The 276,192-nt window shown below is 44.6% G+C and overlaps 33 protein-coding genes, 2 long non-coding RNA genes, 1 other non-coding gene and 1 pseudogene across 50 annotated transcripts; 15 read left to right on the forward strand and 22 right to left on the reverse strand.

Annotated features, from left to right (window-relative positions):
• Positions 1-3,026: 3,026 nt before the first annotated feature.
• On the reverse strand, positions 3,027-3,681 carry LOC107278593 (nuclear transcription factor Y subunit C-2). Its single transcript, XM_015779811.3, has one exon. The coding sequence runs from the start codon at positions 3,479-3,481 to the stop codon at positions 3,104-3,106; it is 378 nt and encodes a 125-aa protein (XP_015635297.1). The 5' UTR covers positions 3,482-3,681; the 3' UTR covers positions 3,027-3,103.
• Positions 3,682-4,239: 558 nt separating this feature from the next.
• On the forward strand, positions 4,240-9,552 carry LOC4337445 (tRNA-specific adenosine deaminase TAD1). 6 transcript variants are annotated; one of them, XM_066309506.1, is made up of 9 exons: positions 4,240-4,720; positions 4,849-4,923; positions 5,534-5,632; positions 5,885-6,057; positions 6,139-6,215; positions 6,331-6,450; positions 6,534-6,621; positions 6,739-6,865; positions 9,189-9,552. In XM_066309506.1, exons 1-9 carry the CDS (start codon positions 4,288-4,290, stop codon positions 9,215-9,217), a joined length of 1,221 nt encoding a protein of 406 aa, XP_066165603.1. In that variant the 5' UTR covers positions 4,240-4,287; the 3' UTR covers positions 9,218-9,552. The 6 variants fall into 6 exon arrangements, with proteins under 6 accessions (XP_066165603.1, XP_015633961.1, XP_015633960.1 ...); XM_015778475.3 differs by having other exon boundaries at positions 6,759-6,865; XM_015778474.3 differs by lacking the exon at positions 9,189-9,552 and adding an exon at positions 6,963-7,237.
• Positions 9,553-12,987: 3,435 nt separating this feature from the next.
• LOC4337446 (probable LRR receptor-like serine/threonine-protein kinase At1g63430) lies at positions 12,988-18,514 on the forward strand. The gene is made up of 13 exons (XM_015779876.3): positions 12,988-13,347; positions 13,801-13,939; positions 14,412-14,483; positions 14,563-14,706; positions 14,805-14,954; positions 15,627-15,734; positions 15,799-15,869; positions 16,446-16,694; positions 16,767-16,972; positions 17,043-17,175; positions 17,285-17,442; positions 17,569-17,790; positions 18,018-18,514. The coding sequence occupies exons 1-13, from the start codon at positions 13,236-13,238 to the stop codon at positions 18,261-18,263; spliced, it is 2,010 nt and encodes a 669-aa protein (XP_015635362.1). The 5' UTR covers positions 12,988-13,235; the 3' UTR covers positions 18,264-18,514.
• Positions 18,515-19,862: 1,348 nt separating this feature from the next.
• LOC4337447 (oxalate--CoA ligase) lies at positions 19,863-21,762 on the reverse strand. Its single transcript, XM_015779877.3, has 2 exons — positions 21,470-21,762; positions 19,863-21,382 (listed from the first exon to the last, which is right to left on the reverse strand). Exons 1-2 carry the CDS (start codon positions 21,671-21,673, stop codon positions 20,030-20,032), a joined length of 1,557 nt encoding a protein of 518 aa, XP_015635363.1. The 5' UTR covers positions 21,674-21,762; the 3' UTR covers positions 19,863-20,029.
• Positions 21,763-27,098: 5,336 nt separating this feature from the next.
• On the forward strand, positions 27,099-31,270 carry LOC4337448 (FT-interacting protein 3). The gene is made up of 2 exons (XM_015779875.3): positions 27,099-27,515; positions 27,955-31,270. Exon 2 carries the CDS (start codon positions 27,989-27,991, stop codon positions 31,022-31,024), a length of 3,036 nt encoding a protein of 1,011 aa, XP_015635361.1. The 5' UTR covers positions 27,099-27,515; positions 27,955-27,988; the 3' UTR covers positions 31,025-31,270.
• A 517-nt stretch (positions 31,271-31,787) lies between these two features.
• LOC107276892 (probable phospholipid hydroperoxide glutathione peroxidase) lies at positions 31,788-33,695 on the forward strand (annotated as a pseudogene).
• On the reverse strand, positions 33,521-36,222 carry LOC4337449 (AT-hook motif nuclear-localized protein 9). Its single transcript, XM_015779878.3, has 5 exons — positions 35,413-36,222; positions 34,967-35,037; positions 34,670-34,834; positions 34,419-34,568; positions 33,521-34,031 (listed from the first exon to the last, which is right to left on the reverse strand). The coding sequence occupies exons 1-5, from the start codon at positions 36,026-36,028 to the stop codon at positions 33,774-33,776; spliced, it is 1,260 nt and encodes a 419-aa protein (XP_015635364.1). The 5' UTR covers positions 36,029-36,222; the 3' UTR covers positions 33,521-33,773.
• Positions 36,223-41,449: 5,227 nt separating this feature from the next.
• Positions 41,450-43,824, reverse strand: LOC9272593 (uncharacterized). Its single transcript, XR_001544986.3, has 2 exons — positions 43,011-43,824; positions 41,450-41,971 (listed from the first exon to the last, which is right to left on the reverse strand). It is a non-coding gene; the product is annotated as an uncharacterized lncRNA (long non-coding RNA).
• A 4,740-nt stretch (positions 43,825-48,564) lies between these two features.
• On the reverse strand, positions 48,565-50,893 carry LOC107280568 (uncharacterized). Its single transcript, XR_001545146.2, has 3 exons — positions 50,058-50,893; positions 48,905-49,091; positions 48,565-48,810 (listed from the first exon to the last, which is right to left on the reverse strand). It is a non-coding gene; the product is annotated as an uncharacterized lncRNA (long non-coding RNA).
• A 3,388-nt stretch (positions 50,894-54,281) lies between these two features.
• On the forward strand, positions 54,282-61,037 carry LOC4337452 (probable serine/threonine-protein kinase BSK3). Of its 2 annotated transcripts, XM_015781182.2 has the most exons (12): positions 54,282-54,448; positions 54,625-54,733; positions 55,197-55,417; positions 56,218-56,353; positions 56,803-56,936; positions 57,016-57,121; positions 57,599-57,684; positions 58,110-58,298; positions 58,625-58,789; positions 59,383-59,496; positions 59,753-60,044; positions 60,457-60,996. In XM_015781182.2, exons 2-11 carry the CDS (start codon positions 54,646-54,648, stop codon positions 59,996-59,998), a joined length of 1,485 nt encoding a protein of 494 aa, XP_015636668.2. In that variant the 5' UTR covers positions 54,282-54,448; positions 54,625-54,645; the 3' UTR covers positions 59,999-60,044; positions 60,457-60,996. The 2 variants fall into 2 exon arrangements, with proteins under 2 accessions (XP_015636668.2, NP_001406930.1); NM_001420001.1 differs by having other exon boundaries at positions 54,320-54,733; positions 60,457-61,037.
• Positions 61,038-61,734: 697 nt separating this feature from the next.
• Positions 61,735-63,039, forward strand: LOC4337453 (casparian strip membrane protein 1-like). Its single transcript, NM_001420003.1, has 3 exons — positions 61,735-62,177; positions 62,283-62,406; positions 62,496-63,039. Exons 1-3 carry the CDS (start codon positions 61,843-61,845, stop codon positions 62,709-62,711), a joined length of 675 nt encoding a protein of 224 aa, NP_001406932.1. The 5' UTR covers positions 61,735-61,842; the 3' UTR covers positions 62,712-63,039.
• A 6,920-nt stretch (positions 63,040-69,959) lies between these two features.
• Positions 69,960-82,727, forward strand: LOC4337454 (pentatricopeptide repeat-containing protein At5g04810, chloroplastic). Of its 3 annotated transcripts, XM_026024581.2 has the most exons (13): positions 69,960-70,801; positions 71,734-71,861; positions 72,308-72,448; positions 72,669-72,755; positions 72,840-72,993; positions 74,782-74,841; positions 75,232-75,660; positions 75,737-76,032; positions 76,491-76,620; positions 76,903-77,487; positions 77,670-77,903; positions 81,028-81,157; positions 82,155-82,727. In XM_026024581.2, the coding sequence occupies exons 1-10, from the start codon at positions 70,019-70,021 to the stop codon at positions 77,398-77,400; spliced, it is 2,706 nt and encodes a 901-aa protein (XP_025880366.1). In that variant the 5' UTR covers positions 69,960-70,018; the 3' UTR covers positions 77,401-77,487; positions 77,670-77,903; positions 81,028-81,157; positions 82,155-82,727. The 3 variants fall into 3 exon arrangements, with proteins under 3 accessions (XP_025880366.1, XP_015635905.1, XP_015635904.1); XM_015780419.3 differs by lacking the exon at positions 82,155-82,727 and having other exon boundaries at positions 76,780-77,487; positions 81,028-81,463; XM_015780418.3 differs by lacking the exon at positions 82,155-82,727 and having other exon boundaries at positions 81,028-81,463.
• Positions 82,728-83,289: 562 nt separating this feature from the next.
• Positions 83,290-83,981, forward strand: LOC4337455 (protein GL2-INTERACTING REPRESSOR 1). Its single transcript, XM_015780423.3, has one exon. The coding sequence runs from the start codon at positions 83,371-83,373 to the stop codon at positions 83,614-83,616; it is 246 nt and encodes an 81-aa protein (XP_015635909.1). The 5' UTR covers positions 83,290-83,370; the 3' UTR covers positions 83,617-83,981.
• A 3,005-nt stretch (positions 83,982-86,986) lies between these two features.
• On the forward strand, positions 86,987-89,057 carry LOC4337456 (ubiquitin-conjugating enzyme E2 variant 1C). Of its 2 annotated transcripts, none has more exons than XM_015780421.3 (4): positions 86,987-87,096; positions 87,188-87,333; positions 87,502-87,627; positions 88,604-89,057. In XM_015780421.3, the coding sequence occupies exons 1-4, from the start codon at positions 87,063-87,065 to the stop codon at positions 88,742-88,744; spliced, it is 447 nt and encodes a 148-aa protein (XP_015635907.1). In that variant the 5' UTR covers positions 86,987-87,062; the 3' UTR covers positions 88,745-89,057. The 2 variants fall into 2 exon arrangements, with proteins under 2 accessions (XP_015635907.1, XP_015635908.1); XM_015780422.3 differs by having other exon boundaries at positions 87,191-87,333.
• Positions 89,058-91,929: 2,872 nt separating this feature from the next.
• LOC4337457 (probable CCR4-associated factor 1 homolog 11) lies at positions 91,930-93,151 on the forward strand. The gene has a single exon (XM_015780420.3). It carries the CDS (start codon positions 92,041-92,043, stop codon positions 93,028-93,030), a length of 990 nt encoding a protein of 329 aa, XP_015635906.1. The 5' UTR covers positions 91,930-92,040; the 3' UTR covers positions 93,031-93,151.
• A 6,806-nt stretch (positions 93,152-99,957) lies between these two features.
• Positions 99,958-101,482, forward strand: LOC4337458 (transcription repressor OFP13). Its single transcript, XM_015779642.3, has one exon. It carries the CDS (start codon positions 100,431-100,433, stop codon positions 101,169-101,171), a length of 741 nt encoding a protein of 246 aa, XP_015635128.1. The 5' UTR covers positions 99,958-100,430; the 3' UTR covers positions 101,172-101,482.
• A 1,956-nt stretch (positions 101,483-103,438) lies between these two features.
• Positions 103,439-106,122, reverse strand: LOC4337459 (ribosome biogenesis regulatory protein homolog). The gene is made up of 8 exons (XM_015778431.3): positions 105,948-106,122; positions 105,719-105,869; positions 105,141-105,192; positions 104,893-105,021; positions 104,456-104,573; positions 104,114-104,300; positions 103,907-104,020; positions 103,439-103,794 (listed from the first exon to the last, which is right to left on the reverse strand). The coding sequence occupies exons 1-8, from the start codon at positions 106,061-106,063 to the stop codon at positions 103,669-103,671; spliced, it is 993 nt and encodes a 330-aa protein (XP_015633917.1). The 5' UTR covers positions 106,064-106,122; the 3' UTR covers positions 103,439-103,668.
• A 2,085-nt stretch (positions 106,123-108,207) lies between these two features.
• On the forward strand, positions 108,208-110,207 carry LOC4337460 (probable aspartyl protease At4g16563). The gene has a single exon (XM_015778834.3). The coding sequence runs from the start codon at positions 108,522-108,524 to the stop codon at positions 109,995-109,997; it is 1,476 nt and encodes a 491-aa protein (XP_015634320.2). The 5' UTR covers positions 108,208-108,521; the 3' UTR covers positions 109,998-110,207.
• A 2,191-nt stretch (positions 110,208-112,398) lies between these two features.
• LOC4337461 (NDR1/HIN1-like protein 2) lies at positions 112,399-113,391 on the reverse strand. Its single transcript, XM_015781693.3, has one exon. It carries the CDS (start codon positions 113,347-113,349, stop codon positions 112,732-112,734), a length of 618 nt encoding a protein of 205 aa, XP_015637179.1. The 5' UTR covers positions 113,350-113,391; the 3' UTR covers positions 112,399-112,731.
• Positions 113,392-122,539: 9,148 nt separating this feature from the next.
• On the reverse strand, positions 122,540-123,383 carry LOC4337462 (NDR1/HIN1-like protein 1). The gene has a single exon (XM_015781692.3). It carries the CDS (start codon positions 123,341-123,343, stop codon positions 122,681-122,683), a length of 663 nt encoding a protein of 220 aa, XP_015637178.1. The 5' UTR covers positions 123,344-123,383; the 3' UTR covers positions 122,540-122,680.
• Positions 123,384-124,634: 1,251 nt separating this feature from the next.
• Positions 124,635-132,164, reverse strand: LOC9268636 (exocyst complex component EXO70A1). Of its 3 annotated transcripts, none has more exons than XR_010740717.1 (14): positions 131,947-132,164; positions 131,770-131,865; positions 130,620-130,828; positions 130,287-130,520; positions 130,052-130,190; positions 129,758-129,970; positions 129,395-129,600; positions 129,088-129,288; positions 128,919-129,018; positions 128,709-128,830; positions 128,463-128,609; positions 128,206-128,355; positions 125,262-125,394; positions 124,635-125,146 (listed from the first exon to the last, which is right to left on the reverse strand). XR_010740717.1 is itself a non-coding variant. In XM_015781691.3 (13 exons), exons 1-12 carry the CDS (start codon positions 132,115-132,117, stop codon positions 128,208-128,210), a joined length of 1,986 nt encoding a protein of 661 aa, XP_015637177.1. In that variant the 5' UTR covers positions 132,118-132,164; the 3' UTR covers positions 124,635-125,394; positions 128,206-128,207. The 3 variants fall into 3 exon arrangements, 1 of the variants encoding a protein (XP_015637177.1); XR_010740716.1 differs by having other exon boundaries at positions 124,635-125,160; XM_015781691.3 differs by having other exon boundaries at positions 124,635-125,394.
• Positions 132,165-133,369: 1,205 nt separating this feature from the next.
• Positions 133,370-139,458, reverse strand: LOC4337464 (exocyst complex component EXO70A1). Its single transcript, XM_015781324.3, has 12 exons — positions 139,092-139,458; positions 138,857-138,952; positions 137,881-138,086; positions 137,563-137,799; positions 136,978-137,116; positions 136,697-136,909; positions 135,867-136,072; positions 135,301-135,501; positions 135,100-135,199; positions 134,868-134,977; positions 134,622-134,768; positions 133,370-133,826 (listed from the first exon to the last, which is right to left on the reverse strand). The coding sequence occupies exons 1-12, from the start codon at positions 139,230-139,232 to the stop codon at positions 133,718-133,720; spliced, it is 1,905 nt and encodes a 634-aa protein (XP_015636810.1). The 5' UTR covers positions 139,233-139,458; the 3' UTR covers positions 133,370-133,717.
• Positions 139,459-142,537: 3,079 nt separating this feature from the next.
• On the reverse strand, positions 142,538-143,976 carry LOC9267051 (uncharacterized). Its single transcript, XM_015778450.3, has one exon. The coding sequence runs from the start codon at positions 143,848-143,850 to the stop codon at positions 143,005-143,007; it is 846 nt and encodes a 281-aa protein (XP_015633936.1). The 5' UTR covers positions 143,851-143,976; the 3' UTR covers positions 142,538-143,004.
• A 2,216-nt stretch (positions 143,977-146,192) lies between these two features.
• Positions 146,193-149,107, forward strand: LOC4337466 (nudix hydrolase 26, chloroplastic). Its single transcript, XM_015777977.3, has 6 exons — positions 146,193-146,447; positions 146,549-146,599; positions 146,681-146,773; positions 146,949-147,046; positions 148,628-148,742; positions 148,819-149,107. Exons 1-6 carry the CDS (start codon positions 146,217-146,219, stop codon positions 148,909-148,911), a joined length of 681 nt encoding a protein of 226 aa, XP_015633463.1. The 5' UTR covers positions 146,193-146,216; the 3' UTR covers positions 148,912-149,107.
• A 2,207-nt stretch (positions 149,108-151,314) lies between these two features.
• LOC4337467 (receptor protein kinase TMK1) lies at positions 151,315-155,035 on the reverse strand. The gene is made up of 2 exons (XM_015781075.3): positions 152,587-155,035; positions 151,315-152,117 (listed from the first exon to the last, which is right to left on the reverse strand). Exons 1-2 carry the CDS (start codon positions 154,883-154,885, stop codon positions 151,600-151,602), a joined length of 2,817 nt encoding a protein of 938 aa, XP_015636561.1. The 5' UTR covers positions 154,886-155,035; the 3' UTR covers positions 151,315-151,599.
• A 10,866-nt stretch (positions 155,036-165,901) lies between these two features.
• LOC4337468 (E3 ubiquitin-protein ligase PUB23) lies at positions 165,902-167,491 on the reverse strand. Its single transcript, XM_015778711.3, has one exon. It carries the CDS (start codon positions 167,346-167,348, stop codon positions 166,107-166,109), a length of 1,242 nt encoding a protein of 413 aa, XP_015634197.1. The 5' UTR covers positions 167,349-167,491; the 3' UTR covers positions 165,902-166,106.
• An 11,138-nt stretch (positions 167,492-178,629) lies between these two features.
• LOC4337469 (PH, RCC1 and FYVE domains-containing protein 1) lies at positions 178,630-185,902 on the reverse strand. The gene is made up of 9 exons (XM_015781649.3): positions 185,529-185,902; positions 183,915-184,001; positions 183,525-183,614; positions 183,368-183,454; positions 183,154-183,279; positions 180,480-182,453; positions 180,256-180,402; positions 179,178-179,695; positions 178,630-179,059 (listed from the first exon to the last, which is right to left on the reverse strand). Exons 1-9 carry the CDS (start codon positions 185,553-185,555, stop codon positions 178,942-178,944), a joined length of 3,174 nt encoding a protein of 1,057 aa, XP_015637135.1. The 5' UTR covers positions 185,556-185,902; the 3' UTR covers positions 178,630-178,941.
• A 9,749-nt stretch (positions 185,903-195,651) lies between these two features.
• On the reverse strand, positions 195,652-197,588 carry LOC4337470 (uncharacterized). Its single transcript, XM_015778765.3, has 3 exons — positions 197,395-197,588; positions 197,223-197,311; positions 195,652-195,944 (listed from the first exon to the last, which is right to left on the reverse strand). Exons 1-3 carry the CDS (start codon positions 197,561-197,563, stop codon positions 195,813-195,815), a joined length of 390 nt encoding a protein of 129 aa, XP_015634251.2. The 5' UTR covers positions 197,564-197,588; the 3' UTR covers positions 195,652-195,812.
• Positions 197,589-198,007: 419 nt separating this feature from the next.
• Positions 198,008-198,093, reverse strand: TRNAY-GUA (transfer RNA tyrosine (anticodon GUA)). The gene is given in 2 exon segments: positions 198,008-198,043; positions 198,057-198,093. It is a non-coding gene; the product is annotated as a tRNA-Tyr (tRNA).
• Positions 198,090-200,705, reverse strand: LOC4337472 (putative pentatricopeptide repeat-containing protein At3g15130). The gene has a single exon (XM_066309673.1). The coding sequence runs from the start codon at positions 200,339-200,341 to the stop codon at positions 198,269-198,271; it is 2,073 nt and encodes a 690-aa protein (XP_066165770.1). The 5' UTR covers positions 200,342-200,705; the 3' UTR covers positions 198,090-198,268.
• Positions 200,706-200,724: 19 nt separating this feature from the next.
• LOC4337473 (serine/threonine-protein kinase ATG1t) lies at positions 200,725-202,582 on the reverse strand. 2 transcript variants are annotated; one of them, XR_001545020.3, is made up of 8 exons: positions 202,305-202,582; positions 202,111-202,228; positions 201,792-201,850; positions 201,625-201,689; positions 201,398-201,498; positions 201,240-201,320; positions 201,049-201,160; positions 200,725-200,968 (listed from the first exon to the last, which is right to left on the reverse strand). XR_001545020.3 is itself a non-coding variant. In XM_015778525.3 (8 exons), exons 1-8 carry the CDS (start codon positions 202,548-202,550, stop codon positions 200,916-200,918), a joined length of 828 nt encoding a protein of 275 aa, XP_015634011.1. In that variant the 5' UTR covers positions 202,551-202,582; the 3' UTR covers positions 200,725-200,915. The 2 variants fall into 2 exon arrangements, 1 of the variants encoding a protein (XP_015634011.1); XM_015778525.3 differs by having other exon boundaries at positions 201,405-201,498.
• Positions 202,583-203,070: 488 nt separating this feature from the next.
• On the reverse strand, positions 203,071-209,482 carry LOC9270595 (serine/threonine-protein kinase STY8). 2 transcript variants are annotated; one of them, XM_066309591.1, is made up of 15 exons: positions 209,178-209,482; positions 208,913-209,092; positions 208,352-208,453; positions 207,663-207,735; positions 207,455-207,565; positions 207,213-207,263; positions 206,863-206,999; positions 206,445-206,552; positions 206,278-206,351; positions 204,583-204,758; positions 204,419-204,505; positions 203,947-204,027; positions 203,787-203,837; positions 203,514-203,654; positions 203,071-203,394 (listed from the first exon to the last, which is right to left on the reverse strand). In XM_066309591.1, the coding sequence occupies exons 1-15, from the start codon at positions 209,414-209,416 to the stop codon at positions 203,335-203,337; spliced, it is 1,671 nt and encodes a 556-aa protein (XP_066165688.1). In that variant the 5' UTR covers positions 209,417-209,482; the 3' UTR covers positions 203,071-203,334. The 2 variants fall into 2 exon arrangements, with proteins under 2 accessions (XP_066165688.1, XP_015636463.1); XM_015780977.3 differs by having other exon boundaries at positions 204,419-204,514.
• A 7,337-nt stretch (positions 209,483-216,819) lies between these two features.
• Positions 216,820-218,363, reverse strand: LOC4337474 (SKP1-interacting partner 15). The gene has a single exon (XM_015779454.3). It carries the CDS (start codon positions 218,325-218,327, stop codon positions 217,074-217,076), a length of 1,254 nt encoding a protein of 417 aa, XP_015634940.2. The 5' UTR covers positions 218,328-218,363; the 3' UTR covers positions 216,820-217,073.
• A 4,668-nt stretch (positions 218,364-223,031) lies between these two features.
• On the forward strand, positions 223,032-224,084 carry LOC4337475 (vacuolar iron transporter homolog 5-like). Its single transcript, NM_001420004.1, has one exon. It carries the CDS (start codon positions 223,095-223,097, stop codon positions 223,719-223,721), a length of 627 nt encoding a protein of 208 aa, NP_001406933.1. The 5' UTR covers positions 223,032-223,094; the 3' UTR covers positions 223,722-224,084.
• Positions 224,085-232,282: 8,198 nt separating this feature from the next.
• Positions 232,283-235,693, reverse strand: LOC4337476 (soluble inorganic pyrophosphatase). The gene is made up of 9 exons (XM_015778021.3): positions 235,610-235,693; positions 235,005-235,135; positions 234,890-234,918; positions 233,767-233,832; positions 233,415-233,522; positions 233,121-233,186; positions 232,894-233,014; positions 232,712-232,793; positions 232,283-232,579 (listed from the first exon to the last, which is right to left on the reverse strand). The coding sequence occupies exons 2-9, from the start codon at positions 235,129-235,131 to the stop codon at positions 232,537-232,539; spliced, it is 642 nt and encodes a 213-aa protein (XP_015633507.1). The 5' UTR covers positions 235,132-235,135; positions 235,610-235,693; the 3' UTR covers positions 232,283-232,536.
• Positions 235,694-238,798: 3,105 nt separating this feature from the next.
• Positions 238,799-239,801, forward strand: LOC4337477 (uncharacterized). Its single transcript, XM_066309592.1, has 2 exons — positions 238,799-239,253; positions 239,351-239,801. Exons 1-2 carry the CDS (start codon positions 238,871-238,873, stop codon positions 239,577-239,579), a joined length of 612 nt encoding a protein of 203 aa, XP_066165689.1. The 5' UTR covers positions 238,799-238,870; the 3' UTR covers positions 239,580-239,801.
• A 407-nt stretch (positions 239,802-240,208) lies between these two features.
• Positions 240,209-244,122, reverse strand: LOC4337478 (uncharacterized). Of its 2 annotated transcripts, XM_015778462.3 has the most exons (8): positions 243,806-244,122; positions 243,469-243,557; positions 242,993-243,022; positions 242,140-242,235; positions 241,840-241,960; positions 240,974-241,283; positions 240,800-240,854; positions 240,209-240,627 (listed from the first exon to the last, which is right to left on the reverse strand). In XM_015778462.3, exons 2-8 carry the CDS (start codon positions 243,493-243,495, stop codon positions 240,553-240,555), a joined length of 714 nt encoding a protein of 237 aa, XP_015633948.1. In that variant the 5' UTR covers positions 243,496-243,557; positions 243,806-244,122; the 3' UTR covers positions 240,209-240,552. The 2 variants fall into 2 exon arrangements, with proteins under 2 accessions (XP_015633948.1, XP_015633947.1); XM_015778461.3 differs by lacking the exon at positions 243,469-243,557.
• Between the last annotated feature and the right edge of the window lie 32,070 nt (positions 244,123-276,192).

A 276,192-nucleotide genomic window follows, 5' to 3' on the forward strand; every position in this document is an offset into this window, starting at 1 on the left:
ATGGGGCAGGGGAACCCGATGGATATGCACCCGTTGCCATCTCTACTTGAGGGCAGTGCCTCGCCCCAGGTTGCAGCGACGACACTACTCGAGGTGCCTAGGAGCAAGTGCATATCCAATATTGGAGCGGTGGGGTGTCGAGCCCTGACTCCACTACTAGCGTGAAGACCACAAGAGTCCATGAAGCCCCTGCTAAATTTTTTTTTACTATAGATGGATGAGAGAGAGGATTGTAGTTTTATCTAGTTTGTTTAGACATCTCTGTTTTTTTTTTATCTGCCACTGCACGTCTGCACGGGAGCTAGCGCGGAAGACGTCGGGGACGGAGAGGGTGCCACGTACGGTGCGTGGCGGTCGGGCACGCGCGCTGCGGCGAGGGACGCCCGGAGGAGCGGCAGCGCGCGCGCCGCGCGCCGAAGCGGAAGCTAAGGGAGCGCGTGGCGTACGTCGCGTCGTACACGCTGAGCATGGCGAACGACGGCGCCGGGGCTACATTCAACGGCGAGGTTCATGCATGCCACGGGTGAGCTCGTGTGCGAGGAGCGCCGTGAGGTCGGCGGGGACAGCGTGCCGCGGGAAATAGCGCCGCGTAGGCCGCTGCGGCGGTAGCTGTAACGCGCAGCGCGCGAGAGACACGCGCCCAGTGCCGATGCACGGGGTGCACCAGGACTTGATCCGGCCCGCCCCTGGAACAGCGAACGCGCCGTGTTGGACGCCATCGTACGTCGCGTACGCCGCGCACCACGTCTTCGCTCGCGCCACCACCTCCGTCGTGATCCCGAGCCGCCTACAACGATCGAACACCAGTTAGACATGGCACGTACGTACTACAAAGCTTAGCTTGGACAGTCGGACGCACGTGCATGGCCGTGTAGATCACCTATGAGACGGCGACACCGGACACCGGACACGCCGCCTTCACAAACTTCTTCGTCTTCCTCAAGTTGCTGCTGCCTCTGCTCACCATCCTCACACGTACACGTACGCCTTGATCACTTCCACGACCTGCTCGTTGTCTCCACACTCAACGACCTACACATATCAGGCACTCTTCGAACGTGGGCTGCAGCGCGAAACAGCCACTGGGTCCTACATGCCCCCCCCCCCCCCCCCTCCTCTTTCTTTCCCATGTCACCGACATATGGACCCCACTAAGCAACCTAAGACAACTTTGGAAACTGCTTGGGGTGCAAAATGAACCGGTATTGGCAATTAATAGATTTCGTATACCCGGTCTGTGGTTGAGGGATATGAATCAAAATTACCCCCAAGTTATATACACGCAGAAAATTGTCTTTTTTATATTTCTCCAGTATACATAGAATTTTGAGTTAATTTTTGTTTTTGTTGTCTATGAGTATACATAGAATTTTCCAGTCCGCGCCATCGTCCCTTTCTCTATCCTCTTCTCTCTCTCTCTCTCTTTTTCGCTGAGGGATGGGTGGATGGTGTCAGCGTTGCAGATGACCATACATAGAGACAACCACGTGATAAGGAGGAACTCCTCGTAGGAGTCTTGTGCGCGTGGCAAGGTTGCGGAACTCACGGGTGAGATTAAGGCTATGTACAAAGGTAGAGTCAGGTATGAGCTCTACATTATCTAGAGACTAGCATCCTACAACAGTTGGAGACAATATGGTCTCTAATCACTAATGTATCAAAATATTTTTTCTTACTCTTCTTTCCTTTCTTTCGCCACCATGCAACAAAAATTACTCTAATAAATGTTAAGAGTCGACTCTGAGCCATTGTCATGCATAACAACCATATTTCTCTTTCTTCCATGTCATCAAATTTTACTTGCATAGCAATAAAGAAAGACCACTAATAAAAACCGTTGTACATGCCCTAATGGCCAGACGGTTTCCAACCTGTCCTCGAACCTGTTCACTTCATCACCACTTTCAACTCAGCCAAAATTTAATAGGGTAACAAACTAAGCATTATCTTACCAATATCATTCTACCAATTTTGGTAATTCTGGAATTTTTTTCTCTTATAAAAACGATATCAAATTTTAGAGATGCATCGAACTAAATACATCCAAACACTATTAAAATTTAGCAATGCCAAAATTTACTAAAATCGGCATTAAAATGAACAAGCCCTCGTTACCATGGCCCTCAATATAGATGCCCAGATGGGCCACCCAGTCCGACATGGCCCAGGCACAACTGGGCCTGAGCCAAGGTTAGTCGGGTCGACACGGCTCAACCTACGCGCCGGGCCAGGTTGGGCCTACCCACGGGCTGCACCCACGGCCCAGTCATGGCATAATAGGACTCGGCCCGCGGCCCGAAGGCACAACCGCCCATCGTGCTTCTTTATAAATTAAGTCTATTTTTCCATCCTCATCTCTTTGGGTTGTGCCTTATGGTTAGAATAAGTCTATTTTGTCCCCCTTCAGGCATGGCACAATAGGACTCGGCCCGCGGCCCAAAAGCACAACAGCCCATCGTGCTTCTTCATAGAATAAGTCTATTTTTCCGTTCTCATCTCTTTGGGCTGTGTTTCATATGGTTAGAATAAGTCTATTTTATCCCTCTTCTCTTTGGGCCATATCTTATATGAATGAATTAAGTCTAATTTAGATCCCTCGACTATTTTTCTTTGACCATGCCGTGTCGGACCGGCTCACCGTGCCAAGGCATCGCCCTAGGCACGGCCCAACTGTCGGGTCGGGCTGGCACGGGTCCGACACCAATCGTGCTGTGCTTGTGCTTCAAATAACCGTGCCGTGGACCGGGCCGTCGGGCCTCGGAGCTTATGGCCATCGTCTTCTTGTTCGATTCAAACTCTTCGTGCTCTGCCCGCACGGTTCCATACCCTACTCGTTGTGTTGTTCTTCTTCTACGTACGTCTTCGATGCAATGCATCGGTGATCGTCGAAGCTCGAAGGACCTTGTGTGATTCCGGACGGCGACCTCTATGGATTTGTTCCTGTTTCAAGGGCCATGGACAAGGTCGATGTACCGGCTGTCGGTGTTTGAAAATGACACAGTTGGACATGGCCCATGGACAAGTGGACTTTGACACAGATTTGTGTTGCAATATTCGGCAAACATAGCTAGCTTACTGTAAATGTGTAATAAATCATATCGATTTACTTATAGTCCGTATGATCGTCGCCGAGGTCTGCCGTGACGACGTCGACGAGGAAGTCGAAGAGATCGGTGTTCTGCACGGCGGCGGCGACGTCCTCCTTGTGCACAGTCCGGCGCTTGCCCTCGAGCGTGGCGGCCCAGGCGCGGCGCGTCAGCTCGGCGATGAACAGCTCGCACGCCTTGGAGAACACCACCGGCGCCTCCCCGGAGATCATCCTCGCCCCGCCGCCGCCGCCGCCGCCGCCGTCGACGACGCTGCTGTCCCCCGCCGACCGCTTCATGATCTTCTTGATGCGAGCCAGCGGCAGCGCGTGCGGCCCAGTCCGCGCCGACACGCCGCCGGCGAACATCGCCGAGTAGGGCCTCGCCTGCCTCATCTCGCCTCCTTAATTACTGGTTAACCAATGGTGCAATCCGCTGCCGGAGACGGTAACGATGGAATGGATATTTATACGCGGCCATGCATTTGACTTTGCGAGGAGCGTGCGTCGCCGGCGGAGGCCGGCAAATGGAGGAGGCCGGCCGTTTTGACAGTGATCGGTACTTTGCAGAGATTATGAAATTTAACAAAGTACGAGATGTTTAATTAGGAACATAGGATTGTGTACGTTGCTTTCACTTGCACTGTGCAGTCAAATTTTTGGCCCTTGTTGCTTGCATCCTTGTGTTGCATCATTGCTTGCTAGCTTCTCCTAGCCTCCTTGTGTTAGTGCACATGTCATTCGGATGGTGAGTTATTTTCTAATCAAAGATCTAGAGGCTAGCTATGTGGCGCGTTTACCAGTATTCGAACAAATATTTTTTAGATTATTTACCAATAGAACATTGGTATAGTCGTTGATACAAACAAGCTATTTTTGATTGAAATTATTGTTACTGTTACGCTATTAATAGTGGAGACAATGCTTGATCATTAGTCTTTATTCTATTGGAAAATATATATGTAAGAATCCTTTGTTTTTGTTGTGACTTTCGAGGATGACTTTTTTTAACGAAATTTTCATGGGGCAAATTTGGATCGCGACCAAATCTTAACAACATCTTGGTGGGCCGAATTAGGATCGTAATTTTAGTGGGCCGATATATTCCTTTCCCCTTCATCTCATTGTACCGCACAATGGGCGTAAGGCTACGTAACTGCAGCTGCAAAGCGTAAAATGCATTGACGCCTTCCCCGTCCTCGATGCTCCCCTCCTCCGCCGCCTCCTCGCCGCCGGCGCCGCCGCCGTCGCCATGGGACGACGTCTCCTGGGCGGAATCCACCTCCTCGACTGTTCTCCAACACTACAACTCTCTCCCAAAGAAGGGCAAGCCGCAGGGGCGGGAGTCCACCGTCCTCGCCGCCTTCCTCCTCTCCACTCCGCAGCAGGACCCCCGGAATCTCACTGTTCTCTCGCTGGCCACCGGAACCAAGTGTCTCGGCGCCGCTCGCCTCAACCACCACGGAGACCTCGTCCACGACGCGCATGCCGAGGTCGTCGCACGCCGCGCGCTCCTCCGCCTCATCTACACCGAGATCGGCCGGAGCGGCGCTTCCGATTGGTTGGTTGCTTCCGGTGAGAAGTGGAAGTTGAGGGATGGGTACCACCTTCATCTCTACATCACCCAGATTCCATGTATATTCGGTTTGCTGTTCGCCGGTTCGCATTTTTTTTTAGGCTTAGCCGATTGTTTGATCAATTGAAATGGCAAAGTTCTACACATTTAGAGTTCAATGGATTCCTTGGTTTGGTGAATTTTGCAGGTGGAGTCATGCCTGTTCCACCATCTCCCTCAGAGTTGCTCAGGGAACAGCTGGATAGTGTTAATGGATGCGATGGTATGCCTCTTTCTTGGCATTGAGCAGAACAGTAAATTCATGTTTATAGCTGCTAATTTTCTTTTACTATTAGCCTTACGTTTGACAAATTGTATTAATCAGTTGATGGCTTGTTAGAAATGCTTTATTTGTCCTGGTAACATTTAATTTCTACTTAAGTTTTTCAATGAGACGCCTACTCATGTATCTGGAGTAGCAGTTGATTCATGTCTTTAGCTGTGACATCGTACTGTAACTCAGTAGATATGTCGAAGTTTCTTATTTGGCTGATTTTCCAGTACTTGTTGTTTTTCCTTTCTGTTGGAAAAAATGGTATCATGAAAGTGTGGGAGTGGAACTAGCTCCCAGGTGCTAAACAAGTTGGCGTTGGTGACCAATGCACACCAATTTTCTAGACTTGGAACTGGAGAGTTTTAATGGGGATTACACTAAATCTAGACTCCATGGGTATATAATACAGTCTGGGAAACTGATGGATCTTTCATCTCGGTTTAATTGTTTTTTTCAAGATGTGCCTACTTTGCCCGCATGTTAAAAGTCTAATTCATTTCATTGTCTTAGTGTTATTTTTCTGTGTCCATTTTAATTGGTAGACTGCCTTGTGTGACAGATGTTGGGTTTGTTCAAAGGAAGCCTGGGCGTGGTGACACTACATTATCAATGAGTTGTTTTGACAAAATAACTCGCTGGAGTGTTGTTGGAATTCAAGGTTTGTTGTCCACGATCATTTTCAATTCAATGTTATAAGTTTGTTGATTGCATCCTATGTGGCAGCATTTTCATGCTATTCATCATTTGCTGTTCATGGCAATATATGCTGCAGATCTGCTGAAGTAATATATAGTGGACATGCTAGTATTTCTCCACAATTATATTGCTTCTTTATTTTTCTAGTTACGATATTCCCGTTTCACGGGTCAATGGATCAACTCTATAACCCCTTACCTCTGTTCTTTCACAGGTGCATTACTGTCTCACATTCTTGAGCCCTTGTACCTGTCCACCATTACTATTGGACAATCACCTACTGGTGCTTCTGATGGGTTTTCTGTTGAAAATAATATCAAGAAAGTTCTCGATGCTCGACTGTCCTCTCTATCCAGCAAACTGCTGTTGCCTTTTAAATTGAACAAGGTCGGAGTGGCAATGTTGTGTACTGATATACAAATCATCTGCTAACTTCTCATGACAGTGGATCCGTTTTCTTTCCTACAGCCACTATTTTATGAGGCACCTATCCCTCCAAAAGAGTTTCAACAGACTTCTGGAGATTTGCAACCTTTGACATGCGGGTAGTATATGGTTTGTTGTCTTTATAAACTTAGACCCTTTTTTTTTAGTTTACCTCATGTAGTATGTACATGTTTTTAGTAAGAGCACCTAGCTTTGCAATTTATATTTTACTAGGTACTCGATATGCTGGAACAAATCCGGTTTTCATGAAGTTGTCTTAGGAACAACTGGGAGAAAACAGGGTACATCTTCAAAGGCAGCATGCTCACCATCCACTGAGTCATTGCTCTGCAAGTAAGAGGGTGCATCCTTTCCCATTCCAAGCATCCTGATGCAAAACTGTTATGGTATATTTATATTCTGTTTTTTAACTGTAGGAGAAGGTTGCTAGAAGCCTTTGTGTTGATTGAACATCCATTAGTCAAAAAGTTCCATCGCGAGGAAATGTCCTACCGTCAAATCAAGGTATTTCATCTTATATTGGAAAATACAGTAGCTTAGTAGCGTATGATGAACTAACCCTTTTGTCAAACGATTCTAGTGTCTGATGAATATGAGAAGTCAATGACTGACTACTGGAAGGTGGCTGATGTTCTTTGCAGGATATGGCTCATGAATACCAGCAGACACTTGAGCTTCTCAGGAAGGCTCCATTTTTTAGCCGGTGGAGTGCTAAGCCTGCATCCCTCGATTCATTCACGGTTTCACGGTGAGATTAACCCCCAAATGGCTCTTTGAGTTCCCCCAGAATGATGTTTTCAGTGCTAGTTTTAGTGTTGAGGTGTGTTAACTCTGAATTTGTTCAGAAAATGTATGCTCTTCAGCCGATGCAGCTCTGAACTACTGTACAAGCTGTCACTGTAACAAACCTACAAAACTTTTGGCGTTATTAGGTTAAGATATGGATAACTCATGCTGTCTTGCTCAAATTTGTAAGGGGGTAAATTAAAGTCTCATTTAGACTTAGACAAGGTCTCATTTTGGTACGGAGACCCACTGAAAATCTGAAATGCTGGATGTTAGGTTGATACTACTAAATTACAGTTTGCCTATCAATGGATGTTAGGTTGATACTACTAAATTACAGTTTGCCTATCAACGGCCCAACCTTTCCTTTTACTGTATGTCATTTTTTTAAAACATTTCTAGCCATTATTCAGATGATGTTTCACATTTGTAGTTATGTTAAAACACTAGAATTCCACATGAATTTCGTCAGATATATAGTTCAGTTCCCGTCGGAAACCTACATAATTTCCCACTCTAGCCCAATCACCTTCCAGATCGTCGTTGCCGCCGGAGTCAGCGACTCATCGCTCGCCGTCGTGAATCTCGTGACGCTGCCATCGCAAAGGCCAACACGCATGATTGGAACGGATGATCTCCCCGTCTCCTTTTTCTGCGTGTTTTCTGAATGGATCCAATGATTAGAGTCGCTAAGCAGTCAGGCATTAGCTGCCTGCACGTAGTACACGGCAGGCAGTTGCACGGAGTACTATCTACTGGCCTGAATTCGTAGCTGCTGCAGTGCAGAGAGCAGAGTGGCCTGGGATATTAAGAGCTGACCAGCGCAGCTGAACTGCTCTGATCTGGAGCATCCAACGAACAAATCTCTTTTCATAAAAGCGAAGCTTGGACCAACCTAAACAGGAGAGAAAAAAAAAGAGAGAAGAAAACGCGTGTTAGGGTAGAGAATCATCACGGCGAAAAACAGAGGCTGGGATTGATCAACCGAGTGTATTAAAATTCACAAGATCAAGTGTAAATTTCTTTCTGTACTGAAAAAAAAAGATGATCTCTGCACTGAAGAAATGGAGAGCAAAATGCCGAAATGATTGGGGAAAATGTGCAGATGTAGACATACATATATGGCCTGGCAACTTTACATCTGTGCTAGTGTATGATCTAAGGAGCATTCAATGGGTAATGGCCCTCTCTCGCTTTTGTCTTTAGTCCAGTGAGTCCTCACCGTCCTGCACTCATCTAAGCCTGCACCAACAGCTAACAAAACCAGGACACAAGTGAGAGCAGTACAGCAGCAAGGTCTTTTACTTCTGGGTACAAAGTCCAAACATCTACTAGTAATGGCGTTGTCAGCCAGTAAGTTCATCAGTTCATCTGGCCTGAATTTCCTAGAACTCGCTCTAATGATCAAGTTACAAAGAGAAGAAGAAGATCTTGAGATTTCTTTTTTGTTTGTTTGTTTGTTATGTTGAAAACCTTCACTTGTAAGTAAAGAGAGTATTTGGCAATGGCAGTGGCATTGTGGGTGTAGTGGTATAGTGCGGTGAGACAGATTGTAGAGGAGTTTGTTGTTGCTGGATTCCTCAAAGACCCACTTGCTTAGGAGCTCCTCAAGTAATGTACTTGCTTAAGCTTCAATTCACACCACTATCTTCTGTATAGTCGAAACTAGGATAAGTTAAACTAACATATATTCAGTTCTTGCTTTTCTCTGAGGTGTGAGAGAAATGAAAAGGGTGGCCTTACTCGTGCCGGCCCAATTAAACTTTTAAGTGGATCGTCTACTTGACAAGTGTCAATTGGAAATTTTGCAAGTATATATGTTATATAGATTGACTTTAGCCTTTAGGCGTTTGCTGAATGGAGTGCAAACATGTTTCCGAATTTTCGCTTATGAATCACCAAATTTCATTTTGTCATGTAGAATATAGGTATGACTTAATGACTGACTAAAACTCTTGAAACCCGGAGCTATGTCTGAAGAAATGGTTGTAATTAACTAACATATTGACAATGACAAAGAACCAAACCTTCCTTTCCTTCTCTCCTTTGTTTATCATCTCACTCTTTCCTTTCTCATTAACTACAAACTGCTTTACAAAAGCATAGCGTCAATGCCAACCAAGCAATGAGGCATCTGCTTCCTAGATCAATGCTAAGTACACACTTGCTCTCTAAACAAATGTTCTAGTGCAATCTAATCATACCTACAATACACAAGAAATGCTAGCATCATGCATATTTTCATCGATCGGTCTCAGCCTCTGAATTCTTTTAACTGCCACCAGCACACCAGGATATGCAAAGGCAAAGGTGACTGCAGAGAAGAGAGGCTGGCGATGGTTGTTGACATGGGACCATTGATTTGTTGCAAAAGACCTAAGTTTTTCATGGATTCTGCCTAGCTCCACGAATGGATGGGAGGCAGAGACAGATGCAGAAATTAAAAGAATCCAGCATCAGAGACCGAAAGATACGGCTAAGAGACCAGACAGACCCTGGACCCCAAGTGAGCACATGCATGTTTAAATTATTGAAAGCAACCATTAAGAAACATATTTGCATGTAAGTGCTCTTAATGTAGGCAAAAACATATTGATGGCGCCTCTTGTTCATGAAGGAAAAGTGGTGATGACCGAACTTGCAAGTTTTATCTGCAATCCTTTTGTTGCTTCTGAAAAACTGAATTTCTCACCCTCTTGGTGCTATCTTTCTTGTTACTTTTGGATTAATGGGCCTTTTGTAGTGAATTTCTCACCAATCTTGATATATTTCTGAAAACTGAATTTCTCACCTTCCTTTTTCTTGTCAATTTTGGATTTAATGGGCTATTTTGTTTGAGATATAATCAGATGAAGGGTTGGTGGTCGAGTGCCGAGTGGCCTAATACTGCGTGCCTTGCGCCATCAGAAGAGCTGTGGACACAAACATGATATCTTAGTTGGTGTGGCCTCCTCAACCATCAAGCAATACAGACAAGGACCCCTCCAACTGCAAGAAAAACTGCCATTTTACAGCTCAAATCCAAAATCTAATCTCCTCATCTTGCTAATCAACCATTGCCTTTGCCAGAAGGAGAGGCCTACTTTTGGCTTCCTTGAATTATGGATTTCAATAAGCTGGTTGGAAGATGAGGAACACTTGGTGCTCACTGCAATGATATTGCTACGTTTGAATTCATGAGCTGCTTACACATTTGCAAAGAACCATTGGCCACCATCAATCTGAAAAACGAAGTACTATATTTTTAACAAAGTGTAATGCTCCCCAGAAACAGTAATCTAGTGTCAGGGAGGAGACAGCCATCTGGGAGGTTTTGCCTTTTGCTGCTGCTGTCTGGCCTGATCACATCAAGGCTGCTTGCTTCCAAATTACTCAATACCAATACAGTTTAGTTTATACACACGATGGCATGTCCTGCAGTCCTGGTCACTGTGATCTGAGGCCATCTCTGAATATCCAAGTACCAAGTGGCAAGCTCTCTGGTGACCTCAGTTTCAGTTTATACGGAAACATTTCTTTCGTGTACATAGTTTCTCATAACTCTTAATTATATACCAACCCAAATAGACACAAGAGATATTAGTACAATGCAGTATAATAAATTGACTAGAGAATCATACAGACCGAAAGAAAAAAAGAAAGAAAGAAAGAAGAATTTTGAAGTACAGTAGTAGGTCCTAGCAACAATTGGGGCAGGTCTTTCTTCCTTGACGCTGCAACAATACTCCTATAATCTACTTGTCCCTCCATATTTAAATGCACCAAAGAAAGAACTGTTCTATAGTTGATGACCTTGAATCAATGCCTCCGTTTTCTCATTTCGCTGCTAGCTCTCTTTCGGTGCAAGAAGTTGATTGCCTGCAGTCACCATTGCTGGTCCACACAATCGACTGTGTGCATACTATGCAGAGACCTGGAAGCGTTATAAGAACAATTGTATCATTTGGATGTAATTGACCGAGTTCAATGAAAACTTTACCCTTCACCTCCTGTGCCATTCTATACTACTATACACTGCCTGCCTAAACATAGTGGTTTTGACAGTGTCCTTTCTCTCATGCTGTCACGTTCGATTGCCATGCGATGCAGCCCCGTCTGTAGACACATCTTCATAAAATTGAGGTGTCTGTTTGCTCTCCTCGTACCATGCATGTCGTGTACGCTTCTTGGCCTTGCTGAATGCGATGTTTTTCTTCTCTCCTTGATCTGTTGCCTGTTGCTGGACTCCCAAGCCACCAAGTGGCAAAAAGGATTTGCAATCTCAGCTCCTATTTTTACACGATCTTGGCTGGCAGAAAGGATGATATGATAATATGATATGCTCACTCTGAATATTCAGTGCATCTTACTACTATCTCATTTCTGCAGTTACAGCTTTGCTACGTTATGGCCTCTGAAGAGGGTTGCGTGTGCAGTGTGCTACAACAAACTGAACTGTCTGAACTACGATGTTATAATCAAGAGTGTGACTGAGGCTGTGTTTAGTTCAGCGCAAAGTTTAGATTTTGGTTGAAATTGAAGATGATGTGACTGAAAAGTTGTGTGTATATGACAGGTTGATGTGATGGAAAAGAACTGAAGTTTGGATCTAAATTTTAGATCTAAACACAGCCTGAATCTTTTCTCTTCTTTGGAAGCTGTCTGAATCTTGAATTGCACGTGAACATTATTAGCTGTAAGGCTCCTTTCGTTTCACCCATTTCTGATACGTTGAGATTAACGTTAAGAGTGGGTCCCTTGATTTGCAAACCATATATGCAGAATTGGAATTGGATTCGATCGATCCTACCAAAAATTGTGGTGTCTCATGAGATTAACCATGGCTGCCATGCAAGCAGCAGGACCATGGTGTGATAGTAGGCAACAACCTGGACCCAAATTTGCAGGTGACTACCAAACAAAAAAAAAAGCCACTGTTACTTAATTTGTTTCCAATTCTCTTTCAGCGGCTGATCGATGCCATTGTCAACCAATAATTTCTGAACTGAGATTTTTCTTTTCTGCAACACGACCATGCATTCGAATTAGAAGAAGAGACATGAAGAACATGGAGTATATAAGTCCAAGTGCAAGAGGACAAGAGTCAAGACAAACTAATTACTGAAACTGCCGAGCTGTCTTCACTCCCTCCACCGCTATTACTGCAGCAGCTACGTCTCATCCTTATCCTTCCTCTGTTTACAAAAAATCTAAGGCTCGGTATTATTACAGCGGATTATATGTTCTATTATAGCGATAAATTATTTTTTGTAAAAAAAATTAAAATAAGTTATCTAAGTTTTTTTAAGAAAATGAATTTTCAAAGCGTAGAGTAAATACTATGTTTAGTAATTTAGTGAATAAACTAAAAAGAGCATGACTTAAACACACGTCCAAGATGTACCATGTAGCAGCAGCATTCTAGCAATATAAACCATCTTAAGTTCTTAACAGTATTTCAGCTAACGGTATTGTTTTTGTGTTACCCAATATTAAATCTGTTGTAGCCTAGTTATCACACCATATGCTGTAAAAATAACATGACCTTTTTTATTATATCTTGCTAAGTCACCGCACTGTAATTAAGAGAGAATCCAAGAACGCAGAGAAAATGGAGGGACCACATGAAAAAACAAAGGGAGGACACAGCGTTGAACGGTCAGAAACACCACACCCATTTCTGAAGAACCCCAAAATAAGCTTCTCCTAAAGAAGTTAAAAAATATATAGGCAAAGAGAGTTAAGAGACACTGCAAACAGCACAAGAGCAGATCAAAAAAATGCTGCTAATGACATTCTATAACCAGTGGCTAGTCTTAAAATAAAAGGAAGATGCTCCCTAACCCCTAAATTTTCTTTTGAGATGCTTAATCTCTAACACTAATGCTAATACTCAGTAAGTGGTGGGGGTAATTTGTTAATTAATTGAGTGGTACTTAATTGACAAATTAATAGTGCGCGTGATAACTAATCGGCCACCGCCTCCCCCCACCCTTGCCATTTTAATTGCTCGCACTAAATTAGCCCAACATTCTCCTCGCTTCCTCCTCTTTCTCTCTCTACGCCCTCGTCTCCCTCTCTCTCTCTCTCTCTCTCTCTCTCTCTGCATCTTCTTCTTCTTCTTCCAGTGCTCGGCTCTCTCTTTTACTCAACTGCTCACACTCCCCAAACAACCAACCCACCTCCATCTCCATCTCCATGTGGTGCTGAGGCCGGAGCAGCAGCGAGGAATCGGAGCGGTAGCCATGGCGCCGTGAATTCGCGCGAGGACGTGCGATCTCTGAGAGAGGGGGGAGTGTAGTGCTCGAGTGAGTGATTCGGAGGCGGTGCTGCAGCTGCGGCGGCGTTCGGAGATGAGGCATTGTTGGGGCGGTGCTTCCTCCGTCCTCCGGCTCCTCCTCGCGTTGCAGTGCGGGGTGGTGGTGGTGGTGTTGCAGTGCTCGGCGAATGCGTTGGGCAGTGACGGTGAGTGTTGTCGCTTGCGCGGTTGCGCCGTGTATGTGTGTTCTTCCACTGACTTGGTGTTTTTCTTTCCTGTTTTTTTTGGTCGGATTTTAGGGAGTTTTGTTTGAATTCGTGGTGTTTTTTCTAATTATGCACTGCCTGTGAATTCCATTTCTGGGAGACGTTTTACGGGTTTTTTTTTTACATTTTTTTACCGAGTTTGAAATGGCTGTTCAGATTTTTGGTTCTGATCTATCTTCTTCGAAATTTCCACCTGTTACTCGGTGGAGGCGATGCAAATTTCGAGATTTATCCGCGAAATTTCGTGCCTAAAACTCGAATTCCACCTCCATTTCTATGGTGCATTTCTGATCTGTGACCAACGGTTTTGCTGTGTCTCGTACACTCTCGTTCTGTTCCTCCATGAGAAATGTGGCGTTCTGCTCACACGCGCTTTGCTACGCCTTGTGCTAGTCTCGGCGCTCATCGCGTTCAAGCGCGCAATCATCGAGGACCCCCGGTCGGCGCTCGCGGACTGGAGCGATGCGGACGGGAACGCCTGCGACTGGCACGGGGTGATCTGCTCCTCGCCGCAGGGCTCCGTGATCTCCCTGTAAGAAACCCCCCCCCCCCCCTTGCACCTGCACTCAGCTAGATCTCACTAATGTTTCACCTACTGCTTTACTAGTTACTACTGTGGTACTTACTAGCCGGTAATATCAAATCCTGTTCAACATTACTGTGTACATAAAGTGGGGAGGGAAAAGAGTTTGTTATGGTGATTTATTAATGTTTACATTAGCAGGTACTACAATTTTGTAGGTGAAGACTTGTTTGATACTATAAGCACTGCCACTAGCTTATCGTTGGAGCTGTACAATGCTGTATATGTTTGACATAGACGCATATTGCATGTGCAAACAGCTGGAAATAATGGAGTATGATGTGCCATTTAGATATGTAGTCAGTAGATTTTGTTTGCAATGAAACGCCAACTAAAACCCGTACTTGCGTGATCAGTCAAAATCCTTCTGGGATGGAATTTCTTCTCATGTGTCATGACTCGATGATTCCGCACCTTGCAGGAAGCTGTCAAACTCGTCGCTGAAGGGATTTATCGCGCCTGAACTTGGACAGCTGAGCTTCTTGCAAGAGCTGTATGTTCTGTTTTATTGTTTTTTCAACTGGTTATGATGAATTAGCTTCAAGGTTTCTGAAGGTCTCCTTTTTGGGCAGGTATTTGGATCGCAACATGCTTTTTGGGACAATTCCGAAACAGCTAGGTTCACTGAGGAACCTTAGGGTCTTGGATTTGGGTGTTAATAGGCTTACTGGTCCTATACCTCCTGAGCTGGCTGGATTGAGCAGCGTAAGCGTAATGTAAGATGCCAATTGATTTGCTTATATATTCAGGGTTTTCCTGTCTCTGGTGCTTCTTTGCTATTGAAACTAAGGCTGCTTTCATTCATCTGCTGTAGAAACTTTCATTCCAATGGGTTGACTGGGAATATACCTTCAGAGCTGGGCAAGCTACAGAATCTTGTTCAGCTGAGGTTGGACAGAAATAGACTGAAAGGATCAATTCCTGGAAGCAATGGTTCTGGTTTTTCTCCTACGGCCAATAGTGGGTTGGTGACTTCTCCTTACTCCATTTTTATTTGATGATCAAGACTGTAGATGCATTTTCTATATATATTAAACCATAAAAATGTCACTTAATTCCCTTCAGGTTCCTGTGCTCTTGTATTCTATGTCTATATTTCTGGATATCCATGCCATAGTCAAACCATTTTATTCATGAACTGAACACCGCAGCTATGATATCATGGCGATTGTATTTGTGTGTCCCTCTTAAAAAACATTCGTTCTTACATACTAGTTAATTTGGCAGTAAATTTTGGTGACAGTAAAAAGGATAAGACTAGGTATCAAGTGGTGGTTACTTAAGGCCCCATCGTTTGGCTTTTTCCCTAATAAGCCAAAACGGAATAAAATTAAATTTGTAGGTAAAACTTTTATATGTGTGTTCTTGGTGACTTAAAAGCCAATGCTGAAAAAAAAAACTACGTTGAAAATAACTCAAAATCAATCTCAAAATTAAGTTTGAAAATTTAAAATTTGGCTTTTTCTTTGGCTTATTAGGCCATCCGATGGGAGCCTTAGTAACTTTGTGCATGCAGCTTCTTTATTATATTCTCTCTTGATGACATCTGGCAGTGAGCCTGCAAAAAACTTATATTTGACCATGTTTTATTATCTTTTTGTTAATTATCTGAATCGATTTTATTTTACTCCACCAGATCCACGGCTCACAATGGGCTATGCCCTTCTCCTCGATTAAATGTTGGAGATTTCTCATACAACTTTCTTGTTGGAAAAATCCCACCGTGCTTGAAGTATCTTCCAAGGTAGTACCATACAGTGTGTTTGCTACTGCTTTAAGGTCCATCCATTTACATGGCTTGTCTGCAGGTCAAGTTTCCAAGGGAACTGCTTACAGGATGAGTACTCTGTCCGGCAGCGGGCTTTCCAAATTTGTATAAGTATGTATTTTTCCTTCTAGCATTAACAGGATTACGCCCCCCTCCCCCCACCCACCAAAAAAAAAACATTAACAGGATTACTTCAGCATGCATTAAAGTGATATCCTTCTATTGGAATTTCACGATGTACCTGCAAGTGGTGTTGTGATTGATATCCTACAGGCCTACACTTGCAAAATTTATCCGTGTCATGATAAGCAGAAGTATCCCCTTTTATCTGCATTCAGTATAGCCCTCTACCTTTACAGTTTCACTGCTTTATTTAGCAATCAATAGAAGGCCAAGATAGCCCACTTGATCTTTGCATGGTCAACATGATAAGACAATTGATGTGCTTCATTTTTCCGTCTTTATTTTTTTAAAAAAAAAGTGACAAAACTTAAAGCAAAGAGGCCAATATTGAATTTAAGCTAAACTTTAAGCAATTCCTGATGTGGGGACCTGACGCAAAACACCACACTGAAATTTTGCACACCAATTAAATTGATTGCATTTCTTTACTATTTGAGTATTGTTGGGTAACTAGTCGATAACACCATGTACTGATATTGGCTGAATCCACTCATTTTGTCTTAGGTGGTTCTCCGGCTGGCCAGCGAGGTGGCGTAAAGGGATTCAAGCATCCCACCTCTGACCATAAACATGAAAGATCACCACAACCAACATGGCTTCTCATTTTAGAAATTTCAACTGGTATTCTTCTGCTTGTATTTGTGATCACTGGTGCAATTACTGCTTCCAGAAGTTGCAAGCTAAAGCCATCGATAAGAATATCCTCGTGGAACAGATCAAAAAGTTGGAGTGATGAGATAACAGTGCTGATCGGTTAGTGCTGTTATCGGTTAATTAATTGATATGATTTGAATAGTGCTGTTAATATCTTAATGCTCTCACCAGATTCTGATATGCTGAAAAGCCTGCCAAAGTTAAGTCGCCAAGAGCTTGAAGTAGCTTGTGAGGATTTTAGCAACATTATTGGTTCATCTCCTGAGACAGTAGTGTACAAAGGAACCATGAAGGATGGACCTGAGGTTTCTGTCATATCATTATGTGCCTTTGAAGGTCATTGGACTAGCCAACATGAACTATTTTACCAAAACAAGGTAAAGCTTAGCAAAATTCTGCTGTGAGAACAGTATGTTGTCCCACAATATTAATGGGTGTAAATTTTAGGTTATTGACCTGGCAAGGTTGAATCATGAGAACATAGCAAAATTTCTGGGCTATTGCAGAGAAAGTGACCCATTCTCCAGGATGCTAGTGTTTGAATACGCATCAAACGGGACCCTGTTTGAGCACCTACACTGTAAGCCAGCCTCTTTATTTTCTGACGATTATGTGATGCTTAGTTATTGCATATTGCATGTGTTATGTGCAGCAGGTTTGCTTATTTGATTTTTATGGGGTTCCTTCAGATGGAGAAGGAGCTCAGTTATCTTGGCTCAGACGAATGAAAATAGCCATTGGCATCGCGCAGGGTCTAAGATACCTGCATACCGAGTTGCAGCCTCCATTTGCTATCTCTGAGCTGAATTCCAACTCTGTATATGTTACTGAAGATTTTACTCCAAAGGTAAGGTGCACGTTATTTTTGGTTCTTCAGAGATAGCCTTTCCTTGTCTGTTCATCCCTATCCTTAGAGTGCAATACTCTCCAACCTGGTGAAACAAACACAATTGTTTTCCATTTTTGTTTTCAGCTGGTTGATTTTGAGTGCTGGAAAATGATGTTCACCAAACAAAAACATGAGAAGGCTCCTGGCCGCATCAATAACAAATCCTCTTTCCCTGGCCACTTGGATTCTTCAGAGGACAAACAAGCAGACATCCAAGGCAATACATTTGCTTTTGGAGTGATTTTGCTGGAGATCATCAGTGGACGGCTTCCTTATTGCAAGGACAAAGGCTATTTGATTGACTGGGTGAGGCATTCTACTCTTTCTCTATCTCATTGTGACAAAGAAGTAAATATTTTAGAAATTGACTCTGAAGTCTGCTCAAGAGGACCAGAGCCTAGTTCCACCATGAACTTAAAATGACTTAAACAAAACATATAGTTCAGAAAATACAGGAGCATGCAGTTTGGAATATTAGTTGCATTGAACATTTGCACTGCTTATTCTGAATATGCATTCTCTACATTGTTCAGGCCATCAAGTATCTGCAGCAGACAGAGGAGATCGGTAAGCTTGTCGATCCTGAGCTGACCAATGTCAGAACAGAGGATCTCATGGTGATCTGCAGCGTAGTGAGCCGCTGCATCGACCCTGATCCATCCAAGAGACCATCGATGCAGATCATCACAGGAGTTCTGGAGAACGGGATCGACTTGTCGGCAGCCGCCATCCTGAAGGAATCCTCTCTAGCATGGGCTGAGCTCGCCCTGGCGTTGTAGCATACCATTCTTACCGCTGTAAATTCGTCCGTCACATCACACACTAATATTTATCTGATCATGGCCATTGCATGCTCGGAATATAGAGGAGCTGAGACGCACGAGCAGGCAGGCACTAGTTCAGTTTGGTCGTGATACTGTATTGACTGTTTTTGACTCATAATGCTGTATGATTTACAGTTGATTGCCGGTATTGCACAGCAGGTGTTTCTTCAATGCCTCACCGGTCTAACGAAATTCCTTTGTTCGCCTCTGCTGGCATACATGTGTAAGTTTGTGGTGCAACCTATTAGGATGAAAACCGGCATGGAAATTCCCAATTGGCTCTGTACGGTTTTCGATCGTTTCTGATCATCACCGCGTATGAATATTGAAACTGTTTTCCTAGTTCTCTTATCATCGTATTGCGATTACCACTCGAAAAATTAAATTGGTAAATATGGAATTTCTCGACTGACACGTACAAATGATATCGCATCCGACAGTTTTCGTTCTAGGCTCCTACTCCGTAGTGTATGCTGCGTGCTGCACGGAGTTTGGAATTGTCTTGGATTGTTGGAATCGGCATCATTTTTCTATCCGAATATTATGTCAGGTTTCTGTGCTGCGTTTCCTCCAACTTGGCATGCTGCAATCCTGATAACATCCACAGAGATGGATTGAGAATTCCAGGCAACTACGCGAATCACAGGTTGGGGCAAGGCGCAGGGACGCGCACGCGTCCGGTTCCAGGGGTCGTGGAGGGGAAGCCAAGGGAGACCCCAGCTTCGCCGAGCGCCGGGCGATCGCGGATTTCTCGTGGTTTTGATCGCGTATTTTTCCCGTGGTTTTGGAGGCTGCACGGGTCGAGCTCTATCGAGATTTTCGGCCACCTCCTTCCCTGTGGCCTTGTGGGCTTGCGTGGGCTGTGGCTGGGATTCGCTACAGGGATACGTAGGAGCGCTCCTCCATCAGTTCTCGATTGTCGATTGCGCTGCGGAGACGCCGAGAGATGGGTGTTTTGTGGGCGCCGGCACCCACTGACCCACCAAACGTCACTTCCCTACTGTGGGACACCACGTTGGTGGGGCCCTACCTTCCTCCGTCGTTTCTCAAATCCGGAAAGCAAGGGTGATCGTTGGATCGTTGATCGATTGATCGATCAGTTTGTGACTTTGAGGAAACGTCGCCGTCGCCACTGGCCGGCACAGTGGGCGAGTGGCAGCGGCGCCGCGGCACGTCATCCCTGACGATTTTTTGTTGCAAAAAACCAGAAACGACTCCGCGATAAGGTCCATTGACGTGGAAATGCACGTCGTTGTCCCCAACAACTGAACCACCAAATCAGCGAGCGAGAGGTGCCTGACCTCTGCTGACGAACGCAGCAACCGGTGGTATGTATCCAGTATCCACCTGCGTTCTAGAATATGCCACGAACCCGCGCCTTCTTTTTCTCTTTTCTTTTCCTCTCGACTCGATCGACTGGTAAAAGTTGGACGACCACTGTGCTGTGCTGTGGGCACGCGCTCACGGGTGGAAAAACGACGACGATAATATGACCAACACGTACAATCAGTTTGGCCGGTGAGAAGTAATAACAACAATTCAACACGTACGAAAGGACGGGAAACCGAAATTTTACTACTCGTTAGCACGGGAAACCCAACCCTAAACGAAGCTACTGGTTGTAGCCGAAGTAACCAGAAAAAATCAAATCAAGACACGAACTTGATAGATACAGTAGGACGATGGCATGCGATGGGTTGGTCGGGAGGTAGAGACTTTTATTACGCCTTGGTGGGCAGCACCGGCACGACGAAGTGCTGCGCGACGATGCGGCGCTGGATCTTGCCGGTGGCCGTCTTGGGAAGCTCGTCGGCGATGTACACCTTCTTGGGCACCTTGAACGCGGCCAGGTTCCTCCGGCAGTAGGCCAGCACCTCCTCTTCCCCGAGCGACACGCCCTCCCGGGGGATCACCGCGCAGTTGATCTCCTCCCCGTACTTGGCGTCGGGCACCCCGAACGCCACGGCCTGCGCGATGGCCGGGTGCCCGAGCAGCACCGAGTCCACCTCGATCGGCGATATCTTCTCGCCGCCGCGGTTGATCAGCTCCTTGATCCGCCCCACCAGCCGCAGGTACCCCTCCTCGTCCACGACGCCGATGTCGCCGGTGTGGAACCACCCGAACCGGAACGCCGCCTCGTTCGCCTCCGGGTTCCCCTTGTACCCGCTCGTCACGTTGGCGCCGCGCACGCACACCTCGCCGCTCTTCCCGGCCTCCACCCGCCGCCCTTCCTCGTCCAGGATCGCCATCTCCTGACCCACCGCGCGCCCCACCGACCCGGCCTTCCTCGCCCCGTCCTCCGGCAGCGGGTTCGACGTCATCAGGTGCGACGCCTCCGTCATCGCGTACGCCTCCACCACCGGCGCCCCGAACGCCGCCTCCAGCTTCTCCATGATCGCCGGCGCCAGCGACGCGCTGCAGCTGCGGATGAACCGCAGCGCCGGGTACTCCGCCTCCGGCTTCGAGGTGTGCCGGTCGATGATGATCTGGTGGATCGTCGGCACCGCCGTGTACCACGTCGCGCCGGCGCCGCGCATGTCGGCCCAGAAGGTGGACGCCGAGAAGCGCCCCGCCGCCGGGAGCGTCACGGACGCGCCGGACGCCAGGGAGGCGAGGAGGCCGCAGAGGAGGCCGTGGACGTGGAAGAGCGGGAGCACGATCACCGTCGCGTCCGCCTCGGTGAGGCGGTACACGGCGCGGATGTTCTGGACGGACGCCGCCAGGTTGCGCTGCGTGAGCGGCACGCCCTTGGGCCGGCTCGTGGTGCCGGAGGTGTGCAGGAACAGCGCCACGTCGGACGGGTCGTTGGCGAAGTCCTTGGCCGCGGCGGCGGCGGAGGCGGGGAAGCCGGCGAGGTGGACTTGGCCGGCGGCGTCCTTGAGGCTGGCGGTGGTGTGGGCGAGGCCCAGCTTGGAGGCGGCCGCCTGCGCGGCGACGTTGCCCTCGGGGTTGGTGATGAGGAGACGCGCCCCGGAGTCGGAGAGGTAGAACTCGAACTCCTCCTGCGTGTACGCCGGGTTCAGCGGCGCCGCCACCGCGCGCGCTCGGATCACCGCCAAGAACATGATCACCAGCTGCAAAAACACACAAGAACCAGATCAGCATCAGCAGCTCGATGATCGTCACCGTGATATCAACAGCTTCTGTGACTGGTGCTTTACCTCGACGGTGTTGGGGAAGGCGAGCGCGACGACGTGGCCGGGGAGCACGCCCGCATCGGCGGCGAGGCGCGCGGCCGCGGCGTCGACGAGCGCGTCGAGCGCCGCGTGCGACAGGTCGACCTTGCCCGGGACGGCGAGGGCGCGGCGCGAGGGGAACGTGGCCACCGCCGCCTTGAGCAGCGTGGTCAGAGTCGGGGTCTCCATTGGGTCGCCCGCTGCAGGTGCTTCACGTACAAATCTCTCGTGCGTCGCGTTGGTTTGTGTGTGTGGGGAGAACGTGTCGTGTGTTTGGCGCCTCTCAAACCGTTTGGCCGTGTGGGGTTTATATAGGCGCGGAAAACCGAAAGGCCCTCCTCTGCTTCGCGTTTGGGCCTCTGCTTCGTCAGCCACGGATTATTGCTGTGCTCTGATAGTGAGGTTTACTGGAGCTCAGCTCACAACCAAAATCAAATTTGGATGTTTGGCCTTTGCTTTGCCTCCTTGCATTGCACCAGGTGTGTGCGTGTTGACGATGGGAGGCCTTTTTCTTTCTTTATTTCTTTTTTTTTCGAGGGTTCGTGTCGTAGCGACGAGTGTCTTCCTGCTGGACCCCACAACTGTTGCACGTGGACGCATAGATTAAACATTTTGATCCTAATACGACACAAAATCCTTTTGATTAAACATTTTTCTGTGATATGATATTCTCCCTGTCCACCACTGCGCCGAGTCTTTTTTGTTGTTTCTTCAACGAAACTACTGTCTTTTTTTAGGCCTCGCTGGGAGGCAGAGAATCACTTGCTACTGTTTGGCACCGAAGAGAACGCAAAAGGCTGGAAAATAATTAAGTTGGAGTGTTTCCTTTCTTACGTGTCCGGGATTCTTGTCTTGTGCGGTTTATGTTATCTCTCACGGTGTTCAAGGGGGAAAAGCCAGCATTTTTATATGCCCATCCAACTGGGCATTGCAAGCGTCACGAGTGCGCGCAGCTGATGCAGTTCTAAATTCCTTTTCTTTTGGATATAAAGCTAAGAAAACAGGACGAGTCGATCGTGCTCAGTATGCAGCAGCAGCCGGTGGTCAGCCAAACGTCGACCCGGCCGGTTATTTGTGGCTCAAAGTGCGTGTGGAAACGCTCAAACTGATTGATTAATCCGCGTCCGTTTCCACCGACGGTAACCCAGAGCGTAATACTAGAAGCAAAAGCTATCGACACCGTGACCGTGTATGACTAGAGAGATCTACTAGAATATACTCGATCGAGGATATTCCTCTCTCTCTCTCTCTCTCTCTCTCTCTCTCACTTGTCCGTTAGAACTATAATAATTATAAACTATAAATAAGGAGACAAATTAACAGAAATTGTAAGGTGCCAAATTGTAAGGTGCCAACAAGCTCGACGTCCATATCAACTCAGCTCAGTTAGTACTTATACTACTTCTTTAAATACAACTATCATTGAAACAATTGATTAGTAGCGGCTGTGATTTAAGCGCAGTTGTATAGTAGCGGGGGACGTAACGGTGATAAGACGTGTCGAGCCCGGGCAGCCGGCCAGCCAATGTTTCGATCGAAATGGAAAGACCAACCAGGCAAGCAAGCGGCGCCGCGTACGAGCGAGCGACTGTGCGATCGAGGCGAGGCGAGGCGAGGCGAGGGCGCGCTTGGACAGGCGGGAACCGGGGAAACACGCATCATAGAGCGGCTGATGCGAGTCGCTCTCTATGTTTGGTTTGGATTGAAATCAACTAGCGATTGCGCGGCTATCACCTAAACAAAATCATATATTTTTTATATAATTTTACTTAAATTTTATTAAATAGCTATCTTATTGTCTTAAGAGTTTGAAAGACCAAGTTTGAAAGACCAAACCTTATCATCTACGTGTTTCTAATTATATAGTTTTTTAAAAGTCACACCAGTTGCTACCCCTATGTCATCTCCTTCTTTATTTGCTTGCAAGATTTATCACTATTTCTATTCATTCTCCTTGGAACCTTTAAAGTTTGGATCTTGTACTTTTTAGAGTTTATTGTCACGTTGGATTCATTTTTATAATTTCTAGACGTTTCGTCAAACGTTGCTATTATACTCCTCTATGGCCCGTCCACTGTATCTTCTCTTTATTGTCATTGAGATTTTAAAAATCGAACATAATTACCGTTTGGATTCATTTTTACTTTCTAGAAGTCCCGCCAAACCGTCAGCGGCTTTGCCTTGTATTTCTCTACGGCTTGCCCGCTGCCTCCCTTCTTTATTATCATTGATATTTTAAAATCGAACATGATTATAATTTTTTTTTACTTTTTGGAAGTTCCGAACCTTTAAAAATTGAACCTTATAGTTTTTAGAGTTTACTGTGTTGTTGGGTTTCATTTTTTATAATTTCTAGAAGTCTCGTTAAACGATGCCACTATTCTCCTCTACGGCTCATCCGCCGCCTACTCTTTATTGTCATTGTGATTCTAAAAGTCGAACATAACTATCGTTGGAATCCATTTTTTATTTTCTATAAGTCCCGTTAACCGTCAGCGGCTTTGCAACTATACTCCTATACACCCCGCCCGCTGCTTCTCCTTTTTATTGTCATTGATATTTTAAAAATCGAATATGATTATCAATGGGGTTTATCTTTTTTGCTTTCTAGAAGTCCCGACAATCGCCTTGCTCGTTTGCTGGCCTGCCTGTCGTTCTTCCTTTTAATCATCATTAGTGTTCTATTTGGTGTTTTATTAACAGTTTTTATATGTCGTATCAACCGCCACCACTCTACTCTTTTATAGGCTTGTTACTTAAATTATCTCGTCATGTGTTTTAGATGGTTTTTTCTTTCGATAGTCTTTATTTTTATCACATTTTTCAGTTATTTATAAATTGTATTCCTAATTGAAATATTATTTTTCTTCTTTTTCTAATTTAAGAATTTATTTTTTTTTAAAAAATAAATAATATCGTATCGTGTTCTTTTAATATTTTTATTTTTTATTTTCAATTTTAGTTGTTTCAAAATTATATTCCTACTTGAACTCTCTTTTATTTTTTCTAATTTTGGATATTATTTTATTTTTTATTCTAAATTTTAATTAATCTTAACAGTGTTTATTTTTAATTCTGAATTTCAGCTAATTTTAAATTGTATTCCTACTTGAACTCTTCTTCTTTTTTTTTTCTTTTGCTAATTTTGGATTTTATATTCCGGCTTGGTTCCTGAGCTTCCAAGCTTCCAAAAATCAGACTGGAGTCTGGTTGGTTCCGGTTTGGTTTATTGATGCTGTTTCCGAGTCTTTTGTTTCCATAAAATATGTAGACTCATATTAAATCACAACCATTAATCTAGATCTATTTTAATCCAATGGCTAATATTTTTCTCTTTTTCTCTGATTAATGTGGGAATTTCTAGCCCCCACAGTGAACGTGGAGCCTCCTTTTAAAGCTGTTTTAATAATATAATAGATAGATTTATTAGTAATGCCCATATTAGATTTCACATTAATTTAGAACAATCTTAACCAGAATTCGAATGTTGGCTTATATTGGTAACAAGTGACACTACCAAAAAAAAATTGGCATCGTAGCAATCCAAATAAGCCCCAAGTTTGCGGAGCGGCGGGCCGTGGACGCTGTCGCGCAAGTAGCCGAGAGAGTAGGAGGTGTACATAGTGTGCATGTCGACACTTCCGCGCTCAGGCGGTCACGCGTGCGTGCGTGCGTTCAAGCTGCTGGTGGAGACTGGAGTAAATATTATTCAGCCAAATGACTCGGTGAATTGAACATCTGAACTCACGCCACTTGCGCGCGTAAGACGATGTCCGCGATTACGATCGAGCCGACGCCCGTGCGGTCGTGATTTGCCGGGGCCCGGCCTGCAATCTGGCTCGCTAGTCGCCCGGTCATATATGCAGGCTGCCCCTCCACCAGATGCACCTGCGACCTGCGTGCAGCCTCTCATTCCTTCGCGCGCTCTATGCAGCATATGCAATCTCGATTCGTAGCCACTCTAGGTTGGTTGGTAGGTTGTTGAATTGAACCCCTTTGATGGGATAGGTGACGACATCGCATCGCAAAAAACCGTGCGTGTGTGCACCGGATATATATCTTCGTGCTGGCCCCCGGCTGCAGCTATGATTCTCTTCTGTTAGGATATGGCGACGTGCGTGGCGTTGATTTGTACTGTTGCGGGGGCGTTGCTATTTGAGTTGAGTACCATACATGCATGAATGCTCGCTTGCTCGCAAAATAGTAGTATCCCGGCTGTGCACGTACGCGTCTCGATCGGTTGTTAACTTGCTGGTTCTCGCGCGTTACCGTGAGGCCACGGCGCTTCAATCAAACTGTATCAAATTAACCACCGGATGTGATAGAGGCTGTGTTTAGATTGGCCTAAAGTTTAAAATTTAGTTAAAATTGAAGACAATGTGACTGAAGTTGTGTGTGTATAAAAGATTTGAGGTGATGGAAAGTTAGAAGTTTGAAAAAAAAACTTTGGAACTAAACACGCCCAGAATAATGGAAGATCTTCTTGTCCCCGAGTGTTATTATCAGGGATGGTGTCTTGGGCAATAAGCAACGTGATTTTTGACCTAGCTAGTTAGAGAAGTTACAGCAGGTGCGTGGAAACTGCAAAGTAAAAGTGCCATATTTGCGGCCATGGCGAGCCCAGACATGATGGAGATAGTTAACCTCTCTCGCATGGTTGAAATTAATTGCACCAGTTATATCGTGGGCACCCTGAAATACCATCATATTTGAAGACAGGATACGTAACAGTACTAGTTTCTTTATACTAAGCTTAATGTGCTGTTGCTTTTGAGCCCTTATTTGTTTTCTGTCAGGCCAAGGCCGGGTCATCCTGCCTCTGAGAAGAGAGACCACAAGTGGTTGAATTTGGCCCCTAGGAGAGGGAAAAGGCAAAGATACTGATACATACATGACCCCCGGTCGGCGAGGCGACTCCTACTATTCAGTCCAGCCGCGCGGCGCGTGACGGCGGTCATCGGTCAAAGACACGAACCGGAACCAGTGTGGTGAGGCGGACGTACGTACGGGAACGGGACGACCAACCCCTGGCTGCTACGCGATCCGCAATAATAATTCTCGGACATGCCAACACCATAGGCCCACCGGCCCGCATGTACTTGTAGCGATTACCGGCCCGGAGAATCCAGCGCGACCATCGGCCCATCAATCTGCGGGCGCGTTGCGCCTCCGCAACCGCAACCGCACCGAGCGCGCGGCCTGCCTGGCTAGCGTTTCGGCCCATCGATCCGCGCGCACCGCACCGCAAAACCGGCAGCGCGGCGCGGCCGTCGCTGCTGGCGGCAGCAGCCGGCTGCTCCTCGCGAATCGTGATGGATGGACGCGTGAGTCGTGACGTTGCGAGTGGTGCGACTTTGACCTCGTTTGGTTTTGCGTTTCCGTCGGTGCCTCGGCCCGGCCCCGGCGCGCGTCGGCATGTGACGTCCCACGTGCGCCTCGCCTCCACCTCCACCGCCGCGCTCCTCTCCGCTCCTAGGATTGTTCTTTTTTTTAAAAAAATATACATTTTTGGCCCCTTCTACAGCTTCTTCCCTTTGAATTTTTTTTCGAAACCGAACTCTTCCATCAATTCCTTCATTGCTTCTTTTACTCGCTTTCTGAAACAAACAAGAGTGTAGGTGTATCAGTTGTGTGCCATTCTCGTCTCTTCTCCGCGACGCGTTCGCTTTCTCTCCCACCCAAAACCCCCAGAGAGGGAAGAGAAACGCCTCCCTCCCCTCTCCTCCCCCGACCCACCCTGCACCTCCTTCCTCGTCGACGCCATGGCAGCACCGGAGTGAAGCAGCCAGCCAGCCGCCCGGATTTCACCATTTGGTCCCGGGTTTCGCCCGGATCTGGGTCTCTCTTCAACCGTCTTCTCCAATCTGGCGGTGCTATAGCTCGCCGCGCCCGGTTGGGGACAAGGCCCAGTAGGCGCTAGCCAAACAGTGTTGAGCGCCTCCTCCCCTCCTCGCGCCTCGGCGCACGGCCGGCGAGAAGGTTTTGAGGGGCGGCGAGCTTCTTCAATCTGCCTCCATCTCGGTTTGAATCGGTATGCATATACTAGCATCTCCCTGTAGACTGTAGTAATACGAAATTGTACTAGTAGTTTATGTATGCGTCGCCGTCGGTTTGATCTCCAGAACCATCGCTGTCAGCGAGTAGCATTAGCACTTACTGCGAGCTTATGGTCCCTGGGGATCTAGTATTAGTTTGTGGATTTCTCCATTTGATGTTGACATGCTACAGTATCTCCTTCGCCCATCATACTACTAGAAGCGTTTCTTTTTGCGCTTTTGTCGAATGGAAAAGATTTGTAGTTTTTTTATGTGTAAATCAAGTTTGATTTTTATTTTTTGTTCACCTGCATCTGTTATGAAAAATTGTTGTTTTTCCCTTGTTGATGCTACAGATGTTCTATGACTGCATCATCAGGTTCATAAGTCCTGCTTCTAATCAATGGTGCTAACAGATGTTTCTGTTTTGTACAGAGTGGTGTAGCAAATAACATCATTTTCGGAGGCAATGGCGGCATATAAGTTGGGTGTGGAGGTTGCAAGTGCTCATGACCTGATGCCCAAGGATGGGCAAGGTTCAGCAAGTGCCTGTGTCGAGCTTACGTTTGATGGCCAGCGGTTCCGCACGGCTATCAAGGACAAGGATCTGAACCCAGTGTGGAATGAGCGCTTCTACTTCAACGTTTCGGATCCGTCTAATCTTCCTGAGCTTGCGCTTGAAGCGTACGTCTACAACATCAACAGATCCATTGATGGTTCAAGGTCCTTCCTTGGCAAGGTCAGAATTGCTGGAACCTCATTCGTGCCATTCCCTGATGCGGTTGTCATGCATTATCCACTGGAGAAGCGTGGGATGTTCTCACGTGTGAAAGGGGAACTGGGTCTGAAAGTATACATTACCAATGACCCATCCATCAAAGCTTCAAACCCTCTCCCAGCAATGGATCCTGTTTCAAACAATCCTCCCCCAACGCCAGCGGAGCAAATAGCAACTGATATAACCGGTACAAATCTCAGCACAACTCATGAGCACAGGGCTGAGGTGAAAACATTGCACACCATAGCTAAGGAGGTGCAGCATCAGCACCATGGGCATGGCCATCTACCAGCTTCCTTTCCCGACCAACCTTCCAAGTATGCTGTTGACCAGATGAAACCAGAACCTCAACAACCCAAGATTGTAAGAATGTATTCAGCAGCCTCTCAGCAACCCATGGACTATGCACTCAAAGAAACTAGTCCATTTCTTGGTGGCGGACAGGTTGTTGGAGGCCGGGTTATACGTGCCGAGAAGCATGCCAGTACATATGACCTAGTGGAGCGAATGCAGTATCTTTTTGTACGTGTGGTTAAGGCACGGGACTTGCCTGACATGGATGTCACTGGAAGCCTAGATCCTTATGTTGAAGTGAGAGTTGGCAACTACAGGGGTATAACTAGGCACTTTGAGAAGCAGAAGAATCCAGAGTGGAATGCGGTCTTTGCTTTTTCCAGAGACCGTATGCAGGCAACTATCCTTGAAGTTGTTGTCAAAGACAAGGATTTGCTAAAAGATGACTTTGTTGGTCTGGTGCGATTTGATCTGAATGATGTTCCGATGCGTGTGCCCCCTGACAGTCCATTGGCCCCAGAATGGTACCGCCTCGTTCATAAAACTGGGGATAAGTCAAGAGGCGAGCTGATGCTTGCAGTTTGGATCGGCACCCAAGCCGATGAGGCATTTCCTGACGCATGGCATTCAGATGCTGCAACACTTGAGGATCCATCTGCTGTAACACACATGAAGTCTAAAGTTTACCATGCTCCAAGACTCTGGTACCTGCGAGTCAATATAATTGAGGCCCAAGATATTGCCATAACTGATAAGACACGCTATCCAGATGTTTTTGTAAGGGCACAAGTGGGGCATCAGCACGGGAGGACAAAACCTGTTCAAGCTAGAAATTTCAACCCATTCTGGAATGAGGATCTAATGTTTGTGGCTGCTGAACCTTTTGAGGATCACCTTATTCTTTCCCTTGAAGATCGTGTAGCTCCTAACAAAGACGAGGTGCTTGGCCGTGTAATTATACCGTTGACAATGATTGATAGAAGAGCCGATGATCGTATTGTCCATGGGAAATGGTTCAATCTTGAGAAGCCGGTACTTATTGATGTGGATCAATTGAAGAAGGAGAAGTTCTCTACTCGGCTTCATCTTCGTCTCTGCCTTGATGGAGGGTACCATGTTCTAGATGAGTCCACTAACTACAGCAGTGACCTCAGACCAACAGCCAAGCAACTCTGGAAACCGTCCATTGGTTTGCTTGAGCTTGGAATCCTGGGTGCTCAAGGGATTGTTCCAATGAAAACACGGGATGGAAAAGGTTCATCAGACACTTACTGTGTTGCTAAGTATGGTTCAAAGTGGGTACGGACACGTACCATCGTGAACAACCCGGGCCCCAAATTCAATGAACAATATACCTGGGAAGTTTATGATCCTGCAACAGTCCTGACTGTCGGTGTTTTTGACAATGGCCAGCTTGGAGAGAAAGGTGGTGAGAAGACGTCCAGTTCTAAAGATGCGAAAATCGGCAAGGTTCGGATTCGTCTTTCCACTCTTGAAACTGGCCGTGTCTACACTCACTCATATCCCCTCCTGGTTCTACATCCATCGGGGGTAAAAAAGATGGGTGAATTGCACTTAGCCATACGATTTTCCTCAACTTCATTAGTAAACATGATGTACCTGTACTCTCGACCTTTGCTACCAAAGATGCACTATGTACGCCCAATACCAGTCCTTCAGGTTGACATGCTGCGCCATCAAGCTGTCCAGATTGTGTCTGCCCGACTTAGCCGGATGGAACCACCTCTGAGAAAGGAAGTTGTTGAGTACATGTCAGATGTTGATTCTCACTTGTGGAGCATGAGACGAAGCAAAGCCAACTTCTTCAGGCTCATGTCAGTCTTCTCAGGCTTGTTTGCAGTTAGCAAGTGGTTTAATGGTGTGTGTTCATGGAGGAACCCCATTACCACTGTGCTGGTTCACATCCTATTTATAATGTTGGTGTGCTTTCCAGAGCTCATACTCCCAACAGTGTTCTTATACATGTTTCTTATAGGGGTTTGGAACTATCGTTACCGACCTTGCTATCCTCCACACATGAACACTAAGATCTCTCATGCGGAGGCTGTCCACCCAGATGAACTTGACGAAGAGTTCGATACATTCCCAACAAGCAGGAGTCCTGATGTTATTAGGATGAGGTATGATAGGCTGAGGAGTGTTGCTGGAAGAATACAGACTGTGGTAGGTGATATAGCAACTCAAGGGGAGAGGGTTCAAGCACTGCTTAGCTGGAGGGATCCTCGGGCCACAGCAATATTTGTCCTCTTTTGTCTCATAGCAGCAATAGTCCTGTATGTTACACCACTCCAAGTTCTTGCAGCATTGGCAGGGTTCTATGTCATGAGGCACCCGAGGTTCAGATATAGGTTGCCTTCAACGCCAGTGAATTTCTTCAGACGACTGCCAGCAAGGACCGACAGCATGCTATAAAATAGCTGCCATCTGGTGGCCTTATCATTGTGATAAATTGGATGGAGTACTCCATGCCGATTACTGTAGTCTGGCTTCGTTTTGTTGTTATTGTAACTGTGTGTTCTTAGTACTTGAGAGCCTGTATATCGTATTAGCTTCTGAATGCAGGGAATAATGTGTTTAAGGCTTCTTGTGAACTATCAGATTTTGGAGTTGTACTGGTCATTTTAAATATCTAGTTGCCCAATATATAGTACTTTAAAATCTTGCTTGCTTGGTTTCTGTTGTATGCCTGCATATATGTTGTCATGAACCATTCTCTGGAAAGGGTGACTACTGATCATCATACAAGATATTTTTTCTGCCTAATTTTTGTTGATTGATCGGATAGGTAGAAAGGGTGATGATATTTTGTGGCTAATTAGAAAGCTGTGCTAAGCGTTCAATTTGTACCTGTTGTTGAACAGCTGAACATTCAGCATTGATTGATAGCTTTACACACTGTATGATATCTCCGACTCTCCATTATGATTATATTGTGATTTCCGCTGTATACTTTGAGAATGCCCAGAAACTGGTGATAGGAATGGCTTCTGTGTTGTAGCGTTGATGGACACAATATTTTGTCTACTTGTATAGTAGCGTTATATAGAGATACATGTGCTTTAGAAATGGCCCATTCAATTATCATGTTTTACATATTTTGTGGTTGGCATTAGCATCTGTGGAAAACATTTGGACTGGAAAAAAGGGGAGAATTCTCAAACGAAATGTCTGATAAAATGCAGAAATAAATCTCGTGGTGCTAGTTGCCAGTTGTCACACTTCTTTTTGTTCCTTCATTGTCTCTTTGCATTCTTCTCCAATCCTTCTTCCAGTGGCTTGTCCAGGAGAGCACTTCAGTGTTGCTGAAAGCAAATATGGGAGCAGCTGAGTCATCTTCAAAGCTCGCTGGCTCCATCCATGAATTCACTGTGAAGGTCTGTTGAGCGCCTGTCCCTCCTTCCATTTCTCTAGAATTATTTATTCTTATTTTTTATCAAGCATGTTGAGAGGTTTTATGGGAAATTTTGAAGAAGCCACGTTGAAGTGTCTGTGAACCAATGCAATCGGGCTATTTGAAAATTGATAATACAAGAACAAGAGATGGAGTTTTTCAATGACAGGGTCTCTATTCCCATTCATCCAACTTTGATTTCATTTCGTCGTGTTTAAATAACGGTCTGTGGAATAATTCTGCAGGATGCGAGGGGGAGTGATGTGGAACTCAGCAGATACAAGGGAAAAGTTGTTCTTATTGTGAATGCTGCATCTCGATGGTATTGGTCTTTACATTTTCATTCGAAATTGTCTAATGAGAGTTTGTACTTTCCCACCTGATCTGATGATATCTCTGCAGTGGTCTGACGAATTACAACTACACTGAACTTGGTCAGTTATATGGGAAATACAAGGAGACAGGTACTAGTTGTTTACCTATATGACAGTACGTTTGTTGCAACTCGGCTCTGAAGTCACGCGAATACCTTTATGAAGTACTTTTGGAGAAATCGCTGCAAATTTCTTGAATCTTGACCAGTGCTCATTTTTCAGTATCGGTTTTTTTAATAACATTTTTAGACTTTTATCTGTGGGCACTGGGCAGCTGTATAATACCGTACTGCTGTTATTGCTTTTACTCTGAAGAAAGTATTCACTCTCTTATCGTTTCCTCTGCCGTCCAGTTAAATTGCATCAAATCTTTCAGTTTCCCCTTGACACCTCAATTGTAATTTATGAGAGCATAACGCTGTCCGTTGACAGTCTACAATGACCTCAATTGCTTTGTATTTCCCCTTTTTCTTGTGCAATTAGGATTGGAGATATTGGCGTTCCCATGCAATCAATTTGCAGGACAGGAGCCACCGAGCCAGGCAGCAATGAGCAGGTTGTGGAGTTTGCTTGTACCCGCTTCAAAGCAGAGTATCCTATCCTTGGCAAGGTCCAACCAATGGCAATCTTTTCTTCCAGTGCTAGCTTCCAAAACCATATCCAATTATTTGTTGTTTCGGTCTAAAATCAACGCGCCCGAGTTGTCAAACAGGTTGATGTGAATGGCGGCAATGCTGCTCCACTGTACAAGTTCTTGAAGTCAGAGAGAGGTGGCCTCTTCGGAGAACGCATCAAATGGAACTTCACCAAATTTCTGGTTGACAAAGAGGGTCATGTGGTGAACCGTTATGCACCAACCAGCTCCCCATTGAGCATTGAGGTGATGAAACAAAACAGTGTTCGTTTTCATTTTATTATATAGCTTCACAGGCATGATTACTCATCAGTCAATGGTTGTTTCTGCAGAATGACATCAAGAACCTGCTAGGGGCTTAGAGCTCACTCCATGAAAGATGATGCATCGTCCTGTTGTTGCTGCTACTACAATCTGTTTGCAATTTCTGTGAAGAGGAACCTACAATGATGATGCTCTGTATCTGTGTAGTGAGAAAGAATATAAAGGTAGTGAAGGAAATCTGAATGTACAGGTTGGGCAGTAGCACATGTCGCTGAAAGAAAAGCAAGATTATCCTGTTGGGATTACACAACTCTGAGCATGCATGCATGCATGAATGCAACGTTGCCTAGTGAATAATAATAATCTATAAGAATTAACGGCTCAAAAACTGAACAGGCTATTACAGAGAGGAGTACAATTTTGGGGGTAATTCTTTGGGAATCAGAAAAACAAATTTCTGGAGCACATATGGAAGAGTCGACAAATTGAGAGATGAAGCTAGCCTCTAGATGAGTTGATATCAATGTTGGAACTTCTCGTGTCAAATATCCCGGAGCTAGGCCACCCTCCCGTCGTTGTTACAGGGGGCGGCGGCGTTAGATTTTGGTTATGGCCGGAGCTCGGCGACGCGTCCTGCCCTCCTCCGGTCAGCGAGTCCGAGCTGAAGGCCGCCGCCGCCGCCTGTTGCTGCTGCTGTTTCCCGGCCTTCTTCGACTTGGGCTTCGACCCTCCCTGCACGAAACTCCCAAGTACCACCTGCAAGTGCCAATGAGTACCCCAGGTTAGACCAAGATCAATGCTAGAATTGAATCCCATTTCTGATCAAAACTCAGAATCCCTTTGATTGGAAAAGAGGAATTTTGTAGGAATCATGTAATCATCCCTTCCAAAGAAGGCCTTAATGGAGTGAGTACATTTGCAACCAGACAATGCTACTATAATCTTGATGATGAAGATGATCTAGCCATCTAGGAGAGGAGAAAAAGAAAAGATGAGGTTGGTTCAGGGTTTTAAATCTCCCGCTATAGCTGTTTGAGAAGGGTTATAGCTATTTGCTCTCATATACAATTTAGCTGCTATAGCTGCTTGAGAAGCTAACCGCTAAATGTCTTAGCCCGCTATTTAAAACATTGGGTTGGTTACCTGAACGGTGCTGGCAGCTACCAATGCTCCGCCGAGAACGCCTCCAATGATATGCCTCTCGGGGCTGCACAGCGTCACGCTCAGCCCGTCGCTCTGCCCCTCGTTCATCAGGTTGTAACACCCCGACATGCTCAAGATCTCGTACAGCCCCTGCCACAATGCACACACAAACATCAAATCCACTCCTGTCACATGCAACTCTGAATTAAACTTACCAAGATTGCATTGCACCAACCAATTAGTTGTTATACCTCGTAGATGGCAGGGTTCTTGTAGTGGGAGGAGGCGTGAACCCTTGACATGGCGCCGTCGGCCGGGTGGCGGAGGACCACCCGGGAGACGGAGCCGGTGGCCGAGAGCACGCACACCGCCCTGGACGAATGGTTGGCGAACGCCACGATCTTCCCTGCAACGTCCTGACAATGATCAATGTCGCCTGTCAGCTCAGTTCAGTTTTACCTCCCCTCTCAGTTTGCATGCAGCTCTGCATTTTCTGCTGATGAAAAAATTGTAGTAACGGTGAATGAGCTATGAGTATTTTTATTTACCTCTGAAGGAGATGCCGTGATGATGTGAGGGGTGAAGCTCGTTCCAGCTGAGCCACTGAACGCATTGCCCCCTGCACAAGCACAAACACGATCATCAAGGTCATGACAGTTCCTAGTCTGAAAGTTTTTTGGTATTATAGAGTTGCAGGACAATTTTGGGTAGGAGGAATGCCTATGCAATTCTCTAAGTTAATTAATTAGGAAGTCACAGAATACTATACTGTTTTTCTTTTCTGAAAAAGATAACAACACATGATATATTTTTTTATCTTTTCTAAGTAAAGTACACATGGATGACAGAATTCAATATTTGAGTAAACAAAACAAACAAAAAGGAAATCTACCACTAAAGATTAAATAAATATCAACGTGGCAGAGCAGTGCAGAGCAAAGCAGAGGCTTTCCCTCTCTCTACATATATAAAGACTGTCACTTGATTCACTTACCTGAAAGCTTAACCGGTGATGAGAGCTGCTGCTTCTTCCCTGTCCCCGGCGGCCGCCCGCGCCGCTTCTTCTGCGCCGAGTCGTCCATCCCTGAGCCGCCGCCAACCATGTCGGCGCCGGACACGGACCCCATCCTCGGCGGCGCGCTCAGCATCTGCTGCTGGTGCTGCGCGGCGGCGGCGGTGGACACCTTCATGGTCCCGTCCGGGCCGTACTTGCGCGGGCGGCCTCGCTTCCTCTTGACCGGCTCCATGGGCGTCGCGGACGGCGGCACGGTGGGTGAGCCGGCGCCGGCGGAGGCGGAGACGGAGGCCATGCTGTTGTGCATCAATGGCGGCGGCGGCGGCGCGGCGTCCATCTGGAACTGCATGCCGGCGAGCGGGCCCGGGCCGATGGACTGGAGGATCGCGGTGGGGCTCATCCCCATGTTGGGCATGGGTCGGATGACCGACGGGCCGCCGTGCATCCCGGCGAGCGGCGACGCGCTATGCCCGCCGCCGCCTCCTCCGCCCCCGAGCATCCGGTGTTGCTGCTGATGCTGCTGATGCTGATGCTGATGCTGCTGGTGCGCATAGTATGACAGTTCGGACGGTGAGAGGAGTTCTTTGCCATCCATGCATGGATCACCGAGCTCCCCCCAACAGAAACAGATCAATCAAACTGCTTCTTCCTTTCTTTCTCCTGTTCTTGAACAATCAGCACGACGAGACGAGGACGAACAGCAAGGTGTTGAAGATGAAGAGTGAGTTGGTTGGGGGAGAAGGAAAAGGAGGGGAGGAGGAGATGAGATACTAGATCAGATGAAATGATGGGGGGAGAGAGAGAGAGAGAGAGATAAGATGACGCGGTTGGCCTACATGCTATCGCAGCAGCCGCAACGCAGACGATGCAACTAGGCCAAGCGCGCGCAGGCGCAGGCAAACCCAAGCCAAGAAGGCACAAGAGGACGGCGAGCGTGAGAGAGAGATGGGCAGCGGACGGAGGGACGGATGGCGCCCACACAAGGAGGCGATAAGATTTGGTTCCGTTTCCTTGGCCCAACGACGTCGAAAGGGAAAAAAGGCGGAGCCGAGCGCGAGCGGCGCGGCGCGGGGGTGGATTTGCTTGTGATTTGCCTTCCTTTGCAATTTGCTGGCTGCGGCTTCCGTTTCGTTCGGCGCGCGCCACTCCATTTTGCGTCCACGCGCGCGGATGGGCTGGGTGGGCGGTGGCCTGTCGCTACCCGCCCACTCGATCCCCGCCCCCACGCTACAGTCCGATCGGGACCTCCCCTCGGGTCCCACCTGTCAGCTCTCCACAAGATGTTTTCAGATATTTATGGCGCTCGCCCTGTCGCCCACGACCTTTTCTTGGTTTTCAAGGTTGATGCTTCCCAAAGCTTCACCTCACCTCACCTCACCTGACCACCAACGGCGGATATCTCATGAACCTTTGTGTTGGGCGGTTCATAGTTCACGTAAGACTTGGTTGAATTGTTATATCGAGATAGTATGTCTAAGCAGGAGCGGAGCTAGAACGAAATGAAGAGAGCTGCCACTCACTTATTTTACTCTACTTTAGACTGATATAAGTGCCTAAATTTGGATTGAGGGAGGTGCATATATGGTGAAAATAGATGAACTATAGCTTAAAAAAATTTCTTAACCGGGTTCCTGGGCACCCCCTATCCTACCTAGCTCCGCTCCTGTGTCTAAGTGAAAAATATGCATATAGGTTTCTCACACACACCAACTAGCAAATGTCATAAAAAATTAGAAAAAAATAAACAGTTATTTCTAATAGTACTACACATATATGCGAAAATTCATATTAAGATTCATTACATTTTAGCCGTGACAAAAAAAATCTGATAATTTTAAGAGTAACCATCTCTAAAGATTTTTTTTTACAATTAAAATATAATGAATTTGAAGATGCATGTTTCACCACAAGAAATCTAACCAATTGACATATCAGGCTTTCACATACTACCTTCATATTTCATATTTTAATGTATGACACCGTTGATTTTTTATCCAACGTTTAACCATTCGTCTTATTCCAAACATTTATGTAATTATTATTTATTTTATTGTGACTTGATTCGTCATCAAATGTTCTTTAAGCATGACATAAATATTTTAATATTTGCACAAAAAATTTGAATAAAACGAATGGTCAAACGTTGGTCAAAAAGTCAACGGCGTCATACATTAAAATATAGGGGGAGTACAACGGAGGTCGGAGTCTTCGAAAGTTTCACATATGGTATTTGCAAAATAAAAAGTGTGTCCATGTAATTATAGCCTACTTATTGTATGTAATATTTGATATTCACGGATCTACTTCAAAATAAAACACGATATGACATTAATTAAAATTCAAAATAAAAATAAATTAAATCCCTAAATTAGAAAAATAAAAATAAGAGTTCAACTAAAAGTACAATTTTTATATAACTAAAAATTCGAAATAAAAATAAATATTATTGAGAGAAGAAACCATATAGAATACATCACGAGATTAATTAAAAATCAAAAATAAAAAATAAAAAATATAAGAGTTTAAGTAGGAATATAATTTGTAAATAACAAAATATCGGAATGAAAAATATGGAATTTTCATTAAAAAAAACAATCCATTTAGAACACAAACGATGACAAATTACAATAGAGAAAGGAGAAGCAATAACCAATAGAGAAGGGAGAAGCAATAACCCCGTAAAGAAATGGGGTGGTAGCGGTGGACTATAAAAAAAACCCAAATAGAATTCCAATGATGGTTGAGAGGGGAGACGACGGGCAGACCATTGAACAGCACGGTCATGGCTGTTGGTGGGACATTTAGAAAGTAAATAAAATCACACAATGATAATCATGTTTGCTTTTTAAACTCTCAGTAACAACAAAGAGGGGTAGCAACGGGCGAGCTGTAGAGGAGTAGTGGCGAAGTCGCTGACGGTTTGGCAAAACTTCTACAAAGTAAAAAAATAATTAAACTCAATGATAATTATGTTCAATTTTTTAAATCCCAATGACAATAAAAGATGAAGCAGTGGACCGATTATAGAGTAGTATAGTAATGGCGTTTGACGGGATTTCTAAAATCATAGGAACGAAACCTAACGAGATAATGAACTCTAAAAACTACTAGATTTAATTTTAAAATTTTTCAAGGAGGATGTATAGAAGCCGTGGTAGATCAAGCAAGCAAATAAAAGGGTGAGAAAGAAGTTTGGGGTAGCGACTAATGCAACTTAGAAGTTTGGGGTAGCTACTAATGCAACTTTTTAAAAACTGTAAAATTAGAAACACATGAAGTGATAAAGTTCGGTTTTCAAAGTTATATGACAACGAGATAGTGATTTAACAAATTTTAAGTAAAATTATATATAAAAAGAGATAATTTTGTACGTGTGTTGGTCCCGCAGCTGCGCGGGTCACCCAAAAAGTTTTGATTAAATGGTACTCCCTCCGTTTCAGGTTAAGGTTATAAGACGTTTTGACTTTGGTCAAAGTCAAACTGTTTTAAGTTTGACTAAGTTTTTAGAAAAAAATGTTAACATTTTCAACCCAAGACAAATTTATTATAAAAATATATTCAATTATTGATTTGATAAAACTAATTTAGTATTATAAATATTACTATATTTGCCTATAAACTTAGTTGAAAAAAAACAGTTTTACTTTGACCAAAGTCAAAACGTGTTTTAGCCTGAAACGAAGGGAGTAGAAGTTATTAATATGAATAGTAGTGGTATTTTTTTAATTCCAAAAAATTATAGTGGTATGGATCTAATTAACCATATATTTTACGACGGATCGATGGAGTATAAGAGGACCATGGGATATCTAACGAATTGACCGATGGGAAGCTAGCTGCTTGGGTCGTCGGGCGATCGTAGCTAGTGTCGATGGCTCACAGGTCACAAACAAGCGAGAAATGTTGCTACCTCCCGCCAGCGATAATAATATTCCAAATTGCAAAGCAACGTCTCTTTCTACCGCGGAGAGTAGTAGTAGGAGTGGTACTGGCGTTTGCAGCGAGTGTGCAACCAACCAGCGATCGACTCGAGTGTGCGCGCAGCGGCCACTTGGGGGCAATCACGTCGACGCGGGCGGCGGTCGATGTCTAGCGAGGCGTCCGTCGAGAGCACGACACGTCCAAGTTGCGTCCCCGCTTGCGCCGGGCCCACCCGTCGGGGGGTGAGCCACTCTCACTCTGTATCATGCTGCTGCATCTTATGCACATCCATCGATCCTTTCTGTGAATAATGGCTGCTGTCCAATCCAATGATCAACTTGTCAACCGATCCACCGATGGAATGGAATGGATCCAGCCGTAGGTGAGGAGCAGTGTTAGAGCAGGTACAGTAAGAGCATGAAGATAGAAGAGCAGCGGGCTACAGATTTATAGCCAGCTACAGCACATATGAGACCAAAAAATAGGTAACTATTATATGAATTGGCTACTAAATTAACTTTAAATGATTTAGAGCCAATAGTTGGCTATAATATTAAACTTGCTCTATTAGACTATAAGGGTGCGTTCGTTCCTGGGGGATTGGGTGAGAAAGCCCATCGTATTCCGCGCGCACGCTTCCCAAACTACTAAACGGTGCATTTTTTTAAAAAAATTTCTATAGGAAAGTTGCTTTAAAAAACCATATTAATCCATTTTTAAAATTTAAAATAGTTAATACTCAATTAATCATGCGCTAATGGCTTACCTCGTTTTACGTATCTTCCCAATCTTCTCAATCCCCTTCTCCTCAAACTCACCCTAAGTCGGCTACAAGCTTATGTGGAGAAGATAAGAGAGGAAAGAGAAGATAAACGGACTACAGATTTATAACTAGCTGCGATACAAACTCCCAAACATGTTGTATGTATAACATGTGGGACCAATTATTAATGATATAGTATATATTTATAGTTAATTATTGTATGAATTAACTATTAGATTGACAATAAATGATTTGAAGCTAGCAGTACTCTCTACAATTAAACTTGCTCTTATAGTCTCATGGGCCACACATCAGTCACAGATATGTGCCCTGCATGCCAAGGAAAGCCAATTGAAGAATCGAGCGATAGTCACGCCGCCATTACTCCTAGATTTCAGGACGTCTCTGGCTCCGTTGCGGTGAGGTACTGAAGCCAGGCATGCAGCCTTCTCCTGCTACTCCCTCCGTTTTAAAATATTTGACACCGTTAAAATTTTAGTACGTGTTTAACCATTCGTCTTATTCAAAAAATTTAAGTAATTATTTATTCTTTTCATATCATTTGATTCACTGCTAAATATACTTTTACGTACACATATAGTTTTACATATTTTATAAATGTTTTAATAAGACGAACGGTCAAACATGTGTTAAAAAGTCAACAGTGTCAAGGGTGGCAGTATCCGTTACTACTACAGTTGTGTTATCTCCATCCATCGCGTCGCGTGTGTGTGTTGACTGTTGCGCGCGGGAGTATTGTTGTGGATAAGCGAGCGAGGGAGCGAGCGGCGGATTGGATGCAGGATAAGATCGGCCGTCCCGGGCGCGGGCGCGGGCGCGGGCGGCGATACCAACCAACTCCAACAGTGACTGCTCCTCCTCTTCCTCTTGCTGCGCTGCGCTTTGCCTTGCGTTGGCTTGGCTTGGCTTCGTCCACGACCACGCGCAGGCGCAGCACATGGCCCCGATGAGCGTCAGGATTGGATTGGGTCGTGGATGGGAAGTGCGAGTTGGTTCACGGAACCAGCGGCGCCACCGAAAGCTACGTCCCCCCAGCGCGGACTTCCATTCGCATTGCACCAACAACTTCGCTAGTATTAACCAAACCGAAAGCAACGAGATTTCCTTCATGGGCCGCCAAAGTCGAGGCTTTATGTAGGCCCATCAAGCCCTGCCGCTAACTAAGGTCGAACAGCCCAGATCTCTCATGGGCCTTGTAATTCGCCATGCCATCAGGCCCTGCATACAAGGCGTGCCTGGGCTTCACTGCCTCATGGGCTTCAAAATTCCGCCAGGAAATACTGCATCCCAGGGGCCAGCGGCTGAGAAATCTTTTGAGATTTTCCTCTCTGAAAGAAAATTTTACTAGTAACTTTGACAGGATTACATAAAAGACATCAGTATTCTGCTACAGTAGATGCGTGTGTGCAGAATCCTCAATTGCCTCTTTGCTACTACATTGAATTACCAGATCAACACATAAATATATATATACAAGTTGTTCTGCACTCGGCCTTATGGACGAAAGAAAATGGACACTGATCAGCCAGAATAGATCAGAAACCTTAGCTAGCCAGGTATTCAGGGGCTGTTTGGTTGCTGCCCTCGCCTGGAGACCATTGCTCAGGCAGGTCGATCCGACCGCAGGCGACCGAAATCGGACGCCTGAGATCGACGCATGAGCCGGGCGCGAATCTGAGGGCAGCAAGCAAACACGCCCTCAGATTTCAGAGTGGTTCAGCGATTCAGCCGTGCGAACCATATTCCTTTGATTGATTCCATCGTCATAAACTGAACTTGTCGGGACTCGGGACTCTATATGTTTTACCCTGTCTGTCAAAAGACCTTCTTGCACTGCCAAATATGCACTTTCAGCAGACATCACTGTGTTCAATAATGCATCATGGCATATCATCAACTATATATTTTATATAGGAGTACGTTTATAAGCATTGACAGAGCTAGCTTATTTGGGTTCCGGAAATATTGTGCAATGATCGTTTGTGTTCCTTTTCTCTTGATAAGAGAAAATATAGTAGTACATTAGTTTAGTTGCATGCGATGGAGAGATAAAATTAAGATAGCTACGGAGTATGTATCAGTTTCTTCTAATATATTGACGTGCTATTTTTTTACGCGTTCGCAAAAAATATGTATCTTGTCTCTTTCTCGATGACGATCGAATCCAAATTGGTACTCATTCACGCGCAAAATGAGTTGCAATCGAGATGCGTACTACTCCAACTCTCAAGCAACAAGCGGAACAATTAATGCACACAAAAAGCAAGATCAGAAAAAGGGAAGATCATTGCAAAATTCCAACTAGCTTAGGCACCGATCGATGTCTAATGTCTTGTACCGTGCAAAGTTTAATGTAAAACCCAATTCTCCACGTTTCTTCTCCACTACTATACTTTTGTTACCATTTATATATCACCAATCAATCCACTTGATGATCAGGTCAGATGCATAACAAATTAAATTATGTCTGAACAGTCCTGCAAGCAGTACTGGTGCATATGCATCATGTTTTCTGTACTCTATCTTAGCATATTCAGAGTTAGATCGATAGGGCTTTAAACATATACATACTGGAAAAAAACAACATATATAGTCAAATAAAGACAAGATGCAATTGCATGTTGTTATCGACTAATTAATGGCTTCTTATAGTCTAACAGCTAGTAGCTTACATCTACAATTCAGGACTAGTGAAACCAGTAGTAATTTGCTTACACAAATTAGATGCCATTAATTCGTTCTCAAAGTAAAAGAAAGTAACACTAGAATACTCAATACTACTCCTACTGTTGTTCATTTCTTGTATACGGGGATGATCAATATACTGATGTGGAGCATGCATACATATGCAGTAATTGTATACGATACACACCTGTGTGCTAGCGTTGGGCTTCGATTTAACTCCTGAATCTGGAGCAGCTTGCGGATTGATCAAGGCGGCGATGGAAGAAGCAAGCCGGCAGGCAAGCGCGTCCAGCAGGCAAAGGATCGATCGATCAAGGAAGATGAGGAGGCGGAAGCAAGAGGAAAATTCCAAAGGGATTGCACTGATCGATCACGCACGTCGTCGTCGATCGATGAGGCGATCGATCGAGATAGCTAGCCAGATCAATGCGATCCCTTTGGAGTCCTCCACTAGTTTCCTCAGGCCGATATATATGTCGGCCGGTTGAATTGGCAACTACGCGTAGCTAAGCTATCAGGTTGCACGCATGCATTGTGGTAGCTAAGCTATCTAATTAACTCTCCTATCTCTAGAATTCAAAGTGCATGCAGAATGTTTGTTGCAGCCAGCTGCTAGCTAGCTAGGTAAACACTAAGCTAAGTGTATAGTGGTATTATAGTTAGGTGCTAGCCTGGGGTTTATAAGGAGGTAGCTGAGCCTGCTCGAGTGCAATGGCATGGAGATCGAGATTGATATAGAGAGAGATAGGCTAGCTGGAGAGAGAGAGAGAGAGAGAGGAAATGGAAACAAGCAACGCTAGCTGGAAGAGGGAGGCGAAAGCTACAGGGCAATGAGATGGAGAAGCGGAGAAGCTTAGCTTAGCTTCACAGTTTGGGCGTGTGAAGTGAAGGCGAAGGCGATCGAGAGAGAGAGAGAGGTTGATGGGCCGGGGAACACAAGGGCCCACCACGGAGATGCTAGTGTACCCAATGTCTGGCGTACTACTTCTGCCCACTCCAATGCTGACCTCTCTCTCTCTCTCTCTCCTGCTGCTGCTGCCCATCTTTTTATTTACGACTCTACCCCTGGCAATGCCCGTTAAGTTTCACTTTAGTTTCGTTTTATCCCTAGTTATTATACAACGAGAAGAAATTACTGACTGATCCATATCCATGTAAAAACAGTCGATCACGAGTGTCATGCATCCAGTCTTCGTCCATAGTGAAATGGCTATTCATTGATCTATATTGCACATGTGTTCTTTGTGCACAGCTAACTGTAGTAAAAAATATATATGTGTGTGTGCATGAGTGAGAAGTACTCTCACTGTTTACATTTATTAATTTGTAGAATATATAGATGTATACAATAGTAATTAGCACGAAGGATGTTCAGCAGTTTAACCCCGACAGAAGCCAATGAATTGTTTTCAACCGCTAGATCGAGTAGCTAGGATATGAAGTATATATCCAACGTCGTAACCGCCTAGTTTGATATGATCTGATCGAGTATATAGCTTGCGTTGTTCTTAAAAAAAAAGAATATATAGCTTGCGTTTATCCCTAAGGTTTTGAATTATATCTGTTTCTTAATGCTGCGTTCTTTCCAGAAGTTGGAGAGAGTTTTTCAGTGCACGCGAAATGGGAAATATCATTAAGATATTATTAATTAAGTATTAATAATTATATAAACTTGAAAATGATTTTTTTATTTTTTAAACAACCTCTATATAATTTTTTTATAACAAATACATCATTTAACAGTTTGAAAAGCAAGAAATTTAAGGTTTGGAATTGAAGAAAACAAATAAGCATTAGTACTAGTACTACACATTATACTTGAATGAATATGTATAGGTAGCTAGCAGCTTTAAATATTTGGGCGTTCCATAGCATAGCAAACACTCCATGTTGCAGTTGGAAGCCAAATAGCTACAGCTAGGTAGATAAGTTAACAGTACACGCGCGCGTGCGGGGGTTACAGGGACGGCCGTAGTTCAGTTAATCCAATCCACAGCCACCCGGCGCGATTCGTGTATAAAGTGGCGGGGAATTAAAACATATGAGATCAATTACTAGTGGTTTATATTGGAGTACGTTATTTCTTTATTTTTTTATTTATATCTAAAAATTAAGGTTTATAGGATGTTTTTTAAAAAACTGTGGGATCAGTCAACCCCACGAAAAAGACCTAAATCCGTAACTTGATGCATTGTTGTTGCAAGCAGCATTTGGCCATTTCACACACTGACACACACGCACACATGCTAGATGCACGACTGCACCGCATGCACGCTCAAATGCTTGATCGATCGATCGATCGATCAACTCGATTGCTGGCTACCTACCTACCTACCGACTTGGCAGGCTGCCGTGTAGGGCCATATGATATGTACGTCGATCTGAATTCCTGAACCTGAGACGATCGAGACCCACACGGGGGAACATCAAATTGAGCTACAGATGCAACGTATGATCTACTCCCTTAAAAAAAAAAGGAAAATTGGAACCATACCATTATAATGTCCAGATTTATAGTTAGAACTAGTTTTTTTTTTTGAAACGGAAAGAGGAGTATGTATTTATGCACAGGGCATTTGACTGATAGACAGAGAAGAAAGATCTGGCAACAACAGCAAAAGAAAAAAAAACATACAAGAAAAGAAGAAAGATTAATTCAGATGCATGGTTTGGGTCGGCCCCTCTTGATTGCACTGCCACATTAGGCATGCATATGCATGATATGGGGTCGATCAATGGGTTGCACATGCATGCAACTTGCTAAATAGATTAATTATTAACGGTTGGGCATACATACTACCTCCGTTTTTAATAGACGACGCCGTTAACTTTTTCTCACATGTTTGATCATTCGTCTTATTCAAAAAATTTACGTAATTATAATTTATTTTGTTATGAGTTATTTTATCACTCATAGTACTTTAAGTATGATTTATATCATATACATTTGCATAAAATTTTTAAATAAGACGAATAGTCAAACATATAAGAAAAAGTCAACAGCGTCATCTATGGAAAAACGGAGGGAGTATCTAGTAGGACCATCCATCGATCGATCGATTCATTCATGTATCCATGCAACAACAACGATATGCACGCACGAACGCATGACCCTGCAGGACAGACAAGCTCTAAACCCACAATTAATCATACCCTGACCCAGATAGCTAAGCAAGCTTCTGCCTGACTAATTGCACCATCAATCCATCATCAACACATACATTCGTTCAAAAGAAAAATCAATCATCAACACGATCGAGCTAGCATTAGCAATACCTGCATGCCCTCTATCAATACAGTTTGATAAAAATCAACTTCAGCTAGACAGTAGTTCTAAGTACAGAATATTTACTCCCTTCCATCCAAAGTTTAACAATAAACACTTTTAGAATGCCGATTCCAATACATGGAAAGTCAAGCATTTTCAGTCAATCAAGTACTTCAATGGGACATAAAAGCAATTCAAAAATCGAAATTTAACAATGAGAGAAATCTTACATATTATCCTTAATCTTTACTAAGGACCTATAATTACTTACATTTAGATCACGGTTCATTTTTGCTTAAAATTTTTTAAAAGAGCCAATTTGTCAAAAAAAAAAAATTTACCGTGGAAAATAGTAATTGTTGCACTTACTCTATGAGTTACTCCCTCCGTCCCAAAATATAGCTATTTCTAGCACAGTGTCTTGTCCTAAAATGAAGCTATTTCTTCACCTACCTCCTCTCAACCAATCACAACCATTCTTCTTCACCTAATTTCTCTTTTCAACCAATCACACACTTCCTCCAATCATTCTCACCTACTTTCTTAATACCCGTGCCAACCTCAAAAATGGTTTCATTTGGGGACGGAGGAAGTAGTAAAAAAAAAGAAGAAACGAGCAAGGACAAACGGGGGCATTTCGGTCATTACAGTAGGGTGGTCCAAATACGAAAGCAAGCAAGGTCCAAAAGGGAGGAGCACAAGTATGCAAAGGCGAAGAGAGAGTCGCTGGATTCCGCCGGGCCGTGCTACAGAAAACAACGACGTGTGCTCAACCGTTTTGTTCACGACCTCCGGCCTCCCTTCCTCCGCTTGCCAGTGCCTGCCTGTCCGTGTCTGGAGCCACCAAAACTGGACCCAGCACACACAGTCATACCACTGCGACCACAGCAAATATCGGCACTTCGATCTGTTCATATATTTATTTTTGAATAATTTCTCACTAGTATATATTTGGATTATTCCTGCAATATATACAGAAAAATCTAAAATATCATTGTACTAGTCTAATTTCAAGAAATGTTATTAACAAGTACGAGTTCCACGAAATATCATCGTACAATCAACTTTGTCCTACAAAATGTCATTGTTAGGGTTCCATCTATCCCGCTCACTTAACCAAAAACTGCTAACGGAACCCTAACGACAATAACATTTCTAGAGTAAAGTCATTTGTATGATGACATTCTATGAAACTCGCACTTATCAAGGATCTCTCTTAAAATTGGGTGTTTTTTTTTGTATTTTCTCTCTATATATACTCGACTCGAGAGCATATTTCTATGTCAGCCACTGTACATTGGACGGACGGACACAGTTGCCGTATGGAGGTTTCGATCGTGCTGGAGGCAGCATCATCCTTTGGAACAGTGAGCAGCGCATTAATTCTGGATAGAGAGTTATCAGAGAGGCTTTTCTTTTTATCCGTTATATATACTAAAAAAGAGGTTTTTCTTTTGCAAGCAAAGCAAAGCAACTAGTTGGTGCTAGCCTTGCCAAACGCCATTTCGATCGTTAAACTACTGCTACTACTTGCAACTAGACCAACGATTCGACGACTTTTCGAGATAGAATATATCCAAGTTAAAATGGCCGTTGGTTTTTCTGGGTAAATTATTTTGAATTCTCAGTGACCGCCAAAGCAGAAAAGGGTGAGAAGGCTTCTGGAGTACATGCATATGTGGTCCACGCGTGCAACCAGCCGGCCGTGTCGGCTTCTGCAGTGCAAGTTGCCAAACCTACCAAATTCACTCAGGATCCGGACACTTTTTTTCTCCCCCATTTGCACTCCATTATTTTCTCTAGTTAATTACCATGTGTTTCTTCCTATAATCATCACACTAGTATACCTGTTCAGCTACCCAGTCCACACGGTTTTTCATTTGTTATTTAAGTATCTTAGGATTTCCTATGGTCATCAACTCATGATGCATTCCAAATTATAAAATGTTTGAGAAAGAGAGAGGAAGATGCCACGTACGGCTGACGGAATCAGATCGTAGGCGTAGCTGGAATGCTGGCTAGGATAGGTAGGCACGTACGGGTATACACTGTACACCAGTACACTGGCAGATGGTGTCCCTGCGTATTTGTTTCCGTATGCTGTGTGTGCCCAAGGGGGGGCCCACGTGGCAAACCTTCGCAAAGACAAGCGTCATGTGAAGTGTCTGAGCAGCGGAGAGGTAGGCCCACCGCGCCCGGCCCACTTTGGCCCACAAAACAGAACCGGGCCCACGCGCTGTGAGCTTACGTCCTCCTGCCCTCCTATTGTGGCTCACGTGGGCCTCCACGTCGGACCCATATGTTCTTTCAAACTTCTTCCCCGCCATCATTCCTTCTCCTCTCCTCTACCTTTCCCACTATTTTTACCAATTTTTACCATTCCTATGCAGTGTATTAAAATGAAACTGATAAACAAAACCAACAGACAAAGCAGTAATATTGATCTAGCTACCCATCCATTCTTGAGATATTATTCTACCAAGAACAAAAGCATTCCTGCATATTAGTAAAATTTGTCCTGGAAAATCCTATGTGGTTTGAACATGAAGCAACATAATGTAGACAGCTCATGTGATTTGGACAGATCACTTACCCGCAGAAGACAGGATTTAGTCCGGTCTAAAATTTCTAGAATCCCACAATGAGAAATTCCCATCCCGCCTTTTCGTTTTCTCAACTTTCAATCCAAGACGGTATCTCCTTTGAATTCCTGCGTTGCCTACAAAAGATGAGGCAAGCTTTTAGATATCTGCCCTTTTCCTATGTTCTGGACTGAGTAAAAAGAAAGAGGCAAAACAGTGACATGATTCCACCTTTTGAAATGACTTACTCACAGATGGAAATGCTCCACTTCTAGCCCAATTACATTATCAGGGAAAATGCAAAGTTCTTGCAAGTCACTACCACTTTGTGCAGCCACTTTGAGGGCACTAGTTGCGAAGAAGATCTCCAAGGATGCACGCAGTAACACCAGTTAGTCAAGGTAGATAGAGTTGTTTCCTGTACATGAAAAAGCAACTTTCAACAGTTCCTTCAAAGGGATGGCAAAGGTGAGAAAGATTGAAGGAACAGCGGAGGAAGATATTTATTTTACAGCATCAGGTAGGTTGGTGTTGGTATTCGAATTTTTAGCCAGATCATGCAAACAAAACTATAACAAGTAGTAACCAAATTTGCCTGACAAAACTTTCTCTGTTTGAATCTTCTACACTTCACTTTGTGTTCAAATTCTTTTAGCAGGCCATATGCTCCTTATTTCTTGATTGGAAACAACAATTATCTGCTTGAACACTGTGGACAGACACCGATTCAGAAACAGTGCGTGCGAGAGTAACATTTCTTTTTTTGAGAGAACAACATTTCACTGTGGGGAAAAGCTGGCCGGCTATTTGCACCCTACAATTACTTCAAAACAAGTGTTGGGGAAATATTTTGAGAGTTCCGTGTGAGGACTTTGTTGACGCAGGGCCACTGTTCGACAGTGTCACGTTGCTTTCCCAGCTTCAGGAATGTACGAAGAAACACAGACAGCCATGCGTGGTGGGATTTGGACATGGAAAAGGACGTTGAGGACGATTGATTGTCGGGCATTTGATGAAAGGAAACAGACCAAACCAGGTTACTGTGTTTTAGTTATGGAACCAGCGACGCCTTCCTCTAGGATGGAAATTTTTGACTAGTTGGTGCCAAGCTAAGTGCTAAGTACAGGGCTAGCCGGTGGCTACTGGACATCCACAAAAGCAATTATATTATGAAACTACACCCAAGTGACTTTATGAACACAAAAGGCAAAGATGCAGAACAAAAAGCTGATATCCACATGGTTTAGTGGCATATATCAGCACTAGTCAGCATTCTGTCATGTGCACTGAAACATAAGCTAAGCAGCAGCGCATCCAATGTGGAGCATTATTAGTACCCAAACCCCAGGGTGTATAAATCTATGGTAGCAGCACTGAGAGTTACCTTTTCAGGAGCATTCTCCCCGTAGAAACCATCAAGGCTGGCACATAACTGAGTGTTCTGAATTCTGGTGCTGAAGAACAACAAGAAAAAGGGCGATTCCAGTCCAGATCATCAAGCTCCCCCAATGCTGGGCAATTTATACTCTGGAGAAAGTTTCTGCTCGCCACTTGAAAGTGCCGATGATTAGATTTATCGGAGCCGCGGTGCCGAAGCAGCACGAGTGTGGAGCTGGGATGATTACCAGCTAACTGATGCCCACAGCACAGTGCTGGCATAGTGGACGGCATGGAGTCCAGCACACCAACCAGAAAGATATAGTCATGTCAGGAAGAAAGAAAGAGATCGATTGGTCCTAAAGCAGTGAGATGCTCGAATCCAAACCAGCAGGCGCTGTAGAAGCACAGTTGCATGCTTGGAGAAGTTGAAAGAGATGGTTAATCAAGCCTGTGAGCTGTGACCATGGCGGACAGTGGCGATGCAATTATAGGATGTAGTTCACCGCAGCAACGGGCAGGCAGGGTTGACAGGGTGCATAGTGCAACCGGAGACAGGGTAACTGAGCGGCATCACTGCAGGCCGGCATTCCGTCGAACACTTGGCGCGCACGCGCCAAGCGTGCCACGACAAGCAACATCACGGAGACATCAGACATCCCATGGCGCGGTGGCCGGTAGAGGCCTGAGACGCAACAGAAACACAAGCATGTTTGCCCCGCCAGCTCACGGCGAAATCCGCGGCGCCCACGCAGCATCGAAGAGGAAGAGGAAGAGCAACGCCGCGGATTCGCACTTCCGCAGAGCGCGAGGCGGAGGAGGAGAGATCGAAGTGGGCTGGGCATTTCCTTTCAGTTGCTGACTTAGCATAAATGAGCTTGAATCGCGCAGAGCCCGTCTAGTAGTGGGCTTTATATTCTTCGTGAGATAAACGTTTAAGGTGGGCTTTCTAACGGACAGTTGACTGAGCCCGTGGGCCTATATTGACAAGTGGGCCAATACGCGTTATGAGTCAATCAGGTCAACGGATTGCTGTTGTTGCGGTTGAACCCCACATAATGGGGGAAGGTAAGTTAACACGTCATCATTGACTAATTGAGTGGTATTTTATGTGATTATTATGTCAATCAGGGTCGGCAGGGATGATACGGAAGTCCGGCCCCACGTTTTTGCTTGATTTCCCCTGTCTAGATAGACATCTATGCTAATTTAGCTGTCGTTCTGAACTTCTGATAAGGTGTAAACAATGCCGGTTGGCAACTTCGTCAAGCTCGATCTCCTCTTCCGATTTTGAGAAGAAAAATAATAAAAAGCATCAAGCAAGTGTCCTTACTGCTACTGCTATAACTTTAAGGTCCCATTATTTGGCTTTTTCCCTAATAAGCCAAAACGGCTTATTAGAGAAAAAAAGTAAATTTATAGGTAAAACTTTTATATATGTATTCTTGGTGACTTAAAAGCTAATGCTGAAAAAGAAACTACGTCGAAAATATCTCAAAACCAATCTTAAAATTAAGTTTAAAAGTTTAAAATTTGGTTTTTTCTTTGGCTTATTAGGCCATCCGATGGGAGCCTTATACAGCAGCAGTAGTAGTAGTACTAGGTATGAGAATAATGAAAAAACGTTGAACTCTGATTTGGTTTGGGAGCATTCGTGCAACCGCCAGCCTAGGAGTACTATACCTCCTCAGAAAAATAGCTGTTCCTTTTGGAGATATTGAACTATATGCCACTTTTAGATGTGGCAATTAACTATTTGTTACTGTACCCCCATGTCATAGACACATGTGGACCCACATGTTATTGAGATAGGAGTGGCAAATAGTTAATTGCCAAATCTAAAAGTGGCAAATAGTTAAAAGCCCCGTTTTTTTTGGTATACATGGCTAGCTTCATATAGCTTAATAAAATCCAATATGATCGACTGATCCGCTGCATAGCGATATACTCCCTCCGTTTCAAAATGTTTGACACCGTTGACTTTTTAGTACATGTCTGACCGTTCGTCTTGTGAAATATGTAAAACTAGATGTGTACATGAAAATACATTTAACAAGGAATCAAATGATATGAAAAGAATAAATAATTACTTAAAATTTTTGAATAAGACGAATGGTCAAACACGTCCTAAAAAGTCAACGGTGTCAAACATTTTTGAAACGGAGGGAGTAGCATGATGATAGCAAGCACAACAGTAGCTGCACGACGAATCAGCCGCTAACTTATGGTCCTGCTCTTTTCTCCAACAAGAAATGAATGAATATTAAGATTTTCGTGGTACGCTTTTCAAACTGCTAAACGGTATGTTTCGTACGAAAACTTTTTATATGAAGTTTGCTCTAAAATATCATATTAATATATTTTTTAAGTTTATAATAATTAAATCTCAATCAATCAACGTAAAAAACTTAATTTTCATCTTCATTTCTGCAAGAAAAGAACACCACCTGAAAATATTACTCCTGTAGTGATGCAGCGCATCGCGGGAGCGGACACGCAGGTTACAGATCAAATCGACCTGTTCGCTTTTGGCTCAGTGGGGCCCGATTAACAGCCGCTTGGCTTGCCCGCCAGTTCAGCTCTGCAGCACCGAACGGAATTAACGGCCTGGCCGACTCCGATCGGCTTGCAACGAATTATTTGTTTGTTTGATAAGGTAAATCAAATATTATTTTTTTAAAAAATAATAAAATAAATTTTGGTTCAAACAATGCAATAGAATTTAGAATTTCGTTGAGAAAACACATTTTTAAAGATGTGGAGCACATGATCAACCGTCTAAACACTCGTCAGCGACAAATACTACTACTTACGTTACGTGTAAACAGCGAACTTGATTGGGCTTCCCTCCGTTTGGTTGGTCTGGTTTTGCCGAACAATCAGTCTCATGACCTCACCAAAGTTGCTGCGCCATTCACCCCCAAAAAGAAAATTAAAAATAAAAAAAGGTAAGTTGCCGCGCCATTTTCTCTTGTCGTAGGTTGGCTTTTGACGGATCGATCGATCCATGCCAATCTCAACATTCTTTTCGTTTCTTTTATCCACAGGCGGGATAGCTACTGCTCTGCTCTCTTCCTTGCAGCATCGCTTTCGCTTTTTGGCAGCTTGATTTATTTGTTTTATGGACATTAATTCCGGTTTGTCATCGTCGAGTTAATTAATACTGGTAAGCAGCAATTTTATTGCAAAGATGCACGGCCATGTACAGGACGACTTGATGCTGCCTGTCTGAACGTACTTACGTACATGTCGTAGCGTGTACACATACAGTACAAGCTAATATCGGTCGGTTCACACAACGATTTTGACTTTTGTGATCGATTGCCAAGTCAGAAGCATACTGTATTCGCTACTAGTAACAGTGATGTTTATCTAGTTTACTATCATTTGAACTGTGGTCAAACCAAACCTGCAGAAAACGCAAGTTGGATAGAATAAAATTACCTGCTGGTTTGTTGTAGTAGCGCACAGGCACACAGATGCCGCATATGGAGTATATTTTTTATACGAAGATTTGGTCCCCGCATATCGCTCACTCGCACGTACTGAGGCTGGCAGAAAGAGAAAGCGTCCGAGTCTCTTTTCATCATTTCGTCTGCCAACGCAAACGTGCGTGTGCACGAGTCGAGAACAAATTAACTAGACTTTTCTCATCATCATCATCATCAGATGCAACCTGCTCCTCCTACCTATAGCTTCCAAGTTCCATTCCAGCTCGTATATCAGCTAGCTGGGAGTATGATTTATCAGGAGAAAAACCAGTACAAGCAAAACAAAAAATATAAACATTTAGTACGGCTTTTATACTTTTTTTTTGATAGATGCGGTGGCCGTGTGTGTGTCCAGCCCGGCGACGGCACGCAGCGGCCGGCGTGCGGTTACTGGAGCAGCACACGAACTACCACGAATAGTCGCGCTTCCCGGTGTTGGAAACGCACCCAATTTGGCCAACTTGCCCGTGGCGTTTTACTGCCAAACAGCAGAGTAGGTAATTACCGCGCGCGGGATTAAATTCAGAGCTCGTAATCACGACGCAACCAACCCCGTTGTCCCAGTTACCCAGTACAGCGCAGGCATGTCGGTATAAATAAATAAATAAATAAACAAATGATAGTAATAGTTAAATAACTAATTGATTAATTAATAATACTCCAGCTGCAGCAACGGCAACGATAATATTCCCGGCGAAATAAACCCCATTCATTAGCAACGGGGTTGTAGCGGTATTAGCGAATAATAGTTGCTGCAGCGGCGGCCACCCAGCCAGCCAGCCTCAACCCCAAGCCCTCCAACCCCAAGAGAGGCCGCGCCGCGAGAGAGAGAGAGAGATCCAATCCAATCCGGCCCCCGTCTCCCCCCCTCCTCCACGCCGCGGCGCCGCTCCGGTTGCTTGCTCAGGTTGGAGTGGTCGCGCCGCCGCCGCCGCCGCCGCGCCGCGCCTCTCGATTCGGCCGCGCGAGCAGATCCGAGCACCCAACGGCGGCCGCTGCGCGCGGGGGGGTTCGAATTCTGCGCCGCTGCCGTTGCTTCGCGTCTCCTTTCTCAGGGTGTGCTGCTCTGTTCGCTTCCTGCAGGGGGGCGGGCTGCTGATCGAAATGGGCGGGCGCGTGTCCAAGGCGGTGGCCTGCTGCTGCTGCCGCTCGCAGCACCATGGAGTCGTCGTCGAGAGCTCGGAGAAGACGGGTGCGTGATATGCTTCTCTGCGCCTTCCAGAATGCTCTATCTATCCATCCATCTATCTATCTTTCCCCCTTTTTCTGCTGCTATTTTTGGAGCTCGCTTTCCCTTTTCCAGAAGCTGTGGGCGCTCGCGATCTTACTTTTTATTTGTCCCCCGAGTTTGCTCTATTTTCGCCTAGATATGGCCATTAATTCGTTAAATTGGGTCGACATCTCCGCATTTGGAACGTTGTTAAACTGACTCCGGTAGCCATTAATCTGTTCCACCTATCCATTTGGTGGTGATATCTGCGTTATTATGGTCAAACTATTTCTGATTTATGTGCGCCTGTTTACATATTATATAGCGTTTCTGCTAGTGATTTGGGGGTGCTGATTAGTTTTGTTAGTTCTGCATCTTCGAGTGATTTTTGGCTGCAAGCTTGTGGTAATGGAGTAATTTGAGCGGAATACATGTTTATCTGTAGCGGAGGAGGACCATGGGGAGTCGTATGAGCTGCCGGCCTTTCAGGAATTCTCCTTCGAGCAGCTGAGGCTGGCCACCTCAGGCTTTGCGGTGGAGAACATCGTGTCTGAGCATGGTGAGAAGGCGCCCAATGTGGTGTACAAGGGGAAGCTCGACGCGCAGCGTCGCATCGCTGTGAAGAGGTTCAACCGTTCTGCATGGCCTGACCCGCGGCAGTTCTTGGTATCCTATTGTCTTCACCTTAATCCTTTTGCATTGCTAACGATGTGCGTTTGCTTGGTGCCAATGGTAGTTGGGTACGTGGTGGTTATTGTGGGAATGGTAGATTCTGTTCTATTTATAAGTGCATGAATTGGTTTCTAGGTTTGGGTTGTCTCTTATCATGGAGGTTGTTGATGTGTACCTGTTCCTGAGATGATATGCATGCTTGTTCTTTACTTATTTGGCTTTTGGGTGGAATATGATGGCTTGCAGTTCAAATTGTGGCATCTGCCAACTGTTTGCACAACATATCTTTTTTGGTATGATTATTAGATTCCAATACTAAACAAGTATCAGACAGCAATCATTACAGCTAGTAGCACCATCATTTTGTGGATTACATGTTTGATTGCTACATCACTCCATTAATTGCTATGTGTGAGTTAGTGTCTCAGTAATTATAAACTTACTATTACCTGTTGTTAACATTATGTATTTTTGACTGCATTAGTTCTAGCTCTTCCCGTGGACAATGCTTTATATGCCTTGTTATTTTGCTAACTGTCACATGTTAATTCACCACCATGCCATTTGTTTCTGATTGCTATTGTACATACTATTAAAATGGCAAGTATAGAGGTTTTCTTCCACAACTTTAAGCAGCCCATTTTCCATATTGATGGCATTTTGTTGTGTGAGTGGATGGTGGAATCTACTTCCTATTTGTTGACGCAACTTTTTGTTTGATTACCCATATATTTTTGTGGTAAATTCTCTAAGATCATCTAATAATCCTTTTGGTGGAAACAACTATGCTTCAGGAAGAAGCTAAATCAGTTGGACAACTTCGGAGCAAAAGGTTAGCAAATTTGCTTGGCTGTTGCTGCGAAGGTGACGAGAGATTGCTTGTTGCAGAATACATGCCCAATGACACACTAGCGAAGCATCTTTTCCATTGTGAGTTGCCATGCATTTCTTGTCGCATGCCTTAGAACTTTTATGTTGCTGTCATCACATCAATTAGTAACTGGGTTCTGTTCATGGTTACATTTCCGCATCATATATAAATAGGATATCTAGAGTAGCAACTGAGAGTAAATTGGACATGCTGCTTTAATTTCTTTTCATAACACTGTTCACCATGACAATTAGTACTTGCCACGTGAGAGAAGACTATATGTTCACTTCAAAGACTCGTGTACTCTGTATTGGAGCTTTCTTTTTGGCCTCTAAGTTCACCAATGCATCTGAACTTTTGGGGAGATTCCTTGACATACTTTTTCCAACAATCGAAACTGCATTTCCTGCCATACATCTTTTATAATGTCTTGCATTATTAATGATGCAATACCAGCAATCTTGAAATTGATGTAATATTTCAAACTTATTATTGTATGATTTCCCAGGGGAGGCGCAAGCAATGAAATGGCCCATGAGATTAAGAGTTGTTCTCTATCTGGCTGAGGCTTTAGAATATTGCACCAGCAAGGGGCGTGCTCTGTACCATGATCTTAATGCCTACAGAGTTCTCTTTGATGATGTGAGTATCATATAGATTGTTTTTGTAACGTGATCATCTGTGTGTTTTGTAACATTTCTATGTTGTTTACATGGCACAGGACTGTAACCCTAGGCTTTCATGTTTTGGCCTCATGAAGAACAGTCGAGATGGTAAAAGCTACAGTACCAATCTGGCGTTTACTCCTCCAGAGTACATGAGAACTGGTTGGTACCTTCTTACTTTTCAAACATCGTAAAGCTTAATTAGTCTTTCTTTGTGAGTGTTATAATCTGCACATGATCTTTCTGGTCGTCTAATAACGTTGTTGCATACCCTGGTTTGAATCTTATTATCCTTTAACCTTTAAAGTTAGTAGGGTCAACTTTTCTCTGGAGCATTCCAATACTACGTGGTTTGAAATTATGTTAAATTTTTGCAGCATTTTCATAACTTCCTACATTGGATTCTTACAGTTTGAACCGTAATGATTTTCGTAGTGCTTCTATCCCTTTAAATGACGTTTGGTTTGATTTTAGCAGAATTGTACATCTAGAACCCCCCCCCCCCCCTCATTGTGCTTGGTGGTGAATTCATATTTGGTCAATTGTGTCTAAGTTCAAGTGTTCAACTGCTGTAAAATATGAAGTCTTGTTACTTTTACATTACAATTTGTCTCACTCACTCTTTTGGTTTACCTGCAGGACGTATCACACCTGAGAGTGTCATTTACAGCTTTGGTACCTTGCTTTTGGATGTTCTTAGTGGGAAGCATATTCCTCCTAGCCATGTATGCCTTTGAGCTTTATTTCATCTAGCACCATTTTACACTTCCTGCTTTTGCATCCTGTCATGACTGAATATTTTTTTTTTCTATATGCATCCTTGAAAGAAGTTTAGCAATTTAAAAATATAAATATGTACATACAATAATAAAAGCATAAATATGAATCCTAAATATTTCATATATACATTATGTCATTCACAATGTGTCAATACTACTTATTTGTTTAGACTTTTGAAGGATGAAAAATAATATTCTCAAGGAATCTAAGTAAAAGATAACCTTTTCTTTGGACCACTATAAGGACCTTTATCGCACTATCAAGGTCATTAAGGCTGCTACTTAGAACAATGGATACAGCAATAAATAAGACTTGGCTTCGCATATCTTCATCTTCAACAGACTAACTAATATGAGTGCAAATATGACAGGCCCTTGACCTGATTCGAGATCGGAATTTTAACATGCTGACAGACTCCTGTTTAGAGGGTCAATTTTCAAATGAGGAAGGGACAGAACTAGTGCGATTAGCTTCAAGATGCCTGCACTATGAACCTCGTGAACGACCTAATGTAAGATCTCTGGTGCAAGCATTGGCTCCTCTTCAGAAGGATCTTGAGGTGAATATCTTTCCACTTCCCTTTCTCACTATGGCACTGTTGAGTTCAGGTCTCCTAAAATTATGTTGAGAAAATTACGCCATGAATTTCAATTTGTTCTATTTCAACCTATATATCCAAATTAGTTATTTCTATATCTAAACTCTTCATATATTTAGTCCCTCCCTAAGCTTTCCACGACTGACGCCATTTATGCTTGTGTACATTTTTTATTCTCAGCTTGAAAGTTAATCTATCAAAATATTATAACAGGGTGATTTTGGCATCCTCATTGGACTTGAAGTTCTATAATATTGTAATTGCAGTAATGTTGAAATATTTTGCAGACTCCATCTTATGAACTGATGGATATACCCCGTGGTGGTGCAACATCTGTTCAGTCATTGCTTCTTTCTCCTCTTGCTGAAGCTTGTTCCAGAAAGGATCTGACAGCAATACATGAAATCCTAGAAAAGACGGGCTACAAGGATGATGAGGGAACAGCAAATGAGGTTTTAGTTTTTTTTCCCCTCTTCTTTACTTTCTTTAGGGTTTGACATCATTGCCAGTATGATTTGTGTGGTCTTTTCGTGAGAATCTTTGTTTGTATGTCAATCTTGATGGAGCATTCTCAGAATTTACAAGCAAGCGAATCTTTTCTATAAAATCATTTGTACTGTTAGTCCTCATGGGCTCATTGCATCTTTTATGTCCTACCTCAAGAAATATTGTTATCGATGGCATGCTGATTGCATTTTGCTTTTTTAGATGTCTGTTGGAATACATTTTAGTGTAAGAATTCTCTTCATGTTCATTTCACTTTGATCCTAGAGCAACTATAGTTGACATGATTTTATGCTGATCTGCTTGTCATCTCCTTAGTTCCAGTGTGTTAAAGCAAAATAGTCAGTTGGAAAGTCACCAAATATTCTGAGTGTGACATTTACATAGTTGCAGCATGTGACGATGTGAAACCAGTTGTCAGTCGGATATTGTGAGTAGTTATATACGTAGTTGAAACTTTGTCATGCTGAATGATTTAGCAACCATCCTCGTTATATTGTTATGCTGTTGCATGATCCATTGTTTTCCTTGTTTGCTGCAGCTCTCATTTCAGATGTGGACCAATCAAATGCAAGATACATTGAACTCAAAGAAGAAGGGTGACAATGCTTTTCGACAAAAGGACTTCTCTTCTGCAATTGACTGTTATTCTCAGGTTGATTTTGCATCTGTGTTTATATTCTATATGGGTTTGTGAGAAGTGTCAGGAGAGTTGCATGATCAAATGTAATTAGTATTCAACATAGTATGAACAGTTCCATTTAATCTTTTTTTTTTTAAAAAAAAAGTGTATGTGAAAACAACAATTTCTGGACCGTGTGACTATCTGTAAACACCATCAGTCCATTGAAAAGGAAAAACTTTTAATCCTCACAGCTATTTTTGACTTTGCTCCCATTTGTTGTATGCAGTTCATTGAAGTTGGTACGATGGTTTCTCCGACCATTTATGCGCGGCGTTGCCTGTCATATCTGATGAATGACAAGGCAGAACAAGCTCTCAGTGATGCGATGCAAGCGCTAGTAATATCTCCAACATGGCCAACTGCATTTTATCTTCAGGCTGCTGCTCTGCTTTCTTTAGGCATGGAGAATGAAGCTCAAGAAGCAATCAAGGATGGTTGTGCCCATGAGACAAGTAGCAGCAGTGGACATTGAATATGACTGAACAAATTTGTAGTTCAGAAAATGCACATAACTTCAGGTATATGCTTCTAACAAGTCCTACTACTGAAGTAACTCAGTAGCCCAAGTAATCAGTATAAGTTCAGTGTTTGGATAAATGTGATGAATTTGACTTTAGCTACTAGGTTAATCATAAGGTTGTAAACATCTTTGTGCAATGCAGTTTCTGTTGCCATATTGTGGCTCATAACACTAACACCAAATCTGCTACCATATTTGGTCACAAATGGCATTTACTGGTGTAGCCATTAAATCCATCAGTGCCATCACTCGGAAAAAACTTATATGCAACCTGAAATACTGTTATTTGAACTTACTTAGAACAGGCTTAAGATGTTCTATGAACAATTGATATTTGGAAGGAAAACATTAATATAAGTGAGGTATTGTTTGCCATCTCTTTTAATTCACCGTCATTCTGCTTGTGGCAGGTGTTTTGGTGTGAACAATCATTGGACATGGAAGCAGCTGTTGTTCATTTGTCAATTTGGCTAGGGGTTTCTTTAACCTTGTTCTGATTTGCACGTGCGGAAGGTCGTCCCTCGTCCATATGTTCATGTAGGATGTATATATGGAAGAAAGCGACAGCAGAGGCCCTGAAAGAGATTGCAAAGACATTGAAGGTGAATAAGTCCTGCAGACACGACATTGATGGGGGAAGGGCAAAACTTGGTCTTGGTTCCTCCTACCCAAGAAAATGGGAAAACGAAAAAAAAAAAGGGATTGTTATCAAAAGGCGTTGTTGATGTACATGTCAATCTTGCTGGTAGGCGTGTAAACTTGTACAGCAAGCGTTGTGTTTTCTCCAGGTCATTTTTCTTTTCTTTTTGGTTTTGTTTCATATGTGTTAGCCCCCATTGGTATATTCTAGAGAAAATCGTGGAATTCTTGTCAGGCGGAAATTGGCAGTGTTGAAGGGCTTGGTTCATTTGCAAATCTTGGACGGGCTCATCACCCCCGGTCCAGTTTAATGCTGTGCTGCTCAATTTGGTACTAGAATATAACGGTCAACTAAAACCTCTGATGTGTGCGTCCCTTTGACGAGTAAACCGGTAATGCCGCTTGAGCTTCGGTAAGAACTGGAGTTGCTGGTGGTCACTAAAGCTGGGAGACGGCATTGCTGGTGGTGGCAGCGTGATCGATCGAACGGCAAACACAACGAAGGTGTAGAGGGCGCTGCCGCATCTAAAACCGGACTGCGTTACTGTGTTAGCTCGCCACGGCGAGATTGGTAGCCGGATCCTGCACAGACGCGCTGCGTAGGCTTGAGTTTAGTCAGTATGACGTGCTCGAAATTCCCCCAGCATGAGAGGCTCAGGAAACCGAGAAAGCTGGGAGTTTTTCCTAGCTCGGCGCTGGAGCCAAGCAGGACAGGGTACTCCTACATCCAGGCTTACGGCAATATTGCGGCTGCCGCTGCCAGCGCAGCGCACAATGCACGCACGAATGAAACACCATTCTGCTGCACTTGCAATCGATTTCGGTACGTTACTACTGACCCAAAGCTTTTGTTTATTCCGTGTGTCAACGAACGCCACTAGCGACTAGTGCATCTGTTGCTACTATGCCCGGCCGCTTCGCGTAGCAGTTGTCAACCACTCTTAACTCGGCAACTCCGCTTTATCTCGCACACTCACTCTGTCCACGAACCACACCACCCTACCCGCTGCACAAACCTCTGCACAAAACTTACCTATAAATCCATCTCATCTATTCATGCAGATGCAACTCGTGCACAGCTCTCATCTCGCAGCCAAAACCACTTTACTATCTCGCAGCCAACCTGTAGCAAAAGCTAATCAAACTAGCTATCAATCATGAGCTCCGGCGAGCCTGCCGCCGTCAGCATCCCCATCCACGACCACCATGGCAAGGCCCCGGCCACCTCCTCCGCCGTCCCTGCTGCTGCTGCTGCTGCGCCCGCCGCGGCTCCCGCGGTGGCGCCACGCAAGGTCGGCATCCCGTTCTTCCGGCGCGGCGACCACCACCGCGGCAGCCGGTGCCTCGCGTTCCTCGACTTCATCCTGCGGATCGCCGCCTTCGGCCCCGCACTGGCGGCGGCCATCTCCACCGGCACGTCCGACGAGACGCTCTCCGTCTTCACCGAGTTCTACCAGTTCCGCGCCAGATTCGATGACTTCCCGGCCTTCCTGTCAGAATCACATATCATCACACATCCAACTCGATCACCCAAATTAACCATCGATTATGCCATTCAAACTGATGATGATGATGATCGGATGCATATGCTTTGCAGGTTCTTCTTGGTGGCGAACGCGATCGTGGCAGGGTACCTGGTGCTGTCCCTCCCTTTCTCCGCCGTCCTCGTGATAAGGCCTCAGACCATCGGCCTCAGGCTTCTCCTGCTCGTCTGCGACATGGTATGTATCTTAATCTAAGCAATGAAATGGTTTCTTTGGATCGATAGATTTGGCTCCTGATGAGAATTGATTTGATGCGTGTACTGCAGATCATGGCGGCGATGCTGACGGCGGCGGCGTCTGCGGCGGCGGCGATCGTGGACCTGGCGCACAACGGCAACCTGCGGGCGAACTGGGTGGCCATATGCATGCAGTTCCACGGCTTCTGCCAGCGAACCAGCGGATCCGTCGTTGCCTCCTTCCTCACCGTCGTCATCCTCATGTTCCTCGTCATCTTGGCCGCCTGCTCTATCCGCAAGCGCTAGCTTAATCATCTTGCTAGCTAATTAAAAAAGATTGTGCTTAATTATACATGCATATAATATTTACGTTTGATTTCTATCTGCATGCGCGAGCGAGTGCGTTTTTATTTTCGAATTGTAATCCTCTTCTGTACTACATGCATTTCTTTACTTGTGAGCATTGGCATTGGCGAGTGATCGAGCAGTAGTGCATTGTAAAAGTTCACCTGTGCATCTATCGTTTCACTTTCTTTCTTTCTTGTAAAAGATCAACGTTGTGTGATCATCGTGCTCTGTAATCTGAATTGAACAGCTTGTTTAAAACAAACATTCTGTTATCTCTGGTGTCAAACATGTCTAATAAATATCTTATTTTGTCGGCAGGTTCTTTTAATAATGTCAGATATGGAGTAGTCATTAATATATGAACACAATGCGCAACTCAACAAATTTATATAGTCTTACGGATATTTTTTTTATAAACTAGCATAATATTCATGCTTTGCTATGGATAAAATACTCATACTTATTTGAATATATGTGTACTCACTTGATTAAAAATAAAATAAACTACTACATAATATTATAAAATATCATGAAATAATTTGTACAACATGCAAAAGCAATTATGTTGGGCTGATGTCAAAATCACTGCAACTGCTATTATCTTTTATATATAGTAGTATTGATTCAGTCTTACCTATTTTGTTTTTTTTAAACTAATATAATATGCCCCTACATTGTAACGGGCCATGTCCGTATAAGTGTGACCGGGATAAAACATTTAGATCCAGTTGTTACTTACTTACTTACTTGTGCTAAGTGTGTGGGCGCGTGGTGGAAGAAGGGGATGGAAAGAGAATGACTCCGTTTTTAAGGTAGGGTAAGAGCATGCCCAACAGTTTTCTAATATTTAACTCCCGAAAATTCTAAATTAGGACTATCAAAATAAAAATTAGGCTCAACAACCACTCCCTTCTCCAAGAGAAACCTAAAAATTAAATCCCAATAATTTGTTGGTTTGCCACATAAGTATGGTGGGACCACTTGAGAGTTGATCGGCCTCTCCCCTCTCCATGTACGAACACCCGATACTCCTCTTCCCCTGCCCGCAGGCGGAGCCGCCTCATAGTTCGTCGCGATCGGACTGCTGTTCTTATCTTAATCTGTTGAAAAACGAAACATTAAGAGCATACTGTAGCTATTCGTGTTATCAAGGAGGTAATCCCCTAGCCAATATCATTGATCCGTTGATCCCTAGCCAAACGACAAGTTGTTGATCATGTACAGCTCTTCTGCCGCAAAAAAACTGATAACTGATAAATGCATCCAGATTTATTTCAATAGCAATCAGTAGCAATTTAGCAGCACTTCAGCATCGTTTCAGCGGCATTTCAGAACAGTTGCAGCAATCAACATTTTAGAACATCTGCAGCAATCAGCAGCAGGCAGCAGCAGCATTTCAGAACAGCAGCAACAATCAGCATTCAGTACAGCACCAGTACATACTCCACAGCACATACCCACGAAAAACATCAGCATATACTTCCTGCTAATATTTACTCTTATACAGTTATACTTCCTGTAAATATTTTCGTGGTCTCTCTCTCTCTATATATATATTAACTGGTGCACCATGGAGCCCAGGCTCCAACTTAATCCACCGTCCATTTGCTTTAGAATGCGTGCTTTTTAAAACCAGAATATTGAACGAATTAGTGGGTTTAATCCATTTAACCCGTTAGGAAAGATTTGCATCAGGTACCATTCCATTTTTAATTCGCATTCATGTATTTCCAAAGGACGTACGGATTTTGAATGTCATTATGTTTCTATATCATAGATCGTCCAAAAAATCAGCCCCGTTAATTACGTTGAATTGATTTCTTTTCCATTTATATGAATTTTTCTTTTTTTTTGCACGTATATATATAAACCATCCAACGATACTCAAAATTTTACAATTTAATTAGCTGCATGCGCTCCGCCGGCCGGGAGTACTTCTACCCTCGTTGCTGCGAGCTTGCACCATGCCGGGACGCCGCCGGTCGTCCGCGAGGTTCATCGCTGCCGGTTCGTCGGCGAGGTTTCGTTGCCGTCGCCAGTCGCTAGCTTCGTCGCCACGCCGTAATGCGCCATCGGTTGTCTGTGAGATTCGTCGCCGGCACCCCGGTCGTCCGTGAGGTTCGTCGTCGTCACTGCCGGTTTCCCCGTGAGGAGGTTCGTCGCTGCCGTCACCGGCGATGACGTGGTTTCATGTGTAATTTATTTTAATCTATTCTTATATTTTGGCGGGTTCCGGCTCAACTGTTTTGCAGGTTGAGTACTGACAATTTTCTTTGTTTGTCAAGACCTTAAGACGGTGATGGATCCTACTAATAATTAAGTTGTTGGTTCATCCTCCTATAGTGATCCAATGACTGTACACGTATGCTGCCGCAGGATGATCAGGAGAAGATGGTCGTAGGAAGAAGAAGCACTAGTTGGATGCACGCACTAGGAGCTAGTAGGCTGTTATTCAAATTAACTTGAAAACTAATTTGAATATACAATAATTCTAGAGTATACAAAAAAAAACTTGTGTCGGATACCTTTGATCGCATCTATATGACCACAGATTTTTCTAGAATAAGAAAAAACAGCTAGTTTTAAACATTTGTGTTAATCACTTATCACTGATCACTGAAAGAATAATAATTTTAAATGTGAAGCACTAATATTAAGACGAATAGACTCAGTCAGACAGGTTTCACCACACTCAACTCGCAAAATATCCAATCATACTTTCGAAATTTAACGGAAGTTTCAAAGTTCCATGGTTCAATTGCGTCGGCATTAGGTATATTTTGTCGCATACTTAATTAGCCACAGTTATATAACGAAAGGATTTTTCAAACTACTTTCTCCGTTTCAAAATGTAAGTCATTATTCTAGCATTTTTCATATTTATATCAATGGTAATATGAATCTAAATAGATATATATGTCTATATTCACTAACATAAATATAAATGTGGGAAATGTTAAAATGACCTACATTGTGAAACGGATGGAGTATGCTATACTGATGGGAAGTGCTAGTTTTGCATGTGTGGGAGATGCTATATATACAGATACACGTCAATACATACATTAACTATACTAGGCATAGAATACCCAATCTGTAGTACTTAAACATAAGTTTCCACATTGACTAAATTTACCCAAACTATGTTATTTTTTTTCACGCGCATTTAGACAGGTGCGTACCCAACTAGAAATGGGTATTTTTCCAAAATATGCATTTCAGTGGGTATATGAACGTACTTCAAATCTTGATTTCCTGGAACCATGAGGTCCCAATTCATCATCCTTGCCCAATTTATTAGTTTGTACTCTAGAATATATTATACCTAGTTTAATAATATTTCATAATTGTGTGTTTAAAATACTCTTAATATCCATGTTCATTAAAAAAAATTATTCCACGGTCATTCAAATTAATACGAAGTATTTTGGTACTATGTATATACTCCCTCCGTCCCAAAAAAAACTCAACCTCGTACTACGATGTGACACCTCCTAGTACAATAAATCTAAACATACTCTATGTCTAGATTTGTTGCTTTTTTTTTGGGATGGTGTATCTACTATCCCACTATTCCATAAATATCAGAACCTAAAATTCATCTACATGGGCAGGATATACGTACCACACAAGGCTTATATACCTACATCTACATCTGGTCAGCTACCTAGCTAGAGTAGAAAAATACTTAACTAAAAGGCCCAGCAAATTTCAAATTCAGTTCAAGAAAAAAAAAAGCTTCATGCAAAATTGTGTGTGTTTCAGATGCATTTAGATAGGTATATACCTAATTAACTAGAAAACACAGCACACAGGGCTTATACCTACATCTACATGTAACTAGTTACATCTGGTCAGCTACCTAACTAAAAAGCCTAGCTAGTTTCAATTTCAGTTCTAAGAAAAAAAAATAAGCTTCTTGAAAAATCAAATTATTTTTCACACGCATTTAGATAGGTATATACCAACTAGAAATATGTATTTTTTTCCAAAATATGCATTTTTAAGGGTATATACCTAGTACGTGTGTTTAAACCGGTATATACTCAAATAGAATCATGATACGTCACATACCTACCTACATCTACATCTGGTTAGCTACCTAGCTAGAGTATAAAAAATACTTAACTAAAAGGCCTAGCATATTTCAAATTCAGTTCAAAGGAAAAAATAAGCTTCATGGAAAATCAATTTTGTTTCAGGTGCATTTAGATAGGTATATACCTAATTAACTATAAAACACAACAAACAAGGCATATACCTACATCTACAAGTAACTAATTTGTCAGCTACCTAGCTAGAGTAGAAAAAAAAACTTAACTAAAAGGTCTAGCTAGTTTCAAATTCAGTTAAAAAAAAGCTTTTTGAAAAATCAATTTTTTTACGCGCATTTAGATAGGTATATACCAACTAGAAATATGTATTTTAACAAAATATGCAGTTTTAAGGGTATATACCTAGTATGTGTGTTTAAACCGGTATATACCCAAAGAGAATCATTGATACGTCGTCACACATACCCAATATACCGGTATACGTGTTTAAATACTAAAAAATATGCGTGCTCTAAATGGTATATTATACCCAATTAAATGGTACATCTAAACTGCATGCATGTACGTACCTAGCCGCTTGGTAGTAAGGGTGAAAACAGGACGGGTATTTCCTGCTTGACCGCCCGACCGTATTAATTCGGAACAAATTTGGCTCAGAAATTCGGGTACCCAAAATTTTATACGGATATAGGGTTCGAATACGGGTTATTTTTGGTGGATATGGGATCGGGTTCGGGAGCGCAGTATTCGACGGATACGGAAATACGGATACTACCCGAATATATATACGGATAGTACCCGTATTACGTAGTCTGTACAACCAACCAACCAGATTTGAGGCAAGCTAGCCAAAAAGCCAACAACTCAGGCCCAAAACTCACCGGCCCAATAGTATTGTTAACCCGAGGAAATAGGAGAGAGATGAGGAGACCGAGTGGAGTGATTGTTCGTCTGTTCCTATTCCTGGGCGGCGGCGGCGGCTCCTGGCTCCTGCCGTCACGGGCTCTCGGCGACGGCGTCTCCTCCTGGCTCCTGCCGCGGCCGCGCCCTTGCGACGGCTGCCAGCAGCGCCACCCACGCCGGCGGCGCCGCTCCGTCACCGCGCCGGCTCCCACGGTGCTCGTCACCACCGTTGCTGCACGGCCTGCGTCGGTTGCCATCTCCGTCGTGCCGTCCTGCCGTGTGCAGGCCTGCCGTGACAGCCGTGTGCGCCAGTCGTCGTCTCCTACTGATGATTTGAGTGTCTTGTCCTTAAATATGGTTTACGTGAAATGGTTTGTGTTTTCTGGTTGGCTCAAGACTCTTGTGAAATGGTGATGTTTCCTGGTTGGCATTTGGCAAGACATGTTTCTGAGTATTATGGTATTATGTACTGGAGTACTATGTGGCTGTGAGCCTGTGACTGTGACTGTAATGACTATAAGTCTCCGTTATGAAGAATTGGTGATATTTTGGCATGTGGCTGTCTGACGTACTGTACTACTTTTAGCTTGTGGCTGTGAGCCTGTCACGTACTGTACTACTGTGTCTTGTTTCCTAAGCCCCTAATGACCTAATATAATCGCATTATGGATATATAGATTTGTTGAATGGTTATTATCTATATGGTATTTATGATTGTTTCTTCGACTTGATATCCGAATAAGTATTTGTAACCGAGAGTGTACGTATCCGTTTGGGTATGTATTCGGCCCATATTTTTGCCCGATATTATCCGAACCTATATCCGTATTCGACACTATCCGTGTCCGACCCGATTCCGATTATAAAATATAGGTTAGGATATGAGAAGGGTGAGATCCGACCCAATCCGACCCGATTTCACCCCTACTTGGTAGTACATTTGAAATGCATGCACGTTGCATACCCAAAAATTTTTGGAGCATCTTCTTCAGGTTCATCGACACAAATTAAGAAGGTCCACCTTACTTTTGTAAGAAAAATTATACTACCGAAAAAAGTCCATACTAAATGGAATTGATTTGCCATAAGTACTATATCACCAATATTAAGAAACATTTTTTAAATATGGCATATCCGATCATATGCATTAATTAAATATCATTATCATCCCATAATTAGGCTATTGTATCTGACAGCTTTTGATTCGTTGTCACCATTCCATATAAGAAATCGTTACTGGGTAGACCCGTTAACTTTCATACTCACATCAATCGATCTGATCAGAGCCAAATCCAACGGTATGTAGCATTGGTGCCCATACACTATATATATATATATATATATATATATATATATATATATATATATATATATATATATATATATATATATATATATATATATATATATATATATATATATATATATATATATATATATATATATATTGTGAGGGGATCTAGTGCCTGGTTCTCCCAAACCAGGGAGGCTGGCTGGTCCCCTCTGTCCTCTGTCGCCTGAATGTTGGAGGACGGCGGTTGAGCGGGATGGGGAGGCACCAACCCACAGAGACCATACCTGGGTGGGCGCGACGGGACACCGGCACCCCGAATCGAGGCGGCGCCGGCGACGCTACCTGCGGAAGCGGTGACGGTTGTCCTCCGCCTGGATCCGTTGAAGAAGTGAAGATGCAGCCGTCACTGCCATAGCATGCGCCGCACCTGCGAAGAGCGCCGACTCCATGGAAGCTAGGGAGATCGATGCAGGCATTCCAGCTCTCTGTGGAGAAGAGAACGCCGGCGACGGTACAGATCAAACCAGCGGCAGATGAGGGCGCAAAGAGAAAGAGCTGCGTGGAAACGTTTCTCTGCGCGCGCGCGAGGAGGCTGGTTTCCTGTGATTTCGCTGATTGGGGGATGAACGGACGCCCCTACGAGAAACCATGATTTGGGAATCATAACTATTGGGCCCGAGGATAGGGAGACTGTTGGATTAGATTTTTCAATAAAAATCCCCTAATATTAAGATTGGGATTCATTTAGCAAATCTGTTAGGCATGCTCTAAGGAGATATAAAATCAGAATTACAGGATGGGCCGAATTGTAGACGAAATCCGGCCCACCCGGGCCAGTCCAGTTGCGGAAGTAGGACGCGCGCCAAATAACACGACCCGAGCGCCAGATAGCATCCCAAAGTCGAGAACGAGACGAGACGAGCCTTATCTCCAATCCGGATTACACATCGCGTCGCGTCCGCATCCAATTCCCGGGCCATTCGAAATCCCCAACACCAGTAGCCGGCCGCGGCATGCAGTTCCTCTCGCTCTCCGCCGCCGCCGCCTCCTCGCCGGCGGCCGCCGTCCTCCCACCGAAGCCATTCAAACCCCTCTCCTCCGCGGCCCCCTTCCGTCGCCCCTCCCCGCCTCCGCCGCCTCCGTCCCCGGTGCCCTCACCCGCGCCACCGCCACCGCCGCATCGCCCTTCTCCTTCTCCTCCCCCGAACCCCCTCTCCTCCAAGCTATGGCTGTCCAGCAAGCTCTCCCCGCCGCCCCCCGAGACACTAGAGCAGCCAGAGCCTTCTACTACTACTACTACTACTACCCCGCCGCCGCCGGAACCGGAGGCGGAGGCGGAGGCGCGGCGGCAGGAGGAATTCCGGCACAAGGGGAAGGTCTTCGTCGGGAACCTTCCACTGTGGGCCAGGAAGGCGGAGATCGCCGAGTTCTTCCGCCAGTTTGGGCCCCTGGAGAAGGTCGAGCTCGTGCGCGGCCACGACGATCCCGAGCGCAACGTGGGCTTCTGCTTCCTATACTACGGAGGCGACGACGCGGACGCCGCGGCGGAGCGTGCGGTGGAGGTTGACGGGGTTGACTTCCGTGGGAGGTCGCTCACCGTGAGGCTTGACGACGGCAGGAAAGGGAGGGCCAGGGCTGAGCAGCGGGCGCGCTGGGTGAACGACGGCCGGAGGCGCGAGCCACGGTCGCCGTGGCACGAGGGCAGGGACGAGGCGTGCCGTGAGTTCCGCAGGGTGGTGGAATCACGGCCCGACAACTGGCAGGCCGTCGTCTCTGCATTCGAGAGGATACCCAAGGTGTGGCTTCTCATCTCAAAATCTATTTTCTGCTATTTCCGGTGAATAATAGGACATCAATTGCATATTATGTATTTTTTTTGAAACCAAACCAATTGCATTGTTATAGGTGTACACGTGTGTGTTTTCAAGAATGCAAAGCAGGTGAAGTTTTTCTATAAGTAATTTTGCAGGAAGCAGTACCGTTCGCATAGGAGTCCTACAAATGTCATCTGTATTTCGGAATAGGGATTAATGTGCCACTGAATAGGCACATCTTTATTATACAATGCATGTTTGAATTTACATGTTAGCAAACTTGTCATGAAAATTGTCATTTCAATGCCATCTTCAGCTGTCTGGTGTAGTTAGCGCATACTTCCCTCTTTGTAAGCAAAGTTTTGGATGTCCTGGATCTTACTTACCCATTTCTTTTTAAAAAACTGCTCCATGAGGTAATATTCATTACACAAATACCAGATGCTTCATCTTTTCCTATTAGATTTGATGCTAATTCATGTAGTCAATATATCATATAGTTCACTAGTTCAGTATATTTGTTATTTTCTTTTAGATAATGGATCCTTTATTGAACTCATTAAATCACATCGAGGTGATACAATTGTCCTCCCGACCTTTGCATTATAAGTTATAACTTTTCTTGAGAATAGGTATACAATTACTTCATTGAGATTTCTGGTTAGTGAGTGAGCAACTATATTTTTTCGAATAAAATTATAAAATGTGCCAATTCTTAATGTTCAAAAATCTCTACATTCATGGTTATGTGTTCACATCTTCCCAAGAAAGTTCAAGTGCCACAGGAGAAAAAAACAGGTCTAGCTGATGCTTATTGAATTTATTGCATTGAAGATAGAGGCATCTCATAACTCATATTACCATTAGTACATTGTTGTATGCAATGCATTGACACTTCTATCTTGATGTTTCAGCCATCAAGGAGAGAATTCGGTCTGATGATTGTTTATTATGCCAAGCGAGGTGATAAGCATCATGCTCGTGCAACATTTGAGAACATGAGAGCAAGAGGAATAGAGCCCAATGCATTTGTTTTTACAAGGTAGGTTTATTCTTTCTGCTATTTGCAAACGTTTTGTTGCTGTTCTTTTCCAATCATGGACAAACTGGTGTAGGATAAAATGTGTAGCCAGAGGATTTGTGTAAAAAAAAAACAACCCTGAAACAGACAGGCTACAGAATTTTTACTACGTAAAGATAAGAACTTACATGAGATAAACATCACGAGGGAACTGAAAGAACAGTTGGTAAGGAACCTTACACAGAATCAGACTAATTGGTTCCTTGGATCCTGGTTTGCCAGCTTGAGATAAGAAAATGTTCACTGATAAAATTGTTGACATAGAAAGCCATGTAACTTTCATGGTGTAAGCATATATGGTGCAACTGTTTATGCCTGGTATGTTAGCTTTAGCAAAATCTTTATGATTGCTCTAATTGCTGCTTGTTGATTTGCCTCCTGCATTAAATTTACTTCATTTCATGCAGCCTTGTTCACGCTTATGCAGTTGCTAGAGATATGCGTGGAGCTCTGTCTTGCGTTGAGGAAATGAAATCTGAGGGTCTTGAGCTGACAATTGTTACCTACAGTATCCTTATTTCAGGATTCGCCAAAATTAATGATTCCCAGTGAGTATTTTCTGCTCATTGACTAGAGCCTGTTCTACGTACTACTCTCACATGCTTTGTTCAGAATGAATGATAGATCTGTTATAGCTCTTTTATGCGTAGCATATTCTCATTCAGTTTTAAACATTTCTCTGTGCATTTGGCCACTTAAACATTCTCTCGTCTTTCTTGGCCCAAGGACCCTGACTTTTTGCTAATATTTTTTTATCTTGTTTGAAAGATCTGCAGATAACTTGTTCAAAGAGGCTAAGACCAAGCTTAGCAGTCTCAATGGAATCATATATAGTAACATCATACATGCTCACTGGTTAGTATTTGTCAGATTTATAAACCTCTTGGAACTTAACACTGATATGAGATTGATTTAACACTAAAGTACCTGTACTTGCAGTCAATCTGGCAATATGGAACGGGCTGAAGAACTGGTGCGTGAAATGGAAGAGGATGGGATAGATGCTCCTATAGATGTATATCACAGTATGATGCATGGATATACCATCATTCAGAACGAAAATAAATGTCTAGTTGTCTTTGAACGGCTTAAGGTATAGTGGAAACTGTCTTCTCATGGGTAACCGATCTGGCTTTCTTATATTTCTATTAAGTCCAGTTTGGTCCTCAATCCTTCTTGTGGTCTAATTTTCATTTCATGGCCAGCTTCAAGACCATTTAGTTTACACAACTAAAATGCCAAAACTGGTACAAATAACCCCTTGTATTCAAATCATCGTGTTATTATCCCATTTTACTGTGACAAAGACACATTGACAACTTGAATTACCATTGAGGTTGGTGAGTCAGCACTTTTTTTTTTTTGAGCAAGGGCGACTGCCCCCATTTCTATTACCCGAAATGGAACATAGTAGTTTACAGAGTGCAAGGAAGAAAGACATGAAGAAACAGCATAAGGGCTAGAAAAGACAACAAAAGGAAGATTACAGGTTTCTCATTCAACAGGAATTCCACACCACCGTGCATATGACCCTCCATCAACCGAAGCCGAAAGCACAAAAACAACCCCTCAACCATAGCAAAAGCTCTTCTGACATCAGTATGCTGGGCCAAACCAAAAGAACATCAACTTTCTTTTGTGTTCCTGAAGCCATGTACCTTCATCCTTCCAGTCTTCTCGTCCTAGTGTACCATCCATACTTCGAGCTGAAAACATCATTTGCTACCTGCCTTATTAGCCTGGCTCCCAGAAGCAACTTTTCTTGATTTGCCTCCAACATCTGCAGCACAGCCCAAGTTTCAATCCAATGACAAGTCAAGTAAACTACATCAATGGGATCTTAAAACGGATGGGACCTGCCTGCTGTCCTGTTCTGTTTTTGCTCCTTATCTCTCCCTCCAGATCTGGTAATCTTATATCTCCAGGATCCAAGTTTCTTTCAGATTCCGTCAGTTAGCTATTGTAACCAGTCCCTTGGCCAGACCTCACCTCTGGTTTTATTTGGAGCAAACGAAAGTACCAACTCAACTCAAAGATATTTTGGAATTCATGGCTGGTAATCAAAGACCGATTCAAGTTAAGAAATTCATTTCTGGATTTTCCAGATAGTGAGCAAAAGAAACAATGGGGCACGACAATTGCAGGCCCATGGTAGGAAGCATAGCAGAAGCTGTAGTAGGGCCAGGAGCAGTGAAGTGAGAAGCTTATCTGCCCTGATTCTGGCAGCAGCAACAAAGTGCCAGAAGTCCAGGAGTGGGTGAGAAAGGAGAGGTGGGAAGTGGGAATTTCTGGCCATGGTGGTGCTGCTCAGCCAGAAACCTTAGTGGTGCTGACCAGCGATGAAAGTATGGAACTAATGTGCTTTGTGATCATATTATCCATGGAAGCTACAAGAATGAAACCACACCCTTTCCTCTCATTAATTTCTGTATGTTCCTTTTAAATATGCATATGCATTGATGTTTAGGTGTATGAGTATTTTTTTGGGAAAATGACCTATCTGCATATCACTGCATTGCATATCTGTACAGTATCGGAGTATCTGGGAAACACAGATGATGAAGTTACTTGATCTGTGGATACAACTTTGTATCATCGAGGATGGTGTCAAGGAAATGAGGAAGAGAAAAAATAAGCATATCGCTGTTATCGGGCCACACCACCCTGTGGACTAAAATGGAGGCGGTTTTAGCTCAGGGATGTAATTTGCACCTGTTTTGATATTTGGAAGACCTGTGATAAATGGTTCTAAAGTTTAAGGGTGAAATACTGAAACGTAAAATTAGACTACAAGAGGAGTTGAGGGACCAGAGATAGATGTATTCATAATTTTTATTTTTTCTATCTCCCCTTCTGATCTGATTTTTCCTGTTTTTTGCAGGAGTGTGGCTTTAAACCATCAATAATCTCTTATGGGTGCCTTCTTAATTTGTATGTCAAGGTAAAAGTAATTCTGTTGCGTGCTTTCTTGTCAGTTTTCCTGTAATTTTGTGTGTTCCCTTAGTAGAAGGAAACAAAAAATTGTGCATCCCAGACAAGTGTTTTTTTCCCTCGTAAATTATGATGTTTAAACACTCCTTTCTGCACCATTGATTTCTATTCGTTATATGACTAGTATTCTGAATATCTAAGAGTCCTTGGATTCACCTTTTTCTGAAAGCCTAAGGCAAGGGAAGCTTTATGTCGAGTTTCTTATACATTGAACATGACAATCTTCAACTTTGAAACTCAAACCTGCCCCTTTATTATTAATTGTAAGATAGGTTACTTGAGACAACTCTTAACAGTGATCACTGATGTTGCTCTGGTTTCTTTTCTTTTCTCTTTTCAGATAGGTAAGGTTGCCAAAGCATTATCTATTAGCAAAGAAATGGAGTCTTGTGGCATCAAACATAATAATAAAACATACTCTATGCTTATCAATGGATTTATCCATTTGCACGACTTTGCAAATGCTTTCGCCATATTTGAGGAAATGCTAAGATCAGGTCTACAACCTGATCGTGCCATATACAATTTGCTTATAGAGGCATTTTGTAAGATGGGAAACATGGATCGTGCTATTTGCATTTTGGAAAAAATGCAGAAGGAACGAATGCAACCATCAAATAGAGCATTCAGGCCTATCATAGAGGGATATGCAGTTGCTGGTGATATGAAAAGTGCTTTGGATACTCTTGATCTGATGCGGCGAAGTGGTTGTGTTCCCACTGTAATGACTTACAATGCTCTCATTCACGGGCTAGTTAGAAAGCACAAGGTATTTTTCAAGTACATGCTAGTTTCTTCAAATCTAATCCTGTCATGTGGCATTTACTTTAAATTTGTGTTTATAGGTTCAAAGAGCTGTCTCTGTGCTTGATAAGATGTCCATCGCTGGCATTACACCAAATGAGCATACATACACAATCATTATGAGAGGTTATGCTGCCAGTGGAGATATTGGGAAGGCTTTTGAATACTTCACCAAAATAAAAGAGAGTGGTCTAAAACTCGATGTGTACATTTATGAAACATTGCTCAGAGCCTGTTGCAAATCAGGGAGGATGCAGAGTGCCTTAGCAGTCACTCGTGAGATGAGCTTCCAAAAGATACCAAGGAATACATTTATATATAATATTTTGATTGATGGGTAGGTGTTCTAGATAAGCTCTTTAGCCAATGTTTTTACTGACTAGTAACGATCTTTTTACCGACTCAGTACTCAGGGACGCTTGTGACCATTTATTTATGTGTTGACTGCATCGAACTACTTAGTCAACTGCTGTACTGACTCAGGGATACAAGAAAGTATTATGGAAAAAAATAATATAGGGGGTAGAGAACAACCCCTCAATATTTTTAGTAGAAGGTTGTGGTTGAACCTGTGGAGGGCTAGCACAGCGAACTGTGCTGTTAGCCAGTAGGTCCTAATAGTCTCCTCACATGAAACTATTATGATATTTCATTGGATTAGTCATACATTAGTTTTGAAAATTTGTATTATATACTGAGTTCATGTTTTATTTGAGTCTTGCTGTAATTTATGAAGTTTTATAAAAGCGGTATATTTTCCTTTTTGCCTGTTTCGTCACAAATCCTTTTGTGTAGATGGGCTCGGAGAGGTGATGTTTGGGAAGCAGAGGACTTGATGAAGCAGATGAAAGAAGATGGTGTCCCTCCTAACATCCATACTTATACCTCCTATATAAATGCATGCTGCAAGGCAGGAGACATGCAGGTACGAGAATTTTGCATTGGAATACTTAGTTTCTTACTTATTGTGAGTTGTAACCGTGTAGTGGAGATAGCCTGATTTTGATAGGATATGTGCACATGTTTTAAGGTAGCTGACCAAAATATTTTACAATGCCATGACTATATGCCCGAATTATTTCAGCACTACAGATTTACCTAGGTGGCTACATATTCAAATTTGGCACTTGTGAATGGAGAAGTATTCTCTTGGGGCCTTCTTGTAATCTATCCAATTATTTTTTTTTATAAAATGATTTGTTTGTAGAGAGCAGAAAAGGTGATTGAAGAAATGGTAGATGTTGGACTAAAACCTAATGTCAAGACATATACTACCTTGATTAAAGGTTGGGCAAGAGTGTCACTTCCAGACAGGGCATTGAAATGCTTTGAGGAGATGAAACTTGCTGGGTTGAAACCTGATGAGGCTTCTTATCATTGCTTGGTGACTTCACTTCTGTCAAGGGCAACTGTAATGGAGGGAAGTACCTACACAGGAATCATTAGTGTCTGTAGAGAAATGTCTGAGAATGATTTGACTGTTGATCTTCGCACTGCTGTTCACTGGTCTAGATGGCTTCACAAGATTGAGAGGACTGGAGGGGCACTAACAGAAGCGCTTCAGAGAATATTTCCTCCTGATTGGAATTCATTAGAATTTTTAGGAGAGCCATCCAGTTCTATAAGCATGGGGGAGTCTGATGATTACAGTGATTCAGATTTTAGCGGTGATGAAGATGAGGATCATAATATTGATGATAGCTGAAAAACTCTAGATTCCAGAGCCTGTTTTTCTTGTTCTGTGCCCTCACTTTTTGTCCTTTGGTTCTGCCAGAGTGGATGACCGAACAAGGTATTATGTGTTGAACTGTTAATATGTGTTTAATATGCCATTTCCTTTTGGTGATGTTTCTAAAAAGCACACATAATAATTCTTGAAAAGGAGTCTGCCAACAATCATTTGTCATTACTCATTGCCACTTTTTGGAGTTCCTGGAAATTGCATTGAACTAACACTCTTTGTTTCCATGGCAGCAATGTCTTTGATCAAACTGTGCCCTCACATTCAGACACCAGTGGCTTGTGGACTATCCAAGAGCGTTTGGAATCTTATAGTGCAATAAGCGTGAGCTGGCTGGCCTCTGCTGCGTTTCTTCAAGAGCAACAGTCAGTAACAGTTCTACTGGGACTGAAGACACAGGCTGTCAATGCAACAGACGAAGCTTACTCAGTTATGCGTGTAGCTGTACATATCAATGGCTGGCACAGGTAAATATTCTTGAGATATTGACAGATTCAATTGTTGTTTCTCTCCATCCTTTCAGTATAGTCCAACTTGATATAAAATCCAATTCCATATATATGTGTATAAATGCAAGTAAAGCTATACCACGTTACCAGTTACCACCCACACCCCTTCTTGGCTTGCCTTTTGTAGTGTGCCATGTGAAATGTACCGACCATGATAGAGCCTGCGTGCCCATTTTTCAACATCCAAATGTTAGGAGTGGTAGGAGCGCTTATAGGCATATGCTTGAACACCACTTTGATTGGCAGAATTTTGTAGGGGCAGCACAGTGTGCCTACAAGGTTTGGTTTTGTAACCACATCCCTGGACAAGCCGTTCGATGCTTATTTGAATACTAGTACGACAAACCAATCTGTGTCGTGGTGCTCGTAAAAGCTGAGATCATTTAAACTTGTAAGTAGAAAGTTGGACGAGCTTTTTTCTCTTCGAGAGAATGCACAGGCCCTCATGTTCTTTGTTTTGATGATCTTAAAAAAACCATAGTCAAGGTAAATAGGAGCAAAGATTGGTATCTTGCACATTATTGCGGGTTGGGCTTATTCAATGGGGGAATTCCCTATTGAAACTGAAGTACAAGTCCAATCAAGTGCTAGATGATGACTGTTTTCTCATTTAAGGTTTGGCATCTTCCAGTACAGCAGCTTCAATCAAATGGGCCTTAACGTAGCTCAGCCCGATTCAATATTACTTGGAATTGCACGCCTCTGTCCAAGCTGAAAGCTTTTACTAGTAGGACACTTGAATGCCTGCACAAGACGGCATTAATGCTGTGCTTATGAGCCCGATTTCTTGAGACTGGTGTTGAGTTTGTGCGTATGTGTGTGCTATGAGCTGCGAATCTTAGCTGGCCGGTATCTTTCATTGAATCGAAAGTGGCCTCCCCATTCAAGTCTTGCCCACAAGATAAAACAGTGCTTCATTTATGCCTGTTATTTAATTTTGCTTAGCTGCATCTCGCTTCTCCATTCATACACCATAAATTCTTTCAAAGAAATCTTGATTGTATTAGTGTTGTATTAGGCCTTTGTTCGGAGAGAAAATTTCATAGTACCAATTACCCCCTCCATCCCAAAATATAATAACTTCTATCACTAAGAGTTTGTTCCAAAATAAAATAACTTATCCACCAACATTCTCTTCCTAACTAATCATAACCCTGCACCATTTAATTTTTCCATCTACCTCCACTTCTCAACCAATCACAATATCATCATATTTAATTCTATCTACTTTCTTAATAATTGTGTTTAATCCTAAAATTTCTTATGTTCTGGGACGGAGATAGTAGCATGTATGAACAGTATGAAGTACTACAATGTAAATATTTTGCCTGAAACATGCTTTGTTTTTTTTCATGCCAAATAATTCAGTGTGATATTTGGTAATTCATACAGTATTCCTTCCTTTTATACCCACTCTAGTTTCAAATACTTGTCACTAGTTACTACTTACTACTAGCTTTTTTCCCTAAAAAAGTTACTAGCTTTTTAGCTTTGATCACTCGCCCTTTTTGCAAAAATGAAACATATGTATACTTAAAATATGTTGCATTAGCGATGTGTGTTCCATAAATACAACCAGACAACTTTCACTAATAATAACTTAATCTTTAAAAGTTATTAATGGTTAAAGGTGAAACATTATGGTTAACATTGACAAGTAAATAAAGATGGAAGGAATACATATTTTCTAAAGATAGGTACGGTCCTACAGGCTTTGTCCAGCAAAAAAAAAAGGACAGTTCTGCAGAACAAAAATATTTTGGTGGAGTTTTTAAACATTGCATCCAACAGAAGCCTTATGGTATATTTTTTTTCTATGATAAGAGAATTTATTCTGGTTTTTTACTTAAAAGAAGCTGCAACCAATTATTATAGAATTTGCAGAATGAATAGCTGCGGATTACAAAATTATGAAACACAAAGTAGAAAACTACTAAGAATACCACCCTTAAAACAAAGATCTACATCTATGGTTAGTCAGAGGGGAGTAGATTCTAATCCCTCGAGGGGATATCCCTTCGTATATCTTTTTCTTCCAAATTCGATGCAAATAGTTGTGAAAAATTCTGAAAAAAATTGACAACGTAGAGTATAATGATACCTACTAGTCCACCAAAATTCATGTTCAAATTCGATCTACACATCGAGAAACAAAAAAGACAAATTTAGATATAAACAGTACGTTACTATTCATACGCTGAATTTGTCTTTTTTATATCTCGACGTGGGAGTTGAGTTTGGACTTAAGATTTTGTGAAGTTGTATATATGTGTTGTATGAATGTTGTCAAATTTTTCCAGAATTTTTCATAACCGTTTAGATGGTTTTTGAGCAAACGAGCGAACATCCCCTCGAGGGATTAGAATAGTTTCCCTTAGTCAGAGTATGTTTAACGTTGTTTGCTCCAATGGTTATAAGTTGTACAGTCTCTGAAACCAGCAGCCGATCTTTGTCGATCGAATTTCGATCCCATCACTGCCGATGAACTGACATTGAACCAAAACGGAAGAAGCCTTATGGTATGGGTGGAGAATGAAAATAGGAAAGAGACAGGAAACATCTTTATTCCTAAACTAGTACTCCCTCCGTCCCATAATATAAGGGATTTTAGAGGTATGTGATGTTTCCTCGGACTACGAATCTAGATCACATCCCTCTAAAATCCCTTATATTATGGGATGGAGAGAGTAACAATTAATAGGAAATGACACAACAGGATAGCAGAAACTGAAAACTTCCTTTCATTTTCTGGGGAAAAAAGGGGAAATTTGACGTTTGGAGCTCATCTGTAGTGGAGATTTAACTGTTCCAAAAGTTTAGAATAGTGGCAGCTATGTTGATACAGCACTATGTTATCTTTTCTCAGCAGACGTGCTGGTAAAAAAAATTTAGTGCGAAGGGACCATTGCTAGTTGGCCCTTACTTTTATATTACTGTAACTGATCCAGAATTAAATTTCTACCTATTTTCTTTGAAAGAGCACGAAAGCACATATCAATAATTTTGGTAATATTATTCATTTATCATAATCTATTTTGCTATACGCTCCGACCACTGCACAATGACAGTATTTATTTCGCAGAGAGGCCAACAGGAGCTATAAAATGATGTTCCGATTGCTGTTAATTACCTGGAAACTGTACTGTACTGGGCGAGTGATGAAGGTAGGATGGAAGCGCCAAGCTGCTGTGAACAACTGAGGGAAAATTCAGGTGTAATTTCCTCTCTAGTCTCTAGAATTACAAGGCAAGGTATATATTTTTAACGTTTTTGTTTATGAATAGAAGATGAGCTATGCTTAGATTATGGATTGTATAGTACCCGCCCATTGAGGCTGGGCTGGGTCCTCCAGAATATATACCCCTGCATGTGTCACTGACATCATTTGGTCGACATGATAGAAATATTTGGGAGCAAACCCTAGTAAGTGCACTCATAGTAGGGTATAACTAATACTCTATTTGTATAAACTATAAAGAAATGCAAGTACCACCCGCTAACTGAATTAGTAATTGCTATAAGGAGTTCTCACGTTTATTTAGCCACGTGATCATCAAACTGAGCCATCCATTGGACAGAAGTGTCTGTGAGATATCAATGGTTAGTATATGATTGTCAGTAAAGGGGTTCTATCAACGTAACTATATACAGGATGTGATGATCTCTAGCCACCTGTAAATATGTTTTGCAAAATACTGTACTCCTAATTAAAGGGAGTTAGCTGTTGTAGCATTCAAGTCACTGGTGGAGAAACCATCTTTGGTCGGTCGGCCGAAATCCACAATAGTCTCGGTTCCACTAAAAACCGGGACTAAAGATCATCTTTAGTCCCGGTTGATGGCTACAGCGGGCATATTTGATCTTTAGTCCCGGTTGGTGTTATCAACCGGGACTAAAAATAATCTTTAGTCCCGGTTCTAAACCTATCAGGCCTTGTCAGGCCCCCCGGGATCTTTAGTCCTGGTTGGTGTTACCAACCGGGACTAAAAATAGGCTCTTTAGTCCCGGTTGGTGTTAATAACCGGGACTAAAGATCCCGAGGATAGCGCACGCACCAGCCCACGCTTCTCTCTCTGAACCTTGTGCATGCGCAGCCTCTCTCTCCACCCTTATCTCTTTTTATTTTCCTTCCTTATCTTCATCCTCTCCATCCTTCTCCTTCCATCCTCCCCTTCTCTTCTCTCACCCCCTCTCCTCCTCCCCTTGCAGAGGCAGCCGGCGGCGGCGGGATGGAGGCCGGGCGCAGGCTAGCGGCGGCGGGATGGAGGTCGGGCATGGGCTGGCGGCGGGCGGCCGGTGGCGGCGGGATGAAGGCCGGGCGCGGGCTAGGGCTGGCGGCGGGATGGCGGCCGAGCGCGGGTTGAGGCTGGCGGCGGCCGGCCGGCGGTTGCGGCCGAGCGCGGGCTGGGGCTGGCGGCGGCTGGCCGGCGGCGACGGGATGGCGGCCGGGCGCGGGCTGGGGCTGGCGGCGGTCCGGCGCGGGTCGGCGGGATGGAGGCCGGTCGCCGGCGGCCTCGCCCCCCCCCCCCCCACCCCTAGATCCGGCCGGATCTGGAGCGGCGGGATGGGTGGCCGGCCGGCGGCGGGATGGGAGGCCGCCCGGTGAGTCTTTTTTTTGATTTTTTTTATTTGTGGTTTGGATGTTTTTATCTGTGATTGAATGTATGAATCTGTGATGTGGTGACTGAGTATGTGACTCGATGTTGTCAATGAACCTATGAATCAATATTGTGAATATATTTGTGATGTTGTGAACGAATATGTGAATGAATTTGTGATGAATCTGTGAATTGTGCTGTGGAGTTGTGATGTGGATTTGGGGTTCAATTTGACGATATGCATACCACTCGATTCGGAAGAAAATAAAAAAAAAGCAGAAAAGAAAAAAAGAAAAAAAAGGACCAGCTAGACTGCCGCTACCCTCTCTTTAATCCCGGTTGGTGTTACCAACCGGGAGTAACTAAAGATCGATTTTTAGTCCCGGTTTTTTCACCCGGGACTAAAGATAGCGATCTTTAGTCCCGGATTGGTAGTCCCGGGTTGAAAACCGGGACTACAAGGGGGTTACGAACCGGGACTAAAAAGCACTTCTCCACTAGTGAGTGCAGGCGCCATGCATGCATATATGCATGACATGGCATGCCTTCCCAATGGCACAGCACAGCACTTATATATAGCGGTGTCGGATGAGATGGAGGCGCACCACACTCATTCTCCCACAAGACAAACATAGCCTTCTCTCTTCCTGTACCCACTCGCCATTACACAGTGCGTCCTCCTCCATCCGTATTGCACTCCCCCTAGCTATAGCTATATTACTCACCTTCTCTCTTTAAGCCTGTCTAGTAGGAGTAGCTCGTTAGCTACATATAGGACGTATAGCTAAGGTTTGGTTAGCTTGGTTAATTGTTAGCTGGTGCGATCGATGGCCGGCACGGCGGAGTCGCCGGCGAGCTCGTGCGTGTCGTCGGACGCGGAGGAGGAGGCGGCGGTGGCGAAGCCGATGGTGGTGGCCGGGTGCCCGCAGTGCCTCATGTACGTGATGCTCTCGGAGGAGGAGCAGCAGCCCAAGTGCCCACGGTGCAAGAGCCCCGTGTTGCTGCACTTCCTCCACGGCGCCGCCGCCGGCGCCGGCGCCGCCGCCAGCAGCAAGCCGCCCTCCAAGACCTAGCTCCTCCATATCCGGTTCTCAATCTCTCCCAGATGGTCGGCCGCCGTCCGTCGTCTTAATTCTAACGCATCCATGTATTATGTTTAATTTTTCTCTCTCGATCGCTAGCTAGCTGTAGTTCCCTTTTTCTAGTAGTAGCTGTTATGTTTTTTTCTGTCATTCGATCTGTGTGTCTTTAGTTAATCTGCACCTCCTCTGTAGCTTGGTCGATCGATCAGGTTAATTTTGTCAAATTAGCACTATTAGCTAGCTAGTAGCTAGACCAGAGGATCAAGCATGCATCATCCCTTCCCAAATGATCTCCTACTCCGTGGTGCAGTTGCATGCTTTAACCATCCTATTAATGAATCTGCCATCATTCTCAATTGTTTTGCTTGTTACAGTATTAGTTAGTTGCATATGCATGTGTTCTTAACGATCGAGCGATCGATATGATCCATTTCCATGGTTTGGTTTATGTCTTTTTTCCTTCTACTATACACTGATGAAGCAGGTTTCCATTAATTGGAGAAGGTGGTTAATTTCATCGTCTCTCAGTTGATTGATCGATCAATCGATCTCTGCTGCTGCTGCGTTACGTACGTACTTTGGCTTAATTGTGTTAGCTGGATGGAAAGGATGCGTGATGAAAAATCAACCTCCAGCTAGCTTTAGCTAGTCAGGGGACGGGAAAATAAATACCAGTAGTGATGAATCAAATTAAAGTAGAGTCGAACTTATGGTAGATGGATGGGGCGATCGATCGTATCATGAAAAACGTGTGCCCGTTTTAATTAGAGATCAAGTGGAGAGTAGAGTATATGGACGCATGGAATAGCAGCTGATGAATATGAATGAATTGAAAATGAACAGAGCTATAGGCCGGCAATCATTAGGGGCAGTTGAGAGGAGGAATTATTCGGGGCTTAGCATGCACGTCAGTTCGTCATCAAGAACACATTTATACCCACCGTCCTTCTTTCTTCTTTTCTTCAGGATATTTACGAGTTCCTTTTTCTTGGCGTGATTTCTGTGTGCGATGCCAGAAAAAGGCCGAATCGGTCAGTCTGAGACTGAACCTGGACGCTGACCCTGAACTGCAGAACTGACTGGGCCGATAGATTCGAGAGGATGAGGCATGCATCCACGTTTATTTTCTTCCTTTTCGACGCGTCCGTTTCTACTGACAAAAAGGAGCGCTGCCATCCGGGCTCTGCCCACGCTGAAACTATCAACAGATCACGCTGAAACTATGAACAGACCATCAGATGCTCCCAGGGAAGAAGCCAGCTAAAAGCTTTGGTTTGTGCATGGAGGGGAGAGCCAGCGATCGACTTTATCCTGTCACTGAATTTGCCTGGAGGATGACGTTAGAATGTGGAGGGAAGAGATAATACGTTAGTTTTTTTTTAAAAAGAAGGATAATGTAAAGGTGTCCGCAAAATAAAATGTAACAGAAAATGGATTAAAAATGAAAAACTAAAGGATTTTGTTTTTTAGTTTCTTCAATAGTGGATCAAAAGGATTAAAGAATAAAAATACTGAACGTAACGATGCAGCGGTGGAGTCAGATATTAGAGCATCCCCAGCAGCTACTCTAACCGATCCTCCATCCTTCATTTGGCGTATAGAAGGGGAAAAACGGCTCCAACAGATGCGCTACTAGGCACTCCAAAAGTGACGGATGCGCCAAATTAGGAGAGAGAGAAGAGGCAAAAATGGAGTGTCTCTCCTCTCACGCCCTTTTGCAACAGCCGCCTCTCTCGCTCCAATCCGGACTTCAGCGACCATCTCCCTCTGGCGTGACCCCACCTCCATCGCCGTCGTCCCCAGCCGGCGAAGGAGAGCTCCCTTGCCCGTTTTTGCTTTTTTTTTTCAGCGAATCGTGGAGAGAGGCGTACTAGATCTGGACCGTCGTCCGCCGCGTGGCCGCTGCTTGCCGCTGGCGTGCGCGTGGTCCCTCGTCCGCCGCCGTCGCCCTGTGCGTGGCCTCCGCTTCGCCAGCTGCCGCCCCTCGCCAGCCGCCGTCGCCCGGCGCCCACCGCCTTCCTCCTCCGCCGCTTGCCGCCGCCACCCCTCGCCCGCTTCTCCTCGCTTCCTCCCCGCTTCTCCTGCGCCGCTTCTCGAGAGTTCGAGTGAACAGTGAATAAGAAGATAAGGGACATGTGAAAAAATAAAAAATAATATAAATGGATGGTAGTTGAAGTATATACTATTAAAATATAAGAGGATGAGATATAGAGCATGTAATATGAATGATCTGTTGGAGTTGAGAGAAATATAAAGGAGAAATCTTTTTTAAATGACCATCTAAATAGGCATATGGAGGATCGAATATGGATGAGCTGCTGGGGATGCTCTTAAATGTTATGGCTGAGTTGAGGCTCAACTGAACAATTGCTGGTTTCCTCTAAAATTTACGTGGTGATTTAAGAGACTTAAACTTGATTTTGAAGGTCCTAGGGAGCCACCCCCACATTGTTCATACGGTATATTAGTTTTTTTTTTGTTAGAACTTTCATATAGTCATCGCTTATTTCTCTATCACGCTCCCCTTCCTGCACCTAGGAGATTTCCTATGGTAAATCACCATATTGATCTTCTGGGTCGTCACACTAGTAAAACGTTTTTCACTCCCAGAAGGGGAAGTAAACCCTGCACCTGCACGCACCCTCTTGAAAACCGATTATAGAGGAGGAAGGAGACAGTTTAACAAGTGGAGAGATGGCAAAACACAGGAGTTTGTGTACATGGGATGTTTGGTATTCCTTTCGTTTCATATTACAACTCATTTGACTTTTTTTATATATTTTTTTAAGTTTGACAAAATTATCAAATTTATAGAAAAATATTGTAGTATTTTTTAAAAAATATTATCAAACTATATTCAATGTTAGATTTAATAAAAACTAATTTCATATTTTAGGTATTATTAAATCTTTTTATAAATCTATTTAAACTTGACAAAGTTTAATTAGAAAAAAGACAAATGATTTATAATATATTTATAATATGAAACAGAGGGAGTTTGTATGAGATATTGGAGCCGTTGATGTGCAAGTCCAACCCTCAAATAATCAGTGGGGATTGTCTGCAGTACTACACATGCAGTAGCAGCCGCTGATATATGGGACCGAGTCCACCTATCAGCCACTGCCACTGTAAATGCAGCATTGTAGAGCATCCATGTCCCCCCTGTAATAGCCCAAGTCGCCTGGCACCGACGAACGAAAAGGAAAGCCGAAAAGGATATATGAATGCAGGCTGAGGGAGGGGACAGATTCGGGCGGGCCGGCCGGTGCGTGGATTGCACGCACGCACTCCCTCCGCAAGTGGCCGCACCCACAAAATCGCCCTCCTTTTTATCCCTCCCGCCCACGCTCTCACACCCGCCGGCTTCTCCTTGTCTCTGCTCTCCACACGCGGAGTGGAGGAGGGATTAATCGGAAGCATATCAATCGGCGGCCATGACGATCGGCGGCGCGTCCTCCAGCGTCGTAGGTACGCAACGCATGCGCCCGAACCGATCATTCCTTGCATATCTTGGATGGATGCTGGGTTTTGATTGATTGATTGATCCATCATATCGCAGTAGTGCCACGCAACTTCCGGTTGCTGGAGGAGCTGGAGCGTGGCGAGAAGGGCATCGGCGACGGCACCGTCAGCTACGGCATGGACGACGACGGCGACGACATCTTCATGCGCTCCTGGACCGGCACAATCATTGGACCACTCAACGTACGTACGCTCGCAACCCCCCCGCTGTGTACATATATATTTGCATTGACATCCTGCTGCAGATTGATACTTCTCATCGATCGACCACGCATGTGCTCACTGCTGCATTTTTCATCATCTGGTTGGTTGCATTTTCATCTGGGTTGTTGATTGGTTGGTTGGTTGCAGTCTGTGCACGAGGGGCGCATCTACCAGCTGAAGCTCTTCTGCGACAAGGACTACCCCGACAAGCCGCCCACCGTGCGCTTCCACTCCAGGATCAACATGCCCTGCGTCAACCCTGACACCGGACTGGTTCGTATGCTAAAAATTCCCTCCCTTTGTTGTTTACCACCACCACCTGCCCATTGCACATGCCACCACTTCAATTCCCTCATCTTGGTATTATTACTCATTCTGCCTTCTAATGACCAACGGGTAAAGCACACAGGAATATATATTCTGCCAGCAAATTGATTGCTGCCCACCTGAACATGCTCTGATTTTGCAAGTTTTTGAAAGAACTTGCACTGATTGATGTTATACATAGTACTGTTTGATAGTAGTTGCTTCCAATTAGATTAACGGTGTGCTTAGTTCACGTTAAAATTGAAAGTTTGGTTGAAATTGGAACGATGTGACGGAAAAGTTGGAAGTTTGTGTGTGTAGGAAAGTTTTGATGTGATGGAAAAGTTGGAAGTTTGAAAAAAAAAGTTTGGAACTAAACTCGGCCTAAATTAAAGTTCAGCAGCAACTGTAAATCTGAAATTCTGATGAATGTTGAAGTACCACCTATACCATACCTTTGTTTATAACATACTGATCCTCTGCATACTTGAAATGCTGCTGACTGCGGCAGCAAGATCTATGAACTGCGTCACTGCATGCATTCCTGCATGTCATGATTCCTTTGATACGCAGGAAGGACCGAAGGATGTTTGAATCATATTGCTGCCTGCACGCTAGTGTCTGAATTTTGCCAGGAAAGATCTTCAGTTTCAAACAGATAGACATTCTAATGCTGAAGTGATTTCAATAGGTTCATTAGGTTGTAATGATGTGATTGTTTCACTGGAAGGTTACTGAATTTCACCTGAAAACACTGCAAAATTATGCAGAAATTGATACCATAGACACATATAGCTAGAAAGGTTCAGAATGTTAGTAAGTTATTACTGCTAGTACTTACCAATTCAATTACAATTTAAACCTGTGGGTTCTGAATTCTGATTACACACGCCTTAATGAGATGGTGAGAATTGATTGTAATCATTTCACTTTACTTCATCAGGTCGAAAGCAAGAAGTTCCATATGCTGGCAAACTGGCAGAGGGAGTACACCATGGAGAATATCCTGACGCAGCTGAAGAAGGAGATGGCCGCGCCGCACAGCCGCAAGCTGGTTCAGCCTCCAGAAGGGACCTTCTTCTAGTCATACCGTGAGATGTTCGAGGGCATGTTCCTGTTGCTGCTGCTGCTGCTATATACTCATATAGGATTGGATTGCTATCTCTGTCCATGGCACGCACCGTTCGTAACTATCACCTGCCCCCAAATCTGTCACCTGAAAGGTAGTAGTACTAGATGTGTATGTAGTGCAGTGTTGTTGGTAATTACTGAATCGCCTTGCTAATGCCTAATGGCTGCCCTGCTTGCTATCATATGCATGCCAATGTGAAGGACAGGTTTGGCTTGGTTTGAACGCTGAGAGAGATTGAATAACACGAGACCTCCTGTATCTGGCACCGTATAGACTCCTATGATTTATGCATGTGTGTTAAGACTAACAAGTATTTTATCCCGGTGCCATTTTCTTGGCGACATGGGCACCTGCCCACAGCCCATTATTAGCGGGCTCGTCGGCTTCAATTTTGGGTGGGAAATGGCATGGGGCTTTCTGATTTGGGTTGGCACATGTCTGAATTCAGAATTCCGCACGAGGTAGTTGCAAGCAGGTTCAGCCCATTTTAGTACTACGGCTGTGTTCTTACTCATCTCACTCGTTTTTCGCGCGCATGCTTTTTAAATTGCTAAACAGTGTGTTTTTTTAAAAGGTTTCTATACAAAAGTTGTTTAAAAAATCATACTAATCCATTTTTTAAAACAATTAGCTAATACTTAATTAATTACGTGTTAATGAACCGTTTCATTTTTCGTGTACACTGTTCGGGTTGGGAACAGGTGGAGCGAACATAGCCGTACGTACTAATATAAAGGCAACTCATATGTTAGAGCAAGTTTAATAGTATAGCCAACTACTAGCTCCAATTCATCTATAGCCAATCTAATAGCTCATTCATACAATAGTTATATACTATACTATTAATACATGGTCCCACATGGTATACACATACTGTATCTTGGAGTCTGTGCTACAGCTGACTACAAATCTGTAGCCCGCTGCTCTTCTCTCTCCTCATTATCTTCTTAAAATATATTTGCAGCTGGCTTATAGCCTGCAATTGTACCTTCTCTTATAGAAGGAAAAAAAAAGAACTCAAAAGCTGTGATGTGGGCTGGAAGCTCACTGTCACTGTAGGTCGCTTTCCGGATGTGGAAAAGGAACAGAGCAAACGAACGAGTCGAGCCGCCGAAACCAATACCGGATGAGCCATCAATCCATCATATGCACCGGACCCCAACGATACGAGATGCGTAGGCGCAGTCAAAGTTGGACCGAGTTACGTACACTAGCAGTAGCCAGGATATGATTGTTTGCTTGATGTGAGAAAAATAAAATAAGTGCCCATTTGATTTATAGGAAAAATGTAGGAATTTTAGAGGATTACAATTCTATGGAAAAAAAATCCTATGAAGACCTTTGAAACAAAGGATTGAATCCTATCCAATCTTTTAAAATTCCTATGGAATGGATAATTCTATGCACATTTTGGAGGAAAGTTAGCAAGAGATCTAACCTCTTGGAACATTTCCTCTGAGTATATCTCTCTTATGTGATTCCTGCGTTTTTACTGTGGTCCAATTAAACGGTCATTCCTGTGTTTTTTCTCTGTTTTGTAATCCTCTGTTTTACAATTATATTCATATCAGAATCCTGTGTTTTTTCTATTCCTCGGTTTTTTTCATTCATACGATTCAAAGTGCCATAATCAGAAATAATGCAAGGTAATCCTTCCGATACTGTCTACCAACCACGGAAGACGCGGATGCATAAGTGGGAGTAGTGTAGAAGGACCGGCCAGGAGGAAGAAGACTCACCAAACGCGAACGCCGACGACCGGCTGGCTATTTCGTTGAACACTAGCACACGCAAGGAACGGAATATACTCCTCCAAGTGTTTCGCATGGACGGTCAAGTCAATTCCGGAGGCCTGCAGCGGCATCTGCCCCCCCCCCCCCCCCCCCCCCCAATCCCATTCGATTCTCTTCAGCCGCCGCCGCACCGCAGCTCGCCCCGCGCCGCTGGCTAGGAAAAAACAAAAAAACGAGTCGGCTCACCTCACACGCACGGCGCACGGGCCGGGCAGCGTGTGGCCCGCGACGACCGCGACCGCGAAAGCAGCAACCTGCGGATGGAGCAGCGGCTAGCGCTTGGCGTGAGACAGCGGCGAGGTTCCCTTCCCTCCCTCGTCCCAGTTGCGGTTTTGGTTTTCCAGCAAAGCACAGCACAGCTGCACGTACAGGTACAGGGATGGGGGAAGAAAAACGTGTACTAGATGGCCACCGCCAAAGTGAGAGCGACGGTGCGGTGCCTGCACACTAGTGTACGGCCTACCGGACTACCGGTGGACTACCGAACGCACGCATACGGGAGGGAGGAGTCGGGGACCGGGTCGTTGCTGCTCCTCGGTCGGTCAGCCTCAGCCTCATGAGTGATGATGACTAGTCTACTGGAGTAGTACTAGTGGCCTCGCCAAGCTCCATTGGTTTTGTTTTGCAACTTCACCACGTCGGCAATTACCGCAACAAGCCGACCTAACGGAGGGGGTGGGAACATGTATGCACCGAACCTGGTGCATGTCCACGTTCAGCGTACTACCTCTCAACTTGGAGCATCTCTGCTTATTAGTGCTCTGTTTTGGCCGGGGTGCACTGCACCCAAATACCAACTAGCACCACCAGAAATGTGTCCTCCCTATACTTTATACTCTACCAGCCGACTAGAGTATACTAGCACTACTCCTACTTTATCCGTTTCACAATATAGACAATGCTAGAAAGTCTTACATTATAAAACATAGGGATTATATAATTATAAATGAAAAAAATTACTAATAAAATATTAGTACAGAATTCCGAATGCGTACGTACGGTATCGCACATCCGCTGCAGCAGCTGCGGAATTAAACAAACCGGGAATGCGTCCACCTCCCTTGAACTCAATCCAAATAAATAATAATAAAAAAGAAACCCACAATTCCGGGCAGATGCCTCTGTGTCTGCAACACGGTCAATCCACGCGCGCCCCTAACCCCAATCATTAACCCCGTATGTTAACGCACGCCATAAACGCAGACGCACGGCCACCGTCCGTTCCTCTATGCGCACAAATCTCAAAGCTCCCCACGCCGCTTTCCCCTCACGCTCCTGCCGCCTTCCGCGAATGGATGCGCCGGTGGACTCCTATAAAACGCAAGCTCTCACTCGCCGCAGTCCAAACAGGCAAACGCACTCGCATCTCCAATTCGGTCCGAATTTTTCCAAATTCCAATTGCTCATCGCGCTTCGAATTCGTTGCCGAGATCCATCCAATCTTTGAGTTAAGACATGCCGTCAGAGTTCGTCGCCGCCAGGAAGAAGCCGCCGCCGGAGTTGTTGTTCGCCGCCGGTCGGAAGAAGCAGCAGCCGCCGCCGCCTGGCATGGCGTTCGTGCCGTCGGAGTTCGCCGCCGCCGGCGTTGGCAGGAAGAGGCAGCCTGCGCCGCCGGTGGAGATACGCCGGGTGTGGGCGCACAACGTGGAGGAGGAATTCCGGATCATCCGCAACGCGATCGATCACTTCCCGTACGTGTCCATGGACACGGAGTTTCCCGGCGTGATCCACCGCCCGACCAAGCACCCCGCCCTGCTCACCGCCGGCGACCGGTACGACCTCCTCCGCCGCAACGTGGACGCGCTCCACCTCATCCAGGTGGGCATCACCCTCGCCGCGTCCCCCACCGCGGCGCCCGCGCTCGCCTTCGAGATCAACCTCTCCGACTTCGACCAGCGCGTCCACCGCCACGCCGCCGAGTCCGTCCAGCTGCTGGCGGAGCACGGCGTGGACCTCGCCGCGCACCGCAGGCACGGCGTCAGGGCGAGCGCGCTGGCGCCGCTGCTCATGTCGTCGGGCCTCGTCTGCTCCCACGGCGCCGTCAAGTGGGTCACCTTCCACTCCGCCTACGACTTCGCCTACCTGGTCAAGCTCCTCATGGGGCGGAAGCTGCCGAGGTCCATGGCCGAGTTCCTGAACCTGGTGCGCGTCTTCTTCGGCGACGAGGTGTACGACGTGAAGCACATGATGCGGCACTGCGGCGGCGAGCTGTACGGCGGGCTGGAGCGCGTGGCGGCGGCGCTGCAGGTGAAGCGCGCGGCGGGGCGGTGCCACCAGGCCGCCTCCGACAGCTTGCTCACCTGGGACGTCTTCCGGCGGATGCGGGAGCTCTACTTCCTCAAGCATGGCGTCGAGGCCTACCAAGGCGTGCTCTTCGGCCTGGAGCTCGACATGGACATGCCCAGCAACAAAACACCCTCGCTGCCGCTGGTGGCAGCGAGATGATACGATCTCCTCTCCTCCGCTGTAAAATTTGTTGATTCGTCGTCTGCAAGAAAGGATTTCTTTCGGCAGATGTACAGTAATAATAAGAGGGAAAAAAAGATGGTTTAATTGATTGGTTAAATTCGGTTGATTTTCTCGTGTGGTGGTTTAAACTTTCACCGTTAAAAAATTGGGCGGCTTCCCCTGTTGTTTGTCATGATGAAACGGCTATAGAGAAAAACGCGTCGTATGAACAAAAAGGCAAAAAAGGCCATGCGCACCGTGTGCAGCGCAGCGAATCGCGTCGCATGTTGGGAGTCAAACGAGCAGCGCGTGTCATTCGGTCAAAGTGCATACTAGTGTACTATGGTCGGCCGGGTTTAGTTCCAAATTTTTCAACAAGTTTTTAACTTTTTCATCGTATCAAAATTTTCCTATATAAAATTTTTTAATTTTTTCATCACATCGTTTCAATTTCAATTAAATTTTTAATTTTAGCGTGAACTAAACACACCTATGCATGAAGAAGGAAAAAAAAAAGGCTACAGTAGTCCTGAACTTATGATGAATGAAACGGTGAGATTGACTCGTTTTAAGGTCAGACGATGAGTGTGAGTTCAGGGTGCTAGTTCATGCGTGGCATGCTAGTTTCGTTCAGTTAGCCGACCGGTCAATGAGAGAAACAGTCAAACAAATCTGCATTATACTACTAGTTTTCTAGTCCATTTTGTTTCGTCGATTACACCGTGGCTACTAGTTTATTCAGGACAGGTGCTTGACAGTTGCGCCGGAAATGCAGGGGGGATAAGGTTTTAGATTAATCCTGAAATGAAGGTGAAGGATGAACTGTCAGGATGCACTTATCTCCATTCTTTTGCAGACTTTCTGCATAATTTTCCGCCCCTGTTTAAGAAAATGAAACATCATTCTCAAACATTACTGAAATCCGAATAAGAGGCGCATCTATGATTGAATCCCAAACAGTGGCGGATCTAAAAAGAAATAGCAGTGAGGTCTGAGCAAACTAGATAGAATTACAGTTCTCTTTCCATCTACATATGGTAAAAAAATTAGTGGGGTCTTCGTAGGAGACTATTCATTAGTGGGGTCTTCGTGGGGGCTCTAATAGTCTTCATGCCAGTAGTGAGGGCTCGAGACCCCGCCACCCCATGCTAGATCCGCCCCTGATCCCAACTGAATTTGTGATCAAGTACATACGGGAAATGATGATAAATTTTGTAAAAAAAAAAAACCTTAGTGTCGCACTCGCACAGGCGGCTTGGGGGCAAAACCCTAGCCACCCGCGCCGCAACCCCCCTCACCCCCCCCCCCCCTCGTCACCTTACTGCCACCGGGAAGGTGGTGGCGGGGAAAGCAACCCCGACGAAGCTACTCCTATGCATGGGAGACGAGGTGGCATGCGTCGGGTACGGAGACCGGCGGCCGGAGTGGTTTGGCGCAGCGGATCCATCCCGCTGGAGGCTAGATCTGGCCTCCCCGCAGCCAGATCAAGAGAGGACGACCCCTGATGGCGGTGGTCCGGTAGAGGTGCGGGGCCACGCGAGGAAAGGCGTGCATGATGAGAAGGCGCCGTGCGAGGAAAGCATGGTCATGGATGGCACGACACGGCGGGCGGAGATGGACGGTGTAGGTGATGGCTGCACGACACGGCCGGCAGCAAGGAGGGGACAACGTAGGCGACAACACGGCGGCCACCGTGACCTACGATCATGAGGCCGGCGTTTCAGCGACGGCGAAGGCCGTCGCTGCATGTGTCCACCAGAGTCCAGGGCTAGCATGGCTGGCAGTGGGGCGCTGGAGCGGTTGAGGTCGAGTTGGCAGAGGTTGTGCAAGTGGCGGAGCTCGGGGGGCGACGGTGGCAAGTGTGGTAGGGAGGTTTGCAGGCGAAACCCTAGCTTGGGACTCCCCAGCAGCAACAGTGACGTCTAAGACGCCATGACCTTCCGGAAGGCGCTGTCTAGGTCATGTTCCTTGCCTTCGTCTCCTTCTCTCTGATTGGTCTCCGACGGCTCTTGGTTGTCTTCATCAAGTTGGGCGAGAGAGGAGTGGATCTCCTTCTCTGTTGCTCTCTTCCTCCCCTTAACCCCTCCACATGAGAATAACCGAAAGCCTTTCAACATTCTACTAGGTTGAGTCAGTGTTAGACGGGGTGTTTGCAACCCCCCTTGTTGGCCTAGTGACGATCGATCACGCTTAGCGGCAGTTGGTTTGGTGCTAGTGTTTTCTCTAGTGTGTGGTGTGAGGAGCTGCGAACTCTCGGTGGCGTTGTGTTTGTTTTCTTTGTTTCTTTTCTGATTACAATCTTTTAGGGTTATAATTTTATAATTTTTTTTTTGCTATATCAATATGAACTTTATATTATCTGGTGTGAGTCGTAAAAAAAATTTGAAAATGATGACAACAATGAAATCATACACGATGACAAAGTTTGAATGGCAAGGTTTGTGGACTGACCAGGCGCTGAAAGGCTGAACTAGTTTGTTCAAACTTTTCAGAGGATCGATCATCGATGTGCTTGTGTAAAAAGAAGTGAAGTCACCAGATGATCGTACCCTATTTCTGTCTCAGGTGAAAGTCCTTCTTTGCCTCGAGCCAACTAGAGTACTGTAATAAAGAAAAAGGTTCGTCAAGGAGGAGTAGCCCTGTTTTCGTCATATTATGGACATGTCATTTCACATCAATCAGACTACCTCGACAAAATCAGAAGAACCTCTTTCGAATTCTGCACCTCTGCTGACATTTTCTTTGCTTCATGTGTAGTGCTATTGAAAGCTCGCAGCAATTGTGAAATTCTTAATTACCGTGCGCATAATGCAGTTGAATAAAAATTTCTGTTCAGAATGTTAATTACTCTAGGCATCACCATACGATTATGGAGTTTTTGCTTAAGGTATCGTTCTGAAATACAATACAGAATGGAGGATAAGGCAAGAGACGAACTTGGAACCTCCAAAAAAACAATTGTACTCAACTCTAAAAATGAACTACTTTTCGGGAATACGCAAAAGGATTGCGCTTTCGTATTAAGAAGAAATGAACTACTTAGTCATTGTTTTTCTCATGCACGAAAACAGTTAGGTGTTTGTTAGGTTGATGACAAGGATATGCTTGCAGAGACGCCTACATTCTCAGAAAAGTATTAAGCTGAAACAATTGTACCAGATGATGATGTCTCATTATCTGAATGCTAGCATCATGTGGGTTGTTTGTACTACATGTAAGAGACAAACTAACGATGCCCAACTCCACAATCTAAAGTTAGTTGGTGCCTGGACCTGCTTTCTGCGTTAGGCTGCATCTCATCACAGTGCAAGCAAAGCAAGCACATGCATTTGTTTATCGCGGACACGCACGAGAATCATAAGAAAATCACCGGCTTTGTTGCGCGATGTCTCCCAACTGATGACCTCATCGAACATTTTCAGTTTCATGGTCACCTTCCTTTTGAATTGTATACAGCTCAAAATGCTTTATTTTTTTTGTTGAAGTTCTCAAAATGCTGTTTTGGGCCACATAACTGAAACAGGCTTCAATTCAGTACTTATTCAGGGCCAAGAACATGCTGATGAATGGGCAATGTGCAAATCTTATCCCATTTTTTTATGTTTGTGGCTAGTGTAGACATTAGATTCTCGAACATATTCCTTAGGGACTGTCAAATTTTATTCCATCGGATCAACATTTAATAGCTGAAGCACGCTCATGTCCAAGCACATCTCTGACTAGAAAAGGTTCAGGTTTTACAGTTCTAAAAAAAGCTCAGGCAGCTGATGATTAGCTAAACAATCATTGTTGGTCCAATGGACGGATAGAAGGGATGGATTAAACAATCTAGGATCGTTGATTTGATCCCCTTATCATACCAGTGGAGCATATCTGGAAAATATACAGCCTCATTTGATCAATGGAATGAGAGCTCTATTGCTGAAGATCCTTCCTGGAACTCTGACACGCTACATCCCTTTGAATTTGTGTAAGCCAATTGAGCCCAGCAAGAGAACAAGCCCAGATGCACCCTATGGCTATAAAACAATGAGATAGTGACCATTTGAGATTCAGAATCAAGATTTGATGCTCCAATCTTTTATTTTCCTCTCTCCGCCTATCATTGTTCTTGTAGCTGTCTTTGCAGTGGATAGCAGACAAGGAACAGTATATACTGTGGAGGAGGGACATGTTTTTGCATTATTTCATCTGATCATTTGTCTTTCCACCCTTGAAAGTTGTACTAATTTATCTTGCTAACAAACAGTAAGTGTTCATCATTGATCCAGGAAAGAAAGCACAGTACCTAAGGCACCCTCACTGGTCCTTGCCTCTCTGCAGCTGCTACAACCAACCAGGAGATATATGAACAGGCAATGTATTACTGTGTCCAGACCTATTGCCACTTATGATGAGAAACAAAAAACTGCGTTTCTTCATGTTCCATAACAGTGGATCTGTTAGCTAGTAAGAAGCTTATGGCCCTTGCAACAGTACACGTTGTTCTCCTGTATTACCCTGCCTCCAAAATTTACTGCAAACCTGTCAAGCACATTTTTAAAAACTGCTGTACATTTCTATCAACTTCCTAGTTCTGAATCAAGGTCATCTCGTTTGTATTGGAGTTTCAAAAGGAAGGAACAAAACTTCCTTTGCTTCTCGATTCTCTGTAAATGAGCTTGAATTGCAGTTAGCCTGAAAGTGTGAGGTGGAGAAACAAGAACCCATCAACGTGAAGCATGTGTTTGAGGCGATGACAAGACACTTATCCTGTCCATTGCAGCTGGTGTTGATTCCGCGATGGAAAGCTGCTGCAAAGCATCTGGTGATGTGTTTTTGGGTAATCTAACTGCCAGTAATACTATTTGCAAACAGTCCATACTGCATGCATATGCAGGCTTTCAGCCACAGGCATCTTCTCTGCAGCGTACTACAGTGTGCAAGTAGGCAATGGCATCAACCAGCTTTAACACTGACTCACTGGTACTACGAACCAACACACACAATGCTACTCAGCAACAAAAGCCAGTAGCTTCAGCTAATCGCAGCACAACACCTCAGTAATTTTTGCTGCAATAAACAGTCGTTTCTGTGTCTTTGGGAAGCAGCTGCATGCCTTGATAGTTGTTGCTCAACTTAACATAATGCTAAAACTGAAAGCAGAGAGGAGCATGCATGGAGTTCCTGGTGGTACATCAGTCGACACGTCGCATTCAGCGGTGAAACGCCATGATTTCTCTTTTGTCACTAACTGCATGTTTTGCTAAGCAAATTTATGCCATTCAGACATCAATTTATGCCAGCTTTTTTTTTCTTTGGTGTTAGAACGAGATCCTAGATAAGATCTTGTTGCTTGTCTACGGCATGAAGCAATCAACAGCAATTTCTCTGTCTCTCTGAATGTTGTATATGCTGCAACTTGTAACTGACTGGCTGGTACATATACATGAAGCCATGTTTAAATTGTTCACAGAAATGTTTGGAAATACTAGAATCTCGTATACCAAACGTGATCCTAGAAGATCTCATTTCTTTAGGAATACTTCATACTAGTTCATAACAGCCACCTACTTAGTAGATACTACTAGAGAGTACCATTAATGTATCACAAGTTTCTTGGTTCAGTTAGAATGATGCCTTCGCTTTGCTTGTTTTCTCTTTCATGCCATATCTGAATATGCAGACATCGATGATCAATGAGATATAGTACTATGAGAATCGCAGATGTAGAAGAGAAAGAAATATAGAGAGGTGGAACTATAATAAATTCGGTCTCGTGGTTAGGCAAGCTTGCATAAATAATCTTAAATTAATTTTGGGGTCTAATCCTTTGAATAAAAAAAATACATGCAGAAAAGAGTAGTAAAACACTGCACAATGGCAAGTTGGCAGTACACAAAAGGAAGTTTACGACAAGAGGTCGCGACCATAGATACAAAATCAGGACGGGAACATCAGAGAAACGCATTTAGTATTTCTGATATCATGTCTTTGCCTTTATGTACTGCCATTTCTGTTCATTAAACTTCATGAGAAGACATAGGTTTCAGACGACTCTATTCATCCGTCATTACCTCTGAACTCAAGTCTAAAGGCTAAAACAGTGCATGGCCTGCAGGCACTAGTAAAGATGATATCATATCACTATATATATCAGTTGAGTTGATCACCATTATCTAATTACAAACATCAGTTGAGTTCATCAGCTAGTTTATTTGTGCAAACCATTTTGCTTAGGGAGATCAAGAAACTAAAGCATCCAATTAATTAATTGACTGGGTGAGACTAGCTAGGTAGGTCGAGACATGACAGATGGGCTAAGCTAGGATCTTGGCAAGTTCAAATAATTCTCTCAAGCATCAGGCACGGAGAAGTACACATGAAAAGCAAAAAGAAATTCAGCAAACACCGCTTGCATGTCCCCCACCTCCTCCCTCCTGCATGCATGGCTGCACAGTTCTTGCATTGACAGCCGCATCCACCCTATATATGAATCAATATATATATGATCCAATCCATTTATACAATCATAGAGGACAAGTCGGCCACCATCGCAGCAGCATGTAGTATTCATTTCTGATACGCATGCACAAGGGGAATTAAACTATAGAGCTACTAGCATTTTCTGCTGCCTGACCGGCCTGCGTGTGATCCTGGATTTCGATCAATTGTGTGTCAGGGAAACGTCGCTGCGCTTTCTTCGTGTATTGCTGGTAGAGAACAATGCGAGCAGTGGACTAAACTGTACATGTATAATTAATAGATATCAAGCTAGCTAGCAACTTCTACCTCTTATAAAATACAGGAAAACATGGATCAGATGGCCGTGCGATTACACATGATATAATTAATTAATTAGCGCGCGGTTCCACCTCCCGGTCATGTAATTCATCCGTATCAATGTGGTATATATGCTGTTTGCTGCTGGCCATTCATACATACAGCCACGACTGCAAATCTGCGTTCTCAAAATGACAAAATGGTACGTACTTGGTACCTTACCTTACCTGCATGCGTACATTTTTTTTTATGCTCCAGTTGCAGCGTAAACCGACAACATACAAGTTTCAGTTATAATTAAGTAGCATTAGTATCAGTAGCTGCCAATTAAGCTGTGTGTGATGGGTAGCTAACATATTAGATTAGACGTGTTAAGTGCAGGTAGCTGCTAATTAATTAAACAACATGCAATGCAAGAGAAGAAGAAGACAGGCTTTCGCTCGCTCGCATCTTTGATAGCTACTTGCACACGCCGCAGCAGCCTCTTTAAAAGCACAGCTAAGCGCAGCTCGCTCCGACCAAAAGGCCAACTCAGTTTACAGCGACATCCGACATAGCCTAGCTTAAGCTTCATCCATTGATCGATCACTCTCACACAGCTAGCTGCACGTAAGCTAGCTAGGAGTTAGCTAGCCATGGTTCGGAAGCTTGTTGCCTCTCTCTTCCTCGGCGGCGGCGGCGGCGGCGGCGGCGGCAATGATGCCTGTAGCCTGTCGTCGTCGTCGAGCACGGCGTCGTCGTGGCAATGGCCTTCGTGCACGCAGGCGAGGACGCTCTCCTTCGCCAGGCACGACGCCCCAGCAAGCGCAGACGACGACGACAGCAAGCGGCGGCGGCAGCAGGAGGAGGAGGAAGACGACTACTGCGTCTACAAGACGAGCGTGATGAACCCGGCCTTCTTCCTCGACGACCACTCCACCTGCCGCTCCTACTCCTCCGCCGCCTCCGCCGTCAACGACGTCGTCGACGACGACGACGAGGTGATCATCCGCGGGCTCCGGTCGTCGAACCGCCGCCTCTTCTTCGAGCCCGAGTCGACGAGCTCCATCGTCGTCAAGGGACGCGCCGTCGACGCCGACGCGGCGGCGTTCGACGGGGCGACGGCGATGTCCATCGACTCGGCCGACCCGTACGGAGACTTCCGGCGGTCGATGGAGGAGATGGTGATGAGCCACATGAGTGGCGGGGGCCATGACTGGGGGTGGCTGGAGGAGATGCTCGGCTGGTACCTGAGGGCCAACGGCAAGAAGACCCATGGCTTCATCGTCGGAGCATTCGTCGACTTGGTCGTGGCGCTCGCGTCTTCTCCTTCCTCCGCCACCGCCTCCTCCTCCGCCTTCCAGCTGCCTCTCCAGAAAGGCAGCCAGATTAACTAAGCTAAGGCTATAGCTCATCCATGAGCACAATAATTACTACTGTATTAGCTAGCTAGGTAGAGCAATTAAGCGAGAGACTACGTTTGATTGATTGATCTTGGAAGCATGCATAATGTATGCCATGGCCATGGTATGATTGATGCTGTAGCAGTGTTGACTGGTGTGTGTGTTTGATTGGGTTGGAGTGAGATGCATTGCTGTATATTGCTGCTTTGCCGCGAGAGATCGAGATTTCGTCCTCACCTGTCAAATGTCAATGTGTACTACGTACTCCATTCTGCGTGCACTAGTTGTTACCCGTCGTTTTCTCTCCTGCATCGTCTTAATATAATCTATCCATCATGTTATCAACAACTTGCGCTAGACATTGCACTGTCAAAAAAAAGATTTTCGTGATATAGTGTTCTTAAATGATGCCCAAATTCATCTTAGATCTTACAAGGGCTCCTTTAGAGAACAGTAATTTTACGAACTTTTGAAACCCCTCTATTTCAAAGGAGGGCTAATTAAGCCTCTAATTTAGATCGTGAGAAAATGTTCATGTTAATTTCCACATTGGAATTGAACATACTTTTCTCGTGAAATTTAAACGGGACATACGTACATACCAAAAATATGCTATTCTCGCGAAACGCGCTCTATTGTAAGATGCGGGTATACTACTGTTAAGTAGTACTGCCTCATCCATTCACTACTCCCTCATGCACCCTGGGGTTCAGGAACGCAGGACTCATGGCTCAGACGCAGCAGAAGTTCATTTTGAAATGCCATGGCAGCTAGTAGTATGTACTGCTTCACTCTTTCAGTGAACTCTGCAGACTACCTGCCACTCGCGCCAAAAATGGCCGCGGGTAGTCTAAGGAAGTAACAACATTTCAAAATCCCCACGCCTATCAACTTCGACAAATTTGAGTGTTGTGCGAAAAACAAAGCAATAACCTAACTAGCTCGCTCAAATCAACTTCAGAGATGTGCTTATAGAGATAGTGTGTGCGTGTATGTTCATAGCTACATGTGTTTATACGAGCATCTACGTATGTATTGTGTTTTTTCTAAAAGAAAAGAAAACAACTTTGGCAAATTTTAACTGAAGGCCGTATATATTATTTACCCATGACTTGGTTGAGCATGGAAAGGAAAGGATGATAGGGTGTGCATGTGAAAGACGCCAAAATGGAGACACTACGATTTGGATGGCGCACCACGAAGCCGGGCTCAAGAAATTTGTTTGCATGTGTGGGCGCACCAATATATAAGACGCCACTGTTTGATGCGGCCTCAACCAAACCACAACAGCCTAGCCGAAACAGTGCAGCTCTTGGCCCAGCTATAGCAGCATGGCATGCATCGATCATCAGAAAAAGAAAAAGAAAAAAAAAACAGGGGCCCTTGCACTCCTCCACACTCCAAAACCAGTGATCCCCAGGCCGATCTCCTTAATAGTTGCATGCAGATTTCAAGTTTGAGATGTTCTCTTCTCTCGAAAACAAAAGGATATCTCCACAAGCTAACAAGATAACTTGGCTACTGGAATAGAATCATAGATGAGTGGCAGCAGAAAGCAAACTGTTTTTGGTGGCATCCTGGGAGGAAATCACGGGGGCGATAGCGGCGAACTCTACTGGCAAACGCCCCAACCCTACAACCGAAAAGATACCATGGGAGAGGCTACAATGAATGGCAAGGACCAGGCAACACTGCCCAAGGGGAGGCAGAAACAGCGCCCAAATCATATGCTGTTCCAAGGAATAAGCAATCAACTATACATACACACAGACATGCTGGTCTACCACTAGTGCAAATTAACACAGAATCTCAACAACATGCTTCCTGTATACCAAATCTGAGGTTGGTAGTATGTCAGCGAATTGTCGTTCAATTGTATGAGCCTAATTCGAACTGGTACCACCACCATCCCTAATCTACTGATCTACTCCCCTACTGGCTACTCCCCAGTGTCGTGACCACACCATATTTTGCACACACAGACAAATGTTCACCTTTACAATGGAGGTCAAATCTAACATGTTTTATGCGTGGTGGTCCTGAGATTAATTCAGAGGGACGACACAGTAGCTTGGTAACAACACAATAGAATTTCGCAAATTCAATACCTTACTAGAAAATTATAGGCATATCAATTTCAACTCAGGTAATTGTGAGGATAAAAAATATCTGCTAGGTACTACATACACAGTTACACGGTACCAAAATCCAAGAACTAAATAAGATCAGAAAACTGTTCCTTGCTTTAGATTGATAACAAGTTACCAAAACGAACTCCAGAACTTTTGAAATTATAATGCATATGTATTGCATATTCATGACAACCATGTTATAATAGCATTCAGGTTCTTACATCATAACCAACAATTGCAATAACAAGATTTCTCCGATGTGTTCAAATTGGACAAACAGACAGCAAAATTTGCCAATTCTCCTTGAGTCTCGAAAACTATGCTCACCTCCTACAGCAGGTCCGAAGAATGTAATTAACCTAAGCCTTTTTCTTCGAAGATTTCTTGAGTGTTTTCTTCTGGGGCTTCAGCTTGTTCGATGAAGAAGACTTTTCCTTATCTTTCCTCCTTTGTTTCTCCTTCTTCACCTTGTACATCGTAATTGCCTGGTTTCAAATTTTTAGATAGATGCTGTTAGTTCACCCCGTCAACAAATGGCAATACCAAGATAATAAATTATATACAGATTAGTTCAAGATATTTAATCCTGAATATTACCCTGCCAACATCCATTTGATCCTCAGAACTTTTGGCCAGCAGAGCATTCAAGATTTTGTCATTTTGCTGTTTCTCCTGGTTGCCCATTCCTTTTCCTTCAACAACAGGGAGGAACTGCAGAAAAGAATCAATTCAGATAATGCACTTATAAAATCCTTTAATGGTGCATAGTTGCACATAAAAGGCAGGGAACTTCAGATTAAAAACCTTTCTATGTTTGCCAGGATTTTTTGGAGGTTTCTCGCCAGGCAATTTTTCATCGAACTTCCCACCACTAGCTGTTGCTGATGAAGCCATGCCAGCAACATCCTCGAGATCTTTCTTTCTAGATTTTTTGGGTATGTCTGCTTTAGTTCCCGTGATAGGCAACGCTGTTGCAGCAAGTTGTATATGACTGCAAATAAAAAAAAAGACATATTATATGAAAAACTTGAGCTGCCATTGTACAAATGTACTTTACGTTGCAGATTTACACAAGGCTCTTGGTTTACCAACACAGAAAAGGAATGTACAAGATAAATACAATGTCTACTAGGAAAGGATAACAACCTAGGCAAAGCACCAACTTTGGCTGCTTTTTTCAAGTTTTCTAGTCTGTTCTTTTCTTGCTTTTCAACATGCTTCTTCTTATCTTCCCTTCTTTGAGCAAAAGGATCAACACCAGGCTCTGTAGCGAAAAGTTACAACAAAAGGGGTATCAGATTGGTGAATCAGGATTAGGAGACATGCATATTTCAGAACAAGTGTCATTGCAAACAAGGACCCCAAAAGAAAATGACTCTATCTAAGATGAATTGAGGGCAAGCATTCAATATTTAGAAATGGTCAACTAAAGTAGTGTACGAGCGCTAGCTTTAAAACAAATAAAATGTTGTATATAAGAAGAAGAGTGTGTAGCATTGATAACTGCAATAGGCTATTGAACAAAGGAAAAGGTAATATCCTTGTCACAGAAGAGGGTAGTTAAAGAAAGACAAATTACTAACCATCTGTCGCCTTGGCTTCAATGATTGGAATGTCTTTATCATCATTAACACGGTCATAGCCATAAGTCCGCTTCCAGGTTTGAGTTTGCTCGTCCCATTCACGTTTGTTCTTCTTGTGCTTTGTGATCCCTGCAAGTAGCATTCATATATCCATCGAGAAGTGAGAACATATGGACATTAATGAGAAAACATACATTTAATATTAGGCAACAACAAGAACAAAACGTTTGCTTTTTAAAAAAGTTCACCTTTCATCTTCGCAAACTGCTCCCATTTAGTAGGGGGCTTCGGCCTTGGTAGCTGGAGACAAGAAATATAAGTTAAAGAAGTGAAACACTGCAATAAATCGTATTCTCCAGTCTGTATATGTGACTGTACATGCACACATCAATATAAAGAACTGTTCGCTCAGCATGTTTCTACTCTTATGGATTAGTGATTTAGTGTTGTCCAAAAAACTAGATAAGCAAGAAAAAAAACATTGTGCCAGCCGCTTGAGTTACATGTTAAGATTTGACACCATATAGAGCTAACTTTAGCTGCATCAAGTTGGACATAACTACGAAATTCCGTCACAAGACTCAATAACAGTACGAACATGTGAGAATCTCAATGTTATGGCCGCAGCAAGTCAGCAAGGAGAACCATGTGAACCATACAAGGAGAACTATCGAAGTATCAATTTCATTCACACGAACGAATCACACTAGTGAAGCTAAGCTTAGGGCTCCACATACATGATTATAGCAGATCAGCAGCAGCAAATGATACTTGGGAGATCACAAAGATTGGAGAGGAGTATGCAAGCGATAGGTTCGGGTCTTACATGCTTCTCGCGGGGGAAGCGGGTGGTGGGCGGCGGGAGGCGGACCATGGGGCCGTCGCGGTCCTCGGTGGCCGGCAGCGCGAAGAGGGCGTCGGCGACCGCCTGCGCCAGCTCCGTCCCCTTCCGCAGGCACTCCTCCCTCAGCTCCTCCCTGCGCGCAACCCCGGGAAACTTGGTCACGGAATCAAAGCAGCACGGCACAATAGCAGTAGCGGCGATGGGTGCGGACCTGGAGGAGGATGCGGCGGGGAGGTGATGCGACGGGTCGTAGGCCATGAGGTTGCCGAGGTCCACCTCGTAGTTGGTGGCGGCGGCGGCGGGAGGTGCTGCTGCTGCTTCCGCCATGGCTGCGCCGTCGCTCGAGGAGGCGGGTTGGGTGGAGGGTTTGGGGAAGAGAGACAGACGAGGGGTTGTTCGGAGCTAGGGCTTACTGGTTTAGTAGGCTGGGCTGCGGCCTAGTAGATGGGCCATGTGAATCAACGTTGACGGCCCACGGAGAAAATGGTGGCATATGCACACGAAATAAGTTCACTTTAGGCCCCTTAAGTTGTTGCGGAGTGTGAACTTCATCCCTCAACAGAAATACAATGTATAGCATATCCCTCGATTCACAATACCATGTTAAATTTTGGTCCATCTGCAATATAGTGACCAATTTTTAGCTGACATGGCGAGTGGTATCTATGTGGGCTCCACATGTCAGCGGCCCTCTCTCTCCTCTCCATCTCCCTCTCTTCCCCATCTCTCCAGGGTGTACGGTAGGAGAGGAGCGGTGCGACGGGCGGCGATGGCTATGGTTGCGTTCGGCGATCAGGCTGGCGAGCCCCAGCGCTCGTTGGTCAAGGATTTTGTTTTTGTGTATGACATGTTCTTGGTGTTGCAGGGTTCCATAAGGGTGTGGGTTGGGGAGCCAGTTTGCTCCAGCCTTTTGTTGCAAATCCAGAGCTTCTCGTCGGCAAAACGATGTGCTTTCTTCCGGTACAATGAAGCATGCCTACGCGAGGTGGAGGGTTCGTCACCGAAGAGGAAGGTAGGGGAAGGAAGGGGGTCTTGCCGGAGAAGAGTCCCGCGTCAACAGGGGCACGTCGCTCTCGCCGGAGATGAGAGATACCCTCTCCGTTTTTTTAATAGATGACGGTGTTGACTTTTTCTTATATATTTGACCACTCATCTTATTCAAAATTTTTTATGCAAATGTATAAGATATAAATCACACTTAAAGTACTATTAGTGATAAAACAACTCATAACAAAATAAATTATAATTATGTAAATTTTTTAAATAAGACGAATGGTCAAACAGATGAGAAAAAGTCAACGGCGTCATCTATTAAAAAACGGAGGTAGTACGTCACTGGGCAGCACGTCGTTGTCATCGGAGAACATATCGAGGGGGAGAAAAAAAAGATACTGACGTGGTACTAACCGGGTATCAGCTACTCCCTCTGTAAAAAAAAAAACAAACCCTAGATTTTCGTGTCCAACTTTGACTGTCCATCTTATATAAATTTTTTTTATAATTCGTATTTTCATTATTGTTAGATGATAAAACATGATTAATATTTTATGCGTAACTTGTATTTTTAATTTTTTTTTATAATTTTTTCAAATAAGACGGAAGGTCAAACGTTGGGCAATGAAATCAGGGTTTGTCTTTTTTTAGACGGATGGAGTACTAGCCTAGCATTGATACAATATCAATAAGTATCATATATGATACCAATAAGTATCGGCTGATAGGATGAGGTATCAAAATCCGATCTCTGTACTGTTCGAACGGGATCTTATGATATAGCAGCTCCCATTACATCTGGTCCGTTGGATCTAATCTGATGGACGCGGGTCCATCCAAAGATGTACTATATTTTTTTTAAAAAAAGTAAAAGTAAGGCGTGCATGGTGAATTGGTGAAAGTGGAGAGAAATAAACAAAAGCTGCGGTTCCTGCCTGTCGATAGTTGTCGCCTCGGGAAATTTCTAAGAAGGATGACTACTGTACGAGTTGGTTTGTGTACGTCCATGGAGACTGGCTAGGATAGATGCGTTGCTGGGGTGTGCGGTAGATGTGCATTGAAGGTGCAATATCATTTCGTCTTTATGGCTGTGTCAGTTGTACTGTGTGGTGGCGATACTCATTGCAGCAGTCGTGGCGGAGGACGGATGAATTAATCCTTTCTAATTTCACGGGTGACGTTAATTAGATGCGCGGTAGAAGAACATGCATATAGCAGAAGCATCGCATATGAATTCGTCAGCAGCATCACATGGCGGTGTTGATGATAAGAACCCGCAGTGGCAGGGCACGTACTACGCTTCTAGTGTCTGGAAGGGAGGAATAGGTGCGCTACTATCCAATCATCCGAGGGCGTGCCACATGCATTGGTGGCACTAATTACTATCCATCATGTTTCTGTGGACGCGCGGCTCAAGTGTACGTGAAAGCGTGGCATGGCCGATACCGACCATCTCGCGCGCGCGCGCGTACGTGGGAACAGAGAGCGGCGCCGATCGTGAATCCGCCGACGCGGCTAGGACTCCATCCGCGGAGACCGTTCACCATCCATGTCTCCGCGCCCGTGATCGAGCATCCCAAATCAAATCCATGAACCGATCGAGCGTGCGGCCCCCACCAATGCAACCCAACGCAAGCGAAGCACATATGCCAAACCGAGCCCTCCGCAATCAAGCTCAACTCTGAAAACTCTCACTTCCCGGTTTAAGAGAGACACAAGCAAAGCACAGAGAGCTCGTAGGCAGCAGCTAGCTTGCCCTGCATTGCCGATCGATCAACACGCGCACACCACCATGGCGAATCCACCACCGCTAGTCGTCCTCCTGCAGCTGCTGCTCCTCCCCCTCCTCTCCACCGCCATCACGCTCCCGCTCTACCGCAACCTCCCGCCCGTCCCCGCCGACACCGACCACCCCCACCATCACCCGCTCTCCCGCCTCGCCGCCGCCTCCCTCGCCCGCGCCGCGCACCTCGCCCGCCCGCGCCCGCGCTCGCGCCAAGGAACCGCGCCGCCACCGTCCGTCCGCGCCTCGCTCTACCCGCACTCCTACGGCGGCTACGCCTTCACCGTCTCCCTCGGCACGCCGCCGCAACCCCTCCCCGTGCTCCTCGACACCGGCAGCCACCTCTCCTGGGTCCCCTGCACCTCCTCCTACCAGTGCCGCAACTGCTCCTCCCTCTCCGCGGCCTCCCCCCTCCACGTCTTCCACCCCAAGAACTCCTCCTCCTCCCGCCTCATCGGCTGCCGCAACCCTTCCTGCCTCTGGATCCACTCCCCCGACCACCTCTCCGACTGCCGCGCCGCCTCCTCCTGCCCCGGCGCCAACTGCACGCCACGGAACGCCAACGCCAACAACGTCTGCCCGCCCTACCTCGTCGTCTACGGCTCAGGATCCACCGCCGGCCTGCTCATCTCCGACACGCTGCGCACGCCCGGCCGCGCCGTCAGGAACTTCGTCATCGGCTGCAGCTTGGCGTCCGTGCACCAGCCGCCGTCCGGCCTCGCCGGTTTCGGCCGCGGCGCGCCGTCTGTGCCGTCCCAGCTCGGCCTCACCAAGTTCTCCTACTGCCTCCTGTCTCGCCGGTTCGACGACAACGCCGCCGTCAGCGGCGAGCTGATCCTCGGCGGCGCGGGTGGTAAGGACGGTGGCGTCGGGATGCAGTACGCCCCGTTGGCTCGGAGCGCGAGCGCCAGGCCGCCGTACTCCGTCTACTACTACCTGGCTCTGACCGCCATCACGGTGGGCGGGAAGAGCGTGCAGCTGCCGGAGAGGGCGTTCGTCGCCGGGGGCGCCGGGGGAGGCGCCATCGTCGACTCCGGCACGACGTTCTCCTACTTCGACCGCACGGTGTTCGAGCCGGTGGCGGCGGCGGTGGTCGCGGCCGTGGGAGGGAGGTACAGCCGGTCCAAGGTGGTGGAGGAGGGCCTCGGCCTCAGCCCCTGCTTCGCGATGCCGCCGGGGACGAAGACGATGGAGCTGCCGGAGATGTCGCTCCACTTCAAGGGCGGCTCCGTCATGAACCTCCCCGTCGAGAACTACTTCGTGGTGGCCGGACCGGCTCCGAGCGGCGGCGCTCCGGCTATGGCCGAGGCCATCTGCCTTGCCGTGGTGAGCGACGTCCCAACCAGCTCCGGCGGCGCCGGAGTCTCCTCCGGCGGGCCGGCGATCATTCTTGGGAGCTTCCAGCAGCAGAATTACTACATCGAGTACGACCTGGAGAAGGAGAGGCTCGGATTCCGGCGCCAGCAATGCGCCTCGTCGTCGTAAGCTCCAATCCATGGCAATGGCGGGGGCTTGTGCTGATCGAGTTAATTAATTACGTACTCCACGTACGAAAAAAAAGTTAGTTGATGATAAAGCTGTGCGTTTATGCAGCTTTCTAGTAGTAATTGTATTAGCTAGCGTGTCCCGTATTAGAGCGAGGTTAGAGATGAAGCGCATTTTATGAACAATAAGATATTACTAGCTCGATGTGAATCTCTTTTTACAATGGCGTGGCCGTGGCGTGTGTGGATGCGTTCGCCGTCAGTTTGTGGTTGCAAAGGCAGATTAGATACTCCATTATTAGTGTCCGTAAGCGGAATGAAGAAAAAGACGAGGGAAAAGACGATGTTTGTATCTTTTCCTTTTGGGATTGCTTTGCTTTGGCAAAGAGAGAAAGCACGAGAGAGTATTTACTCTACCCCTCTCTTGTTGTACGAGTTCTTGGTAGTGTAATTCTCGAAGTGTTTGATCTGAGATCGCTAGATCCTGCGATTTTTTTTGGGTGCAATCTGGTACGTGTTGTGTCGATGGGTTCATTGCTGCTTCTGACCGATGGAGCTCTAGAATTATCCTACCAACAACTCACGTTACTGTTGTGGCGGTGTAAATATAAGCATGTGCCGCCCATTTGCAGCTGCAGGGTCGCTGCTACTACGTGTCTGCTTCACATATGCAGTGGTAGTGTGGTACCCTTTTCGCATTTACCGCCAGCCCGTGCATACAGTACTGATGTCGCATATGGGGGGAAAGCTATAGCAGTTTTTCTTGGAGTAGAATATGATAAAAAAAAACGAGTATGGAGGATAGCATTCGCACCGTACACCAGCTCTCTCTACAGGAATGATTCAAAATCCAGAATTATTTCTTGCCAAGTGGCCAACTGAGTCAAAGTTGTACTACAACAAAAAGAACAGAAACTGAATTTATTCTGCTGCTGGTACTACTAGATGTTTTTGAAAGGAAAAAAATGAGGCCCATGCTAAGATGGGCTCACCATATTCTTGTAGTATTGTGGGCCTCAACAGTAAGCCCAGTATTTCTGAAGGAACCAGGGGAGGCCCGTAGTACAGACAGCCCAAAAGGAGGAGACGAGGCCGAAAGGCCCAAAAGAACGAGAGGTACAGGTCCGCTTCTGTTTAGACAGAACGTACTTTCTCTCTGTGAATATTCTTCTGGGTGTTTCCATCTCGAGCAAGTTTTTTTGGCTACAGAAACCACAGTTTCGACCGACCATTCTGCAATTGAACAGCCTGCACCATAAATTCAGTGGCTATATTTACAGTGGGAGAGAAGCACACAAGAAAGATTTTTTTGGCCATAGAAACCAGAATTTCGACCGACCATACTGCAATTGCACCGTCTGTACCATAAATTCAATGGCTATATTTACAGTAGAAGAAGCACACAAGCGATTTCTTTGCCCCCCCCCCCCCCTTTTGTCATGGTATAGTTATTACCAGCCTTTTTTGTGTTTCTACTGGTGTTTAGGTAATCTTATCAAAGAAAGGAATAAAAAAAAACAGGTGAGCTGCTCAGATGAGGTTTTAGTTGCATCCTATCTCCATGTGATTCCGATCGTTGTCGTTGGAATTTAGCAGAGCACCGGGGCACACACGTTTATGAATGCGGCATATATGCTTTTCGCTGTCCTGCTTGTCAATCGTGGTCGAGTGCTGGAGAATTATCCAACCACTTCTTAATTAATGATTTTCACGAATAATTTCACCGAGTAGTTTTGATTTGGTTGCCTGCTTCACAGGAAATCGGTAACGCGCTATCGTGCTAAAGCAGCTAAACTGGCAAACTGCTACTAACCTGAAAGCCGGGTGTTAGTTGCACAACTGCACAAGTGCCCTGACTTAGAAGGATATCGAATTCAGAAGCTGCTGGCCTGTCGCGAGTGCATCCGTCAATGAAAACGACGATGTTGTTTGTGTCTCTATGCTTGGATGACAACGACGCAAACCTAAATAAAAACACAAAAGAATCGCTGTCACCACGCCCACACTTGGATTAGTTCCAACCATTAGAAGAAAGGAAAATCCTCGGCAAGACTTGGATAGATATCCATCCACCACTCCACCAGCACCAAGGAGAGGAGAGGCACTGAAAAGTGAAAAGGAGATGCTCTTTCTGAAACAAACGATTTTCTTTCTTTCTTTCTTTCTTTTGAAGGTAAAGTTTTGAAACTTTTTCATTATACGATTATGTGGGGTGCTCACCTGACCTGTGAATTTCATCACGTCACGGCTTGCCCGTGGCAAAGATCAATCCAACAAATGAAAAAAAAAAGCAGAGAAGCTCTGATGTATGAACAATTGAACACTGGTATCTCAGTAAGAAGGCACTCGTAATAAGTGGCACAACTCAGAATCAACCAAGGAATCATAATAGATGTCACTCATAGAAGTAATAGGTGATCCTGAATAAAATCTCTGAATGTATCAACCAACATACAGTCATATATGATCTGAACAGCAGTAAGTAAGCCGTACCCAAAAGAAAGGGGAAAAAACTAAGAAGAACAAGACATGGATCGATAATATGTGCATGACAAGCGCTAGCTACAAGGGCTAGAAGATATGTAACCACCTAAACCACAGCGATGTACAGCAACATCCGGCGAGCTAATCCCTCATCAACAAATCGAAAGAAACAAAAGAATCCATCCGTCCATACTGGAAGCAGTGCTGGCTAATAGTAATCCCCAAATGCGAAGCGGAACCAACCATCGAAATCAGAACCAGACTTTGCAGTCGGTGCGCTGGAATGCGGGGGCGTTGGGGGCGGACGCTGGGACGGTGATGGGGCAGCTGATCTTGGCCTTGGGTCCGGGAACCTTGAAGGCCCAGACCTTGACCCTGAGCTTGGCGTTGAGCTTGACCTCGATGTCGAACTTGCCGGCGGTCTGCTGCGACCTGAAGTTGGCGGCGGTGATGTCGCCTTGGAGCGGCTGCTGGCCCTTGAAGGCGGGGGAGAGCTTGGTGGATGCCTCGGTGGACTGGTAGAAGGAGTCGAGGGGGGCGTAGCCGAAGCGCTGGCCGTCGAAGAGGGCGAGGGACTCGACGTTGTCGTAGTAGAGGCCGACGCGCTTGTTGGGGTTGCGGACGGTGAGGTCGACGGTGAGGCTGTAGGCGAGGGCGGAGTTGGTGGAGAGGGTGAACTGGGTGAGGGCGGCGGAGTCGACGGTGGCGGCGATCATGTGGGGGCGGAAGATGAGGTAGAAGATGAGGGCGAGGACGCCGAGGGTGACGAGGAGGGAGATGAGGATGCTGCAGAGGCAGCTGAAGAGGCCGCACGCCAGGCACTTGCACGGGCAGCACAGGCACGACACCGCGCGGCTCGCCGAACCCATCGCCGCCTCCTACCTTGTTGCCCCCTTGCCGAGATCTGCGACGGAGAGAGAGAGAGAGAGAGAGGGGGGGGGGGAATTGAACAACAAGTGGAGGAGGAGGAGACGATGCGGGTTTGTGGTTTGTGTACGTGTTTGTGGTGGATCGGGTGGGTTATAAGTACTCCAGGTCGGGGTCGCAACGACGCGTTTATAATAATTGTGTAAAGCGCGTGGCCGATTAACTGCTGATAGCCTCGGCTGCATTGCAGGACGGCAGCAACCGCGAGGAGTAATTGGCAGGTGTTGTTGTTTTTTGGTTTGGGTTAACAAAGTTTGGCCGGGTCGTGGTGTGATCGCCTCGCCCTCGATGGGAAGGAGGCGAAGTGGTAGTAGTGGGCGGGCACATGACATGGTGGTGTGTGTGTGCGACCCTGATGATGCGGGGAGTGTGGTGGAGTTGTAGCCGTTGTGGCGGCGTTTGGCTGGTGGTTGAGACCCCAACCCACGCTCCGCTGGATGCCTGGTCTTTGACCGGACACCACTTTAAACGCAGGGAACTCTCGCTTTATTTGTTTTGTCCTATACCTTAAAAAAAAGAAAAAAAAACACGCGCCACGCTTTTGCAGGCCAATTTCTTTTTGCTGCAGCAACCACCACGAGGATATTGCTAATATTTTCGCATCCCAAACTCTGCCCATGATGATCAAGATTATATCAAATTCTTAAGGTTTTTTTTTGTTAATGGATGTTTAGTCCTTGCTGACGCCGTACCAGGCGAAGACAAGTTGAAAAATAAAGGGCCCAATCGAGAGTGAGGGACGGGAAATAATCCTTTTGGCACGGAAAACGGAGCAGGCTTATCGGAGAATGAACTCCTCCACCAGAAAATGAGATATTGGAAGGAGGCCACCGAAAGGAAAGAGCAAACAGAATGTGTAGCGTGGGGACACAGGCTCGTGGGAACCTGACCTCGTTTGCTAAGTGGTCGTAGGCTTCCCAAAATGGTTGGGAACCCATGATGGGAGGCCCTCTTCGAGCTAAAAGTTTGAAAGGTCGCGACATGCAAGCAAGGTTTATGTTTGCTTTATTCATATAAGCGATTCTTTGCTATAAGTGTGGGGCTACGATTACTAGCTCTATCCTAGCCCTGCGTCAAGCTCTGGGCGTCGTCGACGTCTGGGGCCCCCTGTGCTGGCTCTTCCGTAGCGGTTGGCTTTGGCCCCACCGGTTGGCTACAGCACTCAGCTTGGCTTGATCGTGGGTGAAGATTATTGGCTATGGAAAGTTTAGTTCTCGCACTCGCGCGAAGATAATCGCTCACATAGAATTATTATTGCTTATATTTATCTCTCGCCCATCTCTTCCTCGCGGTCCCGCGGTACCCACGTGTCGCGCGCTGGTTTACCTCCCTTGGTACCAAAAAGTTTGTATTCGCTTCATCCATTCAAACGATTCTTTGCTAAAAGTGTGGGGGCTACGATTCCTAGCTCTCTCCTAGCCCTGCGTCGAGCTCTGGTCGCCGTCGACGCCCGGGCCCCTTGTGCTGACTCTTCTGCAGCAGCTAGCTTTGGCCCCGCCGGCTGGCTACGGCGCCCAGCCTAGTTTGATCGCGGGTAAAGATTGTTGGCTATGGAAAGTTCAGTCCTCACACTCATGTGAAAATAATCGTTTGGGTAGATGAAGTAGAACGCAAACAGAGGTTAACAAAAGGCAGGGGCAAGCAAGGTACGCGGCGTAAGGTCACGGGCCCGAGAGAATCTAACAATGTTTGCTGAGTATATACAGGAAATAAGTTCACGGCCTAAGGTACGGGCTAAACTCCCGAGCCCACAGCGCCTCGAAAATCGGGAGGAAAGTGGGAAGTTAAGGCGACGTATGAACGTGACTAAACTCCCACCGCCCAACTCCCAGAATGATAGGACAGAAGATCGGGCCCACATGTCAACTGACTAGTAGATTGGCGTCAACCCTGACCACCTGGGAAAGGTTTTGGTCAGGGCTAACGCCGGGGGCTACTGTCGGTGATATGGGCCCGGGGGTATCATATTTAGAGGGAGGAGGCTGCCCCTCCCAATGCCACGTGGCCCTCCCCCAAGGGGAGTCAGGCCCGAAGTGGGGTGGTGGCCTCTCCTACCCAAAGACTAATTGGAGGAGGCTGCCGGAGGGGGGATCGGGCCCGAGGTCGGGCGGCGGCGGCCCCCTCTCGTGACTAGGGGTCGGGCTCCCCCGACCCCCTCTCTAGGTCACCATGTACGGTGGGTTAGGTGTCCGCCTACATATGCCTACCTACCCGTATTTATGGCGACCCGAGCGGTCGCGGCACGCCACATTTAATGCGGCGTGCAGTGTACTCAACTGGTCTGTAACTGGTCGAATGACCGATGGGACTGGCTAGTGCGCTTGTGCGCTGCTCGTGTGTCAGGCGGCGTGCAGCCTGACATGTCCCATCAAATAATGATGGTGAGAGGTTCTCATCCTCTTATCCCAGCCGGAGTCGGCCCTCCCGCTCTGATCAAAGCTAGGCTCCCGTTTCCTGGTGTAATAGGAGCCCAGAAGTCTTCACCCATTAAATGGTGAATGACTTGGGCGCCCCCCGTGTCAGGCGGCATGGTTTGGTAGGCCCCACGACCGAGGCGACGTGTATGCAGCTTCAAAGTTAAGGAACAAGACATGCATTTAATGCAAAGATTGTAATACTTCTCGACGAAGTTAGGTTGTTGGGCCAATGTGGTAACCCCTTGAGGTATAAAAAGAGGTCCAGGCCTAGTGAGAGAGGGGGGGACTTCCGAGCGAACCGGCACTTGGGTCTCGCAACCCCGAGCACTTGTGTTCTACACTCAATCAATCAAGCACAGTAGTAGGGTATTACGCTACTTAGCGGCCCGAACCTGTATAAACCTTTTTTGTCTCATCGTCTTTGGGGGATAGAACCCCCTCAAGATCACACAGCTTCGCTCACCAAGCCCTCGAATCTCACACGCTGCCCCCGGCCGAACTCACAAAGGGGGGCTTCACGGTTCCCTGGTGGAGGAGATCACTCCCCGACATCTAACACACGAGCAGCGCACAGGTGCACTACCCAGTCCCATCGGTGATTCGACCGGTCACAGACCGGTTGAGTACACTGCACGCCACATTAAATGCGGCGTGGCGCGACCTCTCGGGTCGCCATAAATACGGGTAGGTGGGCACCTGTAGGCGGACACCTAACCCACCGTACGTGGTGACCTAGAGAGGGGGTCGGGCTCCCCCGACCCCTCGGGGGAGGGCCATGTGGCGCCTGGGGTAGCCTTCTCCCTCTAGTCTCGATCAGGGAGTGGCCGCCACCCCACCTCGGGCCTGACTCCCCTTGGGGGAGGGCCACGTGGCATTGGGGGGCAACCTCCTCCCTCTAAACATGATACCCCCGGGCCCATATCACCGACAAAGCTATTAGCGCGTGATTAATTAAGTATTAGCTATTTTTTTAAAAAAATAAATCAATATGAATTTTTTGAGCAACTTTTATATATAAGCTTTTTGAAAAAATACACCGTTTAACAGTTTGGAAAGCATGCGAGTGAAAAAACAAGCTGACAGGAGCGGTTGCCCGCAGGAACGAGCGCACCCAAAATCAAGGGAAAATTTGAACCATGCCACACAAATTTTGATATGCCACCCTGACACACATGTCATTGACTCATGTGGGTCCTACATATCATTTAGATACGGGTGGTATATCTTAAATTTTACCGAATTAAGGTGGCATGATTCCAACAAACCCCAAAATCAAAGAGGAAGAAGCAGTATAAACCGCAGGGACACAGCCTGCTGCGCTGTACGTGTCTGATTGCAACGGCGGGGGGCGCGCGGCATTGTTTATCTGGGGCGACTCGTCACCGTTGAAACGTTCGCTTGTGCCGCGCTTGCTTGCCACTTTCTTCGATTCACTCAAGCCCACGTCGCTCACGTGTCGCTTTCAATATAGATTTGTTTAGCGTTTCAACGGGAAATTTCGTCCAAACTCTACCGGGTATTGAGCTGTTTAGCTCAAACAAGCAATCGTTTCGTAGTCAATTTATCGCGCAAAGACGCGTGACGCGTGAAGACTTCACCACGAATTTTCCTTTTCCTTTGATTAATAACTAGTATGTTTCTCTCATATAATAGCATATATGTTTTCTCATTATATTATTCAAATATATTAAAATGACGACATAATTTTAAATTTTGCAATAACTTTATAAAATTGCTAATGTGTAATATTCATATTGTATTTTATATACGTGTTAGTTATTAATTATTTTTAATATCAAATTTTAGTTATTTGTAAATTATATATATTCCTATATGGACTCTAGACTCGTCTTTTAATATTTCTTTTTTTTAATTCTGAATTTTCAGTAAAATGTATTTCTATATAGACTCTATACTCTTCTTCCAATATTATTTATTTTTATTTCTGAATTTTTATTATTTCTAATTGTATTTCTATGTGGACTCTAAACTCATCTTTCAATATTCTTTAATTTTTAATTTCGAATTTCAGTTACTTCTAAATTGTATTCCTATATTGACTTTAAACTCTTCTTCCCATGTTTTTCTTAATTTCAAATTTTATTTATTTGTAAATTGTATTTTTTACGGACTCTAAACTCTACTTTTAATTGTATTATGTTTATTCCAAATTTTAGTTAGTTTTAAATTCCTATATGTACTTTATACTCTACTTCTAATATTCCTTATTTTTTAATTCCGAATTTCTATTTTTTTTTTCTTAATTGTATTTCTATATGGACTCTATACTCTACTTCTAATATTCCTTATTTTTAATTCCAAATTTCTATTACTTCCTAATTGTATTTCTATATGGACTCTATACTCTACTTCTACTATTCCTTATTTAAATTATATATATTCCTATATAGACTCTAGACTCGTCTTTTAATATTGTTTTTTTAATTCCGAATTTTCTATAAATTGTATTTCTATATAGACTCTATGCTCTTCTTCCAATATTATTTATTTTTATTTCTGAATTTTTATTATTTCTAATTGTATTTTTATGTGGACTCTAAACTCATCTTTCAATATTCTTTAATTTTTAGTTTCGAATTTCAGTTACTTCTAAAGTGTATTCCTAAGCTCTTCTTCCCATGTTTTTCTTAATTTCGAATTTTAGTTATTTGTAAATTTTATTTTTATACGGACTGTAAACTCTACTTTTAATTTTATTTAATTTTATTATATTTATTCCAAATTTGAGTTATTTTTAAATTCCTATATGAACTCTATAATCTACTTATAATATTTCTTATTTTTTAATTCTGAATTTCTATTTTTTTTTCTTAATTGTATTTCTATATGGACTCTATACTCTACCTCTAATATTCCTTATTTTTAATTCCAAATTTCTATTATTTTCTAATTGTATTTCTATATGGACTATATACTTTACTTCTAATATTCCTTATTTTTAATTCCAAATTTCAGTTATTTCCTAATCGTATTTTTATGTGGACTCTATACTCTACTTCTAATATTCCTTATTTTTAATTCCGAATTTCAGGTATTTCCTAACTGTATTTTTATATGGACTCTATACTCTACTTCTAATATTCCTTATTTTTAATTCCAAATTTTAGTTATTTCCTAACTGTATTTCTATATGGACTCTAGTCTCCCCTCTAATATTCCTTATTTTTTAATTTCGAATTTCAGCTATTTCTAAATTGTATTTCTATTTGGACTCTGCCTTTTCTTTTTCTTCGATTAATGTGAGAATTTCTAGGCCATAAGAGCGAACGTGGAGGCTCCTTTTTCTATTCCTTTAATAATATAATAGATCATTTAGATATTAGATATATGAACATAAGCGAAAGAGCCTGTAGCCTAGTGGTTACACGAGCCTCAGTGGAACCATAGGTCACAGTGGGTTCAACTCCCCATGAGAGCGAATTTTTTAGGATTTAATGGCTTTGTGCTTTCAATGGTAGGTGATGCAACCGTCGACAGCGAGGTGTTCTGTGGTGTGTTTGCGTTGTAGTGTTGTACTGTGTATTTTTTTTTTAAAAAAAGAAGATATATGAACAGTCAACCTGCTCGCGACTTCTAAGGGCCTTGAAACAGCAGCCTGGGCCACAAACGGCCCGTCCGATAGTGTGACGATGTGGCCCAAGCTGAGCACCACAGCTCGGGCTCATTTTCGCCCATGCGCCTGCAGAGCTCGGCGAGGGGCAGAAGGCCCGCGGATTCCCAGTAACCCCGCGCAAGAGGCCAGCAGCCCAATGCGATCCGCGTTAGCGCGACGGGCCGTAACTGACCCAGTCAATGTGTGTGATTGCATTTGCATCCACTTTCCTGCTCGTCCCAGTCGCTCCGTCGGGTGGCACAACTGGCAATCCAACTCTGCCTGTTCCTTCCTCCAAAATTTTCCTCTTTCTTTTGTTCACCAGCGCTGCGTTCACCAAATCACCAATCCTATATTCAGTGGCCGGATGGGCAGATGTATGCATGCATATGTTGATCGGCAGATGCTGTATCGATCACAATTCCCAAATAAACGGCATTTTCAAATATCGTCATTCACTCAACCATGTGCTCAATCTCATATTCTCATCTTGTTTGGGATACATTGCCGAATATATATATATTGACTGTGATGGAGGGTCTTCCCTTAGAATAGCAGCCAATCACCCTTGCCTTTTTCACTTTCCCCCTTTCGAAGAAACCTCAAGGAAACTAGCAGCTAAAGTCACTCGCACTTGATCAAAAGCTCTTTCTTTGCAGGACTAGACTACAGTGTGCTACTAGTGCCTCACTCTACCGCTCATCCTAACCTTACCCACCGGCCACCACGTACATACATACCTGCTTCCCTGCTTATAATTACCTGCTTATGATCAACCTTTTCAAATTCGAATACATACATGCATACGTACTAGCTTAGCTTAGCTACAGTACATATATAGCAGGTAAGCAGGCAGTACGCCCCCAAATTATAAGCCCTTATGGGCACGACATTCTTCATGCATGGAGCCAGCTCTATCTCTGTCTCAGCATTATATCATCATCTCAACCACACAGAAAGGTACAGTTCAATATACATAGCAGGCATGGTGTACAGTTAGGGCCCATGGATTCTTTCACAACCCACCTCCCTTAAATATTTTTAGCACAAAAAAAAAACTACTAAATTTCAACCCAACCATTTTTGGACCCAACCCTCACATTTTGTTGGTCAAAATGTTAGGTCCATTACCACCCTATGTACAGTATAAGAACCTCTTGGGGTTCTCGAGATTGTAAGAAGCAGCTGATGAGTATCAAACTTTTGAAAATTTGGAAAAAAATCAGGTTTTTTCAACTTTTGGCTCTTAATTTATATTATTTTGGATTTTACAACTATTGATTATGAAACTCTATGCAAACAAACTAACTATGTGGAGAAGCCATAGATTATGAAATAAGTTAAAGTTGCTATAAGTTCTCTAAAACCCTTCCTCCATCCTAAAATATTACTATCTAAGATAGGATTTGACCTATCGAAAATTTATATTAATATATTTTTTAAGTTTAAAATAATCAATAATCAATCAATCATATATGCTAATGGCTCGTATCGTTTTACGTATATGAATTTTCTCTTTTTTTCCCTCCACTTAAAAACACTCTTAAAGTATGTGTACTGTATAACCAAACCTCAAGCCTCAAAGCAGGCTATCGATCGAATTGATTTTGATAGGGCCAGCAGGTATTCTGCAGAATATTTTTGCAACCATGCTCTGCAAAGGGCAAGCAGCTATAGCTACCTACGTTGGTGCGAGGCAATCGAGCGAAAGGGACTTGCAACTGAAAGCGTTATCTGCTACTCTCCATTCTCCTGTACCAGTATTTACTAAGATTAATTAAAGATGGTGATCTAAATCTATATAGAGAACATATTTTTTGAAGAGCAGATGGTAGTAGTGATCTGTATACGTGTGTGCCACCAACTAAAACTGTGTAAGCTACTATGAGTGCCCTAACAAAAGCACATGTAGCGTTTGGTTTAATTTGGTCGCATCCACCAACCATGCCAAATTGGCACGCATTTTAATCATTAACACGCGAGATCACAAAGTGTATGTATGGATTATAATGCTCCATCATGCAATTAAATTTTACTTGTATTAGACCATGAGTTGGTCGATCATGACGACACTGATCTCCATAGTAGAAGCTTTAGCACCCCTCATCTAGTCTCCATGAAGAACTAACAGAGACCACTTTACTTACTACTTGTGAAAGAATCACAAGCTAGTAGTCAATGAAGTATACTAATACTCTCTCCGTTTCAAAATATTTGACGCCGTTGACTTTTTAGCACATGTTTGATCGTTTGTCTTATTTAAAAAAATTAAGTAATTATTAATTATTTTCCTATTATTTGATTCATTGTTAAATATATTTTGATGTAGGCATATAATTTTACATATTTCACAAAAGTTTTAGAATAAGACGAACGGTCAAACATGTGCTAAAAATTTAATGGTGTCAAATATTTTGAAACGGAGGGAGTACTAGCTGTTAAGTCATCACATGCTGTGATGCTGGGGTTGACGCGTGCTTAGAGCTAGCAAAGTAGCTTTCCATAATTCCGATGATAAATATATAAAAAGGAAATGCATGACATATCGTCAATCACTGTGCAAGAAAAATTGGCAAAAGATGGCGAAACAAATAATAAGAGTGAGTCGCCATCGGCATGTGCAGTGACGTGCAGTGGCTCCCCGGCACACAACGGGGAAGGCCAGCTAGTAGCAATCTGCCCATTGGTCCACACTCGTAACAAACTCTCTCATCGATCGATCGCTAGCTTATTAGATTTTCGTTTTCAAAGGAGCGCTTTACTAAACTAAAAGCTGATCGATGAGGTCCAAGATAAAGGTCAAATATCTCAGGCACAAGCTAACACGAATATAGTCTCTTTTCTTCAATTTTTTTTATAGAGAGAATCGAAAGGCAAGACGAGCAAAACACACAGGTGTACATATGAACATTTTTTTTAATTATTGATGTACTCACATTGGAATATAATTATTGCCAAATGCAAATCGAATTATGCAGACACTTCACGTCTACTCCCAGCTGTACGTCTATTATGCATCTTTTCAGAATACCCCAATTTTCCCTTTCACTCCAAGCTACACTAGCTCCAAACCAACTACGGTCTAAATTAAGAAGCTAGTACTATCATCGATCGGTTTTTCTTCATTGATATGAGATGATTGATTCCGGTGAGAAAAATTAAGCAAGAAGAAGAAGAGAAGCCGTGAAACTAATTAAAAAGAAGAAGAGAAGGAGGAGGAGGAAATGAAGAAAGAAGACACAGCTAGACATCGACGGCGCATGCAGCTGCTTGCTGGAAGCGGAAGTAGCCATCGCCGCCGCCGTAGTTGACGCCGTAGCTGCCCTTGCCGTCGTTGACGGTGAGGAGGGCGGGGCAGTTGACGCGGAGGTGGTAGTGGCCGGAGATCCAGGTGCCGACCTTCCATCGGACCCAGCCGTCGAGGCGGATGTCGACGAGGACGTAGCCGGCGGTCTCGTCCTGGGCGAGGGCGACGGCGAGGTTGGGGGGGAGGACGACGTGGTCGAGCGATTGGAGGAAGGGGGACCAGACGGACTGGTCGTAGTGGCCCTGGTACTCCACGGGGAGCCTCGTCGGCACCGTGATGGCCACGTCCTTGTACTGCGCGTACACGTCCACCTTGTCGTAGTAGACGCCCACGCGGCCGTTGTCGTTGCGCGCCGCCACCGTCGCCTGCATGGTGGTGAAGAGGTAGGCGGACGCCGGCGGCGTCACGTTGAGGCACAGCACGGACAGGTCCTGCAGGTAGAACCGCGGCTTGTGCGGCCGCAGCGCCAGCCACACCACCAGCACGATGAAGAGCGTCAGGAGCACCAGCGCCACCAGCGCCCAGCACAGCCGCCGGTGCACCTTCTCCTTCTCGCACTCGCACCCCTTGTGCCCCCCACAATCCTTGATCACCGACATCCCCTCTTTGCTCTCCTTGATCGATCGAAATGGCTGGGAGGAGGTCGCGGCAGCGGGTGGGGAGGGGGTTTATATATGAGCTCAGATGGTGGTGTGGCTCATGTACAGCAATGGCAGGTTGATTGATTGGAAGGAGGTGATCAGCATCGGCTGACAGTGTGAGCAGAGCAGGGTAGGTTCAGTTGTTGGTTGCTGCTGCTCACTTTTGGGTGGCTTACTAGACTTTGCACGGTCGCCTGCTGCTTAACTTAATTTCAGCTTTGTAAGCATGGTGTATGTCTCAAAGGGGTGGATTATGATGGTGGAGCTGGTGATCGATGGTGGTGAGTGGTAAGCTCCAAAAGAAGCTATGATTGATTGAAAGGTAATCAAGTTTTGTTAAGGACTCGGAGAAAACGCCTTTCGTCGATACAAAAAGTGAAAAGGAAGGATTTTGATTCTCTCAAAAGGAATCCATCAGCGATGGAAATTAAAGGGAAGGAAGCAGCTAAAAGGAACGTTGGGCGCAGCCCGCAGGTGAGCGAGTGCCTTTGCATCATTTGGAAGGTGTGTGAGTGTGACAAGGCGCGTTAAACCTTCTTTTGCACGCCACACCCACATACATCAAGTTATAACGGGCATTACCAATGTCATTTAGTACTAGATTGACCTTGCTTTCCAGTAGGTTAGCAGGTGCGGCACTAGTGATCAGCACAAATGACTCCGCGTCAAACAGAGCTAGTGGACTCGTATTGCATACTTACATGTCCGATCTTCTGACGTGCGCATCTAAGCACCAACAAGTCCAGATAATGACGTACAACCGATCGTTTCATTCATGATGTTCGATTGCACTGAAGACTCTAGTTTTTACGTTTGACCACCTCTGTAACATAACTACACATAATAGCGAACTGTACCTTAGCTATCAGCAGGTAATTAACCGAGCAAGGAGGATTCATTATTGGCTGTAAGAGAGTCACCGAGCGGGTAGGGTGTCCACATCAGAGGAAGAGATCCAAAGGAAAGAAAGGTAAACAGGAAGAGAAGAAGCCGTCCCATAGAAAGATAATAAATGGGTCCCGTACTCTCACTTCCTTGTCCAGTTGCCTAGCTAACTGTAATCTTCATTCATATCACATTCTCACTTCAAACAAAACAAAGAAAAAAAGGATAACGTGCGACTACACTCCTGTCTACTGTTCACCGTAACTCAGAAAAATGGCTAATTTACAAGCATATGGCTATAAGAGTTTGCGAATATTAGGTGAGATAGAGAACCAGAAGCACGCTTGCGATTCTATCATCCATGTGCCAACAAAACCCCAGCTTAAAGAATGTAATTAACGAGTGTGGAAACAAATCAGTCAATCACAGTACAATGACAATAGATCGAAATAAACGATTGCCTAGCCAGACACGTATATCAGTGGGACACAAGCACACAGCATGGAAGCTTCTTATGCTACAGCCGTCCACCATGTTTGAGCTTGTGCGGAAATGAAGGGCAGAGAAGAAGGGTTGTTGGCAGGTAGAGTCCAAAGGACAGCTCACATAGGGAACCCATGTTAGGGACGTCTCTTAAGCCAAATGGGCTCTTGTTATATGCTATGCGCACTGTAATCTTCCAATACATAATTGTATTAAGAAAAGTATGATTAGATGCAGTGAATTTGTGGTACCATAAAGGTCACATAGGAGTATCTTTCACACTAATGCGCGAGACTTTGAACCAGCCAACCAGAGTTTCTGATAATTGATTGTCTCCACTAGGACATAAGATGCAAGGAACGGTGCGCCTTCCAATTACTGTACACCTGATGCCTGCCGTATAATCACTGCTAAATGGGCAGATGTCGACTAATAGCATCAAATGCCAACGGCAGTACGCGCAGATGGTTACGTGGAAATACAAAGAGCTGTTGCATTAGGGGCTCACCTGTGCAGCTGCGCTCCAAGTTGGCATTCGGAAATATGCCCTCGTGGTTTCCATGCGCTTTAGCTATGGCAGATGATGAATAAGGCTTGGAGCCTGCTACCTCGTTCGCTGACTTCGCCTACAGGAGTCAAACCTGAGACGACAATGTCATACAGATATTAATTAGGGGAAACAGTAAAGTATGTATTTATCTTATAAATTGACGAATGAATAACCTACATGACAGCCCGAGTAACAAAAGTTTCATGCCAAACGAATCATAACAGCAGGAAGCAGGAAGTTAACAGAGAAATTTTGCCTTGCCAAATGTTATCTACAAGCTATATAACTGTAGGTAGCACGGTAACCTTTTTTTTTTAATACAATTTTGTAATAGAAGTTAACATCCTCGGCCTCTACTATAGCCCAAAACTAGCATGATTAACTATGTTACCCCGTCTCCAGTGACGGATCTAGGAAGAAATATAAGAGGAGTCTGAACAAACTAGACAAAGCTACAGCCCCCTCTTCCCCTCTACATATAGCAAAAAAAAATATTTTAGTGGTGACTCCCATAGTTCTCGCGCGCCAATAGTAGACTCAAGGCCCTGCTACCCCCATCCGCCCTTGCCATAATCCATAGTCTCAGATGGCAACCAAAACTAGCAATGCTTATCTACCCAGCCAAAAGAAAAAAAAACTAGCATATGCTTAATTAAACAATGATATGAAGTTCCGGCAGGAGTCAATGGGGGAAGCTTCAACCATGAAGCGAACATAGAGAAGTAATTATGCAAGAGAAAATGGTAAATTTGCTCTTTTCTCACAAAGTTATGTACCTCTTCCTGAAAAAGTAGTACTACCTACATCCTTTAATGAATTAAACTAACCAGCTTCGTACAAAAAAGATCGGAGGGAGTATTATACAACCATACATAAGGTGATGGGGCATGAATGCACGACACCTCTCGAACCAACTCCACTAACTGCGATATTGCCATGAAACTACTAACAAGAACTCGTCCTTTTCTATCAAAATCACTACAAACCGTGCAACTTTTCAGTCTGATGACAGGAAATTGAAAGATCACAAGAATGATAGGTGACTCCAAATATGCATGAAACATATAATTTGCACTCACCAAATGACCAAATTAAGAAACAAAGACAGAATCCATTAATCAAAACAATTCCAAATTTTAAATCACTGTTTGAAGCAGAAAAATGTGGGGAAAGAATATAAAGTTTGCCTGAAGCACAAACCAACTATGCGCCAAGCCTCTAAAGGACATCTAAGAAGAAAACGAGAGCACCAGAAAGTACTGCAGCCACAAAGGTGTTATCATATTTCTTAGTCTGAATACAGTGGATTCTCATCCACAATGTCACCATAAAGGCGATAAAGTTCAATCTGCAATCAACTTTCTGTACATTAAGCTCTTGTATCTTCACAAGTTTATTAATGAGAAGGGGAAATCATTTATGCAGGAGTAAAGAAACATATTATCCCGTCATAGGTGGGGTCATACTCATGCATCTCAATATACCAAGAGAACCTAACAGAATGATCCTAACTAAAAGGATGGATATGGAAGAACTAGAATGAAGAGAGCAGGTGCGGTCCTGGTATATACTGTAATGATGATGGCTGATTATGGTTCTTCTGCCATGGTCCCAGGCAATCAGATTCAACTAATTTGCACTAACCATAAAAATACAGTAGTTGTAATATACAGTTTTAAAAACATTTTATTTGAAGAAAAATAAAGCATGCACACTAGAAATACAACACAAAATTGTAAACAAATGAGGTGGAAGAAAATGTTTGGAGATATATGTTCATTCTAGTATAATAATCACCCAGTGTAGCCACTTCCAATAGTGAGCTAGCAACCTATCTTCTTCAAAAATGCATTCACATTTATGCTACATAAAAATTGATGAGACCATGAACTCAGTTAATCCTATCAATACGGGTTTAACAATTGTTGTGTGCCAGCAGTGCCATTAATAAAGTGGAATGTGATAGCCATTTACATCATTTAGGGTCCACAATGACATGTAAATTAAAAAGCAGCATGCAAACTGCTATACTTCCTGAATGAGTTGTAGAAGAATACTTTCCTGTAAGTAGTCTCCAAAAGATGTGAAATATTCTTCAGGTACAACCTATACTTATCCTACTAGCTAGCCATTGACCGTCATGCCACTCATGCATGGACGCTATTGGTGAATAGAGTCCACGTGCAAGAGTTCCCTTGTATGTTTGAAATAGGAATTTTTACAAGTCAGCGTCTTCCTTTTGTTTTGATAAAAGTTAAATCTAATTCTGGACAGTCTCCATTTGCAGGTTAGTGAGTTCGTTCAAAAATTTGCAGGTTAGTGTAGGCTAACACCTAATACCCAGCTACCACATATTTGATGGGTGGGATCGATTTTTTTCTCAATAACCTAAACTAGATTAAATAACCACTGTCCACTAGGACCAATTTAACACTTTATCTTTTACAGTTTTTGAGGAGACTCTTATGACTTGGTTTGAGAATTTGAGTCTTCAGGATTGGAGCCAACGCTAACATGCATCTCTCAAGAGGAATGCAAGGCTGATCATGCAGTTAGCCACTTGGAACAGTTTACAGTCTACGGTTTGTTTCTTTTTCATAAAAAAAGAGATAAATGTTTAGACTTGGTCTGAACCTCCAGGCTTAGAGAAAGAGTATGTCAGTCCAATGCAAACATGCACAATGCAGGCAGCAAACAAATGCAAGGAGAACACCTGGTTATTGAACCCAAAGTTAAATTTGCTTACAATGGATTTGGCTAGCTGTCTGAAAACAAAATCAAAACAAGATGACAATACTTAACAGGTAAAATGCGCTATGAAACTAAAATGCACCCCTTTTTGTTCCAACACACTATGACACTGCATAGTACAGATAGGGTTCAGGAAGGTCTCTTGACTTACAGTTAAATGGGATGTTTGATGCAATCAGAATCCCTGATGACCTGATCACTTCGTAACTTCTTTGCAAATAGATTACCAAGAGCTTGCTCAAGTGATTCTGGAGTGTACTTCATATATTTTAAAGCGCTGTGGCTGTTCTCAACAAGAGGCCTACATGATGAAAACGATAACCATAACATAACCAAAGGAGAAATGTCTTGAGGAGCTTGATAAAGAAATAAAACAAAGTCGTAAAACCAGAGCAAATTGGAAAGTACCCAAAGTGTTTCAGGAAAGATCTATAAGCAGGTAACAATATTTCAGCAATCATAAGAATTAGGGAATCTCGTAAATCTCTGTCAGGAACACCCCAGTTCATCTGTTTCTGGCAAATCTCTTCAAATCGCATGTTGAAACATTTCAATCTGAGAAGAGTTAGAAAAAAAAGAACATAGTAAATCGCAAGATGAATCACCAAAAACTGAGTACATACTACATTGATTATATTGGTATTTCAGCCTAACCTCTCCTTGATCACAGATCTGGAGGTTGTACTGTTCTTAATATTTCTAAAACTTCCTTGAGTGACATCAATTGAAGAGCCTACTGATGAAGTGAGACCTTGAGTTGATAGACACTCCAATACCTGCAAACTCAGAACAGTTAAAAAAAACCTTGTAAAAATACAAGAGATGCTCGGTTAAATCGTGCTGTCAAGCTTTTTGTGATCAGACCTTTAGCCAAGCAACTCTTCTATATCGAGTAGCATGTTGTTGCACAATCCTTCGTTGTCTTTCAATCCAATCAGCACCTAATAAATCCTTCAATTCTGATCTGAGAATAAGAAAATAGTTATATCATTCAGCTAATCAGATTTTTGGTCCTTATATGATATCTACTGACCTGCCAATATACTTGACAATATAATGGATGTTGTTCATCAAAAAGAGGTGCCCCAGAGCAAGGTCCTTGTATTGCTTTGCCTTCATAGCTAGATTGGTCTCCAGAGCATGTATTGCACCAACAATTTGAGAGACCACATCAGTATCTTTTTCATCTTCAACACAGGGATCTCCAAAGATCTGCTTTATTGATGATTGATAGCTGCATCAGTTTGATAGCTGTTAAGTCAGATAGTTGCTAACGGTATTAGGCCATATTCTATTGGAGGTCATATGAAGAAAACTCCCAATCCCCAGATTTCACTTACTCAAAAAGAAACTTGATATAATCAGTGACATAGCTGGTCATATAATGCACAGCCCCATCAACAGTCGTACTCGTCACCGAGTGATTCAGAATGTATTCCATGAAATCACCTATTGTCTTTTTCGCAGTCTGTGCAAGGCTTTTAGTTAAAGTAAGGGCAGATTTCTGGTTTTCAGAGCATGCATTACCCTCAAAGATTGCATCAACCTAACATAACCGGCCCAAGAATAATGGTTAGTTCTTTGAAATGAGAAGGCATACTCAGTCAGAATGAAACTTACTTCTTTCCCTCATATTTTGGCCCTTTGAACAAACAAAATGTAACTATGTACACAGCAAAGGTCAGATATCATTGTTCTTTCACCTTGGATTGAAGTTCCAATGTTGCCTTATACATATCTAGAAGTATATATAGTTTGTCTGGCAATATTTGGGATTGAACAACAGCATCTCCAAAACTGAGTAGAATTGAAAGGCTTTTAGCTGTTACTTCAGCAAAACAATGGTCTTTCCATGTATACTTTCCTTCAAATACTTGATCACACAGAATGCGTTCAGCGCCGAAAAGCAACTTTACCTGTTCGAATAAATAGTCAGATATTACTGCCAAACAACATCTTGCATTTTAAACTTTATGCAGTCAAGGCAAGAGCATCACTGTAATTCGGGAGAATTGTGTCCACTCGGCGATTTTAGCTTCCATGCTCTGAGCCTCAACTTGCTGCATTTCTTCTTTTGTAACATATTCAACTCCCAAGCGCTTAAGAGTCCGTTCCAAAGTTGAACTACGAATTTCTCTGTGGGAATGATGGAAAATGTGAACAAGCAAAATCAGAAACTCAGAAGCAAAATATTGCAAGTAGAAAAGACTTTAGAACTTTTGTAGATTGCACCTGTATATTTCCATAAACTTCTGATGGCAATCAAGTTGAATTGATTTCTGTGCTAACTTTGAGAGCAAAGTCAAGTAACAGGGATCAACGAGTGTAGGAAGAGTGCACTCAGCATACTGTTTTAGCGGTGCTTCAGAATAATCACCGGCTGATGGGCCAATAAGGTCCTCACTTGACAATTGCCGATTAAGACTTGATAGACAGTTGAAAATATTCTCAAGATCTACAGGTTTGCTATAGGGAAAATGAGATAGTAAAGAGGTTTCTGATGAAGTAATTAATTTCTGAACATTCCTAAATAGATATGGGGTCTAAACAAACAGATAACCGAACCTGCATTTGGTTAACAGCCTGTGGAATTCATTCTCCAACCCATGGATTGCTTTAGAAAGCAATTCGTTAACACGTTCGTGAACATCATTACCAACTCTACATCTTATCTTGGAAGTAAAAAAGTATTCGACACTAGTCAACTTATCAATCGCCTCAAGATAGGCATTAAGATCCTCGTTTGGTCTGTCCAATAATATCACATGTTCTGCCTGTACACATGGAAAATCAATCAAATGTCAGTAATAAGGAACCCAATTCTAAAAGGTAAAGTATCAAGCAATCTAACATGATCACCCATAAAAAAGGACTAGAGATTTTTTTACGAAGACAACAACCAAAGAGTATTCTAGGTCCTAGCATGCATTTATCAGAGAAATTTGCATCATCAAGCAACAGAAACGAGTGATTAGAATTAGTTACTACCCGCGGGTGCCCTAATGTAAAAAGTGAATCATGGAATGAAAGCGAGAACAATGCCGGTCGATTGCTACTCCACATCATAGGCGACTATGACCCAAAACCTCAGATCAAATAGGCGGGTAGGTACACAGTGCAGAAAAGTAGGAGCAGAATTGGTGAACAGACTAGGCACAGAAGTAGACCCGCAGCAAAGCTCGGATTGAAATTCGAGACCACGCCGGGGGAACCGCAATCGCTCTCCGCCCAAAACCCAAGCAATTTTACCGCACAAGCCAAGCGAAGCAAAGGGAGGAGAGTACGGGAGGGCGGCGCACGGCAGATGCCTCACCGCGGCGCGCCGGCTCCGTCGCGCTTGCTAGGCGCCGCCGGCATTGCTAGCCCTCCTCCCATTCCCCTCCTCCGGCGGTCGCCACGCCGGAGGAGGCTGCACGCCGCCGGCCGCATATCGAGGGCGCAATATTGGGCCCGGATTGGGGTTGTTTAGTGGGCCTGAGGTGGTTTATGGGCTGGATGGGCTGTAGACTAGTAACTCTGTTTATCGTGGGCCTCCGCTTCAATGCCAGGGGCCGGCCCATCGGACAGGCCTCGTCCAATATCGGCTAAATTCAAACTTGTAGTAGTAACAAACTGATCGATCGACGGAGGAGGGGGTGAACAAATATGAACTCTCATCATCAGCTAATCTAATCTGCACCTGATCGAGGAACGAATTGAAGCTACATTAGATTACCTCCCTTACAAGGTCGAGGTGGCGCACGATCGCCCCGGCCGCCGTGAGGCTCCTCCTGATGTTGTCATGAACCCTGCACGCGTTGTACGTCCTCTTCTGCATGCAAATCGCTCACAATGAGATTCTGAGATTGATAGATAGATAGATTTAAAGATCAGGAAGAACATAATCCCTTACATGGGCAGGGCGCATGGCCTCGTCAATGGCGACCATGTGGTTGTTCAAGCGAGTGCCTATCACGGCAGCCTCCTTTTGCATAGCTTCGCTGCTCTGCATCGCCTGTCGCAGGAGCTCAATCTTCGCGCGGAGAGCCTCCGCCGCCGCCTCCTCATCGGCTGCTCGCTCCATCGATCTCACTGCCCCTCTCTGCCTACTGCTCTCTCAGTTGAAGAAGAACTGAAAGGAAAACAGAATAGAACAAATGACGGCTTTATACTCGCGGGGTCTGGTGGTGTCTGCATCTGCATGCAGAGATAAGGGAAGGGCGCTTTTGAACGAAAGGACGCTGGTTTTTTTTCCGTATCTCTCTCGTACACATTCTTATCGCTAGTCCATGCACGTTAACATCGGGTCGCTTTTGTATCCACCATGGACATATATCCACTACGCCAGGTTCGATCCATCGCATCTGTTCAAAGTCCTCAAGACACCAGGATTTAGATCATCTTTGTTTATAGGCTCTTTGTTTAGTCTAATTCTAAACAAATAAGCAGTTTTTTGTTTGGTTTTTTTAAAGCTATAAGTCACTCTTACAACGGTAAGTCAAAAGTTATGTTGAAGAAAATTTTTTAACTTCCGTAAGATGAAGCAGTTTTTTTGTTTGGTTTTTTTAAAGCTATAAGTCACTCTTACAACGGTAAGTCAAAAGTTGTGTTGAAGAAAAATTTTTAACTTACGTAAGATGAAGGTATGTCTCTTTTATTCAATTTAGGATTTTAAATCCACCGAATTATAAAAGATATAAGCTAACCTAAATAAAGAGGGCCTAACAACTGGTTCATATCTTCTGTTTTCCATAGTAACAACTAGGAGTAGAGTGAATTTTCATTTGAGTTTTCCAGAAAAGAAGAAAATAAAGCACACATGTATAATATTTCTTACGAACACCTGTAAAAAAAAAACTGACGGCATATTTTGATATTACCGAAGTCACCCATGTGCTTTGTTAAAAAAGTAATTACCCATAAATATAAAGACTTATTATTATTTACTGCTCCGTATTAAGGGCATGTATAATAATATTTATGAAAACGACACTAATAAGAGTTGACTCCTGTTTTTTTTTGACAAATTGGTCATTTTATAAAACTTATTTCGAAACTAGACCGTGAAAAAAAAATACTTCAAGCAAATAGACCGCGACCTCAACGCCAATGCTTCTGGCGCTGAGGTTAGCAAAAAAACGCTTGACGCTAAGCACCTGCCAGCGTGGCGGCCAAGCCATTCCCCCCCGCCGATGTGGCAGGGGTCTGAGCATGGAGCCCACGGCCTTTTTTTTTTTCACGGTCTAGTTTCATCAGTTTTTGAAAATGGCTAATTTGTCAAAAAAAAAATCGAGTTGACCCTGAAAGCTCACAAACAAGGAGAATACAGGTTTGCCTTTGTGGGAAACAGTTGCGACTATACTCCCGCAACTGCAAAATGGAGGCACTAGAGGTTGCATTAACATTGGACAATTATTGCACACTGCTGATACTGAATAATGAATGCACTAACACGAGTTTCCAACATATCAGAACGAACCTAGCACCTACCAAATCAACAAAAACAATAAATGGCAACTAGGACAGTATCTATACAAATCATGCACCCCAGCAAGGAAAGGTGCACATAGCAACGGTTCTGAGCAGCAGCGCTACACAAACAAAAGCAATGCTACCAGGGTCCCAATTTACAGAGAATGACATCACATCGTCGCTGGTGTATATTAAGCAGCCACATACCCCAATCAAGTACGCTCTTGTTTTCCTTCAAACAAATTGGCAAGCAGTAGCTCAACTTGCTCTGGTGTGTGCTTGACATATTTTCCGGGTGCCTTGCTGTTCTCGATGAGAGGCCTATAGATTACAAGTCTCATAAGCTCCAGGGACAAGAACTCTTGAGTCTAGTGAACATACATATCCATAGAAACATAGAAATAAAAGAAAAGAGGGAAAATTCATGGTATTAAACAAATGAACAGATGGCAATGCTCAATCATCAAAATTCTGTGGACCAGGGCTACGCCGGTTTTAGGACAGGCAAATTTGTTAAAGTCTCTTTCTTAAACGGCAAAGCAGAGGAGATGCAAGCAACAATTATTTTGCCGAGGGACAGTCGGTCAGGTCCAGGTCTGATATCAGTGGCATGTGGTATGCACCAAAGCTGGGCCTGGTGAAAGCACCCGGAACACTCTAATTCCTACTACTGACTAAGATCTTAGTCAGGGGCTGCTGTTATTTCTACTAACAAACTCATAATTAAGTGCCAGCCTAAACAGTCAGGATTCAGGTCTAGATAGAAATCAAAAGGAGAATAAGGAGTGTCTCCTAAACAGCCGTGAAGTGTATCAGGTTCTAGCCTTCTAGGGATAACGCCTTTGCAATTTATATTGTAAATTTGTAATGCTAGTAAATAATTTTGAATTCATAAAGCACCAAATTGGTAGGTAAATATAATCTTCATGGTTTTTTTAAACCTAATTAAATAATATAACTGGCACAAACAAGAAAATGCACCAACTCACATTTGACAAACTGCCAGAAACAAAAACATGAGCAGGAGAGTTTGAATAGAAAATAAAGGATTAGTTATGGTCCTTGTCCATGCATTAATATATTATTTACATGTAATGAAGTTTCAAAGAAACATACCCAAAGCGCTTTAGGAAAGATCTGTATGCAGGCAACAGGATTTCAGCAACTGCAAGTCTTAGTGACTCACGCAACTCCGTATCTGGAACAGACCAGCCACACTGCTTTTGATAAATCTCCTCAAATAGCACATTGAAAGACCTGAATCTGGTTACAAAATAGTGGGCAAAACACTGTTTCAGAAATTGTATGGTAAAACATCATTCATCGAAAAGCAAGCTGGAATAATTAGTGTACATGACCAACCTCTCTTTGACCGCAGCTCTTGAAGCTCCACTGCTATTGCCTCCCTCACTTCCTACTTGACCACTACCTCCTGATGAAGTCAAACCTTGACCAGAGAGGCATTGCAAGACCTGTAAAATCGGAATAATGCATAGATCTTTAGGCTCACTCTTCCTATTAAACATCAACAATGGTAACAAAATGCAAGAGAAACAAACAGTGAGTTTTGTTCAAATATGTCTAGCAAATGGACCTTTGACCAAGCAATCCTTCTATAATGATTTGCATTTTGTTGTACAATTCTTCGATGCCTTTGAATCCAGTCATCCCCCAATAAATCTTTGGCTTCTGATCTGGAAGAAAGAAAAGAGAGCATTAAACTATACCCACTCATCCAGTTACTAACCTATTGGCTATTGCGAATTTGTTTATACCTTACTTCATAAGAACATACCTGCGGACAGATTTCACGATATAATGAATGTTATTCATCAAAAATATGTGCATCAAAGCTGGATCCTTGTATTGTTTTGCTTTTGCATCCAGATTATTCTGTAAAGCCTGCATGATACTCATGGTTACAGTGGCCAACTCAGAACCTGTTCCATCTTCCCTTTTGAACTCCTGGAAGAGCTGTTTTAGAGTTGACTGGTAGCTGCGAAAGATTAAATGTTGTCATTTTTTTTGCAAAGCTATAGCCAGTTGCAGCTTGACAAAACAAGACATTCTGAAAGAGCATTTAATAGGTACAAAATTGGATATAGATAATGTTTGCAAGAACGGTACAAAAGAAGTTCAGCTACATTGGAGTGATCTATTTGTTGTCGTATACAGCTGGGGAAAAATAATCTGGTCTTGGTGAATTAGAAGGCTATCCAATAGAAGAGATACAGCAGCAACGATTGCAAAACACAAATATCAGCATACTGGTGGATAGGATTGAAGAAGAAATGCAAGAAAGTATAGCAATGCAACTATCAAATTACAGGAAAGATTAAGTGCACATGATCATATACTTACTCAAATAAAAATTTGACATAGTTAATCACGTAGCTCGTCAAAGGATGCACTGTCCCATCAATATGAATATTCTTTGTTGCGTCCTTTTCAACAGCTTCTTCAAAGTCACTGAAAGTCTTCTGTGCAGTTTGTGCTAAGCATTTTGTCAAACTCAATGCAGACTCACGCATTTGAGAGCATGATTCTCCAACAAAGATGGTGTCAATCTACACAATCCATAAAAAATGTAGATATTACTTATTTCCGTGTCAAGAAAATAGCACCATATCTAAAATAAATTTACATTCAGTTGACAGTCTAAATTCTCCATAGTTAGTTAGTTACTATAACATTTGTCTAGTGAAGTCGTTTTTCATTAAAGAATATGCAAACAAGAAAGTCCAAGTTCCAAAGACCTTGGTGAAAATTGATTTCTGGTAAAACGGCGAACTTCAATATAGATGGACCAACAGAGAAATTTTGGAAATATGGCACCACACTGTGTCATATAAGTATGATAATGCCCCATGCACTTCTCATACTTTGAAATCTGCAGTGAGAAGTTTGGCATTTTGCCCCTTTTTTCACAAAGCATTCACAATATCATTTAATCATATGTTTCTTTTGCAATTTTATCAACCCAAAAATATCAAGCTGTTGAGATCAGTACTGCAGGATTACGTCAACCATAAATTGGTCCGATGGCATAAGGAGCTCAAAATTTTTAGAAACTTAAAAACAGATCTTAACTCAGCATGCACACACTTATCATTTCGCAGTTCTGCACAAAAGGGTTGTGGCTGGCCAATGAAACAATTAATAGATAGCTATGGTATGAATCAGAAACTTACATCTGCTTGAAGTTCACACATTATTTCATACATGTCTAGCAGCACAAACAGCTTCTCTGGTGATCTTTTACTCATAGCAATTGCCTCTCCAAAGCTGAGTAGTGTAGCCAAACTATTCCTAGTTATTTGAGCAAAGCACTTATCCCTCAAAGATTGACTGCACTCAAAAACCTGGTCACAAAGCTGACGTTCCGCGGCAAAAAGAAGTTTAACCTGTTTAAAGCAAAAGGTGTCACCAGAGGCATGTTGCACCATACAGTAGATAAGAGAAAAATCCTTACAGCAATTCGCATGAAGTGAATCCAATTCCCTATTTTAGACTCCAAAATTTCCCATGGCATTTTCTGCACTTCATCTTTGCTCAGTTTTTCAACACCCAAGCTCTTCAAACTTGACTCTAAAGCAGAGGCACGGGCTTCGCTGTGCACAAGAGGAGAAAGTGCTTGAGTATTTTGCCGCATAGGAGGTAGTTAGCACATAGGCCATATAAACAAGAAAAATATATAAAGGAATGCAGGAGACAAGTGCTTTAAACTTATTCACAGGGAGAACATTTTGTTTTTCCTTTCAGCTGGAACTGGCAGTCCAAACTAAAAAAATCATTTTTCATGGTTTTCACAAAGGCCAAAAAAGTTTATAAATATACTCAAATTGACAAGTATGAAAATAGCTCGCCTAGCCTTGCTTCTATCTTCAATCAATCAATCTAGACAAACATATGTATTTTCAACCCGTTTCATTATTCATGTGAGCATCAAAAGGACAAACAGAACAAAAAATTTCCAGATATTACAACAAATTTAGTGTCTAGTATCCATGAAGTGATGAATAGATATATAGCCTGAAAATATTTATCTTCCTTTTACCTGTATATTTCTGAGCATTGTTGTTGGCATCCCGCTTGTACCAACTGTTGTGCTAATTTAGCCAGAAAAGGAATGAACCTTGGCTCAATAAGAGCAGGGGGGCTGTATACAGCTGCTTCCGAGTTTTGCTGATTTTCAGAATGTGATTGGTTTTTTCCACCTTCAGGATGAGATTCAGATGATGGTCGAAGCGTACTTGGAAGGCAATCAAAAAGACGATCAGGCTCGATAGGTTTGCTGGAATCAGTCAGGAGGGTGCAAAATGCAAGTTAGATGATGTTGGGGTTAAAAACATTTAAACTAATAATGAGACACAACCTGCGCTGAGTCAATTGCTTCTGGAATTCATCTTCCATCTTCACAAGGGCCTTAGAAAGGAGGGCATTCACATGGTTGAGCACACCATCACTGCTTCGGTAGCTCCTATTTGAGCTAAAGAAACGCTCAATACTTCTCAACCGATCAACTGCATCTAGAAAACCTTGAAGATTTTCATGTGGCCCCTTCTGTATTTCACGCTCTGCCTGCACAGATGACAATAAGTCAATAACTGAAATCGGACCTTTCTCCAAAGTAATCCAACACTGAAAAATAGCTAGGTACATTTTTTGGATTCAAGGTCTTCAAAAATCGGTCAAAAGGAAAATCCATGTCCAACCATTTAGTTGCCAAACCCAATATGGGCAGCCATCAAGGCACATATTGAAATACAAATACTTACTGTAATTCATGTTGAAGAAAACAATTTATATGCATACCGCCACATGCAATGGAGAATTCTCCTTCCTAATGTATCTATAACAAATACATGTGGACCATGTGGTACCAAACCAACAATACGCTGCCTCACAGTGATGTATACAAACTATAATTCAAGCTATAATTGCCCCCACCAACATGCAGGCGAAACATCAAAGACCATCCAGAGAAAGGACAAAGGGGAGTGAAGCTCCTTCGAGAAAATGAGAAGGATTGGGCATGCTCCACAGCACTCCTGAGCACTGCTGGTTCATATTCGGGAGCAAAGATGCATTTTAGAAACTTAAAAAATGAAGGGCTAATCCACCGTGCAAGCTTGCAACTAAGCATACGCCCAGTGCCAGGAGATGCAGATCAGAAAATGGACTGATCACAGTCACACCAACTACCCGTTCCCCGCATTCATCAGCCACGGAACAAGCAGTTACAATTCCAAGTTCCAACCAACCACAAGCGGGCGGGGCACACATATTGTTAATAGCATATGTAGTACTAGTAAGAAGTAGGGAAATCTGGGGTTGAAGCGATGGAGCACCTCTCGAGTTCGATCGAACTGCGTGAGGATGACATCGGCGGAGCGCAGCGTCCGGTCGATGTTCTCGTGGGCCGTCCGCACGGCGTGCGTCCTCACCTGCACACACATATGCACACAGCAGCAGAGGAGAGGCAGCGGCATCAGAACAGCAGCCTAGAAGGAATCAAACGGCGAAGAACCCTAGGAGGGAGGAGGGGGGGGGGCGAGGAGCGAGCAGAGCAGAGAGCAGGTGTACCTGGATGGGGCGCATGGCGGCGTCGAGCGCGGAGAGGCGGCTGTCGAAGGAGCCGAGGATGGAGACGACGGCGTCGGTCACGGACTGGCTCTTCTGCAGCGACTCCCGCAGCAACGCCGCGCGCTGCGCAAGGGTCTCCATCGCTCCTCCCCCGCCGGCCGCCGCTGCCGCTACAGCTTGGGCGGTTGCTTCCTCCTCCAGATGGTTCCAGAAGGTTCGGGAAGGGGGAGGGGTGGATCTGGGGGGGAGGAGAGAGACAGGGTGGAGGAGGACCCCACCGACGGCGAGAAGAGAGGGGAGGAGAGGAAGCAACTGCAGCTGCAGCGGTGGTGGGTGGGGATTGCTTAGCGCAGCTGGGAAGGAAAGTGAAGAGGGGGGAAGGGGAACGGCAGCGGAGAGCAAGTGCAAGTGTCTGTCGCGTGGGCCGCCAGACGCGGGATTGTCCAGTCCAGTCCAGCCATGGACCGCTTGCTTGCTGCTGGGTGGGTCCTATACTGGTACTGGTACTTTGCAGGTAGTAGCACATGGATCAATTCTGCATTTCCTCTCCCCTAATGTGATTTTTTTTCTTTTTTTTCTTATAATATAAAAATATTGAAGCTTTTTACAATTTCTAATTTTAAAAATAAACCTAAAAAAACTTATTTCCGAATCTTTTAGCCACGCCGATCTAGCTGCTTGGCGAAACAATAATATTAGTCTACCGCGTGTAGTGGCATGGCTAAAAGAATCAAATTAGAAATAAGTTTTACGAGCCTTTACATTTAAAACTAAAAAAGTTTCAAGAACGATCAGAAAAACCCTAATGTCCATTGCTCTTCTTCAACTCTACCAACTTTTCATTCTTCTTTATAGCAGAGGACCTATGAAACACAATGTTAGTAATGTTTTCTGCTTTCAAAAAACAATAAGTTTTCTGCTAATAAAGTACAGTAAGTTTTCTGCTTTCAAAAACAACCCTCGATATTTACTTAAAACGTAGGATTTTAGCAGTCTAAGGTTAGAAAAAAAATCATGTAAATTAAATACTATGTATTTTGAGTATTTAAAATATTTGATAACAAATAACCCTTTATTTTAGAAACTTTATCGTTTGGATAACACGCCTACGTGAATGGGAGACATACATAAAGAGAGACCAATTGGTGCGTGTGCGTGTGCGTGAGAGTGATGTGATTGGGTATTTCTGTAGAGGGAAATATCTTGTTTTTTCAAGGAAAGTGGAGGAACAAATATGGGTGAAGAGAAGAAAGAGAAAGGTAACTCCTCAACTTGAGTGCATCCATTATTTTGTCTATCAACAATCCACGTTTGATAGTTTGGTCCTATAATAGCAGGTATAATAGCAAACTATTAACCAGCTATAAACATATTTTAATGAGATAAAAGATGAGAGAGAAGAGCATGACAGTTGGGACTATATACTAATAGTATAGCAAACAACTATTGTATAAATTGACTATTAGATTGGCTATATTTGAATTGGAGCTATTAGTGGGCTGTAGTATTAAACTTGCTCTAAGCACAACTACCCAATTAGAGAAATTGCATTCTTTTTGTTGCATGTATTTATAACAATATATAATTACACATTTTATTCATGCGTCATCCCTGAAGTAATAAAGGAAAATAAGAGTGATTTTTTCCAATCAAAAACACGAAATTAACTCCCTTTACCTTCTGTCTTCCATCAACTCTTGTTTTCTCCTACGTATATAAATTTTTGCTCCTGTAAATGTTTGTTTAGATATACCAGCAATCTCTGTATGTTTGAAAAAACCATGGCTGGAAACGTTTTTAGACAGGCATTGGTACATTCCTAGCAGATTTTGGCAGTCCACAAAAGTACGTGTAAACAAGAAATATAAAATTACAGAACATAATATAATAAATATAAGTACGACGCTTCCAGCTCTAGAGGTCGTTGTTGGCGAGGTTGACTGGTTTTTGACAGCTTCTGTTTTGTATACTGGAAAAAACATCAATCGACCTGCTAGCAATAACCGGGTCTTTGGTATGATCCAAAACAACAGCGTGGGGAATTTGAGAAAAGTACTGCAGTGTTGAATTTGTTTATCATTGACGTTATCGCAGCGTTAAAAAAAAAACAACTCGACGAAGTTTAATTAATCAATTGATCCACTGTTGTTGAAAAATCCAGGAATCGAGTTTGACTTGTCACCTGAAGGGAGGAGAATCACATCATCCGCTCTACGTACCGTGATCTCGACAAATGTAGTAGTATTCGATTAGAGCCATATATTTGAAACGGTTGGAGGAGCAGGTCGTGACAGATGGCACATGATTTCGCTAATAATTGTGTGATTAGGTCGCTAATGGCCACGAAGACCCGGTCAGGCACTCATCGATCATGCATACTCCTACGTGATACGTTCCCCTCCCCTGAAACAAGTAGCAGCTGCCCATTGTTTTGGACCATGACCGTGCTAGTATATGCCTAATTGCCTATGCTATGCTATGGTAGCTGCCATTGGCTTGTTCGGTTGGTTGCGAGAGAGAAGAGACGGGTTGACAATAAGGGTTGGTTTGGTTTGTGGCCTATATAGGTCTTACCAAATTTCAAATTTTAGCAGTTCCAGATTTTGACAATTTTTGGTATGACTAATTTTGGTAAGGTAAAGTTGTGTTTGGATTGAAGCCAAAATAGCCTAAGTTCACTATTAAAATAGTCTTTTTCTTAGGCATGCCAAAATTTGGTTTCAAACCAAATAGACACTAAATACTATTGAAATTGCAAAATATTGGTAAGCTTAATTTAAGCCTCAAATCAAACCAGCCCTAAATTTGGGGGAGACATTGGCGGCTACAGTGTTAATTGGCATTTAAATAATGGATTAGTATTAACGCACACGCCACAATTAAAATCGCACGTTTTAGCGTTACGCGTACCTCTGTCCTGTACCCCTGGCCTCCAATCGTCTGCTTCCATGGCTGGACGAGATGGATGATTATCCATCCGTTCCATGTAGGAGGAGGAGGAGCAGCAATATTTTTCCATGGAATTGAGTTCCATGTAGGAGGAGGAGCAGCAGCAATATTTTTCCATGGAATTGAGGGCTCCATCCATGACGTGGTGGATGATACGTACTAGCTGACAGCGCTTCACGTCGTCGTCGAGCGTACGTGCGTACGTGCGAGAGGACTATGGAATATCCGGCGTCGAGAAAACACGACTTGGAACGGCCAATCTTGTGGATGAATTTTCGCCACCTTTTTTCCATTCACGCATCCAGCCCAAAAACCACCCAAAAATCTCGAATGGTTTGTTGGTTGGTTTCGTTGCGGGAACCGATTGAACTCGTCGTTTTTCTCTCACCCTTCTTCGTTTCGATACAGCTCTTTCACGGTTTCCACCACACACATCAGAATTCAGAAAAGGAAGAAAAACTGATCTGGAGACAAAATTCAGCACATACTCAAGTAGGTACTAAAATGTTGTTCTGCATATACCACTTTGATATACCAGGAACAAATGCCAATCATCCAGCAGGCATCTCTCTCTCTCTCTCCCGCTCTCTCAGAAAAACTAAAAAAGAAAAAACAGAGGGTTCCAGAGATGTTGGTCCAAATCTCTGGATTCGACCGAGCCACATTGGTCAGGCTCGTACCACCTCATACCACCTGTCACATAGCACTAGCAGCAAGCAGTAACCACCCCAAGAAAAAAAAAAGAAAATTTCTTCGTAACAGCTAAGCTAGTTGCAGGCTCCAACGTGTCCAGCGCCTCTGGACTCGTTCGCACTTGGCCGCTTCCTCCTCCATAACAAAAAAAAAAAAAAAAAAAACTCCTCTTCTGCGCTGGTGCACCAATTCCACACGCAAGCCTCCCCAATTCCAGTTTTTTCTCCTCTTTTTTTTTTACATTTCTTTTTTCTTCTAATCGAATCGACGGCTAGTAAACGGGCATCATCCCGACGAACGACGGCGGGAGTCGGCCGGGGGTCGGCGGCAGGGGAGGCGGCGAGGGCGACGGCGAGGGGGATTTCTTCGCCGGGCGCTCGATTGGCCCCACCAGTGAGCGGAATCCGACGGTGACCGCGTCGCGCACGCACCAGTGGAACCCCGGCTCCCGCATCATCGCCGCCGCCGCCTCGCACTCGGGGCACGACGAGGGCGTCCCCTGCCGCAGCAGCGGCTGCGCTGACCAGAAGGGCGGGTCCTCGCGCTCCGGCGCCAGCGGGAAGTACGGATCCGCCGCCGCCGTGTGCATGAGGTACCACTCGCGCTGCCGCTGCAGCTCCTGGAGCTGCGCCTCGTAGTCCCAGACGCCGAACATGGCCGCCGCCGCCGGCGAGGGGGTCGAGGCCAGGGAGGCCAGATCCATCGCGGGGAGGCGCTTGAGGATAGTCCTCTCCTGCGTCGGCGCAGCGGGCGCGGCCCCCGCCGCCGCGGCCGCGGCCGCCGCCTTCTTCTCGCGGCGGGAGCGGCCGCCGCGGCGCTCGCGGCGGGAGCGGCGGAGGGCGGCGAGGACGTAGCAGCCGGAGCCCTCGCGCGCGACGGCGGCGGCGAGGTCGGTCCCCTCCTCGAGGGGCACGCGGCGCGCGCGGCGGGGGCGCGCGAGCGAGGCCAGGATCTGCTGCGGCGCGAGCCCCACCCTGTCGGCGACGACGGCCTGCAGCTTGCGGACGCCGAGGGAGGGCTGGACGGTGACGGTGCCGAGGTCGACGGTCTGGTCGCCGTCGACGAAGACGACGGGCAGCACCGCCGCGGGCGGCGGCGAGGAAGCCAGCTCTCCCATGGCTCCCCCTACCAGCAAGAAGCAATCGAATTCCGGCGAGTCTCTCCCGGGGCGGAGGGCACAAGCATCGAATCGAATCGAATCGAATCGAAACGGGTGGAATTCGTGAATCTGTGAAAGAAATCTGGGGAGTGGGGGACGGAGGGGGAGGTTTTATAGAGGGGAGATAAGGCGGTTTGGGGTTGAGGGGTGGGGATGATAATTTGGGGAGGACGGTGCGGGCGGACCTGAAGTGGTCGCTTTCCTTGGGAACCAAGGCAGGCCAAGGTACTTGAGGCCCCACGCGGCAGTGAGGGGCGAGGTGGTCCCACGCGGTGACTGGCTGATCGGCGTGCCACGTCAGGCGCGCGCTTACTTGCCCGCGGGTGCAATCGCCGGCGTGGCCGCCACGGTTGCGAGTACCAGATTTTTCCTGCCGGTTTCCGTTCCGTACGCGCGAGGCGTGGTCGGCCAAGGCGGTGACACCTGTGCGCCAACGGTGAAACGGAAGACCGCCTCGCGTTCTCGTTGTTTGGCTGGCCTGCTCGGCTCGGCTCGGTTCGGTTCGGGTCGGGTCCCTGCAGCTGCAGCCTGATGATGATGGCCGCGGTCCACGTGAAGCCGCCATGGATTCGGCGTGATAAACGCGTTGAAGGCGGCGGCTATATACACGGACCGTTTCCGCCTTCCTCCGTAGCAATAGCAGCTTAGATGTATTCTTTTTTTTTATTTCTGCTTATGTATGCCCGCACAAGGTTAAAAAAGCGTGTAAATACTCTACTTTTAAATTCCGGCTGTTTTTATCCGTCCCTATCCTAGTTAATTTTCTCTATCTATACAGACCAGTGGAACAATGTGTCTATATATATATCTAAAATCGGAAAACAATTCCTCCAAATTAATTTACTATGGTCAAATCCTACTATAAATTCCAGCAACATTAATAAAGCAGATCCTGACAATACATGTACAATTGTACAGTACGCAAGTTAAACACCGTACTACCAAAGATTTAATTAGAATAAATAGGCATTCATTTCATTTTATTTATTACCGTGCTACTCCTTAAAAACGGGTTAAAACATGGCAAAATAGATGCACATGTGATAAAACGTTTATGGACTCCAACAGACAATACAAACCAAGCAGAGAGTACGCGCAGGAGAAAGGATATCATAACGGACGGATTCATATGGCCGTCGCAGCAAGTTATGGGGGGCCCTTTGACTGGGCTGGGCTACCTTTTTCCTTTCTTTTCCTCCAGGATATAAAACAATGGGCCGTCACTCCTATCAACGTACTGTATGATAGTGTGGCCCAACAATATTTGTCTGTTTAAGCCCCTTTGCTTGTCTTTTCTGGAATGAACCGACCTGCCCTTCCCTTTCCTTGTGTGAAACAATTTTAGTCCAGTATCCGAATTAGATCAGTACAAGTTTCGCCGAATACTTCGACGAAATTTCTCAAATTGTTTGAACGGAGCCTAACCTAAACCACCTGGTTGGCTGCCCCGTTTGACCGTGCTTAAAGCTTCGCTACAAGCACAACAGTGGAAACTTCTTGGAGGTTGGAGCGGCAAGTTGACAGGTAGTACCAAGCAAAACGGGAGCACAACACAGTTGAGTGCTCCGTACTTGCTTAGCGGCGGGGTTTGGGTCCAGTTAAAAAAAATCAGTGTATTTTATTTTCTTTTTTAAACAATGACAGAGCCAAAAAATTACCAAAGACTAAATACCAGGGCTAGCTTAAGACTCAACTAATGAATTATTATTTTTCATTATAAGTACATGGTGATTTATCATTTAAGATAATTTATACATGATTTTTGAGGTAAGCCTAAGACTCAAACCTTAGTTGCTCCATGCTTGCATCATCCCCTATCTTGGAGAGAAACGAATCACACGCACGAGCAATTAGGCAAATATTCCTCTGATTAAAAGAGTATTTGCCATGTAGGACAAAAAAATATGTATTCAAACTTTTAACATTTATAAAATCTAATAAGTTTACGATATTACTATAGCACTTTCGAGATAAGTCTATGTATATATCATTTTTAGTTTTAAACTAAGAAATTGTTGATGACGAAAATTTGATTAAATATTATCATAAACAAAAAATATTATTGATTGGATGAAGTAAAAGAAACAAAGTTTCGCAAAAAGTTCCCTTTAAAAAAAGTTTCGCAAAAAGAAAAAGAAAAAAACAAAGTCTCAGGCGACGGTATATTGGCCCGGGTCTCCCTGTTAGGCCTGCAGGCCGAAACGCGTGGCAAAATAGTGTGGGCCTGGCCCAACTCTTGACGGGCCCACCTGTCAGCGAAGCTGCAGGGCAAATCGGGGAGAGAGAGATTCTTCCCCGGCGATCCATAGCCGCGGGGCGGAGTGATGGTGGTGGTGTCCGTCGCACGCCTCCCCCCAATCCTCGTGAGCCCTATCCGATTCCGCACCACCGCTACTCGCCGCCGTCTCCTCCCCTCCTCCGCGCTCCGCCTCACCCGCCCGCTCTCCTCCTCCTGCTCCGCGTCGCCGCTCGCCGTCGTAGCCTCCATGGAGACGCCGCCGGAGAACTACCGCACCAACGTCGGCATCTGCCTCGCCGACCCCTCCCTCACCAAGGCAAGCGGCGCTCCCGACTCCACTCCCGCGACCTAACCCCTCCTCTTCGTCGGTGCTTCAACTGACCAATTTTTTCCGTGTGCTCTCTCCTCTGTCCCCAGATTTTCACCGCGTCCAGGATCGACATCGCCAACACATGGCAGATGCCTCAGGTGAGGTGATGAACAACTGCTCCTATGTTTTGTCTCGAGAGGTTGTTGAGTGTTAATCCGCAAGTGCGATGTTCGCCACAGGGTGGTATTGATGCGGGAGAGGATCCGAGGGAAGCTGCTTTCAGAGAATTGAGGGAGGAAACGGGTGTTACATCTGCAGAAATGGTGGCTGAGGTCAGCTATTGGCCTTTCGCCCACTCCCAAACTTCTTCTGTTTCACGCAAACGGCTGCTAATTGCTTGCAAACCTGCAGCGTCTCTCCTAATACTGCGTGTTTATGATACTTGTTTGTCATAATCAGTCTCGTAACTAGTTTTGCTGACTGAGTTGCATGTATATGTTCATGTAGGTCCCCGTTTGGTTAACGTATGATTTCCCTGTTGATGTGAAAGAAAAGCTGAATGCTAGGTGGGGAGGAACGAACTGGAAAGGACAGGCTCAGAAATGGTTAGCCTTCTCATTTCCTTGGGCCAACAATGATGCTAGTAACCAACATTTGTGTGGTATCTGTTTAGACCTGCAAGAATAGTCTGACAAGAATTATCTGATAAACAGCCATATGGTTAAGATAGTATGGTAATTGCCAGGCAGAAACTCACAGTTATGACTAAAGAGTGCCAGATTGCTCTTGTTCTAAGTCTCTGTGCTAGAGAAACACTGTCTTGTCCACGAAGTGTACCGGTTTAGCGATTTTCGTGCTAAATATGATATTGATTAAGTTATAAGCACCATAACTACTATAAATAGTATATGTAAAATGTGGAAAATCATCTATGCCACAGCTGCAGCATACATGTTACACCTCACTTTCCTAGAAATGATACTATACCTGTCGGAAGCCTATGCCAGCACCTTAAACCTAGTGCTCTTAGAATGTTTATATAGATTGAACCTTGAGCTGCCAATGAATCATATTTTCCTGGCTGCGCCCATATGTGTGTGTATCAGTATATGTTACACTTGACACGCTTGTATTGCACAGTGTGCACACACATGTGATTGTCCAGTTCTCCAGCTGTAGCGCATTGGAAAGTTTCAATCTATCTAGAGTGCTTACAGCTTCAAATAGGAAGCTTCAATCTATCAGGGGCAAAAATTCAAATAGAAAGCTTCTTGGAGAGGGGCTGGGTACAGAAATCAGAAGAGCCACTAAACTGTGAGAGATGGACAGCCAAATCTATCTACCCCGTTTACACTCGCTCCAAAGGATCATACTTGTGCTGAGCCAATGTTTCTGTGTTGCATCCTTTGGTAGGAAGCTTCTTTTTTATTTTTGTCCATGATATGTAGCATACCATACAGTCTCAGACAGCTAGATAGTCCCATACTTAGTGGAAGTGTGGAAAAGGTCCTTCAGTTCAGTGTTTGTTATGGTTCGTGATCCCTCAGATAGATTGGCTGTAACTCTTATATAAGTGTTTTCTGTGTGATCTCTGGATAAAATCTGATAATTTTGGTAGCCTCCAGTAGATACCTGTCCTAAAAGCTCAAATTACTGATATAAATTGGTGGCTGGTAGTTTGTATGGTATCAACTTCACATATCTCACACTCTTACTTTTACGCCAAGGATAGGCCTGGGCCCAGACATATCATTTTGTCCTATCCTAGACATTAATAAGTGAAAAGCCCACCAAATTTGTCAGGTAAGTATGTTTGTGTAATGCCCATGCGCAGCATTCAAATACTAATAGTGTGTCTGTAAGCTATAAACTATTACTCACATGTCTTCAACACTTCATGATTCCAAAGTGACTTGTGAACCATTTATGAAGGATTGTGGCCCATTTATGCCATCACTTTACATCTTTCACACTCATTCACTTAGGCCAGGGGTTGGGCCTGGGCTCATACTTGTTATTTAGGCCTAGGATAGACTTGACTAAATCACAAGATCACAACTTTCTAAGACATGGTTTGATTATGTTAATGCAATGTGCACCATTGAAATGCCAATAGAAAAAGGATAATACCCACTTGTCTTTGTGATCCACAAGTAACTTGTGAACATATGGGTGCAAATAAACAGGTTTCTATTTAGATTTACTGGGAAGGAAGATGAGGTTAACCTTAATGGTGACGGATCTGAGAGGCCGGAGTTTTGTGAATGGACATGGATGACACCTCAGCAAGTTATTGAAAAGGTGGGTCTGTTTACCAGCTCAATGTTTTTCTGATTCCCTGCTTCTGTAGTATCTGATATAATTTCATATTGAGCAGGCAGTTGAATTCAAAAAACCAGTATATGAGGCAGCCCTGAAACACTTTGCCCCATATCTACAGTCAGATCCAGCAACTACAACTTCATCATAGCTGCAACGAATTTCCTGAAGTTCTTTATATAGAGCGCTCTCATGTTGCCATAGATCCACAATAATTTATTAGTATGAATTAACGGATGCTAGTATCTTTGAATACTTGGCATTATCCTGACAATTATTATCCCAACATTGGATCGAAGTGTGCAAACTGATACAATAATTATCTTGTTACTTTACTCCGTACCGTATTTCTACCTCCAACATCCTCTCAGTATGGAATTCTTAGAAAAGGACCAGAGAGTTTCTTTGACAACAAATATCAAGGCATGAAGGTTGCTGTGGCTTTTGTTGTGCGAGGACAAACTGCCCTTTATGCTTTGTACTGTGTCATGATATTGTCCCCTATAGAGAAAAGGAAATGTGGTTAGGAAGATGTATTGCTTGCTCCTCCACCTCCAGATGTGGCTCTGATTGTACAAGATTTGGAGTACCAGTAGCAGCATGAAGTGTGGGGATTCTTAAATGCCAATAAAGGTTGACCTCGAGCATTGGTGAGGAAAGCAAGTCGACTGAATTTACTAGTCCCTCATGAACTGCTTTATTTCATGTGTGTCTGCTTCTTTTCCCTCATGAACTTGCGCAGGCTTGATGCCTGCTAGTAGTAGTGTACTAGTACCTTACTAACTTCCACCCCTTTTCTTTCGTGAACCATTTAACTGCTGTGGTGTTTAGACAGAATAACTGAACTGAACACAAAAGTAGAGTATTGTACTACTTGTATTTACACCCTGAAGATGGATTATTTGGGTATCTTCAATGCTTAATCATGGATACTAGTACTAACATAGTAGGAGTGGAGTAACTGAACAATCTGGGACCAGAGATGGAGTATTATCAGGGACCCATGCATCACACACACCCCCACAACGACCTCATCTGACCGGCCTAGATTGAACGGCGATGCAAAATGCAAATGGGCGCCATTTTCTCTTGGCTGGAACAAGAGGCCATTCTTGTCTGGAACAAGTGGCAAATCTTCCATGTGGAAGGCAATGCCAATGGCAATGGCCGGGCAGAGAGGGAGTTAAGCAGCCTAGCTGGTGGGGCTGTGCTCTTCAATAATTGCCGTGCCACTGCCGCTGCTGCCCCAAAGAGGAGTAGAGAAGACACAGGCGAGAACTCCCTGTGCCACCACATGGCGTTCATGCTGCTCTTCACATGCAAAGCCTCGTGCCCAAGCTCACACTTGTGTTATTCCATCTCATCTGCCTGCCCCCTCTTGTGATCTTGTCCTTACCGCTTCTTTTATTAACACCGAGTTGGGGAAATGGCATGTTATCTATTCCTCTGCAGTGTCGTCTACATACACAGACGCTTCTTTACATGTCTGTATGTATGCACTAGCTAGCAGTGACTTGACACCTGCTTTGGTTTGGACCAGAAACTAAGTTTAGCTCAGGCAGCTGCTGATAAAGGGATAAGCAATCGTGTAATGCCAATCGTACCGGTGGCGTTTGAGTATTTTGCTCCTAGGCCTTCTCTACGTGATGCAGATGTGCTGCCTACCTTACCCCCGTGATGAGGCCGTGGTGGCCATTCACCGGCTCACGACAAGAGCGTGAGAGCTCTTGGTCACAGATTACGGACTGTCCGATACCAAATCACATAGAGCAACAAGTTCCTCTTCAAAAAATTCTTCAGAAGATTATCCCACATAAGTACTATTTATTTCTCACGATGTACTGAACAATTACACATGGGTGTACAGCATATACTTGTGCATAGTAGTAAGTAGTCCCCATACTGCGACGAAAATTTTGCAATGATATGCCCGTACAGTAGATACAATCAAGCAATGAAGCAAGAAGCCATGTATCATGTATGTATACAGATGTAGTAACCTCACTCAAACACCGACACATCTACTCCGTCGGCCACAAAGTTAATGCATGCTAGCTGGCCATAGCGACACATCATTAAACAACAAATCGATTGATATCAACGGTGAGTCCTCAAGAAAGAATGACACCCATTATCTCGATGGAGTCTTTGCAGTCATTGTCAAGCCAAAAATCTAGAGAACACAGGGTTTAGGTGTCACAACTAACCACACTAACCATCACTAGTTTTACACCAATTCTACATTTGTACAGACTCTATTGGCGTTACCAGATCACCAAATCAGTGGAGCACAACCACTAAGAAAATGAATAGTACTAGCATGCTGCAACTGCAAACAAAATTCAGGAGGAAGCTCACACTTTGGCCTATCTCTGCAAGCTCACCATTTTACCTGTGCTCTAGTAATTGTTAGATAATCTAGCATCTGCTTAGATCATATAGAACATTGATAATTATCAAGGCATGATGCAACCTGTGTAGAGTTTCAGAAAAGTGCCAAATGCAAGCCTGGATTGGTACTAATTGCTCCCTAAACAGTACAAGACTCATGATATGGATCATTGATGCCACCAGATGCCATTGCAAAAATTTTCAAGTACAGTAAACTAAAGAAGCATTATATGACCCCGATGACTAGAAAAAGGCAGAAACTTCAGTCTCAAGATTGGAATAATAGGAAAGCAATCCTACCAAAAAAGAAAAGAAAGAAAAATGGATGTCTATCTACAGAAGCATAAGCACATGGACAATGCACTCTTTTACCTACAAGAACACTATAGGGAAACAGGAGAGGTCCAGAGGAGACATGTACTTATTTGTATTGTAGATATATGATGCTTCACCGGCCATCAGCCGAGGTGAACGATTCTGCAAACCCGGCAGGCCGAGCTGGGATGCTGCCCTTGCTGTCCTCAAGGCTCAGGATGCTTCCATCTGTCATGCTGGCCTCTGCGTCCTGCCAGCCCTTCACCATCTGGAGCAACGGCTGGTGCAGATCAATGCCCATGTAGTCCTCGGTCTCGTCGTTCACAGGCTTCCATTTCTCTACCATCGGGACGAGCACGTTCACGGCGTGGCCCATGTCCGGTCGCTGGGTGGGTTCCCGGGATGTGCAGTGGCCAGCAAGCTCTGCGATCACGGAGATGCTCTCAAAAGTCTCATCAGATTGATCCAGAGTAGGATCAATGGCTGCTCTGAGCCTATCTTCATCCTTCCTTATCTGACAGAACCATGAGGCCAGATAACGGGTTTCCTCCTCCAGACGGCTCTCATCAATGGCAGTCATTCCAGTTATCAGCTCCATCAGCACTACCCCAAAGCTGAAGACATCTGCTTTTGTCGTGATTTTCCCAGTCACTGCAATGGTCATTAAAGCAACTTATCAACCATAAATTCAGGAGTCATAATAGCAAGGCAGCATAACAAACAGGGAAAGGACAAATACTAATGCAACCTCCATCAAATGATATCACACATTTGTTCTCACAGTTCCATGGAAGAGAAACAATGATACCATCTCGTCAAGTGGTTCGAGATGTAGTGTATTGCAAGCTAGTAGTGACAAGTTTTTTTTAAGAATGATTAGTTCATCAGGAATTCAGTTGTATCTAGCACATCCTTAACTCCTCAAAGGCATTTTCATGGGCTACAACAGTGGAATGACCCTTAGTCACTGGGACAGGTAGACAATATAACTAGATTCAAATCTAATTCATGTGTCATCTGTTAACGATAATTGCTGTAACACATAACAAAGAGAACTAGTACAATTTAAGCATCCAAATTAACACAACAACCATATACTTCCAGAGAAAGCGATTCTTACCAGCATATTCAGGAGCCAAGTACCCAAAAGTTCCAGCGAGTCTGGTTGCCACAGAGAAGTTTCCATCTGGTGCATGTTTAACTAGCCCAAAGTCTGATACCTTTGCTCGGAAATCGTCGCCGAGGAGAATGTTTGCTGACTTGAGATCCCTATGGATGTAGCACTGATGTGCCAGGTTGTGCAGATATTCCATCCCACGAGCAACATCCAGTGCAATATTGAGCCTCTTCTTCCATGAGAGGGGTTCTAATTCAAACTGCTTCCACTGGAACAGATGCTTGCTCAAAGCCCCGTTGGACATGTACTCATAGACCAGCAGCCTCTCATTCCCTTCAATTGAGTAACCCAGTATCGAGACCAGGTTGCGGTGCCGTACCTTGGTTAGAATGGTAATCTCGGCTTGGAACTCATCCAAGGCCTTGTTGCTGATCACTGCAGCCTCCATCCTCTTCACAGCAATCATCGTGCCGTCATGCAGCTCACCCTTGTAGACGACACCAAAGCCCCCACGGCCAAGCACATTGTCCTGGGTAAAGTTCTTGGTTGCGCCACGGAGGACCTGCACAGCAATCACGAAATTGCCCGTATCGATCATGTGAACATCACTAGCGCGGCTGCTGCTCCCGCTAAGTGTATTGCCTTGGGTCGAACTACTGTTGCCATCATTGTTCACCATGACAATCTTGACCAAGTTGTCTGGGTCAGAATTCTCGCGGGGGTGGACGACGACGGAAGCTGCATTTGGTGGAACTGATCCCCTTTTCTTACGGAAGATGAGCACGGCACACACTGAAGCCAGAGCCACCACACTGACTGCAACCGGGATGGTGGTGGCCAACACAACAGCTGATCTTTTCTTCTTATTTTCCGGAAGGACGCCCTGGCCAGGCAAGGTTGGCGCCCTGGACGACGAAGACCCAGGAGTATCCTTGGATGGCGCTGATCCTGGTGCCGTCCCATTGAAGTTGAGATTGCCGGTCACATTCACCTTCACACTCGGGCTGAAGGTGGGCAGCGGCCCGGTCAGGTCGTTCCCGGACAGGTCCAGCTTCTGCAGCAACCTGAGGCTTGTGAGGCTATCCGGCACATGCCCAGTAAGGTTATTTCCGATGAGGTTGATGTCCGAGAGTTCACTCAGATTCCCAAGACTGTCGCTGATTGTGCCATTGAGTCCATACTCCGGCAAATTGAGCATCGTCACATTCCCTGCAACGCAGCTAATTCCCAGCCAATCCACGCAGGAATTGTTCCCGGACCAACTAGCTACCAGCCTCTTGGGGTAATCGACCTCGGCGAGGAAGTGAAGCAATGCCATCACCTGAGGCGAGCAGGCGACCCCCGGCTTGTCGGCGCAGAACCCGTTCTGTGAGTAGGTGTACTTGGGCGCCTTGATCGCCGGGACGGGGCCCAAGAGATTGTTGTTGTCGAGCTGAACGGACTTGAGGCCGGCCATGGACTCGAGCGCCGGTGGGACGAGGCCGACGAGCTGGTTGCTGTTGAGGCAGAGGTCGGAGAGGCGCTTGCAGTCGGCGATGGAGTCCGGGATGGGGCCGGAGAAGTCGTTGCCGTGGAGCCATGCCTGTTCGAGGTTGGGCATGGTGGCGATGAGGTCGAGCGTGCCGGAGAGCTTGGGGACGCCGTGCTGGTTGTTGAGCCAGAGCGTCTGCAACCCGGAGGCGTTGAAGGTGGAGGGGATGGGTCCGGAGAGGGCGTTGTAGGCGAGCTTGAGCTCCTGGAGGCTGTTCATGGCGCCGAGGAAGTCCGGGATGGCGCCGGTGAGGTTGCATCCGTTGAGGCTGAGGCTCTGCAGCTGCTGCGCGGCGGCGACGTCGGCGGGGATCGTCCACCCCCCGGAGGAGACGTTGAGCGGGTTCTGGTCGAGGGAGATGACGAGGAGGGAGGTGAGGCCGCTGAAGAAGTCGGCGGGGATGGAGCGGAAGGAGTTGTTGTTGAGGAAGGCGTGGCGGAGGGAGGCCATGCCGCGGAAGGACGGGAGGTCGCCGGAGAGGTTGTTGTTCTGGAGGCTGAGGTCCTGGAGCGCGTCGAGCGCGGCGAAGGTGGAGGGGAGCGTCCCGGCGAGGCCGGCGTTCTTGAGGTCGATGTTGTTGACGCGGCCGGCGCGGTCGCAGGAGATGTGCGGCCATGCGGCGCACGGGTCGGCGGCGTTGGGGTCGCCCCAGCCGAGGACGGCGTCGGCGTTGGTCAGCGAGCGGCGCAGGTCGTGGAGCACGGACAGGTCGCCCGGGTTGATGGCGGCGTCTGATACGTGGAGGAGGAGGAGGAGGAAGAGGGCGGCCATCTAGTGGAGGCGGAGGGCATTGGAGACGGGAGGAGGAGGAGGAGGAGGTTGTAGTTGTGGAAGCATGCGGCCTCCTTCCGTCGCTCGCTGGCTCGCCGGTGAGGGCGGTCAGCGTGGTGGTGGTTTGTTGGGTTGGGTTCAGTTGTGTTTGGGGGGAAGAGAGGAGAAGAAGAGTTTGGGACAAAAGAAGGCGATTTCATTGTTTCCGGCGCAGCAGGGGGAGCGGGTGACGGACGGACGGTGGACTGTGGTCAGCGTGGTGTTGTGGCGGAGGAATGAATGCTGGTTGCTGGGTCGCTCTTCTTTTTACTTTTTGCTTTTTCTTTTTGTTTTACTTGTTCAGTTTTATAAAAAATATATTTTTAGTTAATTAATGATTTCCATTTTTAAGAAAAAATCTTAGCAGTGATAAGATTAGATTGCTCCTTGTTTTAGCTTAGGCTTATCTTTTGGCTTTTATACGTTGGTGCTTTTACGAGGGTATATTTGGTACAACTTCAGCTCAACTCCATCTCTTCTTGAGCTCGGGCTCAGTTAAACAATTTCAACACCATCTAACATAGAAGCGGAGCTGGACAAAGCTCTCTCACAAAATGTACTAGAGGAGGTGAAACTGGGTATAGACAACACCACAACTCCACTCCAGATCCAACTCCTAAAGCACCGACGTGCCTATCAAACTTTGCTAAGTTTTTAAATCTAAGTTTAATAGTGGAATCATATTACCACTTCAAATAACCAACAAAATCTACTACAATATTCCATGTGTTTTATATATGTCGATGTTGATATTTTAGATACGTTTCACCAATCGCATTATTAAAAGTAATTATGTAATACTCATTTTTATTTTATTGTGATTTGATTTATAGTCAAATGATCTTTAAACACTACTTATGTTTTTATATGTGAAAAAAAATAAGACGGATGGTCAAATATTTGTTAAAAAATATCAAATACATCATATATTATGTATTAAAAACAACAATAATATAAGAGGGGTACTTTCAAGAAAAAATGACAAAAAAAGGCTTACAAAATCAAAGAGGGTTTAGTGCTTTTATTAGTAACATAGTACAAACACGGGGCTCACAACGCGTCCACACACTCTCTATTTATATCTTCGTATCAACGAAGTCATCACGAATATCTCGTTGTTCAATGGTACGTCACCTACCACTAAAATAATAATTAATCATAAATACGGATGCGTCGTCTACTAATTAAAAAATAAGAGCACTCGTATAAAGTTTAGGACTTGAACTAAACTTGCCAATTGAAGTGTTTTTTGGTTTGTCTTGTTTTCTTTACATTTGAATTTGTTTTTCTCTATCTTATCTCCCATGTGAATATTCACATCATGATCTTTTGTTTTCTTCCTTCCAGCCAGGTGATTAATTGCAACTTACAGTGCAAGTCTTGATGTAGCATGCCAATGCGCGTGGCAGCCTGGGACAATAAATAAATACTAAAAGAAAATAAAATGCAAAGGTTTACACCCCCCCAGTGTGGTGTTGTTGATCGATGGAATTGCGGGTGTAACAGAGGACACCCGGAAACTCGCCGGGATTGGCTCCCCCACATTATATTTCCCCCCTTCCTTCCTAACTTGTCTGGACCAACCAACCAACGGTTATCAACAACACTGTAGTAGTACTATCTTTCTCTCTTTCTCTTTTCGGAGGAACAGTAAATATATATTGTACTCCTAATATCGATCGAATCAGATATATATTTTTTATGCTCATTCAATTCAATTCCATGGCATCAAATCCTTGATTTAATTGTTGCCTCTTATGTGAGATAGGAGTATAAATCTCCTCTAATTATACACCGCGTGCATGCCAGCCGGTCAAATATTGGGAAAGTGGTGATGGCATCATCGAAGAAAGAAACGCCAAGTTTATACTTGGAATGGTGCAATTACCTACGGTTCGTGGGAACAGCTAGCACCAAGTATATTAATCGCATCAACATCCATGTTTCTTCGATTCCCCCACAGATTAATTAAACGATTGTAATTACATTGCATCGTGCATGCTAAGGGCACCCGCAATGGTTATTTATAGGCTCTCTACAAAAGATCTATGTCAGCGTATTTTTCTACTTGAAAGAGATTAAATGAAGAGAAAGAGCAAAGCTATCTACTAATCTGAAGATAGTCTATAGAGAAAAACGAGGCAATGGATTAGAGAGCTATAGATACTCATGTAGACATACCATTAAAGTGGTTTACTATTAATCTAGTCTATTATTGAGATGTACATGTTTTATAGATAGTACCTTACTTTACTATTATGGTTGCTCTAATTGCGCCAATACTGTAGCTAGGTCGATGATGTTTGCAATTCATCGTGCTTCATACATTGTGCGTGATGACAAACATCTCACGTCTCGCGGCTCTGAATGTTCCACAGCTATGTACTCCACCTTAATAAAGTGGCATCATCTCCTTCTTGTCCCTCCCCCTATAGAGTAACAATTTGCATTCATTTCTAGTGCCATATACATATTGGTTTTCGCTATCTCTGCATATATACATGTTTTTGGTTCAGTTTTTGCTATTTGCACGATTATTCGGCTAAATATGCTTCTCTCCTTTCACAAATGTATGTAGCCTAACCCACTCATCTACCAACCTGGTACTCCAAATAGACAGTTTTTACTAGTGCATTGCATCAGTACAAAATTTGGCATTACCAGCTACAGTATATACCAACTTATCAAGGAGCTGAAGTCCACATTGCAGTGAAGCTTCCGGTTTACTTTTTGTTCTTGTTTGCACTTTGTTCACTACCGGCTGGGGTTTGAGGCTTTTAGTGATGGACATAGTAGCAGTCCTAGTCTGGTAGTGGTAGTGATGGCCATGCATGTTCCTTCCTTCCTTTCATCACTCAATCAAAGCATGCATGCAGTTTTTTGCTTTCCTGTGTCTTATGTTTTTTGTGTCCTTGTCTTGACAGATTAGCATTCAGTCTACCAAGGAAGGAGAAGGACCATGTGGAGCAATGATTCTGTTCTTCAGCACCGGCCTTTTCTCTGAAAACTGCCTGGGAATTGTATAATATATGATGTTCCTGCTGCTGCTGGGCAATGCATAAAAGAAAAACATACCAGCCTCTCTGCAAATTTCTTTAATTTCTCTGAAGATGAAAGTGTTAATCCTTGAGTAGTCTGAATTTTCTGAAGGTGCAGAAATCATCATGCATAGTAGTAGATAAATACTAGATAGGTAGAAAAAGATATACAGTTAAAAGAATAATTGTTCGCTCATACAGTCGGTGTGCAAAAGACAAAGATAGGCACGCTTGCATGTCTTTGTGACTTTGTGTTGCAGAAAAGGGAGGAATGGAGAGCGTTAATCTGTTGTCGAGCAGCTACCGGGCAAAATGTCAAAGAGAGAAAGCAACATGTATCCATACTACTGCACTATGGATACATATATACAGTCAAAAGAACTAGCACATGCTCATGCTTCAGTTATCCCATTTATCTATTCTGCTATGCTACAATTGTACTCCACTTGTCTGGATTTGTGCACTTGTACAGCATATTGCTGCTAGCTCATGTCAATTACTAAATTGTTAATACTCTCCCTATGTGCTTCTATGCATGTTACTGATCAAATATTCCAATCCAGTGTGCAGATTTGCCTCCAGGAAGACGCTAATACAGCTAGCTAGGTAGCTAGCTGTTGAGCAATTTGCATCTACACTCCAAGAACACATGCATGGGGTGCCGAATCAGATGGATCGGTTGTACTAGGATTACGCTGACCATGCAGGCTATCTCCAGTGAAACTGAAACCTGTCTGTCTATATATCTGCAGGTACGTACAGTACGTATGAAGCTCCTTGCTGTGAAAGTAACAGGAAACAGATGCTGCTCATGCAAGCAGATCCACCTGAATTAATTGGTGGAGTATATGTTTATAGTGTGACACTGTGTGATCAAGTTCTTTAGTAATCTCGGCGTATGAAGTAGCAATTCAGTAAATGGCATGCATGAATCTGCATTCAGAAGTTAACTTTCAGAGTTTCGGACTTGACGGTTGACGCCACTGAAGTTGAACTTACAACGAGACAACTGGCCTGCCTTCCATTTTCTTCGCCGCGCCTTGAATTGTTTATCAGTACGATGAGTTTAACTAGAAGATCTGAGCTAGCTAGTAGCAAAATTTCAACAGAAGCACGCATGCTAGCCAGCTCGCAGCTTGCTGGATGTACGAGCTAGCTGAAGAAACACCTCCGGTCAGTTACTAACATTGCACTGAAATGTTCTTGATTACAGCCAGCTCTCTCTCAGTCTCATCAGTCTTCAGAACAGCCGGAATCAGTAAGAGCAAGTTCAATAGTATAGCCAACTACTAGCTCCAATTCATTTATAACCAATATAATAGCTCATTAATACAATAGTTATATACTACACTATTAATATCTGGTCTCACCTATCATACACACACTGCGTCTTGGAGTTCGTGCTACAGCTGGCTACAAATCTGTAGCCCGCTGCTCTTCTCTCTTCTTATTTATCTCCTTAAAATATGTTTGCAGCTGGCTTATAGCATGCTATTGGACCTGCTATAACGTGCCCCCAAAACCAATTAAGAGTCGGTCTCGTCAAAGAAAGCTGCATGGATCGGGTGAGTGCGTACTTGATTATATCTAGGAGTAATTAAGCAAAGCCATAGACTCTGATTAATTTGTCGGGTGAAATGAATTTAAGGGTGGAGTGAATGAGCCGCAAGTACGTTAGTCCAGTCTGTTCGTCGTCCCCACTGGCCAGTGGCCAGCATCTGCTGCACTGCATATGCGTCGTCGGTGTCCTGACGCCCGGGCCGCTCCACCGACACTCATCTCCTCTCCTCTCCCTCATCTCTGTTCATCGTCAGCCACTGATCGAATTGATTAGCTAGCTAGGACTAGGAGGACATAGGTTCAGTGACTAATTACCCATAAAGTTTGCACAGGATTTAGCCAGTCTGATCAATCAATCAACGTCAACCAATCGGCTAATTGATCAATTGGAGTGCGGCTGCAAGCTGATAGTGTGATCGATCGATGCATAAGCTACTTGTATGTGACAATCAATCATAAGACGAAACACGCGAGCATTATCTGACCCACGAAGAAGAACACAGACAAAATGTGTCATGTCGTACGCGTACGTGGAACAAACGACAATGGATCCAGCACGTATATGGAGTGTAAACGACAATGGAGTACTCCAATTAGCACTGCAGTATAAGCATGTGTTCAAATCGTATTAGTATTAGGACTGCCATTAATTAACCAAGCTAGTACTGATTTTTCTTTTTTGAAAGATCGGCATTATTAATCATCATTAAAGTTGGTATTGTCAGAGCAAGCAGCTGGCTGGTAGCAAGATCTGCCACGGTGGCGTCGTGAGTTATCCAAATGAGATAAGCATAGTTTAACAGCTGAGATTCCATTATATTCCCATGCTGTCATGCTGATGCTGATATATAGTACTCCCTCCGTTTCACAATGGAAGACTTTCTAGCATTTTTCACATACATATAGATGTTAATAAATCTAAACACATATATATGTCTAGATTCATTAACATCTAAATGAATGTGGGCAATGCTAGAAAGTATATGTCTAGATTCATTAACATCTAAATGAATGTGGGCAATGCTAGAAAGTCTTACATTGTGAAACGGAGGAAGTATATTCTTATGCTGACAGTCTAAGGGGGTGTTTAGATGGGGCTAAAACTTTTTAGCCCATGTCACATCGGATGTTTGGACGCTAATTTAGGATATTAAACATAGACTAATAAAAAAACTAATTTCATAAATGAGAGCTAATCCGCGAGACGATTTTTTTAAGCCTAATTAATCCATAATTATCAAAAATTTACTGTAGCATCACATTGTCAAAATCATGGCGTAATTAGACTCAAAAGATTCGTCTCGCGAATTAGTCCAAACTTATGGAATGGGTTTTATAATTAGTGTATGTTTAATACTCCAAATTAATGTCCAAACATCCGATGTGACAGGGACTTGTAATAAGTCGCTGGAAACCAAACAGCCCCTAACACGAGAGCTAACCAACAATTGGCACAGATAGGTAGATTGAAATTGAATAAGCCCACCACGAACTCCTCTTCGTTCAGATCATCTCTATGCATGTGGTTGTCAAGTGGCACTACTTAATTAGTAGTATCACTTTTGGCCCTACACATATATTTCTATTCAGTTTTTGATATTTTTTCGTCTGCATTTGCCGGATTCTCCACACCGTCTCTGTGTCTGCAAAAATTTGCTCAGGAAACAAGCTATAAATTCAGACAGCGTTTCTACAGAAGTTCAGAGAAGTATATACTATACTATACCAGTAGTAAACTTCAGTTAGCTATAAATACAGACAGAATTTCTGCAGAAGTTCAGAGAAGTATGTGCAATATAAACTTCAGTAAGCTTATTTTTTGAAAATTAGAGAGAGAGTGAGAGAGACTTCGGTTGTTTATAAACACCGACAACAATTCTGTGCAAGTTCAGAAAAGTATATACTCCCACTATTACTATATTCCTTCGTTATGCAGTAGTATATACTATGCATTCTATTACTAGTCAATGTGGTGCTACGATATGAGATGAGAAGAGAAGAAAAGAGAGCATGCATAAACAAGGGGCAGCTAGGTCGATGCTCGAGGATTATTGCAGTTTGTTCCGTGGATCTTGTGTGCATGTGGTCCATGCCCTGCTATCATACATGTCCTCTTCCAATACATGATGATGAGCTAAAGTATTCTTAATACCGTAGGGCTGTAGGTGTGCCATTTTCTTTTCCTTGCAATGAGTTGGCTTCTCAACTCTGATCTGTAGCCAAGCCCATATACTTCCTCCGTACTCTAATATAAGAAATTTTGATATTTTATCATTCGTCTTATTCAAAAATTTTAAAATTATTATTTATTTTATTTGTGACTTACTTTATTATCTAAAGTATTTTAAGCACAACTTTTCGTTTTTTATATTTGCGTAATTTTTTTAATAATACGAGTGGTCAAACAGTATAAGTAAAATATCAAAATCTCTAATATTAGAGGACGGAGGGAGCATTTGTTTGTTTTGAAAACAGCATGCAGGAATGCAGAACAGGGAACAGTAATGATGTTGCTGCATGCTGCTGAATGAGAAGATGGATGGGCCAAATGCTATCAGTGGCCCATGCCGACAAGCCCAACATGGGCCTTCAGATTGTGCCATTGATTTTTCATGTTTAGCAAATCCACACATATAAGAGATAATCCAAAGATGCTATTGACAAACGTCCAAATACAAGAAATACCATCGACAAGTGTCAGTTCTAAGAAATACCATCGTAGAAATGATTTTATCCCAAAAATGCCATCACCGTTAGGGTTGCGTACATTCCGTGTTATTAAGTCCAAAAGTTTTTCCAAAAATCTAAATCATATTTAGTCACTATGTGCTATATTAAATTTTTGAAAGAGCCCAAGAAGTCATTTTAGTACTTATTGGTTGCATGTTCATTGGTTTCGTCATATGATGGATGAATTAATTACTCATTGGTCTTGGTGTAAAAAGAAATAGGTCTTAAACTTTTGAATGGAGGGAGTATAGGATGAACAGTGTATTTAACGACGCGGAATGAACGGAACCCTAACAACGAGGAGAAAATCGTTTGTATGATGGTATTTCTTGGAACTCACACTTATCAATGACATTTCTTGGATTTGGAAGCTTGTCGATAGCATTTCTTAGATTATCTCTACATATAATATCATTTCCACGAGCAGCTGACAGGCTTATTGTATTATGTACATACGAATTAATATACGATGATGATTTATTTATTTATAAAAGGCTTTGTCCCAGCTTTACATAACATGGGATAATGATTAATATGTGACGATGGATACAATTTAGCACACCCTATATCTTAACTAATTTAAAAATGCGTAACTTTCCGATCGTCACATCTTTTTGTCTGCGTTTTCGTCCGTCATCGCGCTAATTTTTCGTGATGACGCATGCATGTTTGGATATAGAAATCCACCAGGATAGGGGGCATGGGCCCCCAGCACACCCATGTTGGATTCGCTCCTGATCATGCAATTGATCACGTGCACTTGTAGTTTCATCAACATGTAACCGTCATCTCTCTATCGTTTGTGTTATGAGTTTCTCATAATCCAATATTTTTTGCCGGACACATAAGTAGTGCTTGAAGGGCCTTGGGCATCAGCACTCCAATTGGCATTGACTTCCAACATTGACTTCCACTATGACGGGTCGGGATGCCACGCCTCCTTCAACTTGATCTCCTTGTATATAACCACTCGTACATGGACGTCGATTGTGATGACGGGGCTCGTGACCTTCTAGTAGAAATCCTGCTTACTATGTAGGGTAGTCATCCAACGCCAAACCGCCATTGTTCTCGATGTAGAAAAATGCACTGATCTCCTAGTTGCGTTGCACTCCTCGTATTGCAGTCCACGAACTGTTGCACCGACAATGACACCAACTTGTTCGTCCTAAGAGAGTTGACGCTCTCTACTCACCATTGCATGGCTCCTTGTGTCACAGTACACGAGCTACTACACCGACAATGACACCAACTTGTTCGTCCTAAGAGAGTTGACATGCCAATCAACTTTACCGGGAGGTCGTTGCACATGACCACATCGACAGACCCGCCTTAGTGCTTCTCGCCGTCAAAGATGCGAGGTTGTGGGATGCGATGTCAACCTCTGCCGAAGAGATTATGCCTAGCTTAGGAAGGGTTGTTGGAACTCGTAGCTGTGACGCATGCTTTGCTTGATGACATTGAAGCACAACCTCTTGTTGCTGATGTCTCATGCAACCTTGTGGTGCTCGCACTAGCGCTCATCGAGCGCCCATAGTGACTTATCGAGAATCCATAGTGACTCCTTAGGGGCCATGTCCTCTTCATTGAAATTCAACATACTCAGCTAGCACTAGTACCACAATTAGTATGACCTGGCTGTAATCATAGAAGCCCTTGCTAATGTGTAGTGTTTTTTTTTACAGACACCCACTGACATGTGGGCCCAACATATTTTATTTTAGTATTTTTCTACTGGCACCATGTGATACGTGAGTCCCTTTTATGATCTATCTTTTATTATTATTTTTATTATTATTACTTCTAATATGTGCCACCTAAAAGTTATATGGGATAAAGACTAAGTCAACAAGCCGCATAGGTAGCGCTGACTTAGGCACCTAGACAGGTGATGCGACCGACTAGGGCTCAGGCTAGAAGGTAAGGAGGGGGCCATCCGTAGGCCGTTTATTCGACCGTATATTTATATGCTTAACTAATACGGCAGAGCGGCAGCAAGCTAATCAACCAAAAAAGAGAAATATGCTTGCACTTGTGGCTATACTAGATAGATCACTCGATGTATAATGTATATACATATACGTATACATAATACATGTTGGGCTGCCAGACTACTATCGACCAGTAGAAGCTATCTACCAATATGTACGATTAACATGAAGATGTCACGATTAATTTGCTGCATGTAATTAGCTCAAGCCAACAGAATATATCAATCCATGAATGCTGCATAAACATATGCATGCCGCACCCCTAAGTCAAATTAACCAACTAAGGAAAACCAAACTAATAAGCCAATACACGTGCAACACGAAATATATACAGTAATATACGTGTGCTTAACTCAAACGCAGGGGCGGATCCAGAACCAAATTGAATCTCTTTTTTTTTTCTTCAATTCCCCTACGTACGCTTCATTTTCTTTCTCTTTTTCCTCCTTCCTCTCTCCTATCAACGATGATCTCACGAAAATCGTATCTATCGGAATGATGCAAACAACTATTTTATGTACATCACACTTCCCGTTCATTTCTCCAACAAGAGTTGGATAAAGATAAAGATTTTCGTAGCACGCTTTTCAAACTGCTAAACGGTGCGTTTTGTGCAAAAACTTTCTATATGAAAGTTGTTCTAAAATATCATATTACTCTATTTTCCAAGTTTGTAATAATTAAAACTCAATCAATTATACGTTAATAACACCTCGTTTTACATAAAAAAAACTTAATCTTTATCTTCATCTTCAGGAGAAAAGAACACCACCTAAGATATAGAAAAATATTTAGTAATTTCTCTCCAAAACACAAGTAGCCTAAAAGGCCCATATCATTGAGTTCGCCTAGGGCCCACGAAACTATAGAACCGTCCTATAGGCGTCACGTCAGTTGAAACCGTCCTTAATAGCGTCAAGGAACTTGATTTGTACTGATTTTAGAATTTAAGGGACGCTTTGTACCTGATTTTATGGTTGAGAGACGCAAATAAAACGTGTACCATCATTTGAGATGAATAGTAGACTTTCTTCGATGTTGGCTGCATGGGACAGTACCACTAGGCCCAAATGCTGTGTGCCGAAATGATGCCAAGCCTAAGATGGCCCTCGAGATTAGAAGTACTGGGCCCTTCATGGGCTTAAGTTTCCCGTTTGGCCTACATTTATGAGATTGTTCCTCGACATGAAGGTGGACCAAATGGATGCAGATGCCTGCATGCTTGAGTGCTTCACGGAGGAGGACAAGCAGTGTGTTCCGCGAGTTCAAGGCCCAGACGGACAGGGCTGGATTATCCTCATCGATCGATCGATCGATCGATCTAGCTCTCGATGAATGAATCTCCGATGTACAAAAACATTATTGCATGTCGATTTACTAGAAAAAAAATACGAATATTAAAAAATAACCTTATATCAAATAAATAAAAGGAGCGAGACTTTAATCCAGGTCGGCTAGCCCACCACCTTATGTAGCTAGCTGAAAGACCTCTGGGCGTTTCTGCATGTCAATTGACCAGCACTCTGGTCGTCTATGATCGATCGATGATGGTGGAAAAACTAGCTATATATAGTTCTAAATTTTATGTACAGAACTCAGCTTCCAAGATCGAAATTAAGAATAATTTGACAGTAGACGATTATAAGGAGATATTTCGAGACCCAAACAAAAAAAGCTCGCGCATGATTTAGTTCATCTATTGCGTCGATCTGTACACTTTGATTCATAGGACTACATCGAACGATCTCAACTCAATAAAATTAATCGAGCGAAAGGAAGAATCGAACAAGTGTTCAATTCTCTCTGTGCTGTATGTTGGTAGCTAGCTAGTGATGAGGCCGGTGATCATGAATCAGAATTCGATCAGCAAGAAGGGTAGAGGGCCTGGAGGTGAGGCTGCAAGCAGGGCGAGTTCCTCCACGCTCTGGCGTGCAGCCGCAGCGTCTCCCGCGCCCGCTCCCGCGTCCTCTCCCCGCACTGCTCCGACTGCGCCACCACGCACAGCTTCTCCACCGCCCCCGTCTGCCCCATCTCCTGCACCACCGCCGCCGTCGCCGCGTGCCTCGCCACCGACCGCAGCACCCGCACCGCCTTCTCGCTCGCCACCTCCGACACCCTCAGCACCTTCCTCCCCACCACCGCCACGCCCGCGCCGTGCGACACCAGCGCCGCCCGCCCCTCCGCGCACCCGCACATCCGGTCCAGCGCCGCCAGGGCCAGCTCGCACCCGCGCCGCTCGACTGGCCCGTCCAGGAGCATGTCGACCAGCACCGCCACCGCGCCGGCGTCCACCGCCTTCACGCGGTTGCGGCCCCACGACGTCGTGCCGACCAGCACGTGCAGCGCCGCCCTCGTCGCCGGGCTCGATACCCTGTCGCGGAGCAGCTGCACCGCCTCACCGAACACCTCCTCCGGGAGGGACACCAGCCTGTTCGACGGCATGACCGCCGTCACGGCCTCCAGGAGCAGCGCCGCGTGCGCCCGGGACGTGGTGTTCGTCCGCTGCAGCGTGGCGACGAGCGCGTCGACGAGCTCCTCGTTCCTCTCGACGAGCCGCGCCAGGCACCGCTCCGAGAGCTCCAGCGAGCAGACGATCTCGAGGGCCTCGTCGCACGCGGCCTTGGCGTCTCGACACGACGCGACGACGACGGCGGCCAGAACATCCACCGCGCCGGGGACGGCGGCGAGGAGCTTCCTGTTACGCTCGCTCTCGGCGGCAACGTCCCTGAGCTCGCGCAGCGCGTCGAGGAGGGCAGCGGAGCTCGTGGCGGCGCGGAGGCGGGAGACGAGGTCGGCGACGCGGGCGCGGTCGGCGGGGGGCTTGGGGGTGGGGACGAGGTCGACGCCATGGTCGGCGTGGAGGGCGCACCACGACTGGATGAGGCGGCGCAGGGTGTGGTTGGGCGTGGGGTCGCAGTCGGGCGGCACGGGCTGCTTGGTGAGCGGGCAGGTGCCGGCGGTGAGGAGCCATCGCTCGATGCCGTCGCGGTCGTAGGTGATGCCGGTGGGGAGCGTCACCGGGTCGCGCATGATCTGCAGCGAGATGGGGCACACGAAGTAGGACGGCACCTCCACCTCCACCTCCACCTGCTGCTGCTCCTCCATTGCCGTCGGTTGCAATGCTGCTGCTAGCTCGTCGTCGTCGTCGTCTTCTTGGCTCTTGCTCCGGTGATGGTGAGCTGAGTAGTAGTTGTTGTATTGTATGTGGTGGAGATGGCAGCAATGGTGGATGGGAGATGGGGAGTACTGGAGGAAGAGATCGAATCCGAGTAGTTTTATGGAGTACGCGGGAGGAGGATGAGGTGGATGGATTCAAAGTCCACACGCATGAGCGAGAGCACGAGCATGAGCTGCCCGAATATTAAAGAATTCGGTCGGTCAAGGTAGCTAGCTAGCTCTTTGGTTGTTGCTAGCCTTCCATGAAGGTGACGCCTCAGTTGATTAATCTTACAACTTGATTCTCTCTTGTCACCGCCCCAAACTTTTTCTTTACTCCCTCCCTCTGGTTCTATACTAATTATCGTTTTGGATAAGATTGAGGTTAAACTTTTATAACTTTAACCATCAATAACTTTAAAAATATTTAGTTTAAAGAAACTAGAAAAACATATATAGATTTGTCTTTCAAAACACTATAATAAAAATAAACATGCATTTATTTATTGTATATATTATAATAAAAAATAAGCTCAAATGTATATCTTGTAGAACGTGTCATTGTCCAAAGCGTCAATTAAAATGAAACCGGAGGGAGTAATAGCACTAACTGATTTTTTTTTATTTTCAGAATCTTTTTCTTGTTTTTGTAAAAAAAAAACACTCCTCATGCCTCATTTTCAATACTAATAAATCCTTTGTCCAGGCCACTGTTGTTGACTAGCCATGCCATAACGAAGTATCGTATTGCCATAGACATATATTGGAGTTATCATATCATTGTCAAAAATATTTATAGTAACTTGAAAATATTTTGTTGGTTGATTTTGTAAATAAAATCTTCAGAAAACAAGAAAAAAAATCAAACATTATCTTCGATCCAAGTGATTTGCCTAAGCAGATAGTGCTTTTGTAGTAAATGAGATGAAGATCTCCATTCGTGAATAATATCAAGATTATAGTACTGCACATAATAGGCCACGAGCATTGCATGATACCCTTTTAAATTAAAAAAAAACTAGCTTGCACCAAATTATAAGATAAGTTTGTTTCAGTTCGTGCGCGCGCGATGCTAGAGGTGAAGCGAGTGAGATGAAGCAGAAAAGAGTTGACGAGGTGAGATAAAACAATTGGATTATCGAGAGAAAAATGGCCAGTGACGTGAGGTCTCCAACGCCTAGGAGGCCGCTGCTCCTCTATTACTTAATTTGCTTAATTTACAGTGGATTTCTCAATGTTTTGGCCTGCACCTCTTGTTGGAGACGTAAGATTTGTCTAGGTGAATTACTAGGCAGATATAAACGAGAAATTTGCCTAGGCGACCTCTAATGACCAGCAGGGCATCTTTGACCACACTTGTTAATTATGCAGCTCATCCCTCCAATTGTTTACAAGTACAGTTGGACTTGGAATTAAGGAAGGTTTGCATGTGGCAAGTAAAAGACTAAGCATTTGTTTGTTGTTTCTTCTTTTTTCTGATACAGTGTGCTCATTGTTTTCTTGCTCTAGGTGAACTGAACTGATAGATTATAATCTCCTCTACCGACTCCAGATCTGTCTGATCTGACCCAAACTATAGATCATTTCATTATCACGGGGCAGTTTATGGAATATAATTATAATTATTCGATACGGATGATGGCGGCTTGTCATCTGTAACGCTTGATTAAGGCGATGTTTTAGGCCTTCAGCACACTGTTTTTAGTGAATAATCAGACTCTTGTTAAGTTGTTATTCATTTTCATCTGAATTGAATGCGATACTTTAATTTACGTCCATGTATGCGGCTAGCTGAAACGTTAGGAGCAAAATTCAGAGAAAGAATAGCGTCAAATGAACAGGACATGATGCATTCCAAAGAGAAATCCAGGGTAAAGACTAGTGATGAGGACATGAGAAAGGCCAAAACTTTGGTAAACGGTAGGCCTCGGTCTGAGGTGTACAGTGCTGGATTTGCAATTAATCTGCGGCTAATCACTTAACTAATGGTCGCTAAGTTGCTAGTTTTGGTTGATTAATCCTGTGAATTTGACTTGCGATCGAGAATGAGACGAAATGCTGCGTGAGGTCGCTGTCTCTGTCAAACCGCCCGAACGTGAGTACACGCTAAGACAAACGGGAAAATGATAGAAATTTTGGAGCAACGAGGAGACTATACACGTAGATCGGTAGATGCATGGCTAGATGTAATCCTATTGATACTTCATCGATCGATGTGATGGCAATGGTTACTAGTATTAGCTAATTAAGCATCCTATGAGAAGAACTTTTGTTTCTTCCATTTGACTAGTTGCGCCATAGAAATTTCACCGGTATTTGCTACTTGTTTGCTTACGAATCTGACCAAGACTAACATTCGCTTACCACTGTGTTTGTCTGCAAGTGATTCATGTATATATCTTCAACAAGTTCAACAATCGTTTTCCAGATCGTTCCAAGAAATGTGCAGTGATATTCAGAGAGAATTTAAATTTGTGCTAACTGAATATTGGAGTATCTAACAAGAACATTAGGATGATATAGAGAATCCGTATTCTACACCACGTGATAACTGATAAGCAAGTAGAAGAATGGGTTCACCAATTAAGTCTAAAATCATGCGATTAATTATTAAGATGGAGCACGCATGCATAGTGCCGACATCGTCTTCTTGCAGCGAGAAAGAAGTGAACTTTCCTTTTGATCTTTCTTGATTTTGACTGAAAACGCGATATGGGGTGGTGTTGACGCCGACGAATGCACTGTTCTTCTCCTAATCTTCTTGCGACTGTCTGACTTTTATCAGTTAAACTAATCGTCACGTACATAGCTTATCTCTGACTAAATCGCTTCCCTTGTTCAGTTGTACTGGCTTAGCTAATAAATATAGTGGAATGCTTTTTTGAACGAAATATAGTGGAACGCTCATCAACACGTACGTTTGCGTGCGCGTAAATTAAGATTGATCGATCGGCCATACAATGTGCTGTGCTGTGCCCTGGAAGTATAAGGATGAAATTGTGTTCTGTCATTCAGAACTGTTGAATCTAAGGATATTCAGAACCGATGCGACTTTTGTTCTGGTATGCAGACATGTTGAATCAAAGCTGGATTTTGCAAATCTGACACGCATTGAAAAAAAAAACGGGTGGACTATTGCAGCGAATGTATGTATGAACAGTATCGGTTTGGAATTGGGATAGGTAGGTGGTGCTGGCACGGGATGGGGAGAGTCGGAAAATTAATGAGAACTTGGATGGCTCAGATCATACAACATGATCAGCGAATTGGATAGTTCGATATCGATCGGATTTCTCCTCTGATCTGCAGCGATCCGATTGGAATGATCAGGTAGACAAACCGGCGTGGTCCGCTCCGCTACTTGTGGTCGCATAAATTATGCATGTTTGGTTGTTGACGAATCGATCGAGCGAAACTGTTGCTGTCCATTCGCTGAAATCTCTGACCGATCCGGTTCATCCGTGAATTTGAAGGACCAATGTCTCCTCCTCGACTTCTTTTTCTTTTTTTTCTTTTGAAGTTTTTGGGGTTATCTATATAGGATTCGTATGATTTTTTAGACTTCCATCATACAGTGTTTCACCGAGTAGATCGAAAATATTTCACTGAATAGATCGAAAATGTTTCAATCTTTTTAAAAAGCTGTAATACAATCAAATCACCCCATGAAAACATTTTACTACAACGTATGAAATAACGCTTCTAAATATATTGAAACATGAAACAAATCCGAGTACATTGAGAAAAAGTCTATGGGATTCCCATGATTTTTTAGCTTCCATCATACACCAATCGGGCGCTGTTTCACCAAGTAGACCGAAAATGTTTCACCAAGTAGATCGAAAAAGTTTCAATCTTTTTAAAAACTGAAATACAATCAAATTACCTAATGAAACATTTTTCTATAATGCATGAAACAAAGATTCTAAATATATTGAACATGAATGATTTAGCTATGAAAAAACATTCGACAGCCATTTAGTCTTCCCGTTTTTTTTTTTTTTTTTTGGAAAGGAATACACCATCGATTTCATATGTTATTTATTTGGGCCAAGATGGTTGTAGATGCGAAGCCCATGTAAATTTACGCCGAAATAGACATTCGGTCCAATACAGTTGAGAAAGCCCGGACGAACTCTTTGCGGCCCACATATATTTCGGTCTAAACAGTTGTTGGGCCGGAACAGTAAGGCAACGTACGTGCTGCCAATATTACTGGACCATAGCCCACGTAACTGTTAGCGGGCCGGGCTTTAAACGAGCCAAGCCCAGACAAAGGTCGCGACTCGGCCTCTCGTATCCGGATGGAACCCTCCGCCGCCGACGCCGCCATCGCCCATCGCCGGCAGTTGGTGCTCGTCTCCCTCTAGCCGGGCCCTCGCAGATTAAGCCAGCGATAACGGCAACAGCCTAGGGTATTACTATTGCTACTTTTCTTGCAGTTCTTCCATTATGTTTCAAAACTTTCAACCAAACAGACTAGACATACGCGTGCTCTGCTCTCATCAATTTGGTAGTTCATCATTGTTTGTTACTAGTTGTTTATTTTCCTTTCCGAATCGGAAACGCTACTTACCGGTATTCCGTCTCGACGGGAAACCATTTTTGGTTCCAGCTATGCACCGATTCGCATCTATCTTATTTAAGACACTGTTGTTTTTGGGATTTTTTTTTTATTTCAGACAAAACTAAGGCAGGCTTGGGAAGGAAAGACAAGGCTGGCGTGGATGAAGGAATCGGCGAATCCTGCGTCAACAACGACAGCGCCGGCGCCGACGCATGTGGTCATTTTTTTCTTCCCATAGTGCACTCCAGGTTCTTCTTCTAGGGTTTGTGTGCATGTTTACGATTTATTCAGTGGCTGCTATTCCGATCAGTGATAACCAATAGCAGTTGGGATTGTCTTTGATTTTCTAGGGTTCAGAGTTAGTGGAGAAGGAACATAGTTAACTCCTTGGTAATGAGATATGTTGGGGCTTTTTTTGCGGAGGCTGATTTTGGCAGGATTAGGGAGAGAGAGGCTCTTTTAATATCACCTGATACCTTGCAAGTGTCACCTAATATATGGTAGGAATCGCCTTACCTGACAGGTATTACCTGATACTTCGCAAGTATCACCTGATATGTGGTAGGAATCGCCTGATACCTGACAGATTTCACCTGATACTTCGCAAGTATCTCCTGATACGTGGTAGGAATCGCCTGATACCTGACAGGTTTCACTTGATACTTCGCAAGTATCACCTGATACGTGATACGTGGTAGGAATTGCCTGACACCTGACATGTTTCATCTGATACTTTGCAAGTATCACCTGATACGTGGTAGGAATCGCCTATTACCTGACAGGTTTCACCTGATACTTCGTAAGTATCACCTCATACGCGGGAGAAATCACCTGATACCTAACATGTTTCACCTGATACTTCGCAAGTATCACATGATACATGGTAGGAATCGCCTGATATCTTATAGGTATCACCTGATACCTTGCAAATATCGTATCAGGACCTGATACCTAACCGGTATCATTCTGTCCCAACAGGATTCCGTTGTATAGTAGCCCCTGAATTGCAGGGTTTATTAAGACCGAGGATCTCAGGCTTGGTTGTCGTACTAATTCGGTTGTTACAGTACAAATCGATCGGACGAAAACTCGCATGATCCATTCGCCCAAATCATAACTTATGACTTGACTACAACAACACGAATATTAGGGAATGACCTAATATCAAATAATTAAAAGGGGTGAGGCTTAGAATCCAGATCGTCTAGCCCACCATCTTGTGAAGTTAGCTGGAAAACCCCTCGGTGTTTCTCCTGATTTGACTACAACGTCAAGTAAGCTCTTCTTTTTTTCTCTTTCAGGGGAAGCTCTAACTTTTCTAATGTACTTCAACATGACAATAAAATATATTCACCTGAATTTGATCATTGTACGGTTCATTTTACTTGAAAAATTTTAAGGTCACTGAGGCTTAGCACACGATCGGGTGAATTGAAGAAGGCGGCAAGGCATGGGCCATTTGATCAGGCAGGGCAGTAGTAGTAGCTTTAAACAAAGGGAAATCGTACGAGGTTTGGAGACATGCAAGCACGATCAATTGTCGCCCTGCACCTGTACGCACCATCCAAATTCTGAAATCTGAATGCTGCTGGGCTTGGCTTCCTTCCTCTTCTTCTCGATCTGTGGTAGTGCAGTGCACGATGGGCACTGCACTGCTGCAGCTACAAGCTCAAGCTGTGATTATATAAATACTTCATCTACCTTACCACAAGTCATTTCTCAAGTGACCCGTCACTTTTTCACCCCTCCCCCCTGCATCTCTCCTCTTCCGTCCATCGCAATTCACAAGTTCACAACCATACATCACATCCTCTTTATCTCCACTCGTTTGATTTGTGTAGCCCTAGTACACCTATAGTATACAGTATTAATGTTTTCCTTGTAGTACTGGCTGTTCTCTAGTCAAGCAAGGAAAAGCCAGCCCTGATGTACCCTACAGTGCTCCCTGCCTGCCGCCATTTGCACGTCCATATTTTTCTAGCGAAAACAAAGTAACGCACATGTACACTTATTTAAATTTGTTATCCTCGCCTATCACGGATTGTTTTTACTTCTTCCGTTTTTTAATAAATAACTCCATTGACTTTTGGATATTTGACTATTTCTCTTATTTTATTTTTTTATAAATGTATTAAGATATAAATCATGATTAAAATAATTTTTAGCGATGAAACAACTCACAACAAAATAAATGACAATTACGTAAATTTTTTAAATAGAACGAATAAATAAATGGTGTCCAAAAGTTCATAGCGTCATCTATTTTTCTATTAAAAATAGAGATAGTATTTAATAACTCGTTTGAAATGGATTCTTCATTGGATTTTTTTTGAACGAATCAACGGGCGCCAATTTCATTGAATATAGAAGGAGAACTTTACAAAGCGAAAGGAAAAAAAAAAAGGAGCTAGGACCTTTGGTCCGAGCTAACTGAAAGAAAGCCAGCTATTAAGACTTCTCGCTCCTGCTAAGGCCCAGAGTTTTGGTCTCTTCCTTGATCTTGGCTAAAAGGGAGGTAGCTAAAAGCTCCTTTTGTTGGAAGGTTCTGCGATTTCTTTCGTTCCATATCTCCCAAGCTCCTTCATTGGATTATTGACATGATTATCTACTCATTTATGGGGTAGATTAGATATTTTAGAAAATAAAGTCAATAAATTGTTTAGAACAATGGTTTAAGCAATGGAGTAGAAGGATTTTTTTTTTCGCCAAGATAACATACTTTTAGAGACGTGGAGCAAATAAGCTGATGAACGAAGTAGCTAAAAAGAATGAAAGAGCCAGGATAGATTTGATACTGGTGGTTCATTGACAATTTCTTGAATAAACTGTTTAGTATACGGCCTTACTGTGCTTGGGATGGCAATTTGCTTGGTGTATATGATGAAATCAAATCAAAGGTCCAAACAGTAAGGCAGCAATATGAATGAAGGTTGTAACATGACAAAATGCCTGAACAATCATTCTGCCAAATTTTTGCTGCACCAGACCTTCAGAAATCAGAACTGGTGCTTCCCTTTGCCCTTTCTCTGGGACTGACATTATCATTCAGCTAATGATAAATATACATAGTAGGCAAAACAAGGATGACGCATAAGCACTTTCCCTTTTCCTTTAACCAAAGAAGCAAAGCAAAGTAAAGATGACATAATAGTAACTGAAACCTCAACTGTTAGAGTTGTGGACCGAGGAATGTATAGTTAGAACCCCAAAAGAGAAAAATGTTAATGACAGAGACATGCAAAAACCATATGTCTGACAGGCCAATACATACATACATACATGCTGCTAGCTAGTTACTTACTATCATATGACAGACTCTGATCATGACCACGTTCTCCACAAGTGGCTAGGTTACCTTGAGTCTCTGCCATCATGGCTTGCTGATCAGCTCATCCCCATCACCATTCTCCGGTCCAATGGCGTTGTGCCGCTCCGACGGGCCGGACGGCGGGATCAGCTTGGCCCGCGGCAGGTAGCCGAAGAGCCTCCCCGACCTCATCATCGCCGTCGGCGCCGTGGAAGGCGTCCTGTTGATGTAGCTCGCCTGCATGGTTCTTGCACCGTCGACGCAGCTTGCGACGAATGTGGCGGCGAGGAGGAAGAGGAGCGCGATGGCTATGCATCTGCGCAGCTGAGCCATTGATTGATGATAGTATCTTTTTGATAGTTTGGGACTGCACAGTTTGAAAGGCTGATGCAGATGAGGTTGCAAGAGCTGGTTTGGGAAGGAATGGAAGGGGAAGTGCAGAGTATGCGTGAGCAAGATGACAATGGTGCCATATATATGCTGCAAGTCTACAGAGAGAGGAGGCGAAGGTGAGGGTGAAGTCGCCATACTCGTACGGCGGCTAGCTTGATGGGACGAGAGAGATGTGTGGTCTGGAACGTGAGGTAAAAATTCAGAAGAATGAGAAAGTAGTACCAAGCATGCGTGTGCAAGAATCTGGATAATCTGATCCTGGAGAGGATAAAAAGGGTGCTAGCTTATCGCAAGGAGTAGACTAATTAATTAGAGTAATTAAGTATGGCGTGAATGAAGTAAGCACTGCACGCGGAATCCTAACAGAATGTTGAACAGTTGAAAAGTGGGGAATTCATTGGTGAGCAGCTAGTCCTAAACAGGATATGTACTCCATGTACTGCTGTGTTGTGCTGTTCGATCAGCCTGCACACCTTTTGGGCCCTGCGTTTCAACCTGCAGGTACACCATTCGGATTAACTGTGTACAGCATTCGCTTGCTTTGTATCGGTACACCGGTTAAAATTACACAGTGGAATCAAGAATGAAATATCGGTAGTACTATAAACAAGCATTCAAGCATTCGTCATGATCAATCTTGAGAAGAAGAAAAACGTTGCCGAATTGTTCCTGTCGAAATGAAATCATTAGCTCCAGAGGGACCTTTTCGGTAGGAGTAGGACAAACCCTTCTTGACCGGATTCACCGACGTACCCCTGCTGAGCATTGTTGAACATCCCGTCTCGGTGCTGAAAGTCTGAAACAGCTGCTACTACTACTCGTAGTACTAGCTTTTGTGTTATGATGAGAGCAAGTCAGTACCTACTATAAGGTCAACTCTATTTTCTTCGGTTACACGACGGATTCACTATTCAGTGCCCCCTTGAATCACAGGAATAAAAAAACAGAGGAATATGATAAACATAGGATTTTAACATGAATGCAAGTGTAAAACAGAGGATCGTAAAACACAGAAAAAATATAGGAATGCTTGTTTGATTGGGCCACAGGAAAAACATAGGAATTTATGGAGAGATAAAGACTCAAAGTATTCTTTCCATGAGGTTCTAACTCATGTTAAATTTCCTCCAAAATTTACATGAGAAGAGATATTCCATAGGAATTTCATAGGATTTCATATGATCCATTCCTTTGATTCAAAGGGGTATACAGAAAAAAATTCATATATGAATAAAATCCTTTAAAATTTCTATAAATTTACTTTGAATCAAAGTGGCCCTCAGCGAGGGCAAGTGTGTCGTACTACAATCGATGCTGCCCGCAATCGGAAAAAGAAATATTACTCGTGCTGTTTTGGTTGCCAAAGAGTATTTGCAGTAGCAGTAGAACTGACAACTGATAGGTCATGAAATGCAATGCAGGTACCTTCAATTATTTTTATGTGTTTGATTTGTAGTACCATCGTGGTGGCGAGTGTTGTGTGCCAGGCAGCTTGGAGTGATTTGGTGAGTGAAAAACTGTCTTTAATTGGTGAGAATTCAGCAGGGACGGGATAGTATATGGCCACAATCTTTATTTCCTTTTGAGACGACGTGACCTGCCGCTGCAATGCAAGCCTCCAAGTGAATAATACTATCAGCCAGTACTGTGCAAGTGCGTGTCATGAGTCGGGTAGGTAGTGTGGATTTCTGGAGTAATTGTCAGATCAGTTCCAATCGATCGATGGGACTTCCTCCCTTTAAATTTCCAGTCTGCCTCTACCTCACCATGGGTAGAGGCACTACTAGGCAGGAGTAGTACGAGCTTTGTGCTGATTGGAGTGAAATCTTTGTGCTTGGCTGCGTATAGGTCGATCGGTCTGGGGGCCAGGTGTGAGGCGATGTTTCACGAGGATGGAGTGCCAACGGCGATGGATGACAAGGAAGAAAAAGGCCAATCGATTGACTGTTGCTCAATGTTTCCGTGCCGTGCCGACGGTTCAGTTCATTTTGGCTGCTGGGCTGGCAGTCAGGGGACTGGACTGGCAGAATAGGCAGGCTTGCCCTGGAATGTTGGGATGGAACCTGCACTGCACCTTTGGGTTCATTTCTTGGGGAGAGGACGACTTGCTTGCTGCTGTGCTATGCATCTCCTCGAAACCTCGATCGGCTGTCGTCGTCGTTGCCAGCAAACAAGATCAGTGCGGTGGCCGGCGGCCAGTGGACATTCTGCACCGGTGTGGACAGAGAACGACGACTGAGCAAGCATTTCATTTCATTTCAGAGAAAGGAGCCTTGCCATTAGGCTGCCTGCTTGGCTGACTGATGCACAGCAATAGTCAAGCTCAGTTTTCTCTGCTAGTGAAACAAGCTACTAGCAGGTGCGTTCCTTCCATCACCAGCCATCGAATAGAATCGAATTTTCGGTGAAGTCCAGCACTGCAGATAACCAATCTTTATGAATCAATCTAGTTCTACTACTAGTATATAGCTGCAGGATCTATCCAATTAAGGAATCGAGCTTGCGTCGTCATCCTTACCTGATCCATAATCTACTTTACGGGAGCATATATATAGGCCTTTCTGTTTTGGATGATGAAAATTGACATCGCATCGCATGCATACTTGTATAGCTGCTCTCATCAGTCTGAGATGGAGCCGCGTCACCCTTTCGCCGACCTCTCTTGCTAAAAGGCAAATTCCAACCTTATCAGATTACATTTCCACGACGCCAAACTTCACTTGCAATTAACACCAAATGCATCTACACATTTATTGTGGTGCCATTGCTTAATTGAATTCCTCCCTTCTTTGTGATATTCACGTCCACAAACGGAATCCTTGGGCAGTGCATTAGTACCAACTAGAACCGACATTTCGGCGCTTCAGAGTTCAGACAAAAGCAGCATTTCATGATAATCTTTCAGTTCCTCATACTCATTTCAGACGTATGGTAGCACACATTTGAGATCAAGAAACCCATCGTCCACTTCCAAGAGCATTCCGTTTCATTCATGTAAATGAAGGAGCTTTTGCTCAAGACTCGTCCACTAACTCCCACGAATATACATACAGACATACACAGCCTCGTATCATGGTCAACAGAGCAACCTCACTGCACTGTATTACCCTATTCATACGACACATCATCAATTCTGATTCCTTCTATACAACAATAGTACAGGAGAAGATAGTCAGGAAGAGAGCATCATCAAATACATTTAGGCGAGGGAAAAAAAGATCTCTTCTGAGATCTGAATCAGTTTGAGAATTTAGCTTCTAGCTGGTATTATCACACTACGCTGTCATCACTGAAGAAATCCGATCAGTTCCCCGCACGTTGTATTTGTCGTACACTTTTTCACGGTTGTCATTCCACCATGATTCCGCCTGATGCTCTCCAAATCTTCTCCGGCTGTAAACAATTCGACCTCCATGTCAGGCTACTCTTATTCAGGGCACGCATTTCACAAGTTAGAGCTTAGAGAAAACAAAATAAAATATGTTCTTTAGGAGTAGCGAATCTTGGTTACCTGAACCGCACTCTTTTCAGCTCCTTGGTTCCATCACGAAGAGAAACTAGTGTTAAGTATACCCCTGGTTCGTATTGTTCTATCCATTCAGCTTCGACTTGGTTGCTGGGTGAGCTAGAACCTCTCATGTTGAAACCATGGAGGTTTATTTGGAACCTTTCTGTTTCCCGCCGATCATGATCTTCTGTTCTTGGGCGATACCCCGTCATCCCACCATTGGTCATCTGCTGCGCAACTGGGAACTCCTTAGTGTTGCCATTGTTTTCATGCCTGCTGTCATGTGGAACCATCGTGTTACCATTGGGTTCACTTATTTGATGGGCTTGAGCAAGGAACCCATTAAACCGGGCCGATGCAACAGAAGTAGGTGTTTGTGGGTACTGGAAGCTGCCTGGCTCATATCTCTTTTGGTTTTCTCTCCCTGTATCAGGAGAAACTGCACCACCAGGTAGATAAGGCTGCCGTGTTTGCTTCGTGTCACATGATGCTGGAGGAAGCCTTTCAGCCATTTCTTTTAGCTGCAAAAATGGGGAGTGTTTTTAATTTCTATATTATCCAGTTGGGGATATAACAAGTCCAGAACATGCAACTATCTATATGTGATTTATATAATTATCTATATGCAATTATCTACAAGCACAGTTGTCACTGTTCCACTGAAGAAAGCACAGCTAGGCAGTAGCAGTAGAAAAAGAACAAATCAGGTTTACCTTGGTTTATTCACCCCTAGTATCTATGACTACTAGCAAGGTGCAACTAGGATCAACAATGAGATGAGCAGAAACATCCATATCAACTGAATATGCAATCATTTTATAGGGGCTGAATGCACCTCCAAGCACGTGTGGGTGCATGGAGCAAAAGGCACATATAAGAGACAAGGTTGCTGTTGATAAGAACTGAAATTAGTGCCATTTTAACTGTCCATGTCACAAATTAAGCTTACCAACGTTTTGTTTCAATGAATGAGCAATGCAAAAATAAAAGTAAAAATAAGGTAAGTGAAGAAACTGGCAGATAATATGCAGCTAGAGCCAATTTAACATTAAGACGTGCAATAATAAATTCGGAAAATCACCTGTGCTGTTAGTGATTTAATAACATCCTTTGCAGCCTTCGATTTGGATGCTTCTTCAGAGGCCAGGGTCATGGCCTCATGAGCTTTTGCCTCTGATTTCTGCAAATCTGCATCTTGCTGTTCACGTTGCTGCCTCAAGCTGTTAACCTGCATAATAGATAAGCATAAGGACGCATTCCCCGGATATTTTAGTTATTACCACAAAAAATTAGAATATAGAATACCTCTTCTTTTAGTTTTTGAACCTCTTGCTTCAGAAGTTCATTTGCATCTCTAAGAATATCAAAGCTTTCTGAGGACAAGGAACTAGAAGAATTCAGATTTGGCAGCCTCAACAAAGGTGAACTATATGTGGAGTCATTAGGTTGCTGGTCAGCAGCCCCAATGAAAGGGATGTCCTTCAGCTGCAAAATCGCAGGGAACTGTGGTGGATAGTCATACTTCTTTGTCTGCTTTGCTGCCTTCACATCCAAGTTCTTGATCATATCTGAGCTATTAGCGGATGCAACTCTGTTTCCCTTTGAGTCCATTTTATCAGCCTTGGAATCACCTGGTATGCGAGGCGTATTGTTCTTGTTATGACCGATTCCAGAATCCAAAACTTTACTTAGTTTCAGGTAACATGAATCACATACGCGATATGGCTTTCCAGGATTAGGGGACAATGCTGCTCTTAGAGCCTTTTTTGAACTGCAGGAATGGCAGTGTACTAATCCACAGTTATAACAGTTGTGCCTCTTTCGGGTGAACCCAAATGGCTGTCTGCATGATGAGCACTGAGACTGCTCCATCCCAGACACCGATTTATGTTGACAAATTGCAGCTGTGAAGCCTGATCCACAAGCGATGCGTTTTACAGACCTATCCCTTAAAGCCTCAACAAATGTAGGTGTCTTACGATCTGCAATATCACCATGACCCAATCTTCCATTTGCACCCTTACCCCATGTGTAGACTTCACCGCTCTGTGTCAATACCGCAACATGATAAGCTCCACACGCAACTTCCACAACACCACCACCACCAAGCTTCTCTTCAACTAGGCGTGGATACCTTCCATCATTATTGGGATTGCCAAGCTGTCCATACACAGAGCTCCCAGCAGTAAATATATGGCCTGAAGTAGTCAATCCAATTGTTAGAGTATGACCACACACAGCCTTATGGAAATTGTAATCTATTAATGAAGGCACACAGGTTGGTTTCAGTTTTGAAGACCTGTCACCATGCCCAAGGCGATATTTATCTCCATCACCCCATGTAAATAGCTTTCCAGATGAAGTATTTGACTGTGCCATGATAACCTCAACAACAGCAGCAGTATGCCACACCCCACATGAAACAGAAATTGTCCTCAAACCCTTCAATGACTCCACTTCTTTCGGGTATGAAATAGTTTCTCTATTTCCATGACCTAAGACTCCAAATGTGCCATCACCAAACGTGTACAATTTTCCAGAACTGGTTATCAAAGCAGTATGCCATGTGCCACAAGAAACAGCTGACACCTGAAGGCCCTCCAAAGGACCTGAAACTCTTTTTGGAATCCAGTGGCTCACGTTACTTCCATGACCAAGGAGTCCAGCGTTGTGGGTACCATCTCCCCAGGTGTAAAGGTCACCAGTTGCAGTGATAGCACAAGTATGGAATTCACCACAGGCAATTGTTTCGACATTGCAGATAGACAATGACTCAACAAGACGTGGTTGAAAAATGCTTGTGCCGGCCCCATGACCAAGACGGCCACTGCATTCTTCTCCCCATGTAAATACCTCTGCCTGTCGAGTAACCAGTGCCGCGTGCTTCACACCACAAGCCACATAACTGACATCAAGCATTACATTTGACTCTAAGGGCTTCGGTACAAGAATATCAGTAGCTGCAGTAGCAGAGTAAGCATTACTGTCAGATCCTTGCCTACAAGTAGTGTCACACATGACTTCCCCCCATACATAAACATCTCCAAAAGATTCAGAATCATCTCCAGAACCATGGCTGGATGTGCTGAGAGCACTGGAAACACTGATTCGAATGTCTGAAGAAGCACCTTTCACTTGCATATCTGACACATCTGTCCTTTCTGAATATGTAAATTCTCCTGAAGAACGATCCTTGGCAGAATTCGCTGAGCTCAACTTATTCTCAAAGGAATCCGTTGTATAAGCAGAGCTACTGCTTAGGCTACTATCTCTGCCACACTGTAAGCAATTTAAACAAAAAACAAATCAGAAGCATAGCATGCCATGATGTAACTGTGAGGTTCATCTATTTTACATGGGATTAACAATTGAAAGATCATTCGGTTGAAAATAGATATGGAGCATGTTCTTGACAGTTAATAAACCACAGGAATGCATTATTGGTTATTTAACATACAAGCAGCAGTACAAGATAATATGATGTATAAAAAATATGTTGAATGAACAAGATAAAGTAAAAGAACATGTTGAATGAACTAGGTAAAACAATAATATAAATATGCATGTAACCCTATAGCTTAGGCCAAAAGTGCACCAAACAAAAAGTTGGTAATCAAACAAGAAGCTCAATTGGATAGAATAATCAAAACTGTGGTTCTGCTTCTATGAGATGTTCCTAGATGCTAGGCTAGTTCTCAGAACATGATGGATAATGCGTATTACTACTAGCAATGCATGTGGGAATTTCGTCAACAACAATAACTTGTACTAGCTACTAGAGCATAGGTGGTGGATAATGACCCAAGAGTTGAACACAGTGTACAGACAGAAACTTTGAACTGAGGTTGCTAGAAATACTGATAGCGTTCTGCCCAAAGATTTTTCTTTTTTCTTAAAAAAAAAAGCTGTAATGATGATGTGAAATCATGACTCAAACAATGATATATTCACAAAGTGGTCTGTGTTGAAGAGAGTTTACCTCAAAAGACAGGGCACCGTTGCGTATTCCATCAATGTGTTGGTGTTGGGATCCATGCTGTCCAGGAGATATCAATACATTAAGGCCTGCAAACCATACTTCTGCCTCAACTTTATCCTTGCAGATCTTTGAAACAAGATTAGGGCTCATTAGATGAAATTCATTCAGAAATGAAAGAGAAGAAATAAAGTTCAATTGATCCTTGTTGTAATACCAGATCAAGAGACCGCTTGCCATCATTATATATGAGTGAGAAGGATAAATGGTCCTTCTCAGGGAGCAGAAAACGTTGAAAAACCAACTGAAAAGAAACAGGTTGAAGATCAAATGCATGAAACAAATTGCCATATAGTTAAAAAGTAAGTCCTTACTGTTCTTTGTCCCGAGAGAACTCTAGACACAGATGATAGCTTCAAACTTTTCTCTTTGTTATTTGAGACCCAAATTAGTGTTGATTCATCCTGTGGAGCATGAAAAAGAAAGTTGCGTAAGTACATATAATAACTACAAATGGAAGTTGCATTGCTCTCAGTTTCATATTAATATGTCATAAATTTTCTAGCTGTCAATAATTTAAGTGGTTTCTGCTCCAATGGTTGTACTCTTGGGTAAGTAGCACCATAAACAACATAATATGGACCTAGATATTTTTTTTAAAAAAAAAGAAATCCCATCCACATTTCAGGCTGGAACTGTGGAATTCAAAACCGTACTTTGAGATCACCTTTATCAAAAAAGGTTGCACAAGACAGTAAACTTACATTTGATAGTCTGAAGGGAGTAAATTTTGGCTTCCCCTTGCGACCATATTTAAGCAGTTGGGTGCCTTTCTTTAAAGCAATAAGTGCCTGCCAGATGCATTAGGACGAACAGAATTATGAAGCAGAGTAACTGGTGCAGAACATTGGTAAAACATTAGCAAAAAACTTCAATAACAGATCACTAGAGTTTAGAACATTTTCTTGGAAATGTAATTGACAATTAAAACTTCGATAGCATCAATGCTAATGGGAAAATTCCAAGTGTCTTCTTGTCTATTCCCTCAAAACAAAAGTAACTAATGGAAGTGTCTGCCTGTCCCTTTGTTTTCTCCATTGCATTTTGACATTGTTAAAATTTTGATTTTGATATTTTGGTTAGCTCCAAGAACCCAGTTATCCAGATTCCAAAACAAGAGTAGGATCTATCTGAAGGAAAGCAGACATCGCAGTCATATACATATAATCAAGATTACTCAAAATCTTTTTCCTGATCGTCAAGATTTCTAGGACACAATCACACAACCTGCCCAGATAGTGATGCTTTAAATGATGAGATTTGTGAGATAGTGCTAACTCCTAACAAAAAAAAAGAAGAAGACAAAACTGAGTTCATCACTAGTTGTATGTCTCTCACACAAATGGCACACATTATTTATCTTAAGCACTGAACCAAGTAGGTAAACAAGACCCTGAAATTCAACTTCATGATTCTTTTTAGCAAGAAGGCAGGGATTCTGTCGTTTTCATTATCCAGAGAGAGTAACGATTTTTTTTTTAAAAAAAAGGAGTAATAAGAGTAAAATCAAAACATCAGAGACCCCATAAGAATAGGATCCCATAAAAAAGAAAGGAATGGCAACTAGAAACGATAAGCATCAATTCAACTTGATATATAGAAACTAATCTAATGCACCAGCTTCTCCTCCTTTCTATATCTGTGCATAGCACAAGATAATTCGAGCAGGGGGAACAAGGCCTGAAACTCTTTCGGTAAACAAAAAAAAAAGCCTCAAACTCGATAAGCCACAGCATTCTCCAGTGAAAGTAACAATCCTCCATCCGACTAATAATTGAATTCAGCACAGCTCAATCGGCGGTTTGCAATTGCACATCGAAAATTTCGAAGTATGTGGAGTGGAACTTGACAAACCTTTCTTTTGTTCGTTCCCAATTTCCCCTTCCATTTATGTTTTTTTTTAAAAAAATAAAAGAACAGATTTTTTTCCCCTCCCAAAATTGGGCATTGCAGTAAGCATAACCCTGGAAGGATCTCCAAATGCAAATAGGCAGGCCAACATTTGAGAGAGCAGGGGCAGCATTGGCTACATTCATGCAACCCACGTTGTGATTGTTGGCATTGAATTAAAAGTCAAAAGTGCGTGTTCCTCAATAATCCGCGGTGAATCTACAACAACACCAGCAAGAAGGCTACAACGACAGAGATTGTCGGAGCGAAGGAAAGGCTAGAGCTTTGGTTGCAGCAATCAATGATAGTTGCCGGCATTTAGCAGCACGCAAGGTATAAGATGGGGGAGAAAGAAAGGTGGTAAAAGGCGCGAAGAGATGGAGGCAGCGGCGGGTGCAGGGAGGGAGGGAGAGGGAGAGGGAGAGTACCTTGTCGATATCGACGGGATCTGCCATTCCATCGGCGGCCTCCGGTCATCATGGAGCTGGTCGTCGGGCGCTCATGAATGCCTCCAAGGCTGGCTTCCAACACAGCGACTCAGAAAAGAAAGGAAAAGAAAAGAAAAAGAAAGAATAGTGGCGCCGAAATGGAAGGAAGCCAAGGTTGAAGAATGGAGGAGACAAGGTAGGCGAAGATTGAAGATAGAGAGACGAAGAGGGCGGCGGCGGTGGTGGTGGCGGCCGGGCGCTTGCGGCGGCGAGGTGGGGAGTGGAGGAGGAGGAGGTGGTGGAGTGGAGAGGGAGTGGGGTCGTGCAGGGAGTGCTTCTGCTGCCTCTTTCCTTCAATAAATAAAGAGGAGGACAGCCTCCCTCCGCTCTCTCCTCGAATTTGCTTCTTCTCTCGTCGTCGGACTCGGAGGAAGGAAGACGACCGACGGATTCTCAGATTAACTGCAATCCTGTCAAGGCACAACATGAACAAACTCGAGGCTTTCCTTCTCTCCAAAGCAAAAGCTCAGTAAATCTGACCCTTTTTTTTTCTTTTTTGGAACGCAGTAAATCTGACTTTGGAATGAGCGGATGTCACTACTACGCGCTCTGCCTTTGAATTGGCGCTGATCGAAAATTAACCGAAAATGTCACAAGCAACAAGGCATGCAGTGCAGAGCAGTAGCAGGCACACATAATCCATTCTCTTCTCTTGTGAAGAAGAAACAAAGTCGATCGCTTTTAAGCTTGGTTTTCTTTAGCTTTAATGTGTGCCAAACAAACAAAAGAAAAGAAGCTAATCACGCCTACCTACCTGCACACAATTGCAAAAGGCAAAATATAATACTGCTACGACGGCAATGGAACGGAAAAGTTGATATCGGTCCATTGGCACACGCGCAGGTGCAGATATAGAAAAGAGTTATAGAGATCGAGGAGAGAGCGACGTGGCCGTGTGGGGTGGAGAAAGAAAGCGTTACATGAATGCATCATGATGCGGAGGTGCCTGCATCTGCATGCGCACACACGAACGAATTCTTGCTTGCTTGCTGCTTTCAGTTTCAAGTTTGAGATGAACTGCTTTTGTTCGGGTTCGATGGGTGTGTGGACGAACTTAACGTCGGCGTCAGACCAACGGGCCCACTGATTCCTGGGACATGGCAAAACCTAGTGGGCCCCGGCCTTCCCCCATTCCGTCTGCATTTGTCCAGCTCTGTCGGCCCGGCCCCACCGGCTCTTTTTTTTTTCTTTTTTAATCTCTCTATCTCTCCCTCCCTCTTGGCGCGCCTCGGCAGCTCGACTCGATCGCCTGGAACGGGAAACGGAAGGGGGGATTTTGCTGCATCTGCCGCAGGCTTTGAACCCACCACCACCTTGTGGGGCCAGTCAAAAAACCTCTAAGTTTTTCTCATATGGTACTCCTACCAACGATGGGTAGCATTTGATCGCTAAAATCTTAGCTCTTCCATCCTAAAGCATAATCATTTTTTAATGAGCACAGGTAGTTAAAAAAGTAGATGAAAGTAATTGAAAAAAAATACTTTTTTGTTTGAGAAAAAAGAAAATAGGTGAATAAATTAAATAAAAATTGGTGTGATTGATTGAGATAAGGTGTCCATCCAAAATCTTTTATAATATGAGACAAGGGAGTAGCACTATGCTAAAAATTGCTAGGTACTCAGTGTAGCCATGAGTTTCCGTCGCCAGATTTGATCGTTCGCTTTATTTTCAAGTTTTTTATAATTACTCTATCCGTATTTTAATGTATGATGCCGTTAACTTTTTGATAAACGTTTGACCTTTCATCTTATTCAAAAAAAATTATGTAATTATCATTTATTTTATTGTGACTTGATCTATCATCAAATATTCTTTAAGTATGACATAAATATTTTTATATTTGCATAAAAAATTTGATTAAGACGAATGGTCAAACGTTAGTTAAAAAATCAACGGCGTCATACATTAAAATACGGAGGGAGTAGTATTTTATTGTTATTAGGTAATAAAAATAAATAATAATATATGTGCGACTTATGGTTTTTTTATTTTTTACAAAATATGTTTTTTTATTTTAAATAAAACAAATAATTAAATTTAAACACGAAAACTTATCTCTACGTTTAAAATGTGACGAAGGAAATATAGCTCTAGTAGTGCCGAGCCCAACGCAAGCAGCCGAATCAAACGTGAAGATGCAGTACCACTGCACTGCACAGAAGCCCCAGCGTAGTACTCCTGCATTGTGCAGCTACTGCATCCTGCATTGCTACGCGCGGCTAGTAGGAAAGGAAAGGGAACACAGCACAGCACAGCAAGGATCAATCCACGTCTCATCTGCATGCCTCGGGATTTCATACAATTTGGATCCACCACTGTAGTACCGTACTATACACTACTACTAGTAGTACACAGCTTTCTGACAAAAGCTTCAGCGTTGCATATGCGTCCAGATGAGACGACCCTACTCTAATGAGGAGGAGTACTTAATTGCTAATGATCCAGTTTTCGAAATTAAGGGGGCGTGCATATCCCATCGCTGTCGTCAATTAAAACATGCAATCCTCTTTTGTCTCTTTCCCACTTGTACATCACCCTTCACCTCCACGATCAAGTTTTTCTGATTTAGGCCCACTTTGATTCAAATGAAATTCATAGGAATTTTAGAGGATTCTATTTCTATAAAAAAATTTTCTATATAGCTCTTTGAATCAAATGAATGAATCCTATAAAATCCTGTGAAATTCCTATGGAATGCCTAAACACATGCAAGTTTTAGAGAAAATCTAGCATGAGGTTCTACCTCATGGAAACTTTCCTATGAGTCTTCAGGCCCCTTTGAAACACAGGATAGGAAAAACACGGGAATAGGAAAAATGTAGGAATTAAATTGGTATGTTTTCCTAATCCTACAGGAATGAAAAACACAGGAAATATGAAGAGGGTCCCTTTGATAGCACCATAGGAAACAAACAAAGCAAAAGATAGTTTCTAAGAGGTTGAACCTCTTGCTTATTTTCCTATGAAATTGAGCTACAGGAATACAATCATAAGGAAAATTTCCTATACTTTCCTATGAATCAAAGGGTTTCATAGGAAAAATTCCTTAGGAAATTAAATCCTCCAAAATTCGTATGATAATCCTCCAATTCAAAGGGGCCCTTCATATCTCCTTTAGGCCCCCTTTGAATCGCAGGATTGAGAAAACGTAGGAATATGAAAAACGTAGGATTTTGATAGGAATGTAAGTATAAAATGGAGGATTGCAAAACGCAGGAAAAACACAGGAATGATTGTTTGATTGAACCATAGGAAAAACACAGGAATTGGATGAGAAAGATAGACTCGAAGAAAAGTTAGCAAGAGGTTGAAGCTCTTGCTAAATTTCCTCCAAAATCTCTATAGGATTGTCCATTCCATAGGAATTTCAAAGGATTAGATAGGATTCAATCCTTTATTTCAGAGGGCTTCATAGGAAATTTTTCTATAGGATTGAAATCCTCTAAAATTCCTATGTTTTTCCTCCAAATCAAATGGGCCCTTAATTCCTGCGTTTTTCCTGCGGTCCAATCAAACAGCCATTCCTGTGTTTTTCCTGAGTTTTGTAATCCTCTGTTTTACACTTGCACTCATATTAAAATCCTACGTTTTTCCTATTCCTATATTTTTTTAATCATGTGATTCAAAGGGGCCCTTAGACCTCCAGGTCGGTTTTTTGCCTGATGATGCCATTTTGTCCTATTTTGCCTAGCCATCCATGAGTTCACGGCCTTAGGCCTTTCACAGTGCACCGAGCTAGCGCGTGATCTTGTTGCGCCAGCTCGGATTCGGGTCGACGTGGAGCAAACGCCCGTGCCTCAGCTAGGTTTCTCGTCCCTTGTCTGAGCGGCGCAAAACTTCGGGGCGGCAAGGGCGCGAGCGGACGGGGAAAACCGAGAAACGCCCACTGTGGGTAGCATTTCTTCACTGCCCCGTGACCTCCCCAAATCGCCCTCCATAATCCCCACGACATCAGACATGCTAGTAATTCCAGATCGAAAAAACATCCATCTTGAAAGAACAATCAAGAACAGAAATCCATGGCAGGTCGCTTGCTGCCGCCTTGCCTCCTCTCCCTCCCCTCCCCCCCACACGGGTCGCTTCTCCGCTACGGCCGTGGCCACCTCCTTCGTGGACTACTGTAGCGAGGAGGAGGGGGAGGAGGAGGAGGAGGAGGAGGAGAGGAAGGCAGCCATGGCGAGGGTGCGCGCCTACACGGCCTCGAGAAGTCCGTCGCCGAGAGCGACGGAGGGGAGGGCTAGGAGAAGTGATGTCTCGCTGAGGATAGGTGGGGAAATGAATTCCGTCCCACTCCCCCGTGTCCACGCGTGAGGTCATGTCCACTGTGGGCTCAGTTTACTCCTACAGTACATTCAACCAGTTAAGCCACATAAAAGAGTGTATTTGCACTGTGGAAATGTGTGTATTTGCACCAATATTTTAGACGAGGTTCCGGGTTGGGTTGTTTGCAGCCCTTAGGAAGAGGCGATAGACTAGCAACAAAGGGTACTATCTCGCACTTGAATTGGTGGTTGTGATATTGTACTGCAGAGCGTGATCGTGTCACTATGATGATGTTAGCCTCAAATCGCCTGCTACAGTACTACTCTGCAGATGACTGCATACGAGTAGGGTAGGTTGATTGACTGGTTGATGGATTGGACCTTGGTACTCGAGTGTCAGTTTGATCATGCATCAACACATGCGATAAACAGTGCAGATCACTCCTTAATTACGCTGGCTACAATCATGCATGAATTCCCCTCATTTGACAGGTCGGATATACGAGTAGCATTAATTTGCGACTTGTGGTATTTTCTTTTCTAGAGTACTACACGAGTGAGCTGGACAAAAACAAGAGTGTAGAGATTGGCAACGGGCCATACATAGCAGGCACACGCTCGATCTGAGGCTCTCACCCGACCTACGCACAGTCTTGGCGGCATAAATTAATGTTCATGTATATATCGACCGGCACAAATAACCCGCTGCGTATATAATGGTCTTTTCATAACGTGAGTAATATCTTCATAAATAAATAACTGAATAGAAAGCAACATAGTTAATTCAACACAAACAATTAAGAGATACTCCAGTACTCCTATACTCTACATGTTACAGTCACCTTAATTACACTCTTAATTATCCTTGCTCTTAGCTGCTAGTCAGGTCCATCCAGACCTAGCCTAGGCACTGCACGGTACTACGTGTTGATCATCGGAACTCACACCGTGTTTACGCAGTAGTTGCAAACTTTTTTTTCAAACTTATAACTTTTCCATCACATTAAAAACTTTTCTACACACATAAATTTCCAACTTTTCCATCACATCGTTCTGATTTCAACCAAACTTCTAATTTTAGGTGGTGTTTAGGAAGGAGGGACTAAACTTTAGTCCATCTCACAAAAAACATAAGTTTCTATGGGAGGGACTAAAATTTTTGTGAGAGAGACTAAAGTTTAGTCCCTCCTTCCTAAACACCACCTTAGAGCAGGTACAATAGCAGGCTAAAAGCCAGCTGCAAACATATTTTAAGGAGATAAATGAGGAGAGAGAAGGGCAGCGGGTTACATATTTGTAGCCAGCTGTAGCACGGACTCCAAGACGCAGCGTGTGTATGGCATGTGGGACCATGTATTAATAGTGTAGTATGTAACTATTATATAAATGAGCTATTAGGTTAACTATAGATGAATTGGAGCTAGTAGTTGGCTATATACTAGTATTAAACTTGCTCTTAATGTGAACTAAACACATCCTTGGTGGCAATGGCATCCTCGACTCGACTCGACTCGACTGGACGTGCTGTATGCACATGTAGTAGTAGTACTGTACTAGTAGTCATAAAATAAAATGCACCATCGATCACATCAGATTACTCCCGTCTCCCGACCAACGTACGCAGATGCATGGTGCAGATCCAGAAGAGATGGGCGGTGGAAGACCGTGTCTGTTTTGTGGCAATGGCAATGTCCCAGGGGAGGGAGCTGCTGTTGCATGTAAACTCTGTTCGATCAGATTCAGAGGGTATCAGCTGCCTCGTGTTCAGTTGAGCGTTGACTCTGATAACCCAGGTCACCACGTCTCTGCCTGACACCAACTCATCGCCACATCTGTTTTTCTCTGCAAATACTGTACTACTCCCTCCTTTTTTTAATTAATCATCGTAAAATAGAATTTAAAATTTTTCAAATTAATCATCATATAACCATATGAACATAGTTTTCATCGTAATACAATTAATACAGCATGAGAGAATACATGTGTGCATACTAAGGTGCAATTGGCATATTGTTTTAATCAATACATGTATTATGGTAGAATGTGTGCATGATATCTTAATTGATGTGATTTAAATTATCTTTAGTCTTGGTGCATAAACATAAAGTTTTATATATGATGATCAATTTGTAAAGAAGAGAGTACTACTATTCCTACGTAGTGAGAAGGCTAGTAGACAGCAAAAATACATTGATTGACGTGGAAGGGAGTGATATATCATATGTTAATATATTTTCTTATTTTTTCGTAACCATTTGAGTGGTATGCAAATAACGAGGGAATATCCCCTCGAGAATCAAAATAGTTTCCCGACGTAGAGCCCCGTTCTTTCTAGCTGTTTAATTGAGTGAGCTAGTTACCATTTTCCCGTGAGCATATTTCTCAAATTACTAAATAGTATGTTTCGTGTAAAAGAAATTTGTATAGAAATATTTTACACTATGCCAGGTCTGGTTATAACTTCTGACGGGCTCAACGTTCATCCTTGATGTGTTTGATCTTGGTCAAAGATGAGTGGTTAGTGATGACTTCACTTATCTCTAACGGATCAATGCCCGTTAGAGGGCGACCTTTTGTCGGACACAAATGACGCCCCGTCACATGTGATGGCCTACCTGTGATGAGCCTCGGCTGATGTCCTCACCTATTACGACCTTTATATGGACTCGCCAAAGGTAAGGCCATTTGTGATAAGCATTTCGGCTCGTCAAATGTGGACCGATATAGTATAGTGTTAAAATGTTCAAACAAATTTATTTTTCAAAATTTTGTAATATTTAATACTCGATTAATCATACGGTAATGGCTTATCTAATTTCGCACGCTGCTAAAAATGTAAGCCAACCAGCTAGTTACTATGGAACTCAGCCATCCGTAATAGAAGGATAGAAACCAAAGAGTGTTCCAACACAAGGATCTTTTGGCGATAGCCCTAGTGGCGAGAACCAAGGAGGAGGTCAAAACTTGGGCCCTAACAAAAGCGAAACGACAGCTCATCCTTTAACTTGTGCGACATTTTTTTACTCGGCACAATATTTAATAAAATCGGCACACTCTAAATACCGGTTTGTTAAAAAATAAAAGAGATGGAAGCGCGTGTTATATATGCGTGGCGGCTCAGTGTCTCCCGATCAACCTACGCAGTGCGTAATGCGCGCTGTGTCTCACACCACTGGGACGAGAGAGTTTGGTGGTCTCGTCGATTGATCGTGTGCTTTATTTAATTTTTGGCAAACAATTGCCCTTTACTTGTCCATATCTCCGGCTGTGTTCCCATCCAATGAACCATGCAGATCGAGAAATGCAATCCAACAGCGCAGCGACCACATAAATACTGTTGCCGTTTAAGAGCAAATTTAATAGTATAGTCCAATACTAGCTCCAATTTATCTATAGCTACTATACCATTAATATATAGTCCCACCTGTCATACACACATTGTGCCTTTGAGTCCGTGCTGTAGCTGGTTATAAATATGTAGCACACTGCTTTTCTCTCTCATCTTGTATCTCATTAATAGTCTCCTATTGTACATGCTCTTACTGCTACTACCAAGTCGATCGGCCTGGACTGGTTTTTAATTTGCATGCACGCGACGCCTTGTACCCGTGACTCTCGACACTCTCACCACTTGACCAATGTAAAATTGCAAATTCCATCTCCGGTATAACCTGCAACATGGATTATATATACACGACTCGATGCATGCATTTTAAACTTTTTCATGGCACTCCGTTCGATCTATAGATTCGTGTTCCATTACATATATGCTATTGGTATGATGCATATCGGTTCTCACGTATAAGTACAATTGGCTGATTGACACACATAGATTTTACTCTGAATTCGGAAACGATTGATGAAACTCTTGCAACTTGACGTAAAGCAACTCTCCCGTGAGTGAGCGCAACGCAAGAATATTCGTTCCATCATCATGCCTCCCTCATCTGCTCACCATCGCTATCAACAACAGGATGCATATATGCATGCACGTACGTTTGTTGACTGGATCTCATCGATCGTGAATACTCGAGCTAAAATACTTTACATGTCTTTATTCCAGATTGCTTTCCTCCTTCAGTTGATGCAATTAATTATGTATTAATGTACTCTATTATGTACTTCCCCAGTTCCAAAACAAGTTCATTTCTCATACATTCCGTACATATCAATACAAAACCTAAGAACTAGAATACCCTACTTTATCAAATAATGCAAATATTCCCCACATTATTTACTCTAGATACAATTATTTTTTTACTTTCACAAACTCCGATGTAATAATTACTTAAAAAATAATTTTGTTTTACAATAACTGAAAGGAGCTTAAAATGAACTGAACTTATTATAAGACGGATGGAGTAGTAACTTCTAGCGTTAAAATATTATCTTAGATTATAACAATTTATTCAACAACTTTATCATCTCAACCGGTCACAACTATTTTCTATTTAATTTTACATATATTTTTAATCAATGTGTAAAAATTCATAAACTATTATTATATTTTGGAATAGATGGGCACTGTACGAAAGACAGCGCGTATTCGTACAAGACAAACCACCTGACCATCCATCCAATCATGAGACATGTACTGCAGGCACCATGGCCCATGCAATGCATGCCCTATGGGGCGCTATCTGCACTGTGCCCCAATCTCGAGGCACCTAGTACCTGCCAAGGCAAAGCACACGACGAGCAAGCCAAGCAGCAAGCAAACATCAAACATTTCTCTCGCTCTTGTAGCCTGATCCCCTATTTTACACCAATGTTTGGCGCCAACCGATGTAGGAGAAGCTAGTGGTAGATCACAAATGGAGTACCTTTGGAATCCAACAGCTCGAGCAGCTGGCACACAGTATCTACCATCGAGCCCATCGTCGAACTTGCAATCCCATTACCCATCCACGAAATGTTCGAAGTCCGATCCGATTACTTTACACTTAGATTAAGTTAGCAACAAGTACGTGTCGCCCAAACAGGTCGAGGTCCTGCGTGTTTCATGGAGAAAAGTTTCCAGCTAGTGCCCAACTTGCTATACTAGCTTCTTTGGTAGGCTTTCAGTTGGGGGCCGCCGATTAAGAAATAACCTCAACGAATTCCATACTCGACGAAATTAAATCTGGCCTGTTTAGCCCCCTTTGATTCAAAGAAAATTCATAGGAATTTTAGAGAATTTTATTCCTATAGGAATTTTTCCTATATAGCCATTTGAATCAAAGGAATGGATCTTATGGAATCCTATGGATTGCCTAATGCCATGCAAGTTTTGGAGGAATTCTAACATGAGGTAAAACCTCTTGGAAACTTTCCTTTGAGTCTTTATCTCTCCTCTAATTCCTGTGTTTTTCCTGCGGTCCAATCAAACGACCATTCCTGTGTTTTTCCTGTGTTTTGCAATCCTCTGTTTTACACTTACATTCCTATCAAAATCCCGCGTTTTTCCTATTCCTATGTTTTCTCATTCCTGCGATTCAAAGGGGCCCTTAGTATGCAAACAATCATACAAATCAGTCCATTTCTTACCGGATCCAAAAAAGAAGACATACGTTCTGAAATGATGCTGTCATTTGTTTTCAAATTCGACATCCAAAAGGTCCAACTCCAAACGCCCAAACTGGACATGCTTTGAAAACGAAAGGTACAATCCGATTGAAATATCAGGATCAGATTGTACCTGAGAGTGGCAACGCAGAGTCACCAGCGTAAATCATGAGAGAGAGTTTTAGCATATCAAACTAAAAACCAGCTCTCATAATTTTGCCCTTTGCTGTACCACCATCTCGTGATAAAATATGCGATGACCAAAGTTTTCATCTTGTAAACTCGCTAGGCAAATTAATTAACCGTTTACAGGGTTCATTGCAGGACAGAGTTGTACAGATAAAAGGGCACTAGTTAAGTTGACACTCTTTCTATTCAGTTAAGTGAGTAGTTTTCACATATGCACATTTAACATACATCATGCAGAAGCACAAGCCTTCTTCAGAGCATCAAAGACACCCTGGAGAGTCGCATCTTGCACCAGCACAACCTTTTCCCTCGATTTTGAGCCAGAACCAATAGAAACTTCTCTTTTCTTAACTCCAAGTACCTGAATATGTCAAGTAGGTTCTCAAAATTCTGATGTGATCCATAGAAATACAACATCAAATGTTTAAGCACTAACCCAGCTAAAAAAATGTTTAAGCACTGGAAACATCTGTTCTAATTATCATTATCCGATATATGTATCAACGTCTCTGATGAAATGTACAATAACTCTTTTGATTAGAGAACCTATCTCCAGAGTCCAGACTAAGCACACATTCTCAACCAAGTCTCGAGAATAACAGACTCCGTTTTTTATCTCATATTTTGGAGAATGAATAAGATCGAAATTATCTGAACAGATATAATGCAAGGATCTGTAGAGCAAAAACAATATAAACCATGGTGCAACCGTGCAAGGAGCATGGACGGTAATGATCTGCTCAGGATGATAATAATTGACACGATGAAGTGGGTTAATGATGTATCAGGAATATCTCTTATACTACTGCAATAACAGGTGGAAAACAATGTTATTGGAAACCAAATCTGAGACAAGTTGGTCTGAAGAACAGTTTCATGTGCTCCACGCGGAGCAATTTGGAACTGAGCCACCTTTTTCAGCACACTTAAACTCTAAACAGTGATGACATTGCATCGATTCTTGTAAAGAAAAAGGTTGTTTTCTGTGCTCTAAAACCAAACGCAAAGCAAACCATTTACGCGATGCAAAAATTGTAGAGCCTAGAGTATTAAACTGAATAGTGGACACTCCAAAATCCAAATACCCCGACATAAACCAATGATATCATAGGCTACTTGGAAGAAGTAACACAACTCGCTGAACATAAGCAAAACTAACAAGAACAGTAGGGCAAAGAAGATGAATAGAAATATAGAATGGCAAACCTAGTTAATTCAAGTATTCGATAGTGAAACACATCTCTAAGATGTACTATCAGTTTTCAACCGCTGAAAGAATTAATTGTGGCAGGATGTATAAACTCAGCAGAAGTGCACATTTACAGACGTTGTGGAAACAATGCTCTCTACTGCTTGAGGCATGTTTTTTTTCGTTAGCTACATATTCCATCAGCACTAGTTAATGTGAAGTTTGAATCTTGACTGAAAAGGGGGAGTTTTCAACCACGTCTCACTTTCCAGACTAGACAAATATGATGATGTAGTTTTTAAGCAAGTTATATGGTGTATTTTCTTCTGAGAGCCTTGCTGTATCCAAAATTCCTATGCATACAACCATACTGGAGTATAAATCATCATGCCAACTAAAATTGATCTCAATCAGAAAATCCACAAGCAGAGCAAGCAAGAAAGCACTTACGGAGCTGATGAAGTCGACGAGAGCGGCGTTGGCCTCCCCGTCCCTCGCCGGCGCGTCGATCTGGACGCCGACGGCCTCGTCGCCGATCTCTGCAGAATCGAAGGATGCGCGTATGAAGTAAGTAAAGGGCGAAAGTTGGTGTTCAGGGAGGAGGGGAAAGAGGGGGACGGACCGGTGATGGTGGCGAGCTTGGAGCCTGGCTTGGCTTGGATGGAGATGGCGACGGTGGAGGGCGGCATCAGGCGGAGGCAGGCCGGGAAGCCTCCGGCGGCGGCGGCGTTGGGGGCGGCGGGCGGCGGTGGGGCCCCTTTGGCCTTGCCTCGTTGCTTCCCCGGAGCCATGTCTGACGGTGACTGACGACAATCTGGTCGAGCCGTGGAGACGTAGAGAGCAAAAACCAACCGATATGGCCCAGTTTGGGCCTGGTCGCTGGAACTGGGCTGCGGCAGATGATACTTTGCAATCAAGGCCCAGCCCATCATCACCTTGGCAGGATGATCCATCAAGCTAGGAGCTACAGCCAGCGTTGCCGGCAGTAAACAATCCAAGAAAAAAACACGGGGAGTTCTGCACATCTTGAACAACAACTTGGCACTGAATCCTTTAGATGAGTGTTTTTTTAGAAAAAAAAATACCACTAATAATTTTATGGTAGAAAGACTTTCGTGATAACTGATACTACGCGTTTTCCCAAGAACAGGCCAAAAGAAAAGGTGTAGCAGTAGCATCTTCAGGATTGCCGAAAACTTGGCAATAGGAACAAGTTGTTAGAGAAAAAAAAACTATCCGACCTGCCGGATTCGAACCAGCGACCTAAGGATTTATCTGCAAACACTACAGTCCTCCGCTCTACCAACTGAGCTAAGGTCGGTTTCTGAAAATTTTGTTGAACCATATGATACTTTTACACGTCTTCCGCGTCAAAGAGCTACTCACTCTCTAAATTGGGGATTGTGTACATGACATTCTATGCTACCTCTCACGGTCGCTCCAATTCAGAATTCGGTAATGCAAGTAGAATTGAATTGAGAGAAAGATGGTGATGGTCACCAGTAGTCCCTGCAAGAACAGGCGCCATTCTGAAACCTGTGGAACCTGTTGGCGTCCCTCACCACCACCACCCTCCTCACCACCGCCGACAACCCTTTCAAGAACTCGTGGCAGTCGCCGCATACCCGCAGGTTCTTGTACACCCTCACCACCTCGCCGCCGCCGCCGCCGCCATCGTCTCCGGTGCCGTCGCGCAGCAGCCACAGCCCCACGGCGAGCCTCTCGCTGTGTTCCCTCAGGCTCTCCACCCGCGACTCCTCGTCCACGTCGTGCAGCGCGCACCGCGCGTCGCCGCTGTACCCCAGCCGCTCCCGCATCCTCGCCTCCACCTCCCGCAGGGCGCGCCGGATGTCGCCGGCCTGCGGGTGCGCGTCGTCGCCGCCGCCGTAGAAGAAGTGCACCTCCTTGTCCACCTCCGTCCAGCTGCACCCGCCCTGCTTCCTCAGCCCCTTGCGCCGCATGGCGCCCCTTATCCCCTGGCACTCGCGCCACTCGCCGGCCTCCGCCAGGATGTTCGACAGCATCACGTAGTTCACCGGGTTGTCGCCGTCGACGGCCAGGAGGACGTCGCCCACCTCCCGCCCCACCGCGACGTCCTTGTGCACCCTGCACGCGCTCAGCAGCGTCTGCCACACGCCCACTGTTGGCTCCATTGGCATGCTGAGGATGAGCTCCTTCGCCTCCCGGAGCTCGCCGGCGCGGCCGAGGAGGTCCACCATGCACGCGTAGTGCTCGGCTTTCGGTCTCATCCGCCGGTCTTGACAGATTCTCGAGAAGTACCGGCGGCATTCGTCGACGAGGCCGGAGTGGCTGCACGCCGACAGCAACGCCAGGTAGGCCACCTCGTCGGCCTCCACGCCTTCCTCTTGCATCTCCTCAAACAAGTCGATGGCCTCACGGCCATGCCCATGCTTCCCGACGCCATTGATCATCGCCGTCCACGACACCACATTCCTCGCCGGCATCTCCCGGAACCGCCGTCCAGCCTCGCCGGTGAGGCCGCACTTGAGGTACATGTCAACCAGAGAGTTGGCCACCGACACGTCCAGCCCGGCCGGGGTCTTCGCCGTGTAGCAGTGCACTTGCTTCCCCTGCTCCACGAGAGCAAAGTCCGCGAACACGGCGACCACGCTGGACAGAACATGGCCGTCGGCACGGACGCCGGAGCTCCAGAACCGCCGGAACAGGCACATCGCTTCCTTCACCTGCCCCTCCTGCGCGTGGCCGACGATCACCGTCGTCCACTGGATGGCGTTCCTCCGCTCCAACCCGTCGAACACCTGCATCGCCACCGGCAGGCGGTGGCACTTGACGTACACGTCGAGGAGCGCTCCGGCGAGGATAGCGTTGGACGCTGGGGAGACCCCTCTGACTGCCATGGCCGCGTGGACCTGCGCCCCCTCGCGAGCCGCGCCGAGGCCGCTGCACGCCTTGAGAAGGCTGGCGAAGGTGAACTCGTCGGGCTGCTCGTCGTGCCGCCGCTGCATCTCCCGGAAGACGAGCAGCGAGTCCCTGCCTTGGCCGGCGTGCGCGTAGCCGGAGATCATGGAGTTCCAGGTGGCGAGGTTCCTGGAGGGAATTACGTCGAACACCCGGCGTGCGTCGCCGGTCCACCGGCCCTTGGAGTACATGACGACCAGCGAGTTGGCGACGACGTCGTGCCCCTCGAACCCCGTCCTGACGCAGACGCCATGGATCTGAACACCGGCTCTCGTGCCGCCGCCGCACGCCTTCAAGGTCGCCGACAGCGTGAACTCATTCGGCGAGGTCCCTGAACCCCGCATTTCCCCGAACAGGCGGAGGCACTCTCTGGCCTCCCCGTGGTGCAGGAAGCCCACCATGAGCGCCGTCCAGGACACCACGTTCCTCTCGGGCATTCCGTCGAACACCTCGCCGGCCATGTGAAGCTTCCCGCACTTGGCGTACATGTCGATCAGGTTGTTGTTGAGCATGGTGTCCGACCCGAAGCCGAGCTTCATCAGCGCGGCGTGGAGCTGGACGCCGCCGCGGAGGGACGAGCCTCTCGCGCTCGCCCTGAGCAGATCGGCGATCATCCTCCGCCGCTCCATCGGAAGGAACCCCAGTAGATCAATCGCTCTCAGCTACGCGACATCAACACGGCGCCCGAATCTGAAGGTCCAGGAATGGCACTGCTCCTGATCATTGCTGCTAGCAAGGAGATGGATTGCAAATGCGGAAAATACCTTTAAGGCAACAGAACAGTGAGAAACGCCGAGGGATCTTCCAGCTAGCTCCACAAGGTGGTGAGCTAGACAATTTGGGTTCGAAGCCTCACCCCTTATAGTTATTTAATATTAGGTCATTCCCTAATATTCGTGTCTTTTTGGCAACAGAACAGTGGATTGGGGGGGAAGTCTTGAAATGTTTGGATAGGAGACCGGGTTTCAACACAGACAAACAGTGGATATGAAAATGCATTTTGGTTGCTGTGTACAGAACTCCCAACTTATATTCACATTTTTCGTGTAAAAAGTCTACAGGCTACAGAGAAGACTACAGGAAAACAAGGTTTTGAACACAAAGAGGTACCTGCATATGTCCAAGTACAACAAACAAACAATTCAACTAATCCTGAACTTCAGATGATATTGCTAAGCTTGCATAGGCTCTTCAGTAAGGCGTCTATGGTCTGAGGAAGCTGTGGCTGAAGAACTCTTGGAAGGACAACCTTTTCACTGGAAGCAATTATGGAAATTTGTTAGCTTCGCACTCTCCATATTTTCAGTGAGAGGTTGTAACAAGATCAAAGGCGCACCTGGATTGCTACACAGAAGTCTGGTGCATATATCAATAGAATCAGGACGTAGCTTGGAAATAACGACTTCTGAGAATGGAAGAGACACGGTTCGGTTTATGCATTGAAGCAGCTGCAGAGACAAATCTGTGATGAGAACTTATTGAAGTTTAGATAAGATAAACAAGGTTGAAGAGAGAACTAGTAGCCACCTGGACATTGCTTCTACCACGGAATGGTGGATAGCCATTCAAGAGCTCGAAGAGAATCGCGGCGATACTCCACAAATCTACCTGCACACAACATACATATGTTCAGATTTCTCCCGTTTGTGTGTGTGGCAAAGAGAGTTAGCCATGTGAGTACATACAACATACCCCACCATCATACTTCTGAAACAGCATAACTTCTGGGGCCATGTACAAACAAGTGCCACAATTTGTATCTGTGTATTCCCCGGGACGAAGAACTCTAGAGACCAGAAGTAAAATTTGGATTAGATTGTCTTATGAGTAGCACGATGCCTTTTGCAACTAATACAGCTTTTTAAAGACTGAGTAACCTCAACCTACAGGTTATGTATGTTGAGCAGTGTACCTTGACAGGCCAAAATCAGATATCTTGAGGATCGCATTGCTGTCAGGAGAAGAGAGCAGGATATTCTGCGGCATACAACAGTTTTATCAGTCAACAATGGTGTCTCAAATCAGTTAGAGCTTAATAACACAAGTAATTAAGAGATGAAAAGAGAGAGATTTGTGGACCTCGGGTTTTAAGTCCCTATGGACGATATGGTGTCTGCGGAGCACTTGCAAGCCAGCTCCTACCACAAGGTGTTGGGCAAGCATAATTTCTTACACATGATTATCTTCTTGTTGTAATTGTAACACAACTCTACTGTAAACTGTGACATTTCTCTTAATGGAAATGGAGGACTAAGGCCCTTTGATCCAAAAAAAAAAATTTGTAACACAACTAACTAAGGTTGCGGGTAATGTGATAGATTGGGGGGCAACAAGAGAAAAGAGATGCTACTAGGGCTAGAAATGAAATTGATATGGCAAATATTACTAGGTGAATTACCGATCTGTCTCATGAAATTGCTGGCGACGCGCTCCTCTACCCTCCCGTTGCGCTGGATGTAGGCCGCCAGGTCTCCTCCCTCGCACAGCTCCAGGACAAGGTACAGGTTGCTCTGGGTCTAATTAAGGAGAAAAATTCACTAGGATTGGTAGAGAAGGAAGAAGAAGAAGACGATGGAGAAGACAAAAGGAGACCTGGATGAGGTCGAGGAGGCGGATGATGTTGGGGTGGGTGACGGCGGCGAGGAAGCGGACCTCGCAGTCGAGGCTGTCGCGGAGGGTGCTGGGGAGGCCAGTCAGCCGCACCTGCTTCACCACCACGGGGGATCCGCTCGACCGCTCCACGGCGCGCCACACCACCGTGGACGGCGGCCGGCCGCCCAGCCGCTCCCGCAGCTCGTAGCCTCCCACCGTCGTCTCCGGCTCCGGCGTGCTCGCCATCGCGAAACCACTGGAAAGGAAATGGATGGATTGGATTTTTTTTCCTCCTCAGTTTTCGATCTCATCAGATTTTGGCCCAAGCAACTAACTGGGCCAGGCCCAGCCCAAACTGCTATTTTCTTTCTTTACCCGTGTCAAAACATACTACTCCCTCCGTTTCACAATGTAAGTCATTTTAGCATTTCTCACATTTATATTATTGTTAATGAATCTAGATCTAGATTCATTAACAACAATATAAATGTGAAAAATGCTAGAATGACTTATATTATGAAACAGAGGAACTAGTTTTTAATATGTTTGAATTGCTTCCAGTTAGGTGCCAAATCTAACTAGAGTATAAACAAGGGTTTGGGATGCTACCAAATTAAGCTTGGGCATAGCCAACAATTTGGCTCCAATCCTATAGACAAGCATCAAAATGGAATTCAGCAAAAGAGATATGGTTCTTCATCTGAAGTTCTGAAGTCTCAACTAAGTTATTGCCGGATGTACATGAGCCAAAATTGCACAGGCTGGAAACACAAAAACTAGAGCTGTATTAAAATATCCCAGTGGCTGCCGCCTTGTTCAGCGTTCTTCTAAATTTAGTACACATATTATATGACAAAACAGAAAACTCATACCAATCAGGTGTGAGTAAAAAAATATTATACATGCAAGCATCCGACATATATACAAAATCATTTCTATGCTGCCGTGCTAGCAACAAACAGTAGCCTGGTAGTTTTGAAGAAAACCTCTAAGCTGTTTTCACAAAGGTCACAAGGAGCCCATGTATTCTCTATCGCGCCGATTTCTTTTGTATCTTTGCTTTGGGATGTCGACTTCCTGTCTTGGAAACCTACAACAGATATGCAGCTTTTCAGCAGTCTCAAGCATGAACCTAGATACTTCAAATTCATTATTTTTTTCCGATCGTCGTTTCATTAAACCTAAAGTGTACAAAGTTCAGAAATTTACCAGGACATGCCGTAAGATATCTTCCAATTCTACAGTAATCTCTGAGAAAAGGGGCCGCACATGAGGATTTTCATCCCAACATCGTTCAATCAGTTTGGACAACCTCGGATGCACCTTCGGTGGGATCTCCATGCGCATTCCCTAAAATAATTAAATAAGGGTCAATGTTTACAGTCATCCCTTCATCCTTGAGCATCCATTATTTGTTAATATTATTTACTTTTTTTAACATCCAATGTGTTATGTTGGAGCTTATTGGCATCAAATACATACCTGCCTTACTCCCAGTGCAGCTTGCAAGGGTGTCAGATTTTCGTATGGTATCTACATAGCACATGTATTAGTGGTTATTACATCTGACCATAGTTCACTGCTGTTAAAAAAATTGAGAACTATGAAAACGTCACACAATGCCTTGCCAGCCACAGGTTACCTTTGTAGTGACCAACTCCCATAGAACAATAGCAAAGCTGAAGACATCTGCCTTATGGTCATAAGGCTTATGGTTTATTACCTGGTAACACACGCGATTCTAATAAGTACATTGCACATGCATATTGTCTTAGCTTTGCATAACTCTTCTAAGTATGGCTTTTGCACACTGATCCAAAAAATCAGTGCAGTAAGTAAATGCAAGCGTGATCAATATGTAAGCCAACATGCTTGCAAGGACAGCATAGTCAGGTAGTCTGTGTATGCATACATGTGAAAACAGTAAAATAGTGCATCATGCATCTGTATATGTGCCTAAGCCTGGTGAAATGGGCTTGTGAAACTGAACTTATCATTAGCAAACAGAAAAGACTTTCTGTTGCAGTACAAAAGTCTTATCGAGTAATCAGAAAGGAAAATAAAGGGAAAAAAGGGACACCAGAGGATAAGGAACAAAAGGATCAACATAGTACCTCAGGTGCCATCCATCTATACGTGCCAGTTTCAGCAGTCATTTCTCCCCCTTGAGATCGGAGCCGAGAGACACCAAAGTCTGCGATCTTCACGACCTATTAAGAATTGAATCAGTGCTTCGACATCCTTCAATTGATAAGCAACTTCGAAACAATATGCATACTTGACCAGAGCCAATTAGCAAATTGGCAGTCTTCAAGTCCCTATGGATGATATTATTCTGGTGCAAATAATCCATTCCTTTTGAGATACCAATAGCAATCCTAAGAACAACAGGAAGCTCCAAAGTATTGTTTTGCTTATGAAGGAAGTCATACAAATTACCTCCGGGCATGTACTCTGGATGAGACACACAAATAACAAAGCAAAATATCAGTTGACATGAAATAATCGCAGAAAAGAAATTGCCCGATAATAGATACCCTAGATAGATAAATGCTCTACATTGAGCTGACTTGATCAATTCGGAAAACTCAATACATAAAAATACAAACAAGCAATCCATGGCCTATGCTCGTTTGTGGGATTGAAGCAAGAAAACAGAGTGCACCCTTGGAAAGTTGGAAATCGGAACTGACACATACAAACATTTTTTTCCCTAAAAAAGCAGTAAGATAAATATATAAATGATCTCATGGCTACAATGATACTACTACTAACTTAACTCATCTAGATCGCTGGCTCTTGATATTATGTAAGAAATCCTATGGCATGACAAGGGAACAGAATAACAGTATTGTACATAAGTAATTATTTATTTACTATCCATGCAATTCTTGTCCATTATCTAAAAAAAGTATAATTCTTGTCATCTTCTGAATAAATAAAGACTAGACTGTACGAAATATTTGAACCAAACTCCCATGTGAATACGATGATTCAGTAAAGAAGATGCACAAATATCTTTTTTTAAGTGACTAGAAAAGAGTTTAGTTGGGATTCTGAACACAAGTTCACTTGCAGTAAAATGAATTAACACCCTCCTAATAAAGCTCTTCAAAACATCTAAATATTTAATTAACAGCAAGATTGGACAACCAATACCTTACTGCTAATCAATTATGCAATGGGAGTAATCTCAATAAACTAATGTCAAGTTAAAACGTGTGGATGATACATGTATCTTATAAATCCATGGATAGCATCTCCTTATTTATAGGTGCTATACAGGATGAGTCTGATATGAACTTTGCAGCTAGGGGCCCAGAACTCATCGCCTTGCAATACAATAATAGAAAAAAATACTCATGTGATGTGTAAACAATACAGAAATTTGGCTGGTAATTTAGAAAATGAAAATTTGTGTGCTCATTAGGAACGAAGACTTATTTCACATGCATGAATTAGAAAGTAGTAATTCACAGGCTAATTGAAGGGTGGGTAGAGACCTGTTGATAGGAATAGAGTAGCAATATTCTTCTGACCAGACATATCTTGCACTATTTTCCATCATGGTGTAGAATTCTTTATGCATGGACGCAACAAGCAAATGTAATGGTTACAGTATCCCTCCTATAGACTTAGCTGCTCTTGAAGTCCCTACCAAAATGGATAAAAGACAGGAGTTATCCCCCGTCTTTCGAGATTTTTTGTTTTTAACAATTCCACCTAATGACGCTCACCAAAATGCAAAACTAAAAATGTTCAATCAACAGTTATTTACATTAGATGCCAAGGAAACTGGAGATGAAAAACCAAGCACATTGGTTATACCCAGACATGAGCTCAATCTTTTAGCCACCAACGCTACTCAGATTGTAAATATGCCCAAGCACTGCTATCTGAATCTTGAGAAACAAGGATTTTGATTCCTACGAAAAAAATCAGCAGGCAAGATTATCAGCAATATTTGTGTCACCTGTTACAATGAGATACTTTCGATGCTTTGTGCAAGCTCCATAAAATTGGACAACATTTTCATGATCAACACTCCTGGACATGACTTCACTGTATTAGAATTATCTGGAATTTTAAATGATTCAAAGTCAAGTCTATGCATCAAAGTGATTTCAAAAGAAAGCTTACTTTAAAATCATTATTTCTTGCAAGAACTCCACTTTCGAAGAATCGTTAACATGTTCAGATCTAAGAAATTTTACTGCAACATCCACACCGAGATAAGTTCCTCGATATCTGCAGCCGAGGATACAAACAAGACCACTTGGTTAATGAACTGCTGATCTTGCTAGAAACATTAAAAAATATAGAATAATGCACACAGCAATATGTCTCCACAAGTTGAAATCAGAAACCCAGAACACAACTAGCTTTGTGACTATTTGTTGATAGTGCCCCCTTGTGAAACCATTTGCTTGTAAACAGATGTAAGAAAGGTCATGCAATCCACACTAGCAGTTGAGTTGTACCTGTTGTTCTAAATAACTACCTCCGTTCTTTCCTAATATTCATTATTCCTAAGTAATAAGAGTTGCATGTTTCTTACAGATCCCCAGAAGATCCGGATGCAATTTTCTCCCCAATTTGCAGCAAACTCCTGTCGAATTCAGAATCTCCTATCTTTTCCTGCAGCTCTAGAACTTTCTCTGATTGTGACAAATTTGTCGGATTAGACAATGAGCCCTACATACAAGAAGTTCAATTCTGTAAAGGAAAAGGATAGGGATGGCATATTCATTTCTTCAAGTCTTGTAATGCTGACTTGAGAGTATTTACAGGACTGCATTTAATGCAAAAAGGAGGTAACTTGCAAGCATGTTGACTTCCTAACCAGCAAGACACCTTTAAATTTCAAGCAATCGTGTTGATTAAATGGAGAAATAGGAAGAACCATACATGGCTGCTTGCCTCTGCCTCTATAAGCTTCTGAAGCAAACCATCCGTTTCCTGCACATAGTGTTAGGCAATGTTTTAATTTGTGGAACACCTTGAAGCATAGTGTACTTAACAATCTGATTATCTAATTTTATGGTTTCCCACCATAAGTAGTCATGATTAAAAGTTCGAAACATAATTTGTAGAGTTCTGTAATTGTGTGAAAAAAATAAGCTATAACCATGACGATGCTCTAAGTTTACCTCTGTATCCCAGCCATCAACAACAAACACATCGAGACAAAAGCCATCTGATGTTGAGAACACATGAGCTTCACGGATGTTCAACCCAATATCAGACAGTATCGCGGATAGCTGTAAAACAATATCTCACAGTTCAAGCGGTGACACAAGAAGGTGTGGTATTCGTATGGAGGTCTCTAAATAGAAATCACAAAGTACATGGCCTTGCCTTACTGAGGAGCTTTGGCTTGTCTATGGAAGAAAAAATAATTTCATGAACACGGACGAATTTCGAGTCCCTTCTGCAAAATTAAGAGAATGGTTATGGACAAATCATGTAAAAAATGATTAAAGATGATTGCTCAGGCAAATTAAGAGAATGGTTCACGAAAAGAAAGCATATAATACATGAGTGCTAAACTAGTCTGGATATCAGAAAGAAGTCCATATAAAAAGAATAGGCAAAGAAGACGTTACTAATCATTTCAAAGAATTATATGAGAACTGTTGTGCACCGATGTAGAGAGCAAAGGCTCATATCCACAAAACTCAACAATTCAAACAAGGCTGATTAGAGCAACTAGCCTGATTGCATATAACTGCAGTAACACCAACTATTTTTTTTTGCGGGGAGCAGTAACACCAACTATAAAGGTTGCTCTTAAGTATCATGACGGAAGCTTTGTACCAAAGAGGAACACAGTGTTGTTTTATGGACAGAACAACCTTTCAGTCAAGTTAGCACCCTTCTGGAAACATAATCTATGTTTATACAAATGAAATGGAAATTTCGCATTCTTGCAGTTTTTAGATCGAACCAGATGGTTGAAACCTGAAACTGACGTTCCGGATTAATTGATTGTTATTATGGTATAGATATGTCATTCGCACAGCACAACAGCTTAGTAACAAAAATACCTTGCAGAACTGGCTTCGAAGTCATCCACACCTTTTCCTCTCTCTAGACTCAGGTCTTCCATCATCCTTTCATATGGCTCGGATTCTGTGAATTCATCATCTCTGTCCAATATTCACAGGCACAATCGATGTTAACACGAAAGATATACTGATAAGTTGGCTTGATATTTACAGAAGAAGAAGCATTTTTGTTTGGACAAAGAGATACCATTCCGAACACGAAAAGAAAGGTACATACACTCCACTGAAATCAACTGTGTCCTCAACTAGTAAAGTATGTATGTATGTATATATATATATATATATATATATATATATATATATATATATATATATATATATATATATATATATATATATATATATATATATATATATATATATATATATATATATATATATATATATATATATATATATATATATATATATATATATATATATATATATATATATATATATATATATATATATATATATATATATATATATATATATATATATATATATATATATATATATATATATATATAAAAGCATTGGAAAGTTGGTGACCTATACCTCAAATTGATAGGGAGAAAGCCCCCACCATTACCGTTTTCAGTTGGAGTTGATCCAGAGTCTACCCCTATGTAGCGGGCATGGAAGATTGGGCGCTTTTCAGGGTCGGCGCAGTCGGCGAGAATCCTCCGGTGCAGCAGCACTTGCTCTGCCTTGCTGACATCCAGATCGATCAAATAGCTGCACAGGCAAGAAGATTGCACTTTGAAAGGCGAGAAAAGCAAAACAACTGAGAGACAGGCGAGAAGCATCGTATGTGTACTACCTTTCGGGCAAGCGAAGGAAGTGGCGGTCGAGCTCAACGCGGAAGGAGGAAGGGTTGGAGATGGCCTCCTCGTTGCGAATCGCCACCAGGCGCTCGTAGATGACGTTCCTAATGTCAGGGGACCCGTGCACGCTACCGCCGCCGCCGCCGCCGCCGGAACCGAGTCCCGCGGCGGCGGCGGCGGCACGGGGAGAGGGTCCCGAGCTCTCGGCCACGCCCTCCTCGATGTCGTCCTCCATCTCCCCCGCGGCGGCGAGGTGCCGCCTACGCGAGTCCCCCCATAGCGACGTCGTCCACTACGTCTCAGGAGGAGGCGGCGAGAGAGATGCGGTAGTAGAAGCAGCCTGAGCTGAGGTATCCAATCCAAGAGGTGGTGAGGAATCCGAGGGGATCTTTTTGGCGCGAGAATCTTCTAGAGGATGGCGCGCGCCGGCCGGCCGGGCGGTGGGCTAATATTTGTAGGGTGAAATTCCTCGCCGGAGCGGAGATTCCAATCCAAACGCCGGCGAGGCGAAGCGAGACGACGAACTGAGCAGCGTCTCGCTCTCTCGCAGTCGCAGGAGGAGGAGGAGGGAGATTTTCCTTTTCTCTTTTTTTTCCTTTCTTTTTATTATGAATTTTTGGCTTTGGTGGAATGGAATTATGGAAAAAAATGGAATGGAAGCAGGAGGAGGAGGAGGAGGATCTTCTGCGCCGTCGCGCCACAGGAGATATAGCTTCTTACTGCATCCAGTAGGGACGCGACGCGTGGCGGCGGAGGGGGTGTCCTTATCCGATTCCGGGGGGCGAGATGGACGGTCTGGATTCATCGTGGAGCAATCGGACGGCGGCGGGAGGGGCGCACGCCGGAGAGTTAGAGTTTGGGTGGGGACCACCAGTCCTTTCCGCAAGTACCGGAGATTGGACAAACGGACGCTGGAAAGGGTGGAATCAGAGTACGGCTCGCTGTACGGTGGGCCCGCCGTGCTTTCCATCTCCTTCTCTCTTTGCCTGGCCCACCGGGCAGTGACCTCCGGTAGTAGTAGTTCCCCTAAACTTGCACTGATTAATTTTCGAGTAAATTCCATTTGATAAAACTATCACTTTGCTACAGCTTTATTCAGAGTAAACCATAACGGTGTGTGTCTAACATGTGGCCTGACATAATTTTGTATTTTTGAGTGCGTGCCTAGCAAATAAGCCTAGAGAAATCAAGCTATTACGGTTACAGTTTTATGATAAAATCATCAGCTATTGTTATAGTTTGCTGAAATTTACTTTTATTTTTTTTAATATTAATTTGCAAACAAAATACTCCTACAAATCTTACTCCATTGATTTATGGTTGTTTTGGCAAAACTCCATATCCTTAATCCACGACAAATTTAAAGTTTGTAAATTAAATTATAATGATTTATTTACATTCTGTCTTAAGTGATGATAAAATGATTCTTCAAATTTTATCAATGTGATCTCAGATTTAGGATCATGCCAAACAGAGCACAAAACTCACGTATTTACAAGCGGAGAAATCATGTGTCTGCTAGCCTACTCCAATTGTTAAATACAGTGTACTACTACTTGTTATAACATCAATATCAATGTCAAACCTTCGTTTTATATAATAGCAACGGCCAAAATTCACTGCTAGATTATGCTAACCTGATAGCAAATCAATGTTAAGTTATTAGTACTTCATTACTCACATACATAAGATTCTAGCAACTGGATCCAAGATACCACGCTTGACCGCATCCAGTTAGCTTCTAATTTCAACGATGTGCCTTGCATGCTTAATTCACTAACTAAGCAATTGATAAACAATTTACTAGTTTGCATCAACAGAGAAAGAGATCGTACTTGCTCCAACTTGTCCCGACGTGTCCAACACGTTCCTCTTCGACGTAACTTGTGTTTTAAAGTTGGCAATGACACGGAGTTAATTATAACTGTTTTTCAAGTGATAAACACATTGTCAATGTCACCACTGTGCTGGGGCACTACTCGAGCAAAACGCATCAAGTTGCAATTAAAAAAACTTCCGGTGAAAGAAACATAAACTCAGAAGAATAATCAACCTCGATGATATTACGATATTTTCATTGATTAAGAGCAGCAAGGGCCAAATCAAATCTTCAGGTCAGAAGCAGCGGCAGTACTCAACTGCTAGAGCAGTAATCACTGTCAATTACTAAGTACTCCCTTTGTTTATTTTTAATTTAACGTTGGCGTCAAACAAATGAGAATGGAGGAAGCAATTAACTACTCCAGTAGGGAATACATAGCTATAGCGTTTGCAATGTACGGCAGCAAACAGCAAAGGCCAAACCTTTGTTTCCAAGCGTATGTATGCTAGTCAAGAATCTAATTAAGCAATATTCTGTTCTCAAAAAAAGAAAAAAAAAAGAAGAAAGAAAGATCCAATATTCTAATAACCGGACTCCAGATTCTAAGAAAGCAGTTTCGTCGTATCAATCAGAAAATAGTAGTACAACGCAGTTGTTTCTACATACCATAATTGTAGCGTACGTCAGGCTGCACGCTTGGCTTAACTTGATGGATTAGTGCCAACCTACAAATACTCCTTCCATGCATACAACGATCATACAAAGGGTACCGTACAAGGTAGTAAACACTTATGCCTTCTTTCAAACGGGAGAGCATTTTGAAGGATCATCTTAGGGATTGAGCTAGATTCTAAAAAACAAAAGGAAATACAAATACACATTTCTCTTGTTTCAAAGGAACTCTCCTTTGGAACTCAGGATTAAAAAAAACATGAAAAGAAAAAAAGAAGTGTTGGATTGAATTGTCAAGGCTTGTTAAATCCTTAGGATTTCAAACAATACAAGAATTGATCTAATAAAGTTGTTTGGAGTTTCCTAGGGAAAAAGCACGAGAATTTTGAGAGAGGAAGACATAGGAAGATTCCCATGAGGTTGGAATTTATGCTAGAAACCCTCCAAAATTCTAATGAATTGAGGCAATTCATAAGAATTTATATGGTTTTGAGATGACCACTCATTTGTTCCAAAGATATGCATAGGGACTATTTCCACCGGATTCAAAATCTCCAAATATCCTTTGTTTCAAAGAAGCCCCTATATGGCGCATACTGTAATATAAGTTGTATTACCATAGTAATATATGTGGTTGTATCAGAAACAGCTTCTATTTAACAGTTAGCTATGACATGAGCTTTTATTGTTCTAAATTTCAAGGGATAGCAAGTAGTACCACTGTGTGAACTACGTATTAGTTAGACCAAGCACAACTAGTTGTTGCAAGATTTTGTTGTTGTAGCTGCCAGAAATTGCTTTCAGCTAGCTTCTGCGTCCAACCATAACAGTTTTTAAACGTAGAAAGGAAGAAAGTCGACCCACCATATTATGCGCATTTGTGCTGTAAGCACCGGAACAAAAACGCATCAAGTTGGAATAATCAAGTTCCAGACTTCCTGTTATTTGGCAAAGTATTGACAAAAGCTGGGGTAACCTGACCTGAAATGGATCATGACATCGGCACAATTAAAGCCCACGCTTTGTTGTCGCCACCTACAAAGTACGCTTATGCTGCAAGTGCAAATTAAAGGATATTACTGTCACTTCCAAAGTAATTATGTCACGCGGTAGTGACAAAAGCTGGAGTAAATTCCGTATTATCGCGCAGTAAGTAACCAGTAGTGTGAAGAAGCTGTGGCCGGCTGCGATAGCGATGTGAAGGTGAAGCCGCTCTGCTCAAAACAATCCAGCAGCAACTAGCAGCAGCGAGTAAGTTGATGGGAAAACAAACAAATTCAGTAGAACATCAAATGCAGCAGCAGCAGCTTGTGCCAATCCAATCCAGGATTAGGTAAGAATAGCACGGGATCAAGTGGACAAATCGGACAGCAGCTGCTGACCCAAAAGATCACACTGCCGAGTCATCCCACCTTACTATATTGTGCATACATCAATATTAGCAGCATTTTTTCATGCCAACTACAGGGCTTACCACTTAATCAGAGTGGGTCCTTGCATGCTCTTATGAAATAAATAATGATGGACGCATATCACAAGCACTAAAGCCACCAGAGCGTGTTCATTATCAGATCACCGGATGATTAGCACAGCCTTGCCAATTATCAGCCGACCACTAACTTGTGACATCATAAACCACACTAACGATAAAACTTTTACAGTGTAACAAAAGATGTGATGTGAAGACAGTTTTTCAAAATTTAAAGTACTATTGCTTCCGTTAACCTTCCTTCACGAGAACAACAATGAATCGGCATGGCACATCAGAAATATTCAATCGGTTGATCGTCGTGATAACAACGCTTCCATGGCTTTGAATAGTAGTTTGCTTACATTTGTATGCACGTTCCAATTTTTTTATACTAACCTTGAAATAGCACTTACGTAGTTCGGTGTTGATTTTGGCACATACCGTACAATACAATATTGGTAGATGACGACTGGCAAAGCATTTCAATACAACAGCAACAGGTTCGCAACAATAATAATGCCACCGTGCTACTGCTCATGTGGACACTTTCTAGATGAACAAGTAAGCAAGAGTTGCTACACATGAGGTTGTATACCAGAAATGAAAATTCCCAATTTGATGTAACCAGAAGACCTATGAAATAGCTTAAATGGACAAGATAGAGATCTATCAGTCCCAACAGTACGCAGATTCCAGTTTATGTAATTGCTTAAAAAAATTCAACAGGGTGTTAGACTGTTAGTTCACCTAAGGCATTCTGCTAAACTGCTGCCAAACATAATAAAAGTGTCCATTCGTCTCGAGCAAACTAGCATGGCTTCCCCAGACTAGCGAACATCAAGAACACAGGTAAATAATACTAGGGAGCATGTTCATGTACAGAGAAAACCAGACATACCAATTTATAGCTTTCAGATCTTAGAGAACATTTTGAAACAGGGAAAAGATGCATGAAAATTGAAAAGGCTCACAAAATCAGAACTCTCATAACTTTCTTATTTCAGATCACTCACCAGCTCAGTAGATACCAGAAAGTAACCATTTAAGAACAATAAAACAGAAACAGTGAAGAAGTTATAACATAGACTCGCACAAAACCACCAAATTTTACAAGATGTATTTAGCTCAATATCATTAACACCAAACTGTGGTTTAGTAGAATCTGAATATCTGATGATATTCAGGAAGATGTGACATGCCCATAGATCTGCCAAATTTTCAGGGATCATATCCAAATACATCTTGTAAAATTTCATATTCAGTGAAAGGCTTATAGCATGGCACAGCAACTTGGTTAGGCATTGGAGAAATAGCAGTAGATTCGTTAGAAAATGGCATAAGTAAGAAGCTTCAGCAAGAATGAAAAATAAGGAATGAAGGTATAGCAGATTGATTATTCATTGCTTCAAGAACTACATGCAAAGCACAACTTTGTATAGGACGAGCAGGTGCATGACACCTAGATTGGCCTAATGCTAATTATAAGCCGTACTGCTTATAATTTGTGGCCAAAACTTTTATGTGTCCTTAGTTTTCTAAAAGCCAGTGCTGAAAAATAAACCTTAAAATGAACTTCAAAATTAAGTTTTAAAATTCAAATTGACAGTGGCTTATAAGCTGTAGGGAAAATGATGGGAGCCTAATTACTCTAGCATTATACTGTAGCTACAACTTTATCTATAACTTAACAAATACCAAATTCTAGTTTGAAAAATGCATATATTATCTTTACCTAAGGCAAGCAACAAACTCCTTATTCATATGCCATTTATCCCTGACCCCAGACCAATGCCCATAATGTTTGAGACAGGCAGATGAATCGTCAACACAAAAGATCATATCACTTAAAACCTTCCTCCACCTAAGCAAACAATTGTAAAAGCTGAAAGCATTCATGAACAAAGATAATACTTATTCTGGAACCAATGTTAGAACTTAATGTTGTAGTAGTCACCAATAAGCACGGTCCAAAACGAAGATAAGCAAAGCATATTATACTCCTTGTGTCTTTAATCAAAGCAAAAATAAGAACTAAATAATGTGTTCACCAAATTAAGTTTAGTAAAGCACCTCATCACATTGCAACTAGGGACTAAATTAGTTTGTTATAACCCAAGGTTGCATGACCATGAACTGTTTCAATCTTTGGCAAATGGGCTTCCTTACTACACTATATTTCTAAAAGTACCACTTCATACAGTTCATAATTAGTGCAGCTGTACCCTAGCTTTGACTTTTGTGTAGACTCCTGACTTTCTGAATTCAAATATGAGATGCTTGCATGTCATTATGTCAATAAGAGCATGCAAGTTATCAATTATATGAACATGCCTTGTTACGAAACAAAACCTGACAAAACCTTTTCTATAATGTTCACCACCTGAACCTGCAAGCACAGAGCAGAAGAGGAATGCATGCTCTTTTGTGTAGACTCCTGACTTTCTGAATTCAAAGATGAGATGCTCATTTTCGAGGAAAAAAAAGTTGAGGTGCTTGCACGTCACTATGGCTGTGTTCTTTGCCCAGGGTTCCCAACCCCTCTCCCTCGTTTTCCGCGTGCACGCTTTTCAAACTACTAAACAGTGTATTTTTTGCAAAAAGTTTCTATACAAAAGTTGTTTAAAAAAATCAAATTAATCCATTTTTTTTTAAAAATAGCTAATACTTAATTAATCACGCCCTAATGAAATACTTAATTAATCACGCCCTAATGAACCGCCCCGTTTTCCACGATCACTGTTCCGGTTGGGATCCTGGGCTAGCGAACACACCCTGTCAACAAGAGAGCACGCAAGTTATCAATTATATGGACATGCCTTGTTACATAACAAAACCTGTCAAAAGCTTTTCTATAATTTTTATTAGCTAAGATCACCACCTGAACAATGTACAAGCACAGAGGAATTCAGCAAAAGAGTGTGTTGAGATATTTGAATCCATAAGGAATTAAGAACCATAACACAGCATAAAACATATAATGTTATTGCTGAATTAACTAAGAACATAGACACGTTTATGGTATTGGAATACCTAAAAGCTATTCTGTATGTGAAACATGCTGAATGAAGATATATATATATATATATATATATATATATATATATATATATATATATATATATATATATATATATATATATATATATATATATATATATATATATATATATGCTTGTGTTAGGACCTATTTTTAGCATCCCTGACTCTGCTGGATGATATTTCATATAAGGCATCCCAATAGCACATCTAAGGTCAGAACAAATGAAGCTTAAGACCTAACAAACTTGTTTTCATGTTCATTTCAGAAGACAAATAACTAGAGTACCAACCAAGCCCTAGGAAACTATAAATTCAAAAGATCAATAGTAAGTACAGAACACACACACACACAGAGGAAAAATTGTATACTTGCCTGCCCTTGCTATGACTGCTGATAACATTAAAGTACTGAGTAGAAAGAACTAGGGCACACCTGAATTCATTAACTTTATATATAGTGATTCCCCACTTCATGCGGCCAGTAGGAAAACTAATTATGTACTGACTACTGAGAACTAATATGTAAGTAGTGTCGCGAGTCAAGATCAGCAAAGTTATTATAACGATGTGATCACCTTGTTCATGTAACAAGCAGAGTGATCACCATACACATATTCCCCCCTACGAAATCATCAAAACAAAATAAAAGTAACCTGAATTTTATTGTCTGAAGCAACAAACCCTGAAAAGATATTTAAAACATTTCACTTTTAACAAGTACAGCAATTGAAAGTATCTCATGATGCTACGAACCAAGTACAATGCAAATAAAATTCTTTGACATGTCAATTCCCCCTGCATGCAATGGATAGATGTCCCGAATCAATTAAAATCTTAACCTGAGCGCATTTAGTCACGCACCGGACTGGTATGTGTTCTCCATAGACTTCAGGGCATAGCAGTGAACCCACCATCGAACACAAAGCCACGGTATACGCCATCACTGTACCCAGGAACACCATCAACCCAGTCCCACTTGCCACCGCTGTTGCCTAGCTCATCCTCCTCCCACATTGCCAGCTTCCCTCGCACCCGCTTTCCAGCAAACCACACCTTGCCATCACCGCCAAACACCTTGACCTTGTTGTTGCCACCAGCAACAGCAGTAGGCATGGCATTACCCTGTGCAGCAGCCTCACAGAGGCCGGTGAAGCAACGGTACATATTGGGAGGCATGCGGCCAGCTTCGTCCCACTCCATGGTGGCCAGATCTAGGCGTAGGATGAGCACCGTGGAGCATGGCGCGTCTATGGCGAACGAGGACCTGAGGCCGCCGATCATCAGGACACGGCGGCCGCCGGCACCAGCGAGGAGGCGCGGGCGCTTGAGGATCTCGAAGACATCGCCCCACGCGGAGCGCTCGACGGGGGCCCAGCCGCCTGTGAGCATGGAGAGCGGGCAGGAGAAGAGCTTCCACTGGCTGCGCCACGGGGTGCCGACATCGCAAAGCGCGAAGACGGCGGCAGCGCCGGAGGCGAGTATAGGGCTCCGCGGCTTGGAGGGGAGCGAGAGGGGATGCTTCATCCACTTGCCGGATCCGGATGGGGTGTAGGAGAGGGCGGCGAGCTCGGTGAGCACGAGGACGACGCCGCCGGGGCCAGCGAGGACGGTGCCGTGGCGCGCCCAGGCAGATCCGAGAGGGGGCAGGAAGCTGTAGGTCCCCGCGAAGGGGTTGCAGACAGCGAGCGATTTGGGCGGGTGGGCGGTGGAGGCGGTGGAGGAGGAGGAGGAGGAGGAGGGGAGGGATGGCGGGGAAGGCGAAGGGGACTCGAGCCAGAGGTAGAGGAGAGAGGGGGAGGAGGCGACGGGGGAGAAGGACTGGTTGGGGAGGAAGGCGGAGAAGGGGAGGCGGAGCCAGTGGCGGCGGTCGGGGTCGAAGGCGTGGAGGCAGCCGCCGCCTTCGGGGCGCGGGTGGCGGAGGAGGAGGAGGCGGAGGGAGGGGAGGAGGGCGAGGAAGTTGTGGGAGAGGGTTTCGTGGAAGAGGCGCGATACCGGGCGGCAGACGACGGCGTCGCGGAGGGGGAGGCGGAGGAGCACGTTGTGGAGCGCGTCCGGCGGCAGGAGGTGGATGGGCGCCGGCAGCAGCGAGGCGGCGGCGGCGGCGGCGGCGTCGGCGTCGGAGTCGGAGTCGGATGCGGCCATGGCGAGAGAGAGTTTGGTGGGGAACTGGAGCCAGCCGAGCCGAGATAGCGGTGCGCAACTACACAACACAGAGGAGGAGCCCGGGGGCATTTCCGTCATTTCAGCCAGGCTGTAGAGCGGATTATAATACTAGTACTATACGGTGGGTTCACCTACTCGCGCGGTGGCCCCCTATGCATGTGGGTCCCAAGGAAGACTGGACCCACTGTCAGTGAAGCGTGTAAGGGAGGCGCTGGTGGAAGACGTGAGTCTGACGGGAAAGCCGTTGCGGCTGCGGCGTCGCGATCCCTTGCTGCCTCCCTTCCCACCGTGGGGAGTAGACTTGGAAGCCAATGGCAGGTGGGGTCCACCTGTCCGTCCGTGCCCGTAATGCCCGTATGCAGGCCAGTACAGTGTCGGGTGTTTGGGGGAGGGCTTAAAAGGGAAGTGGGCCGTATGCCACTACAATTGGAAAAGAGGCCAAGCCCATTTATGTACAACCCACTACCCTCCATCTCCTTTATAGTAGTCTAAACCGGCGGCTTTACAAGTTACAACCGTCGAGTTGGATTCAGATAAGTGTTGTGACTGCATTATTACCCGATCAGGTTGTTTACAGGTGGTAGAGACGATGTAAGATGGGTGCTTTTTGGTAACAACGGCTACGGCAATTTTCTATGAATGCCAGATTTTGATATATGATTTTGTTAAAATCTCTGTTGAGCATTGTAATAGGGAAGCCAATTGTGTGGCACATGTTCTAGCAAATCTTACTTTTTTAAGTTTAGGAATTCTTGTAATTGGTTTGATGAGGCCCATATTTTCTTGTTAACGTTCTAAACGTTCTAGTGAATGTTGTAACAATGTTTGTATATTAATAAAGCACGCCAAATGATTCCCTAAAAGAAGTGTTGTGACAGTATTCTGAGAACTGTACGTAATCTCAGCCATTTATTTTTATGATCGATGGTTTAGATTTACTGTTACAGTAACAGCATGAATAGTATCCCTTGCTACGATGTTTTTGCTATAGTACGATGATGAACAGTGTGATCACAGTCTGGATCGTCCGATTTGCATCCGTTGATGAGAACTGCAGTCAGATCCGGATCCCGTCCAGGTGCGGTGAGCACAGCGATGTTTTGTTTCTGGCCGGCAAAAATCTCAATCTTTTCATGTTTCTTTTCAACGATCAATCGATCATGCGTTGCAAGAGGCAGCCCTTGTTGTTGTTTTTTTAATTAATCTGAACAAACAAACTGCATTTGTGCTCGTGCAGTGCATGCATGCTCGCTTGGGCGACCCCAAGGGCCATCCTCAATCAGCTAAAATGCTCCATTATATGATCGATCAAGGCAGGAAAATGGCATTAGTCAGTCTACAATGAAAAAGCAAGCAGGGATCAGAGAAAGCGAGAGAGAGAGACCAGTGGCATGATACAACAACATAGAGTGGAGAATGAGATGGTAAAGCAGAGATGGAGCAGAACACAAAGATATGGGCAGGCAGCAGCAGCCAGCCAGAATTCGGGATAAGATTGATAAAACCGAAAGAGGGATTAGAGTGGTGCCTTTCGTGTGGACGCCATGCTTATCCCGCACTATATCTACATATCTATATGTGCTTGCCTATTATTAATCCTCTATTGTGTCTGTCTGAACTCTTAACCCCTAATCAATCTGATCACTTGATTACCAATTGATGATCCATGGCGCGTGATGGCGGCTAGCTCGATCATCATCATTCTTAATTTACTCTGATTGCTAGCTCTTTCCACACGCCGTTCTTCCGGTCGGCTGTTTGGGCGAGCCGTTGCTTGCAGCAGCTACGTACCATTTCTCTGATCGACCTATGGTCCAGTGGCTGCCGATTCAGCACTCACTAGATCTCGCCCGATTTTTCACGAATAATCAATACAACAAATCTCTCCACTAGATTGTTTTTATTTCTCCATAATCTCCAACATACATGGATGATGGATGAGTGCCATCGAGTAGCGTACCTAACATCTTGACCTGCTCTGCTGCACTTTGTCATCGTCCTCTTCGTTTTCTTTGAAAACTCTTGTCTTCTCTTCTTCTTCTGTCGTTGATCTTTGCCCATGGCAGGGAGTCCATCGAGCTGCCTTTTCTTCTTCATCTTTTTTTCCATTTGCAAAGTTGTGTTTCCGTTCACCACTTGTCATCTTTCCCTCCAAAAGTTCATGTCTAATGTCCGCTCAAAGCTTTTTTCCTTTATTTTTTGCTCGGATAAAAAAAGACAACAGTCTCCACGAGAGGGATGCCTGCAATTTGATTAATTTAACTGATTTGCATTGCACACCTTGACATTAATTTTTGTACTACTACATACATTTTGACTAATATAAATATGTATAGTTTTTTTCTTCTCTTCTGTGAGGGAAGCAAGATGAGAGCAAGCAGATTCGTCCATTGGGCTCGATCGAAGCCGTTCTAGAATTAATACAGACCGGTGTCTTTTCTTTCTTTAATTTGTTCCTTCTTGGATTCTCATGTTAAAAAAAGTGCAATTCCACTCCCAAGCACTGGCCGTAAATATGAAGTGACAATTAAGGAAATAATGAGGTTTCATCCGACAAGGAGAACATTCCCCTGTCAACTTAACCGAATCCCGCACACTTTGACTGTATGAGCTAGCTAGCTACAATTGTTTTCAGTATACCGTACCGTCTTTAGGAATTTAAAGCCCTGGTGTAGTGGCGTGAAATAAAAAAAGATGTCTTAAAATTGAAAAACTCATATAGACAAAGAATATTTATATAACTTCGATATATATGTAATTGCTTACAACGTTAAGGTAGTGTTAATTTAAGGTGGGCTTTTCTCTGATTCTAAGTATAGTACTTCATCTACCAGTAGTAAATTGAGCTAGCAACATGCATGATCTTCAATGCATGGCATATGCTCCTTTACTTTGAAATGCATATAGGAGGAGTATATGCTAAAGAGAGCGCATATGTTGCACAGTGAAACTAATGTAATCATTTCATTCAGGTACAATTAATGGCAAACGAGTCGATCTTCTGCTTAGAGTAGTCCACCAAATGTAGTAAGTTAAGGTACGAGAGGCCTCTTTTGTCTTCAAGGGATCTTGCACAGTTACCTTGAAGCTGAAATTAAGCATCATCTAGTACGTGCTAGGCACTTACTATATGGCTTGCACTCCATGGTGTTCAGAAGTCAGAACAGGGAATCGATCAGTGCAATCGACTGGTATGACAAATTTCACTGAACAGTACAGTTTGAAGATATAAATGCATGGGAAATTTATTATATTATTAAAGGAATAGAAAAAGGAGCCTCCACGTTCGCTCTCATGACCTGGAAATTCTCACATTAATCGGAGAAAAAGAAAAGGCAGAATCCATATAGAAATACAATTTAGAAATAGCTAAAATTCTAAATTTAAAAAATAAGGAATATTAGAAGAGGAGACTAGAGTCCATATAGAAATACAATTTAGAAATAATTGAAATTCAGAATTAAAAAATAAGAAATATTAGAAGAGGAGACTAGAGTCCATATAAAAATACAATTAGAAAATAACTGAAATTCGGAATTAAAAACAAGGAATATTAGAAGAGGAGACTAGAGTCCATATAGAAATACAATTATGAAATAACTGAAATTCGGAATTAAAAATAATGAATATTAGAAGTAGAGTATAGAGTCCATATAGAAATACAATTAGGAAATTAGGAAATAATAGAAATTCGGAATTAAAAAAAGGAATATTAGAAGTAGAGTATAGAGGCCATATAGAAATATAATTAAGAAAAAAATAGAAATTCGGAATTAAAAAATAAGGAATATTAGAAGTAGAGTCTAGAGTCTATATAGGTATTTAAAACTAACTAAAATTCGGAATAAACATAATAAAATGAAAAGTAGTGTTTAGAGTCCATATAAAAATGCATTTTATAAATAAATAAAATTCGAAATTAAGAAAAACATGGGAAGAAGAGTTTAAAGACAATATAGGAATACAATTTAGAAGTAACTGAAATTTGAAATTAAAAGTTATTGCAAAATTTAAAATTATGTTGTCATTGTAATATATTTTAATAAAATAATGAGAAAATATATATGCTAAATATATGAGAGAAAATATAATGATGCTAGCCGCGCAATCTGCGCGGGCTACCGTGCTAGTTCTTTTGATTTCTCAAAGGGATGTCCACTCGTTTGCTAAAAAGTATTATCTCCTATCAAAATTCATACAATGTATATACATACAACTTCATAAAATCCTAAATCTATACTCAACTCACATATTGAGAAATAATACCAAAATATGGTAAGGTTTATTTTGGCGACAAATCAAACACATCAGCTGGTTATATATTGGTAATATATATAGCCTATTAAGTAATTGTCAGTTAAGTCAATGAATAATTATTAATATTAGATATAAATGTAATTTGCACATACACAATCGGCAAGCACCGATATTGAAGAATAGGTGACTTTAAATGTTCGTGGAAGGTGGCATCATGTCGAGGAGCAATACAGGGGAGCAAAAGTGAAGGGTGTTGGTCTAGAGAGGTAGATAGCTAAAAAGAGATGGATCGATCATGCATATATAACGATGCACTGCACTGCAGCTAGTGTAGTAGCTTTAAAATTAGTTGGCGACACGCAATAGCCACACCAAAACCTCCTGAAAACCACTATAAAACACGCCAAGAAGCGTGCTCGCCACACTGCCCATCCATCCACTCGATCGATCTCAGCTAATTAATTAAGCTAACAGGCCAGCCAATCAGCCATGGCGGCCATGATGAACAACGAGAGATCAAGCAGCAACAAGCTGCAGGTTGACGCCGAGAACCCGGCGGCGGTGGGCGACGAGCTGGACCTGGCGGCGCGCGCCAACTGGCTGCGGGCGGCGGTGCTGGGCGCGAACGACGGGCTGGTGTCGACGGCGTCGCTGATGCTGGGGGTGGGCGCCGTGAAGGCGGAGGCGCGCGCCATGGTCATCTCCGGCTTCGCGGGCCTCCTGGCGGGCGCCTGCAGCATGGCCATCGGGGAGTTCGTGTCCGTGTGCTCGCAGCGCGATGTGGAGCTGGCGCAGCTGGAGCGCGATGGCAAGCGCGGCGGGGAGGAGGAGAAGGCCCTGCCGAGCCCCGCGCAGGCGGCGGCGGCGTCGGCCATGGCGTTCTCGGTGGGCGCCGTGGTGCCGCTGCTGGCGGCCGGGTTCATCGTCAACTACAGGCTGCGGATCGCGGTGGTGGTGGCGGTGGCGAGCGTGGCGCTGGCGGCGTTCGGGTGCGTGGGCGCGGTGCTGGGGCGGGCGGCGGTGGCGCGGTCGAGCGCGAGGGTGGTGCTCGGTGGGTGGGCCGCCATGGGCATCACCTTCGGCCTCATGAGGCTCTTCAAGGCCAGCGGCATATGATCGATCGATCACTAGCTAGTTAATTAAGCTCTCTGCTCTACTACTAAGTTCATTTTTTTTTAAAACTTACTGCATTAATTAAACTAAACTAAAACTGCATATGCATGTGGACGACGATGATGTTTTGGCGCCATGAGCGCATGATATATACGAGCGCACATGCACGCGTTCTTCGTGTTCGATCTTTCCTCTCCTCCTCGATCTCCTCTGCTTACAAGAGATTGCTTGTCTAGCTGCTCCGGCTGCCTATCGAGGCTAACTAATAGTCGATCGACGACTTTACGTAGCAAAAGTAAAACCATTAAGCCTTGTACTCAGCTCCATACATATATATAATAATAATAATAATAATAATAATCCATGCAAATTACTCCTAAGTTTTTCTTCCTTAAGTTTTTGAAGCTACCAATCGATCTCTGGTTAATTATAATGTTTGCTTCGCGCGCGCGCGCTCTCTCTCTCTCTCTATATATATATATATATCGCCAAATCGATGCCATATATAATTAACACAGCTTGAACATACAGCTGTTACTAATGATCAAGCCATGTATATAGCCTTGGGAACAGCGATTAATGGCAAAACAAAACCAAGCTTTTTTGCTGTGGGCAATCATGCATGCATGCCTGCTCTCGCTTGCTTTTCGCCACATTCCCTTTGAACAGCTAAACTAGTTATATATATCTGGTATTTATTCTAAACCTCATTTCACTCCTTTTCTTTTCTTAAGAAAATAAGAATTTTGTCTTGTCGCCCACTATCTACTACTCCGTTTCGAAATGTTTGACGCCGTTGACTTTTTAACACATGTTTCACCGTTCGTCTTATTAAAAAAATTTAAGTAATTATTAATTTTTTTTCTATCATTTGATTCATTGTTAAATATATTTTTATGTAAGCATATAATTTTACATATTTCACAAAAGTTTTTGAATAAAACGAACGGTCAAACATGTGCTAAAAAGTTAACGGTGTCAAACATTTCGAAACGGAGGGAGTATAACAAAGATATTTTGTTTTCCTTTCCTTTTACCATCGCGGAGATATGGATGTTCTCCATTATATTTGCGAGGACGTCGTGGCTGTTGTTTGATCTGGTTGTGGAGAACGGGCTAATTAACTAGGCCCAGTTTAACTTTTTGTCTAGGAGAAGCCTGAAGGAATGCCTGATCAATGGGCCGGCCCACCTACCCCGCACCCTTCTTTATTAGCATGACGTGAGATATGGCTGACGTGGCCACTGGAGAGGCCGCACCTTGCATACGCATATGGCACAAGAAAAATAATGGGGAATGGACACCAGCAATACAGACAAATGGAAATATTGTGCATTAATTACTACTCTAACTTAATAAAAGTGGAGTTTATTTTACACGAAACTACGTAATAGGTTTACTCACACGTTGTCAGCTATAATTGGTAGGGTTCGTTATTATGGTTATTCACGTAATTGCGCGGGAAATATATCGGTTCATTTAATTATATAGTCGTCATACTAGAATCATAACCTTTTTTTATTATTTTATAAGGACTTCATCCAATTGCGCGGGAAATGGTTCACGGTGCAATCTTGATTATATATCACTCTTATGTTTGCACACAGGTTAGTGGTTGTATAAAGGTTGAGAGGGTGTGCTTTGCATGTGTACACCATCTAGGTTGGAATTTGTCAGCCCGATGCAAAACTTTCTTTAGTCTAACGTACTCTGTTATGTTGATTTTATCAGTATTCCTTTTCTTATTACGCGAACTATGGTAGGCAACTATTGAATATTGGAGTATTACTCATCAAATCGTGGTACATTACGATGCTGTAGTCGTAGGAGTACATAATAACATAAACAAGAAGGACAAAACTAAGATGAACTCAGTTTACATATCTAGAGAAGATATTTCCCTCATTATATTGAACAACTGTTATGACCTTATCTACTCCCTCCGTCCCAAAATATAGTAAGTTTTGGTTGGATGGGACGTATCCTAGTACTACGAATCTAGACATGTCTCATGTCGAGATTCATAGTACTAGGATACATCACATCCAAACAAAAGTTGCTATATATATTTTGGGACGGATGGAGTATGTTTTAGAACCAATTTCATATATAGAGCCATGTAGCCATGTAACCATGTCTTAGGGGGGCACCACAATATAACCATAGCGATTACAATGTAGCGTAGACACGCAGGGAGATGATGGCGGCGTGGTCATGGACTCGTAGCGGCTAGTAGCTATATTGGTTGGAGAAAAATATCCATAATCAAAGCCCTGGGGATGTAAGCTTCAGCTGAACCTCATTAACAAATTAATGTCGTGTGTTCTTATGTCGTCATCTAGCGTGTTTTAGGTGATCAATAACTGAAACGATCGAGAAAGTTAGTCGTCGTTCTGCTGTATCTTTTATAACAGAAATCACCCGATTGATCAATTCCAGAGGCAAGGCGAGTTACAAAAATTATTCGATCTCTCCAGCTACATATTCAATTTATCTTTTAGAAAAATCCATTGCACATTCCCAACTGCTAGCTTAATTATTAGAAAACTGATTAAACCGGTAGAAATAAATTGATGACTTCTAGTAACAACTTCAATAGCTAGAAAACATCGATCAGCAAAGAAACGACAGCAACACTCATCATCTCCAGCTACATGCGTCCATCAGCATCACGGCATCAAGCTAGGGTCAATGCTAGCTCATGCATCGGCAGGAGGAGCCCCAGCAGCAGCGTTGTTGCTGTTACCGTTGTTGATGGCGGCGCCGTTGCCGTTGCTGGCGATGTTGCCGCCGGCAGGTGGCGACGGAGGCGCCTGTTGCTGGTGGTGGCGACGGCGGCGGCGGCGAATGTAGGTGTGGAGCTGGGCGAAGAGCGTTGATCTCCTGGCGTTTGCACGGTTGATCCTCCCAATGATCCTCAGCAGCACAGCAGGGCCCGGGTTGTTTGCTTGGGTGAACCTGAACAGCTGCTCAAGCCTCCTGATCGTCTCATCCAACACCCTGATCTGCATCACACACATTTTCGATCATCACACTTACATCAACACACATATTTATCTGTGTGTAGTACACACAATCATGTATGCATAATTGCATAGACATGCATGATATGTATAGGAGATTTTTTATGGTCCAGCAAATTGTACCGCTCGGTACCAGTACGCATCTACCGTTCGTTTCGGCATGGGTAGGATCGGAAGAGAGTAGCGCCAGCCATGCGTTGAAGCAATCAAGTGGCGGCGAGCGGTGGATTCCGACATACGTTGAAGCAGGCCGCGGCGGCGGCATCGAACTCGTCCTTCCCAGCGACAGCGGCGTTGAAGCAAGCGGCGGCGGTAGCGAACTCGTCGTTCCCGGTGGCGGCGGCGTCGATGTCGTCCTTCCCGGCGGCAGCGGCGTCGATGTCGTCCTTCCCGCGGCGGTAGCGGCGGCGACGTTGAAGCAGGCGACGCCAGCAGCAAACTCGTTGTTCCCGGCGGCGGTGGCGGCGTCGATGTCCTCGTTCCCGGCGGCGGCGGCGGCGGCGGCGATCGATCGAGAATCCCAGCGCTTCTAGGGTTCGAGATGCCCGTCCATCCCTCCCGATCCGGTTATTGCACGTGAAGTTACGTTTTTGCCCTTCCACCTCAGTTCTCCACGTGGTACTGCACAGGGACAGAATTGGTACCGCCGGTACCAAACTCTACCAGCCGTTGGATCGGGCCAGATCCAACGGCCAGGATTTTGGTACCGGGCAGTACCGGTACCGACCGCTGTACCGTAACAACACTCTATGTATAGATATGTTACAGAAACAAAAAAAAAGGATTGATGCAACAAGTAGATAGAAGATGAGATGTGTTACTCATCGTATGAGAGATCTCTCCAAGACTCGGTCGATGTCGTTGATCTGTAGATCACCGTCGCCCTGCAGGCCATGATGGTTGCCGTTGCTGTTGCCGTTAGGAGCGGCGGCGGCGGCGGCCATGATCGATACGAGACCAAACTTACAGTACTGATTGTTACAGATGCAACACTTGTGCTCAAGTTTGAAGATCGAGGGGTGCTAACTGCTGCTTATATAAGCGTTTCTACCAACAAAATAGTTAATAAGGCTAATTAATGTGTGATACACACATATACGTCTGCAGTGACTGGCCACAAGCTGACGACGGTATCCCAAGATTTGTTTTTCCAATCAATGGTAAACATAAATTCCAGAATTGATAAAGATCTCGATTTGATTGCTTTGCTTGATTGAAATCCAAGTGTATATATCGTCAAAATTGCCATCATGTCCCGGCATAGACAATGTTAAAATGCTCCATTTTTATTTCTTTATTTTTTTTAGAAAATGTCATTGATGCAGTTCACAGAAAATTAGTAAGTACATCTAGAACAATCGGTTTCATATTCATTACATTTCTCATGAAACAAAAGAAGATAATCATGAAAGGATGGTTAAGTTCAGGGACATTTTCTAGGTTCCGATGAAGCTATGTGTACCACAGTCCTGATTTTAGTTGAAACTTTGAAATGTTGAAACATGTTTAGTACACTAATAGCAACGTACCCAGTCAATTTTTCAAGAGCATATATCACTTTACATTGGAGGGTACGCATATAGTAATAATAGTGTACATTACATAATTGGATTTTCTCTCTTGTGTGTGCCCCCCCCCCCCCAAAGCGTGCGTGTAGTTTTGTATGTGCGCCCCCCCCCTCCCCCCAGTGCGCGTGTGGTTTTTTTTGTGTGTGTGTTTGGGATGAGGTGGGAGGTAGTGTGTGGGTGTGGGGGATAGAACGTTTATGTATGTGGGTAAAAGTGTATCGTACAATTCTATATATAGAACATATTTGAGAACATATGTATATATGCACGTTTATTTGAATCAATGTAGGTGCGTGGGTAATTTATTTGTTAATCATTCTTTTTTTAAGACAACAAATATAATCAGAAAGAGTCAATTTAACCCATGCACTATCTGTCCACGAAGCACCCGTGCAATTGCGCAGAAAATTTTATTATTTCGAATAAATCCGTGCACTATCTATCTAGCGCGAGATACGTACTCTGACTTCAACAGGAACGGGAGGGAGGAAGAGCTGGACTGAGAAGGGAGGATATGCATCTTCTGACTTTGGCTAGGAGCGGTAACACATAACACGGGAAGGAGAAGAGGCGAGATTGACCTAGGTAACACATGACATGGGAATGAGAAGATGCGAGATTGGAAACGGGATAAGAAACAGAAAATGTGTCGTCCTGTAGCATGGACCTCCCACTTCACGCGTTGTTGTCTGCTGTCACCCGTTGTCGCCCGTCCGTTGCAACCGACGAGCCATCCTCCCTCGCTTTTGCTGCCGCCCCCGCTACCGCCCGCATCAGCTTGCCAATGTTAGAGCAAGGATAATAGTGGGCTATAAACAAGCTATATGCTTATGTGGAAGAGAGAGATAAATAAAAGTGTGGAGTGTTGGCTCTCATGCAAGAGCTAACTGCACACAAACTCTAAGAAATATGTATTAAATTCATGGTGAGAGAAAGAGAGAGGATGAAGAAAATAAAGATAGCCTTATAGCCAACCTGCTATACATGTTAGCTTTAACATTGACTAATAGTAACTAGTGAGCTCTACTATTAAACTTGCTCTTAGCCTCCTGTTACCGTTTGTTGACGTCGTCCTCCCGCTGCCAATGATGCCATCCCTTGCAGCCGTCGGTCTCCTACTGCCGCCGATGCCACCCGCGCTGGCCTCCTAGTGTAGTTCCCCGCGTCGGATGTCACCTCCCGCCATCAGCTACTCGACGCCGGATCTAGCCGTGGGGGCACCGGATCTGGTCGGTGCAGCACTAGATCCACCACCTCACGCCAGAGTTCGCTGTCGTAGCCCCTCCGGCTTCCCAAGCTCCACGTAGCCTCCCTCGCGTCGGAGACGGAGTGTCGCGGAGGTCTAGCCAGAATTTTCACAAAAGAATTTAGTAATAAATCCAAAATTTATAGTTTTGCAGGGTAAAAAAAAACACAATAAAACTTTCATTATATGTCATCAAGCAATCATTTTAATAGTTCATCCAGAAAATAATTTTAATAAAGTAGAAGTGATTTAGAAGTTAAAATGGGAATAACTTTGTATCGGACAGCATCTAATGGACGGAACTAAATCAATATATTAACCTTGATGTTTTATTTTTTTTTTCGATGGGATCACAAAAGAAGAGTATGAGCTCTGCGATGGGTTTTTGCGGAATGGGGGCCAACGCGTTTGTGCACACTTCTCAGCACGTGGTTTGACCTGCTATAATCGGACGGGTGAGATAAGAGTTGCAAGATTAGACCAACCAGTGACGGTGAGATTAGAGCTACACGATTAAAATAAGGATGTGACTACACAGCGAGTGGTAGCTGTATTGTCTAAACCAGCTACCACTCCATATATGAGAGACCCTATCCACCTATACTTCAAATAAAAATTTTTCTTAAACTACTTATCCGATCTACGATCCGATTACACCGTTGTGTTCATAACAATTAAATCTTTATAACAAGATCTCACATGATTATATTTTGATGAAAAAACATAAATTACTTTTATAGTATATCTAAATTACTTTTAGATTTCACTAAATTACTTCTTAGACATATAAAAATAAATTCAATAAAACCTAAAATTAATTTGCATATATTATAGAAGTAACTTATAACAAAAGGAGTGTAACTTTAATGCATGTCTTTTTTTTATTGGACGTGACTACACAGATAGTGGTAGCTGGTTTGTACTCCATCTCCTTTGAACTTGAAAAATGTAATAATATGTATCTTTTTTAATTTCTTTAATAACTTATATCTTTTTAAAAAGGTACACTGGTGGGCAAATGCCTGGTAGTATTCATTTCAAAAAAAACTTATGTCTTTTAGATCACATATTACTTCTAATGTCGTGATAAAGTTACTTCCATTTTGTTTTAAGTTACTTTTATAATATATGTAAATTACTTTTAGACTTTATTGAATTTACTTTTATATGACTAAGAAATAATTTAGTCATATCTAAAAGTAACTTATATATATATGATAAAAGTAACTTACATATATAATAAAAGTAATTTATAAATATAAATATTTTTTCATCGTAATATAATCATGCAAGATCTTGTTGTGAAGATTTAATTGTAACGAATACAATGGTGTAATCGGATTATAGATCGGATAAGTAATTTAAGAGAAAACTTTATTTGAATAGGAAAAAGATATACATGTCTATTGAGAAATAAGGCACACACTATATCAATCCTTCTCGTTGCGCCATTACAGCGTGGCCACGTGGATGGACGATAGGCGCGATCGATCGGCTATGAAACGCGTCGCGTGATACGACTAAAGCGAGAAGCCTCTCAGTTTAGATTTTATGTTAAAACAACTAGTGCACACCGTTTAGATTTTCATAAATTCATACAGAGAATCGATGGTCGACGCTCTAGCAAAATCATCGCACTACAATTAGGGTGTGTTTTAGAATTGAAAAAAATAATAAAAGGGATGTGCTTCTGTGCTCTGGAAAAAAAAAACTTGCACTTAATTAAAAGGGAGATTAGCACTTAATTATCATTAGTGAGGGGGTAATTTCGTGCAAAGATTTTCGAGCCCATATCCAGCTCAGTCCATCTGAAGCGATCCCCACCCCCTACTAACGGCACCGCCACGCCGATTTTCGCCTTGCCGTCGCTGCTCTGCCCTCTTCTTCAGTTAAAAGGATATCTGAGTAGCTATGGCCTGAGTGACAGTAAATTCAGTTTCAGCCTTAAATTGTCTCCTCAAAGATTTGCCTTCAAGTTACAGAACAGAGTCAATACCTTATTGCTGCAACCCGACTTGCAAATTTGGTTGTACATATTTACAAGCACCATGAAAACCTCATATGCAGTCTCAGCGCTGCCACTTTTCAATAGAATTGAGAGAATGGCATTCGCAATAGGTGACGATGGTTGGGCGACGCCGCCGACGCGCGGGTTGTGGAGGAGCGATGGCAGCACCGACGGTGGCGGAGGGAGGCAGGAAGCAGCGTGGGGAGGGAGCCGGGCGGCAAGGCGGCGTTGCGAGGGGAAGAAGAGGGCAGAGCAACGGTGGCAAGGCGAAAATCAGCGCGGCGGTGCGGTTGAGGAGCGGCGCCGTGGTGGACTGATGGGGGTGGGGATCGGACTGGGCTGGATATGGGCTCGAAAATCTTTAGACGAAATTACCCCTCGCTAATGATAATTAAGTGCTAATCTCCCTTTTAATCACAGCCACTGATTCGCTTTAACTTTCGTGCAAGTTTTTTTTTCGGAGCATAGAAGCACATCCCGTAATAAAAAGATTGATAATATACACAACACAAGATAAGTCACTAGTACATATAATTAATTAAGTATTTAATTATATCAAACTTGAAAATGGATTAAATTTTTTAAAACTTTTCTATAGGAAAATTTTGAAGGAAAAAAAGCACTATTTAACCTTCAGGAAGCGTAAGTGTAAAAAACGAGGGATTTTTCTCCCCCTTGTGCTTTTCTCAAACACAGCCTTAGAGCAGATAGAAATAATATAACAAGAACAGTAATTCATGTCAATAAACGATCCGGAGGGACAGAAGCATGACACAGAACAAATTCATGTCTGCCCAAACTTCACTTATTCATAATTTGTAAGTATGAAACCACATGCAAATTGATACACAGCTGGAGGGTAAAGGAAATCATAGCCAGCCCCATAGCACTCCATTTTTGTGAACAAAGTCTCTACTCCAGTTTTGCAGTTGGCACAAATACAATATTTTCACGATAAAGATCGGGTAGCACTCTACTGCCTCAAGCTTTGCAAGATATATTGCGCATACAGGTCCCTGAGATTAAATAAACAAAAATATGTGTCAATATATGCCAAAAGGAATAGTGGTATCTTCATACCTATTCCACAACACACACAATCACATCTTGTTATGGACTTATATTTCACTGCAGAACAGAGAACTTACATGGAGTACTGAATGGCGTCACGAGCAGTGTTGGCAGGCAAGAATGCATCAACAGCAACCTCCTTGTTCTCATTCTTCTTGTCTAAAAACATATTGTTAAGGACAATAACAGATGTATGCATGACCAATACTATACTATATGGGATATGCAATTTAAACCATAAAACGGACTATGAGGATACAGTCTTCAAAGAAGCGTTTAATCTCTTGGAGGCGGTGAGGAGACAGCTCACTGATGTCATTGTAATGACGGTATTCAGGATCATCAGCACATACTGCTATTATCTTGTCATCCTTCTCACCCTGATCACAAAATCCAATATCGTCAGTAAAAAAAAAACAAAACAAAAAGAGTGAACCCGTGCAGGTCTTTTTCCCTTTGCTACAAACAGAACAGTAGAAAATATACCTGGTCAATCATGGGCATAAGGCCAATTGCTCTAGCACGGAGGAAGGAACCAGGAATAACAGGCTCCTGTGTGGATTAAAAGAACACATTACCACGAGATAATGGCACAATATATTCCACACTGTAGTAAAAAAGAGAATGGTTTTGAGGTGCAACTAAAAAACTACTGGTGCTTGTTCAAAAGTGTCAATGCCAAAGGACTTGCAGGCTGATCCCCTGCTCTCAGACACTATCAGTTAATAATGCAAAGGACTGTTTTGCATGTTTAAAAGAAAAGAAGCACAATGGAGTTACCTGCATCAGGACCAGAACATCCATTGGATCATTGTCTTCACAAAGTGTCCTTGGAATGAAACCATAATTATGGGGATACACAACTGATGAGTATAGGACACGGTCGACCTGTCAAATTATGAAGCACAGTTACAAAAATGTAATATTCTTTGACAAGAATAAACTCCTACAGCTTACAAATGCAGACCTATCAAATAATACAACACAGTAACACAAGTACATGGTGGTGGTGCATACTTTTAATTCCTTACGTAAGTACACAAAAAATAATTATGAAATTAGTCCATATTGTTCTTGAAATAGAGTTGTGGTAATGATATGCAAGCAATCATTTTACAAATAGAACACACACCTTAATCAGTCCAGTTTTCTTGTCAAGCTCATATTTCACTTTGCTTCCCTTGGTGATCTCAACAACCTGTGGTGTGATATAAATGGAAGCCATTAACCATGTAGGTTGCATGCACTGTCAGGAACCGACTGTAGATAAAGCTTCTAGAATCGTTAAACAGAACAATCAAAACCACTCGACACACTTGTTTTGACTCATAAGCAATTGTTTCCCAGCAGACTAACATTCCTTGTTGTTTACCCCCACAAAAAAAAAATCCTTGTTGTTTGCACCAGAATCAAATATCAGTAAAGTTAAAATATTCAGTGAAAATCTTAATAGTAGAAAAAGGGGGAAAGGTGAAATTCACAACGTGCCCATGAGTCTACTAGTGGTTCTATTTTAATTCGAATCAAAATCCTAGCTACAATTTATCCAAAGGTATAAACAGTTCAAGAAGCATAAAATTCCCATGGCAGCATATGGCTACACCTACCAGTCTGCCACCTAATACACATCATCCTGCTACTACCAAGATTTACAGAAGGCACATGCTGCGCCCACAAAAGATAGATGCTTGATGCCATGATATCAACAAAGTTGCTGAGAAACTGATGGAGATCAGCAGAAGGTTTAGAAATGTTAAGAACTTATAAATGTAAGTACTTTTCCAACTAGGTTTATTTATGATTGGCATCTGTTGTTCCATGGCTTGATCAATCCACTTAAAGTTCCAGGTTTGGTGCAATACCAAGGATGTTGCAACTGTCTTTAATTTTTGTTTAACTTAAATTCAGTGGCCCCCATTCTCTTGCCTGATTAAATTGGTATGAAGAGCTGAATTCTAATTATTCATTCATCATGCTCTTTGCCTGGTGAGTGAATTTCTTTATTCCTTGAGAGTGTCATGTTACTTCTTTGTAACTGGAAAGTACAACACCTATTGAACTGTAAATTTAGCAAACACCAAAAGCTGTCGCGGACCTCTACAGAGTCGATATTAATTGGACAGATATTATTTCCGATTTCAACATGTTTCAACCCGTCTAGCGGCAAAATTGTGCAGCCTACAGCCCGCCAAGGAAACTTATTTTGCACGCACTCTGGCATCATATGTATAGGTAAAGGCAGAGATGACACTTACAACGTTGAAGACAGCAGGAGCACCAGGGCCTGTTGAACCAAATTAAGTGAGATGATGCATGCCACATAGTGTTGTGGGTGAGCCATAAAGAGAGATGGGAAAGACAGTTCCATACCGATCTCAAGATCATGCCACGGATGTGCAGCTACTGATCTCCTCGACAAGGAGGACAGGATCCTCTCGTTGAGCTTAGGGGCGCGCCTGGGCTGCCCAGCAGCAGCATTGGTGTCCTCTTCACTCATCCTCCTATGATCATATCATAATAGGAACCATAGATCAAGCATCAATATAGCTGCTATCAGAATGAAAAAAAAAATATATTTTTAATTAGCTTGAGCTGCAGCCTAGCAGGTCGAGCAAACATCTAGCAAAAAGCAGAGTTGCAACTTGCAAAGTTGCTTTCTTTTCCCCTACCGGAACTAAATACAGTCAAGCTGTATACAGTATACAACCCCCTGACCTGAGGCTAACATCCATGAGATGAGCATCCGAACAAGATACAGTCGTTGATCCGATTGATCTTAACACCTACCTACTACACTCAGATCAGATCCAGGGTCATGTATGAACCCCACCCAATCCCTTTGGAAGCAGAAACCAAATCCGCAACAAACTAAACTCGATGTAATATAGCTTCCGCTCAGATTGGACGCAACCCACAGAAAATAAATCCAAGTCCTGAGAAATAGCGCGGATGAGGAGGGGGAAGGGAGAGGATACCTTGGATTGGAGTGGCGGCTGAAGGGGTGGAAGGTGGCGGCGGCGGCGAAGAAGAAGAAGAAATGAAATGATTCCCTGCACTGCACTGCACCCTCCGTCTGAGGAAACAGTATTAAAGACGGGTGGGATGACAATTTCTACTTAACTCCCTCCTTCCAACGTTTTAATACAAAATGAGCCCCTAATGGAAGTACTTGTGCTAAGGCTAGTGCGCGTCTTGTGTGCCAATCTTTGGACTGGGAGCTCCCATGTTTTGGCAGCAAGTGGGAATATCCAATATCGCCCCTGAACTTTATATACTCATCACTAAGGGAGAAACTTTTTATTCTTTCTTTGTGATGGTAGAAAATCATGTCCCTTTCAAGGCTTTTGTTTTAAAATGTTTTATTTGAGAGGAATTGCTTGAAATTACTTGCACCTGCTCAACTAGTACACTACTGAATTAAAGTTGACCTGATGCGGTTTGTGTTGGTCATCGCATTCGCAGACAGGCCGATCAACATTCGAAAAAGGGCTCGGGACATTGCCTGCCGAGTTGGTTGGTAGTACAGTGTTCCAATCGATCCCCATGTCCATCCATGTGGGCTCTTGTTTGACAGCGCCAAGCTCAGTTCAAGTGGATTCGATTAGATCGCGATTCCATATTTCCATGCCGTTTTGGAGTTAACTCGGTTTTTGGTCGGTCACACAGGTAAACTAGAAGGCAGGTTGACCGCTCCAAGCTGCATAGTCCTTCTCACGATGCTCTTTTCTGATCCTCAAGACGCTCGAGCATCCAATGCTCTCTTCTGTTGTCCGTAGTACTTCTACTCAGCTATCTCAGCTACAAGAGTGGATATCACACAGAATTTTGACTGCGTTTGTTCGTGTGATATAGGGGTGCGTTTTTTTACAAAAATTTTCTATAGGAAAGTTACTTTAAAAAGTCATATTAATCTATTTTTGATATTTAAAATAGTTAATACTCAATTAATCATGCGCTAATGGCTCACCTCGTTTTGCATATCTTCCCAATCTCCTTTTCCTCAAACACACCCTTATACTCTAGTAGTAAATTATTAGGATTTTTTTTATCTTATTTTCTTTCTTTCTTGCTTGCTTGTGTGGAAATGTGAAAATTGAGCGTCTCGCTTACAAATATTACAAAAGTATGGGCGAAATGAAGAAGCAAAACGGCAACGGAAAAAAAATGAAACAAAAAGAAGGTATAGTGGTCACCGTTGTGCCAGTAGGTACTAGACCTTTTCATGTCGTGATTCAGCAACGTTGTTGGAGACTCGAGTGGAGAAGGCGTTGTTGGAGTGCAGCCTGTCGCCATAAGATTGGAGGAAACGCGCAGTTTGTCAGTGTGCGGTGTGCCTGAGTTGCGGCTCAACTTGAGACGACGTCCGAGGTAAAGAAAGCGTCGACAGACGTTGCCGGCTCACAACGGAGGTGGAGGTAGGTATGAAAACGGAGCGGATAGTTTTTAGATATTTTGGATACGGATACGAATACGAATATTTTTTCCCGGATACGAATACGAATATGATATCAGGGTTTCCGTCGGATACGGATAATATTTCGGATATCCGGTGAACAGTGCTATTCGGATATCCGCAAGACCCATGAGACATACCTCATTTCTTTCTAACTCTATAACCTTCAATATACCTTTATAGATTTTAATAGTAGTTTATCTCTTAACACTAGTCCATACTATTAATATTATTTAAATTTTAAGAAATATTTATAAATTATACCTCATTTTATATAAAATGAGCTAATTATATATGTTGATATTTGTTTCTATTAGAAGTTGAGTTGGTTTTCGTGTTCCGAGAAAAATTTGTTTCCATATTCGTGTCCGATCACATTCGATTCTTATTCGTATTCGAGATAATCCGTATTTGTTTCCGTATTCGAGCTATCCATATTCGTTTTTGTATCCGGTAAAAAAAAATGAAAACGAATATGGTATGAGAATTATCCGACCGTATCCGCTCCGTTTTCATCCTTAGGTGGAGGCAGAGACGGCGGCCCAATGGGACGGATTCGTCGCAAAGAAGGTAAAGGCGGGGACGTCATTTGAGTTGGGTAGAGTCGCCACCACCTATTGCGGACATCGGGATTAGACGGTGTCGCAGCGCTAGGTAAAGATATAGGTATTTGGTATGCTTGTGTAATGTATCGAACTGTTAATGGGCCTATTGGACCTGCTGGGAGTAATTCAGTCAATCTAGTTAACTGAGGTTGGTAATTGAATAAAATTCGGTTAGTTAGATCGTAAGATCAAATCAGTGGCCGAGTTTTTTAATTTTACAAGGATGCCACTTGAACGATAATTTTGACGATATTTTTGTAATTTTATAGCGGTAATCTTATAATAACGATTCAAACCAATAATAAATTTATAATTGCCCCCTTTTTTTCCACCACTGGGTTATAGATTGAGATCCTAGCGAGTTGGTTATGATAAACTTTTCCACAAGTGATCGAGAGAGAGAGAGAGAGATGGTACAGTGACCGTGCTAGTAGTCCAATTCTCATGCCCCCATGTGGGCTCATTCATGTTTGACAGCAGCAGGCTTTGCCTCCTCACTCCTGACTATAGATAGATAGCTCGACCATACTAGTACTATACTGTACTGTATATCGATTCGATTGCGATTGCGATTCCATGGCGTTTTGGACTCAAACTCGGTTTTTTCGGTCGGTCGGTCACACAGGTAACAACAGCCAAGTTTACTGCTCCAGGGAGGCTCGCAAATAATTACACGACGCTCGAGCATCCAATGCAGTGCTCTCTCTTCTACTACTCTTCCTTACCTAGCTAGTACTCCTACTTGCCCATCTCAGCTAGTACAAGCGTGGAGATGGATCATACACAGAATTTATACTCCAGTACTAGTCGTAAATTAATTATCATCTTGTCTTATTTCTTTCTACAAGGCGATCGAGTACTTGCTTGCTTACAGTTACAGACACTAGAAAAGTACTCCATGGGCGAAATGAAGAGGTAAAACAGCAGCGAATGGAACAGAAAGGAAGCATGGTGGTGGTCGTCGTGGCATGGATGGCGTCTAGTGTTAGTAGCAACTCTTCTCATTATTACTGTACTGGCCATCAGCTTTTGCTGCTAACGCTAATAGCCTCTCTCATCTCAGTATATTCATCAGTAAAAAGCAATGGACTGCTGCTTGTGCAGGTGAGGGAGTGAGCGAGCACTATACTAGTAGTGGTAAGAGAAGAGAGAAATCTAAGAGAGAGAGAGAGAGAGAGATGGATCATCACCAGCACCACGAGCAGCAGCAGCAGCGGATGGTGGAGATGCGGATGGGGATGGCGATGGGCGAGGCGTACGTCGGGGGAGGAGAGGTGGTGGCGCGGGAGGCGGCGGCGCAGGCGCTGGGGGCGGTGGTGCAGCTGCACTTCGACAAGACGCTGGAGAAGAAGCGGGCGGCGGACGCGCAGAAGCAGGAGCTGTGGCGCCTCTTCCTCGCCTTCTTCCTCTTCCTCGCCATCCTCCTCTCCGCCGTCGCCCAGTCCCCGCCGTCCCGCCTCCAGTGCCGCCACCTCTGGGCCCCCGCCGGCCTCCTCTCCCTCGCCCACCTCGCCTTCTACGCCGCCGTCGCACACCACCTCCGATGCCTCAACGGATTCAGGTCGCTCTAATTGCCTCTTGCTTAATTTGCTTGCTACTACTTAATTACTTGCTTACTTACTTAGCAGCAATTAATGGCGCGCGAATGAATATACTAGGTACCAGCGGCGTTGCCACAAGCTGACCCTGGCGCTGGCGGCGGACAGGCTGCGGATGCTCAAGTCCGGCGGCGACGTGGTGGCGGCCGCCGACGTGGAGGTGCCGTACCAGGAGCCGCCCGAGAGCTACCTGGCCAAGTTCAAGCGCAGCTGGGCCATCCACTTCGCCTTCCTCATCACCACCTTCGCCTTCTCCGTCGCCGCCGCCGTCGCCATCCTCTGCTTCTAGCTCTCAGATCTCCTCTCAACTGGACTACTCCTCCAATCCAATCTTACTAGTAGGAGATTTTGATTGATCATCAGATCAGATGATGGAAGAGTCGTTCGTTGTTTATCTCTACTGTAATCCCTCCCTCTCTTTCTCTTTCTTGTCGTATTCATTGTGATTTATTAGTAGAATGTTCTATGTTAATTGCCCTTCAGCGAGAGGCCCTCACATGCATTATCTCAATTGTCAGCCAGTGTCACATTCACTCGCTCAAATCGCGGCAGCAGCCAGCAGCCACTGTGGCAAAAGCAACTGTATTTATCCTTAACTACAGTATCTAGTACTATGATCTCTCTTGGAGATTGGTTAGTTTGTGAGTAAAAGCTGCCAAGCTTGTTGCTATCATTATTGATGTTTATGCAACCAACGTCGCTTTTAAGTACCACGGCGACGATTTCATTGTACCAATAGTACATATTTCTTGGTTCCAGTCCTGCTTTCTCCCGGCCAAATCATAACATAAACCCAAAGACAACATGACGCCACATCGTCCAGACAATTGTTTAGGTTAATCAAATCGTCATTAGTTAGAGCTTGTTACACAGTGCCGCACAACACATGACACAAGAAGAAACGGCAAACACAGGTGATAGGCTCTTCAATCAACTTTTCTCATATTGTTTGTGTAAAAGTGTGTTTCTGTGAACAGTGTTTGTTTTATTCGCTCAAGGAATAGGAAATCAAATCAAATGAAGGAATAGATGTTTGTTACAGTGATTAGTAGTACGTACATGTTTGTTACAACAGCACAAATCCCCTTCCTTCTCTGAGCTTGGTGAGTTGGTGAACTGAATGTGTCATCCGATTGATGCTCTGAAACAATGCAGCAGCTTCATGCTTGGCCTTGTCAGCTACAAGCCTTGAAATGCTGTTGCTGCGAGTTCACAGCCTCCAGCAACTGCAAGCTTGAACCACCATCGATGCAAGAGGAAAGCTAAGCAGCCTTGAGGACATTGCAGATAGAATTGTATGCGTTGACACAAAGCTTAAACTTCTCTTCGGCCACGGCCTGGGCACATGTAAAACAGAGTATGCAGTTATACCCTCTGTTTAGTGTTTACCAACTTACCATCCGTTGTTTTGCACATTGATTTGTTACAGACCAATCAGTACATTGGCTGCATCAAGACAATGTCGTATGCTGTTGTTTACTCCAAATCAAACAAGAAGGAAAGGGTTACCTGTGATGAGCCTGGGTGCTTGTCAGGGTGCCACCTCAGAGCAGATGCCCGGAAACTGCACACCGAAAGTAATTCAGGTGAACGCTAGTGGAGCACCTACTTGTAGTGCCATACAGAAATGGTAGTGATAGCAAGACAATAATTCGAGGAATGGTACAAAAATTCACAACTTACGCAGTTTTGACAGCATCTAGAGTTAGTGGACCACAAGCTGGTAGTCCAAGAATAGCCCGGTGTGCATGTGACCCAATGTTGGTTGTTTCATCCTCATTTTCATCGTCACTATCGCTACAAACTCTTTCTCTCTTCGATTCACCAGTCCTTCGAAATCTGGACGATGAATCTCTGAAGCTAAAACTCTCCCACGATATATGGGACCAGGTAAAACGATGATTCTCACCGAACATGTCTTCAAAGATTTTGTCAGGATGCACATAATACTCCTCACGGAAGAAATTGTAGAACCTCTCCCTGTCTTTTTTACCTGCAAAATATTATAAGAACATTCTCACCTATGTGACATTTATGGTGTTCTGTAAACTAATTTGAAGTGATCTGAGTGGGTCACAGCAACAGCACAAATCCATGTGACACAACAAACTGCAGTCGAATTATGCATGCTCTGCAGGTCACTAAAATATGAAGTATGAACAGACCAGTATGTTTTTGCACCATTTTCAAGTCAATAAATAACATCCTGATATGTGCAGTTACAGATATGCAGAAAAGGTAATAGCAGAAATAACATAGCAAAAAGCCTAGAGCTGCATTTGGTTTAAGGAGCAGGGTTAATATGTCGGTTAGGGGTTCAACCCACACAGACACCTCCTACTCCTCAACTTAACCAGTTCAGACTTGTAATCATACTAATGCATGATAAAGTTAACCGACCACGGATGACCTTAAGATACCACTGGAGCGGCAGATAAATTATGAATGCGATACATGATAGTATGATACATCAGAGATGCTCAAAACCAGACGAATAGATTCAAGTGAAGGTAGTACGCGTCTATTTTCGTTTTGGAAGAGGAACATACATTTTCTGTGATGGTGTACACCTTGTCGCGACTTTGTTGAGCCATGAGACTGAGATCCTTTCCTAAAGGTTTTGAATCGTGGGATATCATGCGAATTAGCAAAGCTGCCCGTACTTCCACCCTGGATAAACACATGTAATATTGCGACATCAAATGTTATTGGTTGTTTTTGCAAATATCTTATCCTAAAAGAAATAAAGTATTACCATCAAAAGCTTTTTGAAGAGTAAATAGATTATTTGTGCTAGTTAGAGGAAGGACAAAAATCTGGAAATGACAACTCAAAACAGAAATTCTCACCTGTAAATGAGGTGAACTCTTTCCAAATAGAAGATAATCTTTTAGGGCCTTTTTACCTTCTGCTCGTTTTTGACGAACAACATACCTCTCGTAGTTCTGTTGCAAAATTATTTGTCAGAACAATCGTCTTACTGAGAGTTTGGAAGGTCAAAAGTATTGCAAGAATGAAACAAAAGTATTGCATTATCAACATTCAGAAGCATAATCAATGTGGCTTATATAATAGGAAGGGCAGAAAATATTGATATTATTGATAAGATAAATAAAAGGCCAGCTACTCGTGTGCTACAGTTCCTTAACATAATTCGGCTTGGCTACTTGCCAACCCCTCTAGAAGATCAATATTATACTTGTTTTAACCATAGTCACAGGAAACGGGGTCGGTGGCAGCGATCCTCGACCCGGGAACGCCGTCCCCGTCCCGAAAACGCGGGGTCATTTTCGTCCCCACCTTGTAAAAACCTCTCGCAAGTAGCGTATCACGTTCCTCGACCCCATTCCTTGATCCCATCGACCCAGGAACTTTGTGACTATGGTTTTAACAAAACCATATTTTGGTAGTCCAGCTAGAAAACCATAAAATTTAATTGAAGGAAAAAGGTTTTGATTATTCATATGAGAAAGCAGGTACCCTGAAGAAAAATGTCAAATTAATAAAATACATCTGAGAACCATTCCTTGTGGCACCTATTAGTATCATAATGGAGCACTGATATTGAATACACTAGTTCTTTTCTTGCATCAAGCATCAACCCAAACTGCTAATTTGAGTTTCTGTCTTTCGAGAGAGTTGACGTTAACAATTAATCAGTTCCATCAGGTGGTCGGTACAAAGGAAGATATCAAATCATACCTTGGATAGCTTCCGCGCTCCATGTTCATGCTGAATAATGCATTGGCAGCAAGAAGATTGTGTTAGCACACAAGCTATGCATATAGGGAAAAAGGCAAAACATGAATGATGTAAATCGTATTTATCACACTATCAAGTAAAATGGTCGTGATTCTAGAGACAATGAACCCAATGTTCATGATCACTTATTGATATCATTGACATGGTCTAGTTACTTAAAATGTTATTGCAATTATGACGTAACAGTATAGATATTTTGAATGTCTATGGGCAAACTAGATATGTGTGTTCTTTCTTACTAAAACTAACGAGGCATAATCCATGGCCTTATGGCTTGTTCCAGATTCCAAGTTTGGCAATTAAGTGTTTGGCTGGGTATTGTAGCATCCCATTGAGAATTTGAGATGCTTTGGTTTGGGAACTGAAAATACCAAGTTGCAGAATAAGCATCGATCGATTAGCACAGTTGAAAGTACCTTAACAGAATCGGAGTAGCCGGGCATTTCTAAAGCCTAATATCAAAGAGCAGCACGGGCACGAAAGCCGCCGGGTATGTTCCTTACTCCTGTGATTACAGGTTGCAATCCGGTGAGCTCAGTGCCATTTCTTTGGGCACATTGTGCACATGGTGAATGAATCGGTTGGTGTGGGTGGAATAGACCAACTGGATTATCACTTATGCTCTCATTCTGGCCACATGACATTGCTTGCAGCGCATCTTTATCCTCGCCTAACAAGATGTTGGACAGGATTCCGAAACGGGTAGGGGGGGGGGGGGGGCAGGAGAAAGGGGGAGGGAGGGAAAGAAAGGACCTTGCAATCGAACTTGTCCTTCCACTTGGCGGAGGAGACGGGTGTGGAGTGGAAGGAGGACGCGGCGAGACGCGTGGGATCGACGAGGAGGTGGGTCGTCCGTAGCACGGCCCTCCATGGCGCCGCGGCGGCCTGCATCGTAGCGGAGAAGAGGGGAACGGATATGGTGGAGAAGCAAAGGAAACCTAGCTAATTAGGTAGCGTGTTCGCCAACTCCTCCTCCTAACCCGCCATTGAAAATTGGAAGCATCTTCTGCTACAGTATATTCGATTCTCCCTCTCCCTCGCCGCCGGCCGGCCGCCCGCCGCCGCTTCTCGATCGGAATCTCCTCTCCTCCGCGAGAAGTGGAAGAAGAAATTAGGTTGCCTTGGTTTAGGCCCATCTGCCTAATTCAAGTGGATCTTTTATGGGCCGCACAGTCTGGCCCATGTGCTTCTTCTTCTCTCTCTCGCTTCTACTTTGTCCCGGATTGAAGACTTCATTCTCACTAAAAAAATGAAATGAAAGAAATAAAGAGCAACTACTACACTAGCAACAGAAATATCGGATGATGAGAACTGAGAAGAGAGCATACACTTTTTTGTTTTCATATCTGAGTTAATTGTACTGTTTTTCCCGTTTGGTTTGCTGATGATATCTATAGTGGGTGAGAAGTTGAGGGTGCTTGCCTAATTTCCACCAAACTGGCCTTTCTTTTGTTCCAACTTATCAATAACGGTTGGCCACATGCATACATACAGAACAGCTAGCTAGCTAATATATATATGTGCATTGCATAGTTATAGTTAAAAGGGAAAAGGGAAAAAGGGAAAGGTAGCAAAGCATGATACCTAGCTAGATCAATCGATCGATCGATATATCCATAAGGCATCAGCCTAGCTAACTGTCTGGAGATGCCTAAGCTAGATAGCTACATATATACTGTAATGCACTATCCATTATATTGCACCGTAATTATATACTATAAGATGAGCTTTTCATATGCGTCGATTAGTCGTGTATGCACAGAAATGAAATGTTATAGTGCGTACTAGCTACAAAATTATTAAAGATGCATATATATAAGCCTGCACTCGATCAGCACTCCGGCCTACTACATGTTTTTGTGGTACGTAAGTGCGTCGCTGTCAAATAAAGATCGATCTAGATCTGCTATCTCTTCTAGTAAGTTGTACGTATCTATCGATCGATCCATCAAGGAACACTAAATAAAATGGTGTTTCTTATGGCCGATTAATTAGAGCTGATGTTTCTTATGGCCGATTAAAATGGACGGTCTGTATAGCTAGAGCCTCGAGATAAAGTATATAGCTTCCCACTTGCATCTAGCTAATTATGAAATTAAGTCAGTCCCAGATCATGCATGAAACAAACGTACACAGACTCTACCTGGAGATCATATATATAATATAGATATATACTATATATATGCACGTACTAACCAGCTGAATCTATTCTTTCCCATGTTTCTTTCTTTCTTTAATTCAGTTTTCTTTCATCAAATTAATAAAGTTAATTAGTGACCTGGTCAAGGCTATGGTACGTTCAGTAAAGCTGCTTTACCAATACCCGGAACCTAGATATGTGCATCGTATACACACGATAATTGTTGGGACCAAATGTCATGAAGAAAATGGGGATAGCTAGCTAGGCCGGAAAATACTCTTCTCCCTGTTTATCCATAAGATAAAAGTGAACCCGAGGAGTATTCATTGGTACTCATCGCTACTGTCTCGGTAAAAATATAATCTGGTCTTGCTACAGAATCCAGATGGCTTTTATATAGCCTTTCAAAGATATAATAGTATATATCTATATTATTATATAGCCCTTCAAATCTCAGTAAAAATATAATTCTGCACATTAGGACGACTCTCTGGACCTCTAGCTAGTATCAGCGTGTAGAAATGGTTGGAGTTGTCCCCCTGCACCTACTAATGGAATATTACCGCCGGGCCACGTAGCTATATATCAGGCCTCCTCCTCAGCCTGGCAAGTTCTATTTGCCCTCCTATAGCAAGCTCAAATCCCTTCTTTCTATAAAGTTAAGGTCAAAAGCTTAAACCTCGTGCTTCCACGTCATCATCAAATTATGAACCGTTGGATGAATACATTAGATCGCTTCTCAGACGTTCGATGGAATGCAGCATAGAGCCCAACCCATGCCATTAGCCACCGGATGAGTCTCTTCGCCTCCTCAGTGCCAAATGTGGCCCACATGAACACATTGGCCCATCTCCACACACATCTACATGTATCCAGCCCATCAATCCGCATAAAAGAACTTTATGGCTGAACACGTCTTCAGTTGATATGTGCTACCTAAATTATCTATAAATTTTGGATAGGGTTGCTAAAAAAAATTTCTCCAAAAAAGCTATTTGTTTCTGCCGTTTCTTCTTAAGATTGTACCTACTATGTAACAAATGTGCGGGGCATTCTCTAGTAATATATGATGGGTAAACACCCAGACTCGAATAGGATTTGATGGGTAAACACAACTTTCTCTTGAACAACTTCTCTTTTGCCTTCATCTAAACCTGCTAGGGAAACTTCAAGAAGTATTAGCCGTTGGTTAAGAGTAGCTCGATGTCGTGTTTTGGTCGAATACGTGAGGTGTGGCGTCTAGCCTCTGCTACAATAATAATATATTGTACTCCTTAAATATAAGAGATTTTGGATGAATGAAATATATCCTAATACTACTATTACTATGAATCTATACACTGTAAAAATTCATAGTACAAGGATAGTTTGCCGGCCCTTCCAAAGCCAGCTTGCTAGTCTACATCAAATTGAGGGGAAATGTACAGAATCTGACTCAATGAAATGTGTTTAATAGTGAGTAAAATCTACACCTCCCAATAACACACTTGCGTGGAATAAAGGGATCGTATTTTTTTCCAGGATTTGGTTCTGATGTCAGCATATCAATGCGCCATTGCTAGCTAGTAGAATATATGCCGTTTACCCTGGAACTGATCTCTTTTGTGGTACGACGTGCAATACTATAATCTCTCTAAAACTTAATTAACAGGGTAACCTTTCTTTTCATACGGCAAACTTGTGCGAATAAATGATGAAAATGGAGGAGGGACCTATGCATTCTATACTCTCTTTTTTTTTCATAACTTATTACTCCCTCCATCCCTAAATATTTAACACCGTTAACTTTTTTAAACATGTTTGACCGTTCGTCTTATTAAAAAAATTAAGTAATTATTAATTCTTTTCCTATCATTTGATTCATTGTTAAATATACTTTTATATATACATATAGTTTTACATATTTCACAAAAGTTTTTTAATAAGATGAACGGTCAAACATGTTTAAAAATTAACGGCGTTAAATATTTAGGGGCGGAGGGAGTAATTAATTGCATCATTCGTGGCTCATCTCATAGCATGCATACTGCATACTATATACTAGTACGACCACATATGTCGAAATTAAAGCGGTTGCAACTTCCCTGAAAGCCATGGGATGAAAGCTACTGGTAGCACAGCATGAAGAAGAAGACAGGAACAGGAGGGGAGCACTTTTTGTTTGAGGCAGACAAGACGCATCGTTTTCATGCTGCAACCTCCTATCAATCGATCTCTCAATGCACGCGCGCGTGTACTAGTGTTATCCATGTTTCTATGTGGTTTCATGTAAGTAATCTGCGTCTATTTTTTTCTCTTCTTGGCATGCAGTTGTACTGCTACTAGTGTGGTAGTATGATTGATTCAAACACATGCATGGTGCCACGGGAAGAAAACTAGAGATGTCGTGTCACCTTTTTTTAAAATGGGGAAAAGCAGAAATTTAACATCGGTCGGTCGGTGTGTGTATCGTGCGTGCATGAATGAATGATGTGTATAAGCAAGAAATTAAGCATGCAGTGGATGGATGGATCATCATGCTGAATTTGGTATTTGCAACCTATAGCTCGCAAGTTAATTAAAGTCATGCGCGCGACTTCAGAAGAAGATCGGATCGAGCAAATTAGAGCACGAGTTATGGAATCTTCACGTGCATCCTAGCTAGTCCTTCGTGTTGATTGGTCTGTTGTTGTTTGATTTGAATACCATCTCGATCGATCACCAATTATGTACGTACGTATGACTAACAAAATCACCCGGCCGGCCGGTCACCATGTACGACGACACCACCCCACGTACGCCAGGTAGCTATAGCAGCTATTGACCAATGACCGATGACTAAAATTTTGTGCACTTACTTTAATACAAAATTGACAGTTAGACTTTAAGTGATTTTGATTAAATTTTAGCTTAAACGTCAAGCATATATAACCAGAGGGACTATATATTATCAACAAGATACATGTAGACACCTAGCCATGTAAGAGAACATGTGCATGCTATATTCATATATATGTCCATTATTTTCTTCGACAAAAATTGGACGAAGATTAAGATTTTCGTGGCACACTTTTTAAACTGCTAAACGGTGTGTTTCGTGCGAAAACTTTCTATATGAAAGTTGCTCTAAAATATCGTATTAATCTATTTTCAAGTTTGCAGTAATTAAAACTTAATTAATCATACGTTAATACCACCTCGTTTTACATAAAAAAACATAATCTTTATATTTATCTTTAGGAGAAAAGAACACCACCTATGGTAGTATAATTGCCCCACAAAATACACTGTATTATAAACTGTCTTTTCTTTCCCACTGAGCTAGTAGCTCGCAGGAGATGTCGGTCACTCCATAAGTTTTAATCCTTTTTATTTTTACACGAGTTAAAAAAGACACGTTAGTACAAAAAATGAAGGATTCCGATCACGGGCCACACGTGACAATTGATTTTCACTAAAAAAAAGACCTTTTACGAGGCCTGTCCTATTTTTATTGATGGCCCTCTTAGAATCCCACCTAATAAATTCTAATTTTCACAGAGAACACCCAAAAAATATTGCCTGCACACTAGAACCGCATTAAAATAGAGCGCCGCACAGTCAAATACACCAAGTCCTTCCTTGCTAGCTCTCACTCCCTCCTTTTCTCTCCCCTCTCTTGACCATAATGGCACCTCCTCCTTTCTCCAGCTTCCCACCTCCGAAACGATGCTACCAGCCTTCCTTCACGCTGTCCTCCTCCGCTCTAGTCTTCCTCTTTTGTTGCCCTCGTTTGCTGCAGAGGATTGGTGGCCACCACGGGTCATACAACACGGTTCAACGGTAATGTGCCAGGGAAGATCAGATCTAGCGGCTGTTAATGACCAAATTTGGTAAATTCTATCACTATTGGCGTTGAAGGTGGAAATCAGATCGAGGTGGAATCCAAGATGAAGATCGTTGCGGAAACAGAGTAAGAATCGACTGTAGTCCAAATCGGCTAAGGTCAGGTTGGCAGAGTTCGAGTCGGGCGGGGCTAGCCGATACAGCCGATTCCGATAATATGACTCGGCGTATGTCGTCGGGTTCAAGTTGATGTGCTTCAAAGATGACTGCCACGCATGGATAGAGTCCTAGGAAGGCAATTGTATCTATTAATTAGGATATTTTGTGTAATTTTCTTAGAGATATGTTTGGGCAAAAGTCTGCCGTAAAGACTTATGGTATCTTAGAGTTTGTTAGAGATAATAGTCGTGTCCGTTATGGACGTATCTTGTAATTCTCGGGTATAAGTAGACCCGAGCCCTATGCAAAAAAAGGACTCATCCAATACAATCTCGGCGCATCGCCACCCTTTTTGCTTTACTTTTATTTCGACGAGTTCGTGCTCTCGGGTTGAGCTGCATCGGTTTCGATCTTCAACAAGAGGTAAAACTTGTCATGACGATTTATGTTATCAGGATTAGTGCTTCCATCCTTATGATACTCTAATCTTGTCTATATAATTCGTCGAGTTATCATATATCTCACATAATCTTCGATAATATCTCTATCTAACCTATAACCGGCTAACATCTGTTAATGGAAGGCAGCCGATTAGGTTAGACAATGATGTTAACTTAGATTATGTGATATATCTACCACTCTATGAAACTTCCAGCGGCTTGATTGTCTAGATATTGTTCTTCTTTTCATACTTAATGCTGCATCAGTTGAGTTTGATCTATTAAGTCGTGCTTAGATTTGCAATCTCTAGCCTGCTTTCTGGTTGCCGATTAGGTAGTATCGGAGTTTCAGCCGATCTTATCTGATTTAACTACTTTTATTCTATATGCTTGATCTATGTGTTAAATCTGCCTTTTATGTTAGGATCTTGTCGCATCTAGGTATATTAGACTTATGTTTGGTATATTCTACTTGCTTTAACATCTTAATATAGAGTGGTATCGGAGTATTAGCCGATACATGCTAGATCCATTTGATCGGCTATGATATAAATGTATCTAATCCCACTATTAATATATATTTCGATTTAAGTGATTTATACTGTCTCGGCAAGGCGACCGATCCATCCCAATCACTTGATTTAAGTATATATCGATATAAGGATTATATATCATTAATATCTATAGCCGATCGAGTAGATTTAGTTCTGATTTGCTTATTGATATTTGTCGATCGATGTACGCATGACATCGGCTTGAAATAAATGATATGTCATCGGCACCTAGCCGATCGGCTATCATTTATAGGATTAATTGCGGTTTCTTTGTTCTATTTCTTGTTGATTGCAGGATCAAATCAACTGGCACGCTCATACACCCGAAGGCGAGTTTTGGACCTGCACTGGAGTTAAGCAGATCTCCCAGGTCTCGTGTTTTCTGTCAACACGCTTTTGGCACGCCCAGTGGGACAAATTAGAAGTCAGAAATCAATCTTCCTCATGACCGAGAAGCTACCACCGTCGCCATCCTCGGCTAGTCCGGGTACTGTTAAAGAGACAATCCAAAGGTTAGGATTTAACAAAGTCAATGAAGGGAATATTGTGGCTGTTGATCCGGAAAAGCTCACACCTGACCAGAAGAAGGATTTCGAAGCAATGATGCAACAAGCACGAGAACAGTTCTTCAGGTCATTCACACAGACTCGCAATGGAACATTTGTTCAAAAGTACAAGGTAAAGGTGATTCCCGATGAGCCGGAGACCAGTATCTCTAAGGAAGGAGAAGAAAAAAGAGTTTTAGATGGCTCGGCTCAAGAGAATCAGGGTGACGGCTCTCAGGGGGTACATGCAGTTCAAGGTGATGGTGCTTATGAGCCACAAGGAGGAAATCTTAATCAGAATGGTGAGACAGCACAAGATTTCTTCAACAAGATTTCTTCAACAATTTCCAAGATCGAGTGGACTACGCCGTACACAACGGTTTGATCAATCAATCTGGAGTGTTAGTCAACACCTTGTCTAACATGATGAAGACGATAGCCGATGGGTCAATAGCCGAGCATCAAGCTGCAGGCCCGGTCTACTTGCCGAGAGGTGTTTTTCCGAATTATCGATCTTTGATTACTGATGTTCAGCCGCTTGCTCAGGCAGTTCTTCCAGGTGCACTATCGGCTCAGCCGATGGCATCGCCATTGACTTCTTTGCCTGCTCCATCAGCGTCGACACCAGGTCAGCCGATTAATCCTCGGCTATTGATGAGGGAGTAGCCACAGCATAGCGGGCAGACGGTAAATCGGCCAGCACAGGATCAGGTGGCTGCTATGTTTCCGCCCCTCCAATCTACTGTCAATTCGATTCAACAGACTCCACTAAGGCAATAGGTTGTACCGCCAGTTCAGCCAACAGCTCCAGGACAACAAACTATACAGCCGATTCCGCAGCAAGCCTTGATGAATCAATCGGCTGGGCAATCGGCTGGACACGCCCTGAATCAGGTTGTTCCAGAGCATTTGGTTCACCATATACAGCCAGATGGTACGATGATGCCTCAAATTGTGCCGGAGCACTTGGTGCAAAGTATTCAGCCAAATTACCAGAATTACCAAGGGGGCAATATAAATTATCAATATCAGCCTCCTTCCCCTCAAGTTCAGTATCAGCAAGGAGGGCTAACCCAACCCCAGTTTGCTTCTCAATATAATTAGTTTGAACCAATACAGCAACAATCGCAAGGAGCAGTTCAACAACGACCATGGGCCGATGTAATTGCCGATGTGATGAGAGAACAATTTGGGCTTAAGCCGAGAGATACTGGAAAATTGTATCGGCAACCTTACCCTGAGTGGTTTGAGAAAGTCCCTCTTCCCAACCGATTTAAGAGTCCAGACTTCTCCAAATTTTCGGGACAGGATGGTGTGTCAACTTATGAACACATTAGTCGATTTTTAGCTCAGTGCGGCGAAGCATCGGCTGTAGACGCTCTCAGAGTCAGATTATTCCGATTGTCCTTGTCTGGATCGGCTTTTACATGGTTTTCTTCTTTGCCGTATGGATCAGTCAATAGTTGGGCTGATTTGGAGAAGCAGTTTCATAGCTATTTCTACAGTGGAGTTCATGAGATGAAGTTATCCGACTTAACGGCAATTAAGCAAAGGCATGATGAACCTGTTCATGAGTATATTCAGAGGTTCAGGGAGATGAGGAACAAGTGCTTTAGCTTAAGTTTGACTGATGCCCAGTTAGCCGATTTGGCTTTTCAAGGCATGATTCCTCCGATTAGGGAGAAATTCTCATATGAAGATTTTGATAGCCTGTCGCATCTCGTGCAGAAGGTAATATTGCATGAACAGAGGTCTGCAGAGGCTAGGAGAAGCTCTAAGAGGGTTAATCATGTCTGCCCTTACATGTATGGATCGGATGATGACGACGATGACTCCGAAATAGCTGCAGTCGAATGGGTAAGGAGTAAAAAGGTTATACCTTGTCAGTGGGTAAGGAATTCTGGAAAAGAGGAGAGATATGATTTTGATATTACCAAAGCTGACAAGATTTTTGATCTGCTACTCCGGGAGAAGCAAATTCAACTCCCCGCTGGTCATGTAATTCCATCGGCTGAGGAACTAGGCAAAAGGAGGTATTGCAAATGGCATAATTCTGGATCTCATTCTACTAATGATTGCAAGGTCTTTAGACAGCAGATTCAAGTAGCCATTGAAGGGGGGAAGATTAAGTTTGATGATTCCAAAAAGCCGATGAAGGTCGATGGTAATCCTTTCCCCATTAACATGGTGCATACCGTTGGTCGGACAGCCGATGTGGGACGAGCGAGAGGTTTTCGCGTGAATTCGGCTAAAATTATAAATAAGTATCAGAGGAAATGCGACAAACAACAAGAGAGGCATTATGAAGAAGATAATGATGGTTTCGATCCTCATTGGAATTGTGAGTTCTTTCGGTTCTGCTGGAACGAAGGAATTAGGTTACCATCTATTGAAGACTGTCCTGGGTGCAGTAATATTACAGAGAGTTCAAGCCGATTGTACAAAAGAGGCAATTGGCTGAAGCAAGCCAGAGTTCCCGTTCATCAAAGGTTGGGCCCGGTAAATCAAAATGATTACTTGGAGGGAGACGAGAACGCGAAGACTCAGTGGTGTCCTTCTGGTATTTTTACAAAGAATCAGAAAAGAAGGGTTCAAAGGTTGAGGAGCAGGGAGCGCTTTCAGGAGGTCGAACAAGAAATTGGTCATCGGCTGAGGAAAGCAAAGCCAAGGAAGGAGTGGCATGTTAAGAATCAAGTTCTTGGAGCCGATGATATTGCAGCCGACGAAGCTAAGAGGTTGGCAAAAGGGAAAAGTATTGTAACAACGCCAATTAACATGGTCTTTACTTTGCCAGCCGAATTCGGGATTGATCAGGCCGATGTTGACGAACTGGAAGAGGAATCGGCCAAGTTGGTTCTATCACCAGAACGAGCAGTCTTTGAAAAGCCTGAGGGGACAGAAAATCGGCATCTTAAACCATTGTATATAAATGGCTATGTCAATGGGAAGCCGATGTCTAAGATGATGGTCGATGGTGGGGCTGCGGTAAATTTGATGCCTTATACTACGTTCAGAAAGTTAGGTAGAACTACTGAGGATCTCATGAAGACGAACATGGTGCTTAAAGACTTTGGTGGCAACCCATCGGAAACAAAGGGTGTTCTGAATGTAGAATTGACAGTCGGCAGTAAAACTATCCCTACCACATTTTTTGTCATCGATGGGAAAGGTTCTTATAGCTTGTTGCTTGGAAGGGATTGGATTCATGCCAATTGTTGTATTCCTTCGACCATGCACCAATGCTTGATTCAATGGCAAGGCGACAAGGTTGAGATTGTGCCAGCCGACAGGTCAGTTAATGTTGCTAGTGCCGATCTAGCTCTTTGGGAGATGGATGGCCTTGATTGTTTATCCGGGAAGATTTGGGTTGGAGATTTTCTAAAAGTGTCCGATTCTGATATACAGCCGATTGAAGATGAAGAACCCAAGCTATTATTTTGAGGGCGTCGTGGAGGGTTCAAGCATCTACGCCAAGGACACGGTAGATGATCTCGATGACAAGCAAGGTCAGGGTTTTATGTCGGCCGATGATTTAGACGAAGTGGATATAGGTCCAGGTGATCGACCAAGGCCGACATTCATTAGTAAGAATTTGTCTTCAGAATTTAGAACCAAGCTGATGGAGCTTTTGAAAGAGTTTAGAGATTGCTTTGCTTGGGAGTATTATGAGATGCCAGGACTCAGCCGATCGATCGTCGAGCATCGATTACCTTTAAAACCAGGGATTAGACCACACCAGCAGCCTCCGAGGAGATGCAAAGCCGATATGCTTGAACCTGTCAAGGCTGAAATCAAACGTTTGTATGATGCTGGTTTTATTCATCCTTGCCGGTATGCTGAATGGGTTTCTAGTATAGTTCCTGTTATCAAGAAAAATGGTAAGGTGAGGGTCTGCATTGATTTCAGGGATTTGAATAAAGCTACCCCGAAGGATGAATATCCGATGCCAGTGGCCGATCAGTTGGTTGATGCTGCTTCAGGACATAAGATACTAAGTTTTATGGATGGGAACGCGGGGTATAATCAAATCTTTATGACCGAAGAAGATATCCATAAGACGGTCTTCAGATGTCCTGGTGCAATCGGCTTGTTCGAATGGGTTGTAATGACTTTCGGCTTAAAGAGCGCTGGAGCTACGTACCAGAGGGCTATGAATTATATATATCATGATCTGATCGGATGGTTGGTTGAGGTCTATATTGATGATGTGGTTGTTAAATCCAGAGAAATCGAGGACCACATAGCCGACTTGAGAAAAGTTTTCGAGAGGACTAGGAAATATGGTCTGAAGATGAATCCGACAAAATGTGCTTTTGGTGTATCGGCTGGCCAGTTCTTGGGATTTCTTGTTCATGAGAGGGGGATTGAAATACCTCAGAGGAGTATCAATGCGATCAAAAAGATTAAGCCTCCGGGAAACAAGACAGAGTTGCAGGAGATGATCGGCAAAATTAATTTTGTTCGAAGGTTTATTTCTAATTTGTCTGGAAAACTGGAACCTTTTACACCATTGTTAAGATTGAGAGCCGATCAGCAATTCACTTGGGGGGCAGAACAACAGAAAGCTTTGGATAATATTAAAGAATATTTAAGTTCTCCTCCAGTATTGATTCCTCCACAAAAAGGGATTCCTTTCTGGTTATATTTGTCGGCCGGTGATAAGTCAATCGGCTCGGTCTTGATTCAGGAGCTTGAAGGAAAAGAGAGGGTTGTGTTTTATTTAAGCCGTCGGCTCTTGGATGCAGAAACAAGGTATTCTCCTGTGGAGAAATTATGTTTGTGTTTATATTTCTCTTGCACTAAGTTGAGGCATTACTTGTTGTCCAATGAATGCACTGTGGTGTGTAAAGCCGATGTGATTAAGTACATGTTATCGGCTCCGATTTTAAAAGTGAGAGTTGGCAAGTGGATATTTTCTTTAACGGAGTTTGATCTTCGGCACGAATCACCAAAGGCGATTAAGGGACAGGCTGTAGCCGATTTTATTGTGGGTCATCGTGATGGTTCAATCGGTTTGGTTGACATTATGCCTTGGGTATTATTCTTTGATGGATCTGTATGCAGTCATGGTTATGGTATCGGCTTGGTTATAATTGCGCCTTGGGGGGCAAGTTTTGAATTTGCCTATGCTATTACACACCATGTGACTAATAATCAGGCTGAGTATGAGGCGGTTTTAAAAGGGTTACAGTTGCTTCAGGAAGTTGCAGCCGATGCTATTGAAATCATGGGTGATTCGTTGTTGGTGATTAGTCAATTGGCAGGAGAGTATGAATGCAAGGATGATACATTGATGGTTTATTACGAAAAGTGTCGAACGTTGATAAGTGAATTTCGGCTGGTGACTCTGAGGCATATATCTCGAGAACAGAATATAGAGGCTAATGATTTGTCTCAAGGAGCGTCGGGATATAAGCCAATGACAAAAGATATCGAGATAGAGATTGCTACAATTACAGCCGATGATTGGAGATATGATGTGTTTCAGTATTTACAGAATCCATCTCAATCGGCTTTACGGAAATTGCGTTATAAGGCTTTGAAATATACTTTATTGGATGATGACCTCTATTATCGGACGATTGATGGGGTGTTGCTTAAATGTTTGAGTGCCGATCAGGCAAAAGTTGCAATCGGTGAAATTCATGAAGGGATATGTGGTACACATCAGTCGGCTCATAAAATGAAGTGGTTGCTCCGACGTGCTGGATATTTTTGGCCAACAATGCTGGAGGATTGTTTCAGATATTATAAAGGTTGTCAAGATTGTCAGAAATTTGGAGCGATCCAAAGGGCGCCGGCATCGGCTATGAATCCTATTATTCAACCGTGGCCTTTTAGAGGTTGGGGAATTGATATGATCGGTATGAGATGATAAAAGTATCTTACTGGTGGAGCTGGTTTAAGGGTCGAAGTAGCCGATCTCTTCCTCACAGCGATTTTCTTTCTCTATGTTTATTAAAATTGTGAGGAATCGGCTATAAAGTAAATGACTGCAAAAGTGGACGGAGAAAGTTGCTTACCTTTGCCAATTGAGCTGAAGCAGAAGGGGATGGATGAGCCTGCTTAGGTGAAGCCGATGGTGTTCTTTCAGTATCGCTTATTTCGGCTGCAGCCTGGTCGATGTCTTCCTCGATTTCTTCTTCATCCAAAGCCTGTTCAATGGATGGATCTAGGGCGGGCAGATCGTCAGCTGACTTAGCTTTCTTTGTTTTAGTTTTTTTCTTCGGAACCGGGGCTGAAGTATCTGCAGCCGATGATCTGGTTCTCCGCTTCTTGCTGACATCAGCTGGTTCTCTGATGAGCCCTTGAAGAAGTGCTGAAGACTTGGGGGCATTTAAGCCGATGGTAGAAGGAGATGGCCCACCTCCATTTGGAATTAGACCCGGAGCATACTTAATGACCTTGTCGCTATTGCTCTGGCGAGGAGGAGAAGATTCTGTTGTCTGCAAAACAGAAGAAAAGTTAGTCAAGGTTTAAATCGGCTGAGTGATTATTCAAGTAAGATTGAAGAAATGAAGATTAACCTGAGGGATAGCATCAGGGAATAAGTCTATCATGTACATGGAAGCCGATTGATGGAACAGATGCAGCTTCCATTCACCGCACCATCTGTCAAACGCCCTACTCCTGAACCTTGCCAGCTTTATGTTCTCGATGCTGCCCAACGGAGGTCCAGGGATGTTCAACAGCCGATCCATCATTAAAGTTGAGGAGATGTCACCTCTGCATTGGATCTTGTCGGCAAAGTACAGGCCGATTGGCAATTGTCCTATTCCAAGTTGTCTGGCCGATGACATCGGATGATAAAACTCATAGGAGACTTGGATATTTCTCCCTTGATGGATGCCGACTGGGAGGATACATGGGTTGATAGCAGTAGTAAAGATTTCTCTGGATTGCTGAAATTTTTCATGATTAATATCCTCGAACCTGAAATCGGCTGGCAGTTCGAAATCCATTGAGTCAGCATAGAAAAACCAAACTCGGGCATCTTTTTGGAATCCATCATAAAAGCTGAAGAACCAGTCCTTCAGAAGTTCAGCCGATAACTTTGCTCCTGCATCGGCTGGTGTAGATGCATATTCTCCGTATGACATACATCTGCGATGGGTGCGTTCTTCTCCATCATCTTCCACAATCGGCTCCAACCTTGGAAATTCAGCTTCTGTCACAGATGGCCGATTGACAACTTTCATGACTACCAGGTTCAGCCAGGATTGCAAGAGCCACCATGGTCCACCTGCTCCAACCACTGAGCCGATAATTATCTTGGCCAATGCGTTGTTTAATATCTGGTAAAGATAGCCGAGAAGGATTTTGCCTAAGGGAAATTGTTTCTTCGTTGCTAGGGCCTCGGCTATGAATTGCCAGTTGGTTGTAGGACCGCAGCTTGATCCGCAGAAAAGGAATTTTTCCAACCACATCAGCAAAAAAGCTACGTGTTCTCTAGGAGTGACTGGCCCTTTGCCCATATATGCTGTGATATATCCTGACCAACCCCCAATGCTCTTAGTTTTGAACTCAAAAGTGCTCTTGGTGTTCAGGTTCATGGGGTTAGCTGATGAGGTTACATCTAGGCTAGTGAGCATGATAATATCCAGCAGCGTTGGGGTCATCGGCCCTTGGTTGAAAAGAAAAGCATTGAGAGTGTTGGACCAGAAATAAGTTGCAGCAGCCATCGGGGGTTCATCTTTGGCCGAATTTGCTATTGTGAGGGCTAGGGCTTGGCTGATTCCGATCTCATCCCAATGGGCTTGTTTGCTAGCCGATATCCGCGTATACCATGCGGGCCAGCTTTTCTCCAGAGAAGGCCAGGATTTGAAGGTGTTTTTCCAATGGCTTGTGTTTGGATTGGCCGACCTAAAAGGGGTTCTGTTGGTTTCGGCTATGATAAACTCAGTGGTGTCTAGATTGCCGATTGGACTGAGAAAGTATTGTTGGTCATGCAACAGACTGGGAACCGCAACAAGATTGGAAAGATGCTACATGAATAGAGAAGAAGAAAACAAGATAAGGTGAGCGAAAACTGGTCTGATGAACGCAAAAGGGGATCTAGCCGATGGGGACTTACCTCAGCATATTCGGCTGATGGTGCGGTGGTCGGATTGGTGGAGGTCGACATCGCCGCGGGTGAAGATCTGGCTGGGAGTGGAATTGCCTGGAAATCGCCCTGCGCGTCGAGTAGGTTGCCGGAGAGAGAGAGGACGGGATCTGTTTAAGCGGTGAAGATGGAAATCACGGTGTGAAGATTTTTGGGGGCAACGGTTAGTATTTAAAGTAGAGCGATAACGGTCGGGAAGACAACAAGTGCGAGTTTCTTTCAGAGTCGGTATATGGCAAATCCGAAACATTATCCAATATACCGGACTTGGGGGGCATGTGTTAACGACCAAATTTGGTAAATTCTATCACTATTGGCGTCGAAGGTGAAAATCAGATCGAGGTGGAATCCAAGATGAAGATCGTTGCGGAAACAGAGTAAGAATCGCCTGCAGTCCAAATCGGCTAAGGTCAGGTCGGCAGAGTTCGAGTCGGACGGGGCTAGCCGATACAGCCGATTCCGATAATATGACTCGGCGTATGTCGTCGGGTTCAAGTTGATGTGCTTCAAAGATGATTGCCACGCATGGATAGAGTCCTGGAAAGGCAATTGTATCTATTAATTAGGATATTTTGTGTAATTTCCTTAGAGATATGTGTAGCGCCCGTTCCGTCGTGGCGCCTAGCGGGAAAATTATCTCTTAAAAACCCTAATTGCGAAATTTGTTTCTTTGCTTGCTGTCTAGTGTCCGTGCCATCTCAGATCTCAATCCCCGATCTATCGTCGAGTCCAATTCCGAATCCAAATCCTTCCAAATCAAATCCCTCCGCAGAAGTCTATTTTGCCTCCCCCGGGGTCGATGGGCCGATTTTCTCTCGGCCCATCTCCCCCTCTCCCCCGGCCCATCTTCCCCCTCCCTCCCCGGCGCGCGCCTCTCTTCCTCTCCCTCCGCTCCGCTCCGCCCTGCCCGCGCGCGTGTGCGCGAGCGCCGCGCCGAGCGCCCCTCCTCCGCTCTGCCCGCGCGTGCGTGAGCCGCCCACGCCGAGCCGAGCCCTCTTTTCCGCCCCTTCGCTGCCGCTCCCCGCGCGCCGTTGTTCGCGCGCGCGCCCGCGTGGTCCTCGCCCGCGTCGCGCCTGCGCCGCCCGGCCCCGCTGCCCTGCCGCGCCTGCAGCCGCGCAGCCGCTTGGCCCCGCGCGCCAGCGCGCGTGCCCGAGCCGCGCCACTCCATCCGCCGCGCCTCCCGTTGCAAGCCGCGCGCGCGTGCCGTGGTGGCCGACCGCCCGGTCGCCGCCGCCGTCAGCCTCTGCACGCGCCTGTCGCCAGTGTCGCCGCTCCGCTCCAAACCGCCCCGCCATCATCGCCGTCGTCACCGCCCAGCCCCCGCCACTCCGCATGCAAGCCGCCAAGGGACGGAGGCAGCGCCCCTCCTCCCTCTGCCGCGTCGCTCCCGCTCTCCTCTCCTTTTTCCCGAATCGGCAAAGGGGCAAGCCCCCTTTCTCCCCCTCCTTTTCCCCTTTTCCTCCTCGCCGGCGTCATCCTCCCTGTCGCCGCTTTGGCCACGACCGCCGAGCGCCAGCTCGCGCCCTTGACCGCGCAAGTCGGTTCCCAAACCGACATTGCCGCCCCTTTAAACCCCCAGCCTCCCCTTTCCCTTCCTCTTCCATTCGTCTCCGCTCCATTGCCGCCGCCCCCGTGCTCTGTCTCGCCTCCGCCGTCCTTCGCCGAGCGCCGGGAGAGCCGGTGCGTTCGAGGACGCGGAAGGGGACTCCGGGCGTGCCCTCGCTTCTTCCTCTTCCTCGGCCCGAGGCCGGAGAGATTACTCCCGCGCCGTCGGCCTCTCGTCACAGCGCCCCTCCTCTTCTCGGTGATGCCTCTCTCCGTTCTTCCTCCTCGCTCCATCTCCCCCCTAGCTTTCGGTAGTAGCTTGAGTAGCCTCCCCGTAGTTAGCCGGCGCCGCCCCGACCGTTGCCGTCGCTCGCCGTGTGCTCGCCGCCGTCGCCGCCCGAGCTCCGTAGCCCCCGCTCGTCGCCAGCCTCGCTCGGCGTAGTTCCGCCCAATCCGACGCTAGCGTCGAGTTCCCGAAGCCGCGTGGATGCTCTCACCGCCGGGAATCGACCCCTCGTGGCCTCGTCGCCGTTTCCCTCTTCTCCCGCCGCCGGTTGCCGCCGCCGCAATCCGCCGCCGTCGAGCAACCTCCGGCGAATCCGAGCCGTTGGCTCGTCTCCCCTTGTCACGTACAACCACCCGGTGTGCTCGCTTTTGCCCGTATCGCCGTGGTTCACTCCGCCGCTCGCCGTCGCCGCCCGCCGTCCAATCGCGGCCGGGTCGTCGTCTACCTCCCGCCGGCCCGCGAGGCAGCCACGTAGGCGCCACGTCGGCGCCAGCTCAGCCTAGACCGGGTCGAGCCGACCCCGGTCAGCCCCTCCCCTTGCGCGCGTTCCACCGCGAGCCGAGAGGCTGCGCGTGGGCCCGCCGCACCCGCGTCCACCGCAAACCGCGCGCGTGCACCGCGTCCCTCCCGCGCCCGCGCGCGTGCGCAGCATGCTCCCTCCGCACGGTGAGCCGAGCCGCTGACAAGCGGGTCCCACCCGGGACCGCGCGTGGTGAGCCCTGTCCACCGGCCCTCACTCTCTCCTCCCCCCCCCCGCGCGCGCTCTGGGCCGCCTTTTGGGCCGGCCGGCCCATTAAGCTCAGCCGAGCCGCCCCAAATCTCTTGGGCCGCACCCTAGCCGCCCGAGAAAAGTCTATATTCCCTCCCCCTTTTTTTTTCTTTTCTTTTTCTTTTCCAAAAAGGATTTAATTAAATCCTTTTCCTTTAGACCAAAAATCCAATAATCTTAGAAATACAATATCTTCCCAACCGTAAGTCCGTTTGACTCCGTTCAACTCCCAAAATTCCTCAAATCTCGAGATCTATTTAATGGCATGCTTAGAGGTCATTAATAGGGCTTTATTTTCGCCGTTTGTTGAGTTGTCCCGTTTCGCGTGTAGTTTCGGAGCCCGAAGACCCGCAGTGCGAGGATTTCGAGGATCAAGCTCCAGATCTCGAGCAAGGCAAGCCACCTTTGAACATCTTGAGCCTATATTTGAAATCTAATTATATTGCTTGAAAAATATTATGCATTGATAGGATCGCATTTAATCTGTTGTCCCGTCTGCAAGGCAGATTGGCGGACTTACCTAACTTGTTGCATTTGATCCTTCCATTGTTAATTGCTACACCATGTCCCCTTGTAACTACCCAGTTGCACCTCGATATTCGTGCACTCTGTGCGAGTATCGACGGTCGCCTTCAAACTTAAAATCTGAGTAACAACTTGGGTAAAACTTGGGTTTTACAAAAGATTGGAAAACCCGACACCTGGGTCGGTGCTTGCGAACTAAATGAATTTCCAAAACCGCGGACCGGGGAACGTACCGGGTGTACGGTTTCCCGCTCTTGCACTTAAGGACCGTTTCCTTGGAATTTCATCCGAACATAAGACAAGTACGACCACATGGGTAGAATGGGACACCCCTGGCTGAGTAACTAGCTTATCAGGGGAGCCTTGATGCCGAGAGACATGTGGATTCGCCGGGGTGGTGTCAGGGAGGACCCCTGGGCTTCCTGGCACAGTATGGTCTGGGACCTAACCTGTTGTTGGTCTGGGACCCCTCTCGTCGGCATATGGTAAACCTGTGTCGGCTTTGGAAATGCCTTGTCATGAAAGCTTGGAGGTCTCCCGACGTGGCTGATCCCCACGGGCTGGGTGATCCGGGTTAGTAATGTCGTGTGGGTAAAGTGTACCCCCTCTGCAGAGGTTAACAAACTGTTCGAATAGTCGTGCCCACGGTCATGGGCGGATGTGAGGTGATTCCTAGCGTAGTTTTGTTTGACTACTGCTTGTGAAATTGCTGTTGAGAAAAGGGGTTCGATGTTTGAAAAATCTGTAGCTGATGAGATCAGCTAGGCCCGGGTGGCCGTTTGAAAAGTTGTTGGCCCAGGTGGCCGTTTGAAAAAGCTGTTGGCCGGGTGCCAACCTTGTTTCAATTCTAAAGACTGATACATTGCACATACTCCGACCGGACGAGACGCACTGTCTCATCCGTGTCGTTTGAGAAGCACTCACTTAGTTGTTTTCAGAAAATGGTTCAAATAAAATCAATTGCTAAAACAACAGCCTTCCCTTGAAGCCTGCAATAAACACCTTATTTCCCCTGGCTTGCTGAGTACTCCCGTACTCACCCTTGCTCTATATAAATAACCCCCCCCCAGTTGCTGAAGAAGATGAAGCGGATCCGGCTGATGAAGAGTTCTTCCAAGAGCAACCCGGCTTCGATGAGTTTTAGGGTTTCGGCCTAGTTCCCAAGTCGCGCCTGTGATGATTGGTCCAAGTCCTGACTTCCGCTTTCCTTTTGTAATGCAGTTGTGAGCTCGGGATCTGTCCGCAGCCCAACATGACTGTACTTCTACTCTATAATAAAGAGACCTCTGTTGTTGTGATATTCTGTCTCCCTGTGATACCAGCACTGTTTCCTGGGACTGGTATCGATTAACAGGTTAATTTGGAGCGTCACGGGCTAGTTCCGGTCGGTACTAGTTTGGGGCGTGACAATATGTTTGGGCAAAAGTCTGCCGTAAAGACTTATGGTATCTTAGAGTTTGTTAGAGATAATAGTCGTGTCCGTTATGGACGTATCTTGTAATTCTCAGATATAAGTAGACCCGAGCCCTATGTAAAAAAAGGACTCATCCAATACAATCTCAGCGCATCGCCACCCTTTTTATTCTATATGCTTGATCTATGTGTTAAATCTGCCCTTTATGTTAGGATCTTGTCGCATCTAGATATATTAGACTTCTGTTTGGTATATTCTACTTGCTTTAACATCTTAATATAGAGTGGTATCGGAGTATTAGCCGATGCATGCTAGATACATTTGATCGGCTATGATATAAATGTATCTAATCCCACTATTAATATATATTTCGATCTAAATGATTTATACTGTCTCGGCAAGGCGACCGATCTATCCCAATCACTTGATTTAAATATATATCGATATAAGGATTATATATCATTAATATCTACAGCCGATCGAGTAGATTTAGTTATGATTTGCTTATTGATATTTGCCGATCGATGTACGTATGACATCGGCTTGAAATAAATGATATGTCATCGGCACCTAGCCGATCGGCTATCATTTATAGGATTAATTGCGGTTTTTTTGTTCTATTTCTTATTGATTGCAGGATCAAATCAACTGGCACGCTCATACACCTGAAGGCGAGTTTTGGACCTGCACTGGAGTTGAGCAGATCTCCCAGGCCTCGTGTTTTCTATCAACAGCGGCGGCGGTCCCTGGCGTAGCGAATTGATGGCGCTCGCTGGTCTCAGGCATGTGGATCGATGGTGGCAACGTGTCTCGGGTAGTTTCATCTTGGCAACGACGGCAACAACCGCAACTTGGCAGCGATGGCGATGACTGTGGTGAGGGTGCCAAATCGGCGACATAGCTGACTATTGCAGAGGGGATTTGGGGAATCCGTGGTTGTGATTGTGGTCTTGGAGAAATTGCGTGAAAAGGAAAGTTTGGGAGGTTTTATTTTCGAAAAATCATCTCCATAGACGGTCGGCTTAACCTTGTTGCTTGCAGAAATCGGCTTAATAGCCGCTTACAAAAAAATGATTTTTTTGGGGGTTAAAGCCCCGCCTATAAAAATCATCGATGTTCACACGTTTTTGATCGCAAGGTAGGGACGTATGGCCTCATGCAAACACGTGTTTTGCAGTAGTGTATATTGGGTACTGATCGACAGGTAGGCTCCTTGTCACGCGTACTCATTTTGTTCTAGCCGTACTCGTATATATGTGGTCCAATGACATCTATTTTTGGATAATGGAAATTGTCGACGGGGGATACCCGTAGACCAGATATAGAGGGTATTGGGGTCCGTTGATACGAGGATCTACGTAGTACGACATCAAGCAAACAAAAGACAAGGATTATACTGGTTCGGGCCCCTTGGTAGGTAATAGCCCTAATCCAGTTGGTATGGGATTATATGATGGAAACCACATAATACAAAGGGAATAACAGAACTCGATGATACCGACGAGACCGTAGTCGAGTTAGTCCGACTAGATCTCCCGGCGACTTGGCTCCTGTAGGCCCCGACTCCGTAGGTTGTGGTGGGTATATTGGCGGTGATATTCGATATTCGATGCCTTAGGTCCTGCCCAAGGGGTCCCTTATATACCGCGGGTCAGTTAATCTCCAAGTAGAACTCGGAGATATCGGACCCCTCACGATATGGTAAAAACCCAACCTCATCCGAGTAGGACTACTTCCATTCGTAGATTATGTTTCTATCACGGGATAGATTTCCTTAACGTATACGAAAACTATCCGTACACGCGCGGGTATACCGTATCGGTACCCATCGTATATCCAAGGATAGAGGGTATACCTTACCCGTAACCCTGACAGAAATATTTTACATTTTTGTTTCTACCATAAGACAAAGACGATGTAGAAAGAAAAGTTAAAAGACATTTCCATTATCCAAGAAAAAGATGACATTTGTCTTTGTCTGCCATAAGATGCTGGTCTGCCCGAAGTTTATATAAATAAAAAGACGATGCAAAGAAAGAAAAATAAAATATAAAGTGATAGGATAAATTCTCAACTCCCCTATTGACTAACTTTAAGCCATGTAGATTTTTCAAAGCCGGCCGTTAAGAAAGAAAGAAAGATCCAAACTAATAGAAGAAGAAGTTGTGACTTGTGAATGTCATATGCGATGGCGATCGAGTGGTGGAGGGGAAGATTAGTTCAGGACGCACGCAAATCTCTTTCTCGCTCGGTCGCACGGGCGAAGCTTCGATCTTGCCACAGAGGGCCGGCCGGCGTGGGTGGCGGCCGGCAAGTTCGTCTCGTACGCCCAACAATTTATACCACCACATGTGTGAGATCGATAAAATCGTTCGATGCCCCTTTAATTAGCTAGCTCGCTTTGATTTTGGGACAATCAGCTCCAACCTTTGCTCTTTGTCCTACTCCATTACATTGCATCTTTTTTTTTTTGAGTTAGTAGTATTATGAAAAGATCATTGTGTATTTTATTATCTCGCTACCTTACGGGGACTTTCTGTGTTTATATTCGTTACGCTCCGAATGTTTAGAAATTAAGTACTTCCTCCGTATTTTAATGTATGACGTCGTTGACTTTTTGACAAACGTTTAACCTTTCGTCTTATTCAAAAAAATTATATAATTATAATTTATTTTATTTTGATTTGATTTATCATCAAATGTTCTTTAAGCATGACATAAGTATTTTTATATTTGTATAAAAATTTTAAATAAGACGAGTGGTCAAACGTTAATTAAAAAGTCAACGACGTCCTACATTAAAACGAGGGAGTATATATTATGACAAGAGTAGACGTCGGATGTCTGATCCGAGCGTAAAAATCCATATGCTGGTCAAAATATAACAGTTGACTAAACATGGAACATTCTCTAATATGTAGTGGGATGAAATTATCAAAGCTTTTTCAAAAATAAAAGAAAACAAGCAGGTATATAAACTGCAACATCACGAGATATTGCTGAAGAAAAAACACCATGTACAACTATCACAAATGAATAACTAAAATATCACAAAATTACTTATTGTAACAATATAATATACTTACTCATTCCCTAAATGTTTGACGCCGTTGACTTTTTTAAACATGTTTGACCGTTCGTGTCGGTGACATGGGACCGGGGGTATCTTGACTAGAGGTTTTGGGGCAGCCGCGGTCACCCACGTGGCCTGACCCCCTCGGGGGGTCGGGCCCGAGGGTGATGTGGCCGCCCCTCCCTCTGTCTCCCCGAGGGGTCGGGCCGCTCCCGTTTCGGCCCCGAGGGCTGGGGCGCCCCGACCCCCTGTGGGTTTGGCGCCACGTGTGTGGGTTAGGTGAGCACAGCGGCGCTCACCTAACCGCGTTTATTGCGGGTTGGACGAGCGCCCCACACCGCATTTAATGCAGCGCAGCACACTCGTTCGGTCCGTGACAGGTCACAGTGTGTGACCGGTCACAGACCGGTCAGATCGCGGGTTAGGTGGCAACAGGCGGCCTTTCGCACGCCTCGCCCCGTCCCGTTGGAATGATGAGAGCCTCTAGGCACTCGTCCCTAGCCGGAGCCGACGTGCTAACTCCTGGAGTCAGCATGTCAGTCCCGGCTAGATTCATACCAGGCTTCATCGCAACCATTACAAGGAAGTCATTTTATGAAGAAGGGCTGACGTGTGGCATGCTAAACTGACGTGTGGCATGCTAAACTGACGCGTGGTAGACAAGAATGACCGGTTTGTGACTGGTCTGACGCCGGTCACGTCATCGGCAGACAACCGTGCTCCCACGTTGCGCCTGCTTCCGGCCGAGTGGAGGTAGGTATGGCCCATCCCATCGGAGGGTCATTCGGACAGCAGCCATGGCAAATCTCCGTCCATTAATGAGGGAGTAACAGGGAGATCCCCAGTGTCAGGCGAGTGATGACGCTGGGCCTCACTCAAAGACAAGCTGTGATTTAGCTTCCAGGCGAAGGCGCAAGCCAGTTTTTTTTGGAAGATAGGGTGAGTCCCCACCCAAAAGAAGAGTAGGTAGAAGTGGTGTATGTGGTATCCCCTTGAGATATAAAAGGAGGACCTTGCCCACTAAGGAGGAAAAGGGAAAAAAAGAAGAAAAAAGGAAAAAAAGGAGAGGAAGAAAAGGAGAGAAGGAGAAGGTGGAGAACACCTGAGCTGGTAGAGGAGAGAAAGAGGAAGAGGGTCTCTAGAGTTTGAACTCTCTTGCTCTCCAGCTCTTTGTAACTCCTTCATACACAGATCCACCAGAACACAGGAGTAGGGTATTACGCTTCTCAGCGGCCCGAACCTGTCTACATCGCCCGTGTCTTGCGCATTTGCTCTCTCGCGAAACACTCCACAGATCGAGGGCTTAGAACCTCACCTAGTGCCCCCGGCCGAACCGGCAAAGGGGGGCCCGCGCGGTCTCCCGGTGAGGAGCCCCACGCTCCGTCATCTGGCGCGCCAGGTAGGGGGCGCGCGTGTCTTTCTAAGCCCTCGTCCTCTTTCGTGTGCGCCAAGCTTCTCCCGCTCAGCCCAATAGCCGAACGGGCAGTGGCGCACAGCCTCTCTCCGAGCGCTAGCGGTGACGACGGGGAGCAGAACCCGCGCCGTCGAGCTCGTACTCCACCGCCCCCCTCTCGCCAAAGTCTTAGGCGGGAGGAGGCGCTCGAGGGGGTCGAAAGATCCGCGACTTCGCCGCCCACGAGCGATGGAGAAGGACGGCGAGACGGGGAGCGTCGCCTCCTCGTCTACGGCGATGGCAGCACGCCCCAGGGCGCACTCCAAGCTGCGGGCGCGCTCTTGCGTCACCCGCCCGTCGTCCCCGATCCAAAGACTCCAGCCCGACGTTGGCTGGATGACGTGGCCGACTTGGTCATGACGGCGCAGCAGCGCCTAGGCGCCGGTGGGCGGTCCTCCGCCACCAAGGCCTCTGGCGCTGCTACCGCCGGCTCCGTGTCGTCGAGGCGGAGGGCGCGGCGAGCGGCAGCCGTTACCCACTGTTCGTCTGCCATTCCCTCGTCAACGCCTCCGACCCAAGAAGATGTGCGTAGGGGGCCGGATGCCCGCCTCAGTATCGAGCGCCGGCGCAATGGTCGTCGTGCTGCCCACACAATGGAAGGCGCTTCCTCATCCGGAGCACCACTTCGGTTCGGGCACGGGGGCCAGCCCCCCGTGCCCCCGGTTGGTGGTGTCGGCTGTCGAGCCTTTGTGGCGAGCCTTCGGAACGTCCGTTGGCCCCCAAGGTTCCGGCCCACCATCACCGAAAAATATGACGGAAGCGTCAACCCCGCCGATTTTCTCCAGGTCTACACGACCGGGATCAAGGCCGCCGGGGGTGACGACAGGGTCATGGCGAATTTCTTCCCCATGGCCCTGAAGGGACAGGCGCGGGGTTGGTTAATGAACTTGCCGCTCGCGTCGGTCCACTCTTGGGAGGATTTGTGCCAGCAGTTCACCATGAACTTCCAAGGCACATATCCGCGCCCAGGTGAGGAAGCGGACTTGCATGCGGTACAGCGAAGGAACGATGAGTCTCTTCGCTCGTACATTCAGCGGTTCTGTCAAGTCCGCAACACCATACCATGCATCCCCGCACACGCGGTAATCTACGCGTTCAGGGGGGGCGTGCGGCACAACCGCATGCTCGAAAAGATCGCCTCCAAGGAGCCCCAGACCACCGCGGAGCTTTTTCAGCTCGCGGACCGTGTGGCTCGCAAGGAAGAGGCCTGGACCTGGAACTCCACCGGTTCCGGTGTGGCAGCTTCGGCCGCCCCCGGATCCGCCGCTCGGTCAGGGCGGCGGGACAGGAGGAGGAAGAAGAGGTCGGCCCATTCCGACGACGAGGGTCACGTCCTCGCCGTCGAGGGCGCTTCGCGGGCCACCCGAAAGGGGAGGCCTGCGAGCGACAAAAAGAAGGAGGCCGGCGCTCCCAGCAGGGAGCGCCCGACCGGCAAGTGGTGCACCGTGCACAACACCTCCCTCCACGACCTCGCGGACTGCCGCACGGTCAAAAGTTTGGCTGAGCGGACGAGGAAGTGGGAGGAGGAGAGGAGGCAGGAGCGCCGTGAGGGCAAGGCCCCGGCGGCTCCCTCCGGCAACCGGCGAAGTGAGGCCAAGCAGAAGGCCCCCGCCGAGGACATCGACGATGGCGACGATGACCTAGGGTTCCAGGAGCCTGGGGCCACCATCGCCACCGTCGATGGGGGAGCGTGCGCTCACGCTTCTCGCCGGAGCCTCAAGGCCATGAAGCGAGAGCTTCTGGCCGCGGCCCCTACCCATGAGGCGACGCGGCGGGCGCGGTGGTCGGAGGTTGCCCTCACCTTCGACCAGACCGACCACCCGCCGTGCGTTGCCCGGGGAGGACAGATCGCGATGGTGGTTTCCCCCACCGTTTGCAACGTGAAGTTGGGGCATGTCCTCATAGACGGGGGTGCAGCCCTCAACATCCTTTCCCCCGCAGCCTTTGACGTCATCAAGGCCCCGGAGATGGTGCTTCGGCCGTCCCAGCCGATTATCGGTGTGACGCCGGGGCACACTTGGCCGCTAGGTCATATCGACCTCTCGGTCACCTTCGGTGGATCCGCCAACTTCCGCACGGAGCGGGTGAACTTCGATGTGGCGGACCTCAGTCTGCCCTACAACGCGGTCCTGGGGAGGCCCGCGTTGGTGAAGTTCATGGCGGCGGTCCACTATGCCTACCTCCAGATGAAGATGCCGGGCCCCGGTGGCCCCATCTCTGTCCATGGCGACCTCAAAGTCGCGCTTGCTTGTATGGAGCAGCGCGCGGACCACCTCGCCGCCGCGTCCAAGCCCGAGGGTGGCAACGAGAGGCTCAGCACCTCCGTCCCAGCCGCCCCGAGGCAGCGGATGATCACGTGCGACGAGGTCCCGGTCAAGGAGGTTGCCCTGGGCGACGGCCCGTCCAAGACCACACGAATCGGTGGTCTTCTGGACGGCAAATAGGAAGACGCGCTTGTCTCCTTCCTGCGGGCAAACGCCGACGTCTTCGCCTGGAGACCGGCGGACATGCCCGGGGTCCCCAGGGAGGTGATTGAGCACCGTCTCGCCGTGCGGCCGGGCGCAAGGCCGGTCCGGCAGAAAGTGCGGCGGCAGGCCCCGGAACGTCAAGCCTTCATCCGCGAGGAGGTGGCGCGACTTCTGGAGGCCGGATTCATCCGTGAGGTCCTCCATCCGGAGTGGCTGGCGAACCCGGTCGTCGTTCCCAAGGCGAACGGCAAGCTTCGGATGTGCATCGACTACACCGACCTTAACAAGGCATGTCCTAAGGACCCTTACCCCCTGCCACGCATAGATCAGATTGTCGACTCCACCGCGGGGTGCGACCTTTTGTGTTTTCTAGATGCATACTCTGGTTATCATCAGATTCGCATGGCTAGGGAGGATGAGGAAAAAACTGCATTCATTACCCCCATAGGAACTTATTGTTATACGACAATGCCTTTCGGGTTAAAGAATGCAGGTCCTACTTTTCAACGCACTACTCGAATTTCTTTGGGTAGCCAGATAGGACGCAATGTTGAGGCCTATGTTGATGACTTGGTTGTGAAGACGCGCAACCAAGAGACCTTACTCTCGGATCTAGCGGAAACTTTCGAAAGTCTCCGCTCCGCCCGCATAAAACTGAACCCCGACAAGTGCGTGTTCGGTGTGCCTGCGGGCAAGCTTCTCGGGTTCTTGGTCTCTGCCCGAGGCATCGAGGCCAACCCCGAGAAGATACGAGCTATAGAGCGGATGCGCCCCCCCAGCAAGCTTAGGGATGTGCAATGCGTCACCGGCTGCATGGCTGCCCTAAGTCGGTTCATATCGAGGCTGGGAGAGAAGGCGCTACCCCTATTTAAGCTCCTCAAACGCTCCGGGCCGTTTATCTGGACGGAGGAGGCTGAGCGGGCCTTCACTCAGTTGAAGGCGTACCTCAGTTCTCCCCCAGTCCTGGTCGACCCGGAGCCAGATGAGCCGCTGCTACTTTACCTGGCGGCAACCCCGCAGGTGGTCAGCGCGGCGTTGGTCTTGGAGCGCGACGAGGACAACCCTCACTCCGCGCATCCCCACCCTGTGTCGACTCGACCCGGGAGAGAGCAGGGAGGAGAGGCCCCCGAGTCGAACGGCGGCCCGAGGCCCCCGACGGCCGGAGTTGGCCCTCCGCCAGCTTGTCCGACGGTGTCAGGCACCCCCGACCCCCAGGATGGCCCCGGGGCCACTGCGGGAAGGCCGCGCCTGTCGCCCTCCGACCCCGAGGTCGTCGGCACAGAAGCCGAGTGCGCCCCGCACGGCCTCTCGGACGAAGAGCGCTCTGGAGATGCGGCCCCTAGCGAAGAGGATCGGCCCCGCCGAAAGGTGCAGCGGCCCGTCTACTTCGTTAGCGAGGCCCTCCGGGACGCTAAGACCCGATACCCTCAGGCCCAGAAGATGCTTTACGCTATTCTGATGGCTTCGAGGAAGTTGCGCCATTATTTTCAGGCGCATCGAGTCACGGTGGTTACGTCTTACCCCCTCGGCCAAATCTTGCATAACCGAGAGGGTACTGGACGGGTGGTGAAATGGGCAATCGAACTCTCTGAGTTCGATTTACACTTTGAACCACGCCACGCGATCAAGAGCCAGGCCCTCGCCGACTTTGTGGCAGAGTGGACCCCGGCCCCTGAGCCCATCTCCGCCCCCGAGGCCAGCTCGGGCCCCTCGCAGCTGCCTCACACCGCCTACTGGGTGATGCAGTTCGACGGCTCCTTGTCTCTTCAAGGCGCCGGTGCGGGGGTCACGTTGACCTCGCCGAGCGGAGACGTCCTCAGATACCTGGTCCGCCTCGATTTTCGGGCGACCAACAATATGGCGGAGTACGAGGGACTCCTTGCGGGACTCAGAGTGGCAGCTGGACTGGAGATCCGCCGCCTCCTGGTGTTAGGCGACTCCTAGTTGGTCGTCAACCAGGTCTCCAAGGAGTACCAGTGCTCTGACCCGCAGATGGACACTTACGTGCACCAAGTGCGGCGTATGGAGCGCCATTTTGACGGGATAGAGCTTCGGCACGTGCCCAGACGGGATAACGCGGTCGCCGACGAACTCTCGAGGCTCGCTTCCTCGCGAGCCCAGACCCCACCGGGCGCCTTTGACGAAAGGCTTGCCCAGCCGTCGGCGCGGCCCGACCCCCTAGGGGAGACGGACGCGCCTGAACGGCCCCCGAGGCCCGTCGGAGTCCAGGCCTCGGGACCCGAGGGGAGCGCTCCCAGCTCCCCTAGATTGATTGCTTGGATCGCTGAGATCCAGACATACCTCACAGATAAGACTCTCCAAGCGCTACGTGCTGGTGGAAGGGACCCTCTATCGGCGCGCGGCTAACGGAGTCCTCCTGAAGTGCATTCCTCGGGAACAAGGCGTCGAGCTTCTTGCCGATATCCATGAAGGCGAGTGCGGAGCCCACTCCGCCTCACGCACCTTGGTTGGCAAGGCCTTTCGCCAGGGTTTCTATTGGCCGACGGCTCTCAACGATGCGGTTGACCTGGTCCGGCGGTGCAGGGCGTGCCAGTTCCACGCCAAGCAAACCCATCAGCCGGCCCAGGCCCTGCAGACCATACCTCTTTCATGGCCGTTTGCTGTCTGGGGGCTCGATATCCTGGGTCCGTTTAGGCGGGCCCCGGGCGGGTTCGAGTATCTGTATGTCGCTGTCGACAAGTTCACTAAGTGGCCCGAGGCTTACCCGGTCATCAAGATCGATAAGCACTCCGCGCTTAAATTCATCAGGGGCATCACTGCTCGGTTTGGGGTGCCTAACCGTATCATTACGGATAACGGCACCCAGTTCACTAGTGAGCTCTTCGGCGACTACTGCGAAGATATGGGCATCAAGCTCTGCTTCGCCTCCCCCGCCCACCCCAGAAGCAATGGCCAAGTGGAGCGCGCCAACACAGAAATCCTCAAGGGCCTCAAAACCAAAACCTTCAACATCCTCAAGAAGCACAGCGACTCGTGGATCGAGGAGTTGCCAGCGGTGCTCTGGGCGAACCGAACCACGCCAAGCCGAGCAACCGGGGAAACGCCTTTCTTCCTCGTCTACGGCGCGGAGGCGGTTCTCCCATCCGAGCTCACCCTGAGGTCCCCTCGGGCCACCATGTACTGCGAGGCTGATCAAGATCAGTTTCGCAGAGATGACCTCGACTACTTGGAAGAGCGAAGGTGGCGCGCGGCCCTCCGAGCCGCGCGCTACCAGCAGAGCCTGCGGCGCTACCATCAGCGCCACGTCCGGGCCCGATCACTCTGCATCGACGACCTCGTCCTACGCCGCGTCCAAACGCGTGCTGGACTGAGCAAGCTCTCACCAATATGGGAGGGTCCGTATCGAGTGATCGGCGTCCCCCGGCCGGGCTCCGTTCGGCTGGCCACGGGTGACGGCACAGAGCTGCCTAATCCGTGGAACATCGAACACCTTCGTCGCTTCTACCCCTAGTGGGGGTCGGGTGTCAGGTCTCGGGCTCGGGCCAACCCCGCGCCCCCCCAGGCGTGCAGGGTTGGCCGGGGGCTACCACATGCATATCCTTATCTTTTTTCTCTTCCGTATTTCAATAAAAGCATTTTCGATTTCCTGAGGACTGTGTCTGTGCCATCGTTTCCTTTTGAAGAATCTTGGCTTGAATTAGCATGCTCGTGCCCGACCCTGCCCTCAGTGGCCCGGGCCGGCTAAAATCGCCAAACGGGGCCCAGAACCGAGCCGTGCCCCGGGGCGTGGTGAACTCCGGGGGGGGCATCGGCAAAGGCCCACAATCGGGTCATCCATAACCCTCGGTCACCACGTTCCTGGCCTGGCCAGTCTCGACACGCGGATCTCCCCAGGCACTAGCCCCGACCCGCGCCGCATGAGGTTGGGACCTAGGCACGAGCCCTCGTTCAAGCCAAGACACAGAAGGACCGCGGCACAGACCATCCTCATCTCATACACACAGCAAATGAAATTGACACAAAAATTTCCTCTTTATTTGATTGCAGATTGAATTAGTTTATACAGGAAGGGGGCCCGAAGGCCTCAGAAGAAGAAAGAAAAAGCTATTTAAGATTGGCGGGGGCCTGGGGGCTCACGCCAATGCGCCCGAGTCGCCGGCCTCATCGTCGCTGTCATCCGCACCACCGTCACCGCCCTCCTCGTCGGAGTCGAGGGCGAACGCGAGCCGAGGGGCCGTACCCTCGAAGCTGTGGATGATATGGTCGGCGGCGTCCCGCCCGGCGTGCGCGCGCCGCCTCTGTCTCCCGGACGGACTCCTCGGCCCGGCGGAGTCTGGCCTCCTCCCAAACGGCTTCCTCAGCCTGGCGAGCCCGGACGGTCTGCAGCTTCTCGCCGGTCAGCTTCCCGCCTCCGGGCCTCCGCGGTTGCCGTCTCCTCGGCCTCAGACCGGCCGGACTTGGAATGGCGGGAAGGGCGCGACGGGATCTCGCTGAGGCAGAAGAAAAACCAGAAGACGAAAAACGGGTGAGTGAAAACTTGCCTTGGGAGATGGGAGAATGAATACGGCCGCAGTGGGCGCGGGGACGAACCTGCGAGGAGGTCGGCTAAACGACCACCTTGGGGGGGAGATGAGGTTTCCCCGGCATGGTTCGGTCCCCCCCATCTTGCGGAGCCGCTTCTTTTTTCGCTCCCCCTCGGGCTGCGACGTCGGCACAGCACCCTCCGAGCGCCTGCTGCTGGCACGCACCGCCCCGCCCCCTCGGGGAGGAGATGGGGAGGGGGTATCCTCCTGTTTCCTCTTCCCCCGGGCGTCGACAGGGCGGCTGCCCCCCGGGCCCCCGTCACGGGGCCCAGAAGCACGACCCCCTCCCGGGGTAGATTGTTCCCCCCTGCGGCTCCCGCCCGCGCCATCGTGGCCTCGAGGAGCCCGCTCCCCTGACGCCCCGACCGCCTGCATGATGGTCAGGATGTTGGCGCGCTCTGGACCGCTGCAGAGGGGGAGGACACCTTGGGGAATGAGGGATGCCTCCACGGAGCTGAGATTCAGCACCCGTTGGATCACCATCTTGAAGTCTTCAGGGACCCAGTCCCATTTGACCCCCTGGTGGGTCCTCATGTAGTCCTCGGACCCGGTGTACTCCCAGGCGCCCCGGGCGCGCCGCTGGAGCGGCGCGATCCGGCGACGAAGGTAATCGCCGTACACCATGGCCCCCGTGAGCCCCTGGGATCGCAGACCAGCCAGGCGGTCAAGAACGGCGTCGTAGCCGTCTCCCAGATCTACCGGCACCCGCCAGCTGGAGGCCTGCGCCGGGGGCTGGCTCGGAAGTCGGAGGCGCGCTTCGTCGGCGAGAGGGGTGTAGAACCAGTCGCTCTTCCAGTCGTCCCACTTCTTGCGAAGAACGCAGGGAATGTAGCGGTTCAGCACCGGCCCCCGCGGCTGGAAGTAGCAGCCACCGACTACCGACGGTGGCGACACCGGCTGTACGGTGAAGAACCACCGGAACAGCCGGAGAGATGGGCGCACCCCGATGAACATCTCGCACAGGTGCGCGAAGATGGCCAACGTCATTACAGCGTTGGGGGTGGGGTGCGCCATCTGGAGATCATAAAGCTCCAGAACATCCATGAAGAAAGAAGAGAATGGCGGGACCAGCCCTGCCATTGCGAAGGAAAGGAAGAATACGGACCGCCCCGGGTAGTGTGGCGCCGGGCATCCCTCGCCCAGCGCAACCACCTCCCGGCCGGTGGCAGATTCCGGCATGAATCGGCGCGGCAGCCCGGCCTGCCTCTCGCTCACGATGCGAGAAGGCGGCAGCACGCTACCGTCGAGCGGTGCGGAGCCCCGTGCCATGACGCCGGCGGAGGAGGGGCTTGAGAGCGAGTGAGTGCGGCGAGGGTA

Source organism: Oryza sativa, chromosome 4 (assembly GCF_034140825.1).
Source record: "Oryza sativa Japonica Group chromosome 4, ASM3414082v1".
In the NCBI taxonomy this organism is placed as follows: domain Eukaryota; kingdom Viridiplantae; phylum Streptophyta; class Magnoliopsida; order Poales; family Poaceae; genus Oryza; species Oryza sativa.

What these genes read in the sequence shown, in the direction of transcription:
- LOC107278593 (XM_015779811.3), bottom strand. Translation starts at nt 3,481, where the DNA reads ATGAGGCAGGCGAGGCCCTACTCGGCGATGTTCGCCGGCGGCGTGTCG.
- LOC4337445 (XM_015778474.3), top strand. Translation starts at nt 4,288, where the DNA reads ATGCTCCCCTCCTCCGCCGCCTCCTCGCCGCCGGCGCCGCCGCCGTCG. An exon ending in GAGTGTTGTTGGAATTCAAG is followed by an intron (nt 5,633 to 5,884) that starts GTTTGTTGTCCA and finishes GTTCTTTCACAG; the next exon opens with GTGCATTACTGTCTCACATT. An exon ending in TTGCAACCTTTGACATGCGG is followed by an intron (nt 6,216 to 6,330) that starts GTAGTATATGGT and finishes ATATTTTACTAG; the next exon opens with GTACTCGATATGCTGGAACA.
- LOC4337446 (XM_015779876.3), top strand. Translation starts at nt 13,236, where the DNA reads ATGAGGCATTGTTGGGGCGGTGCTTCCTCCGTCCTCCGGCTCCTCCTC. An exon ending in TTGAGCAGCGTAAGCGTAAT is followed by an intron (nt 14,707 to 14,804) that starts GTAAGATGCCAA and finishes CATCTGCTGTAG; the next exon opens with AAACTTTCATTCCAATGGGT. An exon ending in CTGAAGATTTTACTCCAAAG is followed by an intron (nt 17,443 to 17,568) that starts GTAAGGTGCACG and finishes TTTTGTTTTCAG; the next exon opens with CTGGTTGATTTTGAGTGCTG.
- LOC4337447 (XM_015779877.3), bottom strand. Translation starts at nt 21,673, where the DNA reads ATGGAGACCCCGACTCTGACCACGCTGCTCAAGGCGGCGGTGGCCACG. An exon ending in CCTTCCCCAACACCGTCGAG is followed by an intron (nt 21,383 to 21,469) that starts GTAAAGCACCAG and finishes GTGTTTTTGCAG; the next exon opens with CTGGTGATCATGTTCTTGGC.
- LOC4337448 (XM_015779875.3), top strand. Translation starts at nt 27,989, where the DNA reads ATGGCGGCATATAAGTTGGGTGTGGAGGTTGCAAGTGCTCATGACCTG.
- LOC4337449 (XM_015779878.3), bottom strand. Translation starts at nt 36,028, where the DNA reads ATGGATGGCAAAGAACTCCTCTCACCGTCCGAACTGTCATACTATGCG. An exon ending in ATCACCGGTTAAGCTTTCAG is followed by an intron (nt 35,038 to 35,412) that starts GTAAGTGAATCA and finishes GTGCTTGTGCAG; the next exon opens with GGGGCAATGCGTTCAGTGGC. An exon ending in TAGCTGCCAGCACCGTTCAG is followed by an intron (nt 34,032 to 34,418) that starts GTAACCAACCCA and finishes TGGCACTTGCAG; the next exon opens with GTGGTACTTGGGAGTTTCGT.
- LOC4337452 (XM_015781182.2), top strand. Translation starts at nt 54,646, where the DNA reads ATGGGCGGGCGCGTGTCCAAGGCGGTGGCCTGCTGCTGCTGCCGCTCG. An exon ending in CGAGAGCTCGGAGAAGACGG is followed by an intron (nt 54,734 to 55,196) that starts GTGCGTGATATG and finishes GTTTATCTGTAG; the next exon opens with CGGAGGAGGACCATGGGGAG. An exon ending in AGCATATTCCTCCTAGCCAT is followed by an intron (nt 57,685 to 58,109) that starts GTATGCCTTTGA and finishes CAAATATGACAG; the next exon opens with GCCCTTGACCTGATTCGAGA.
- LOC4337453 (NM_001420003.1), top strand. Translation starts at nt 61,843, where the DNA reads ATGAGCTCCGGCGAGCCTGCCGCCGTCAGCATCCCCATCCACGACCAC. An exon ending in GATGACTTCCCGGCCTTCCT is followed by an intron (nt 62,178 to 62,282) that starts GTCAGAATCACA and finishes TATGCTTTGCAG; the next exon opens with GTTCTTCTTGGTGGCGAACG. An exon ending in TCCTGCTCGTCTGCGACATG is followed by an intron (nt 62,407 to 62,495) that starts GTATGTATCTTA and finishes CGTGTACTGCAG; the next exon opens with ATCATGGCGGCGATGCTGAC.
- LOC4337454 (XM_026024581.2), top strand. Translation starts at nt 70,019, where the DNA reads ATGCAGTTCCTCTCGCTCTCCGCCGCCGCCGCCTCCTCGCCGGCGGCC. An exon ending in CATTCGAGAGGATACCCAAG is followed by an intron (nt 70,802 to 71,733) that starts GTGTGGCTTCTC and finishes TTGATGTTTCAG; the next exon opens with CCATCAAGGAGAGAATTCGG. An exon ending in AACATCATACATGCTCACTG is followed by an intron (nt 72,756 to 72,839) that starts GTTAGTATTTGT and finishes CTGTACTTGCAG; the next exon opens with TCAATCTGGCAATATGGAAC.
- LOC4337455 (XM_015780423.3), top strand. Translation starts at nt 83,371, where the DNA reads ATGGCCGGCACGGCGGAGTCGCCGGCGAGCTCGTGCGTGTCGTCGGAC.
- LOC4337456 (XM_015780421.3), top strand. Translation starts at nt 87,063, where the DNA reads ATGACGATCGGCGGCGCGTCCTCCAGCGTCGTAG. An exon ending in CGCGTCCTCCAGCGTCGTAG is followed by an intron (nt 87,097 to 87,187) that starts GTACGCAACGCA and finishes ATCATATCGCAG; the next exon opens with TAGTGCCACGCAACTTCCGG. An exon ending in TCAACCCTGACACCGGACTG is followed by an intron (nt 87,628 to 88,603) that starts GTTCGTATGCTA and finishes TTACTTCATCAG; the next exon opens with GTCGAAAGCAAGAAGTTCCA.
- LOC4337457 (XM_015780420.3), top strand. Translation starts at nt 92,041, where the DNA reads ATGCCGTCAGAGTTCGTCGCCGCCAGGAAGAAGCCGCCGCCGGAGTTG.
- LOC4337458 (XM_015779642.3), top strand. Translation starts at nt 100,431, where the DNA reads ATGGTTCGGAAGCTTGTTGCCTCTCTCTTCCTCGGCGGCGGCGGCGGC.
- LOC4337459 (XM_015778431.3), bottom strand. Translation starts at nt 106,063, where the DNA reads ATGGCGGAAGCAGCAGCAGCACCTCCCGCCGCCGCCGCCACCAACTAC. An exon ending in CCCGCCGCATCCTCCTCCAG is followed by an intron (nt 105,870 to 105,947) that starts GTCCGCACCCAT and finishes GGTTGCGCGCAG; the next exon opens with GGAGGAGCTGAGGGAGGAGT. An exon ending in AAAGTTGGTGCTTTGCCTAG is followed by an intron (nt 104,301 to 104,455) that starts GTTGTTATCCTT and finishes TTTTATTTGCAG; the next exon opens with TCATATACAACTTGCTGCAA.
- LOC4337460 (XM_015778834.3), top strand. Translation starts at nt 108,522, where the DNA reads ATGGCGAATCCACCACCGCTAGTCGTCCTCCTGCAGCTGCTGCTCCTC.
- LOC4337461 (XM_015781693.3), bottom strand. Translation starts at nt 113,349, where the DNA reads ATGGGTTCGGCGAGCCGCGCGGTGTCGTGCCTGTGCTGCCCGTGCAAG.
- LOC4337462 (XM_015781692.3), bottom strand. Translation starts at nt 123,343, where the DNA reads ATGTCGGTGATCAAGGATTGTGGGGGGCACAAGGGGTGCGAGTGCGAG.
- LOC9268636 (XM_015781691.3), bottom strand. Translation starts at nt 132,117, where the DNA reads ATGGAGCGAGCAGCCGATGAGGAGGCGGCGGCGGAGGCTCTCCGCGCG. An exon ending in AGGCCATGCGCCCTGCCCAT is followed by an intron (nt 131,866 to 131,946) that starts GTAAGGGATTAT and finishes ATTTGCATGCAG; the next exon opens with AAGAGGACGTACAACGCGTG. An exon ending in AAGTTTATGGAAATATACAG is followed by an intron (nt 130,191 to 130,286) that starts GTGCAATCTACA and finishes TCATTCCCACAG; the next exon opens with AGAAATTCGTAGTTCAACTT.
- LOC4337464 (XM_015781324.3), bottom strand. Translation starts at nt 139,232, where the DNA reads ATGGAGACCCTTGCGCAGCGCGCGGCGTTGCTGCGGGAGTCGCTGCAG. An exon ending in TTCACTTCATGCGAATTGCT is followed by an intron (nt 136,910 to 136,977) that starts GTAAGGATTTTT and finishes TGCTTTAAACAG; the next exon opens with GTTAAACTTCTTTTTGCCGC. An exon ending in AGAGCTGCGGTCAAAGAGAG is followed by an intron (nt 134,769 to 134,867) that starts GTTGGTCATGTA and finishes TTTTGTAACCAG; the next exon opens with ATTCAGGTCTTTCAATGTGC.
- LOC9267051 (XM_015778450.3), bottom strand. Translation starts at nt 143,850, where the DNA reads ATGGGAGAGCTGGCTTCCTCGCCGCCGCCCGCGGCGGTGCTGCCCGTC.
- LOC4337466 (XM_015777977.3), top strand. Translation starts at nt 146,217, where the DNA reads ATGGTGGTGGTGTCCGTCGCACGCCTCCCCCCAATCCTCGTGAGCCCT. An exon ending in ACACATGGCAGATGCCTCAG is followed by an intron (nt 146,600 to 146,680) that starts GTGAGGTGATGA and finishes TGTTCGCCACAG; the next exon opens with GGTGGTATTGATGCGGGAGA. An exon ending in CTGCAGAAATGGTGGCTGAG is followed by an intron (nt 146,774 to 146,948) that starts GTCAGCTATTGG and finishes ATGTTCATGTAG; the next exon opens with GTCCCCGTTTGGTTAACGTA.
- LOC4337467 (XM_015781075.3), bottom strand. Translation starts at nt 154,885, where the DNA reads ATGGCCGCCCTCTTCCTCCTCCTCCTCCTCCACGTATCAGACGCCGCC. An exon ending in CTTGGCTCCTGAATATGCTG is followed by an intron (nt 152,118 to 152,586) that starts GTAAGAATCGCT and finishes TGACCATTGCAG; the next exon opens with TGACTGGGAAAATCACGACA.
- LOC4337468 (XM_015778711.3), bottom strand. Translation starts at nt 167,348, where the DNA reads ATGGAGGAGCAGCAGCAGGTGGAGGTGGAGGTGGAGGTGCCGTCCTAC.
- LOC4337469 (XM_015781649.3), bottom strand. Translation starts at nt 185,555, where the DNA reads ATGGCAGATCCCGTCGATATCGACAAG. An exon ending in CTCCCTTCAGACTATCAAAT is followed by an intron (nt 183,615 to 183,914) that starts GTAAGTTTACTG and finishes CATGCTCCACAG; the next exon opens with GATGAATCAACACTAATTTG. An exon ending in ACGGTGCCCTGTCTTTTGAG is followed by an intron (nt 182,454 to 183,153) that starts GTAAACTCTCTT and finishes AATTGCTTACAG; the next exon opens with TGTGGCAGAGATAGTAGCCT.
- LOC4337470 (XM_015778765.3), bottom strand. Translation starts at nt 197,563, where the DNA reads ATGGCTCCGGGGAAGCAACGAGGCAAGGCCAAAGGGGCCCCACCGCCG. An exon ending in CAAGCTCGCCACCATCACCG is followed by an intron (nt 197,312 to 197,394) that starts GTCCGTCCCCCT and finishes TCGATTCTGCAG; the next exon opens with AGATCGGCGACGAGGCCGTC. An exon ending in TCGTCGACTTCATCAGCTCC is followed by an intron (nt 195,945 to 197,222) that starts GTAAGTGCTTTC and finishes TGACATATTCAG; the next exon opens with GTACTTGGAGTTAAGAAAAG.
- LOC4337472 (XM_066309673.1), bottom strand. Translation starts at nt 200,341, where the DNA reads ATGGAGCGGCGGAGGATGATCGCCGATCTGCTCAGGGCGAGCGCGAGA.
- LOC4337473 (XM_015778525.3), bottom strand. Translation starts at nt 202,550, where the DNA reads ATGGCGAGCACGCCGGAGCCGGAGACGACGGTGGGAGGCTACGAGCTG. An exon ending in GCCTCCTCGACCTCATCCAG is followed by an intron (nt 202,229 to 202,304) that starts GTCTCCTTTTGT and finishes CTCCTTAATTAG; the next exon opens with ACCCAGAGCAACCTGTACCT. An exon ending in TCTGATTTTGGCCTGTCAAG is followed by an intron (nt 201,499 to 201,624) that starts GTACACTGCTCA and finishes TCTGGTCTCTAG; the next exon opens with AGTTCTTCGTCCCGGGGAAT.
- LOC9270595 (XM_015780977.3), bottom strand. Translation starts at nt 209,416, where the DNA reads ATGGAGGACGACATCGAGGAGGGCGTGGCCGAGAGCTCGGGACCCTCT. An exon ending in TCCGGATCTTCTGGGGATCT is followed by an intron (nt 206,553 to 206,862) that starts GTAAGAAACATG and finishes CCTCGGCTGCAG; the next exon opens with ATATCGAGGAACTTATCTCG. An exon ending in ATAGATGGATGGCACCTGAG is followed by an intron (nt 204,028 to 204,418) that starts GTACTATGTTGA and finishes GTGTGTTACCAG; the next exon opens with GTAATAAACCATAAGCCTTA.
- LOC4337474 (XM_015779454.3), bottom strand. Translation starts at nt 218,327, where the DNA reads ATGGCCGCATCCGACTCCGACTCCGACGCCGACGCCGCCGCCGCCGCC.
- LOC4337475 (NM_001420004.1), top strand. Translation starts at nt 223,095, where the DNA reads ATGGCGGCCATGATGAACAACGAGAGATCAAGCAGCAACAAGCTGCAG.
- LOC4337476 (XM_015778021.3), bottom strand. Translation starts at nt 235,131, where the DNA reads ATGAGTGAAGAGGACACCAATGCTGCTGCTGGGCAGCCCAGGCGCGCC. An exon ending in AGAAAACTGGACTGATTAAG is followed by an intron (nt 233,523 to 233,766) that starts GTGTGTGTTCTA and finishes ATAATTTGACAG; the next exon opens with GTCGACCGTGTCCTATACTC. An exon ending in ATGTTCTGGTCCTGATGCAG is followed by an intron (nt 233,187 to 233,414) that starts GTAACTCCATTG and finishes TAATCCACACAG; the next exon opens with GAGCCTGTTATTCCTGGTTC.
- LOC4337477 (XM_066309592.1), top strand. Translation starts at nt 238,871, where the DNA reads ATGGATCATCACCAGCACCACGAGCAGCAGCAGCAGCGGATGGTGGAG. An exon ending in CGATGCCTCAACGGATTCAG is followed by an intron (nt 239,254 to 239,350) that starts GTCGCTCTAATT and finishes TGAATATACTAG; the next exon opens with GTACCAGCGGCGTTGCCACA.
- LOC4337478 (XM_015778461.3), bottom strand. Translation starts at nt 243,943, where the DNA reads ATGCAGGCCGCCGCGGCGCCATGGAGGGCCGTGCTACGGACGACCCAC. An exon ending in AGAGTTCACCTCATTTACAG is followed by an intron (nt 241,961 to 242,139) that starts GTGAGAATTTCT and finishes GTGTTTATCCAG; the next exon opens with GGTGGAAGTACGGGCAGCTT. An exon ending in AGCACCCAGGCTCATCACAG is followed by an intron (nt 240,628 to 240,799) that starts GTAACCCTTTCC and finishes ACATGTGCCCAG; the next exon opens with GCCGTGGCCGAAGAGAAGTT.